The sequence below is a fragment of the Propithecus coquereli genome, unplaced genomic scaffold, assembly GCF_000956105.1.
Source record: "Propithecus coquereli isolate 6110/MARCELLA unplaced genomic scaffold, Pcoq_1.0 Scaffold299, whole genome shotgun sequence".
In the NCBI taxonomy this organism is placed as follows: domain Eukaryota; kingdom Metazoa; phylum Chordata; class Mammalia; order Primates; family Indriidae; genus Propithecus; species Propithecus coquereli.
In genome coordinates, this window is record NW_012148607.1 from 1,606,136 (window position 1) to 1,855,918 (window position 249,783).

General features: G+C 39.8%; 2 protein-coding genes and 2 pseudogenes across 6 annotated transcripts in view; 2 read left to right on the forward strand and 2 right to left on the reverse strand.

Moving 5' to 3' along the window:
• The window catches only part of PIK3R3 (phosphoinositide-3-kinase, regulatory subunit 3 (gamma)), a 133,671-nt gene extending 114,249 nt beyond the window's left edge, over positions 1 to 19,422 (forward strand). Inside the window, exons 5-9 of the mRNA XM_012648918.1 lie at positions 5,904 to 6,046; positions 8,898 to 9,074; positions 12,219 to 12,293; positions 12,730 to 12,900; positions 19,224 to 19,422. Of these exons, the coding sequence (XP_012504372.1) occupies positions 5,904 to 6,046; positions 8,898 to 9,074; positions 12,219 to 12,293; positions 12,730 to 12,900; positions 19,224 to 19,422 (765 nt within the window). The remainder of the gene's footprint in view (positions 1 to 5,903; positions 6,047 to 8,897; positions 9,075 to 12,218; positions 12,294 to 12,729; positions 12,901 to 19,223) is intronic.
• A 7,119-nt stretch (positions 19,423 to 26,541) lies between these two features.
• On the reverse strand, positions 26,542 to 228,604 carry MAST2 (microtubule associated serine/threonine kinase 2). Of its 3 annotated transcripts, XM_012649040.1 has the most exons (30): positions 228,141 to 228,356; positions 195,141 to 195,288; positions 191,498 to 191,640; positions 142,496 to 142,527; positions 87,237 to 87,328; positions 59,094 to 59,169; positions 56,271 to 56,291; positions 54,417 to 54,495; positions 52,084 to 52,238; positions 49,806 to 49,881; positions 47,237 to 47,446; positions 42,389 to 42,490; positions 39,970 to 40,102; positions 39,130 to 39,191; positions 38,791 to 38,876; positions 37,743 to 37,951; positions 36,601 to 36,739; positions 34,245 to 34,377; positions 33,311 to 33,476; positions 32,712 to 32,813; positions 32,338 to 32,460; positions 32,049 to 32,158; positions 31,557 to 31,711; positions 31,073 to 31,347; positions 30,776 to 30,970; positions 29,561 to 29,784; positions 29,247 to 29,369; positions 28,688 to 28,824; positions 28,394 to 28,587; positions 26,543 to 28,127 (listed from the first exon to the last, which is right to left on the reverse strand). In XM_012649040.1, the coding sequence occupies exons 1-30, from the start codon at positions 228,315 to 228,317 to the stop codon at positions 26,599 to 26,601; spliced, it is 5,406 nt and encodes a 1,801-aa protein (XP_012504494.1). In that variant the 5' UTR covers positions 228,318 to 228,356; the 3' UTR covers positions 26,543 to 26,598. The 3 variants fall into 3 exon arrangements, with proteins under 3 accessions (XP_012504495.1, XP_012504494.1, XP_012504496.1); XM_012649041.1 differs by lacking the exon at positions 56,271 to 56,291 and having other exon boundaries at positions 26,542 to 28,127; positions 228,141 to 228,604; XM_012649042.1 differs by lacking the exon at positions 56,271 to 56,291 and having other exon boundaries at positions 28,394 to 28,584; positions 228,141 to 228,574.
• Positions 135,463 to 136,803, forward strand: LOC105814124 (annotated as a pseudogene). The gene has a single exon (XR_001137687.1). The product of XR_001137687.1 is annotated as a phosphatidylinositol transfer protein beta isoform pseudogene (transcript).
• Positions 166,864 to 167,505, reverse strand: LOC105814125 (annotated as a pseudogene). Its single transcript, XR_001137688.1, has one exon. The product of XR_001137688.1 is annotated as a histone deacetylase complex subunit SAP18 pseudogene (transcript).
• Positions 228,605 to 249,783: the final 21,179 nt, after the last annotated feature.

Below are 249,783 nucleotides of genomic sequence, written 5' to 3' on the forward strand. Positions count from 1 at the left end.
TGAGCCACCGCACCCAGCCAACAACTCTCTTTAGATTCCTATTTGCACAGAACATCTTTTTCTACCCTTTTACTTTAAACTTCTTTGTGTCTTTGCACCCGAAGTGAGTCTCTTGTAGATAGCATATAGATGGATCATGTTTTGTTTGAATCCATCTGCCAGTCTCTGCCTTTTAATTGGAGCATTTAATCTGTTTATATTGAAAGTGATTACTGATTACCAATAAGTAAGGCCTTCTGTTTCCTTGTCTTATATGTTTTTTATTCTTCAGTTCTTTCATTATTCCTTTTTTTGGGTATTTAATTGATTTTTTGTAGTGTGCCTTTTTGATTCCCTCCTTCTCTTTTCTATATATTTTTTAGTGTTTTTCTTAATGGATACTTTGGAGATTATAATTAACATCTTTATCTCATAACAACCTAGTTTGAATAATACCAACTTCTTATTCAATACATTTTCTCTTTCTTTTTTGTTTTTTGAGACAGTATCTCACTCTGTTGCCTAGACTTGTCACAAACTCCTGGGCTCAGGCAATCCTCCTGTCCTGCCTCAACCTCCTGAGTAGCTGGTATTACAGGCATGAGCCACCATGCCCAGCTTATTCAATACATTTTCAATAGTATATAAACACTCTGCTCCCGTACATCTCTTTCCTTCTCCCTTTATATTATTATTGTTACAGATTAAATTTTTATACATTTCATGCTTATTAACATAGATGTATAATTATGGTTTTATGAAGTTGCCTTCTAAATCATGTAGAATAAAAAGGGAGTCACAAACTGAAAGTACAATAATACTGGTTTTTATACTTAACCTGTGTAACTTTTAGCTATGTAGTTACCTTTATCAATGTTCTTTATTTCTTCGTAAGACTTCAAGTTACTGTCTAGTGTCCCATCATTTCAGCCTAAAGGACTCCCTTTAGCATTTCTTGTAGGGCAGTTCTAGTAAAAATGAACTCCTTCATATTTCATTCATCTGGGAATGTCATTTTTTAATTTTTTTAAGAGACAGTGTCTCAATTTGTCGCACAAACTGGAGTACAGCGCTGCGAACCTTTGTCTTTTGACAATTTGAGTACAATGTGAAATATTTGTTTTTTATATCTTTGTCTGCAGTTTATAATTGTGATCTGTAGGAGGATTAGCCAGCTATGAGCTATTTTAGTACAACTGTAACTCATGATGCCTTGTTTTGACCCTAGTATTTATGTTCTCTACTTTCCCAGACCCAATGTCCTTAATCTTTATTTCCAAGCTAGTGTCTGTGGTGATTATTGTAAAGGTAGAGACTGTACCAAGAACTTCAGGACTGGTGGGGCTGTTTAGGAGATATTGGCCTGTGTATGTCCCCATAGCTGAAATCACACTGTACACACAATCTTACGTGCTGTCTCCCTTACCTGAAACTGTATCATAAGATTTCTTAGGTCATCAGGAATTCCTAAGATACACTTAACAATAGCAGTTACCTTTGGGGAATGAATACTTTTACTTTGTACGATATAATTCATATAGAATTCAGCAGTAATTTATATTGAATTTAATGTGCATATTTATATAACTTTTGTACTTTTAAAACTCAAAAAATTTTTAAATATGATTTCTGAAAAACAAATTTAATATCTGTATAACATTCTATTATATGTATGATCATTTCACCAACCCCTAATGTTAACTACTTAGGCTGATTCAGTCTGAAGAAATTTAATAACTTTTTCCCCATTCATTTTTTCTTTTTTTTTCTAAATAGAGATGGGGCCTCACTCTTGCTCAGGCTGGTCTTGAACTCTTGACCTCAAGCGATCCTCCCTTGGCCTCCCAGAGTGCTAGGATTACAGGCGTCAGCCACTGCACCCAGCCGCTTTTTCCCCATTCTACCTCTGAACACTGGCCCCATCATAGATAATTCATCTAGAAAAGCTAAAGTAATAAAGAGAAGCTGAAATTTGCAGTTAAACACACATACACATAGGCACACCACAGCACAAATATTAGGTAGAAAGGGAAAAAAAGGTCATCCAAACAATTCTGAATGATTAATAAAAGAAAACTTGAAAATAAAATGGAATCAAATATCTCACATAGGAAAATGAACTATTGAAGTATCTCTGGCCATTGTAATCCCACACCTTTTTCAATCAGAACTCTGGTATTCCATCCTTAGCCTTCCCTGTATCAGTTGAGAGCAATCATATACTTCTTGCTGATGCCAAAAGCCTTGGAGTTATAGTAAACTCTTTCTTTTACACTTTGCATCCAATTCATCAGGAAATCCTGTTTACCTTATCTTCGGTATATACTCAGAATCCAACCCCTTCTTACCACCTCCACTGCTAATACCTTGGTTCAACCCACTATCATTTCTTGTGTGGATTTACCACAGAGACCTCCTACCTAGTCTTCTTGCTCTTATCCATGCTCCCCTCTCCCAATTCAGTTCTCAGCATAGCAGCCAGGGTGACACTTGTAAAACGTAGGTCAGATCACAGCACTCCTTTGTTTAAAACCTTGCTCTGGTTCCACATCTTACACAGAGTAAAAGCCAGAGTCCTTTCTGTAATGCTCAGCATGATCTGTGCCCCTCCTCCTCTCTGACCTCATTTCTAATAATTCTTTCTCACTAAGTGTGCTCTAGCCACACTGACCTCCTTGCGGTTCCTCGAATATGTTACACCTGCTTCCCACCTTGGAGTGTTTACACTATTTCTTTCCCTGGAATACTTTCTCTAAGATAGTCACCCAGCTAACCCCCTCACTCCTTTAAGCTTGCTCAGATGTCATTGTCTCAATAAGGGCTATTTGACAACTTTATTTAAAATTGCAACTCACATTCTGATCTTCTTTTCCCACTCTGCTTTCTTTTTTAATAATAACTCTCGCCTTTTAACAAACTATGTAATTTACTTACTATGTCTATTGCTTATTATCTGTATAACCCCCTAACACTATTGTAAGTTCTAGGCAGGCAGAAATTTTTGACTAAGCTTGTTTGCTCTAATATTCCAAATGCTTCAGGTAAATGCCTGGCATATAGTTAATGTTCAATATTTATTGAATGAATTTATGCAAGATAACGAACCAAAAACACTTCACCTTTGTCAGGAGCCTGGAGTCAAACTCGTATGAACTGAGGTCTAGGGGAAGCCTAACCTTCCAATGAACAGAGGCTAGAAAAAATGGCCAGTGTTGCATGTGGCTTTGGTTTATATAGAGCTGCATTTCTGCTTTCTTGTGATGGCTGGAGAAAGCAGAGAAAGCTCTATATGTGGCCACATGTTTAGTAATATTGGGGGATTTAACTGCAGAATAGGAGGTCCTGAGCAGCTGATATGAGACTGGGTGCAGAACTTGGAATCCCTAGTTCTAAAGTTGTGTATGGGAGTAGATGAAGGCAACCAAAAAAGGCACCCGGTATAAGCTAACAGAGAGCTACATTTCTCTATGTGAAAATTGGGAGCAGGACTTGAAAAGGGCCTGGGCAGAGAAGAGCCACTGAGGCATACAGCTTTGGGAGATGAAGGGAAAAGAGAGGAGGGACCCAGTGATTAGTAGCACAGGAAGTGTGCTAGGAAAATAGGTATTGAGTTTTTAAAGAGTTGACATTGAGTTATATATTATAGACCTCTGTTTTTCCTGTGACATTAGATAAAATCTAGATTGCTTTGGTTTAAGTGAATTCTTCTCAGAGAATGGGAAGAGATGGTGTGCCCTCAGTCAAAGTTGGCACAGGGTGAGACTAGGCTGCGGATGGGGATATTTCACATCTGAATTACATGTAATTAGGAAGAAGAGTGATGGTTTGGGATAAGAGAGAGCAATGTGGTAATGAGGAAGATCATGGTGTCCTTGAAGAGCGTAGCCTGTGTGGAATGGTCAAAAGCCAGGATAGAGTGAGTTGGTGTGAATGGAAGATGTAGAAAAAGAGACAGCCCATATAAACAACTCTTTGAAGAAACTTATCTGTGATTTGGAGAGAATTTAGGATTAAGAGATTTTTTTTCCCCAAAAGTGGTGTTACCAGAATTTGTATGCTGATGAGAACGAACTATTCGACTGGGAGAGTTAATAATGTAAGAGGGGCTGGCTGGTATGATGGAGTGAAGTACCTGAGAAAGGAAGAGGAGGTGAGACTCAGAGCACACGTACATAAAGGGAAGGGAAGGGAAGGGAGAGAATGGGTGTAGATACAGGTGGGTTCACAGGTTTAGTGGTAGGTGTAGTGGTATTGTTTATGGGGAAACTGCTGATTTGGTAGTGATATTAAATACTTCTTTTCCCTTTGCTGCCCTGCCTATCAATACACATACCATTGTTAGTAAAGTCTAAATTCTTGATGTTTTCTTTGAAGATCCAGGGCCAGAACTTTGCAGGTAATTTCTAACCTTGCTTGCAAGGAAGCCAAGATCCTCCACTATAAGAGTTGTAGAATTTGTAGCAATATCTTAATATTTAGATGTGGGCATTCCAATATGTTTTCAGAATTATCTGAGATATGTAGGATATAATGTCAACTATATGGACCATTACAAGATTCTAGCCTCCCTCATCTGCTAATCTTCTTACATTCCAGCCCTACTGAGCAATTGCTGATCCCTGAACATGCCCTGTTATTTTATGTATATGCCATACCATGCCTTCTTTGTGCAATGCTGCATTTTCTTCCTCTATCCCAATTAAGACCAGGTTTAAATAAATGTCACCTCCTCTGTGAAGCCTCTGTAAAGCAATAAATAACTTATTAACCTCATTTGGGTGCCTCTACCATGACATGAAACCAAAACCTTATTAGAGTGTAGGAATATATTCCACCTGTGTATTCTGAGGCCTAGTGGGCAGGTTCCATGTTTCACAAATCTCTTTATCACCACATGGTACTTTCTGTATAGTGGATTCTTAATAATCTTTTGTCAAAATTAATAAATGCTGAAACTGGGCATGGTTATGTGTGCCTGTAGGGCCAGCTACTCGGAAGGCGGAGGTGGGAGGATCCCCTGAGCCCAGGAGTTTGAGTCCAGCCTGGGCAGCATAGCTACAAAAAAACCCATCCAACCAAACAAACAAACCAGCCTAATAAATGCTGGATAATTGAGGAATTATCCCACAAGCATCAAAACTTGTAGAATTGTAAACATCAGGATAGCAAACTTTCTAAACCTTTATGCATATTTATGGCCTTTCTATAAAGCAAATAACAAAATTTAACCCTCTGAAGATTTTAGGGGAATCATGATTCAGATGCTAAAATCTACTAATGTCCTCAGAGCTCTTTGAAATGTATAGGACTGTTTACTCTGATGCTTAATGGCCTAGCCTACTGGGCCTTTGGAGTTATTAAGTCTGTTTTGTGGAGTTTTTAGTTCCTCATCTTATTATTCTTCACGCATCTGACTTTAGCAGGTATTCTTTCCCTTTTCATTTTCTGCTTATAATAAGATTAATCTAGTAATGAATCTGTTTGGAAAACTATGTACATATTTTAGAAATGAGAGTAAGAATAAATAGACTCTACAGGACTCTTCTGAGAATAAGACTTTGCACTTTGGTGCATGGAATCCTCAGCTCTTTCCATTCACTCCTTCAGCATCTTTTGGGGATGAGCACTACGATAACAGGTGCAAAGGCAGAACTCCATCTTCGTCCTCAAGACTTCAAGAGATTAATCTCTCTTGGCAGCTCAGAGACCTTTCTGTGGTTCTCAGCTATATTTCAGATAATGGTTCTTTTTACTTATTTCATAGTTTCAATGTTGTATTTTACATAGACATAATAGGGTAGGGGTTGAATAATCGGTCTTGTTTTATCCCTCTTAATTTGGTCTTATATGGGATTGTAACTAGAATTACAATATTTGTTTTAAGACCAAGGTTATGAAACTTTGTTTCTTTTTCTCTCCTGTAGGAAATACAGATGAAGAGGACTGCAATTGAAGCTTTTAATGAAACAATTAAAATATTTGAGGAACAATGTCACACACAAGAACAACACAGCAAAGAATATATTGAGCGATTTCGCAGAGAGGGGAATGAAAAGGAGATTGAACGGTAAGTCTACTTAATACCTCCAAGGACATCAATGAGATACGACTTCTTTTCTTCCCTGATAATTCCTGTCTTGTTTGCTTTTACTCCCTCAAAGTGCACAGTTCTGCCATTGGAACTACTTGCTCTTCCACCAATAGCACCAAATTGTACCTCCTCTCTTCTATGCTGTTTCTTCATTCCCCCCAAAAAACTCCTGCTCATTCTTTAGGGACTCAGGTTAGACATCACCTTTCCCAGAAACTCCTCTCTGATTTCCTAGACCAGTGGAGGGCTTTTTTTTGGTCCTTATATTATCTGGTCCTGATCTCTAGTGTAACATTTACTGAATGTCATGCCCACTCAATTGCAAACTTGTTGAGAGTAGGCATGGTGGCTTCTTTTCCCTGATAGCCCTGGTAGTACCTGTTATGGTGCCTGGAGTACATAATTGGAACTCACTGAATTTTTTTTTTTTTTTGAACTGAAAATCAACTTTGGCAGCAGTCTAAGAATAAATTGGAGTGGAACAAGACTGTAGACAGGAAGACCAGTCTGACTATTGCAGGTGGCTACAATGGTTGTGGTCATCCGGTTAAAAGGACCCAGACCAGAGCAATGGCAGAAAAGAAGGGAGAGTTAGTAGAAATGCTAAGGACTTTATGCCTGACCAGATAGGGTAGGTGTGGGAGAAGTCAAAGATTATTCCTAGATTTCTAGTGTGAGTGACTGGGAGATGGTATTATTCACCAAAATAGGAAGTGCATAACTTCCTATTTCTTTCTAATGAAGAACTAGGAAAGAACTTATAGTTTAGGTACAGAGGGAGATAAAGTAGCATGATGAAGTTTTAATAGTAATATAAAGCCACATATGATTCGGAGTTGGAATCAATGAGTTTGAAGTTCCTGTGAGAACCCAAATGGAGCTATCTGAAAGACAGGCAGCTGGTTATTTGGATGTGGAACTCAGTAGAGAAAGGATTTGGGAAACATAAGTATGTAGGTGATGTAGATGCTAAGAATGAGATTACACAGAGAAAATAGGCAGTATGAGAAGTATTGGATTTAGCAACTAAAAGGATATTGGAAGCTTTTATCAAAGCAAATTTAATGGAGAATTATAAGACTGAGCTTGATAATAGTGGGTTGAGGAGTGAAAGGGATTCAAAAAGTGGATAATAAATAAAAATAAATAAAGTGCGATGGAAAAGCAAACTTATTGCTCATTAGCACCACAATATTAGTGTACTTTGGTGTGCACGAGTATAGAGCTAAGTGTTATGAGGCAGTGTAGCTTAATGGTTAAAACCGTGGGCTTGAATTCTATGTTGGCCATTTATTAGCTGTGTAACCTTGAGTGAGTTACTTAACCTCTCTAAATCCTTTTCCCTCCAAAAACTGTGGCTAATATCTTGTTGGAATGCTGTGAAAATTAAATAATATGTATCTTGGCACATGGTGGGCTTTCAATAAACGGTGATTATTATTATTAATAATGAAGAAATAGGAAAGAACTTGTAGTTTAGCTGCAGAGGGAGGTAAAATAGCATGATTAAGTTTTTGGTTTGTTTGTTTGTTTTATTTTTATTTATTTTTATTTTTTTTGAGACAGAGTCTCACTATGTTGCCCGGGTTAGAGTGCCGTGGCGTCAGCCTAGCTCACAGCAACCTCAAACTCCTGGACTCAAGTGAACCTTCTGCCTCAGCCTCCCAAGTAGCTGGGACTACTGACATGTGCCACCATACCCAGCTAATTTTTTTTGTATATTTTTAGTTGTCCAGCTAATTTCTTTCTATTTTTAGTAGAGATGGGGTGTCACTCTTGCTAAGGCTGGTCTCAAACTCCTGAGCTCAAATAATCCTCCCACCTAGGCCTCCCAGAGTGCTAGGATTACAGGCGTGAGCTACCACGCCCAGCCATGATGAAGTTTTAATAGTAAAATAAAGCCACATATTAGTTAGTGACAGAGGAGTAATGTGGACAGTTGTTAACTTAATGGTTCAGAGCATAGCAAACTTTTGTGTGCTGGAAAAGATTATAGCCATCATTTACTGAGTGCCTACCAAGACGTGCCAGGCAGTGTTCTAGTCCTTTTACATGTATTATCACATTTAATTAACACAATAACCCAGTGAAGTAGGTACAGTTGTAGGTACGCATTTTAAACAATTGAGGAAATGAAGACACATAGAAATTAAATAACTTGCCCACAGTCCCTACAGTCAGAGACAGGGTGGAGATTCAAACTTAGGTAGACTAACTGCAAAGCCATTGCTCTTAACTGCTATGCTGTGCTACTCTTGAATATCACCCATGTAGCTTTACTTGTTCAGTTGTGGCTGGATCCAGGGCCCAGACAAGGTCATCGGGATACTCTCTCTCACATTGTCTTTTGGTTCAGTTTTTCTCTGGGTTGGCTTTATCCTCAGGCAGGTTTCCCCTGTGAGGTGGCACTATGGCTGCCGGGAATCCTAGAATTGCATATTCTTAACTTAGCAACCCCTGTGAAAAGAGAGAATCTCTTTTAACAATAGTTGAGCAAAAGTCCTAGAATTGACTCTCATTGGGTCGAGTTGGGTCTTATTCCCATTCCTGAACCAGTCACTGTGGCCTGAGGGTAGAAATGGGATGTGATGGAATACTCTTATTGGCCAGTGTGGGCTGAGTGTGTGTTCACTCCTGGATCTGAGATGGGGGCGGAGAACCCTTACAGGGAACATCAGGGTGCTGTTACCAGAAGAATGGGAATGGCTATGGGTCAGGCAAAAACAACAGATGTTTACCACATTTAAGATATTAGGACTATGCTCACACTATAGGATCCTTCTGTGTGGTTGCTATTTTAGCCTTAATATGTCACATATTTTCACAGAATTATGATGAATTATGATAAATTGAAATCCCGTCTGGGTGAGATTCATGATAGCAAAATGCGTCTAGAGCAGGATTTGAAGAAACAAGCTTTGGACAACCGAGAAATAGATAAAAAAATGAATAGTATCAAACCTGACCTGATACAGCTGCGCAAGATCCGAGATCAGCACCTTGTGTAAGTAGTCGGGGACTGTATGGGAAGGGAGACGTTACCTACCACCAAGTTACTACTGGCACTAGAGACATGAGAGGTAGAAGAAGAAATTTGTAATTGAGAACTGACCAGAGAGGTGGTAAGAACTTAGGAAAGCAGCCCTATTTGTTGTAGGGGGTACCAGAGTTTGTCTGAAGTCAATCAGTGGGGCAAATCAGAATGTAGGACTCTAATTCATACAAATATCTTGGAAATCTCAGAGGCTGGCTGTGGCATGAACAAAGTGATACAGCTTAAAAAGTACAGATTAATGTGTCTAAAACAAAAACTAGAATCTTTGGTTACATGGTAGAACCACAGAAATAGAAATTACCCTCAGAGGCACAGGGGAGGACACTAATCGTGGGAACCTGCAAATAGGTATACAGAACAATCTCTTAAATGATTTTTATATATAGGAAATGAGATTCTATATTTAAATAACAGAAAGGTGTCTGTAGCAGGCACTTCAGGTAATTTGACTGAGTAATGAAACCCAACTCTTTTTATTTTATTTTATTTTTGAGACAGGGTCTCACTTTGTTACCCAGGCTAGAATGCAGTGACATCATCATAGCTCACTGCAACCTCAAACTCCTGGGCTCAAGCAATCTTCCTGCCTCAGCCTCCTGAGTAGTTGGGACTACAGGTGCATGCCACCACGCCCAGCTAATTTTTTTCTTTTTTGTAGAGATGGGGTCTTGCTATTGCCCAGGTAGTCTTGAACTCCTGGCCTTAAGGGATCCTCCTGCCGCAGTATTTCAGGTGTGAGCCACCATGCCTGGCCTGAAACCCAACTCTTTAATATTAGGGAAAGCTATATGATTTAGCCAAATATAGGCATAATAGGGATATTCTCCAAATATAGATTGAAAGATATATTATCAGAATAAAATGTGCAGATTAGATTTTTAGAAGGACAAATGACTGTTTCAAAGGAGGAGAGAACCCATGAGAAAGGAAAATACTGTATATTGGGCTTTGTTCTGGGTAGACTAGACTGTTATGAAATATTAATATATCTGTGGGTGACCTTCATGCATATAATACCACTCAATTCAAACTACTGGCAGGAGAAGACAGAGCAAAGACCTCTAACTCTAGGTTTTACATAGACTTCATGGTTCTTTGTGTGAGAAAGAGGGAGAGGATACAATATAGGCCTAGAGATTGGAACAGTGGCAGATAAGTTTCAGTAGAGGAAAATTTAAGGTAATATATTTTGGGGGTAAATAATTATTACAACTATACTGTGCTGAATAGTTTTTAACAACACCCCTCTCAAGAGATCATTTCAGTTTGCTTCTGTGGCCAAAAGTAGTCAAGCAAGTGTACACAGCATACAGAAGAGCTTTGTAAACATGGCAAAGAGGTGCCCTTATCTAAAAGTAGGGTGTGTCAGCTCTTGGAATGCTCATGTGGTTCTGGTCACATCATGAAGCTGAAGAAAAGCCCAAGAAGGCTATGCCATGGACCAAAGGAATGAATGGAAGTACTTCTTTGTTCTGAAAAGCAATAAAGATATTTAAGAAATATACCATCCCAAAGGGCATGAATAAGTGTAGTGTCTTTGTTCAGGCAACTAAAACAAAATATCATAAACTGAGTAGCTTATATACAAGAGATATTTCTCACAGTTCTGGAGCCTGGGAAGTCTAAGATCAAGGCACTGGCAATTTGGTGTCTGGTAGGCGACTGCTTTCTGGTTCTTAGATGGCACCTTCTAGCTGTTTCCTCACATTGTGGAAGGAGTGAGGGGTTTCTTTTAGGCCTCTTTTATAACCCTCTTTCATGAGGGTTCTGCCCCCATGACCTAATCACCTCCCAAAGTCCTCACTTCCTGATAGCATCACCTTCAGGATTAGGATTTCAACATATGAATTTTGGGAGGATACAGACATTCAGTTCATAGCATTTGGCAAACTGGACCTTGAAAATTCCTTTAATGGGTTGTGTAAACTAAAGACAAAAGAGAGGCCAGGCGTGGTGGCTCACACCTATAATCTAGCACTCTGGGAGGCAGAGGTGGGAGGATCACATGAGGTCAGGAGTTTGAGATCAGTCTGAGCAAGAGTGAGATCCCATCTCTACTCAAAACAGAAAAATTAGTTGGGTGTCCTCGTGTGCACCTATAGTCCCAGCTACTGGGGAGGCTGAGGCAAGAGGATCACTTGAGCCCGGGAGTTTGAGGTTGTCAGTGAGCTGCAATGATGCCACTGCATTCTACCCCAGTGGACAGAGGAAGACTCAGTCTCAAAAAATAAAAAAGAAAAAAAGAAAAAGAAATGAAGCTTTGTCTAAAGGCTTGGAATGTTTTGAATTGAGATAAGGAAGTCTGTTAATCAGAGACAAGCCACCAGACATATACCAAGACTCAAGTGATCTGTTAAGTAAATTGATGACCTGAAGGTATGATTTAAGATTGTCTTACATAGTCTTAGGCCTGTTAATGAGTTAGAAAGGATGTCTTCAGGGAAGGGGGGCATGATGAGGCATGTCTGACCTCCCTTTTCATGGTTAGCAACTCAGCTTCAGGGTATTTTGGGATCCCGTTGGCCAAGAGAGGGCCCATTGAATTATTGGGGGGCTTAAGATTTTATTTTTTTTTATTAATAGTACACACACTCATATTATTCAGCTTGCCACCCTGAATTTCCTGTAGCTTCCTAAGGTGCAAAAATAGCTCTTGAAATTTATAGTTTAGAAATTTAAACTCAGTTCAGTAGGCCACACAGGAAGTGGGTCCTCTGGTTTAATGGAGATTGCAAATATGACACTACGCTCACCTATCTTAAAATTTCAGAAACAAATGCCTCACTGTGTGTGAGTGCAAGTATGTGTGAACTTGTGGTGGCATAACCATCCAGAAAAGAAAAATGAAAAGTAAGAGAAGTGCCTAATTTCCAGTAGCTGTGTTTCTGCCTTTTTGCAGAAAAAATTAATTCATCATGGTATTAGTTGAAGGAAAAGTAATGGAGGGACTAATTTAGGGAAATCGTTGTCTGCTCTTCGTGAGATAAGGAAAAATAGGTTTCTGGACTCTGGAAATTTGGTTAGCTTGCACATATGTACCTTGTACAGGCAGAATTTGCATAGTTACTGACACTGGTGTCTTTCCTCTGGCAGATGGCTCAATCACAAAGGGGTGAGACAGAAGCGCCTGAATGCATGGCTGGGAATCAAGAATGAGGATGCTGATGAGTACGTTCTCTCTATACCTTTCTGTCAGAGGGCTTTGTTCTCAATATAAGACACGGACCTTCTTTATACATGCTGAATGTTGGTTCTCATTGTAATTGAGGACATTGAATGAAGAACTTTGAATCTCTTTTGAATTCAGTTGCCTGAAGAGTACCCTGTAGGCACTTGAATTCAGAGACCTGCCTAGCCACAGGAAATCTGGATGAATAAGCACTGTTATTCAGATATTCATGTTTCAGCTTATTGGATGAAACATGTGAATGCTCTGCTTTCTGCAACATAGCAAGTAATGAAGTGTTTAAAAAAACACCCAACTAATTGCAGTTTTGCTTTGTCATTTTGTGGTTAGAGATTTGGAAGAGCATTTTATTAATGAATTTGCTTTTATATCTAAGTAACCTGATTATTAGAATAATGTATTAACATTTAATTTTAGGAACTATTTTATCAATGAGGAAGATGAAAACCTGCCCCATTATGATGAGAAAACCTGGTTTGTGGAGGATATCAATCGAGTTCAAGCAGAGGATTTGCTTTATGGGAAACCTGATGGTGCATTCTTAATTCGTGAGAGCAGCAAGAAAGGATGCTATGCTTGCTCTGTGGTGTAAGTGTTCTCTGCGGTTATGACCTTTTGAAATCTTCTGCATTGATTAATATAAAATCAACCCCTCATAAAATTCAGATGATGGCTATGGTGTGGTGGTTCACACCTGTACTCCTAGCACTCTGAGAGGCCGAGGCAGGAGGAGCGCTTGAGCTCAGGAGTTCGAGACCAGCCTGAGCAAGAGCAAGATGCCGTCTCTACTAAAAACAGAAAAATTAACCGGGCATAGTGGCACGAGCCTGTAGCCCCAGCTACTTGGGACACTGAGGCAGGAGGATCGCTCGAGACCAAGAGTTTGAGGTTGCAGTGAATTACGATGACGCCACTGCACTCTACCCAGGGCAACAGAGTGAGATTCTGTCTCAAAAAAAAAAAAAAAAAAATTCAGATGAAATTAGTTAAAGTACAGTAATGGGGACCCATGGCTTGGACCATTAATATTTGTACAAAGAAAACAGTTTTATGAGACATGATATCTGAAATTATCTTGGGGTTTTAATTTACGTGGTAAGCAGATTAAGCCCTGCAGTATTGTGGTTGGATTTTATGTATCTGTGAAAGGTAATGTGAGATCTTGAATTGAAAAAAAAATCACTTAATTCCTTAGTAGTCTCCAGTATGCCTAGCTTGGTCTCCAATGTCAAATTAGGGAAGGTTGATTAAATGAACTATTTTTACTTCAAAAGAAAAACTCTAAATTTTAAAATCAAATAGTATTCTGTGAGGTAGTGATAGAAAATGTGGATGGGGCCGGGCGCGGTGGCTCACGCCTGTAATCCTAGCACTCTGGGAGGCTGAGGCGGGCGGATCGTTCTGAGCTCAGGAGTTCGAGACCAGCCTGAGCAAGAGCGAGACCCCGTCTCTAGAAATTGGCCAAACAACTAAAAATAGAAAAAAAATTAGCTGGGCATGGTGGCGTGTGCCTGTAGTCCCAGCTACCTGGGAGGCTGAGGCAGGAGTATCACTTGAGCCCAGGAGTTTGAGGTTGCTGTGAGCTAGGCTGACACCACAGTACTTGCCCCGGGCAAGAGAGTGAGACTCTGTCACAAAAAAAAAAAAAAAGAAAAAAAAGAAAATGTGGATGGGTTTTTCTTAAGATGATCTTATGACTTTTTGGAGAAAAGCCTATTTTTCTCTTAATGAAAAGTGAAATTCAGGGGATAACTAACCAGGCCTCAGTCAGGTTTTGTCTGAGTGTTTAGTATATTCCTTAAGATGGCAAACATCTTCATAGACAAAGACCACGCTTAGAAAAGAGGTATGAAGGTGCCAGATATACTGGGTTCAAATCCTGGCTCTACTGCTTACCAGCAGTGTAACCTTAGGTAAATTACTTAACCTTCCAATGTGCAGTTTCCTTACCTGTGAAATAAGAATAATATTAACAATATCTACATGAGGGTTTTTGTGAGGATTAAATGAGTTGATATATGTAATATAATATGCTTTTTTTTTTTTTGAGACAGAGTCTCACTGTGTTGCCCAGGCTAGAGTGCCGTGGCGTCATCCTAGCTCACAGCAACCTCAAACTCCTGGGCTCAAGCGATCCTCCTGCCTCAGCCTCCCGAGTAGCTGGGACTACAGGCATGCGCCAGCATGCCCGGCTAATTTTTTCTATATATTTTTAGTTGTCCGATTAATTTCTTTCTATTTTTGGTAGAGACGGGGTCTCGCTCTTGGTCAGGCTGGTTTCGAACTCCTGAGCTCAAACAATCCGCCCGCCTCGGCCTCCCAGAGAGCTAGGATTACAGGCATATAAGATGCTTTTAACAGTGATGGCACATAATAAGTTAATGTTTCTACTAATATTATTATGATAACGATGGACCTGGCAAAAGACAAACAAAGATGGCAAAGTGATTGTGCCCTCAAAGAGGGCAAGGTGGAGAAGCTAGACAAAAGGATTCATATGAACAGAGTGCTTGGTGTTTTACAAGATCCTCTTGTCTTCAGTGGTCTACTTCTGTCATGGAGTCAGAGTTTGAATCCAAGTTTACCTGGTTTCAAAGCCCACATTTTTCTATTGCACCAGACTTTCTTCATTTCACTAAATATCCAATATAAATAGAATCACTGTGAAATATGTATCATTAGTAGGCTGTGCACATGCGGAAATGTTAATTCTAGTGGAGAAAGAGAGGGTTGGGAGGTTTTGTGGAAAAGGCATTTGAGCTTGACCTTGAAAGTGTCAATGGGATGTCTTGTGGGGAGAGTATGGGGAAGCAATTGAAAAGTGCATTGGATTACTGTTATTCAAAGATACAACTACTTACAACATTTCATTTCTCTCTCACTCGGGCTACTGAAATTATTTGAGTGGAAATGACAAGAAATGATGGTTCTTGCAAAGATTTGGGATCTTTTAAGAATAATAAAAAGAAGGAAGGCAGTAAGCCCAGCCCCTTACTTTCACCTAGGTCATTGGGTGGCAGCCTATACGTTAAGGACTTGTTTGGAGGTGCTGCCCAGGTGGTGCCCATCAAGGCTAATCCCTGGAAAACCAAGAAGCAGCTTGAATCTCGGGGAACTGTTTTCTTGTTCTCTTTCCTTTAGCAACAGACTTGACCAGGCTCGAGTGCACAACAGTGTGGATTTCCCTTGCCTATAAAAACTAACTGCAGTCATACTTCATGTTGGAATTCATATTGAGGATGATTGGAAGCAAGAGAGGCTGGCATCACAAAGACTTCCACTTTTTTGCCAGCCTCTCTTGCTATAAAAACCCTGCCACCAGTGATCTCGCAATATACTTAGGACATTTGCTGAAGTAGGGATCTGCGTAAGTTCAGTTTTTTAGGACTTACATAGCAAAATTAAAATGTTCATGTAGTAAGATGTCAGACATGGATCTCTCATTTATTTTTCCATTCTACTTTCTGTTAATAACATCACAAAGAAGCCTAAGAAGAAGTTGTTAAACTCCAGGGCCCTCTCAGGCTAAAGACCTGCAGCCAGCAATGCATGTATTCCACTGGGTTGGGGAGTCAGGTAGTGACAACTTGTATTCCTAATTATTGTTGCCATTTGGAAAATAAGAGGTTTGATTAAGGATAGATAACCAGACAGAAGATAAACAAGGAAATAGAAGACTTGAACAACACTATAAAACAAGTAGATCTAACTAACAGACATCTATAGAACACTCTACCCAACAACAGTAGAATATACATTCTTCTCAAGTGCATATGAAACATCATCCGGGATGGACCATAATTAGGCCGTAAAACAAGTCTCAGTAAATTTAAAAGGATTGAAATCATACAAAGTGTGTTCTCCAACAATAATGGAATTAAATTAGAAATGAAAAACAGAAGGAAATTTGGGAAATTCACAAATATGTGGATAGTAAACAACACACTCTTAAATAACCACTGGATCAAAAAAAAGAAAACAAGGAAAATACTCTGAGATGAGTGAAAATGGAACTACAACATATCAGAACTTATGTGATACAACTAAAGTAGTGCTAAGAGGGAAATTTGTAACTGTATGTGTCTATGTTAAAAAAATGATCTTATAGGGATGGGAGGGAAAAAAAGAATGATTTTAAATCAGTAACTTAACCTTCTTCCACCTTAAGAAATTAGAAAAATAACAAACTAAACCCAGCCAAACAGAATGAAGGAAATAATAAAGATTAGAACTGAAGTAAATGAAATAGAGAATATAAAACAATTGATAAAATCAACGAAACCAAAAAGTTAGTTCTTTGGAAAAAAATCAACAAAATTGACAACCCCTAGCTAAACTGTCAGAGAGGCAGAGAGAGAGAGAGAGAGAGAGAGAGACGACAACAGGAATTACTAAAATCAGGGTGAAAGAGGGGACTTTTATAGAAATAAAAAAGATAAAGGAATACTGTAAACAATTATATGCCAATAAATTAAATAACTTACAGATGACCCCTGAGCAACATGGGTTTGAACTGAGCAGGTCCACTTACACATGGATTTTCTTCTGCCTCCGACACCCTTTAGACAGCAAGACCAACCCCTCTTCTTCCTCCTCATCAGCCTACTCAACATGAAAATGATGAGGATGAAGACCTTTTTGATGATCTACTTCCACTTAATGAATAGTAAATATATTTTCTCTTCTTTAATGGTTTTCTTTTCTCTAGCTTACTTTATTATAAGAATATGGTATGTAATATATATAACATCCCAAATACATGTTAATTGACTCTTTATGTTATTGGTAAGGCTTCCAGTCAACAGTAGGCTATTAGTAGTTAAGTCTTTGGGGAGTCAAAAGTTGTATGTGGATTTTAGACTATGCAGGGGGTCAGTGCCCCAACTCCTGTGTTGTTTAAGAATCAGCTGTATTTATTGTTCGACAAATTCCTGGAAGCACACAAACTACCAAAACTAACTCAAGAAGAAATAGAGAATCTGAATAGAACTATATAAAAAGTAAAGAAATTGAATTATTAATCAAAAACTACCCGTAAAGAAAAGCCCAGGCTCACTCAGATGGCTTCACTGAGGGATTCTACCAAACACTTAAAGAACAATCACACCAATCCTTCAGAAACTCTCCCAAAAAATAGAGGAGTACAGAACACAATCTAATGCATTTTGTGATGGTATTACCCTGATACCAAAAGCAGACAAAAACATCACAAGAAAATTGTGGGCCTTATGAATACAGACATAAAAATCCTCAACAAAATACTAGCAGATCGGTTTCAGCTGCTTATAAAAAGGATTCATCCCAGGAATGTAAGGGTGGTTCAACATTCAAAAATCAATGTAATAAACCACATTCATAGAATAAAGGACAAAAATTACATGATTATCTTAATAGAGGCACACAAAAGCATTTGATAAAATCTACTCTTTTCATATTAAAAAACACTGAACACAAACTAGGTATAAGAGGGAACTTACTCAATCTGATAAAGAGCGTCAATGAAAAACCCACAGCTAATCATCATACTTAATGGTGAAAGACTGAATGCTTGCCCCTAAGATCAGGAAAAAGACAAGGTTGTCTGCTCCAACCATGAGCAATTAGGCAAGGAAAAAAAATAAAAGAAAATCAGATGGGAAAGGAAGAAGTAAACTATTAGAGCTATAATGTAAGTGAGTTCAGCAAAGTCGCAGGTTACAAGAGACAGAGGTGAATTTCTATATGCTAGCAATTAACAATCCAAAAAGGAAATGAAGAGTCTACAGCCATACCACTCTGAACATGCCCCATCTTGGATGATCTTAGAAGCTAAGCAGGGTCAGGCCTGGTTAGTACTTGGATGGGAGGCTGCCTGGGAATACCGGGTGCTGTAGGCTAAAAGAATAAAAAAATAAACAACAAAAAAAACCTCTGCCAAAATGAAATGAAGACATGCCATTTATAATAGCATCAAAATGATGAAATATTAGTATCTAAGAACAAAACAAATGTTAATTGGTCAGTGACTGCTAAAAAAAAAAATACAAAAGAAATGTTAAGAAGCTGTACAGTGAAAACTACAAAACATCATTGAAAGAAATTAAAGAAAGCCTAAATAAGTGAAAAGAGTCAGGCACAGTGGCTCAGGCCTGTAATCCTAGCACTTTGGGAGGCCAAGGGAGGATCACTTGAGCTCAGGAATTAGAGACTAGCCTGAGCAAGAGCTGAGACCCATCTCTACCAAAAATAGAAACAATTAGCCAGGCAGGTGGCGCATGCCTGTAATCCCAGCTACTTGGAAGGCTGAGGCAGGAGGATTGCTTGAGCCCAGGAGTTGGAGGTTGCAGTGAGCTATGATGAGGCCACTACAGTCTACCAGGGGCAAAAGAGTGAGACTCTGTGTCAAAAAAAAGAAAGAAAAAAAATGAGTGAAAAGACATCCTGTGTTCATAGATCAGAAGACTTAATATTGTTAAGATGGTAATACTTCCCAAATTGATCTACACATTCAACATAATCCTATCAGAATCCCAGCTGGATATTTGCAGAAATTGATAAGATGATTCTAAAATTCATAGGAAAATGCAAGGGACCCAGAATGGCCAAAACAATCTTGAAAAAATAGAAAAAAGTTGGAGTACTCACACTTTTTGATTTCAAAATTTAGTAGTCATGACTGTGAGGTACTGACATAAGGAGGGACATAGATCAATGAATGGAACTGAGAGTTAAGAAACCTCATATTTATGGTTGTTTTAACATACCTATGTCTGTGGCCAAGTCTATAGGGGGTGGGGAAACAATTTTACAAGCTTTGTCTGATTGACTCTTCCTCCTTTGTATAACAGTTGCTCTCAGACTTCTGGTCATTTGGTGTTCTCTGGATTCATTGTTGTCTGCCTTAACATTTTTTCTGTGGTATGTCATTGCAGTGCCGATGGGGAAGTGAAGCACTGTGTGATCTACAGCACTGCTCGGGGCTATGGCTTTGCAGAGCCCTACAACCTGTACAGCTCTCTGAAGGAGCTGGTGCTCCATTACCAGCAGACATCCCTGGTTCAGCACAACGACTCCCTCAACGTCAGGCTTGCCTACCCTGTCTATGCACAGATGCCCTCGCTCTGCAGATAAAGAGGAAGTGGGGAGAGAGGTGGCTCTCTAGCATTTTTTTCTACAGTTTTTATTAGACTACGATGAGGGCATTCTTTCTACGTAGACTGCTTGTTTTGCACAAGAAGTGATTCTGTGAATGTGGAGAGGCCGAGCAGCCGCTGGCCTGGACGGGGGCATTAGGGGCCTGGGTTCTCTGCGACTCAGCAGTGCCACTGCACTGACTTACTAAGCTGGAAGCAGATGTTTTTGGGAAAGTCTGTTTCATTGGGGTTTTTGTTTTATTTAGCCAGGCACACACAACAGAACTTACTAGGTTTGAAGGGGGCTGGGGGTGGGGGATGTATTTGGAAGCCTTTGAAGAGTCCATGTCCCCTTTTGGTCTTTAAGAATGCAGCAGGGGCATGGTTCTGTTGGGAGTTCTGTTTTGCTCTGTCAGTCTCTCTTCCTCCCCCTCACTCCCCAAAAAAGTCTGTTTGGGTTCTGTGGTAGAATGGGATTTGATGGAAAGACAACCAAAGGAAAAGGGGGAGGCTTGGGATTTCATTTAAAGAATCTAAGGCAAGGTGGTAAAAAACCTTCAAGTGAAGGTACTTTATTTTACTGACATAAGTTAGGCTTCAGTGTCTCACATGCTCCTCCCTTTAAAGGATTATATTCAGAAACCAACAAAACAAAATTTATTGCCAGACCAAGGTTTGATGGGAGAAGACAACACTAGTAGCTGAATATATACTTCTGTACCAAAACTTGAAATATAAAAACAAAACTAGGATTTGTGAGTTTTAGCAAACACTACAATTGGCCAGTGTAACCCTTTTGTCCTATCCCTGTTTCTCAGAGATGAGGACTAGCATTCTTTTTGTGGGGATGGTGAACTTTGAGTCATAAAATGAAGTTGGTGCTTGTGTGGTGTTTCCTTAGCCTAAAGAATGATATGTTGTTTGAAACCTTTGTATCTTGTTTGTATGAGTAAAGAAAAGGTGCAATCCAGTGCTTTTAGATGGCTTGATATACCAAATAATGATATAGAACAACATTCTTAATTTGTGCTTCCCCAAGTTTAAAGGCCCTGTAGAAACAGTAAACATGGTTTAATTTTCCTTCATCTCCCCCTCCTTTGCTGGGTAGGGTTTAGGGAGCCATAGGTGGCTCAGGAGGGGAGTCAGATTGTGGTCAGGGACCTCAGTAAATCACAGACCGAGGGGCCCTGGTGTCCAGGGTGAGGGTCATACCACATTATACATGTGCTTCCATACAGTGGTTTCTGAAGCTTTTATAGGGAGAAAAGATGGCGTACAGAGTTTAGACTGTTAGTAGAAGCCATCTGGAAGCTTTTTCTTTTTGCCTTTTTTGTGATCCTGCCATTAAGGCAATGTGCACAGTCTGCCCTCATGCTCCAGTGGCCTTGATTTTAGGCCAGGAATCTTCTGCTCCATGTGGCTTAAGCCTTTCAGCTGAGTGAAGCTAGCCGAATGGAATGGGCGGGGGGAGCAGGCATCTACTCCTGCCTCCATTATGCCCCACACCCATCAGTCAACAGTCATCTGACAAAGTCCAGCTGCCTCTGAGCCAATCCTGGGACCATACTAGGCTCCAAGCAAGTCAGCTGTTTGAGCCCAAAGCTTTGCAGCCAGACATCCTGGCTGAGCTAAAGAAGCCAGTACTGGGGTCTTGCTTCTTAAGTCTTACAGCTAGAAAAGCTCTAGTTTTGGGGGTGAAAGAAAAATATTACTTCCTTTAAGCACTTACCTGGGTGAGGGTCTAAAATATGGACCATGATGTGTAGACATTGACAAAAAATTTTGGAAAAACCTCCAGTTAACTAGTGATGGTAAGAAGGAAAGTGCTTATTTATCTTTGGCTTTTCCTTGGCTATGTTGCAGTTTCAAGATTGGGTGAGATAGAGACAAATGAACCACCCTCAAATGTCACTGTTCTGACTTAAGCCCTTGGCTAACAGCCATCACACCCCTTCCCCACACTGCCAGACTGAAATCTTACTGAAAGTTTTCCCGAGCAATGCCAGGCTAACTGCTGCTGGGCACACCTGGATGCTTTGCACCTGGTGTCGAACCTGCTTGAGCAGTGGATGCTCAAGATTAGGTCCAAGGAATCCCTTCTATCTGGTACTAAAATTTTAGTATGTTCTTTTAAAATAAACCAAATGGGTTTATGGATATGTGCTTGTGGTGTTGAACAATGTGTCCGTTCCTTTTTGGGCAGACGTTGAGGCTGTGCAGGGAGACAGCAAGTGCCATCTAATTACCCACATTTGAGCTAGCTTGTGAAGGGCTGCTTTTTTTCAATCCTGCATTCCTTCACTTTAATTTCTGTTTTTCATTCTTGAATTCTTTGCTTTGTGGGATCTAAGAGCGAGGGATCATTTGAGAAATTGGACAATATCTTTTCTGACCAGTTGCCATATGACTTGCTTGATCCTGAGCCAATGGAAATGGCACAGGGACAGTCTACCAACCACCGGGCCTGCTGTGCATGGAGGGGTAGTATGCTTCTCCTTTACTCCATGGCTTGGGAGCAGGTTGTGGCCTCCTTCATTAGTCTAGCTCGGTGTCCTGTCCCATCACCTGGGCCCTGGGACTAGCTCTCTTGGCATCTTAACTGCAGTCTCCCAGAGGAAGAGGGTAAAGAGACCAAGACCCGAGGGGCTTGGTTCTTCTCTCCTGGCTAGAGAAGCTAGCCAGCAACATGAAAGCAGTATGGGGCTGGCTGGACACGGGCCCTAGGCTCATCTTTTCCAGGTGGAACTTTCATCACAGAACAATGCTCTGTCTCCACCTCGCCGAAGATGTCAAATCGTGGCGCCTGTGTCCTTACCACTGATCTGGCCAAGGATGAGGACCTCCCAACACTTCCACTTCTCCCTCTCCAAGCCTTGATGGGATCTCCTACTTTGGACCTCATGTGCTCAGAAACAGCTCTGAAAGTCAGTGTGCTATCTTCCATGGGTCTCCTCTTCTTGCTGCAAGGAACCAGCCCCATGTTTTCTCTTGAACCAAGAGTTGCATCTGGGCAATTCCTAGTTTCTAAGGTGGTCTCTGTTGCCAGTTAAGACCTAGAGTAGGCCTCTGTGAGGCTTCAATGGCTTCAGAAAACAGAGGGTCCAGACAGGTCCTCTGCTGCCAGCTGCTCAGCCTTGCTTTAGCTCTAGCCACTTGTGACAACCTTGTTTCCTTACAAGTTCCAGCATGTGACTTTGATGCCCTGTTGTTACGTGTGAAAAACCTATTCTGTTGTCTTTGATGTAGTCAAACAAATTCATGTAGTTTACGTAAAAATATCTGATTCACAAGGAAGCCAACTGTATGTCTTGTGTTGGGACAGTTCATAATGTAGTTCCTAGGCCACTTTTGCAAATTGTTCTTGTCACCAGATGTGTTCAGACATTGCTGTGCAGTTGTGGGGGAGGGTGGGGGGAAGGTGAGGGGAGATACGTTTTGGTCTTTTTGTTTTTAACCTTCCCCAAGAGGGGACAGTCTGGCCAACTTGCTCCAGCAATGCAATAAAGACATTGCAATAAAGCAACTTTTTGTCTTCATGCTAGTGGTGGGGGGGGGAGGGGCGCTGAGGGCAAGGTGGGGGTCAAGAGAGAAGAAGACTGGGGCATTGAAAAGCCCTTGAAACTCCCAAATCGTCTCTCTAATAAGCATCAAAGACCAGTCCCAGGGCTGAACTGGGGCCACCACAGGCTCTCTCAGGGAATCGACTCTACCAGGCATGACGCCAGAGTCCTGATCACCAAACACAGGACACAGGGAGACTCAGATACTGACTCTCGAGGAAATTAAATCTGAGGGCCATTTCCTCCCACCCCACTACCCACTCCTAATAAGCCCTGCTTATTGGTTCTCATCACATATTTCTGCCCAGAATTGTTTCCACATTCTACTCTGGAGGAAGGGGAAGTGGACTCAGTCTTACCGTCTATTTTATTGTTGCTCCAGACCCTTGTCATCGCCTGCCTAGACACTTTACTGAGGTTCCTATGTGTTGGGAGCATAATCAGCAAACGCTGACAATCCGTTGCCCAGGATATTGCAGCTCTCAGCCTTGTCTCAGGCCCCACCGACATGTGTACAAATTATAAACAATCAGATTGAGTAGGGGAATAGTCTGTTGCTCTAAATGACCTTGCCTATGTTCTTCCTCCTCACCACACTTTAGCCACACAGCACCCCCGAGACCAGTGCTAGAACTACAGATGATTTCTCCTAATCCCAGTCCTTCTGAACTCTACCTGCTAGCTGATGTCTCTACTGGGACCTTGGGTGTCGCACGGCCACAGGTATTTGAAACTTGTTTACTTCACAGAGAAAACAGGGCTGGCTATGAATTCCTTTACCTTCTTACCAACACATCTACAACAAAGCTGTCTATATAACTATTCTTCCCACCTGTTAATTTAGAAAAAGTAGTCTTCCTTCAACTAAAGCCAATCCCTCCACATGTACTTTGGAATCTGTTTTCTCTCACCTTCTCAGGAATTTCCCATGGTCGATGATCAGTGCTTTCACAACTTCCTCTCAACTGGATCATCCCCACTGACATTTAAACATGGTTGTCTCTCACTCTACTTCTGCAATACCTACCCTTATCTCTTTTCTCCTCTTCAAAGCCAAGCCTTTTGAAAGAGCTGCCTGAATGTGTTTACTTCCTCACCTCCATGCATTTCAGGACTGGTCCCACCACTACTTGAAACTGCTCTCCTTGATGTCTTCAGGAATCATCACTGTTGACTGCTTTCTCCATGGAAAGCTTTCATTGACTGTATCACAGGTTTCTTCTGACATCTCGGTTCCTGTTTAAGTCTCCTGCCTTCACGCTTCTGCCATTTCACCTGGCAGTTTCATCCACATCCATGAATCTACTCCCCATCTCTAGGCCAATTCCATCTGTTTCTCCTGTCCAAACCCACTGGAAGACACCTCCTATTCAGCATATTGAGTGCAGCACTGAATGCAGGGTCACCACTTAGCCCTGGTTCTCTTCCACTGTTTCATATTTCAATGAATGGAAATAACAATTCTTCTGGTTATGTAAGTCAGAAATGTAGTTGTCGTCCTTGATAGCCCTCTGCCTCAGCTACCTAAAGTCCTTCACTAGTCCATATTTTACCTTCTAAATATCAATGAAAACATCACTTCTAACTTCACTACCATCTCTGCCCTTAATACTGGAAGGCCTCCTTTCCATTCTTGTTCCCCTCAAATCCATTCGCACAGCAACCAGTCATCTTTTCAAAATGCAAATCTGAACCTGTATAAAATACTAAGTAACTTACAATTGTTATTAGGGGGAATTACAAAATCCTTAAAATAGTCTGGCTTTTCCTGGCTTCCAGTTCTCATTCATCCCCCACTTCAATTTCTCCTTTCACTGGCTACATCCCCTGAGCTAATCCCAATATTTTAGGCCCTCTTCCTTTCTCATTCTGCATGTTCCCTGGACAATCCTCATTTCCCATGCCTTTATTTACCGTCTATTTCATGATGGCTCCCAAATCTACATGTCCAGCTTTCCACCCTTTCCCTCCTTCCTTCCTTCTTCAGACTGGGATTATCTCCACACTGTTGCTGTCCCAGTTTAGACCATCATAATGGGTCGTTACATCATTCTGTCTGGTGTACCCGCTCCATTTCTAGCCTCCCTACATTGCAGCCAGAGTGATCTTTCTAAATCTGATAATACCACTTCCCTAAAGTTACCTTTCAGAAACTCCTTACTGCCCTCAGAATAATCCAGCAGTTCTCAAGGGGTGGGAGTGGGGGCACCACTGACACTTGAGGCAGTTGTCCTATGCAGTAGAGGATGCTTAGCATCTCTGTGCTCACTCTTCCCATCCTCATTTCCAACCCCCTAGCAGGGTGGTTCCCATGAAAAGCTGCAAAATCTGTTTCTCCCCACTGCCTTCACCTATGGTGTGGTGCTTCCGACTAGATCCTGATATACTCGTATTATACATGGGCACTTACCCGCTCAGCCATCCCCCTGCAATCCTCCAGGCAACAACCAACCTGTGACTGTCTTCCCAGTGCCCAGTACATCAGCCCAAGATCTGCTGTCAATGAATGAGTGAAGGAAGGAGGAAGTGAAATCAAGAGAGGACCGGTTGGCTGAGGGACCAAATATCCCCACAGATAAGCTCTGCCACTGTGGGTAGAGCACGCCCTCTGGTGGTCCCAGCCTTCCCTGTGCAGGGCTACCAAGAGCAGCAGGGTGCAGGTGGCACCCAGCTGATGGCTCAGAGGCATTTTCCTGCCTACAGGCTTGACACCTCTCCTTCAGACCTAGGCACTGGATTGTGTACAATCAGTGGCTCCTTGTGGAAGCACTCCTCTTATAGCCTTGGCACTCGACCAAGATCCACTCTTTGCCTTGTGATGCCAACCTCCTGACTCCCCCAACACCACAGTCCCATTTATGTCTTCCCTTCCCTTCTACACTATCCACCAAGTGAAGTTCTACTCATTGAGGGTTGTACCCAGCAGTGTCCACCTCTGGTGCTCAGGCATTAGAATCTCACAAGGAGCATGCAACTTAGATCCCTCGAACGTGCAGTTTATGGTAGGGTTTTTGCACTTCTATGAGAATCTAGTATCACCGGTGATCTGACAGGAGGTGGAACTCAGGCAATGATGCAAGTGATGGGGAGCAGCTGTAAATACAGACGAAGCTTCGCTCACCTCCTGCTGTGCTGCCCAGTTCCTAACAGGCCGTGGACCAGTACCAGTCCATGGCCCGGGGGTTGGGGACTGCAGACCTTCACAAAGTCTAAACTCCTGGAGGACACTAGATACGGCCCATGCCTAACCTGCCAGACCCATTTCCACTTTGCATCATTTTTGGTCCTTGAACGTACAGTTGTACTGTAAATGCAGCACTTTGCCTGGACATTCTTTCTGAAGCCAACTCCCACTCTGCCACACCCAGCAAACTGCTGACTACCACTGATTCTTCGTGTTTGAGCTCAGATGTCATAGTCTTCAGGAAGTCAAGCTGGGTTATGCATCCCTCCCTTGAGGGTGGCAACTGTTTTATTCACCAGTATGTTCCCAGCAGCAACACAGCACCTAGTTACACGTGTCGACTGAAGGAAAGAAGCAAGCAAAAGACATAAAAATGGTTTCCAGGAGCATGTATTACACAGGTCTGAGTGCAAGAAATGGCAAACAACTGCTATGTTGGCTTTAAAACCTCATCTGGCACCAATGTCAAGTCCTGATGCTTTTGATGGCCCCCTGGTTCTTGGCCCCTCCAGAGCAGGCTGGGCACAGACTCCTGGGTGAGGGGACAGCCTCTGCATGGAACGTCCTGCCTCCTATCACCTGAGGCATCAGGCACTTTGGTGATGCTCAGGGCTGGATCTTCTTTCTCTATTTGTGCACACTCAGGCTTCCATAGCCAGCTTTGGCTGGGAACCTCACAAGGTGGATGGGCCATCCCAGGGCCACTGGGCGGCTGTGTCTTCCCTTCCTGCCTGGGAGACAGGTTCTTAGGGTGGACTGGAGTTGTGGTTTCCAAATCCTGGAGGCTGGCTAGCCCACCTGCCATCGTTACCTTTCTGCCTGGGGATGCCCTGTCTGGCCCCTCAATAAGGGATTTCCAGGACCACATGCCTGGCTTCCCAGAGGTGGAGGGGGCAGCAGAGCAACAGGTGGGGGCGACTCCTGAAGAGCTGGGACAAAGTGCTGTTAGTGCCTGGGTGTGGAGGTGCTGGGCCTTCCAGCAGCCTTCAGGGGGGATGGGATCTGTGGGTCCAGACCTACCCAGGCTGGAGGCTGGTGAGCAGCAGGTGGCAGCCTCTTCAAAGGCTTCTGGGCTCTCGAGTCTCCTCTGGGGACCACTGGGACCTTCCATTCTGGGAGGCCCTGGTGTGACCCCAGTCAATAGGCCTAGGACCACTGGGCCCTGGTTCCTAGGGTCTCTGGGCAAGAAGGTGTCCTCTTCCCTACCCTCTCCTGCTCCTCTGGGGGGTGGTTTCTGGCCCACTTCTGGGTTAGGTGCCAAGCTTGGCTCCTGCACACTCTGACCATTCTCAGGCCCCTCATCAGTGTCATCCTCTGAGGAGTCTACCTCGCGGATAGCTTCTTGCTTCTGCAGTGACTCTCGTCGTTCAGCTCGGTCCTGCCGGAGGGTGCCTAGGGCCCGTGGGGAGGCAGGCTGCAGCACCCCCTTCCCTGGCAGTGGTCCCTTCCCGGACAGCACACCCCTGGTCCCAACTACCTCCAGAGGGCTGACTTCCCTGGGTGGCAGTTCCTTCTTTAGCTCAGAGTGGGGCAGGTCAAGGCTATGCTTGCGAGAAGTGGCTAGCTTCTTCTCGGAGGCAGCAAGTGCGGCTGCCAGTTTCTCAGCTGATTGTACCCTCTTAAGTAGTGGTGAGCGGGGTGGCTCCGCACTCTTGGGCCGCGAGAGTTGTCTGCCTAGGGGAGGCGACAAGTGAAGCTTAGTGGGAAAGGCCTGGGCTCCATGGCCAGACAGGGGCGATGGGGAACGCTGAGGTGAAGCTGTTGGTGGCGGTGGAGAAGGGGTGTGGGCCAGTGGTGACAGTGGGATGCTGCCCGCTGACTTGCGCCGTGGAGAGCGGTACTGGCGTTGAAGCTTGGGTGCCAGACCATGTAAGGAGCTGGGCCGCGTATGCCCAGAGCCGGCTGGGGAACTGGGCACGCTGGAGCTGGGGGAGCTGCTCTGTGATGAATTCCCTCCCACTTGGTACAGACAGACAGACGAATAAACAGACAAAGGCAGAGCAGTGTTAGCTGTTAGAAGCAACTGAGGGGTAAGGCAGGGCTTAGCCCTATAATGTCCCAGAATTGTCCACCCCCTTCCTCCATCAATTTCTCCCCGAGACTGCTGGATCTTTCAGGGGCTGGGCTGAATGAGAGACTCAGAGCGGGACTTGCGGGAAGCACAGAGGGCCCAGGCATGTTCCCATTTCCCAGGAGTTCTCTGATCTGCAGGGAGCCCCTCGTACCTGAATGTACAGCATCGGGGGTCACCCGGTAGCCCTGAGGGGGAGATCGGGGAGAAAGGCTGTGGCTGTGTGTGGGAGAGCCTGGCCCGCTCTCCCCCGATGACAAGGAGCGGTTAAGGGAAGAAAGACTGCGGCTGGTGTGGAGCAGGGATGCCTGCTTGGTGATCTTCCGGAACAGGGAGCTCCTTTTTCTGCTGTAGAGACAAGAGTTAAAGGCTAAGTGGGCGCACAGGGCCCAGCACATACCAGCACCACTGTGGCTCAGAGAACACCCTCGGACTAAGCCCAGCTCACCTTTCTTGCCCATCCTTGCCCCGGCTCCGCTTGCTCCTTCGGGCCATCTTGGCCTTGTAGCTGCCCTTCCGAGCTGGCCCCACTTTAATGGACGTGTTCTCCAGGGGAGTTGTTGAAATGGCCACCTTGTTTCCACTCTGGGGAGCAGAGCATGAGGCCTAGGCTCAGGTGGTGGCCATCCCTTGCCCCTGCCCTACCCCTGGGCATGGCTGTACCACAGCTCCAACCCCTGCACCAACACACATAAACCACAGGCCTGTCTCCCCTCCTCGCAGATTGGGAAATGGCTCCCATGGGAGCCCAAGTGGTTTCGGGTGGGAAGACAGAGAAGAGGCTCACCTGTCCTCTTCTCCAGCCCTACCCACAGCTCAGAAGGATCCCTGGGCCTTGATCGGTGCGGGTACTGCCTTGTGGAGAAAACCCACTTCCGTGCCACACCGATTCTGTGTGTACCTGCATCTGTCCTCAGTGCCAGATACACATGTACCCAACCCTCCCCCACCCCCTCCCAAAGCTGGGTCATTCAGGGATCACAGTGCGTGGCGTCCCCAGCACTAACCTTCAGGATCAGCTCCACCACCTCCGTGTGCACCAGCCCATGAACGGGTTCCCCATTGACGTGGGTGATGAGGTCACCCTGACGAAGCCCCGCCTCGCTGGCTGGACCACCGTCCTCCACATGCTGCCTCAGGAAGAGAACAGTCCTCGCTTTGGAGCCTGAGCATGAAGTGTGGGGCCTGGTTCTGCTCACTAAGCTGTGACCCCCATCACCATCACCCTGTGACCCCTTAGTGGGGACAGATGGGCTCCACTAAGGGGAAGGTGGCAGAGTGATGAAGCTGGGAGACAAAAGGTCTGGATGGCTGGACATACCCACACCATGTGGTGCACAGTGTAGACATCGGAATCACCCATGTAGACACGAATGGCCCGCAGGGTGAAGCCATACTTCTTGCCAGCTCGGTGGATGATGATGGGAGGCCTCAAGCTGCTGAGAGCTGGCAAGAAGTCCCTGCTTGGAGAAGAGTCCCGGGACGACGGGTTGGATGACTGAGAATGTGGGGACATGGGGCTGGCCAACGGAGAGCAGGTGTGTTCTGGAAAAGGAGACGCCAGGACTTAGTGGGTCAGAGGGCCCTGGCCTGGCCCCATCCAGTCTGTTGACCCCAGCACAGCTTCAGTCACAGACACAGCCTGAGCCCAAGTGCGCCTTCCCCACAGTCCCCGCCCCGCAAAGGCCTGCTGGGTGCCCAGACCCTCCGAGACCCCAGGTGGGGGTGGGGGTGATGGAAATGGCAGGCAGCATTTGTTATGTTTCAGGGACTATATAAGCTTGTCACACATATTTATTTATTTATTTATTTTTTTAATTTTATTTTTTTTTTGAGTCAGAGTCTCACTCTGTTGCCCTGGCTAGAGTGAGTGCCGTGGCGTCAGCCTAGCTCACAGCAACCTCAAACTCCTGGGCTCAAGTGATCCTACTGCCCCAGCCTCCCGAGTAGCTGGGACTACAGGCATGCGCCACCATGCCCGGCTAATTTTTTCTATATATTCTTAGTTGTCCGATTAATTTCTTTCTAATTTTAGTAGAGACGGGGTCTCGCTCTTGCTCAGGCTGGTCTCGAACTCCTGAGCTCAAACAATCCGCCCGCCTCGGCCTCCCAGAGAGCTAGGATTACAGGCGTGAGCCACCGCGCCCGGCCTTGTCACACATATTTAAACATCACAACCATCCTATAAGCTAGCCACTATTAACATCCCTTAGAGGGGTTAAGCAACTTGTTCAAGGTCAACAACTATTTAGTGATGGAGCCAAGATTTGAACATGAGCTCTCTGCCTCAAAGCCGGCACTTACTGCTGGCCGTGTCCTGCCTTCTGGCACATGCACACAACCCCAGACACCAACGCACACTTTCAGAGACCTCCAGTTTCATAACAAAGGGACATGCAGTGACACAGTTTCTCAGATACCTGCTCCTCAACACAAGCACACACGTGCAACCTGCCACATGCAGGCTCCTGCCACAGGCCCACAAGATTCCAAGGCCCTTCCTTTGAGTGTCAGCCCAGCTCCCCAGGGGCCTCACCTGAGGGAATGAGGAGGGAGAGGGCTGTGGCTGAGGCAGACTTGATCACTTTGTTGACAGGGCGAGCACTGCGCTTCTCTGTAGAGTCCCCAGAGAGCAGCCGGTGACGAGCCCTACGCACAGCCAGGTCACTGATGGCCTTGGCTGTGGCTCCCTCAGCCAGCTGTGGGGTCCCACGACCTCGGGTCTCCATAGCTGTGGGCCCAAGTGAGCAATGAGACCTGCGATGCAGCTGAGCCTCCCTCCCTGTAGTAGTATCCTCCGGACTAGGCCCTTTGACCCCCCACTGGGCCACACCTGGACTGGAACCACTGCTCTGGCCAACGGGTCCCTCATCCAGCTTCAGCTGCCGCTCCACTGGCCGTTCGGGGACAGGCCCCGGTACCCCCTCTCCAGATGAGGGTGTCAGGAGCCATATACCCTCTTGCTGCTGCCTCCTGGGGGTACTGCTGGCCTCCTCAGGGAACCGAGGCACATCCACAAGGCCTGAGCAACGGCGTCGCACTGTCATTGGAGGGCTTGAGTCACTCTCCGTGTGGGACGACTCAGACACCGACAGTCGCTTCCGTAATCTATGAGACATACGCCTGGGATGAGATGGCCCAGGCTTCCTTAGGGGCACACAGGGTTATAGTAACACAACTTTTTTCCTCAGACATTCCTCCTAGAGCCACCCTTGTGAACGCCCCCTCACTGCCACCAGCATCTGAATCTCTGCCATGACCTGTGACAACTGAGGGACAGCTGTGTTGCCCACCCTGGGTGGGCTCTGGGTGCTCACATCTCAGGGGAGCCAATCACCCAGCTCTGGTCTCGGCCCTTCAGCCCAGCCAGGCCGTCGGAGCGGTCCTCCTTCTCTTCACTCAGGCTGCGCTTGGTGGGGGGCGGTGTCCGGCGCTCCTCCAGCAGCGAGAGCCGCTCCATGCTACTGTACACCTGCGGGCACAGGGCTGTGCTGGGGATGGGCTCTGACAACCCCCAGTGGTACAAAGTCTCCTCGGCACCCGAAATCCAGGAATTTGAACCAGTCCTCTCCTTCCCTCCGCCACATCCCTGTTCAATATCTGGGGAAGCAGTTACTCTGCTGGTCTGACGTGGCCTCTCCCTAGCATTTCACGTCAGGGACTAGAGTGGTTCTGGAAGCACTTGCAGATTCTTTTTCTAGAGGTGGCCCCACCACTAACTCCTGAGCCTGCCCCAGGTGTGTCCCTTGACAGGTCCTCTTCTCCCAATTTCCCACCTGCCCTGCCCAGCCTGGCCTCCTCAGTCACACCTTGCTGAACCTTGGAGAGCAGGAAGAGAACTGGCGGATCTCAAGGCAGCCATCCTCACTCACTTCTTCCTCGTCCTCTGAGTCCACGTGGTGGTATCGCTCCGAGCGGGCTGGGCCAGACACAGAGGACAGTCTCCTTCAGAGCCTCTGTTGGTGGCCTCCTTATGACCCTATCAGACCTCAGCAGAGCCCTGAGAAGTTGCTTCCAATGCCAAGTTCAGTGTGCACAGGTGTTTCTGGGCAAACAGGTAGGACCCATACTCCACCCTACCCCACTGATTGGCCTTACTGTCAAAGTAGCTGGTATCGTCCTCTGACTCCAGCTGAGGAATAAATTCAGCCTTCTGGCGGAGAAGTCCTGTCCAGTCCAGACCAGTGAAGAATGGGTGCTGCTTCACCTCATAGGCACTGCCTGTGGACAAGGGGGTGGATGAGCTGCGTGGAGTCCAGCTCAGCAAGTCAAGTAAGAAGCCATGTCACAAGCAGCTACACCCAGAGGCCTCAGCGTAGGCACCTTTCCTTTTCTGCCTACAGGGAGCAGGGCAGAGCTTCAGGGTCCAGAGGGGCTGCCCACACCTGAACCCCAAACCTCCAGGGTGCATTAGCTCAGACTCCTTCCCCTCTTTTCCAAGCAGTGAAAAAGGTTCCTGGGGCCTGTCCTACCTGTGCCCAGTCTCTCCAGAGGGTTCTGATGGAGCAGTTTGGAGGTGAGGTCCTGGGCTTCTGGGGGCAGTGCATCATCACCCTCAGGCCATACAATCTCATCTGAAGTCATCAGGGGTGAGAGGGAAAGAAGAAATTGTGGGTAGAGTGAGGGGATATAGAAAAGGGTCCCAGGATAGTGCAAGGAAGGGAGGCACAGAGGTCCCAGGGCCCCTGAACACTTTGCCTGGGACCCCAATCCTTCAGTTCTATGGGTTCCTAGAACATGGCTTGATACAGGGTGGGCGTTACAAAACTCTACTTCCCGTCCTGAAGATCCAGCCCACCCTGTCTTTACGATCCAGACACACACACTCCACACACACAGAACTCACACTCTTGGGATGTGCACACACACAAAACAGGAACACCCATGTACATAGGGGAGATACATGAACACAGAACAAGCCCAGGGGACACCGCGTGTGCATGCACCCTTACCCCCCGCCAAGAAGCAAGCATAACACACGTGCACACCAATTCAGAACAAGGTGCGCACATAAATCATATTCACAGGTTTGGACTCTGTCTCCCCACCAGGCCAGGGTGATGGTACCTACCACTGATCACTTGTCCAAAGAGCTCCTCCGGAGTGTCTCCAAAGAAAGGGACGCAACCCACCAGGAACTCATACAGGACTATGCCCATGGCCCACCAGTCCACCGGCTTCCCATAGCCCTGCCGCAGGATCACTTCAGGTGCAATGTACTCCGGGGTCCCGCACACCTGCGCACAGATAAGCCAGGCTGGCTCAGCATCCTGAGGCAGCTTCCTGGCATGATGGCTGCAGGGGTGGGGATGGTCCCCCTCTGGAGCAGAAAAGTCTCTGAATGAAAACTCAGTTCACCTTAGTTAATGAACAAAATCAGTAGGAGCCCCAGGGAACCAGAGTTGGAACTGTTAGTGGGGTATTTCCTAATTAACCAAAACGTCTAATTCTAGCCTGGAACCACCACTCCTTGAACCCTCAACACCCTCTGGCATCTGGTCCCACAATTGGCCTCTGCACTCCAGCCTCCCAAAGAACAGAAGCTACCAGTTACGTGACCACGACAGGGACTTGTGAACAGTCACAACCTGATATGTCAAATCAGGGAACAACCAGGCTACTCTTAGGAAACTGGGCCACAGCCCAATGGAAATTTGGAGCTGTGTTCCAAGAACAACAGGCCCCAGGAGAGCTGTGTCCTTGACTCAGCTGGGAGGTTTAGGATTGATCTCATATGAAACTCCGTGAGTGTTAACAGTTATATGACCTATTTTCTTTAAACCCTGAGGAGGAAGATGACTTTGAATTTTATATCCATATGATTCTCATGGCCCATCCTGTTTTCCAAATGTGTTTCCAATCTCAATGCCTCCCTAGAACCAAAAACAGAAAAGATAGGAGCTCCCAGTCTTACCATCTAGCTACAGGGTAAGCATAGGGTGGCCCTAAGACCTTATTCTGAGGCCTGGAATTTAACCCCCAAGGCCTCAACTATCCTCCCTTACCTGCTTGTCCAGGAACTCCCGGGCATCCTTTTCAATGTGACCTTCATACAAGTTTGTTGTCAGACTCATGAGGCCAATTTTAGATAGTCCAAAGTCAGTGAGCTTGATGTGCCCCATGGATGTTATTAGGAGGCTGGCCGGAGAAACAAAATTGGGGAGTTATTTTCTGGTATTCCAAGAGTGCCGATATTAGCATATGCCAAATTTCCCCACTCAGGCTTCTATGGAGGTACTGGGGGACATAAGCAGGGTGTCTTCAGCAGGGAGCCAGGCAGCTGTGGAAATGGAAATAGCTCTGGCTTCACGAGTGCTGTGTTCTGCATAAGCAACTAACCTGCCTTCCGCCCATCCCCACGACTCCATTTCTATTTATTGTCCTAGTTAGGGTGGGGAACCTGTGGCCTTCTGGATCCTTGACTGCATCTAAATTTTAGAGAGCAAATCCTTTTATTAAAAGAGGTACAGCAGAGAAAGATGAAGCTTTTCTTGCTGCCTTTGGTGCTTAAAAAGGAATAATCCTGGAAGCAGAAGGCTGCAGGTTCCCCACCCCTCACTCGAGCAGCTCACAATGCTCCTATTTCAGGGACTGGAGAAGGGGGCACATATTTTGGTTCCATGGCTGGTCTTAGAAGGAGAGTTGGTTGGGAGAAACTAGAAATAAGATCCCTTCACGCGCTCTGCCTGAGCCATTTCATCTTGTGCCAAAGGCTTCACCCTGTATCCTAACGCTTCCCCCTCTGTATCTCTGGCCCTGACATCTTTCATGAGCTCCATGCCTACCCAGGAGCACTGCAAACTCAACCTGGCCAAAACAAAGTCATGCCTCCCAACTGGCTCCTCTTCTCAGTGAAAAACAAAAATGTCTATTACCTCCTGAGATCTGTGATAAGTGCTTTAAAAATGCTCTGGCCCTTGAAAGGTTTTCTAGAGAAGCTAACACAACAGAGGCAGGTATTATAATCCCAATTTTAGGAGGCATATCAAGCTCAGGGGAATTTAATTAACAGAGTCAAACTCACCAAGTTAAACAGCAGAAGAGTGGCCATTTGAACTCGAGTCTAATGTCAAAGCCACTTTCTACCACAGAGGCTTGTCACCCTGCACCAGTCTCCAGCTGGAAATCCGGGAGATGTTCTGCTTCCTCGCTTTCCTTTCCACCCCCACTCAACCTTATCTTCTTTCCTTTCTAATTCCTAACACTGTCCCCTCTCTTCTCCACCCTGACTCTCTCTGGCTGGTTTACTGCAGTGGTCTCTTTCACTGGCAGGAGATCTTTTTTTTTTTTTTTGAGACAGAGTCTCACTCTGTTGCCCGGGCTAGAGTGAGTGCTGTGGTATCAGCCTAGCTCACAGCAACTTCAAACTCCTGGGCTCAAGTGATCCTTCTGCCTCAGCCTCCCGAGTAGCTGGGACTACAGGCATGCGCCACCATGCCCGGCTAATTTTTCTATATATTTTTAGTTGTCCAGATTATTTTTTTCTATTTTTTTTTAGTAGAGACGGGGTCTCACTCTTGCTCAGGCTGGTCTCGAACTCCTGAGCTCAAACAATCTGCCCGCCTCGGCCTCCCAGAGTGCTAGGATTACAGGCGTGAGCCACCGCGCCCGGCCGAGGAGATCTTTCTAAATCTAAACCAAAATGTGAGCACACCATTCCATCAGGCCTTTGGGTAACAGGCCCTTCAAAGACTCTCTAAGATCCTTTAAAATAAAACCCAAACTTAACAAAAAGGCCCTTGAAGAGTCCCTGCCTATCTCTCTAGCCGTTTCTCTTACTACTCTCTGACGTACTAACTATCTAAGCTGTGGCCATATGGCACCATTTGAGGTCCTGAGTGGGCAATGTTCTCTCACACCCATGTGCCTTTGAACATCCTACTCCTCAGCTTTACAATGCTTCTCTCTGCTGTTTCCACCTGACCAACGCCCTCCAAGAAATAGCCTAAACACGTATATTTCTGTCTCCCATTGCAGACTCAAATTCTACATGCCAGGGACTATATTTAAACCTAGACTATGGAGCCTGGCACAGAGTAGGTGTCAGTAAACGCTGGGACGTTTGTTTAGCCATCTACTAGAAGTGCTGATTCTTTTGTTCCTGCTTGGCTTCATCAGTGGAGCTCCTCAATGACTCTTTCATGTCACCGAAGCCTTATGATGCTCCTACCAGACTTTGTGGCAAAGGTCTTTGTATGTGGGGTGGTCAGGGACTAAAGTATTAGGCCTAAATGGACGCACACGTGAGCACTGTTTCCAAGCAGCCATTTTGGGATAGATTTGAACGTACTGTGTTTGCCTCGATTTATCTAGAGGCCCAAGAGGGAGATCTTGGACAAGGGACCCAGACTGTGGGCATACTTGTCAGGCTTGAGGTCACGGTGCACGATGCCATAGTTGTGTAAGTACTCCAGGGCCAGCACGGTTTCCGCAAAGTACAGACGCACCATGTCCACAGGCAGGGCCCCAATGTTCTTTAGCAGAGTGGCGCAGTCTCCCCCTGCAACAAGCCCAGGCCACCATGAGGGGAGGATCCAGTTCCCTGCTCTAGCCAGTTCCCAGCCTCGCAGTCTCTGAGGTCCCAGAGGAGTTTCATGGAATACCTTGGCGCTGGAGACTATGATTCTAGCCTCTGAGGCTGGCACGGGTGGGAGACAGGGTGTAAAGAGGAGTAGAAAGTTAGGAGAATCTGCCAATGGCTGTCAAGGCCATGGCTGAGACCAGAGGGGGAAGGAACCCGGGCCTCTCGGCCTGTAAGTTGACTTGCAGGGATAGGACTCAGTTATTTTAGGATGGAAATACTGTATAAGCACATCTGGCTGAGACATTAGCGTTTAATTCCTTCCTATTGGCTTTCCTTTCATTTCTGAGTAAAGTGACAATATACACTCTCAGCATGTACCCACTGAATTAAAAGGGCTATTTGGTTCAGCTTCAACTTCAAGACTTAGGCAAAATATTTTTGGAAGCTGTACAATGAAAAAGGGAGAAGGAGGGCCCCTCTCCAGAGCTATGCCCCATGTCGCTCTTCTACTCCATTCCCAGAGCATTTTGCATGGTTTTAAGGGGTGTCCCCCTCATGAGCCATCAGCCAAGGTAATAGCTTTCCTTTCTTCTGAGGGCCCAGATGCAATCCTCCCAGCACCCAACCCTGGGCTTTCGCAGCTCTGCTATCTCCTTTGTTCCTGTCTGATGTCAGCAGCGGAGGGTGTGCGGGCTTTAGGGTGCAAGATTCCACAGCTGCTGGCCTGCTACACCCTGCCCCTGAGTGCCTCTCATCACAGCTGACATGGGCAGCCTCATGGGAGAGGCAGGCAGCTTTGTACCCGCTGTGGCCGAAGGCTCACTGTGCCTCTGAGATCCTGAGGCAGAAACCAATGCCAAAGAGGTCTGAGGAAGCTCGGCCCTGAAGCTTCGCCCCTATACAAAGCTGCTAGTCCCTGTTTAGGCCTAAATCTCAGATTGTGCCTTGGCCTCTATGCTAGGCCACCTTTCTCCAGTACCTTCGACATACTCCATCACCATGCACAGGTGGCGCTTGGTCTCAAAGGAGCAGAACATGCTGACCACAAAGGGGTTCTCAGCAAAAGTCAGAATGTCGCGCTCCACGAAGGCCTGTTGGATCTGGTTCCGCAGGATCAGGTTCTGCTTGTTGATCTTCTTCATGGCAAAGCGCTGCCGGGTGGACTTGTGCCTCACCAGGAATACAGCCCTGGGAAACACAGCCCAGCCCATCCCCCACGGCCCCTTAGCACCCGAGCTGTGCTCTCCACCACCCAAAATGCCTTCTCTCACACCCTGATTAATGCATGGAACAAGGGAGCAGGGGTGTGCATATTAATGAGAAGGATCTAGGACCTCTGGCCCGCAGAGCTCTTAAATTCCCTGATAGACAAAAATCCTGAAGACACAGCTCAGTGCTCCCTCAGAGCTCAGGGAAAAGAGGAGTGCTGGGGTGAAGAGGGGTGCTGGGGGAGGAGGGGTGCTGGGGAGAAGAGAGGTACTGGGGAGAGGAGGGGTGCTGGGGAGAAGAGAGGTACTGGGGAGAGGGGTGCTGGGGAGAAGAGAGGTACTGGGGAGAGAGGTACTGGGGAGAGGAGGGGTGCTGGGGAGAAGAGAGGTACTGGGGAGAGGAGGGGTGCTGGGGAGAAGAGAGGTACTGGGGAGAGGAGGGGTGCTGGGGAGAAGAGAGGTACTGGGGAGAGGAGGGGTGCCGGGGAGAAGAGAGGTACTGGGGAGAGGAGGGGTGCCGGGGAGAAGACAGGTACTGGAGAGAGGAGGGGTGCCAGGGAGAAGAGAGGTACTGGGGCGAGGAGGGGTGCTGGGGAAAGAGGGGTGCTGGGGCGAGGCGGGGTGGGAATCTTGCCTGGAAAAGGAACAATGCTCAGATGCCAGAGGAAACTGAACTCTTGCCTCCCCAGGAGGCTTCGGGGAGGGACAGTCTACCCTGAGGCATTCGCTGCCCAGAAGGTTGGCATCACACTCTCACATGGAAGAGCCCAAAGGCTGAATCAACTTCAGTCCCAGCCACACTCTGACCCCTGCCTTTACCCATAGGCGCCATTGCTGATGAGCTTAATGGTTTCAAAGTCCTCTTCAGAGGGTGTCTTTTTAGATGGAAGAGATGCCCCGCGGCCCTGGAAGACAAGGTGAAAGGCAGGAGGCAGGCATGCTTCTCAGAGCCCACATGCTTGGGGAAACTGTGGCCTCAGCATCGTCTCAGCTCAGCCCTGCTGTAGCCTCCTGCCCCTTCTGCCTCAGGAGCAGAATGAGCAGAATGACTGCTCAGTGTTTGCAGCCACCAACTCCCCTACCCCTCCTTGAGACATTCCCATAAAGAGAATTCATAGCCCTTTGCTTGGGGTTAGGGCAGAAGCTCAGGGTCTTTACCTCAACTGAATCATCTGTCTCCGGAGTGTCAGGACTGTCATAGCTGCTCAACTGGGCCATTTCTAGAAACGAAACAAGGACACAAGAGAAAAGTGTGTGAGGCAATTTCAGGCATCTCAGCAGTACCCTCAGATCACGTTAACAGGTGCACGGCGGGTAGGCATTAATGCTTTCTGCATCAGCCTGGATGCAAATCCAGTTCCATGGCTCTATACTCAATGTAGTCGTTGCTTTCAGATGAGGAAATGAGCCAAATACCATTGCTACTCCTATTGCTAGAAGTCCAGTGCCATTCACAAGGTCTGGCAAGTTCTATAAACCTGGGACCTGTCCTGGAGAGCAAGACCTAAGCTGGGCCCATCCCATCCTGCGGCTAAGACTGCTTCACTGGACGGGGCTGGGAAGCAGGGAAGGCAGGAGCAGGACACCCACAGACCAGGCACTTGGAAGCCCATGGTTCACGCAGGAGCCCAGAAGAACAGATATATCCTCAGAAGCCCCGAGTCAGACCACCCAAAGACACAGGAGGATTTGTAAGGTAGCCAGCAGGAGAGCTAAGTATGGCAGAGGAGGTGACCATTTTTGCAAATGTGATTGTGGTCCTTTGTTGTTAACCTCTTTTGATTTGAGGCTCTACATGCAACCCAGTTGGGCCCAAGGCAATTCGGGCTGGGATACACATCAGACAGATGTGACCAGCAATTCCAAGGAAGGGCTGGTCTGTCACAGGGTGTCTCCTATAGTCCCAAGGCTCCTAGCCATGTCATATCCGTGTCCAAGCTAAGCCTCTTTGCAAGGTGCTGTTAGAGCTTGCCGGCAGCCACCAGGAAGGATGCTCACCCTCTAGAGGGTCCCGCGTGAGGCCCAGCTGGCTAACGATGTAGCGAGGAATGTCACATTTAATCCCTTGTCCCTCTTTGGCATGGCCTTCAGCTGCTTCTAATAGGTGGTAGAACTCTTCAGGGTCAAACTCCTGTACCAGGGGAGAGAAGGAGTTCATGGTGAGAGATTCAAGTGAAGGCTGCCGGCCTCTTTGGTTTTACAGCATATAGCAGAGTGAGATGAACAAGACCTTCTCTGTGATGGGACAGTCCCACTCCTGAATACCCAGCAACAATATGATTCAGGGATCATGGGAATGGGGACAAAGCTGTCTTACAGGTCACCTCCAGATTGGACATCCTAAGCATATGCTGTCTTCCCAGCAATAAGGACCAGAGCTTTTGGTTTCAAGAGAGCTCAGCCCGTTCACTTGGTTCCAAGCCTTCTGCCAGCCTAATGGCATTGTCGGGAGTGTTTACATGCCCTGTCCAGAGCAGTCCTGGCACACACTCAGTTATGGTTCTCAAGAGCTTCGGCTCACAGCCCTATGGTGCATGCATACCTTCGATTTTTACTGAGCACCTCCTGTGTGCTAGGGGCTGGAGATCCAGTGCTGAACAGAGCACTGTCCTTGCGCCTGCACATAATAATGAGGGTCTCATTTATTGAGTGCCTACTCAGTGCCACAATCTGGGTGAAATCCTTATAGCAACTCCTTGACTTCAGTGAGGAAATCGAGGCCCACAGGAAATGATATGACTTATCCATGGTCACAGAGGTAGGAAGGAACAGAAAATCAACATTTAAACCCAGGCCTGACTCCAAGACCCTGCTTAGCCATGGACTTTACGTTCTTGAGGGAGAGGTTCTCTGCTCGGTCACAACCCTAGTCCCCTGCTCTTGCTTTCATCCCCTCTGGTCTCACTGTTGTGGAGAACTATACTACTGCCTATCTGGATATAATCTAAGCCAGACCTGGAAGTCATCTTAACTTCTTAATCTTCCCCAGCCCCGATGTGGTCAGAATGTCTATTTCATAAATACCTCTCTAATGCACCTCTCTTCCTCTCTGCTCTCCTACCATTGTCCTAGTTCTGGCCACCGCATCTCACATGAGTTGCCCTGAGTGCCTGCGCACTGGTTTCCCTGGCCATCCTGCTCTCTATTCCAATTACTATCCATGTTGCAGCCAAAATAATCTTTCTCAGGACTAAACCTGATGGAATATTTAATTAGAAATAAAATAGGAACCAACTACTGCAACAAAATGTATGAAATCTGCAAAAGCATTACGCTGAGTGAAAGAAGTCAGAACATACCATATGGCTTCATTTATATGAACCTGTATAAAGTGCAAACTTATCCACAGTGAAAGAAAGCAGGTGAGTGGCTGCCTGGGTGCAGGAGGGGAAGGGACTGACAACAAAGGAGCACAAGGGAACCTTCTGAGCTGACAGAGATATTCTCCATCTTGACTGTGGCAGTGATTGTATAAGTGTATAATTGTTCTGTTTTTTATTTTTTAATTTCAGCATCTTATGGGGGAAGGGTATAATTGTTAAAACTCAAAATACTGTATACTCAAAGGGATATATTTTATTGTATATAAATTATAACAATAAAGTTGGTTTTAAAAAAAGTAAATCTGACCATGTCACATTCTTATCTAAACTTTCTGGTGCTCCAAGTGGCCATAAGGATAACGTAAAAGTCCTGAGCCGAGAGCCAAGCCCCTCCCTGATCCCAGCGTGGCCTGCCTCCCAGTTTATGCCCCCACTTGCTCAAACACACCCTCCACACCACTGAATGCTCCTTCCCATGCCCCCACCTGGCAAAGTCACACTCAGCCTTCAGGTGCTGAGCAAGCCTCACGTCTCCTGAGGAGTCATGAACGTGCACTCTAAGGCGGACTAAAGCACTTCCTTCACCACGTTTCTGCTGCAGCTTGAACTGACTCAGTTGTAACACTTCTTGCAATATTATAATTATCATTTCCATGTCCTCTTGCCTTATCCTCCCTAACTCCACTATAGAGGAAGCCCTGTGAGATCAGGACTCTTCTTCATTCACCTCTGTACCTCCAGCATGAGGCAGGTACTCAGTAGAGTGTAGCTGAATGATTAAATGAAGGACTCAACTTGTCCGAACTCAACTGGCCTATGCTCCTGATGCTCCTTGCCCCCAAGGCCTTCACTAATCTGGAGCCTGCACAGCATGGGGTGGGCCAGACTAACACCTCCCCACACCACACCCCTTAGGACCACCTGCTTGTCCTCACAGGATCCTGTTTTGTCCCCCAGTGCTTGCAAATCATGTTTAAATAAGGACCTCAACAACAGAGATGGCAGTGGGTATCACTAATTTTGCTGTCAGCAGGAAAATTCCTTTATAGTCCCTCTCCAAATCTCCCCACCTAACCTTCCCGGAGTCCACTCACCAAGCATTCCAGGAGCCGAGCTGGACGGGCAATGACAATCATCAGCTTTTTCACCAGCTGCAGCACAAAAGCCACCTCATTGCTCTCTGAGCGCTCATGAGCCTATAGAGAAGACAAAGGTCACTTCAGCAATCTATTGGCCAATGTGGTTCGGCTAAGCAGGACCCGACTGGGCAGAGCTGATGACAGGGAGAAACGATTTGGGAGTACAGAGAGCTCCACAGAGCCAAGAACTCAGAGAAGGCTAGTCAGCTGTGAGAGGGGCAAGTTGCTCCTCAGGAACCACTGGAGCTTTAGAACACTGCATGACACCAAGGAATGTCACACAGACACACAGCTTTACTTGTTTGTCTAGCCAACAAACTTCACTTACCCTCTAGACACCAGCTCAAGGAGCTACTCTCAGTGCAGCCTTCACTGATGTTCACTTTCCACCCCAGACAGACTGTAAGGAATAGAGAGACCTCGAAGCTGGGGGTTGATGTGACCAGAGAGGTGTGTCAGAGAGGTCACTCTGGCTGTGGTGTAAAGGCTGCACTACAGAGGGCAAGGCTAAAAGCAGGAAAACCCATTAACAGGCGACTGCAATAATTCAGAGGAAAAAGGCCTAAGTCAAGGCAGTAAGAATGGAGACAAGTGGACAGACTTGGGCTACTGCAGAGACAGACAATGGGGTAGACTTGAGGGGTGAAAGAAGCAGGAATAGAAGGTAACTGCTGCAGCTTTAATTTTAGGGAAATTTCAGTGAACAGATGACACAGGAACTACAAGAAGATAAGCCACTTAGGTGAGGCTAGGTGAAGAAGATACTGTATTTGTGATAGAGAAAGAGCAGCTAGGCAGAAAACGTAAGTTCAGTTTTGGACTTGTAGAGTCTGAAGTACCCAACTAGACACTTTCCTGGGTATCTGCTTGGCCCAGGGAGACTTTCTCTTTTTTCTGGGAACTGCTCTGGTTTCTAGCAGCCACATTTGTATGGTGTGGCTGCACCTTCCCTCCCACCTCCAACAGCTGACCAGTGTAGATTACTTGCCTAGGAATTTAAAACTAGGTAGAAAGACAATTGTTCATATCACTGTGGCGGAACTATATAAGAACTGTGAAAAGGGATGGCCATGTCCACCATGGAGAAAAGCAGCACAGAAATCAAAAAAAATAGAGATGAGAAAAGGAGAATGAGTGCTTCCTGAGCCCCCCTTCTTAAGGCCTTGTTGTACTCCTAGCTTCAATTCCCTGAGACCCACTTTTTTTACCCTTATGATTAGTTTCCCATTAGCGCTTAAACTATTCCAAGTGAGATTTCTATTACTTGCAACCAATATGGGGAAGTCAAAGTGCAGGAGTCCAGTAAGCAGCTGGGAGTGCTGATCTGGAGCTCAGGAGAACTGTTAGGGTGGCAGTCGCACGTAGGAGCCCTCAGCGACGGAGGAAAACTGAAGACGTGGGAGCAGAGGAAGCTCATCAGGGAGAGTGTGGAGAGAGGGGAAAGAGGAGAGTAGACATTCAGGATGGTGCCTGTGAAACACTAGCATTTAAGAGATGGGCAGAGGAGGAACCCAAGAAGAGGCAGCAAGACCCGTGAGAACAGGGAACAGGTAACCAGGGGAAACGGTTCAACAGGAGGTATTTGCTGTGTGCTGCAGAGAGGTGAAGGAAGACGAGGACTGAAAGAGGCCACAGGATTTGGAAATTGGCCAACTAGTTCCTTGGTGACTTGTGTCTAAACAGTTTTAGTGCAATGATGGAAAGGCAGAGTAGAAGACAGAAGACTGAGTAGTGAATGGGTTACAAGGAAAGAAAAATAGCAAAATATTACATTTTAAATTAGATATTTAAGTATTAAGTTAAATTTAAAGATAGCAAAATAGTCCCCTGACCCTAACACATATATATGCACACACGAGAAGGACAAGATGTAATTATTTGCTTTTCTTCTTCTTTTTTTTTTTTTTAAGATCAAATACCTGAGAGCTCCCTTTTCTATGTTCTCCTGCTTGCGTGTACTGCACGGCACTATCATGTCGTTTTACAGAGTTGTCTGTCTGCTGGGCCTAGTGAGTAGAGAGGCTGTGTCTCTTTCTCTCGTTCCTCACACACTGGGCCTAGCATAGTGCTTCCCATACAGCAGATGTCAGTCAGTGTTTGCCGACTCAATGCTGGAAAGTGTATGACCTTAGTCTCTGGAATAAGACAAACCTGAGTTTGAGCTCTGGTTTTGCTACTTAAGAAATGAGTTACCTTGGGCTAACTTAGCCCTTTCAGGCTTCAGTTTCCTCATCAGTAAATTTAGGGAATAATAACAGTATCTTTCTTACAGGATTTTGAAGATTAAATTAGATAAATTAAACAAGATAATGCAGTGCCTAGCATGTATTACATGCTCCATAAATGTTACCAATTTTCATTATTTTAAATGCAAACCTGATTGTGTCATTTTTCAATTTAATACCACTGAGTCATACCCCACTGACTTCATGATAAAAGCTAAGCTCCTCACGAAGTCCTTCATCCCTCAGCCCCCCGTCTAACTCTTCAAATTCATCTACAAACTTTTCCCTGTGGGCATCTTTTACTCTTGTCATGCCAAACTACTTTATCTGCAATTTCTGGAATGTATCACATATCTTTACACCTCTGGGAGGTTGTTTATACTATTTCCTAGCTTCAGTGAACCCTACCTACTTGTCAAGACAACCTTCCCTGGACTTTCCACGCAGAGTCAGCACATCCTCCTCTGTGCTCAGAACCTACCTCTCTTTAGTGCTCATCACTCACATTGTACTATGGCAAATAAAGTGAGAGAATTCACATAAAGCACTCAGTGTAGTGTCTGGCACACAGTACACGTCAATAAATGATATCTGTTATTTTTATTGCAAGTACGTGTTGATGGGTCTATAACCTCATCAATGACAAATTCCCTACATTGAATTCTTTTCTGCATTCCAAGGGCCTAGCAAATTAGGGAACAGATGAATAAACTGGCTCCAAATTCAGTGCTCTTCCTATTGCACCAAACAACCTACCCCCAGGTGCAGTCAGTCTGAGAAAATGACTGAAAGTTTTGGGCAAGGCTCTGAGTTTAGTATTTTAGAAGATCAATTTTAGATGTACAAGGCAGCTTTCAAGTACATTAATGCTTTACCTGATGCAGCAATCCCTGATTCCTAAATGTCTCTGGGGCACCCCTATCTATTGCTGGAAAACTGTTAGAAAGTTATTCCTGGCCAGGCACAGTGGCTCAAGCCAGTAATTCCAGCACTTTGGGAGGCAAAGGCAGGAGGATCATATGACACCAGGAGTTGGAGACCAGCCCGGGCAACATAGTGAGATCCCCATCTCTAAAAATAAAAAAAATAAATAAAAATTGGTCAGGCATGGTAGTGCATGCCTATAGCCCTAGCTACACGGGAGGATGAGGAGGAAGGATCACTTGAGCCCAGGAGTTTGAGGCTGCAGTGAGTGAGGTACCATTGCTCTCCAGCCTTGGCGACAGAGCAAGACCTGTCTCTAAAAAAAAATTATAATACTTTTAAAAAGAAAGTTATTCTTAAAGAGAAATAAACGGCTGCCAGTGATTTTCACAGGGCTTTGGCTTTCTAAAGTCTTATTTCTACAAGTGTTTGAATTTAAGTATTTCTTTTGAAATCACTGTGACCTCCAATTCCCAGGCTCAAGTGATCTTCCCGGCTCAGCTTTCAGAGTAGCTAGGACTACAGGCATGTGCCATCTGGCTAATTTTTTCTTTTTCTTTTTTAAAATTTTTTGTAGCGAGGAAGTCTATGTTGCTCAGGCTGACCTTGAACTCCTGGCCTCAAGTAACCCTCCTGCCTTGGCCTCCGAAAGTGCTGGGAGTGGTGTGATCCACTGTGCCAGCCAATCCTTCCAGTATTTGACAGCAACAATCATGACCATCTTTAGTCACCCTGTCTCTAGATTCATTTGTTCTCTAACAAAAATTTTTTTTAATTCCCTGCTCCTTCTAATTTCTAGACGAACACACTGAAGTCCTGTTTGATCATTAGACCTGGGCTCTCAGCTCAGCTGGTACTACTCCAGAGACAGGTCATGGGTCTGGAGCTCGTAACAGATTCTGGACTGGGAAATTCTCTAGTGACATGAAGAGCTCTGGGGAGACAGGCATGCCTCCTCTCCCCAAAGTGTACTAAGGTACAGTATGGGGCAGCTGTGATCTAAGTGAGAAGGTACCTAGGAACCTTATTTGAGAGGCCAAAAAAAAGACAACACTGGAGCATAAAGCAGTGGCTAAGGATTCAATGTGTGCTTTGGTCTTGGCCATCTTTGGATTACTTTACCTTCAGCCTCTTAGAGATTTTTCAAACTGGGAAGGATCAAGTCTCTAAACATGTAAGTCCCAACTTGAGAACTTCTCATCATGCAAATGGAATGTCACCAAATGGATAAATCCACAGTGCAAGTCTTGGACCTGCTTTCCCTTGGCTGAGGAGAAACAGTCCGAAGGCCCTGCTTAAACCGGTATTTCTAGGAGAAGAGAGCCTACCACAGCCATTGGGACCACTTTTTGGCTTTGCATAACAAATATCCTAGTCAAATACTCATGAACACTATCAATGCTGGAGCTTCAGGCAGAGTAATATTGCTTTGGATTTAAAAAAGAAAAGAACTCATAGAACTGAGTTCCTCTGACACCAAGTAGGCTTCTCTCAGTAATGAGGAGGAATCAAATCCACCGGCACCACACTTGGGGGTGGGTGGAAAGCAGGCTGGGAAGACTGAGACCATCACTAATGCTCGGATCTTAGCCTTGGACTAATAATCCAATACCACGTGCATGTTTCACCAGAGCCCCAGCACAAGGACACTCACGTCTTGCAGAAGTTTCTCCAAATTCTCTTGAAGCTCGTAGAAATAGTGTGATGTAATGAGGCCACTCCGAGATTTATCCAGGCAGTCTCGGGCCATTTCAATCACTTGATGATGAATAAAGCTCAGTGCTCCATCTGCCAAGGGCAACACGCTGTCTGGAGTGTTGGAGGAAATGAACTCTGCTAGTCGCTCTTCCATTTGTGCAGTGGCCTGGGAATAAAAGCAAGAAGAGCGACATTTCCCTTCTGGTCCCAGCTCAGTTGGAGCTAAGCCTGAAGGACCTGGTAATAGCATAATAATGGGCTCCCTGTGATCCTGGTTTCCTGACACTGCATCTGGAAAACCTGGTAACTAGAGACATGGAAGGATCACCTTCAAGTCAAGATGCCTTAGCAGTATATTCAAGGCCCTCTACCACCTGGCTGTGCTCATCTCCCACCATTCCCTGCAGAGCAAGCTCTTTTGCTCTAAGGACATGGAAGTGTTTGCTGTTTTCCTCCTTTGCTATGCTGTTTCATGCCTCTGTCTTTGTTCATGCTGTTCCCTGTGGATGGCCTTTTCACCCTGCCAAGTCTGCCTGGTATAGTCCTCATTCTTCTAATCTCAGTTCAACCATCATAACTGCTCTGAGGAGACTTTCATTCCCCCAGACAAACTAGGGTTTCTACTCCTCTGTGCTTCCGCTGGACCTCCCAACTGTGTAAACTTAGTGTATGCACATTGCTGATTTCTAAACCTTTCTCTGGACTAGGAAGTTCTTCAAGTCAGAGAGAGTTTTATTTATCTCAGGATCCTCTTACTTAACCTTAGGACCCAAGGGAGCTAAACGGATGCTCAATGTTTACTGAAGGTGTGAACCTGCCTGGTCACAGACTCCAAGTTGGGATGGGGGGCTTGTAGATAGGAACGTGAACAGGATCTGTGTCCCCAGCAGAGCAGAACTGAGGTTTGATTCGGAAGCCCCTTGGGGACCTAACTGCACAGTCATGTCAAAATGACAAACACACATAAGTTCCAAGCTGCCCATCTAGGACTCCATCTTCTTTCCTTTGCCACCAGGTAGTGATTTCTGATTTCCAGTGTGTATTTAGGCAAATGTATACATACCTGCATATGTATGTGGTGTGTGTGGAGAGTGAGAGAGGAAGAGAGAGGAAGAGTGGGAGCAGAGGAAAGAGAAGGCAGGCAAGGAATCTCAACACATTTTCTCTAACAATAGTTCATCTTACAGGAAGGACTTATAGGTGTGCATATGAACACAAACATGGAATACCAGAATGACAGCATGTAATAAACAAGGAGGAAGAAACGTGTGAGATATATTTCTCAACTCTATATACTCCCAAACTTCATTATAAATGACCAAGTACAACAAAACATATTCCGAGCTGTCTGTTCTGCCCTCTTCCTCACTCTTATGCTCTAGCGCCCACTGCAAGGCCAGAAAGCACGGATCACAGGGCGCAGGTTCAGCGGAGAATAGCTAACACTCATTGAGAGTTTATTATGTCCTGGGCGCTATTAGAAGAGCTTAATGTTCATTAATCCTTACAAACTCCTGAATTGTAGATGAGGCAAATGAAGCTCAAAGAAGGTAAATATTCTGTCCAGGGCCACACAGCCAGTAAACGGTAGAATGAGATCTGAATTCAGTCTGGCTCCGGAACCCGAGCTCCCCCTCATGACTGTGCTTCACTGTGTATGTCAAAAGGGAAAAGCACAAGAGCTTTGCGCCATCTCCCTAGGCCACCATGTGTGTCCAGGAGACTGTATCTGAGTCTAGAGAAAGAAACTCCCAGGGGCGCAGGGAACCACATGCTGCTGCACATTCCAGATTGAGATGAACACACAGACCCAGGGGGGTCTGGACAGAGGATGAAGAGAGAGGCGTTAGCGCTCCATGCTCTCTGCTGTCGTGATGTCAGCCCACTGTTCCCTCTCAGACAGAGCTAGCTGTGTTCTGCAGGAACAGGGCTTCTCTTCAGAAGGCCAGGGCAAAGTGCATAGGCATGTGGTGTTAAAAAAAAAAAAAAAAAAAAGCAAACGGGAAACAAGGTCCTAGTTCCACATACAAGGAGGCTCATAGCCAAACCAGAGTTGTGCGTACTATTTCTCAGACTACCTTCCTCCCTCGGCATTTTCCTGCTTGAAAACGCAAATCCAAGTGTTAGCAAGCAACTCTGACCTCTGTCCCCGCTGCCCACTGCTCCCTCCAGCTTTCTGCTTGCCAGTGCAGCATACCTGTCTGTGTACTCTCTGCGCCTGGTAATGGGTGCTGCTTAAGAAATCTGTATTGAATCAAGGTGCTACCAGAGGGCAAATCCTGCAAAGGGTGAACCCTGACTCGTGGATCCTCATGTGCACAATGAGGAATAAAGTCTCCAGTTCTTTCTTTCTCCTTCTCAAGCAGTCTGGAAGCCCTTGTTCTCCTATTGGGTGACTTTCTGTTCTTCTTGATTACCCCTAGAGGCAGCACCTCATTCCCTCACCCCAGAGTCTCCCCGTGGGGGCTGGCTGTAGGCAGCCACCCTCAGGGATACTGTCAGTCTCCTTCTAAATGGATCCTTACCTTGGGAAATCTTTCTTTGTACACATGATTCATCATTATTATTTCACTGTCAAAGGAAACTGGGGATCGTCCAGGACTAAATAAGAAAGAAACAATTGTTACTTTAGGGTTGTGGAACTATCAAGGAGGAGGACAGCCACCCCCAGAGCCCCTGCCCCTCCCACTGTCTTCAGCACCCTGCACACTCCTCACTTAATGAGCGCTGAGTTTCAGAGCCTTTCTTATTTCTGCAGTTCCCAGGGTACCCGGCTCGTTCAAAATAGTACCATTTGGAGCTGGCCTCTCTTCCTGCAAGAGGCTTCGCTTTCACAAAGACCTCTGCCAGGGCCTAGGCAGGCCTAGAAAGGAGGCTCCTAAGTCCACTGGTAGCTTTCCTAAGATGACCTCCCCCCGGACTCTGTGTCCTTTTAGTTTTTGGCCAGTGGGGTTGTGTACACCCCAGCATGTTCTAGGAATCAAAGCAAACTACCACCAAAGCAAGACTGTGTACACCTGTGTTTTTTCTCCAAACTAGCTGCAGCCAATGGGACTAACCTGGGCTCTGACCTAGGGGATGAATGAGGCCAATCCAGGGTGCTGTGAGTTATAAGTCTGGGTCATCCATTGCAGGGAGCCAACATGTTTTCAGCCTTAATTTATTACCTTCCCTAATAAGCTAAATCTTCCCCTCTGGCCCATGTATGGTTACATCTCCTTAAAGGATTTCAAAGTTTGAGCCACACAACTGAATGGCTATTTGGATCCTGCCCAGTTTAGTGTCCCTGACATGTGATCCCAGCTGGACTAGGTTCAGAACTGTTCCTCTCTTTCTTCCCTGGAATGGGCCACGTTTTGCCTGCTGCCTTGATGCACATTACCAAGGATTTAAGAGTAATATAGCAGGGATTTCCATGAGCATCACTGTGATCCTCTCAATCTCAATTGGCCTTAGCTGGGCACAGTGGCTCACACCTGTAGTCCCAGCTACGTGGGAGGCTGAGGTGGGAGGATAGCTTGAGACCAGGAGTTTGAGAACAGCCTGGGCAACACAGCGAGACCCCATCTCTACAAAAAATTTTAAAAAATTAGCCAGGCATGGTGGCCCATGCCTATAGTCCCAGCTACTCGGGAGGCTGAGGTGGAAGGATCCCTTGAGCCCAAGAGTTCGAGGCTGCAGTGAGCTATGATCAGGCCACTGCACTCCAGCCTGGATGACAGAGTTAGACTCTGCTTCAAAAAAAAAAAAAAAAATCAATCAATCAATCAATCTCAACCGGCCTAAAAGGTACCCTTTATTGGGTATGGGTCGCTGAGACCACCAAGACTCAGGTGTTCCTCTGTGAGACAAAGACAGATGCTGGGGACCCCACACTCACTCCTTTGTATTCTTGATCCTCTGCACTGAAGTCCTAGTCATCATCTTCATCAATCTCTGAACCTGAACCAGTCTTTGTGGTCTGGCCCAGTGTACTCTTTGTCACTCATCATGCCAACATTACCTGAAGGGATTCTTCCTGGAAGGCACTGCTCCTCTGGGATCCCACCCCCTAACCCCTGCCCAGTCATTAAAGTCATGCTCATTTTAATCTCCATTGTCTTCCTTAACCTGGAATTCTGGCACAGATTTACAGCTCATGCCAAAGTGAATGGACAATTAATCTAAGGAATTCACAAATAAATCAACTGTTAAGATTTGCTTAGTTTGACAAAGATGGGTCCAAGTGTTTCCAGGAATAAAGATAGATTCAGATGTGCATTTAATTCTGCTTTTAAAATGGACCATCAAGTCAGCTACCTGTGTCTTCAGCTGGCCTGGCTCATATACCCTGAGCCTGTAGGTTCTGTAGCCAGATAACCATCAGAATCGATGACATCATTACTCTCCTTTTACTGAATGGAGTCTAAAGTATACTTCTACTGCTAACTACCTCTAAAGGGAAAAAGAAAGGGACCACTTGATAGCATTGTCAGATACCTCTTGGGGTGATGGGCTGAGCTGTACCTGAAGCCAAAAAGGGACTGAGCTTCGCTGGACTTGACTCACTCAAGCTGGCCAGTGCGCTATAGCCTACAGACCAAATGGGGCCCACTACTTTTTTTGTCAATGAAGTTTATATATCATCTGCGGATGCTTTCACAATACAACAGCAGAGCTAAGCAGCTGTGACAGAGATAAATGGCCTGCAAAGCCTAAGATATTTACTGTCTTGGCCCTTTATAGAATAAGTGTGCCAAGCCCCGTGATGTGCAAACAAGCTGAGATCCAGGTACGGGAAGGTGGGCAGAGAGCACTCCTTACCTGAGGCTACGGGAGCGGGGCCGCATGGCTGGGGACTGCCGTCCCTCCTCATCTGGCACACTTTCTGTGCTGAAATGCTTTGTCAAGAAGTGCAGCTCATCAGCTGTAGGCTGGAAAGGCAACTGATGCAGCTTTTCCTGTGAGGAGCACGACGACTAGAGGGGAAACATTAAGAGACAGCATTAAAGACATGTCCAAGGGCAGTCCAGGAATGGAGGACTGAAAATAGTCTGGACTTCCTGGTCAGTGTAAACCCAAAGCAGGTCTTCCTTCCCCTGCTCCCTTTAGCCTTGACTGTGCATGATCCTGCACCTCTAGCCCTTCAGAGCCTTCAGCCCTAGGGAAGCCAAACACTAGAGTCTTCGGGAGTTGTGCAGGGAGTTAGCTTCAGACTTTCCTGGGCTGTGCGAACTCAGTAACTACCTAGGAGCCTGTTGAGGTGGTAAAAAGTGGATTCTTCTGCGTGGATCCTTGGCTTTCAATGAAACTTCTAGCTAGCTGGAACAGCAAGTCATTAATAAATCATGCTTCCTGGCTCGGGACATGTTCTAAAAATGCTTGGCTGCAAATGACATCCCCTTAAGTTTTCCCTTCCACAACCTTGAGGGAGCTGCCCCAGGGATGGCTCAGCAATGTTCCTTCTGGCTGTTATCCAGAGGAGAACTGGCTTTGTTGCGGCTGTGTCCAAACTCTAGGGACATCAGCAGGCAGGAAAATCCAGCAGGGAAGAAAATTACTTTCAGATCTCGACCCAAAGAATGGACTTGACCTGAAAACCATCATGAATTCTAAACACGGCTTGCTGATGGAGGCTTCCTGACGAGGCCGATCACGACAGGCCACCTGAGGAGTGCCACTGCTAGTGCTGCCACAGGACGCCCACAGACCCAGCCACGGCTGACACGATCCACTCAGCCCTAGGACCGGTGACATCCCCCTTTACCTGACAAGACTGGCGAGGACAGCAGGCAAGTCGAACACTGTCAGCCCAATTTCAACTTACCAACTGATCAAGGATCTCGGCTTAACTATCTAAATCCATTTAGAGTCAAAGCTGCAGCCACAGTGAGAGAACTCTGCTGCCACAGGGTCAATACCAAGTGAGAAATCAGCATTTTTTTTTTTTTTTTGGCTAACAGTGCATGCTTTCTCTCATGAAATGCTATAATATGCGAAGTTGTAAACAGCTAGTGGGAGGTCTCCACAGGGCTGTCTTGGCCACATTTTTATAAATGATTTGGAGCAAAGCTGCAGAAAGTATCCTTGCTCAACTGCAGCTAACATGAAGCTGGTGGAATGATGTAACTCATGGTGGGAAAAATTGGTATTTTAAAGTATCCCAGTAAGCTGGAGCGATGGGATGATTCTTTTAAGGTGTACTGAACAGGAATATTTCAACGTCTATGAGACTTTCACCTTGGGTTGAAAATAATCACTTGTTTGAGTAAAGGATTATGGGGAAAAGGGTAGAAGATCTTAAGCTTAACAACACCAAAGCCCAGTGAGATCTTCGGATTAGTTTAAGAGTAATATGTAGGTCAAAGAAGGAAATGATACTCCTTCTCCCTGCTGGAGATTCATGAATAAAGATCGGAAGCAGGAAGACCTGAAGAATGCCGAAACAAATGGGGGTGGCTCATCAGCTATGCAGCCTGTTTCTGTACAGCCTGCAAAGCCTAAAACATGTCCTACATATTTGGCCCTTTATAGAAAAAGTTTGCCAATCCTGTCATCCTGGCTTTAAAAAAAGTTACTCAATGAGGATGACCCATTTTAGGGTCAATTGTGCATAATAGCAACTAGCACATCTGTTGTGATTTAGGCTAAAACTTTCTCTAAAAGAAATGTAAGTAAACATTTTAGAGATAGGTCCAGCCTTTTGCTGATATATACCAGGCTTGGATATCAAATAACAATCACCGTTCCGTTCTTTACTGAAAGGAAAAGATGAAAAAAAGAAGGAGAGTGTCTATTAAATCTTTGGGACATGGGAAGGTGATCTGTTCTTGGTTATAGTTCTAGAAATAAGGCTGGGGGAGTAGGGCAATCATGCCTAGAATCCCCCATGCCCGGCCTCACTGGCAAAGCCAAAGTCCATCCTCACTAGGAGGGGGTGCTGGTTAATCCTTTCCGAAGGTACTGATGGGTCTGGCTATGGCCGTGAAGGGTCACCAGCCCTCTGGTCACACAGTAGCATCCCCAAGCAACTCCTCTGAGTTTGGCTTTGGAGCAAAAGTTGAGAAGCATTTTGGAACATTGGATAGAGAGCAACAACCTGCAGGGAAGTACTTCCTTAGGGCAAAGGAGGTGTAGCTACAGATTTGGCTACTTACTGAGACAGTGGAGCTCGGAGTGTTGGTTCCATAACCTGAAGAAGGCAAAGAGGCCAAAGACCAGCGCCGTCCATCAGTCCTACGTAAAGAAAGAATATCAGGCAGTTTCTACGGGACCCATCCTGAGCCCAGGACCTGCCTGTCTGTCCATCAGCATTTCTGGGGCAGTTGATTCACAGGTGGGCTCTTCCCTGTCTCAAGATAGCACTGCTTGGTTCAGTACATGCTTTCACATCTCTTTCCTACATGGGGCCTATTGTATGTTTCCACCACAAAGACAGACATCTCTGCCTGTAAGGAGTCCATGACTTTCAATAAGAATAGCTGTTATACAATACTGTGGTTTTGTAATACATGTTTTTGTACTCTCAACTTATTCACTTTCAGAGAAGCACTAACAGAGGAATCCAGCTAAAGGCATCATCACAAGGACAGAACTGCCACTGAAATGCAGCTGCTTCCTTTTCTGAAGGCTCTGTGTGAAGGGCTCTTTGGTCTTTCCCAGGGCACTAGGTTGACAAACAGGAAGAAGTAGACCATCATCTGGGTCTAACTGAACATCATTCGATGGCAAACAGTTATGGGATGCCTAGGATCCATTATGACCCCCAAACCCAGACTTTGAGAATGTTTGCCAAAGAGTGACAGTAACTTTATGAAAGAAGAGGGAGGTGACAGACCCTTGGCTGTTTATGAGGCTTTGGGGGAGACTTCTGCTGCTCTCAAAAGGATGTGCTCCAAAGCTCTCATCACAAAGAACCATGCTATTTGCTTTACTCTAGAGGAGAAAAATCAAGCAGGTAACCAGTTTATACCACGGACAGGTGATTCTTTGCTTGGACTGTGGGATGTGATGTAAAGTATTCTTTCTTGTGGAGCTTGGGGGTATAGCCTGCTTTCATTGAAGCTGGATAAAAACTTTTTTGCAGCTACTCACAGAACTTAGACCATCAGCAATGGAGGATCTTTACAGGTTCGTATCACAGTTTTTAGAGAAAACACTAAGATCCAGAGGTTTGGGTGATTTGTTCAAGGCCTCACATTTGTGGCAGGGACGGGGAGACAAAGAAGCAAAAAGGAATACATCTTTTTGGGGCTTTTCCTTGTGAAGTTCTCCTCCTCTCCCCACCAATATCTAGCAGCTCCCCTACTCTGCTCTGTACGGGGACAGCCAGGTTCCATGCCACATGCACATGACTCAAACTTCATGCCACCCAGGCAGCAGCACATGTACATTATAACTCTGCTGGAACCTAGTCTCTGAGGCAAAGAAATGTCCACAAAGGTGCTCCAGCATGACGTTCTCTCTGACCTCTTTGTTGGGTCCTGAGAGCTTTAGACAATAAAGCAAGTCAATCCCAGGAAAAGAGATGAGACAAGTATTACTCAAAGATGGATTTCCAAAACCCCTTCTCAAATATACTTTTTCACATGTGATTTTTCCACCTTTAGATAGAAATGGAAACCAGCTGCACGGCAGCTATTTCTCTACGTAATGAAGAGCAGGGGCCACCAGAGTCAGAAGGCAATGCCACCACAGGATGCCTCTATTCCCTCTGTCTGGTCACCTCACTGGGTGACTGAGGAAGGTTGTGGGGGACTTGTCCCTAGGCTCAAAAGCTTAGAACTATTCAGCAATTCCGGCTCCAAGCATATGAGCTCTGAGCCTCGGTTCCAGCAGGTAGAGGGGATCCCTCAGGGCCTCTTTGCCAGATAAGAAAGGCCCAATGCTCACACCCATGTTCAGAGAAGAATCATCACAACCAGTTCCCACCAAGCACCAAACCACAAACCACATAGCCTGGCCATGCACAGCAGCTGCCCAGCCCCTCTCCCCATCACACCCACTATTACCTGTCTGCTCTGTGTCCATGGCTGTAGTGAAAAAACATACATGATAGTGAGAACCAAAAGGAACCGGAAAGAGTGATCCTTTTGACTCCTGGCATTTGGTCTAGCTTGGCACAGGCAAACCTTCTGTTTAGCAATGTGTGGTAGTTTGAAGTGAAATTGTAGGACTGATGGGTCTATCCTTAGCATTTTATTCAATCTGTCTTTTGTGTGATATTCCAAACTACCGTGATCCTGTAAGGCTCCAGCCTAACCTCAGTAACCTAGGAACAAACAAAACTTGATACCCTGTTTGGCAGGGCTGAAACACTCCTCTGCACCCCCACCAATAGCCAGCAGTTTTTCCTACTATGTTCTATAAGAAGGCAGCCCAGAGATCCACATTCCATGCACATGACTCAAACGTCAGGCCGCCCAGCACAGACCTGTTTGGGTCTCAGTGCTAATACCAGGCTCCAAAGCCCCCTACTTGGTCCTACTCCTGAAGCCCAGGGAATGAAGCAGACGTAGGGCATCAATGGAACATGCCGTTGCCTCTGCCTGGAATGGTCTACACACACCTGGGTCCCACGCCCAGCGCAGCAGCTGCTCATCCTTCAGAGAAGCTTTACGTGACCACTCAGGGAGGCTCTCCTGCCCTATTCCCTTCCTGTTCTTTCATGCAGCGTCATGTTCTTTCCTGTCGTGGTGCTGTCCTAGTTTATAACCGTATATTTGGTGTTTGCACGTTCATTTATTGTCTGTCTCCCCAGCATGTATTTGATTAATAAGCATTGATTGAGTGCTCATTCTGTACCAGGAGACACAGCTTTCAACAAATTAAGGTATCCCTATTAAAAGTGATTTGATTCTGGTTGAGGTGAGACAGAAAACATGCAAATAAGAAAATATCAGGTATTGAAAAATGCTAGTTTGAAAAGAAAACTAGATGATTTGGCTGGGTGCGGTGGCTCATGCCAGTCATCTCAGCACTTTGGGAGGCTGAGGTGGGAGGATTGCTTGAGGCCAAGAGTTTGAGTCCAGCCTGGACAACTTAGTAAGACTCATCTGTACAAAAAAAATCAGAACAATCAGCTGGGCGTGGTGGCGCGTGCCCGTAGTCCCAGCTACTTGGGATGCTGAGGCAGGGGGATCGCTTGAGCCCAGGAGTTTGAGTCTGAGCAAGCTATGATGCCACCACTGCACTCTAGCCTGGGCAACAGAGTGAGATCCTGTCTCAAAAAACCAAACCAAACCAAAACAAAACCCTTTAGATTAAGTGTAAAGTAAGGAAGACCTCTCTGAGGAGGTGACATTTGAGATGACACATGAATGACAAGAATGAGTTAATAAGTGAAGATCTGAGGGGCAGCATTCCTCACAAAGGGAACAACAAGTACACAGACTCTACGAGACTGTAAGTTCCAAGAATTAGGGACTAACACTATGTCTATTTTGTTACCACTATATAACTAAGCACCCAACATAGTGCCTAGCTCATAGTTGGAGCTCAGCACATAAATTTATTGGAAGAATGAGAAATGACTCAGTGCCACCTATGGTGATCTGGTCACAGGTCCTGCTGTCCCAGCTCATACCTACTCTGAGGCTACAGTTCATACACAGTCCAGGCAAGTCTTTTCAGCTGGGCTAGAAAAACAAATGCATCAATCCAGCATATTCTTTTACTATAAGTGATCCCACCTGGATCTTACATGCGTCCATGGAACAAACCTGGGTGAAATTTGTTTTAAATAAGGCAACTGGGTCAGGATGGGCACCCAAGTCAGCCACCAAACATCTCCTAACCTGTTCATGTTCTTATCAGCTACAAAGACTCCCGGAGAGGAAGGAGATGGATTTCTTCTGGGTTGTCATTTGAATAGTGAGTTAACACTGTTTTCAGGAGCCTGTTCTTTTTCTGTTAGGTCTTTTTTTTAAAAAAATAGTCTAAGTATTAAAACTGCTCTGGCTTCAAGGTGTACAATATTCTCTATCCATTAAAGATTCCAGATCTAGAACCATAATATTTTGGGAGATCTTCATACCAGAGACTAACCAAGAAAAATTTTAAAAATTAAGAATAAAAAAATAACTTTGCCAACAAAGAATATTAGAAAAAGTTCTGAAAAGAAATCATTTGTGTGTGGAGCTTAGGTTTGTGATCGGACAGATTCATCTCATCAGCTCAGCCTTCTCCAGGTGATACTCTGGCAACCGGCAGGGCCGTCAGGGTTGTCACTGTGAGCCAGAGATAGGTTTATATCCCTTTCACAGAGGAGAGCTGTGGTAGGAGGAATATAAGCAAGGCTCTGCATGCACCAAATCATTCTAAATTCATGGAGGGATAAGTGAAGTCCTTGTAGTTTCTTTATCCCCCCACATGAATCCTAGCTCAAAGCCAAGGAGAGAGGCACATAAAGCCCTTCCAGCCCCTTGGAACTAGCTGAGTGAGAGGATTAAGTGTGTAACTTTGGGTTTTCCTGGGAGGAAAGCCCATTCTCTCATCAGTCACTCTGGGACAGCTCTCAATTCAGAGTATAATGCTTTGGAACAGACCCTCAGGACACCAGGGACTTGTGCTTAGGATTATAAAAATAAATCCACCTCTAATACCTACTCCCCCATTCAAACATTCAAACACAAATACATAGAGCACCTAGAAAGCAAAACTTTAACAAGATGGTTACAATCTGGGTGAAGGAAGCAAAGAGGGAGTTTTGATGGCTGGAGCCCAAGGTAATACATTTGAAAGGGTAGTGATTTAATGGAGGAATCTGACTTTTGACTAACATTCATGCAAGTGCCACGTGTGTTGGTCACAGATGAGGTTTTCTATCAACTTACCTACGGGCAGGAACAAAGGAGAAGTGAGCAGGTGCATTTGGAGAGAAATTCCGGGGACTGTCCAAAGGACTGTTACCTGTGGATGGGGAAAAGAAAAGAAACGCTCTGTGAGGTTTTCTTCCTAGGAGGGCTAACATGATCTTCAGGCAAGAAATCTTCCCCCAGCATGGGATACTAGCCTGTATGGTTATTTTCTCAGGCCTACCGTCAGTTTAATGATTCTCTTTGTCAAGTTTCACAGCCCAGAGGTTTTCTCCCTTGTTCCCAAGGTGTCTATAACAATCCACGTCTCTCACACATGCATTCCAGATCTACCAGCAACTTGTCTATTTCTGCCTTCCTAAGAACATCTCAGACTCCAATCTGTCAAGTTAACCCAACTATCTGAAAGCTTAAAGAGCTCACTCAGTGCAGACGGTACAGCCAAATGCTCAAGCATTTCTCAAAGGGCAACAGGACTACTAGTCCAAAAGTTTCTTGCACATGTATCTCTGCACACTGCACCCAAGGGCTGAATTAGGAACATGTGTGCTTTAAGGGGAAACAGAGGTTCTGAGGTAGAGACTCAGGATAGTAGTGTTTCTTAAAATAGTCCAAGATCAAGGTTCCCAAGTCTGTAGAGCATGCCCACCTTCCTCATGGTATAGGAATTACCACCATCTCTTTATTAGTTTTCATGTGTCCCCTGTAACTTGCTGATTTAAAGCTCAGAAGGTCTGAACAAGGCCAGGCGCGGTGGCTCACGTCTGTAATCCTAGCACTCTGGGAGGCTGAGGTGGGCGGATCATTTGAGCTCAGGAGTTTGAGACCAGCCTGTGCCCAGAGCGAGACCCCCGTCTCTACTAAAATTAGACAGAAATTAGCTGGACAACTGAAAATACATACAGAAAAAATTAGCTGGGCATGGTGGCGCATGCCTATAGTCCCAGCTACTTGGAAGGCTGGGGCAGGAGGACTGCTTGAGCCCAGGAGTTTGAGGTTGCTGTGAGCTAGGCTGACCCCACAGCACTCTAGCCCGGGCAACAGAGTGAGACTGTCTCAAAAAAAAAAAAAAAAAAGGTCTGAACAAAACTGTGTACTTGCCTTTGTTCTAATCACAACAGTTTTTGAACCTACCTAAGCCTGCCATACTTCTCTGATCTACCTTCAAGCTTGGGGCTGGTACTTAGGAGCCCCTAGTTGGCAGAAGTTGTTAACGTGCCTCTACCCAAAAGTCCGTGTCGAAGTAAGTACCATACACCATGTTTATGTGATGACACCCACCTAACCCCTACCCACCTACCCACTTAAGTGCTCACCTCTGTGAACCAATGTTGGCTATGAGGAACTGAAGCTACCCAGAGGCCTAGTAGTTCAATGTTCCCTGGCTTTCTCTAGGACAGTTTGTTTCCTGTATAGCGTATAGGTGTACCTAGGTACCATGAAGATGCCCTATTGTTTCCCATTATCTCTATCCAATAGGGCCTTGGATAGCACTTAGTGTCATTCTGTACTAATCTAGTAAAAACCAGCCTCTCAGCCAGTGCTCCTATCATCCTGTGCAGCACTCTGTATCAGTTATATGAAGGTATTCTCCTTAGTTGAACTAATTAGGAAGACGCATTTTAGCTTCCTCTCATCCCCAGGTACACAAAAGGCCCAACTTTATCCAGTGGATTTGCTCTCCACCTAGTAGCAACTTTGGGTTTTCCATGGTCTGTGTCAGGGCTATCTCTTAGGACCTATTCCCACCTCCTGGCTAGCACAGGCCACCAGGATACAGGAAGTAATCGTCAGTAGTTGCTTCCTCAGCCAGGGCTTAATGAGGATCAGGCCTCCTTAGAAGTATGAAGGCCTCTTTCTTTAAAAAAAAAAAAAAAAAAAATTCTGTTCCTTTTTGGTAGTGTTACCTCAAAAATTAACAAGTACCTACAGTTTGATCTTTGACATGTAAAGTAGATGCCCTTTGTTGGTTCCCAAAACCACTCAGCTAAAGCCTCCAGGAGATCCCTGGACATGATGAGTATCCTACAGTGACTAGCCTTGTGAGGACCAGGCCTGGTGTTGGTTAGAGGACAAAATACAGGCAGGTACAAAGAATCTTCCAGGTAGGTGCTCACAGTAAAGTTAGGGATACATAAAACACACATATGTCAGAAATAACTAACACCAAGAGGGAAAAAAAGCATTAAAAAAACTACATAAACAGAGCATCATAGGACAACTTCAAGTAGGAGGAGTGGGGGATACAGAAAAAAATATAAGAAGAAATAATGGCTGAAAATTTTGCAGATTTGATGAAAACTATATGCCCACATATCTAAGAATCTCGAAGAATCCCAAGCATGAGAAAGAGAACTACCTCAAAACACATCATAATAAATTGCTCAGAACTCACAATAAAGAGAAAAATCTTAAAAGTGGGTATAGGGCTGGGGGGAAAATATGTTACAAAGAGGAACAAAAATAAGGATTATAGCAGATTTCTCATTGGAAACAATGCAAAAATACAGTGGAACAATATTTTTAAATTATGGAAAGAAAAATAAACTCTGCCAACCTAGAATTTTATACCCTACTACTGTGTAGTACAGAATTTGGCCTTTGTCCCCAGTTCCTGGAAAGGAACCTCTAAATCCTAGGAATTTCCCAAGTGATAGGTGTGTCTTTGTTATTCATGGTGGGGCCTGATACTTTATGCTAATGAGATGACTCAGGATGGTGGCTGGCCACACCAGAAAGACCAATCATGTAATTGGAGGGTTGGGGCTTCGAGCCACTTGGTATCAGCAGTGATCTCCCAAGAATGGAGAGAAGCTGGAGATTGGGTTCAATTATGTGGCCAATGAGTGAATCAGTCATGCCTATAATGAAATACCAATAAATAAATACTGTCGACACAAAGCTCCAGTGAGTTTCTCTGGTTAATAATAATCTATGTGTACTGTTACACATCAGTGTGCTGGCAGGGTGATGCAGGGGGAGAAGGCACTGTAAGTTTTGTGTCTGGGACCCTCCCAGACCCCAACCTATGCATCTCTTCTTTTGGCTGGTCCTGATTTGTATGTACCTTTTTTGCTACATACATACATAAAACTGTAATCCTAAGCACAGTGCTTTCCTGAGCTCTATGAATCATTCTAGTGAATTACTGAACCCGAAGAAGTAGTGAGAAACCTTAAGTATGTATCCAGATGTTCAGAAGTATGGGTTGCCTGGGAACCTCCAAGCTTGTGACTGGTGTCTGAATTGAGGGTAGTTTTGTAGAGAACTATGTCCTTAACTTGTAAAATTTGGCCTAATTTTGGGTAGTTTGTATCAGAAGTCAATTGTATCAGCAAAAATATTTTTAAAAGACAAAGATAAAATAAAGATATCTTTAGATAAAAAAGCTAAATGTAATTCTCAACAGAAGACCACACTGTAAGAAATACTTTAAAAATGTCCTTTAGACAGAAGGAAAAGGATATCAAGTGAAAATAATGGATTTGCATAAATGAATGAAGAACAATGGAAAAGTTTACTACATGGAAAAATACGGAAGATTTTTTATTTAAATCTCTTTAAAAATAATAAATGTTTGAACAAAAATAATAACAAGGTGATGTGAGATTTATAACATATATGAGAATTAAAAGTTTGAAAACAATTACCTAAAGGCTAGGGAGGGAAAAATGGAAGATTCTTATCTCGTATGTGACGTGGTATAATATTACTTGAAGGGAGATGGTGATAAGTTAAAGATATATACTATGAATTGCTAATATAACCACTAAACAGCCTATAAGACAACAAAGGATATAAAATAGAATAACAGAAATACTCAACCCCAAATAAAGTAGGAAAAGAGCACAGAGGAAGAAAAAACACATGAGATAATTAGAAAACAAATAGGCAGATGGCAGATTTAAAACAAACCACACCAACAACCACATTAAACGTAAATACTCCAATTAAAGAGACTGTTGGATTGGATAAAAAAGAAAGATCCTATTAAAGAAATGGAATCAATAATTGATAATATTCCAAAAAAAGAAAGCACCAGTTTCAGATGTTTCATTGGTTAATTCTACAAGGAAAAATGATGCCATTCTCTAAATCCCTTCCAATAGAAGCACAAAGAACACTTCTTAACTCATTCTATGGAGCCAGTATTTCCCTAATACCAAAACCAGATAAAGATATTACAAGAAAGGAAAACCATAGACCAATATCTCTTAGGAACACACATGCAAAAATTCTCAAGATATTAGAAATATCAAATCCAAAATGTATTAAGAAACCATATACCATGACCAAGAAGAATTTACTCCAGCATGTAGGGTGGTTGAACATTTGAAAATCAATTAAAATAATCCACCACCATCAATAGACTCAAGAAGAAAAATCATATGATCATATGAACTGATATAGAAAAAGTATTTAACAAAATCTAACACCCATTGAAAACTTTTTTTCGATAAAAACTCAACAAACTAGGAATAGAGGAGAACTTCCTCAACTTGGTTAAGAACATCTAAAGACGACATACTGCTAAACATCATACTTAAAGGTGAGAAAAGTATCTCAGATACTTTTCCTCTGAGATTGGGAACAAAGCAAGGATATTCTCTCTCATCACTCTTATTCAATATTGGACTGGAAGTCCTAGCTGGTGGAATAACACAAGAAAATAAAATAAAAAGTAAATAGTTTGGGAAGAAGAAAATAAAACTGTCTATGTTTAGAGATAACAAAATTGTCTATATATATTATTCTACTATGTATATATGACATGACTGTGTAAGTTGTGGATTTGTAGAATCAACACACAAATAAACACAAAATATCCCTGGAACTAATAAGCAATTATATTAAGTTTGTAGAACACAAGGCTAATATAAAAAAGTCAGTTGTGTTCCTTTATACTAGCAATGAACTGGAATTTGAAATGAAAAACAATACTACCAACACAAAAAATGGAAATGCTTATATATAAATCTAACAAAATATGATCAAAATCTATATGCTACACATTATAAAACTGATGAAAGAAATCAAAGGCCAAAATAAAAGAGATACTGCATGTTCATGCACTAGAAGACTCAGTAGTACTGAGATGTTAATTCTTCCCAGTTTGACCTATAGATTAAGTGCAATCCTAATCAAAATCCAAGCAAATTAGCTTGTGAATATCAACAAACTGATTCTAAAGTCTATATGGAAAGGCAAAATAATCAGAATAGCCAACACAATACTGAATAAGAATAAAGTTGGAGGACTGACATTACCCAACCTCAAGACTAAATACAAAACTACAGTGATCAAGACAATGTGGCATTGGTGGAAGAACAGACACACAAATCAGTGGAACAAAACAGGGAGCCCAGAAACAGACGCATACAAATACAGTCAACTGATATATGACAAAGGAGAATAGGCAATTCAACAGAGAAAGAATAGTCTTCTCAATGAATGATGTTGGAATGTTTATGTGCAAAAAACTGAATCTAGATGCAACCTTTCACAAAAATCAACTCAAAATAGATCAAGAAAATGATCCTAATATGTAAGACATACCTAAATGTAAAACACAAAACTATAAAATTCCAGAAGATAACATAAGAGAAAATCTAGGTGACCTTGGGTTTGGCAATAAATTTTTAGATATGAAACCAAAAGCAAAATCCATGAAAAAAAATTGATAAGTTAGACTGCATTAAAATTAAGAATATCTACTCTGCAAAAGATACTATTAAGAGAATGACAAAGACAAGCCACAGACTGGGAGAAAGTATTTATAAAAAACACATACCTGATAAAAGACTTGTTTCCAAAATGTACAAAGAACTCTTAAATCTCAACAATAAGAAAACAACTCAATTAAAAAATGGGCAAAAAAATCTGAACAGACACCTCAAAGAAGATATATAGACAGCAACAAGTATAAGAAAAATGCTCAGCCTGGGCAACATAGTGAGACCCCGTCTCCACCAAAAAATGTTAAAAAATCAGCTGGGTGTGGTGGCGCATGCCTGTAGTCCTAGCCACCTGGGAGGCTGAGGTAGGAGGAGGATTGCTTGAGCCCAGGAGTTTGAGGTTACAGTAAGCTATGATCCCAACACTGCACTCCAGCCTGAGCAGCAGAGTGAGACCTTGTGTTAAAAGAAAAAAAAAAAAAAGAAAAGATGATCAACATCATTTATCACAAGAAATTACAAATTAAAAACACAATTGGATACTCATACACAACCACTAGAATGGATAAAAAACTGACAATGCCTAATGCTGGTGAGGATGGACAACAGGAACTCTTGTCATGGTCAGCAGGAATAAAAAATGGTACAGCTACTTTGGAAGAAAGTTTGGCAGTTTCTTACAAAGCTAAACTTAGTCTTGCCATACAGTCTAGCAATTGCACTAAGTAATTACTCAACTGAGTTGAAAACATTTGTCTACACAAAAACCTGAACATGAATGTGTATAGCAGCTTTATTTGTAATTGTCAAAAACCAGAAGCAATCAAGATGTCCTTCAATAGACAAATGAATGGATAAACATACTTTGGTACATCCATACAATAGAATATCATTCAGTAATATAAATAAACAAGCTATCAACCTACAAAAAGGCAGGAACCTTGAACACATACTGCTAAGTGAAAGAAGCCAACCTGAAAAGGCTGTATATTGTATGATTCCAATCATATGGCATTTTGGAAAAAAGGCAAAACTATGCACACAGTAAGACAATCAGTGCTTGCCACTGGGGAGGGGAGAAGATGAGGGATAAATGGGTGAGGCACCAATACTTTAAGGGCAATAAATCTGTTCTGTATGATGCTGTAATGGTGAGTACATGACATTATGCATTTGTCAAAACCTATAGAACTTTACAACATAGTGAGGTAAGCAATTTTTTTAAGGCCTTGATTTGTTACCACTAAAAGCAAATTTTCTTTATTTCTTTTTTTTTTTAATGGGGGGCTGTAACACTTGGGGGCTGTGCCTGCCCTGTCCTCTCTCCCCCAGAGAGAGAAAGAGAGAGAAGGAAAGGACGGGAACCCCCAAGCCACCTTCCCCACTGGGCCTTCCTAAAAGCAAATTTTAAACAAATCACTTATGAGGTCAGGGGATCCCCAGGGAAGAATGCTGAATGTGACAAGAGAATCTAACTGAATTACAAATGTATGAAACAATTTCGTTAATTTTATTAAAAGGGGTAGAGGGAAAAGTGCTGATCTAAGAAACTCTAGGAATAAATGGAGTCTATAAGACTAAATGCAAAAGAACTACACATAAATACGGAACCCAAGTCAATAAAGTTGTTTCTCACAACGGTATGGGTTAATAATTCTGACACTGCTATACATGTATACTGGAATTGAATAATTTAAGTATAAGAATGGCAAATGGTGGGACCCAGGTTTCTCACTGTTGGACTGGAAATTTACAGACCAGCAAAGGGAAGAAGCTAAAATGATCCGTATGATAATGGATTAGAGTCAGAGACAGCAGAAAGAGCCTGGCCAACAGGGAGAGACTCTGTCTCACAAAGAAAAGAAAAGAGCAGAAAACTATTGAAAAACTGTAGAACAAACATTCTTTTCAAGTGGATATGGAATATTTACTAAGAAAGATCATGTTCTAGGCCATAAAACAAAACTCAACAAATTTAAAAAGGATTCAAGCCATATAAAATATGTTTTCTGACCACAGTGAAATTCAATTAGAAATCAATAACAGAAAGATCTCGGGAAAATCCCCACATATTTGGAAACTAAACAACACACTTTAGAATAATTTCTGGGTTGAAGAAGAAATCAAAAGGAAAATTAGAAAAGTATGATAAAAATGAAAACTATAACATGTCAGACTACTAAAGCAGTTCTTTTTTTCCCTAAAATAAAAAGTTTATTTTAAAAAGAGACAATAACCAAGGAAACAACAACAAAACAAACTTTGTGCATTAAAAAACAAAACAGAACCCAAAAAACTATGTAAAAAGAAAACAAAAATCTCAGGGCCGCCCCAACACTTTATGCAAAAGGGAAGGTAAGCCTGGCACACGTGAAGGACTGGTTCCACAGATCATTCACTAAGGACATTCCTTGTTGGCCTCCCATAAGCAAGGACATGCAAATTGTAACTTTGGGTCTGCAGGTTATGTCCAGCTCCTAAAACTAAAGTCTGTTTGATTCCACACTAATAATGAATTACAAGTTTATCACAAGCAGCAGAACAGAGACAAGATAGGATTAGACATTCTTCCACCTACCCAGGAACACCTACGTAATTGACACTTCCTTCATTCCCTTTTTCTCTTCTTTTGTTTTTTTAAATTTCAAAAAATTTAGAGGGTACAAACATTTTTTATTACATGGATGAACTGTATCATGCTGAAGTCAGAGCTTTTCATTGTACCCGTCACCAGAACAGTGTACACTGTACTGGTAGGCAGAATTTTATCCCTCACCTCCCTCCTACCCTCCCCCTTCTTAGTTTTCAATGTCCATTACACCACTTTATGATCATATATATCCCTCGTTTATCTCAAACTTATAAGTGAAAACATATGGTATTTGTTTTTCTTGAGATATTTCACTTAGGATAATGGTCTGTAGTTCCACCCAAGTTGCTGCAAAAGATGTTATTTCACTTTTTATGGCTGAGTAGTACTCCATGGTGGGTGTGTGTGTGTGTGTGTGTGTGTGTGTGTGTGTGTGTATACATACCACATTTTCTTTATCTGCTCATCCACTGATTGAAGCAGTTTTTAGAGGAGAAATTATATGACTACATATCTATATTAGAAAAGAAAGACTCAATTCAATGACCTTAGTTTCTATCTTAAGAAATTAGAAAAAGAGCAAATGAAACCCAGAAAAAGGAAATCATAAAGCTCAAAGTAGAAATCAAGTAATAAGAAACAACCAGAAATAGAGAAAATTAAGAAAACCATGCACAGAGATCAATAAAATTAAAACCCCAGACAGACTCATCAGGAAAAAAAAAAGAGAAGACACAAATTACCAAAATCAGGAATGAGAAAGGTGACATCCCTATGGATTCTACAGATATCAGAAAAATGACAAGGCAGTATTTTGAACAACTATATGTTAATTAATTTGGCAACTCAGATGAGACTGAAAAATTCCTTGAAAGATATAAACTACCAAAGCTAACTCAGAAAGAAATAGATAACCTAAACAAGTCCTATATCAATTAAAGAAATTAAATTTATAATTTAAAACCTTACCACAAAGAAAACTCCAGGTTCAGATGGTTTCACTGGAGAATTCTCCAAACATTCAAGGAAGAAATAATAACAATTTTACACAAATTCTTCCAGAAAATTGAACAAGAAGGAATACTTTCCAACTCATACTATGAGTTCTGTATTACCGTGACACCAAACCAGACTAAAACATTATAGGAAAACTACAGACCAATATCCCTTATGAATACAGATGCATACATTCTTAAAATTTCAGCAAACCAAATACAAAAATATATAAAAAGGCTAATACATCATGACCAAGTAGCATTTATCTCAGGAATTCAGGTTGGTTTAAAATCTGAAAATCAATCAATATAACTCACTACTTAATAGGCTAATAAAGGAAAAAACCTATCATCTCACCAGCTGCAGAAAAAGCATTTGACAAAAATCCAACAACAATTTTTGATAAAAACTTTCAGCACTCTAGGAATAGGATACATTCTTAAGTTGATAAAGGGTACCTATGACAAACCTATAGCTAACACTGCAGTAACAGTAAAGACAAAATGTTCTAAGATCAGGAACAAGGAAAGGATGTCTGTGCTCACCATTTCATTCAAAATTGTACTGGAGGATCCAGTCCAGTGGAAGAAGGCAAGTTGTCTTGATTTATGGACAACATGAATATTTATGAAGAAAATCCAACAAAACTTTAACAAAGCTACTAGAATAGGTGAGTTAGCAAAGGGCTGCAGGATGTAAGATAAACATATGAGCAAAAATCAATTATATTACTAGCAATAATCAGAAATTAAAAATAATACCATTTACAGTTGCATAAAAATGGGGTACTTAGTGACAAATCTCACAAAGGATGTACAAGAACTACACAAAACACTGCTGAGAGAAATTAAAGATGACCTAAATAAATGGAGAAATAAACCATATTCATGGCTTAGAAGACTCAATATTGGTAAGAAGTCAATTGTCTCCTAATCTACAGATTCAGCACAACCCCAATCAAAATCCCAGCTGCCTTTTTGATAATCTGATCTCAAAATTTATATGGAAATCCAAAGGACAAAAAGCCAGACAAAAAACGAAGTATATACTTTGTAATTCCATTTAAATAAAATTCTACCAAATTCAAAGTAATCTATAAGCAACAAAAAGCAGACCAGTGGTTCTCTGGAGATGGAAGGAGTTACAAAACGACATGAGGAAACTTTAAGAGATTATAGGTATATTCGCTATTTTGATTGTGGTGATTTTTTCACGGATGTATATACATATGTCAAAAATTATCAAACTGTATACTTTGAATATTGTATGTCCATTATATCTCAATGAAATCTGTCTTAAAATAATTCTAAATAATATAAGTAAAACATATATTTTAAATATTTTATTTTAGTCATGGTACAAAAAAAAGTTTTTACTCTTTTTTGAGAGTCAAATGTAATTGAAGAGGGCTCATATTTTTAGAAATCGTAGGTCTGAATCCCCTTCTGGTTTTGTTTTTAAATTTAGATTTTTGACTTGGTTTTATTACAGATAAAAAATAAACCTTGCAAAGACATGTAGCTCCCAATGGAAGAAGTGTATTGATGGCTCTATTTATTAAATAATGATACTCGTTTTTCAATTCCCTCCAAAGGATGATAAATTTCTATGTTCTGTGATATCAGCAGTTTTTCTTAGAAACCAAGAGAGAGGCATTATAGTTTTATATTTTTAACATATAGGTTCAAAATTGATTGAGCCTTTCATTTGGAAGATTAGAAACATTATTTCCAATGTTAAATGGTAAATTTATCAGTTTTTAAAGGTGGCATAATTTTTGTCAACAAAAATCACATATAGATGAGAACATTTCCAAATATCCATTTTGAAAATGCTTTCTCCATAGCACAAATTCCTCTCAAAATGTAGCTTCTTTTTCACTCAATGTTAAAATATCACACTCATCCTTAAAAGATAGACTATAAGTATTAATATTTACGCCAGCCCCCAAATATCTCCTAGGCAGCATACTACTAAAAACCACTTGTTAGCACAGCAAAGGTGAGAAAATTTGAAACACTTAACATTTTGTACAAGAAAAATGCATCACATTATTTAGTTTGGCCATTCTTTCAAGTAATTTGCCATAAGACACCCAATAAATTTCCTTCTTGTACAACACATCATCAAAGGTCCCTCTACACCTATATTGTAAAAATTCAATACTGAAGTATGTGGCAATATGCTGAAGGGTATGAATAACAAAGGGTATATCATGGAATTCTATTCTTTTTTCATGATACATCATGTACAACTTACAACACAGTATGACATATGGAGCTAATGAGGGTACCATTGTCAATCCATATCTTAAGTGCTGGTAAAGCCTAATTCTTATTTTTTATGATAAAAAAATGAGAAGAAGTATTAATATATTCCCCCTACATTGAAACAGATCATCTTCAGGGATGCTCTTTGGAAATGTTGCTATTGAAAAGTTCTACATAGTAGGATGACAGGCACAAACTAATGTATTAGAAAAAGTGTCCAGCTCCAAAATTTTGAACGGATTGAAAGAGAAAAGGAGTTTGGGAGTTTCTTCAATAAGCCAAATGAAAAGTGATTAGGACCTCCATAAGGTCATGACAATAAAATCAGAATGTGTTCATCTAGAGTTAGTTTAAACAGCTTCTATATGAAAGACTTTTTCTGAGTCTTAAATTGAATCCTTGATGATATATATCTACCAGAACTAAAGGCATCATACAGTAAATATTTATTCCAGTATAAATAATAAGTACTGTAAGTAGTATATGTATTAATTTATCAATTAATAATTGATTTTTAAAGCTCATACATTTGTTGATTAGAATTTTTTAGAGCTGACTCACAATTCAACATTTTATATATCAAATATGGCCAATGTCGGAGAAAAGAAATGACTTTCAAGTTATGGAGTTGTTGCCAGGACATCCCAAAAGACAGACCACTGTGTGTGACGAAAATCTCTGGCAAAAAGCATCTGTAGTGCAAGGGGAAATAATGATGGATTCCCACCAACTGGAAGCTGACAATGTAATAAACAAGCATTCCTTCCAATGGGCCAGGCTCCAATAGACTTTTATTCTGACACTACCTCAAACTGGGTGTACTGCAATTCAACTCTGACACCACCCACATGGAGTTAGCACAGACCCCACAGGTTAAGAGCAAAGTCCTCAACAAGACTGCCTCATTTCCAACACCAGCTGTGAGGCTTAGGGGAGAAGGTCCCCGAGACCACCTGCACTTCTGACTAACTAGCTGTAAATTCAGGAGTTCTCATGGCCTCAGGTTCAATTATTCACCAGAACGACTCGCACAACTCAGGAACACACCATATTTATTATTACAGTTTTATTATAAAGGGTACACACAGCGAGAGTGAGGTTTGGGAGAGAAAGCAGAGCTCCTGTGCCCTCTCCTTGTGGAATCAGGGAGTGTCACCTCTTGACACATAAATATGTTCACCAACCAGGAAACTCTACTGAGCTTAGGTTGTCCAGAGTTTTTGTTTTTATTTTATGACATAGGCATGACTGATTAAATGACTGGCTAAACAACTGAACTCATCTCCCAGCGCCTATCTCCTTTTCTCGGAGGACAGGCTGGCCCAAGGTTCCAACCCTCTAGTAATGTGGTTGGTCTTTTTAGTGACCAGTACCCGTCTTGACACTATCTAGTGGCTCATCATGAGTCACCTCATTAGACAACCCTACAGCCTCAGGAAATTCCAGGGTTTTTACAGGCTCTGTGCCTGGAACTTGGATGCTAAGGCCTAAAAAGGCATAATCTTTATTGTGTTTTTATTTCTCCAATATTCACTTCACCATAAAAAGGCCAAAATTATTACCACTTTTAAGTCTGTGGCAGAATACAATCAATAATTTGAATTGGTCTTATTTTGGAGGAGGGAAGGTTAAGACATTAGAATACTTATATTTTGAAGAAAATATTTAAACTATTTTTTTGTTTTGTTTAGAGGTAGGGTCTTGCTCTGTTGCCCAGGCTGGAGTGCAGCAATGCGATCATAGCTCATTGCAGCTTCCAACTCCTGGGCTCAATCGATCCTCAGCCTCAGCCTCAGCCCCCCAAGTAGCTGCAATTACAGGCACGTACCACCAACACAGGCCTAAACTGATTCTTATTAATGACTTACATTCACAATGCTAGCCCTAGAAAAATCACATCATTGAGAAGATTCCTTCCTCAAAGACAATGAGAAATGGCTCAACAGGACAAAAAAATCTGATGGAAAATCCAGCAGCCCAACAAGCTTTTTCTACTTTATCAAGCAATTTAGCAGTTGCAGGATATAGTTCAAAGGCAAGTAATTATCCATTCCAGAGAAACAAGTTATAATGAATCAACAAACTACATAAAACTGGGAGCAGCCAGTTGACCTTGAACCAGCTGCTTCATTTACACAATCACAAAGGAATATAACTATATAGCAAGCACCTGTGTGAACACCATCCAGGTCAACAATGCCATCTTCCGAAAGCCCTCTACATGATCCTTTCAATTAAAATCCTTCCCTTTCCCCCAAGTAAGGTCAACGCCATCCTAACTTTTATGACAATCATTTCCTTTTAGCTTTACCAACTAAATATGCATCTCTAAACACTCGAGTTTAGTTCTTTTCTCTCATATAATTTAAAAAAGTGAGATGTAATTCATACATAAAATTCACCCTTTTAAAATGTACAGTTTAGTGGATTTTAGTATATTTACAAAGTTGTGCCACTATAATCCCTATATAATTCCAGAACATTTTTATCACCCAAAAAAGAAACTCTGTGCTTGTTACAAGCAGTCACTTCTCATTCTCCTCTACCCAAACCCCTGGCAACCACCAATATACTTTGTGTCTCTATGGAGTTGCCTATTTTGGACATTTCATAGAAATGGAATTATTCACTATGTGGCCTTTTGTGTTCCAGTTAGTCTGTTTTTGAACTTTACATGAGAAAATGCCAAACTGTTTTTGCAAAATAGTTTTACTCATTTATATTCCCATCAGCAGTGCTTAAGGGTTACTATCATTTCACACACTTCCCTACACTCGGTTTTGTCTCTCTTTAAGCCATTATTGGTGGTCATACATGGTATCTCTTTGTGATTTTATTTTGCATTTCTGTAATTACTAATGAGCTTAAAGTATCTTTCCATGCATTTTTTGGCCATTTAGATTTCTTCTTTGTGAACTGCCTGTTCAAGTCTCTTAGCCATTTTTAAATCATACTATCTTTTTATTTTAATATATAGGAGTTCCTTCAATATTTTGAATCCAAGCCCTTTGCCAGTTTTATGTGTCACAATTCTCTTCCCCTGGCCGGGCATGGTGTGGCTCATGCCTGTAATCCAAGCATTCTGGGGAGGCCGAGGCAGGAGGATAGCTTGAGGTCAGGAGTTCAAGACCAGCCTGAGAGAGAGTGAGACCCCATCTCTACCAAAAATAGAAAAAATTAGCTGGGTGTGGTGGCATACGCGCATAGTCCCGGCTCCTCCGGAGGCTGAGGCAGGAGGATCACTTGAGCCCAGGAGTTTGAGGTTGCTGTGAGCTAGGCTGATGCCACAGCACTCTAGCCCGGGCAACAGAGCGAGACTCTGTCTCAAAAAAAAAAAAAAAAAAAATTCTCTTCTCCCACTTTGTGGCTTGTCTTTTCACTCTTTTCATGGTGTTTTTTGATAACTAGAAATTCTTAATTTTAATGTTGTCAAATTTACTAATCTTATCCTTTATGTCCTTTGTTTTAAAAAAAATTCCCTATCTTAAGCACAAGAAGACATTCTCCTGTATACCTTCTACAAGTTTACTATTTTATCTTTTACATTTAAACCTACCATTCATCTGGAATTGATGTTTGTGAAGAGTCAAGCTTTTCAATTTCTCCATAGGGACATCTAATTGTTCCAGTACCACTTAATGGAAAGAACATTTTTGCTCTACAGTGCCACCTTTGTCACAAATCAAGTGCCCTAATCTGTGAGGATTTGTTTCTGGGCTCTTCATCCTTCCCCTAAATCTATTCTTCCTATCAGTATTCCTTATTAATCACTCACATAGGAAATCAGAAGATAATCAATCCACACCCTACTGATTTAGCCACCTACATTTTTCTCATATTCATTTATTTTCCCCATTTCGAACACTGCTCTAACATCTTTTTTTTTTTTTTTTTTGAGATAGGGGCTCACTCTGTTGCCTGGGCTAGAGTGCAGTGGTGTCATCATAGCTCACTGCAGTCTCAAACTTCTGGGCTCAAGTGATCCTCCTGCCTCAGCCACCCAAAGTGCTAGGATTATAGCCACCTCGCCCGGCTTCCCAACATCTTGACAGTGGTAATGGCCTCTTAACTGGCCTTCCAACTGCCAGCACTGCCCTCATTTAATAAGCTTTATTTTAATATTTCTAATCATACAATTCAAGAATTATATTCTCATGGCAAAAAAAAAAAAAAAAGGAGCAAGTTGAAATAAGTGAAAGCTCTTCTTTTACTTTTCTTCATCAGTGGTAACCACTGTTAGAATAATGTGGTTTTTATTTTTCCAGACTTTTCCTTGCATTCTTTTTTTTTTTGAGACAGAGTCTCACTCTTTTGCCCGGGCTAGAGTGAGTGCCATGGTGTCAGCCTAGCTCACAGCAACCTCAAACTCCTGGGCTCAAGCGATCCTCCTGCCTCAGCCTCCCGAGTAGCTGGGACTACAGGCATGTGCCACCATGCCCAGCTAATTTTTCTGTATATTTTTAGTTGTCCAATTAATTTCTTTCTATTTTTAGTAGAGACGGGGTCTTGCTCTTGCTCAGGCTGGTTTCTAACTCCTGAGCTCAAACAATCCGCCCGCCTGCTAGGATTACAGGCGTGAGCCACCGCGCCCGGCCCTTGCATTCTTATTAAATCTATTTTCTGCACTCCTTCAAGAATCAAATTTGACCATGTCAACCTACACTTTCCTGTTTCAAACCTTCAAACATCTACTTTTTAGATTAAGAAATAACCTTTGGAAAATCTGATAAACACTCTCCACAAGAAAATGAACATAGGTATATATATTAAATAGGGAATATAATTTTAGGAGGTGTATGGAGCTCCTAAAACTATCCATAGTACTCAGATCTTAGGTAAAAAGAAATTCATGCCACGGGACACTAATACCTCAACCCTTCAGCACTGCATATAGCCCTCCATGACCTTCTGCCTACCCATCCACTTCCAATTAGCACTTTATAATCTAGAATACAGATTATAATGGTCTATACTTTTCATGTTCTAAACATACCATCCTATTTGATACTTAAAGAACTTTTCCTTTTCTTGGAATGAGCCTTCTACCATCCTTCAATGAGCTAACTCCGAAAAGAACATCTTGCTTAAGTGACTAGCTTGGGGAGCTCAACCTTACTTTTGTACTCCCGAGCACCCTGGACATCCATTTAGCACAGCCCTTAACATATCAGTTGAAACATGACTGTCCCCTGTGGACACAGTGATAGCTGCTTTCACACACTCCTGTGGCACTGGACCTAGAGGTGGGGTAAACATCCTGTTGGCTCCTCATTCCCTCTTCTAGGCATTCTCCACCTACTTTCTCCATAAAAACACTCAGGTCTGAGATCACGTCATCAGACTGTATCGACCAAGGCCCCTCCTTGCTGAAGTCACATACACACCTTTGGGACACTCCCTTCACTCATAAAAGATTCTTCCTCCTGCATCACTGACATTCTTTTTTTTAAATTCTAAATTATAGTTTTATTTGTATTTAAAAATACATTTGGAAATTCTGCATATGCCCATGATCACATGATCAAGCTTATTTTCAATGCACAAGCTTATTTTCAATGCATTTTCAATGCACAAATTTTGATGACATGGTTTGCTCTGACAAGTCGTTTTTCAAGCTGAACATCAAAATTGGGAAAGTCCTGTAGATTTCCATGGATCTGCTGCTGATGACGTATACTGCTTCCTTGCTAATGCTGATGGATGACTTTCATCAGCCTTTTATCACCTGAACAGTTCCGACCGTAATGATAGTAACTGTAAGCTGATGCAGCTGTGGTGAAAGCTGTAAAACACCACAGTACTGAAGATAAATGCTACTGACATTCTCTTTATCGTGATTTCTGTCAGGATTGATTATAACATTCTCACAGATGATCTTTCCAATATCCTAGCCTCTATTAGAAGTTTCTAGAGAAAGCCACACAAAAACCTGACTAGACTCACTTTATGTTTATGATTACAAACTTTAGCTCTTCATAGGGCCAGAAATCAGACAACATTTCTGAAGTGCATTCTTTCTCCCTTTTTTTTTTTTTTTTTTTTTTTTGAGACAGACTCTTGCTCTGTTGCCTTGGGTAGAGCGCAGTAGTGTCAGCCTAGCTCACTGCAACCTCAAACTCCTGGGCTCAAGCGATCCTCCTGCCTCAGCCTCCTGAGTAGCTGGAACTACAGGTGGTCTTGCTCTTGCTCAGGCTGGTCTTGAACTCCTAACCTCAAGCAATCCTCCTGCCTCGGCCTTCCAGAGTGCTAGTATTACAGGCGTGAGTCACCTCACCCAGCCTCTCATCTTTGCATTTCATTCCTGCTCTTTCTTAAAGCAAAACTCCTTCAACAAACTGTTTACAGTTACTATCTCCATTTTCTTTTTCCGTTTCTTTCTTGATTCTCCAATTAGGTTTTGCCCCTACCATTCCATCAAAATAGCTAATCAGTGTCAACAATGACATCACATTGCTACATCCCACTGGCAATTCTCAGACCTCATCTCACTTGATCTGTCTACACCATTTGGTTCAGGTGATCTCTCTGTATTCCTTGAAATACTCTTTTTATGTGTCTTCCAGGACACCACACTTTCTAAGTTTTCCTCTATTTTTTGGCCTCTCTTCATTCCCCTGACTTATAAAAACCGGAATGTCCCAGGGCCCAGTCCTTGTACCTTTAGCCCTTTCCGTCTATGCTCACTCCCTAGGTGATCACGTCCGACACACAGTTTTAAAATCTTTTTATATGTTGAAAGTCCAACATTTTTATCTGCAGCCCTTTTTCCCTGAAACCAGGACAAACATATTGAATTACTCATACAAATGTCTACAAACATCTCAGTGCAGTTATGTAAGGGTCCCAAGGACTGGATGTCTTGGGAGCAAATGATTGTTTTTCAGGGGTGGGGTGTCTAGATGGCGCAAACTAGAAAGATTGGAGGCAGTGCTTAGAAGCAGGAAGAAGGAAATTGAATTATGGAGACAAGGTCTACAGTACAGATCAACGGCATAAGTGATTGAGGTAGGGTGGAGGAGAAGTTCACTCGAGGACAGGGAGTTCTAAGAATGGAAAGTCCTAAGAACTGGAAAAATCGATTATGAGTACAATGAAACCATCAAGAACAACACAGCAGTAAAACTGATGAAATTAACAGGTGTCAAGAACTAAAATTTTTACAACTGCTGTGTGTGGAAGATTTTTACAGTTGTAATGATGGGTATTAAGTGATATAATGTAATGGTATAAGATTCAAAGTCTGAGGTGATGAGGGGGAGGAGAAGGAGAATAATGACAAGGCAAAGAAGATACCCACTCTGACTCCGAGACCCAGTGTATGAGGTTGTGGGAGAGAAAAGAGCTAACACTCAGGCAAGCTGCAGGACGATCAGTGTTCTACCCTCTCCTTCTCCTGTGATTACACTGCAACAAGAAGAAGAAGGGAACGTCAAAGAACTGGAAAATATAGGAGATTCTGCTGGTAATGGACTGTGAATTCCAAAGGGTACATGGAAGGGTTTCAAGAGTCAGGGAGGGATGAGAGGAAGTGACAGAAGAGGGGACATTCAGAGGTTTATATGAATTAAGAGTGCATGGGGAGGTGAGTAACCTACGGGTTACTGTGGTGACTGACATACATAGGAATAAGGGATAATGAAACTAATCCAAGTGGATTTATGGCAGAGAGAAGTGAGGAGGCTGCAAATGTTAGGGGGTAAAGACAGGCAAATTACTGAGTGTAGGGGAAGCAACCAGCCATCATATGACTTGCCACCACTCTTTGGGACTGCCCAATTAGTGCCCTGGCTCTGGAACATTCCCTTATATGAAAGCTGTATGCTGAGCTGTCACTTGGCCTCAGATTCTTCTTCCTTATTAGGAGAAACTTTTCCCCTGTTCTGGGTACGCAGTGAACTTCCTTGTATTGCTTAAGTGTATGTGTCATACGGCACCTGGCCAGCCCCACCAGTGTATCTCCCGCCATGGGATGGGAACAGGATCTTTGCCTGCAGCATGAGAGGGGTGTGTGCAGTTCATCACCCTCTACAGGCTACTGGAGGGACCCAATGGTCACAGAAGACTGGTGCACACTATAGATGCTGATCTTGCTGCGTCTCTTCCCTTTCTGTGAGCTAAGTGTCTTGTATGTTGAGTGCTCCTTAGACACTCCAAACCCAAAGAAGATGCAGTGAGCTGAAGTCTGTGTGTTCCTACTGGTGGGTGGCATTGTTATGGTCTCTGATGTCCTCACAGTGGGGGTCTTGACCCAGAATGGCAGCTGGATCCTCCTACTCAACACTGAGACTAGAGCTTGACCTTGGATGATAGGGACTGAATCTTTTTTTTTTTTTTAGGTTACTTTTCTTTTTGTAGAGAGGGGGTCTCAATATTGCCCAGGCTGATCTCAAACTCCTGGGCTCAAGTGATCTTCCCACCTCAGCCTCCCAAAGTGCTGGGATTACAGGTGTTGAGGCACCATACTGGCCTTATGACACACTCTTACTTTCAATATACTAGTTTAAAATCAGCTAAATGATATGTAACAAACATCATTAAAACATGCATGCCCTCTGACCTATTGATCCTATTCCTAAAAATTTATACAGTACATTCCAAGACTCAGCAATTCCATGCCTACATATAAATGCTAGAAAGTCTCTGTACATATATACAAAACGAATATGAGGAAGATGTTTGTTGTAGTGTTGACTATAATAGCGAAAAAGTGAAAACAATCTAAATGTCTGTGCTGGTTATCAATTTAATCCTGTTCAGTTCCAAATTCATCCTCTAATACTTGTTTTTCGATAAAGGAGAGAATTCCCCCCTCCTCTTTTTCTTTTAAAAGCCAGGTTCTTGCTCTGTCAGAGGCTGGAGTGCAGTGGTGCAATCATAGTGCACTGTAGCCTCAAACTCCTGGGCTCAAGCGATCCTCCCGCCTCAGCCTCCTAAGCAGCTGGGACTACAGGTGCCCTTTACCACGCCTGGCTTGGAAAGGATTCATTTAAGCATTTACCCTTTATAGTGAGTACAATGTTAACTTTCTCAGTAGCAGGTGTTGGAGGGATGTAAGCAGAAGGAAGAGGCTCCTGGTGCTAATTCTAACAACTGCATCTTCAGTCAGCGGTGTGGGCATGAGGACAGGCAGCGGTGCCCTTTCCACAGCTCTACGTACGAGGACACCATGTGCTTCAGGCCTGCCCCCACTGACTTCTTCTGCTCATATGCTCCACCCCCATCCCAGGGAGTTTGTCTTCCATACCACCTGAGGGCACAAAATGTGCTCTAGACCCCCACTCACAGCAACCCCCCTTTCTCTGCAGGCCTGACCACTGGCTATGACTTGCCTGTGCTCCAGGGGGCTGCCTTACTGCTCAGTGACTGGACCAGCTCTGGCCTGCACAAACCAGAAAACATCTCTGCCATCCAGTGGGCTGTAACTACATACTCTCCAACAAAGTCTGAGTCCAGCCTAGAGAGTCCTTCCAAGTTGGTTCCCCCTTGGGCATCCCTTCCTTTCAGCTCTAAGGCCCCTTATAGAGTTCTCTTACATGTTAAAGTTACTTGCTTATTATCATAGTTTATATCCTTTCTATTAAACTTCGCATGTTTAAATCGCTGGTTTCTATCTCCCCACTGGACTCAGACAGATACAATGTCCATGAATAAGAAAATGAATATGTAAACTGTTGTACAGTTATACAATGGAATATTCTACAGGTAAAAAAAAATTAAATGAACTGGCTTCTGGTTTCTGATCTGGCATGTAAAGAGCTTAGGTACTGCCACTCTGTCTTACCAAGTAAAAAGCTGAACAAAATGTAAAATCAACTGTTCTTAGATCTGTCAGAGAACTGAGGTCACAGGACAAATCACTGCCCCTAAAACTAGAAAGACAGGCAGACACAAAGGATCATAATCACAAGCAGATGTCTCCACAGGAACTGGTGATGGGGTAGGGAAACCTGAACTGTAACTGATGAATTGTCTGAGGCTTGGTGTAGACTACACTGAGAGCTAAAAATTCCAAGGGGACCTATGGAAGGCCCCCCATTTTTGTCAGTTTTATCCACAGGAGTTCTACCATGTCCTCACAGCAAAATTTCCTAATGATTCCAGCAGGGGAAGGGGAAAAGGCACCATTTTGAAATAGGTCAGAATACTCTCTTCTTCTGAACAAGGCCTGCCCTAGGGAGAAACAATTTTATTACTGCCTAACATGCTGGGGTTTTAACAGGGCCTACTCTACCTAGAGGAAGGGGAATACCCAACTCCAGCCACGTACAGCCTTCCTGTCCCACCCAACTGCGGGGGATGGGGGTGAGAAGCATAGTGAAGTTCATAGCCTAACAGAGGCTCACCAAAGATGAGACCTACTCACAGGACTACAGGATGCTTCCCCTGCCCTCATGCCTTACCCACTACCTCACTGAAGGCCTACTTACCGCAGTTACTTATACCCAGTACATTATGTCCACCTTTCAACAAAAAGTTACAAAGCATACTAAAAGGCAAAAAAAAAATAGAGTTTGAAGAGGTAGAACAGGCATCAGAACCAGAATCAGACATGGTAGGAATGTTAGAATTAACAGACAAATTTTTTAAAATTATGATTAATTATGCTAAAAGCTTTAATAGAAAAAGTAGACAACACACAAGAACAGATGGATAATGTAAGCAGAGAGATGGTAATTCTAGGAAAGAATCAAAAGAAAATGCTAGAGATCAAAAACATGTAACAGAACTGAAGAAAGCCTTTGATGGGCTCATTAGTAGACTGGACATGGCTGAGGAAAGAATCTGTGAGCTTGAGGATATGACAATAGAAACTTCCAAAACTGAAAAGCAAAGAAAAAAAAAAACTGAAAAAAAAATGAATGGAATATTGAAGAGCTGTGGGACAACTAAAAAAGGTATAATATACAGGTGACAGGAATACAGGAAGGAGAAGAAAAAGAGAAAGAAACAGAAGAATTATATGGAACAATAATGATTGAAAATTTCCCCAAATTAGCACCAGACACCAAGCCACAGGTTCAGGGAGCTCAGAAAACACCAAGCAGGATAAATTAAAAAAAAAATTATACCTAAGCATATCATACTCAAATCATAGAAAATCAAACATAAAGGAAAAATCTTAAAAGAAGCCAGAGGGGAAAAAACCCTTACCTATAGAACAAAGACAAGAATTACATCCAAATTCTCCTTAGGAACTACACAAGCATGAAAACAGTGCAGTGAAACATTAAAAGTGTCGAGAGAAAAAAACCCAAAAAAACCTGACCAACCTAAAATTCTGTATTCTGTGAAATATCCTTCAAAAGTAAAGGAGAGGTGTGTGTGTGTGTGTGAGTGTGTGTGTTTTCACAAAAAAAAAAAAAAAAAAGTAAAGGAGAAGTAAAGACTTTCTCAAACAAAATATGAGGGAATTTGATACCAGTATAACTGTCTTGCAAGAAATGTTGTCTACAAAGAAAGAAAATTATATAGGTGAGAAATTGAGCTCTACATAAAGAGAGAAAGTATCAGAGTAGGTAAAATAAAAACTTCTATTTTTCTTATTCTTAATTCACCTAACAGATAACAGTTTGTTCAAAATGATACAGGTTGACTATCCCTTATCTGAAACGCTTGGGATCAGAAGTGTTTCAGATTTTGAATTTTTCCAACTTTTGGAATATTTCGATTACGCCTTCTGCTTAAGCATCCCAAACCTGAAAATCCTAAATGTTCCAATGAGCATTTCCTTTGAGTGTCACACTGGTGCTCAAAAAGTTTCAAATTTTGAAGCATCTTAGATTTTCAGATTTTCAAATTTGGGATGCTCAATCTGTAATAGCAACAATGTCTTTGATTATATTAATATATGTGTATATATATATATATATATATACACACACACACACATATATATCACACACACACATATATGCATATGCAGGTGGATTTGAATTACAGTTGACCCTTTGACACAGGTTTGAAATGCATGGATCCACTTATATGCAGATTTTTCTCAATAAAAGTTACAGTGAGTGTGCCTGCCTCACTTGCTTCCCCTTCCTCCATCTCTTCGACCTTGCCACTCCTGAGACAGCAAGACCAAACCCCTCCTCTTCCACCATGTTCTCAATGTAAACATGATAAGGATGAATACCTTTTTAATGACCCACTTCCACTTAAACAGCAAATACATTTTCTCTTCCTATGCGTTTCTTAACATTTTCTTTCCTTGACCTGACTTTATTGTAACTATACAGTCTATAATACATATACAAAACATATGTTAATCAACTGTTTATGTTACTGGTAAGGCTCCTGGTCAACAGTAAGTAGGCTATTAGTAGTTAAGTTTTTGGGAAGATTTATATCCAGATTTTTGACTGCATGGATGTTAGCACCCCAAACCCACAATGTTCAAGGGTCAACTTTACTTTGTAAATTTATGTTGCAAAACTCTGGGGCAACCATTTAAAAAAAAGTGTAACTGATATGCTAAGAAATGAAATAAAATGCCCCATTAAAACCACAAAAAAAGAAGAACATGGAAGACAAAAAATAAAAACAAAGAATAAAAAAAGGTAAAACATATGGTAGATACAAATCCAACTGTATCAATAATCACCTGAAACATCAATGGTCTAAAGACACCAGTTAAAAAACAGAAATTCCAGCCTGTGCAACACAGCGGATTCCATTTCTACAAAAAATTAAGGAGATAAAAAATTAGCCAGGTATGGTGATGTGTGCCTATAGTCCCTGCTATTCAGAAGGCTGAGGTAGGAGGATTGCTTGAGCCCAGGAGTTTGAGGTTGCAGTGAGCTATGATGACGCCACTATACTCAACGCAGGACTACGGAAGGAGACTCTGTCCCCCGCCAAAAAAAGACAAGAGGTTGTCAGAGTGGATCAAAAAAATAAGATCCAACTATATGTTGTCTACAAGAAACCCACTTTAAAGATAAACACATATATAGATTAAAAGTAAAGGATGGAGAAAGATATACCATACTAACACAAATCAGAGTAAGGAAAGTTATCAAGGATAAAGGGGGCCTTATATAATGATAAAAGGGTCCATTCTCCAAGAAGATACAACATTACTTAATGTGTACATGCCTAACAGCAGAGCATAAAAATACATAAGGCAAAACTTACAAAACTGAAAGGAGTAATACACAAATCCCCTATTATAGCTGGAGACTTTAATACCCTTCTATCAGAAATGAACAGACCCAGCAAGTAGAAAAATTACAAGAACACAGCTGAACCCAACAGTATCATCAATTAACTGAATATAACTGACATCTATACAGTACTTTACCCAACAACAGATTACATATTCTTCTCAACCTCACATGGAACATTCACCAAAATAGACCACATTCTGGGCCATAAAACACACCTTAACAAATTTAAAAGAATAGAAATCATTCAATGTCTGTTCTTAGACTACAATGAAATTAAATAAGAAATTAATAATAGAAAGATAGCTGGCAAATCCCCAAATACCTGAAAATTAAACAACATACTTCTATTTAACACATCATCGAATAAGAAATGTCAAAAGAAATTTTGAAATATTTTGAGCTATATGAAAATGAAAATACAACTTATCAAAATACGTGCGATGCAGTGAAGGCAGTCCTTAAAAGGAAATTCATACAATGGAATACATATATTAGAAAAGAAGATCTAAAGTCAATAACCTAAGTGTCCACATTAAGAGACTAGGAAAAGAGCAAACTAAATCCCCTATAGGCAGAAGAATAGAAAGAATTAAAACTAGGGAAGAAATCAATGAAATTAAACACAGAAAATCAACAGAGAAAATCAACAAAACCAAAAGCTGGTTGTTTGAAAAGATCAGTAAGACAAGCCTCTAGCTAGACTACTTAAGGAAAAAAGAGAGAAGACAAATTACTCATATATTATGAATAACGCTATACCCACAAATTTGATAATCTACATCAAATAGACCACAGCAGCTTTACTGACAATTGACAAAACTTGATTCCCCAGCTATAGGAAGGGGAAGAAAAACAAACAAAGAAACAAATGAAAAACTTGAAAGCAACCAACAGATCCTTCAGTAGGTGAGTGAATAAACTGTGGTATATCCAGACAATAAAATATTATTCAGTGCTAAAAATAAATGAACTATCAAGCCATGAAAAAACATGGAGGAAACTTAAATACCTATTACTAAGTGAAACAAGTCAATCTGAAAAGATTACATACTGTATGATTCCAACTATATAACTATATGACATTCTGGAAAAGGCAAAACTATGAAGACAATAAAAAGATTAGTGGATGCCAGAGGTCAAGGGGAGAGAGGGATGACAGAGCACAGACAACTTTTAGGGCAGTGAAAATACTCTATATGATACACGTCATTATAAATTTGTCCAAATATATAGAATGTATACCACCAATAATGTAAACTACTGACTAAGTAAAAATGTGTCAGTCATAACAAATGTACCACTCTGGTAGAGAATATTGATAATGGCGAGACTGTGCATGTGTGTGTCGGGGGGTACAAGGTATATCTCTGCACCTTCCACCATTTCGCTGTGAACCTAAAATTATACTAAAAAATAAAGTTTATTAATTAAAAAAATAAACTAGGAAATGTCATTTCCAGAATGGCTAAGTGCCTACTGAACTGATCTTACTAAAGCTGTAACCTACTTACATGTAATACTTATCTAATAATCTACTTATATATAGTAGGTATTCAATACCAAATTGAACTGTAGGAAATAAATGAACCTACTTTCAAATTAACAGGACTCATTCAACAGATTCAAGACTTAAATGTGAAGTTAAAGGGTCTTAGAACATCCTATGTATGCGAATTTCAGTATGTATAAGATTTGAGGATATAATCTAATGTCATGCTTGATCTGTACCGAATAATTAGTGCTGCCTTTCTCAACAGCTGGATAAGTAAAGTCTACGCCATGGATTTGGCTTTTACATCACTTCTTCCACTCCGGATTTTCTGCAGTGATTTGCTGAGAGATGATGAAGATGCCACTAACATTTATGAAGCACTAAGCATGTTATACAAATTAACTCAAAGCCAGAGTCCACAGACACAGGCAGGCTGCAAAGACCAGGTGGTGTTTATTCTCAATCAAAGCCACTTAAGTAGGGAAGATTTAGTTCTAAACTCTAACTGCCAGGAATCTAAATAGAGAAATAATCATCTCAGAGAAGAGAAGCCAGTAGTTCATTACTGCCCAGTACTCACATTACAGTTGTGAAACTATATACAAGGCCTAGACTTGCTAAATTTATTTCTGTATAAGGAAAAGGCAATGCCAGATGTATGCTGAGTTTTTACAAAGTTCTAGGGTAGGATATGCTATTTGAGCTAATCCAGCTAAATTCAGTAAATTTTTTTGTAGGAAAGTACCTAAGCACAATGAGAGCTTTGCTTTAAGGTCAAGTATGTCTCCAATTCCCTGGGATTCCTGTACTCTTTGTGATGTCTTCAAATGTGACAGCTAGTGCTCAAGCTAGGGTTTAGAGAGTCTGAGCCCAAGGAGGTAAGACCCTTCTCCCAAGGCCAAATTTCAGTTTCAGAATCACCCTCAAATAACTATTCCACATACACCCTTACTTTCTCCTTCCAAAGACTCAGTAAACTGTGGGCAAGGAGAAAAACCCTAGGAGAGTGGACCTGTCTTATTTCAGCTTGATGTCAATCTCTTTCACTGCTTTGATACTTCCCTTTCATTGCCCAAAGATAGACAAGGTCCTGGCTTATGACAACAGTATTCACAGTTTACCACACCCAGGTAGCAACCTCTAAACAGGGCTTCCTATGGTTCTAGGCCTGCTTCATTTTCACTAATCCTAGGTTTACAACTTCCAGTGTAGCAATAAACAGCATAGTAGCAGCAGCACCTTCTGCAAAGTTGGGTCCCCTGCGGTGCAAGAACACATTGTCTAGACCAAAAGACTCCCCTAATGCAAATGAAATCTTCCTTCCGCCCCTCTCTTGGGAGGCAGAGTGTGCCTGAGTCAATGCAAGTCCCATAGTTTTTATATATTCCTCAGTAAGAGGGAAGTAAATCAGTCCTTACACTGCCTGGAGGAACCCATACTCCAGATGGAGCAGAGTCTAAATGCTTAAGGACATTTGCTTTAATTCCAGTATGTGAAATCAATGACAGCATGACACAAATATTCCCTCTTGCTTGTTTTGTCTCCTAGTCTAATGGGGGAAAGTTAACAGGAGTCCCATGAGACAGAAAATCCTTTCTGCGAGCCCTGATCCTTGGGCATGGTAGGATAAAATGTTAATGATCCCTTCATCACATGGCCCAGGATAACTGGAGCCATAACCCACTAAAAGCCGTTAGAACAGAGGCCATGGACCCAGGATACATACCTGGCCCCAAGATATGTATAAGACTAAAATGAATATTGAGAGAATAAGTAAGAAACAGCTAAGAGTCAAAAGCAGACAGCTCATTCTCCTACGGAAAGTAAGCCCATGAGCTCTATGCTTCAATCAGCCAAGTGAAGTGACAATGTAATAATGTACTGAACTGCACAAAGTAAGAAGTAGTAAAGAAATTGGGCATCTGTGGCCACTCATTCATTCAACCCTTCTTATCCTTCAGGCACTCACCTGTGTGGCCATGGAGGGGTGAGTGTGGCCGTGGTAGTGTAGGTGATGTGTTAGAGGTCACAATCAAGCTCTTGCGGTTACTTGTCCGACAACTGCAATGAAAACAAAATGTCAGTTACAACAGGGCCACATCATGGGCCTGGAGATCTTGAGTGGCTGTCAAGGAACAAAAGAGTGACACCATACTGGACAGTATACTGCTTTGAACTGAACTGGGTCAGCAATCACTGTCTGCACCAGTCAGACTCAATAATTCACTGTATTTCACCTTGGAATAACTTTTGCCACTGTCTTGACTTTTATCTTGTGCTGCCATTGTACTTTTCTATTGTTTAGGTTTGCTTTCCAAACAAACACAAGGTGCTCCCTAAGGGCAACAATCATGTTTTAAATGATATCTAATGAAGAATGACTATGCAAATTTGATTTATAAAATAAAAAACACAAGTTAAAATATTCTCATGTCTCACAGAACATGCCTGGATTTCTTCTATAAAACTGGCTTTCCATTACACATTAATGCCTGAGGCCTTTTCTTGTGGTTGAAGAAAACTCAATTATGATAAAAAGTCATTTCATGCAACATTTGTTACTGAAAAGTTTATATAAATTTATTTGAAAGTCAGCCTATCTTTTAAAGGCATTAGGAAAGTTTATCATTGATAGTCATCCAAATAAATAGTCATTGAACATCTACTATGCATCAGGCACTGTTCTAGGTTCTAGGGAAGCAGCAGGGAACAAGACAAAGTCTCTGTCCTCATAACTGGAGTGAAGAATGCTATGGGAAAAGATAGAGAGGCGGGGTACTGAGATAAGAACAAATTTGGTATGTTCAAGAAATAGCAAAGTAGTCAGAGACTTCCAGCCACCAGCCACTGAGCCAGGCCTTAAACCACCACCTGGGCTCCCCAGTAGGAGAAAGAGGAAGGCCAGGAGGGAAAGAAGTGGTTTGGGGACAATGCACAGAGGGGCCCAAAGTAAGCGGTCATCAAATATTACCTATCATTAATAGTCCTCCTATACCACGGTTAAGACCATAAATAAATAGTACAAAAAAAAAAGAAATAGCAAAGTAGTCAAGAGTGGGTGGTGGTAAGGGAGAATGACAGGAAGGACAGGAAAAGACACAGGTTATAGAAGCTATGGTGTAGGCCACAGTCAGACACCGCAGGGCTGGTAGATTGTCATAAGGAGCTATTGAAAATGTGACAAGAAACTGCCAGAGGGATTGAAGTCAATCTCAAGAAAGATTATGATTAGAAATGGTTACCATCTTCTCCTAAGGAACTATCAGGAGGAATCCAATCACGCCCACACCCCAAATTACCTCAGTCACCATCAAATGTCCAAGCCTCCCATTCTAACTTGACATAGTCCCCCACTACCCCTGGACCTTTCAGAAAAGCTTAACCTGTGCCTCCTTGAGTTCAACTGCCTATACCCTCAATTCCTTTTCTAAAACTTTGCTTTAAATTCTGTCTCTAACTGAAACCTTGCTATCTTCCAAGGACACCAGAGTCCTGGTGAAATTCCAACCCTTCTAAACCTAACTTTCCAACTATTTTGCAACTGCAGCTGGGAACTAAGGGTGACTGAAGAAAAACCCAGAATCATGTTGGCTGGTGTCTCTTTATATTTACAGTGACAAACATTAAGTGGGGTCCTCATTATTTTCTGCCAATCTTACTACATTTACCTAGGTAATGTGCTCACTCTCTTTCCAAGACAACTAATTCACATCTTCTCCTCAAATCTCCAATACCCTCCCTTCCCCAAATCTCTGCCAACTTTGATTTTTATTTAACTGAAGGTGGGGGATAGTAGTATTACAAAAATCTATATCCATATACTCTATTTTCCCACCTGTAGTAAGAACAGGAAACGATGTTTCTACCAAAATTGACTCCCTTTCTCAAGGAGTGTATACTTGCACTGCCCTCCCTCCATTCTCTCTGGCACCATGAATTTCTACTTTCTAAAAAAGTAGAAATCGGCTGGGCACAGTAGAAACCTACATGGGCAACACAGCAAGTTCATGCCTCTAAAAAAATTTTAAAAATTAGTCAGGCGTGGTGGTGCCTGCCTGTAGTCCCAGCTACTCTGGAGGCTGAGGCAGGAGGATCACTTGAGTCCAGGAGTTGGAGGTTGCAGTGAGCTATGATGATGCCACTATAATATAGCCTGGGAAACAGAGCAAGACCTTGTCTCAAGAAAGAAAAAAACATATATAAATGTTCTAAATACACAGCCAATTAAGGCAGAGATTGTCAAATTGGATAAAACAGCAGGATCTAACTATATGCTATTAATTACTTGTGATAGCCAAAAACTGGAAACTATCCCCAATGTCCACTGACAGGTGAATGATCGTATAACTACACAATAGAATACTACTCAGCAATAACAAGGAATGAACTATGGATTCACACATGAATGAATCTCAAAAATAATTATGCTGAAAGCAAGAAGCCAGACAGAAAGAGTATGTTTCTGTACTGCATGATTGCATGGATCAACTGAACAACTTGTCTCTCAGATGTATTCAATGGAAAAATTTGTCCCTTGATATTTATACTAAAATATACTAAAACCAAAAGTCAAAACATCATATTAGTTAAGAGAAAATAGTTCTGATATATGCACTGAAAGGGAATTGAAAGCATTATTTCCAATCGATTACACCATATAAATTCAGCCAAATGTCAGTCCAACATATGACAAATTCCTTACATGGTCTTGTTCTTTGCTTTATAAGACTAGAGGTTTTGTGTATACATGCTAAGAGATAAAATGAACTATGCTGAACTATGCATTGCAAAATAGGCGACCAAGTTTGGGCAGAACAGTCCCCAAAAAACAACAGCTGGCTAATGGGTAGTATCTACAATACCAGAAACCCCTATTTCCCTTTCTAGAGCATGGCCACGATGATACTTGATTTTGCAGCTAAAACAGGACTCAGTGATTTGCAAGTAATAACTTGAACTACCAAGCTGTATCAGATGCAGTTCAATGCAGTGCTTGTATACTTTGTGATAGAAATAGTAGAATATTGACCATGGTATGGATTGAAAATCCATTAACAGCAGCAGTCACTTTCTCTGTGACTTCTGTAGACCATAAGAACAGAAGACGAAGCCACATGTTGAAGGAAATGTTGGATTTTGCAAAAAACGATTCTTTTTGAAGAGAGATCCATGACAATTGGCAATTGCTGTGAACACATTTCCATGAATAACTGTCTTTGTATTGTACTATCTACTGTACTGCTTGGTGACGTAAGGAACATTCCTATGAATGACAAATTATGCTGCTTCAAGAAGTCAATGGCTAGCAGGTTTGAAATGTTAACAACAGGCTGCAGCATATTTTGAAATAAATATCTATCCATTGGGAGAGGTGACATAAAAATTTTCTCAAATGTAAAACCACTAAAAAAAAATTTTGAATTTGACCTGCAGGGGCTGACCACAATTAAGACACCTGACCTGCCACAATTGAGAAATTTGACCTGTAGGACTCACAGCGGTAAAGTGTTCAATTGATCCAATTCCATTTATATAGAAAAGGCTAGAAAAGGCTAACTAATCTATAGTGACAGCAGATTAGCAATTGCCCAACTAGAGGCAGAGAATGGATTATAGAGTCATGAGAAAACTTTTATTATCTTCGTCTTCATTATCACGGTCATATGTGCAATGACTATGAAAATGGTTCCACAGATGTACACATATATTAAAACCCATCAAACTGTATGGTTTACACATGTACAGTCTATTACATTTCCATCATACCTGAATAAAGCTATACAAATATTTTTTTAACATAAATAATAATCATGTCACTCTTCTGCTTAAAATTCTCCCTGTCTCACTGAGAGTAAAAGCGTTCTCAGAAGGGCCTCCAAGGCATCACTTGGTCTGGGTTTTTCCATCACCTCTCTCCTTGTTCACTCTCCAGCCACATTGTCCCCTCACTTTTCTTACAACATGCCAAGCAGGCCACTGCCTCAGGGCCTTTACAACTGATATTTCCTTTGCCTATATAAAGCATCCCCCAGACAGCCTAGAGGCTTGCTCAAGTACAATCTACTCAGCAAATTTCCCCCATTCTACCTGAAACTGTACTCCCCTCCCAAACTGTCTATCCCCCTTTCCTGATACGTTTTTCTCCTAGCACTTACCATCATCTAACACACTACACAGTCAGCCTTGGAGTCTGCAGGTTCCGCATTGCCGTATTCAACCAACCATGGAAGGAACATATTTGAAAAAAATAAAATAATACCCATTTTTAAAATACAGTTTTATGACTATTTACATAGATTTACACTGTTTTAGGTGCTGCAAATAATCTAGAGATGATTTAAAGTACATGGGAAAATGGTACTGGCACAAGAACAGAGATCAATGGAACCAGACTGAGAATGCAGATATAAAACCATCCTCATACAGCCATCTGATCTTTGACAGAGCAGACAAAAACATACAATGGGGAAAAGAATCCCTATTCAATAAACAGTACTGGGAAAACTGGATAGCCACGTGTAGAAGACTGAAAGAGGATTCACACCTCTCACCTCTCACAAAAATCAACTCACGATGGAAAACAAACTTAAATGTAAGGCATGAAACCATAAGAATGCCAGAAGAAAGTGTTGGAAAAACTCTATTTATAGACATCAGCCTAGGCAAAGGATTTATGAAGAAGACCCTCAAAGCAATCACAGCAACAACAAAAATAAATGGGACCTGATCAAATTAAAAAACTTCTGTACAGCCAAGGAAACTGTCATTAGAGCGAATAGACAACCTACAGAATGGGAGAAAATATTTACATGCTACGCATCCAATAAAGGGCTAATAATAAGAATCTATATAGAACTTAAGGAAATTAACAAGAAAAAAATCAAACAACCCCATTAAAAAATGGGTAAAGGACATGAACAGAAACTTTGGGTAAATTCCCACCTAATGGATGCGGTGTACACTGTCTGGGGGATGGGCACGCTTGTAGCTCTGACTTGGGTGGTGCAAAGGCAATATATGTAACCAAAGCATTTGTACCCCCATAATACTCTGAAATAAAAAGGAAAAAAAAAAAGAAATGGACATAGAAAAAAAAATAAAGTACATGGGAAGATGTATGTTACAGGCAAATACTATGCTATTCTATAAAAGAGACTTGAGTATCTGCAGATTTTGGTATCCGTGGGGATCCTGAAATCAAACCCCAAATATATACAATTGTGTATGTTTTGCACATTCATTTTGCTGTCTTCCCATCAGAATCTAAGCTAGAGGCTGAGGCAGGAGGATCGCTTGAGCTCAGGAGTTCGAGACCAGCTTGAGCAAGAGCAAGACGCCATCTCTACTAAAAATAGAAAAAAAAAAATTAGCTGGGCATGGTGGCCTGCACCTGTGTAGTTCCAGCTACTCAGAAGACTGAGGGCAGGAGGATGGCTTGAGCCCAGAAGTTTGAGGTCACGGCAAACTATGAAGACACCACTGCACTCCAGTCAGGGCGACAGAGTAAGACTCTGTCACAAAAAAAAAAAAAAAGTGAGACAGTGAGTGAGTCAGTCAGTCTGTCTCTCTCCACTTATGGAGACAGACCCATTTTGTTCTACAATAAAGAGCTGCTGTGTGAAGAAAAAAAGAATCTAAGCTCTATGAGGGCAAGGGCTTTTGTATGCTTTCTTTTCTGCTGCATTCCTCAATGCCTAGAACACTGCCTGGCACATGGCAGCGTCTCAGTGACTATTTGTTAAATGAATGAATGGATGAGTATGATTTGTTACAAGGATTAAAATAAAGAGGATACATGTACACTTGGCATGTGTAAGGTATATCAAAGTGTTGTATCTAAACTCCTTGGGTCTGAAAGGAAAAATCTCTTAGATAATTAATTCTAGCTTCATTTACCATGATCTTATTTAAAGTTTAAAATTAAATCCAAAACACTAAAGATCATATATCCAGGCCACATGCCTTTTTACAAAGGTACATATAATCTCACTTGGCAAATTGTAACAGCTGCCGGGGGCGGGGGGGAGGTCAGATTCTCTGGTACAGATGCCATGACTCAGCTGAGATCCAAAACAAGGAACTGGCTAATTTTTCCATTTCAACAGTGTCTGGCCATTTCCCCAAGATCCTAAGACGATAAAGCGTAAGCCTTAATTCTTTCATCCCTCTATGATGAAAGTATTGGATGTTTGCAGAGTCAGGCACACTAACTCTTGGCTGATAGGAGGTAAACCTGGAAGCCCCTAAGCTGATGCTCCACTGCCTACTGCAAAGACTGGGGTTAAACACTTCCGGTCACTTAGTCACTCAGAGTGAGACTTGGTATTTCATTGTCTCACATGTCTCACCATGGTCATCTCAGTGGACAGTGGGAACAAGGGCTAAGGCACACCATGCATTCTCTGCAACACTGTTGAATCATGGCCATATTTGGAGAGTAGCTGGTTCCCAGCCTTCAAAAATCCCTCCCTGAAATAACAAATAGGCAATCAGAAAATCTGAACCCCTGTAAGCGATGCTGTAAACTTAGGAAACCTGCTTCTCAGCTTGAAGCAACAAAGGGTATGGGGTAGGACGCCTAGTTGTAGATACTTTAGGCCTTTCTAATATCCCTCCAAATCAAGATGTCTAGCTGCTCCAAGGAGCTTGAGCACTTGGTGACTGGCTAGCACTTGGCTACTTCCTTTTACAGTTCAGAATGAGGAAAAGACCACTTCTGTCTCTTAAGTGTAAACAATATAAAGAAGAATCTGAAGCCAGTTAAGGTCAAGTACTTCCAGATGCTATTTCAGAGTAACAATCAAAATGATGTCCCAGTTAAGACTGAGAAGTGAGAGTGGGAGAAAAGACATGTTCTCGTAGCCAAAACCGCAAACGGGTTTTGGTCTAGATCCAGTTGCTCGTTGCACAAAGATCCAATTGTTGAGACAATGAGGATTGCCAAGGAAGAAAGGAATTTTTAATAGATGTCTTATTGGAAGAACAGGAGAAACTGTCTCAAATCTCTTTCCAGGACTAAGATATATCATGGGCTTTTTAGGGAGGAGCCACATGCCTTGGGGCAGGTGGTGGTGTATCTTACAAGGGCTATAAGCACTGGGGACAGGTTGTGGGAGATGGTCAATCTTGACAACAGGAGGTCTGCCCTGGGGCCTTCAGAATCTCAACTCCTTTGTCTAGTATAAAATCCATTATTTCAGGGTGGGTGTGGTGGCTCACACCTGTAATCCCAGCATTTTGGGAGGCTGAGGCAGAAGGATCATTTGAGGCCAAGAGTGCTGCAAGTCCATCGCTTCTGGGAAACAACTCCAAGGGTCGGAGGTTCATGGAGCCGGTTACATTTTCTCACCAATAAAGGGAGATATTATTGTTACTTATCCATTATATTATTATTATTATTATTGATCCATTATTTATCTCTTGCCTAGATTATTTCAATACTCTGCTAACTAGTCTCTCTGGTTTACCCTTGTCTCCTACCCCTAATCTATTCTTAAAGAAGCAAGCCACAGTGATTCTTTTAAAGGATAAATCAGATGATTTCACTCCTCTGCTCAAAACCTTCCAATAGGCTGCTAATTTCACAAAGACACATCTAGCTACTAGGACCACCGCATTAATTGTTCCCTTTAACTGGAATGCTCTTCTCCCAACTACACAATGGCAAAAATCCCTCACTCCTTCAAGACTTTACTCAAATGTTACCTTCCCAATTTCCTGCTCCCCTAATCCCCTTTACTCACCGTTTTTTCCCAATAGTATTTACCACCTTCTAAGATACTATAATAAATTAATTAAGTTTATTGTCTCTGTTTCTTCTCCTGTAAACTCTAAGAGGTATCCCAATCACCTAGAAATAGTGCCTAGAGTGCAGTAGGTTCTCAGTAAGTGTATGCTGAACAAATGGATGCATTTCCATAGACAAAGGCAGTCGGAATTTCCCAAGGGTATCAGGCAGCAGAGGAACTAGGCAAAAAGCCTTTGCTCTAACCCAAAGTTTTCTTCCAAGGCTGGCAGCAGCCCTCCTTGAATTAAGCAAGTATTTTTTAACCTCTGCCTCATTGGTCTGGAAATTACATACTGTTTTATTTCCTATTTTCCCCTAAAGTAGTTATTATTATTCAAGTTTTAACAGGCATTCTTATCTTAACAAAGTCTAAAGTAACCAGCATCTGAGCCCTCTTTCTGAACAAAATAAAAAAATCTTAGAAGGCTTTAACTCCAATCCTCCCATTCCTCTTTCAATTTACATGTTATTGTGATCTAGTATTTCAGGTCTACCTTACTTTTATATTGCTAAATCAGTAATTATTATTATTGTTTTATACAACACTTGCTTGCTTGGATTTACTTACATATTTTCCAGTTTCTTTGCTTAACATTCCCTCTTGAATCTCATAACTTTTCTTTCTTTTTTTTTTTTTTTGAAACAGAGTCTCACTCTGTCACCCTGAGTGGAGTGCAGTGGTGTCACCATAGCTCGCTACAACCTCAAACTCCTGGGCTCAAGCAATCCTCCTACCTCAGCCTCCCAAGTAGCTGAGAGCACAGGTGTGCATGCATCACCACATCTGGCTAATTCTTTATTTAGTAGAGATGGGGGTCTCACTCTTGCTCAGGCTGGTCTTGAATTCCTGACCTCAAGCGAACCTCCCTCCTTGGCCTCCCAGAGTGCTAGAATTACAGGTGCGAGCCACCGTACCCGGCCATTCTTCTTTCTTTCTGAAATACATCCCGAAGTCTCTCTGAACCTAATACTTCTTTCTCAGTAGTTTTGTTAACATGTACAACCATCATCACTAATTACAGAACATTTTCATCACTCCCCAAAGAAACCTTGTACCCATTATCAGTCACTTCCCATCCTACTGTCCCCCTCTGCCCTGCACTAACTACTTTCTGTCTCTAGGTATTCACCTATTCTGGACATTTCGTGGAAATGGAATCATACATTATGTGGCCTTTCGTGTCTGGTTTCTTTCGCCTAGCATATGTTTTGAAGATTCATCTATGTTGTAGCCTGCATCAGTATTTCATATCACAATTGTTTATCCATTCATAAATTGATGAACACTTGGGTTGCTACTACTTTTTGGTTATTATAGATGCTGCTGCTGCCATTGAAATCACCCTTATATAAAATTAATAAAGGGCCACAAGGTGGGAACTGTGGTAAGGGAAGTATATATATATATATATATATACATAAAACCAGCCATTATTCCCTAGCTTGCTTTCCTGTAATTGCTTACTACCCAGCAGTCATATAGCTGGCTTTTCATAAAGAGTCTTAGCTTTCTTCCTTGTTCCCATAGATAACATCACCATTGTGACACCTAAGGCTAGTTTTTGAGGTATCTTCCAGGCCCTGCATTCCAGTAGAAAGGCTGACCCACCCAGATCAGTGGCCCATACCAAGGAACTGACCCAACTGGTACTGCCACCTCCACCCAACAAGTGACTCAGTCAGCAAAGAAGACAATTTCTATACCCCTATGGTTCTGCCTTGAACCCAGCCAGAGGTAAGGAACCTGTGGCCTTGGGGCCACAGGTAGCCTTCCAGATCCTTGAGTGCTGCCTTTTGACTAAATCCAAATTTTACAGAAGAAATCCTTTTAATAAAGGGATTTGTTCTGTGAAGTTCGGATCCGGTGAAGGGGCCACACTCGGGGATCTGGAGGGCCACATGTGGCCTTTAGGCCGCAGGTTGGCCAAACTATCTTTAAAAACTCTTTCTTCCAAATTGTTGGGGAGATGGATTTGAGAACTTCCTCCTGTCTCCTCCCATGGTGCCTATGATATTAAACTCTTTCTCTGCTGTAACCCCTGCTCTGTCTCAGTGTATTGGCTTCCTCTTGAGCAACGGGAAATGAACCTGGTAAGGCTGTAATAATATGAATAATTGTATAGAAGTGTTTTTGTGTGAATGTGTATTTTTAATTTTCTTGAGTGAACTTTCTTGCTGTGCTCTTTTAGGTTTTGTGGGGTTTTGAGGGTTCTCTATCTAGTTCCTTTTAGGACATTCTTTTTGTTTTTATGGATCTGCAGTTTTATTGCAATGTATCTAGATGGAGATTTACTTTTATTTATTATGGTGTAGACTCATCATGCTTCAAGAAATTGTTTTGTTTCTAATCAATTCTGGAAGGTCTCAGTCATTATCTCTACAAATATTGTCTCTACCCATTTCTTATTGTATCTTCCATATTTCTTACTCTCATTCATATTTTATATCTTTCCATCTGTCTTGTACTCCTGGTAACAATTTTACTATGTGTGCCCACAGCTCTATCATTTAACATGACTGTTCAATTTTCAATTTCAATGACACAATCTATTTCATTCCTTGAATTCTATTTGGCATTTTTTCAAATATGTTTAGTCTTTTTTATTAAACAGATGTCTTTTTTTCTCTCATTTCTGTTTCCTCCTTTTATATTTTTAATTATTTTAAATATAATTATTTTATAGTCTTTATAAGGCTACTTTCTAAAGCTCTTAGGGGCCCAATCTTCTTTCTTTGATCTATCGATTTTCACTTTTGGTGGACTGTTTCTTTGTATGGTTTGTAATTCCGGGTTTTTTGGTCTTCATGGCGCCCCAGCTAGAGTGCATCATAGCTCACTGCAACCTCAAACTCCTGGGCTCAAGAGATCCCCCTGCCTCAGCCTCTCAGAGTAACTAGGACTACAGGTGTGTGCCACTGTGCCCAGCTATTTTTTTCTGGTTTTTTTTTTTTTTTAGTAGAGATGGGGGTCTCGCTCTTGCTCAGGCTGGTCTCAAACTCCTGGCCTCAAGCAATCCTCCCACCTCAACCTCCCAAAGTGTGAGGGAAGAGAACTCAAACAACATATATTGACACAGGTATTCAGTGGCACAGGAGCACAGGAGGCTGTTAAGGATCTGAGTGTCCATATTCCACTGAAATGAAAGATTAAACCAATAGGAAGAGGAAGACAGAAGATCTGGGGAATACAGAACCCACAGCAGAGAGTTACTGGGAATACCATGATGGCAACTATGCAAGAGAACTAGAAAATAATTAGTCTACTTTGGAGCTGAAGAAGAGAAGGCTCTAGAAGAAATGTCTCCCAGGGGATGGAGGGGCTAGATTAGATTAAATCATCTAATGTAACATACTGAAAAGCCTTTTGCAGCTGTGATGAAAAATTGTGGGATTGCTACATAGAATATAAAGCAATGCAAAAGTAAGATAATTATTATCCTCAGAAATACAAAAAGTTATAAATAGAAATCAAGAATGGTAAGAATAGGGAAAGAGAGTTTTTAGATTCTTTTATAAGCCTTAAAGAACTGACCTGAAATTATGTCCACATAGTACTTTGACAAAATATTAAATTTAAAATGTGGGTGGCTTACACGTATGTAAAGTGAACAGGAAGGAGAGGGATCTGCAGCAAGCAGTAATGTCACAGTGGTGATTATTCTGCATTATTATTGGTACAACCATGGTTCAAATGTTTAAAGAAAGCTATCAAATGATCCCATCAATCCCCTGCTTAAAATCCTCCAAAAACTGCCACAGCCAAAGAAATAAATATCTGAATTAGTTATTAACATGACATTCAACACCCTTGATGATATAGCCCCCTGCTAATTTGTCCTACCCATCATCATGACTCCACAAATCTACCATCTACACACTTTATGTCCCAGTACTAAACAAGGCTATGCCATTATGCCTCCACTCTCTTGCACATGCTATTGGCTTCTACTTAAATACGCTCATCCTAAATGTCTACCTGATAATATGTTAATTCTTCATTTCTCAGCTCAAGAGTTTCCTTCTCTCTGAAGCCTTCTCTTTGTTCTCCAGGAACTAATTAGGGACTGTGATTGGCTTCCATATCCTGACACTGAATCTTGTTTAATATATCCTTCTCAAGAGGATTAGAATATGTCACCCCAAAATGTGCCATTTTGGCATAAGGACTATTTTAGCTGAAGGCATTTGAGAATGGCAAACTCTCTGACACCCCGTTACCCCTCCCACCCCACCTCCCAAGAGCAGGGTATAACTTACCTTTTCTTTCTTTTTTTTTTTTTTTTAAGAGACAGGGTCTCACTCTGTTGTTCAAACTGGGGTACAATGCCACAATCATAGTTCACTGCAGCCTCAAATGCCTGAGCTCAAGTGATCCTCCTGCCCCAACCTCCAGAGTAGCTGGGACTACAGACACATGCCACCATACCCAGCTTTTTTGTGTGTGTGTGTGGAGACAGGGTCTCACTATGTTACCCAGGCTGGTCTGGAACTCCTGGTCTCAAGTGATCTTCCCAAAGTGCTGGGATTACAGGTATGAGCCACCATGCCCAGACTGAATTTCCCTTTTGTAAAAGTAATATAAATTTCCATGTGTAAAAGTATTTCCTTCTCATGTACCAGGAAGACTCTTAATCACTAGAAACAACTTTCATCAATGAGACAGCACTGACTTGAGTCTGTACGACAAATCTTACTAAACAATCCTTATCTACCAAATAATTCCTAGTTACCTTCACATGATTTACCGCCCAAGCCCTCCCCCTTTCCTTTGTCTAGCCACTTCTGCACAATTTATTACTCTTCGTTAAAATGGTATATAAGCCCCAAATGCCTTTTTTTTTTTTTTTGAGGCAGGGTCTCACTCTATTGCCCAGGCTAGAGTGCAGTAGTGTCATCATAGCTCACTGCAACCTCAAGCAATCCTCCTGCCTCAGCCTTCTGAGTAGCTGGGACTACAGGCATGCACCAACACGCCTGGCTAACTTTTCTATTTTTTGTAGAGACGGAGTCTCATTGTGTTGCTTGGGTTTGTCTCGACCTTCTGGCCTCAAGTGATCCTCCCATCTCAGCCTCCCAAAGTGTACGATTACAGGCATGAGCTACCAAACCCAGCCTAAGCCCCAGACTCTAATCACACCTTTGAGTTACTCATCACTGAGTTTTCCCAAGTAGGCACATTGCCAATGTAAATAAACTCTTATTTTTCCCTCCTCTTAAGTCCCTCTTTTCTCAGTTTAATTCACAGGCTCCATTTACAAAACCTAGAGGGTAGAAGTTTTTTCCCCTCCCTTATACTTCCATTATAAAATTTATTATGCATCTCTATGCTACCCCACCATAGACAGCTTTACAAGAGAATACTAACAGACTTTCAAGGAACAAGTGATCCTTGTCTTATAAAGTGCTGGAAAATAGAATAAGAGGAAAAGCTGCCTAAGTTATTTCATGACATTAGTGTAACTGTGCTTCAAAGACAGATAACCACAGCCTAAGAAAATTATAGGTTCATATCCTTTCTAAACACACATGTTTTAATTCTATAAAATTTTAGCTGGCTGAATTAAAAAAAAAGAAAACCAGTATAATCAAGTGGGAAAGTGACTCAAAATGTGGTCTGTAAACCTTGGTGGATCCCTGACACCCTTTCAGGAGGACTACAAAGTCAAAACTATTTTCATAGAAATAATGAGACATTATTTACCTTTTTCACTGGGTTGACACTTGCACTGACATTACAAAAGCAATGGTGGGCAAAACTTCTGGCACCTTAGCACAAGCAGAACTGAACTGTTCTAGTAGTGACTGTATTTTTCACTGCTACCTACTTGCAGTTAAAATAAAAAACCAGATTCACTTAAAAAGATGTACTTGATGAAGCAGTAAAAATTAGCAATTTTATTAAATCTCAACTCTTTTTTGAAAATTCTGTGTGACAAAATGAGAAGTATGCACAAAGCACTTCTGCTGAATTACCGAAGTGCGATGATTACCTTGAAGGCAACACTTGTGTGACTTGAGTTGTGAGCTGACCAGCCACTTTTTTCATTAATACGGTATTGCTGTTATTTAGACTTAAAGTATCTGAAAACTTTTTTTTAAATGAACAAACTAAGCTTATCGCTTCAAGGAAAACAACTCTCAGCATTTGTTGCCAATGATAAAATCTTACCTTTAAGCAAAAAATCAGAATTTTTAACAACCTGTATCTATTACTGTAAGTTTGACAGCTTCCCAATATTTAGAATTTTCTGGTAAGAGCAATGGCGATATTAGCAAATGCGATTTTTTCATATTGTATAACTGAAAGTATCAACATTTAAAAGGGAAAAAATAGAGAACAGGTATTTGATAAAGTTTAGCTGTATATAAAGAAAAACTCTCAAAAAATAGAAAACACAGAAGAAATTTTCTCAATTTTAAAAGTCTCTTTATTCAAAATTTAAAGCAAAAATTATACTCAAGGAAAAATTTTTTTCTTTTTTTGAGAGAGAGTCTTGTTCTGTCACTCAGACTGGAGTGCTGTGGTGCAGCCACAGCTCACAGCAACCTCAAACTCCTGGGCTCGAGCAATCCTCCCACCTCAGCCTCCCAAGTGGCTAGGACCACAGGCATGGCCACCACATTCAGCTAATTTTTTTAATGTTTTGTAGAGATGGGGTCTCACTATGTTGTCAAGGCTGTCAAAGAAGAAATTTTAGATATATTCCCTGTAAGGTCAAGAAAAAACAAGGGTGCCTGCTTTCATTACTACCAGTGAACCTAATAACAGAAGCTCTGGCCAACAAAATAAAAAAATATAACAGACGATAGAATGTAAAGATATATAACTGTCAATATGCTAGTAATAGCTACACAGAAAACAAATTACTATTCATAATGGTAACCAAAATGCTTAAAGAAATCTAATGCTAAGAAAGTCACCCAATAAAATCAATAGTGGGAAGATAAATTTCCTTGAGTTGAAATTCAAATAATAAAAATCTGAAAAAGATTTGCAAATATAGAACATTCAGATTATTGGAGATTAAAATGAATAAAAATTTAAAAATAAAAAGTAATGAATCAAAATTGGTAGTAATGAAACAAGAATAGTTGGATATGGAAAAAATTGAATTAAATATTTTATAAATTAAAATTGTAGAAATTAAACTCAGTAGATGAGATAAACTCTAGCTTTAGTAGTAGTCGTCAAAAAGAGAATTAATGAAAGGTAGTAGTAAGGAACAGACTCAAAGCCAAAATGAACTGATGGCTGCATAAGCTTACTTCTCGGACCGTATTCGGCTACATATAGCTAGAGAGAAATAACTGCATCATAAGGAGCTTCACCGTGAACTAGACACTTCCTAACCATCTGATCCACTAGCCTGGCCCTTCTTTTACTTCTTGCAATCATTTAGACTAGAAAAAACATACCTTTTTAAAAAATAATTAGTAATGCAAAAGGAAATCACCAAAAACCCATATAAAGATATTTTATTATAAGAAATTAATACCTAGAATATATAAAGAACTCCTACAATTCAGTAACAAAAACAAACAGCCAGATTAGAAAATGCGCAAGGTACTTGAATAGACATTTCTCCCAAAAAGACATACAAATGGCCAATAAGCACACAAAAAGATGCTCAACATCACTAATCATTAGGGAAATGCAAATCAAAGCCACAATGAGATACTACTCACACCTGTTAGGATGACTATTATCAAAACAATAATAACACAATCCAGAAAATAACAAGTGCTGGCTAGGAGGTGGGGAAACTGGAACACTTATATATTGCTTGTAAGAATGTAATGCACTGCAGCTGCTGTGGAAAATAGTATGGCAGTTCCTAAAAAAACTGAGCAAAAATTATTAATACCATATGATCCAGCAATTCCATTTCTGGGTATGTACCAAAAAGAAATGAAAACAGGGACTCTCTCCTGCTTCCAAATTTATTTCCAAAACAGATATTGGTATACCCATGTTCATAGCAGCATTACATACAATAGCCAAAAGGTAGAAGTAACCCGAGTGTCAATCGATAGATGAAAGGATAAACAAAACATGGCATATACATACAAGGGTGGGTTATTCAGCTTTAAAAAGCATGGAAATTCTGACACATGCTACAACATGGATGAACCTTGAAGACATTACGCTAAATGAAATAAGCCAGACACATAGTGTATGATTCCACTTACATGAGGTACCTAGAGTAGTCAGGTGCATAGAGAAAGTAGAATGGTGGTTGCCAGAGGCTGAAGAGAGAAGGTAATGGGAGTTAGTGCTTAATCGATACAGGGATTCAGGTGTGAAAGGTGAAAACTTTCTAGAGATGGACAGTGATGGCTGCACAACAACGTTAACGTACTTAATGCCACATATAAAAATGATTAAATGGCAAATTTTATGTTATGTATATTTAACCACAATTTTAAAAAAAAGAATTTTTTTTTTTTTTTTTTTTGAGACAAGAGTGTCACTCTGTTGCCCCGAGCAGAGTGCTGTGGCGTCAGCCTAGCTCAAAACAACCCCAAATTCCTGGGCTCAAGCAATCCTTCTGCCTCAGCCTCCCGAGTAGCTGGAACTACAGGCACTCACCACCAAGCCCGGCTGATTTTTTTTGTATTTTTAGTAGAGATGTAGTCTCACTCTTGCTCCGGCTGGTCTCGAACTCCTGAGCTCAAGCAATCCTCCTGCCTCGGCCCCCCAGAGTGCTAGGATTACAGGCGTGAGCCACCATGCCCGGCCAAAAAATGAGAATTTTTAAACTATGAACAAAAAAAGAGAGATAAGAAAAATAGAAGGAAAAAAAGAAAAAAGATTATATACAATGGGATCTATGCCACACAAGTTTGGCTTAAAATCAATTAAGTCAAAACTCTTATGCTGATTGGTAGTGGGAATGCACCTGTGAATAGTAGCTACACTCCGACCTGGGCAACACAGCAAGACTCTGTCTCTAAAAGAAAGATAAATAAGTAAATAATTTAATTAATATAATTAATATATTAAAAGAATAAAGGACAAAAACTACATGATCATCTCAATGACACAGAAGACACATTTGACTGAAGTCCAAAACACTTTCATGATAAAGGCTCTCAATAAATCTGAACAGATAAAAGAATATCGCCAATCTGATAATGGGAATCTACGAAAACATTAGAACTGGCATATTTAATGATGAAAGACTGGATGCCTCCCTCCCTAAGAGGAGGGACAAAGCAAATATACCTGCTTCTGCCACTTCTATTCAACATGGCACTGGAGGTTCTTGTCAGTGCTATAAGAAATAAATAAAAAATAAAGTATCCAGATTGGAAAAGAAGAAGTAAACCCGTTATCATTCACAGATCAAATGATCCTGTATGTGGGAAAATCCCAAAGAATTTTTTAAAAGAACTAATAAAACCAATAAGCAAGTTTGGCAAGATCACCAGATACATGTGTGAAAACTGATTATACGAATTGGAGTTATCTTGTCATACCTAAATAAATTAGAGTTGAGAGACCAGGGGAAAAGAAAAGCACTCAGGGCAAAAAGCACCCGCCCAGGGATTATACCACAAGCTAGCTGCCGAAATAACCTGTTATAACCTTATTAAGATCAGTTTTACCAACCACCATCATTCACCAATCAGAGTTTATCAGCTCCCAAAAACTTCACTAGTGCCAATGAGTTTTTATAATAGCATTAGAAAGAATGAAATATTTGGCAAGACTTATACACTGAAAACTACAAAACACTGTATAGAGAAATTTAAGAAGAGTTAAATAAATAGAGAGACATTTCATGTTCCTGAATTAAAAGACTCAATATTGTCAAGGTAACAATTCTCCCCCAAAGTGATCTATAAATTCAAAGCAATCTTGTCAAAATTCTAGTAGCCTCTTTTGTAGAAACTGAAAAGTTGATCCTAAAATTTACATTGCAGCACAATGCACTCAGAACAGGTAACATAATTTTGAAAAAGAACAAAGTTGGAGGAATTATACTACCTGATTTCAAAACTTACTATAAAGACAAATTAAACAAAGAAAGTGTGGAATTAGCATAAGATATGCATATAGATTAATGGAACAGAAGTGGGAGTCCAGAAATAAACCATTAACGCTTACAGTCAATTGATTTCAACAAAGGTGCCAAGATGATTCAATAGGAATAAGATAGCATTTTCAACAAATTATGCTGGAACAATGGCTACACACACACACACAGCAAAGAACCTTTGGCTTTTACCTCATATCATAAACAAAAATTAACTCAGATGGATCACAGATCTAAATTTAAGAACTAAAAGCATAAAACTTCTAGAAGAAAACAGAGGAAAAAAAATTTCATAACTTTGAGTTAAGCAGTTATTAGATACCAAAAGCATGATCCATAAAAGAAAATATTATAAACTTTTGCACTTTGAAAGTGTAAAACACATCCAAAAACATAGAAAGACAAGCCACAGAGAGAAAATATTTGCAAATCATATATCTGATAAAGGACTTGTATCTAGAACATAAAAAGAACCCAAAACTCAATATTAAGAAGATAAATGGGCCAGCCATGGTGGCTCACACCTGTAATCTCATTTTGGGAGGCTGAGGTGGGAGGACTGCTTGGGGCCAGGAGTTTGGGACCAGCCTGGGCAATATAGCAAGACCCCGTCTCCGCAAAAATTTTTTAAAAATTAAAAAATTTTAAAGAAAGAAGATAAATGGACCATTTTTTAAAATATTTGAATAGATATCCCACCAAAAAAAGACATACAAGCCAGGCATGGTGTTGTACCATTGTAGTCCCAGCTACTTGGAAGGCTGAGGCAGGAGGATTGCTTGAACCCAGGGGTTTGAGAGACCAACCTGGGCAACACAGCGAGAACTTGTCTTTTAAGAAAAAGAAAGTAAGTGGCTGGGTGGGGTGGCTCATGCCAGTAGTCCTAGCACTCTGGGAGGCTGAGGTGAGAGGATCACTTGAGCTCAGGAGTTCAAGACCAGCCTGAGCAAGAGAGACTCTATCTCTACTACAAATAGAAAAAACTTAGCAGGGTGTGGTGGCGTGCACCTGTAGTCCCAACTATGCAGGAGGCTGAGGAAGGAGGATCACTTGAGCCCAGGAGTATGAGGTTGCTGTAAGCTAGGCTGACTCCATGGCACTCTAGCCCAGGCAACAGAGCAACACTCTGTCGAAAGAAAAGTGAGAGAAGCAAGAAAGCAAGAGAGAAGGAAAAGATAATACAAATGGCTAATAATAATGTTGTAAGATGCTCAGATCATTAGTCATCAAGGAAATCAGGGAAATGCACATTAAAACCACAATGAGCTACTACACACCATGAGAATGGCTATAAACAAGAAGATAAAATACCTAGTATTGGCGAGAATGTAAAAAACCAAACTCTGAGAATGTAAAATGATACCGTCACTGCAGAAAAGAGTTTGGTGTTTTATAAAAAGGTAAACATAAACTTACCATACAACACAATTCCTAGGATTCTACCCAAGAAAAATGAAAACATACATCCATACAAAGACATGGATGCAAATGTTCACAGAAACATTAATATAACAGTCCCCAACTACAAACAATCCAAATGTCCATCAGCTTGTGAATCAACTAATAAAATGTGGACCATCCAATAATGAAACATTACTCAACAATAGAAAGGAATGAACATGCTATACAGCATGTACTAACCTCAAAAACATGTTAAGCAAAAGAAGCCGTCAACAAAAAACTATAACATGCATGATTCCATTCATATGCAATGTTCAGAAACACGAAATTTATAGATCCAAAAAGAAGATCTAGTTGCCTAGAGCTGGGAATAGGAGGGATAGGATTAACTACAGAGAGGTATAAGTAAACTTTTTGGGTGATGGCAATGTTCTAAATTTAGATTATGGTAATGCTGCACAATTCTATAAATTTAGTAAAAACCATTAAATCACTTACAATTGGCAAATTTTATAGTATGTAAATTATATCTCAATAAAGTTATATTTTTTAAAATGTGTAAGCCCCTGAAGCTGCATTTGATATACTCAGTGGACTTCGGAATCTTCCCTCCTCCCTTTCCTTCCTGAATAATTCAGTCTAGGAGCCATGAGCTGTTGATGGCAGCCACGTGGTTAGGGGGTGAGGTACCTGACATGGGATGTCAGAGACTGAATGGGGGGTAAGGAGGTTGTATGCTTGGAGGGAACAGTGGTATCAGTCTGTCACAGGGTGTTAGAAACCCCGTGCAGTGTGGAAGGCATATACAACAGAAGATCAGTGGTTGCAAAAGGCAATTATTTACATACAGAAAGAAATGATGAAATTAGTAAGTAAATATATTGAGGATAACAGGGGTCAGCAATCATGCTATTGAGGAAGGGAGTTACAAAAATAGAAAACTAGAATGAACTAGAATTGGAAGCAGAGGTATCAATGTGAGCTTATGGTTTTCAATAAACAGAGATCAATCAGCAGTGAACCCAGGGATCAGCATCCATGTCTTCCATGCATATCTTGACTTTTAAAAAGTATTCTCCAGTAAAAAGGACTATGGTTCTTAGAGAATTGGCTAATTTGAGGGCTAGAGCAGGGAGGGTACAAAATAAGCCAGCCAAGAATATCTTCTCAGGTCAGAAAGTTAGAAAGTTCTCAAAGAATGATGGAGACATCAAAAAGACACAAAGGCTAACATGAAAAGACTCCCCTTGATCAAATATGGGACAATTTGAGCATAAAAATATATAACAATATTATCAGATTATAAACCAAGAAATAAAATAGGAATCTACTGAATTCATGTGGTATAATAAAATAAGTGAGAAATGAATAGAGAGAGGAGAAAGCTTTCCCTACGGTGGAATGCTGATAAATATAGAAAGAATATAGACAAATACCATTCAGCAACCAGCATAGTATAATAATAATGTAAAAAAAATCAATGGATGCTAAAAATAGTGGGTTAAAATTTGATGAGGAATGGGGTATTTACATAATTTCAAGAACCTCCTCACAAAATACTTACTAATTACAAAGAGAAAAAGTAACTTCGCAGGGCAAAACCTGGCAAACACCAGGTTTTTAATCAAGTAATCAAGGTTAACTTCACAGTAATGGGACAAAATGAAAACCTGTATCACTTGGTAGGGTGCAATGAGAAGAACACAGTATCCTTTTTGACATATTCCTGCCAAAGTTTCATAACCTGAATCTAATCCTGAGGAAATATCAGACAAACTGAAATGGAAGAAACATTCTATCAAATAACTGGCCTGTAGTCTTCAAAAGTGTCAAGATCATAGACATTGAGAAAACAGTACAAACTTGCTCCAGATTGAAGGAGACTAAAGCGGAATAACAAAATTCTAACTCATGATCCTGGATGGGATCCCTTTGTTATAAAGGACATTATTGGGACATTTGGTAACATACGAATTAAGATTAGATGGTGGTATTTATTAAAGTCAATTTCTTGATTTTAATGGCTATATTGTGGTTGTGAAAATGTCTCTGTAGGAAGAACACACTAAAGTATTCAGGGGTGATGAAATATCACGTCAGCAACTGATTCTTGCATGAGTTAGGATGGGGGCTGGCAAACTTTGTCTGTAAAAGGCCAAATAATAAATATCTCAGGCTTTTGCAGGCCACATGGGCTCTGTTATACAGTTCTTTCCTAGGACAGGAAAACTAATTCCCTTCATGTAAGATTGAAAACAAAATTCTTCATCTTTAAGGAACATTTTAATATCACTTTTTAGTTGGCTACACTGAGATACCACTTCTCACCTCTCAGATTAGCAAAAAATCAATAGCTTGACAATACATTCTGTTGACAAGGCTGTGTGCAAATAGATATTCTCTTAAACTGCTGGTAGAAATGCAAAATGGTATAACCACTATGGAGACAAATTGGACAATATTTAATAAAACTAAAGATACATTTATTCTTTGACTCAGTAATCCCAGTTCTTGGAATTTATTCTGAAGATACCTCTCTAACAAGAAATTATGTATGCATTAACAAATAAATAATGCCATGAAAGTTCATTTTTCTATGCCAAGGATCTATCATTGAAAACTATGTCTCTCTGACTCCACACCTAGGGTGCTAGTTCCTTCACAGCAGGACTCGATCCCTGAGCCCATCCTATCTGCCAAGATGAGGAAATCGGGATCAGCACTGGCCCCTCCTCCTGGGGCATCCAGAGAGAGGAACCAGAAGCTGCTGCCTTCTGGATCCACTCTCACCTCTTAGAGTCCCAGAGTCTACATAATAAGGACGACTACTCCAGGCACTTCATCTTTACACATGGGCCAGAAAGCCAAGCCTTTCCTCGGCTGAGCAATCGGTTAGCTACCTAAATGGCAAGTCCTTCACCAAAAGCCTTCATCAAAAACAAAACAAAACAACTTCCCTTGCACTGCTCTGGGCAAACGACCTTCACTACAAAGCAGTAGCTGGCAGGTATGAAACCAACCAAGGAACTGATGACACTCAGGCCTTAGGTGAAGGCTCAGGAAAAGAGTCTAGCTCTCTCACTTGACTCAAGAGTAAGGGAACCTAACTGTGCCTCAGGGTGAAGAAACAGACAACAAGGGGGAAATTTTCTGTGTGTAAGTATCATACCTAATAAATGGAATGGGAAAGGAAATACCAACTTTTGTAAACACCTAATAAAATAATGGATCTAGGGGGAAATTACCAATGATCACTACTAGCAAAACAGGGAAGAGACCTGACATTACCTGTCTCCTCACAGATATACACTGAACCAACTATAAGTATTCTTCCCACCTCCCCCAATCAAGCCAGAAGAGATCAAGCCTCCAGTTTACAGGAAATATAGGGGTCATAAAATGTGTTAAATAACCTCTCAGGGATGCAATCAGCAAAATCCACAATGTGGGAAAGTCTGCAAGGACAAACTCAGTTTTTGCACCAAATTAACTGCAAGGGGAAAAAAGAGAGGGTGGGAAAACCTAGATTAAAAGAGACTTAAAAGTAAAGTGACCAAACATCTTTTATTTTTTCTTTTAATTTGAGACAGAGTCTCACTCTGTTGCCTGGGCTAGGGTGCGGTGACATCAACATAGCTCACTGTAACCTCAAATTCCTGGACTTAAGCAATCCTCCTGCTTCAGCCCTCTGGAGTAGCTGGCACTACAGGCGCATGCCAAAACACCCGGCTAATTTTTCTATTTTTTTGTAGAGATGGGTCTCACTCTTGCTCACACTGGTCTCCAACTCCTGGCCTCAAGTAATCCTCCTGCCTCGGCCTCCCAGAGTGCTAGGATTATAGGCGTGAGCCACAACGCCTGGCCCCAATTTTTTTTATTTAATAGGTTATATCTGTTGTGCCAGTATAAATATTAATAGAATCCTCTCTCTTTCATTATCAAAGGTTTCCTAGTTTAGCTAATAAATTATATGGTCACTCTACTTAAGAGACATATTAAATGTACTGTGTTAGCATATTTTGGCTACTAATTCCAAAAAAACCAACTGTAAAATATATTTGAATACTAACTGGATATTTGATGATATTGATAAATTATTGCTGTTTTAGGTGTTCTGATATTGCAGTTATGTTTTTAAAGTCTTATACCTTTAGAGATATAAACTGAAATATTTACAGAGGAAATGATACGAAACCTGGGATTTCCTTCAAAATAATGGAGAGAGAGAAGGTAAAGAGGTGGGATGTAGATGAAACAGCACTGACCATGAGTGACAACGCAGACACTGGGAATGTGATATGACTCTCTACTTTTGAATGTTTTTGAGATTTTTCCATAATATAATGTTTAATTCAGTAAACAAAATTTCCCTAGTTCCAGAAACAGAAGTACCCTAGAAAGCTTCAGTTTCCTGCTCTTAGCCAAAAGCAAGCATTTGGCATCTAGCCAAACAGAATTATATGTTTATTCAGTCATCTGAAGCCTGGGTCTAGGAAAAGTTATCTGCCATACAGGTTTCCTGAGGTAAATTACAGCTGGTATTCTTTATTTCTTTACCTTTCCATCAAAACAAAATAAAACAAACAAAAAAAAAAAGACTCTCCCTTCCTCTAACAAGAGAATCACTTCTCCTGAAGATACTCTTAAGATGCTCCTTCCCTAACGCAAGAGGAAAAATGAAACACATTACAAGTATTTTGATGGACTTTCCCCATTGCCCAGAAATAGTTCTTTTGAAAAGAATGTAATTCAGAAATGTGTTTCTCATTTCAGCCCGTGTCTGTGTGAGCCCCAACATGCCAGTTTTCAGCAGCAACAATTAGTGAGACTGCAAGACAGGTCAGGAGGGCACTCAGCTGCCACCGCCTTATCTTAGCCAGTGACAAAGCTTCCATGGTACGGACACAGGGTAAGCAATACCGAGAGCTGTCTATGGGAAAATAAGACTATGAGGAAATTAATGGAAACCAAATGAAGTGCTGAGGATCAGCAACATGTGAGTTTTGCAACAGTGGTGCAGCAAAATAACTATTAGAGCAGCCCAGGTAGTACTCTAAACTATTTTACATATATTAACTCATTTAATCCTTACTCCAACCCTTGATGTACTATTATTTTCCCAGTTTTAATGAAGTAGAAAACCGAGGTAGAAAGAAGTGAAATAATTTGCCTACCACTGGTTTGCAGCAGAGCCAGGATAAGAACAAGTTCTGGAGATGTTCCTCTTTTGGAAATACTTTGAAAAGCAGTTGTTTAAAGAAAGAAAGACAAGAAAAGCAGGTACTGGTATAATGAAAATAGTGCTTTCTCTTTGGCAGGAATAATCTTGACACTACCAAAAAGGGGTTTCAAAGGCTGCCTAGTTTTGCAGGAGGCCCAAAGGAACACCTGTCCTTTGCCATATAAATCTACAGAAAGTCTCTCACACATGTGACACAGGAGGGGCCCGAGGGCTGAATTAGTACCAATGGCTGCAAGCTTCAGTGCTGAACTACTTGTTGCTGAAATGTTCAAGCAAAGGCTGAACCGCCTTTTGCTAGACACAGTATGGAAGGAATTCCTACGCAGTAGGAAACTGGCTAAAGCGAGAACCCACCCAATATAAACATCACTCTAACAAGGATTTCTTGCTGCATGCTCTCCTATTTTAGGGCTGACAACGTCTATGGCAATGCAAAGCTGACTCAAAACCTAAGTCATTCTGTGTTCTAGAGAGCTGCTAACATCCAACTTCTATTCCTAGCAAGCTGACAGCTGGGCCAGCGAATAGCTATTGACACAACTGCCTCCTTTATCTTCAGGGACACCACAGACATTATCTAGCACTCTTTCAAACAGTTATGCTAAAAATGCAATATCTATGTTTGAATGCCAATCAAAACACTGGAAGCATATTCTTAGAAGATATACAAGAGGTTATTTGACTGAATCAAAATCTCCATCATATTATTTATGCCTCTTAAGGGCAATCATACTCATCTGAGATACTTAAGAGCTAGCATCAAGGTCTAAATAAGAGCTAGTAGCATCAAGGTCTATCTGTAACAGACCCATTCCATCTAATCAAGGAACAGACAGAAATGTAGGACATAGAGCTAGAGTGAGCATCACTTCAAAAGTGTGTCTTGATTGTCCTTCAAATTATTATAGGAAACAATCCGTAAGGTCCTAACACCACCGCTAAGACACAGTCAATCAAGAGGGTTAAGATTTTGAGCAGCGCCAGTTTTTTACTACACTATGAGGCAAAGGGACACTGGGCTAATGCAGCCAAAAGCCTCCATAGCTTTATTGGTTTGCTGGAGCTGTCATAGCAGAGTATCATGCACTGGCTGGCCCAAACAACAGAAACTTATTTCCTCACAGGTTGGGAGGCTGCAAGTCCAAGATCAAGGTGTTGGTGGGGTTGGTTTCCTCTCAGGCCTCATTCCTTGCCTTGTAAATGGCCTTTTTCTCCCTTTGTCTTCCCATGGCCTTCCCTCTAAGCCTGTCTGTGTCCTAATCCTCTCTTCTTGTAAGGATATAAGTCATATGGGATTAGGGTTTACCCCAATGATCTACATTTAACTTACATTTAACACTTTAAAGATTTTATCTCCAAATACAGTCACATACTGAGGTACTTGGGGGTTAGGGATTTAAGCTATGAATTTTGGTGGGACAAAATTCAGCCCATAACAATAGTTATACTCTCCCCAAAGGGATAAAAGACATCCCAATATGACCACTGGTGAGTGGCAGTGTGTGTATAGATCCTAGTTCCCTCTCTCCTGGGTCTATTTTCAAATAAAGGTCAAATTCACTGCCAGTAGCTCTCAATTTTTAGTTCTTCACTTATTCACATTGTTTACTGGAACCATTTTTCTCTTCTTTCCACTTTACTTGTTCATTTGTTTAATACCAGTAAAGTTCAATAGGAACATGTTCATGGTAAGGATTCTATAGAATGGAGGTTGATCATTGTCTTCACTAAGCACTTACTCTGTCTTAGACTCTGAATGGGGTTCAGAGAACAAAACAAAGTCAGGGGACGATAGCAATGAGCAGGGGTAAAAGACCACAAAATGGAATGACAGAGGCCTAAAGGAACAACAGAAGTTTTAAAAAGACAGTAATAAAGGTAATAGCCTAGAAGTGACAATGAACTATAAGAACATCAATTCCCACTCCCTGGGAAAATATATATATATATATATATATATATATATATATATATATCTTAATTAGAAATGGGGTCTTGCTATGTTGGCCAGACTGGTCTCAAACTCCTGCTTCGGCCTCCCAAAGTGCTGGTATTACAGGCATGAGCCACCACGCCCAGCCCCTTATTAAAGAATATTACAAACATGTCACTTCAGAAAAAGGAAAGACCTGGGGCTACAAAAATTACATAGGTTCAGAATACACTGTATTACACAAAGAATATATCTTGGATGGAGAAGCAAAACAGTATAGTTTTTAAGAAATGATCTCTGAAGCCAAACTACCCAGGTTTTAATCCCAGTTCTGCTTCTTCCCAGCTGTGTTATCTTGAGCAATTTACTTAATCTCTCTGTACCTCAGCTTCCTCGCATGTGAATGAGCACAATAATAATATCTACCTCATAGCATTGTTATAAAGATTGAATAACCTACAAATTTTAAAGTGTTTAGGAATGTCTAGAAGCTATTAAGTCCTCAGAGTTTGTTAACTCATTAAATAAATTCTTAATTGCACATGTTTCCTCAGAAACATTACAGGAGAGGGGTTAAGACTACAGACATTGGACTAAGATGTTGTGGGTTGAATAGCAGTTTCTTGTGCTTATTATTAACTTCCCTTAACCTCTCTGTGCCACAGTATCTTCATCTATGAAATAGACTTACTTGCATCATCCACCTCATCACTAAACTGGCCATGTGTTAACCACCTCATCAGAGTATTGTGAGGATTAAATTCAACACAAATGAACCATTTAGAAAAATGCTTAATACGCCATAAATGTTCAGCAGATGTTACCTATTCTTATTCTTTCATTATTTAATTTCTTAACTTTTCTTGACTAAGGAAGATAAAATAATTAAAATAAAGAGAATCTGTCCTGCTTCTACTGGTTTTATCTAATATGTGAATCAGTCAACCAATAAATCTCATAAAGTAATAATCACATCTGATAATGGAAGCATGAGCTCAAAATATTAGGAAGATTGGAGTTATGCTCTCCACCATTATGGACAAACACAGATCAGATTTACCCTGGTGCCTTAAAAACCAAAAAACCAGATGAAATATGTGAAACAACAGTTTGTAGACAACGGACAGAAGGAAAACATACAAAGTAAGCCCTAAGACTGCCCCAGCTTACTGACCGGAGAGCATGTCTAGGAAGCAGCACAAGAAGGAAGTACCCAAAAAGAGCCCCACAGTTTCCCTGAATTGATGAGACAGAATTGAGAATTTGGAGAGGCTACGGTGGCCAGAATTTGCAAGGCAGGGTACCAGAGAGGCGAGAGCTGTACAGAGGGGACTCTGGAGATCTGCAGGGGGTCTTCTCACGTTTCTCACTGAGTACCAATCAGCACATGTGGGTAAGGTGACTAAGAAAATGAGCCCTAGAACTCACATACAGCCAGGAGTAGTTCATGTTCCCACCAGTCTGAGTGGAAAAAACTCATGATACATCAACATCGAGTACTCAGAAAGTATTGCCTCAGTAGTAAGGAAAAATTAGCCCCAATGCTGCTCTGGTCCCATCAAACAAAGCCTATAAGTAATCCTCAAAAGAATCAAACTATTTCCAAATAATTGCACCCTCAGAATCTCAAGAATGTTTAAGGGAATATGAAAATACGAAGCAAACCTGCAGTCAGTGACCCATTACTGGTCTGCAACTTTTTAGGAACCTTGCTGGGCATCACCACCTGAACTTCGTCACCTGTCCCACAGCCCCTCCCACCACCCCACCTCACCCCGTCCATGGAAAAACTGTCTTCCATGAAACTCAGGAACCGGGTCGCACAGCAGGAGGTGAGCAGTGGGCTAGTGAGCAAAGCTTCATCTGTATTTACAGCCGCTCCCCATTGCTCACATCACAGCCTGAGCTACGCCACCCCCCATCCGTGGAAAAATTGTCCTTCATGAAATCAATCCCTGCCAAAAAAGGTTAGCTAAAATCATCTTGTCCTATCACTGAACTGGTACTCTGCACGGGACAGACACAAAAAAAGAATGAAATGAAGCACTATACTGTGACCAAACATGTGAACAAGTCTAGGAGGAAAAAAACCCACGAAATCTGGCCAGTCGTGGTGGCTCATTCCTGTAATCCTAGCACTCTGGGAGGCCGAGGCGGGAGGATCACTTGAGGTCAGGAGTTTGAGACCAGCCTGAGCAAGAGCGAGACCTCGTCTCTACCAAAAATATTTAAAAAATTAGCCGGGCATGGTTGTATGCGCCTGCAGTTCCAGGGACGCTGAGGCAGGAGGACTGCTTGAGCCCAAGAGTGTGAGGTTGCTGTGAGCTAGGCTGACGCCACAGCATCCTAGTCCAGGCGACAGAGTGAGACTCTGTCTCCAAAAAAAAAAACCATAAAATTTAACAAGTCTTCATACCCAAAGCCGCACGACATTGCTCTAGGTTGCTCTAGGTTGTATGTTCTGAGACAGGTGTCAAGAGTACTACCTCACGCCATGTGCCAAGACTGGGAATACCTTACACTGTAGCTACCCAATTTATAATCTTTCTCAGCCTCATACACCAAGGCCTAGTATCTCCGGAAGGGGTGCCTTCTGAGAGGAGTTAGCCCCTGACATTATCCTACGCCAGTCTAACACTGTTCCAAGCTGTCTGTGCAATTTAACTTCCTATATCAAATAATGTCTCTTAAATCTGTATAATACATTGTGCTTTTACTTAAATTTTTAGTTTTTCAGGTTACTTTTTTTCTAACAAAAGCTTGACAAATTCCTATGGATTAGTCACATCTTCCTTTTTGAAAAATTCTTTTTCAATTGGCTTCTAAGATACTTATGGTTTTTCTTCCTACATAGCTACTCCTTTTTAGTCCCTCCTTTGCTACTGCCTCATTATCTTCAACCTCTTGCTATTTCCTCATTATCTTCAACCTCTAAAAGTCAGATTGCCCAAGGGGTCAATCCTTGGACAGTTCTTCATTCTCTTTGAATCGTCACTCACTGGATGAGCTCATAAATCAGATGATTTATATCACTTATATGCTGTCAATTTCTAATTATATACCTTTGGCCCCGCATCTCTCATTGAATGTCTAATTAGCTATCTCTTGTAATTTCCCAGTCTTAGTTCATGGTAACTCCAATTTTCTAGTTGTTCAGCCCAAAATCTTCTGTTATCCTTAACTTATCTTTTTCTCAAACCCTGCATCTAATCCACCAACAAATCCTATCAATTCTACCTTCAAAAGACATTCCCAAATCTGACCACTTCTAACCATCTGTATCATCATGAGTTCAAATAACCATTGTCTCTTCCATAGATTATGCCAGTAGCTTTCTAACTATAGCCAGAGTGATCTTTCGCTCTGATTGTGACATTTTTCCGCTTGAAACCCTCCAATGACTAATCACCTCACTCAGCAAAAAACAGAAATCTTTATAATAGCCTTTAAAGTTTTTTAATCTGGCTCCCCCCATACCTCAGACCTCACTTCCTACCACTCACCACCTAACTTACTCTGCACCAGCTTCACTGGACCCTGTGCTGCACAAAGAACACAGAGCAAGCTCCTAGATCAGGCTCTTCGCACTTAATGCCACACTCTTCCTCCAGATATCTCCACTCTGGCTCCATGACTTCCTTTAGGTCTTTCCTCATATGTCAACTTACAAGGATCTCTCTGACTACCTTATATAAAATGTCAAACCCTGGCTCCCATAGTCCCTACTCCTTTATCCTACTGTGTTTCTCAGTAGCACTTAAGGCCATCCATTGTGTTATATATTTGCTCATTAGCTTGTCTGTCTGTCTGTCTCCCTCCACTAGAATCTAAGCTCCCTGAGGACAGGGACTTTATCACTTTGTGTTCACTGCTTTGTTTTCCATAACTAAAACAGAGCCTAGCACATAGTATGTAATCAAATAGTGTTAAATGTATGAAAAGGAAGGCCAAAAGAAATGGGAGGAGAGCTATTTTCATCAACCTGAACAAATCATTTAACCTATTTTGGAATCAAATTGTCCTGTTGTATAAAACAAGAGATTTGGACTTTTTAACCTCTAAAGAATTCTAGCCTCCTGTCAAGCTACGGGTGGTCACAGGTCATAGTTCACAGAGCTGTCCAATGGTCAGGAGGGGCATACAACTATCTAAGTACTGACAAGATATTCTCCTTTCTCCTGAAATTCTGAATATAGCACAGATCTGTGATATTCCTGTTACTCTTCTCTGTGACAGGACTCTTCTCCATGACTCGGACTTAGTTCCTCCCCATTATTAAGGAGTGAGCTATGGGTTTTACTATGAGGCCAGAAGCAATCCGCCAAGGCCCATGTTCATATCACAGCAGGTTTCCTTACCTCCACTGCAGTGGGCGGCTGGAACAGGGACTGCCAGGACTGCTGTGGGCTTGTGGGTTCAGGAAAAAGGCAAGAGGAGAAGTAACCAGAGCACAATCAGCACTAAATGGGATTTTAGTGAGGGAGAGAGCTGGAGCCAATGTGGGTGAAAACATGTGCTGGTTCACTTCAGCTCCTCGGCAAAGAGTGGAGATTCTGACAATACCACAATAGGAAAAGACAAGGTCAGTGATAACTTCTCAACCAAAAAGGAAAACATATTGAAAGTGGGTTAGTTTAGGCAAGAAGCTGAAGCAAAGTAAGTGGTTAAAAATCATTCTCAAATATTATACTTCGGCACCAAGGCTGGCACAGAATGACAACAGAACTAAAACCTAATCCACAAAATCAAAATAAAAAAATTAAGCTTTGGCTATTCAAAGTATTCAGAATTGGCTTCTGGGCAAACCAAACACCACAAATTTACTACAACTCATCAATTAGCAAGCAACAGGTAACAGTCAATGTTCAAAGACTAAAACTCCCTACAGAAATGTATAGATCCATCAATATAAAACATACTCAACAGTTTATAAATTATTGATTATATCTATAATAACACTAACTTATTTAGCTAACTTTTCCCTAATGAGTATATAAAATAATGTCAATTCAGTATAATAAATTTTGCTTCTATTTAAATTTTGGTTTTCCAGGTTATATTTTTCCCCTAAAAACAATCTAGCCATTTTGATATTCTATATTCTATTGAAGACTATTAAATAAATAAGACAATTAGATTAAAAACAGATTAAATCATTTGTGCATATGACAGAAATGATGAAAAATAATTAACAGATTCACAGTATTTAATTTGCTATTGTATAGGCATGGCTTTCTGTACACATATTTAACTACAACATTTTATTTCCGAGGTGAAAAAAAAAATTACTTGAGTGTCACATAAGCACCTGATCTGTTTCAAAATTATGTTAGTTTCCTGTATTGTTATTGCTGACTTCTTAGAATATGGCTATGGTGGCATTCTACTTGTGCTTAATTACGTATATTTAAAGGAAATCTTCACCTTCGTACTCACTATCCTTCTAGCAGGCTTCAGTTTATTTGTCAGGTAGGTATGCAATACAGGGATATGATAGGATAGGAAAGGGGAGGACAGACAGATGTTTAAAATTATAAGCATGGCCAAATTTCCACAAACTCGATATATTTTTTCAATATTACAAGAAGCAAAAAAATTTGGGGTTAATTTCTCATTTTCAAAAAGAATTTTCACTCTTCTGAAGCACTGTTTCAAAATGAAGTTCCCTCATATATATGTTAGAGCTAATTAAAATATACAATAATGCACTTAGTACTTACTTGTTAACCTGAATAATACTGTTCACACGAAATTTTGGATTATTAAATCTAATCACATAAAACAAGGTTTAGCCATTTTGATGATATATAATTGAGATTATAAAAAGTTATCAAAACCAAATCTCATTTCCTTTTTATTCCTAATTACCACTCTGCAACCTGGTTATAACAATGGGACTAAAGAATTGCTTGAAAAAAGAAAGGTGATTTATAAACTACTTACTATAACATTATAGTTCCATTGGGGGTATTTTTCTAATTCAAAGTCACTAAAGCAGATAGAATGATTACCAATACCAGAGTACCAATATTTGTAAAGCATGATTTTTGATCATTTATGTTTTCTTAAACTACAAATTCCATTTTAAAAATTTCAATTTTGATAACAAGTCACCTTTATTTTAAATAACACATTTAAAATTATTACTGATGAAGTTTCTTTTTAATGGTCTTATACTTTTATCTCAGTATGGGAATAAAAAGTTATTTTAAAGTACGCCAATACTCTAATCATCTACTTCAAAGAAGTTCTGCTTTCCAAGGTCTGGTAGAAGCACTAATTCAATCAACAAGTATGCACAGACACTGAAGCCTGTCTCCTGGGGGTAGGCCATGCTGTCCCACTCCGGGGGAGTGAATCTGAAGGGCACTCCCTCTGCCCTGTGAGTGAAGCAAAAGCAGTTGAAGGCAGCTGAAGTGAAATGGATTCTAGGACTCCTCTTTCACTGGTTCTCTAATTTACTCATCAATTCACTCAGCACTGCTTCATTAAATAAGCCTGAATGGCTCTTGGAAAAGCCACTCTGAAGTGAAGTGGAAGGCTTCTTCCATTCCCCAGCTTTGAAATTCTCACCTAATGAAGTCTATTTCTATATTAGCCAATACAGAAATAAAATTCAGGTCACATCCTAAAGGACTCATGCTTGGATGTGCAAGGGCAGATCTGAGGTCCTGAACTGACAGGCCGTGGACAGAAACATAATACCCTCTTTAGTCAAAGGAGGAGATACTTTTCATTTCCATTTGTTTCTCAAATTCATGGAGCTTGTATTTGCAACTTTGACACTAACTTTAAATAAACATTTGCTTTCAAGGGAAGGAAATAACTATCTTCATTGTTAATCCAGTTCCCCAAATACCTAGGAACCCGTAAAATGACATCTAATTCAGTTTCCAGAATTGGAAACCTCATATGCCCCTGTCAGGGACCACTGCTTTGACCTTGAATAATGAAGCCAGCTCAGCCCTATTCCTGAAAGACATCTCTAAAGCAGTCTTCATCCAAGCAAATGAAGCTGTGTTAGTTGGCATTAGTTCTTTTCCTGACATCTGCCAGTTTGCAGTCAGAGACCCCAGCCTCCTTACTGAATCCGCAGGCATGGTGCTCCCAGTCTCTCTCTCCTCCGTTTGATCATACTCCTGGCTACTCGAGTTTTGCCCTCACACTGGAGTCTTGGCAGGAAGTTCTCTCACACACGGGGTATGTAGTTTGTCAGCCAAAGGAAATTTACAAAGGCTTCCCAAACTTACAGGAAAAATTAAAGTACTTTTCTCCAAAACATGATATTCAGAACCATCCCCTACCCCCCAAAAAGACCTAAGAGCCCAGGAGACCTCAGAGAGCCAGAGCGACGAGTTCCAGATCCCAAATGAACCAGCTGTCCTCTGATCTGCCTGACATCATTCACACTCAGCCTGCAACGAATCAGAGCCACAGAGAGCACCTTGTTCCCCTAGTGAGAAGCACAAAACTCCCTCCCCCACAAATCAGCTGCAACCTCCAACCCTGAGGCCTGGCAGCAGTAAAGACTCTGGCAGAAACTGTACATACCAACTTGAAAACTCACACTGTGTCAGAAATACTATTAACCCAGGAGGCGTGGGCCAGGCTAAACAGCTGTTGCAGTGGGCAAGGGATTGGAAGAAAGCATATTAAGGATACCAAATCGGTAAGTTAATGAGCTAAGAATATGTGGGCATTTCTCCAAAATTATTCATTCTCAAACTCAGGCCTGGTAGGGGATGATGGGGCTTTAATGTTAGGGCTCAAAGCATAGCCATTATTCAAATTCTGAATTTGACCGATTTAAATAAACTCTATACTCCTGCAAAGTTCAGCATCATTTTTTATTCAATTTCTATTACTCTATAATCATTCGAATAACTTTTGGTAAGAAAAGTTAAGAAAATAAGCCTCCAAACTAGTTTAATTCCATCCCCAAAACATTAATAAAATCATTTGTATGGCAGACTGTGTACAAGACTTTAAGGTAAGCTGCAGAAGTCTATTGAAGGTTAAGGTATTTAACTTCTGTATGCTTTGGTTTCCCCACTTGTAAAATGAAGATAATTAAGGTACTAAAGCACCATAAAAGTGTTAGCTGTCTTGCCCTCCAGGAGCAATCTCCCAGTCAAAAGGAGGAGGTAAGTCTCAACAAATACAAAACCATCTAAGAAAAGCAGCCTGGCCTGAAGAAAGCCAAGTGATCAAGTAAACTGTGGAGCTAACCACTGGCAGCTAAGGGAGCCAAAGAGGAAGCAAAAGTCTTGTCCCCTGCTTCAGAACACCTGCCAACTCTGATGGGCTCTTCTCATTCATCTAGATGACAAAGTATGTCAAACTGTTTTTCTAGAGTAACAGTCAAAGGATTAGTTCGTACTCACACTCCAACTAGGGCTTTTCAACTGCAAGTCACAGCTCTTTAGTAAGTCATGATATCAATTTAGGAAGTCAGAATCAACATTTTTAAAAAAGAGAAATACAGTGAAATAGAAAAAATATCAGAGCGCTTCACTCATAGTATGGCTAAGCACTAGTTTATGAAATTTTCGTGTTTGTGACATCTATTACTGAAATACATACAAATATGTATTTATATTACATATGATGGGTCATGATGTTAGATCACCTTGTTATTAAGGTCAAAGTCTAAAAAGTTTGAAAGCCACTGTTCTAATCACTCAAGAAAATTTAACCCACCCTAGTAGCTATAGGCACTCACTTTTCCTTTCCATGTATTAGCCCAATTACTTGGCCCTCATAGCTCACTTCAATTTCAGAATCCCCTGTTCTCTATGAATCCTAAAGATAACTGAACACTTTCTCAGGAATCTAACACCTCTCAACAAGTACCAGGTACCACTTTGGAAAGCCTCGTGATGATATTAGGGTCAGCTATAAAAGCCCCAGCCTTGGTCTATCCCCACCCGCAGCTGAGGCTTATAGTTATGGCTGAGCCCTAAAGGTTTCTACTCAATATCTTCCAATTCTCTAATACCCAAGACCAGGCTACTGAATAATAATAATAATAATAATGACCTAACAGTCACCAACATTTATTAAGTGCTTACTACTTACTAGGTTCTATTCTAAGTACTTTATAGGTATTACCCAGGTAGTCCTCATCACAGCCATGATATATGTGCTATTATTATTCCCATTATTTTAGAAAAAAAAAAAGACACGAAAGAGGTTTAGATCATACCAGTGCTAGGTGGGAAAGTAGCCTTTACTCAGTATGTTTTTGCCTGGTTACCCACATATGAATTATATAAGCCAGAAGTACTCCTATCTTCAGCCAAGATGGTGAACTGAAGCAGTCAATCTCTACAATGTTATGAACCACTGTGCTGTATCTTTCTGTAAGATTCTGACAACAATAGTAAATGGATTTCTCTCTAGCCTGCTCTGCAAGAATAAACTGGGGGAGGAGGAACAGCATGGAGCTCCTTAAATAATGCTAATGTCAGAAAATATTTATTTGGTTTTTAGAGAATAGAGTCATATCTTATGTCTTTTATCTAACCAAAGAAGATATTACTTTTACTTCCAGGGTTTAACACATCCCCACACAGAGTATTTTCTTTAAACTTATCGGCATTAGAATCCATCGTGCCAATATTCCTGTAGTTTTGCCAGCACTAGGAAGGCCTAACATTTTCCTGGGACTGGTAACAGGGCTAAACAATTTGCAGTATGGCCAATGAAACGTCCACCTTCTCTTACTCATTCATACAACTATTTATTGCCTATATTACCACCCTTAGAGCCAGGAAAGGTCTCTGCTATGGGCTTCTCACTTCAGAGATTCCCCAAAATAACACAAACACAAAAGAACAAATTCATTAAAGAAATGAGGTTGCCTCTGTTACGAGATCTGGCATTCTACACTGGCAAAGCAGAACCCTAGAAATCCATTCATGTGATTTGCACCATCGGTCCCCAACCTTTTTGACACCATGACACCAGGGACCAGTTTCGTGGAAGACAGTTTTCCCACAGAGGTGGGGGAAGGGGGCACATGTCACCGCCTCAGCTCCACCTCCGATCATCAGGCGTTGGATTCTCAAGGGGAACGTGCAACCCAGAACCCTTCCATGCGCAGTTTGCAGTGGGGTTCGTGCTCCTATGAGGGCCTGATGCCCCTGCTGATCGGACCCGAGCGGGGCTCGGTTGGTGATGCGAGCAATGGGGAGCCACTGGCCTCTTGCTGTGCGGCCGATATCGGTCCGTGGCCTGTGGGTTGGGGACCGCAGACTTACACTGTTCAGACCCCAGGAAAACACCTGCCTATATCTTTCTTCCTATGTCCTTAAAAAAAAAGGCGACTGTGTCAGAATGCCATCTACGGATTATGAAACTACAAACTTCAGAGAGAACTCTGCCTAAGAATATGTAGTATTTGAGCAGCACAGGGTCTTAGAAGTAAGTGAAAAGACAAATTAACTGTCAAATCCTTCCTTTCAGATAACATGTAATAGTTTTCTTGCCTAAGAAGGTATTGTCTCCTAGAAGAGTCAAACATCCATTTGCTCGACTTCTTTCTGTTCTAATTCATGGGTCTGAAGGTACTTCATAATTTAGCTCAGTATTCGTAACAGTAGCACATGAGGAACATTCTGCAGAATTAAGGAATTCATATTACTAGTAAATGTATTTATGTGCAGGTCTAGATATACAACACATGTAAGACAGGAGACCAATTTTTTTTACACTGATAAACAGTTGAATAGTTAATGCTAAAATTACAATTTATGTTTATAAAAATATTAGTGTTTAGAAATCAAAAATTTTAAAATTCAGGCATTTTAAATAATTTTAAATATTTAAAAGAAAAATAACTTTTTTAAAAACATGAAAATTTTGGCCGGGCACGGTGGCTCATGTCTGTAATCCTAGCACTCTGGGAGGCCGAGGCGGGCAGATTGTTTGAGCTCAGGAGTTCGAAACCAGCCTGAGCAAGAGCGAGACCCCATCTCTACTAAAATTAGAAAGAAATTAATCAGACAACTAAAAATATATAGAAAAAATTAGCCGGGCCTGGTGGTGCATGCCTGTAGTCCCAGCTACTCGGGAGGCTGAGGCAGGAGGATCGCTTGAGCCAAGGAGTTTGAGGTTGCTGTGAGCTAGGATGACGCCATGGCACTCTAGCCTGGGCAACACAGTGAGACTCTGTCTAAAAAAAAAAAGAAAATTTTTAATTTTTCACACTATATATTTGATGAAAATATATTCAAATTGGTACTATCTGAATAGAACATCTAATTTTTAAATCCTAGAGATCAGTGAAAACGAGTACAAGTTATGGTCACAACAGAAAAAATAAGTGAAGCTTAGAAGAGAAAAAAGAGAAAATTAACAATAATTGGTGGTCTACCTACATCTGAAAAAAAAACTGCTAACAATGAAAGTGAACAAATTTTAATTGCATACAAAAAACCACAAATACAAGTATTAGCACTGAAGAAAAGATTGAAAGAGTGAACAAACAGAAAATAAACCACAGTATTAAAAAAAGACAAGTAAATGACAATATAAAATGCTGGTCTTAAAAAAATAATATTCTCCCTCCAGTTTTTAGCCAAAGATATCCCCCCCTGTGGTTTAACAATAAAATAATCATAGAAAACAATGAAAAATGTATAGCTTTAATGTAAATGATTCTAAAAATTGACGTTAAAATGACTGCATAGATAAGATGGATAAAAATGATAAAACATATGGTCATTGGCTAGGATAAAGACTTAAATGAAATTATTAATTTAACTGGTAATAAAGTGAAAGAAATCATATCTAACTTTTTAAAAAAGGTAAATATTACACAGCTCTATACATTATAACAGGGACAAAAGTCATAGTAAACAACAAACTTTACATATTATTGAATTATCTGAAGAAAATGAGGGAGTAAAAATAAATAAGAATTTCATTAACTTTACATTTGATGTAAAAAAAAAAAAAATACAGGTTTTTACTTAAGAGAGAACTAAAAAAAAAAAAAAAAAAACTTTCCATTTTAGGCACTGACCTAAAAGACTGGCAAACCTGTAACCGTGACATTGAAACAACTAGCCATTCTACTACCAACCGCCATAAGATGAGACAAAATGTATGAGGCAACAGTTTTTAGGCACTGGGAAACCAGTAGTGCAAGAATGCAAACCCAGGAAGAAGGAAACTCAAAAGTCAGGCTCTCCCATCAAGTGCCTGGGAACAATTTCCTTACAGTGGCACAGCCTGCCAGAGCTCAAGCAGAGCACAGTAGTTCCCTAAGCTGAGGAGCAAATCAAACAGACCCTGCAAATTCCTCAAGAAAGACCATATGCTATGCCATCAAAAAAGTCTCAATAAATTTCAAAAGACTGAAATCTCATAAATTATGCTGCCTAATCACAACAGAATTAAATTAGAAATCAATTACAACACTTATAAAATCCCCCAATATTTGGAAATGAAACCACGTACTTCTAAATAATCTATTGGTCAAAGATGAAATGACAAAGGAAACCAGAAAATATTTTGGATTAAACTATAATGAAGACACATATATCAAACTTTATAGAATGCAGCTAAAGGAGTGTTTATTTTAGCTAAAGTGCTAAAGTTTAGCACTTTAACTTCTTATATCAAAAAAGGAAGAGCTGAAACCACTAAGCTATGCCTCCACATTAAAAACTAAAAAAAGAAAAGCAAATTAAATTCAAAATACAACAGCAAAGAAAAATAAAAATGGAAGCCAGTGACAGAAAAAAAAAACTAACAAAGCCAAAAATTGGTTCTTTGAAAAAATCAATAAAACCCTAGTGAGACAAATCAAGGAGAGAAAACACAAATCACCAATATCAGGAATAAATAATGGACTATCACAAAAGATCTAAAGACCATAAAAGAACAATAAGAGAATAGCATGAACAGTTTATGCTAATAAATTCTATAACTTATAGAAAATAGACAAAAAGCTCAAAAAATAACTTACCAAAACTGACAATATAGACAATATGAATTATGCTAAGTGACACAAGCCAGAAACAAATGGACAAATGCTGTATAATTCCACTCGCAGGCAATACTTAGAAGAGGCAGAAAGTAGAATAGAGATTGCCAGGAGCTAAGGGGAGGGAAGAAAGGTGTTATTGCTTAATGGGTACAGAGTTTCTAATTGGGGTGATGGAAAAGTTTTAGGAATAGATAGTGATGGTGGTTGCACAACATTGTAAATGTACTTAATGTCAGTACATCGCACACTTAAAAATGGTTAAAATGGCAAATTTTGTTATTTCCATCTTACCACAATTCTTAAAACTTTTAAAAAATTAATTCAAAATGAACTAAGATAAACATAAAAAGTAAAATTACAAACTTCTAGAAGAAAACACTGGAGAAAACCTTCATAATCTTGGAACGGTCAAAGATTTCTTTAAACAGAACACTGAATACTAACCATAAAAACTCACAAAGTAAACAAGATCAAAATTAAGACCTTCTGCTCTTTGAAAGACACCATTCCAAAAAGGAAAAGGCAAGCCAGGGGAAAACAGTCATAATACATACAGTCATGTGTCACTTAATGATGGGGATACATTCTGAGAAATGTGTCATTAGGCAATTTCACTATTGTGCGAACAACATAGAATATACTTGCGCAAACCCAGATGGTATGGCGTACCATACACTGTGCTTTATGGTATAGCCTATTGCTCCTATGATACACACCTGTACAGCATGTTACTGTACTGAATACTGTAGGCAACTCTAATACATAGTGTATTTGTGTATCTAAACATAGAAAAAATACAGTAAAAATATGGTATAAAATATTAAAAATGCCTGTATAGGACAGATATGGTTTGGATATTTGGCTCCTCCAAATCTCATGCTGAAATTTGATTCCCACTGTTGGAGGTGAGGCCTGGTGAGAGGTATTTGGGTCATGGGGCAGATCCCTCATGAATGACTTGGTGCTCTCCCCACAGTAATGTGTGAGTTCTTGCTTTATTAGTTCACACAAGAGTTGGTTGTTTAAAAGAGACCAGCACGACCTCTTCCCTCTCTTGCTCCTTCTCAAGCCATGTGACATGCCTACTCGTCCTCTGCCCTCCAATTGGACTGGAAGCTCCCCAAAGTCCTCATCAGAAGCAGATGCTGATGCCATGCTTCTTGCAGTCTGCAGAACCCTGAGCCAAATAAACCTCTTTGCTTTATAAATTACCCAGCCCCGGGTATTTCCTTTACAGCAATGCAAAATGGACCAACACAAGGGCACTTACTATGAATGGAGCTTGCAGGACTAGAAGTTGCTCTGGGTGAGTGAGTGGTGAGTGAATGTAAAGGCATAGGAGGCCTAGGACATTGCTGTATACTACTGTAGACTGCAAAATCACTGTCTGCTTAGACTACATTAAATTTGTAAAACAAAAACTTTTCTTTCTTCAACAATAAATTAACCTTAGCTCACTGTAACTTTTTTACTTTATAAATTTTTTAATTTTTTAAACTTTCTCACTCTTTTGTTAATAACACTTAGCTTAAAACACAAACACACTGCACTCCTGCATAAAAATATTTTCTTTCTTTACATCCTTATTCTATAAGCTGTTTTTTATTTTTTAATTTTAAATTATTTTTTACTTTTTAAACTTTTTTTGTTAAAAACTAAGACACAAACACATACATTAGTGTAGGACTACACAGGGTCAGGATCATCAAAATGTCACTACGTGAATTTTTTAGGTCTTTTATAATCTTATGGGACCACCATTGTATATGTAGTCTGTCATTGACTGAAACATTGTGATGCAGTACATGACTGTATATATCTGACAAAAGATCTGTATCTGGAATACATAAACAACTCAATAATTTTAAAAAAATCAAATAATTCATTTTTCCAAAATAAGCAAAAGATCTAAACACACATTTCACAAAGCAAGATATACAAATGGCCAATAAGGCCATGGAAAACATACTCAACATCATTATTCATCTGGGAAATGCAAGTTAAAACCATAATGAGATAGCAGTGTATACCCACTAAAATGGCTCAAATGCATAAGTCTTCCCATAACAAGTGCTGGTATGGACATGGGCCAAATAGACCTCTCAACATCACTGGTAGGACTATAAAATGGTATAACCATCTTGGAAAATTATGTGGCAGTCTTTTACAAACTTAAACATACATTTACCATTTATCATTTGATTGGGCAGGGTCTGAAATCTAAGTTTGGCTCTTTTACTTTTTAAAAGATTAAAAATATTTTAGTCAAAAGAATTTCCACACACTCGATAGTACTAAAAAGCGCAATAAAATATAAGGAAATTAAAGCAAGAAAATGGAAAAAGTAGGTTTGCATGAGGTATTAGCTTTCTATTACATAACAAATTACCCCAAACCAAACAACGCATATTTATTATCTCAAAGTTTCTGAGTCAGGAGTTCAAGCACAGCTTAGCTAGGTCCTCTGCTTTAGGGTCTCACGAGGCTGCAATCAAGGTGTCTCCTGAGCTATGTTCTCATATGGAGACTTGATTGAGAAAGAATCCACTTCTAAGCTCATTCATGTAATTGGCAGAATTCATTTCCATGTGGCTGCAGCATTGAGGGCCCTATCTTCTTGCTGCTTACGGGCTGGAAGTCATCCTCAGCTCCCAGAAACTAGCCAACGTCCCTTGTCACATGGGCTTTCCCAGCATGGCTGCTTACTTCATCAATCAGTATGGAGAATCTCTATGCTGAACCTACTACTTATTTATGGACTGTAATAGTCACAAAAGTGACATCCCATCACCTTTGCCATGTTCTGTTGATGAAAAGCAAGTCACAGGTACTGCCTACACTCAGGAAAGTATGATTACACAAAAGCACAAACACCAAGAGAGCATGCGTGAGCATGTCCCCCATACGTGACTATGAAAAAGATTCATCGACAAATAATACCCAAACTGATATCTATATAGAGTACTTTCGGACCACCACACATCAAGATTTAGTCTGAACAAACTGCTCTTTTTGGTTTTCTTTATAATATTCCAGCACTGAAAAGATTAAAGAAGATCTTAAGAAATGTCGTATGGCCCTAGATATTGCTTTAAGAGATGGTTAAAAAAATAAAACTGTAATATAAATGTGAAAGCAATTTATAAGATAATATTAAAATATTATGTAATATCTTCATTGACAATGATGGCATATCATGAGACCTTATTACAACATTTGATATGTAAAATTCATGGTTCATTTTTAAATCCGTATACTGCTTTAAGAATATTTTTTGCCAATTCCAGTTTCTACTGCCATAGTAGAACAAATATACTCTACATAGAAATTAATTTTTTTAAAACTTAAAAAATAAAATCACTCAATAAAGTCTGTTTCATTTGGCATTGTGTCAAAAGAACACAATTTGAGAGAAAACTTTGATTATCATGTAGTGACTTTGCTGAACTAAAGCCACAGTACAGATATTTTAATGATGGATGAATTTGCCTTTATTGCTCATTCAAGCAGATGAACACCTACATATGTGCAGTATTAATTCAACTGTCGTCTTTGTTATTTTGCCGATTTTCAATCATATAAAAATTGATAATGAAACTGGTTGTAACATCTGCCTCGTTCTATCATAAATGAGTTGGGTTTTTTTTTTCTTTAATCTTTAAATGCTTTCATTTCACATTTGGATGAGAGATATGACTTTTTTTAACTGTCTGTTAAACAGTTTTGGAAGTCTTCCATCAAAATGCCCTATGGAATCACCCGACAGAGTCACATCAGAGAAGTACAACTCAGGTGGGCTGCCCAGGCACATTGGTTCTTGGCTACCATAAGTAAATCTGAAGTGGCAATCTGAAGTTGGCTCCCAGATGTAAATCTGTAGTTTGCTGAATCTCCACTATTCTAATTTTAATTTTCCTCTATATAACTGGGTTTTGTTTGACATTTGTTTATGACTAAGTTACTCCCACTTGGTGGCAGCAATGACTGGGCCATTGATTTTATGGTCTGACCAATCCCAGGTATATACCTAAGAGAAATGAAAATATATTCCCATAAAAAAAACTTACACATGAACAATCACAGCAGCTTTATTCATAATATCCCAAAACAGGAAACAACTCAAATATCCATCAAACACATAGCAGTATAGTCACACAAGGTAATACTAAGCATTAAAAGGACAGGAGTACTAAAACATGGAGGGAGCCAGATACAAAAGAACAGATATTCTATGATTTTCATTTATACAAAATTTTACCAAAGGCAAAACTAATCTATAGTGCCAAAAAGCAGATCAGTGGTTGCATGGGGTCAAGAGGTAGAAGATGGGATTGACTGCAAAACTATATGAGGAATATTTTGGGGTAACAAAAATGTTCTACATATTAATTACGGTGATAGTTACATAGGGGGGTGTATGTATATGTCAAAATTCGTCAAACAAAACTTTTTGAGGACCCCAGTTTATTTCTACAGGCTATAACTATCAATGATTACTGAATTAGAAATGAAAACCAAGCCCAGGCACAGCGGCTCACACCTGTAATCCCAGCACTTTGAGAGGCCAAGACAGGAGGATCACTTCAGATTAGGAGTTCAAGACCAGCCTGAGCAACATAGCAAGACCCTGTTCCTAAAAAAAAATGCAAAAAATTAGCTGGGCATGGTGGTGCACACCTGTAGTCCCAGCTACTTGGGAGGCTGAGGCAGGAGGATCACTTGAGCCCAGGAGTTTGAGGGTGCCATGAGCTATGATGATGCCACTGCACTCTAGCCTGGGCAACAGAGAGAGACCCTGTCCCCCCCACCAAAAAAAAAAGAAAAGAAAAGAAAAATAGAAAAAAGAAAAGAAATGAAAACTGAGACATTAAAAAAATTCTTATTTATTGATTCATTTAAAGATAGCATTAAAAAATGCATTGCACATTAATAACACCTTCTTAGTATTATCATAAAATTAATTCTGACCTTGAAGACCCCCTAAAACCTGTCCTCAAGTAAAGTATAAGTTTGTTTCAAAATACAAAGACTAACGAAGGACAAAATTTGGAATGTGAATTGTGTTTGACATGGTTTACAATACACCAGTCTAAAAAGCTATGAACTGGTTGAAATCATAGCAAAGTCTGCTCAATATTGGCAAGTCAGTCTCCTTGGTTTCCTGTTTGCTGCCTTCAACTACAATATTAAAGGTTTCTTTTTTCTGTGTAATATACCTAGACAGCAAATATTTTGTGTCTTGCTAGAAAAGTTTTCTGTGCTTTATGCTGATTTATTATGTCCTTAGTTATTTAAGAAAACAAAAAACTTGCAGTTCCTTGTGAAAAGCTATGGTTATTGAAAATTGTGTTACCTTCTATGTTATATTTTTAAATGTTTTATCATCATTTTGGTTAAATAAGTAACCACGTACTAATTCTCAAGCACCAACAATCCTATCTTAAGTGTTTCCATTAACAACTCTTTGAAGTTTTGCCTTCCCAAAATCATATCCTAAATATAGATTATAATAAAATAAAACTTTCAATATATTTTTAATGCCTAAAACTATCTCTGAGATATCCCAGAGCATCCCTGGAAAAAACACAAAGATGTGTTCTTTTGTCTTTTTAGAGAGGTGCTAAAACAATTAGATTTACTTGATATTTTATTATTGATGAATTTCATGGGAATAGTTGTCTAATCAGAAGAGATGCTCAGCCTTCCTTAGGTTAAATTTGTACAGGTAAAATGCTGTTAATAAAAATATTCTGGAAATTGTATAGTTAATGGGAAGTTCTTAGACATTTGTCAATGTCCTCATTATCTATAATATGTTTCTAAGTCCTGGCAGTGCTTTGCTAGATTTTAGGACAATAGTTTAGTGTTTTCATCCTTAATTTCAGTTACTATCTAAAATACTTACTTAGTAACAATCTTATTATAAAAATTTGAATCTAGTCTCTTCTGGGTCAGTGGAGTTTTAGAAAAATACAGACGTCTAGGACTTACCAGACACACTGAGTATATTCTTAGTATGTTCTTGGTATGTGTAACATGCCACTAGATTATTATATGCTATATACATCAAGATTTTTTCTCCTGTAAAAATTATGTTCACCCACATTTTATAAATCAGATATAACATTCATTGTCTTTGAAAAAAACTCTTAGAGACATTTTGCTAAAGCTTTTTGGACTGGCTTTTTTATTCTCATTTTGCATGCCCAGAAACAACTTAATTCTCTTGTTAGTTGCATTATTCTTATATAGAAACTTTTATCAGAATTTTCATATTTAAAAATTATTAGCAATAAATTAACCACAGGCATTTTAAGTCTCTGTCATCTACAAACAGATTCTGTTTTACACTGACATTTGTCTGAAGGCTCTGCAATCAACTAGAAGCGAGAGTCTACATCTTCAACAAAGAAGGACTGCCGCAGAGCTCCATGGAAAAGGACTGTAGTAGGTATTTAAAAACTACTGACACATCAAAGAATAGACTCTTGGATACGGCTTCCAACAGCATCACTTGAAAAACTGGACAACTTCCAGATCATTCCAGTGGACTGAGTCAGAACTTATAGAACTTTTTTTAGTCGAGAAGCAGACTACTAACCTAAGACCCAGTGAAACGAGAATTACACAGGACTGAATGAACAGATGAGGGACGACTGTAGTTATTTGTTTGAAATACTGTTTTAATGTCCATTTTCTAAATATGTAAGAGAATCCATTCTCTTCCTCCTTAAGCTATCTATAACCCTTAACAATTTAGTAAATTTGTCTTGTAAAACAAGACACTCCTAAATCACATCTGATTCCACTGACCCTCCCTCCAATCCAGAATTGAGAAAGTCTTACTCAGTCTCCTTACTTTTCAAGGCAATAGTTAATTTGTACAGGTTTAATAAGAATCCGTTCTCTGCTTTACCAGAACATAATTGTAAAAAATGGTTGTATAGCCAATGGCTTGCCTAAAATGTCACATTTGAGAATGATGACGCTCACTTAATGAGGTATAACAAGGCACTTTTAAGGACCTATGGTTGACTATATGGAGTTGATACTTACAAACCCCCCTAGGAAAACTGGCCTGATACCTGCCTTTGCAGGGTCCAGTCTTACAGATGGTAAGGAAGATCACCTCCTGGCAAGCCTTTAGGATATGCTGGGGACCTTGAAACGAGAGGAATTCACCCAAAATTATAGGTACTGCAGGTGAAATCTGATGGAAAGTTTCTTAGGCTTGACTTCCTAGCCTCAAAATACAAATAACTAAGGCCGTTAAATCCAATCTGAGATTCTTTGCAAAGCAAACTTAAGAAGGCCTGGTGATAAATTAACATTCTTGCAATACTATGCAAATAATCAAGCCAGACCTAATGAGACCACCCTTGTTTTATAATCAAAAATGTTTGAAATTATTTTATACTTGATCTTAGCCAAAAGGCTGAGAAGCAATGTGAGATTATTTTAGATGAAACGTTTAGAGACTGTATAGAAATTTGGAAAAAGCAAAACGTGGGGGTAGGGGGAAGATTACTGGGTACTTCCGATGGAAAATTATGTATTGTTTAGAGAATACTCTTCTGGTTTATTTGGTTCTAGTCTTTTATTGCCTTTGAGCTATTTCACAATTCTGTTAAGTTACAGATAACTGATGGCAATGCAAAATTCTTATCTACATACATGCCTATAAATTCTGTATAGTGGAGGTTCAACTGACTTCCCTTCACCCTATGGAAAAATTCAATTTTGTAACCATTAGTAAATTCATTTCAACATTCCTTTACTCCATATAAATTTGTGCTTCTTTCACTTCTTCGCTGAACTGGCTGTTATATCCACCAGGTTCCCTTATTAATAATAAGTTAACATGTATCTATTTTTAAAAAATCAATACCTTTACACATATATTTTTCATTTGTTATTATGAAACTGTATTTCTAGAGGTAGGAAGATACAACACATTTATTAGCTCTATTTAAAACTATTGAACATTTATAGCTTTATTTGTGACAGACCATACCCACGTTTGGAACAGGCCCAAATGGTTGCCTACTATGTGTTAAACTCTATTCTAGGCCCTGGGAATAAAGTGCTATACCACACAACATGGTCCTGACCTCATGGAGCTTACCACCTGCTGTGGACTTAACTGTGTCTCCCCAAAATTCACATATTGAAGCCTTAACCCTCAACTTGACTATATTTGGAAATAGGGTCTTTAGGAAGTAATTACAGTTAAATGAGGTCACACAGGTGGGGCTTTAATCCTATAGGGCTAGTGGCCTTAGAGAAGAAGACAGAGAATCTACCCCTCCACCCATGGGCACATGTACCAAGAAAAGGCCATATGAACACATAGCAAGAAGGCCACTGTCTTGCATGCCAGGAAGAAAGCCCTTACCAGACACTCACCATGTTGGCACCTTGATCTTAGACTTCTGGTCTCCAGAACTATGAGAAAAAATTCTGTTGCTTAAGCCACTCAGCCTGTGGTATTTGGTTATGGTTGCCCGAGCAGACTAACACACCATGCAAGGGGAGAAGACAGACAAATAATTCTTTATTTACAATTGATGTAAGAGCTATAAAAGAAAAGTACAGAGTTTAATGAAAGTATGTTCTGGGAAACCAAACTTAGTCTAGGGACAACAAGGTATGTGCATGGTCAGAAAAGCCTTTCATAAGGCAGAAAAATGTAAGCCAAGACTTGAAAGATAAGCAGGAACTGGACTGGTATAGATGGGGGAAAGAACATCCCAGGCACAGGGAACATACCGTGCAAAACATGGAGACAGGCAGTCGCCGTGAGAGGCGCTAGCGGCAGCGGCGGTAGCGGTAGCGGCGGCAGCTGTGAGGGGGTTCCAGGAAAATGGTGCTGATTAAGGAATTCCGTGTGGTTTTGCCATGTTCTGTTCAGGAGTATCAGGTTGGGCAGCTTTACTCTGTTGCAGAAGCTAGTAAGAATGAGACCGGCGGTGGAGAAGGAATTGAAGTCTTAAAGAATGAACCTTATGAGAAGGATGGAGAAAAGGGACAGTATACACACAAAATTTATCACCTAAAGAGCAAAGTTCCTGCATTCATGAGGATGATTGCTCCTGAGGGCTCCTTGGTGTTTCATGAGAAAGCCTGGAATGCATACCCCTACTGTAGAACAATTGTAACGAATGAATATATGAAAGATGATTTCTTCATTAAAATTGAAACATGGCACAAACCAGACTTGGGAACACTAGAAAATGTACACGGTTTAGATCCAAACACGTGGAAAACTGCTGAAATTGTCCACATAGATATTGCAGATCGAAGTCAAGTTGAACCAGCAGACTACAAAGCTGATGAAGACCCAGCATTACTCCAGTCAGTCAAGACCAAGAGAGGCCCTTTGGGACCCAACTGGAAGGAGCTAGCAAACAGCCCTGACTGTCCTCAGATGTGTGCCTATAAGCTGGTGACCATCAAATTCAAGTGGTGGGGACTGCAGAGCAAAGTAGAAAACTTCATTTGGAAGCAGGAAAAAAGGATATTTACAAACTTTCATTGCCAGCTTTTTTGTTGGATTGACAAGTGGATTGATCTGACAATGGAAGACATTAGGAGGATGGAAGATGAGACCCAGAAAGAATTAGAAACAATGCGTAAGAAGGGTTCCGTTTGAGGCACGTCGGCTGCTGATGTCTAGATGAGTCCCCTGTAGGGTCAGAGACAATATGAAACTGTTTACGTAATCAAGGTCAAGTGAGGGGAACAAGTGCAGCCAGTGATGAGTGAAGAAGAATCTGACCAGTCTCTTACAGTGTTGAAGTTTCCCAGCGTCTGCTTGTGATGATATACACACATGCACAGGTTCCCAGCCACGTGTGTGTACATGTGTGTACGTCTGTAGCTGTATATAAAACGCATGTAGAGCTACAGATCCAGATACACGTTTGTGTATATATGTACATACAAACATACTGAAGGGATTAGTACAATTTCTCCAAAGTACTGTACCTATCTTCAGCAAGAATGCAAAAGAAAATATTTTCAATATATATACCTGGAACAGATTTGAATAAGTATCAGAGTAATACCATTAATGGAAAAATTTGACTGCATTGTAATACTAGCTGGTATGTTTCATAAATGTCAAACTGTGGACCAATAAAAAAAAAAAAAAACATGGAGACAAAGATAGGAACCAGATTGCGCAGATTATCAGGTGTGATCCTAAGAGTAATAAAAAATTCACTGAAGAAGTTTAAACATCTACTAATCAAATCTGCATTTTAAAAAGCTTTTCCTGGCTGTTGCATAATGGATGGATAGACTGCGGGGGAGCAATCCTAGACAAAGAACTGCTGGCCAGTTAGGTTATGGCAGGAGCAGAGGCGACAGATTACAAAGGCTGGCACTATGCGGACACACCAGGGCAGCAGAAAGAGAGAAAGGTAATTAAGAGATATTTGAGAGGAATAATATGTAAGACTTATGAGTGTGAGGAAGAGCAAGGCGACAAGAATAAGTTTTCTATCTTGAGGAAGTGGTACCATTTAATGAGCTAGAGAATAAGAGGGGAGCTGGTTATTGAGAAAGAAAATGACTTTAGTTTCAAAGATGCTAAAGTTGATATGTCTGAAATGCCCAAGTAAATTACAGTGACTTGAAGTTGCGAGGTCTAGAGATATAAATGTGGGAATAATGAGCATAATAATAGCTACTCTCGACCTAACAGTAACAAAAATGGGCTCTCAGGATTTTCAGTTCCTGTGTCCACACATTCTCAGCTCACCAACAACCATGTCCATTTTTTAACAACAAAATGGTTTCTGTAGGTAAATTAGTGATAACTATGGCTCCATCCCTACCAAGCTCTGCCAAGTCCTGCCTTCCAACCAAACACATAGAAAACCTGTGTGAGATCATTTGCTATATAACATCAATTTTTAAAAGACAGGCTCTTAAATGTAAAACAAAGCTATCACTCTAGATTTCACAGTCCTTAAAGGTACCAAAATTTCCGATTTTCAAAGTCCCACAGAAAAACTAAAGCCCCATATCACCTACCAATGATACTTCACAAAGGGTTTACTATGTGTATGTAGCAGGTAGTATCTCTTTTTAGCACATTCTCCAGAAGCACTGGTCCAGGTATCAAGTTGCATCAGAGTGGGAAAGTACATGACACTGCGTCAGTTTCATAGGGGCAGAGGTTGACACATCACATCCTTGAGCCCCAGGAACTCCTCCCTGCTCACTGCCTATTACTGCGGATACCAGACATTTACTTTCATGCAGCATCTCGTATCCAAGTCCACTTCCCAAATGAATAAGTTGACAATGCAAAAAGATAACTATTCCCCAGGGATCTAAGAATAAAGGCCCAGGATACCAATACACACCCCACCCCATGATGGGTGCTGCTGTTACCTCTTCACTCCTACAGTCCATTCTTTACCTCTACTGACTACTCATAGCCTCTAAGAAATAAAGCAAGACATTTCATGAAATATGAAGAAAATTACCTTACGTTGCAATGGGTATTAGAAACACTTGACTTTCAGGGTAAGTAGAGACACAAACACTATTTACATCAAGCTCCTAAATGTAGGACCTAGGTATTGGTGCTGAAATTCACAGACAAAAGAAATAATCCTGTTTGAAAAGAATTGCCAAAAGGAGGCCTCCTCCACAGCAGTGGGCAAGAAAAACCATTCAAAGCTGCTTCTGTTATGAAAAAGCAAAATACAATACTCTTCTAGCTTGGGTAAACAAATAAAAATAACTTTAAAACTTCAAAATCTTTGTCTATAGATATGTACACTTTGAACAAAAAGTTATCAAATCCCTTAAGCCTGACATTTTAAACTAGATTTTTAAATGCATTTTTAAAAATACCCAAATGGGTTTAGATATGAAATAGCTTTCTAAAACTGAAAATGATTTAATTTCAGGTAGTGGCATTTAAAATAAATGATATGCACCAGGCCAAAAGAACTTTCATATCCAACTTGCTCCGACAAAGCCCTTATCGTGGGCAAGGATGATGCTCTCATTCCTCATATTAGAATTCAGTAGCTGTCTTCCCTAATCTGACCACGTCACTATATGTATATCAACATGGTTCATTCCACACTCCTACTCTCTACTCAAATGTCACCTTAATGAGAAAATAAATTCCTAGACAATACACTTTAAAATTTAAAATCTCAACCTTTGCCCTATAAAAACATACATCCTCATTATCTCTTATCTGGCTTTATTTTTCTTCATAGCACTGAGTACAATATGACACACTATAATATATACGTTTTTGTTTGTCTCTCTCAAACAGAATGGGAACTCTATAAGTGCAGAGATTTGCTTTATTCACTACTGTATCTCCAGTATCTAGAATAATTGCACATAATTGGAACAGGATAAATATAGTATGATGGATGCACGGATGGATAGAGAGCTGAGTGAACGAAAAAGTGAATGGAGGCAAAAAGACAAAGTATAGTAACTAAACTTACCAAAAAACACCTAGAAAGTGGTACTGCCAAGACTCAAATCCAGGTCTGCCTAACTTTCAAGCTCCAGTTCTTCATTTCTGTGCTATACATGCACTTACCAATTTGGAGACATTGCGGAAATTACTTATTGGGTGGAAGAATGTATACTTTGTATAATGCCAAGATATCACATATGTCTAGAAATAAATTTATGAGTTCCTGTCCATTTTAATGTGACTACCATAATACATGGAAAAACAGAACAGCATAATAATGAGAGCTTCCAAATTACTTATCTTCATTCATTTTATATCACTCAGCTATTTTCAAAATTATGCTAGGTTAATTAACCGAAACTAACTCTCCAAGGACAAGAACACCAAACTAGCTGCAAACTGCAAACTTCTCTGTGCCCATAAAGTATGTAAGAAGTATGCCAAAGGAGATGGGCTTTTATACCTAGAATGGGCGTGCCATAGGATCTGCTCTTGCTAGAGCCACTCTGAAAAAGAGGCAAACAGGGACACAAGGGACACAAGACACAGGGACAAAAGACTTAGAGGACAATTGTAAAAACTTTTTAAACTTTCTAGACTAGGCTACAAGGACAAGAAACAATGGAGTGAATGGGAAGTTACTCATTTTATCAACATCAGTTTCTCCACACTTACTATAAACTTTACATTAATTAAACATTCAAACACATGTTTTGTGGTTCTTACCTTTCTGGCCTCTTTATTACAAATGCTAAGCAGTACTTTGCCTCCTACTACATACTCCATGTAAAGATTTGCGCAGCTCTATGTAGAAAAGGTACCACGGAACTTCAATTATTTGGGGAGATGACTAAGCATGGAGATCAGGTAGCCAATCCCCTCATTTTACAGGTATGGCAATTCAGGCCCAGAAATGGTAATTCTTTTTTTCGTTGTTATTGTTCATACAGAGTCTCACTCTGTTGCCCTGAGTAGAGTGCAGTGGTGTCATTGTAGCTCACTGCAACCTCCAACTCCAAGCGATCCTCCTACCTCAGCCTCCCAAGTAGCTGGGACTACAGGCACGCACCACAAGGCCCGGCTGATGTTTTTCTTTTTGGTAGAGACAGGGTCTCACTCTTGCTCAGGCTGGTTTCAAACTCCTGAGCTAAACCGATCTTCCCGCCTTGGCCTCCCAGAGTGCTAGGATTACAGGCGTGAGCTACCATGCCCGGCCAGAAATGGTAGTTCTGTTTAAAGCCATATACAACTTGTTAGTGACAAAGCCTAGATTAGTATCCATGTTTCCACACTTCCTTCCAGAACAAAACTTTTTCTACTCCTCCAATTTTAGAGATAAGAAAAGATACTGCTTATATTGAAGAACTGAAGGACTTCTGGCTTAAGTGTAAGCTCTCCAAAATAGAAGAATTTATCTAATTGAATCTTATAACCTCAGAACTTAGACCAGTGCCCCAATACATAGTAGGTATTAGTGTGCATTACTGAGTGATCAATCATTTAAATATGAGTTACTTTATCAAAAAGAAAGGGAAAGCCTATTTCTGATCGTTATTAATTAAACGTTTTTAAGGCAGTTAGAGTAGGCTAACTTTAGATACCACTAAAATGACCAAAATATTCTTCTGGTATCAAATAAAAATAAGGATATTTCTCCTTCTCCTTTTTCACAGTAACTACATTCATTGGAGACACACATTTCTGGAAGGAGCTATAACTGCCTCAGGCCTTAATTTATTTCACTTACGCTTAAGAAAAGGCAAATCTCTGAGAGCTTCCAAACAGAGGGAACCAAAAGAAAAAAAAACGGTAAAAGTGGCAGAAAAATGACCAAGTATAAATATTTGCTGAATATGATGCTGAAAAGCCACTCCTTTTCACTTATGCATGCCGACTTGGAGTATCATCCCACTAGGAGTCCCGGTGGTGCCTTTGCCTCGTTTATGGAAAGCTCAGGACATTTGTAAAGCTGGGAATGAGAGCCAATGCCATCAGTAAATGTAAAGTAAATAACAGAATCTATCCAAATTTAAACCAATATAAGAATTCTAAAAATAATACATCTTAAAATTAAACTGTAAATAATGAAGCACTATCACATATAATAAGTGATCCTTCTAATGGCTTTGATAAGAAGGAAAGGTATAATGATCTTCATTTTATAGATAAGGCAACCAAAGTTTAAGGGGATGAAGTGATTTGTCTAGGTTTACAAACCTAGTTAAATGACATGGTCCAAATGGAACCTTAGGACTTTTCTGACTCATAACTTGAGTCTCTTTATATCAAACCACAATAAGCTTTCATAAACCAGCCAAAAAGTCTTCACAAAAATCTCAGAGGACAATTTAATCACGATAGCCTTTTTGCAAAACAAAATCCTAAAATAGAAAGTAACAGAAAGAATTACTATGTGTTTCATACATTTTTAAAATGCATATGATGTGTACATAGAATATATTTAATAAATAAATATTAATACTATTGTGTCCTCCTTCTTAATTATATCCCATGTTTCTTCAACAAAGAGTTTCAAAACCATTGTTTTATCACAGTTCTATGTTCCCCAAATTTGGCTTTACTAGTAAATCATGGTGAGTGCAAGTGTGGTGTAGGTGTATAAAACACAGGTTCTTGGGCTCCAACACAGAGATTCCAATTCAGGAAGTTCACACTCTGCATTTTAACAAGCATCCCAGGTGATTCTGATTGGCCAAATTTCTAATAGCACCCCAAAAGAATTCTTAGAGAAAAAGAAGTCTAAGAAAATATAAGAAAATATATTCTTATATACTCTTATTAGGGACAAGGACTAATAACCTCCCCCTCACCCTGAAGCCAGTGGGGAAGGGGGAATCAGGTTAGGGATCTATTTCAACCTAGTCGCCAAACTTGGCCTAACTTGTCAGAAAAGTTGGTCTCTCCTTAGCACCACATTACAGGATAGATGTAAATGCAAAAAGTTGTAATTTGGATATTCTTATCATCTTAGCTTGAGTTTAGAAGATAAGATTTACTAATATTTACTTGTGTTTGGGGATTTACTAAAAGTCAGTAAATCCCCAAACACAGGCGTAAGACTGTGATGGATATTTACGTGGCAGCTTTTCTAAGACGCTAGGCAAAAATTGAGACAGGGAAAGGGATTTGGAGTGGGGTGGTGCAGGGAAGAGGGGAAGATCTGACCTAGTGGGAGAAGTCAGCTGGCCCACTGGCTTCCCTGGCCCAGATAGGAGTGCACAGAAAAAAAAAAGAATTCTTGAATGGCATTCTTCCAAGTAATACTGAGAACAGTTCCCAAGAGATTCCTGAGCAGGAGATCATAATCATAATCATAATCATAATGGTAATAATCATCTACTTACAAGCTGCCTCTTCTTGGAAGGCTCAACTCTTTCTGAAAAATAAAACATACACAAGTTAGACAGAAGAACCCATCTGAGTCCTGTCTGGCTAAATGTCCTAGGAGAGATCTACAGCAATTATCTTAATAACAGCAAAGACTAAGCATTTCTAAATGATAATCTTTTCTCTGTTTCTTAAATTTTAGTGAAATAAGCAGCAGTCAGGTTAACTATTACTTTTTATTCTTCCTTCCTAAAAAGAATGTCTCAAAGAATACTTGCAACACTTTTCCCACTAGATGGAACCATCTCCCCAGTGTAGACTCCAGGCTTTCTTTGGCCAGCAATTAACTGCTGATGAATCGTAAAAGATTCACATCATCAGGGGTAGGAAGGAATACAAAAGGAATGAAATGGGAATTTTTTTTTTTGCAGGGGGGATAATTAGAAAATATTTTAGACAAGTATAAAAAGTAAAAAAAAAAAAAGTATAGAAAGTAATATAACAAAGAGATGACTACCTACATCACTGGCATGAGAAGTAAATGTCATAATAAAAACTGGGGCCCCTGTAACTTGCTTCCAAATGAATCTAGTCCCACCTCCCACCAGTCCTCACTTAACAACTGTTCTTAATTTGTTATTTATCTTTTTCATATGCATCTTTATATTTCAGAGTCTCTGTCACCCAGAACAGAGTGCACTGGCATCATCACAGCTCTCTGCAGCCTCAAACTCCTGGGCTCAAGCAATCCTCCTACCTCAGCCTCCCGAGTAGCTGGGACTACAACTACGCAACATGATGCCTGGCTAATTTTTCTATCTTTTTCTTTTTATTAGAGATGCTTGCTCAGGCTGGTCTCAAACTCCTGAGCTCAAGCAATCCTCCTGCCTTGGCCTCCTAGAGTGCTAGGATTACAAGCATGAGCCACCTCGTCCAGCCAGAAAATGTAATTTTCTTTCCATGTTTTTCTTCTCCATCAAAGCAATGCCCCATAAACATTCTTGTACTTATTTCCTAGTGCACATGTACAAAAAGTTTCTTGGAAATATACACTTAGATGTGGAACTGCTGAGTCATAAATTGTCAGATATTCCAAATTGCTTCCCAAAAATTGTACCAATTTACCCTCCTTCTCCAACATTTTGTAAGTGTTCTTTTCTTTAATACCATTAACTAACTGGTTGTAAGAGGACCATTATCCCCAAATACAAACATCTCCTCAGCTCTGGCAACAAACGAATCTGCTAGGATGCATAAAAATCTGCCTTTGCCATGTAGCAAATTCATCACTACTATCATTCTGGGCATTATGGTATTTTACCACCACTTACTGACACTTAAGCATGAGTCTACCTGGAGGTCAGGAGCCAAGGGTGAAACAAGTATACATGTAGTGATGGTACTCCTATGTAATTCTAACATATTTCACTCTTCTTAACCATTTGCTTGTTCTATTAAATTTCCATGGCATCACCTTGAGAACAGGTTACATGACAGAGTATTTACATTATACAATTAAGAAATGTGGGAAAGAGCACAAAATCTGAAGTTCAGAAAACTAGGTTCATGTCATGGCTCAGTAACATGTAACTGTGTGACCTGGAATCTTACCTACCTCAAAGGTTTAGATACAGTGGTTGTAAAGGTCAAATAAAATAATGCATATGAAAGTATTTTATTCCATAAATGTTAGGTCTTATTATCAAATGAGTTTGAGGAACAGTAAAAACAACTTGATAATACTAACAGATATTTCTACATGATATAAAGAACCCAGGGCTCAGAGTTAGAAAAATATTTAAATATGATTCTGAGCAGGGCATGGTGGCATGTGCCTGTAATCCCAGCACTCTGGGAAGCTGAGGCAGGAGGCTCATTTGAGCCCAGGAGTCTGATACCATCACGGTCTCAAAAACAAAACAAAACAAAATAAATAATTCTGCTATTCACTGTCTCATAAAATCTTCATCAGTCATTAAATCTTTCCAAATCTCATTTTTCTTACCTGTACACCTGAGATAAAAATATCTACTCTGTTTATCTCACAAAAGTTATCCTAAGGCTAGAATACAAAAACACATTTAAAAGTTTAAGGTTAGACACTTTGGGTTATCATTAATGATGAGAAATTGCATTTTTCTAATCTGACCCACCAGCAGCAAAGCTCTACAGCTAATGTATGAGATATTAGTCTCCAAAAACTAACTTCTCCTCCAACACTGGGCCTCCATCACTCCACCCCCAACACTCAAGGATACATTAATAGTCTCTATAATTTTATTACCGTTTGGATCCCTCAAACTGAAGCACTTTGATATTTCCTGCCAAAAATGATACTTCCCAGAGAGCTTTAAGTAATATATGACTATATTAAACAAAATGAAAGATCTTGAACTATAAACTAAAGTTGCAAAGCCGTACATATTAAATCCTATATAACCATTCACTCCCTTTCAGCTGTCCACAAAGCAAACTTATAAAGGTGTTACATAAAAAAATGACATGGTGTCATTCACATAGACCCATGAGGAATTACTGCCTATATGCACTAATCATTATTCACAATGACTAAAGCCACAAAATATTTCCAAAGAAAAGACAAAGGTCAAGTGTCCAAAGGCCGTAATCACTACCCCCACAAGTAAATATGCAAGCCAAGAGTCACAAAGCTGTGCTTGTCCTTTATGTCAACCGTCACCAGCACCGAGATTACTACGGGTCAAAGCTGTCTCTGCCTATGGTAGCTCTATTGAATTCTCACTCATACAAACACACACACACACACACACACACACACACACATTCATTCCTCTTCTCGCTGCAGTAGGAGCATTCCTCCTGGAGAAGGAAAGTAACAGGCTCCAAGAAACATATCTCAATCTTCTACTCCACTGGAAGTAGACAAACAGTTGGGTTTTGGAGACAACTTTTCAACTAACATTTAAAATCAAGAAGGGAAAAAAAGGCATTCTCTACCACTAAAAGACTACATGTCTCTTAATATAACTCATAATTAAACCCATATAGTGTACCTAACATAAATAACACTGCTTGGGGTGAGAGTAGGAGTGGAGAACAAACATTCCAGGGCCTACTCAGAATCCATTGCTGATGACAACACCACTGTCCAAAGACAAACTTACAACAAGATTAAACTGACTTTTATTTGCAATTCTAGAATCAGATAACATCTCATTCTATAAAACAGAATGGGTGTTCTACTGAACTGAGGAGAGGGAGTTGGCTTTAGAGGCAAAAAAAGGGCTGAAGAAAGCAGAAACAAGGAACAAAAAGTAGTCATTTCAAAGTTACTTTCCTTATAGGATTAAAACAGAGGGAACTTTCCTACCATGCTGGGTCAGGTAAACTGGGTCCCTTCTGTTTGCTCTCCATCTCCTCGGTTTTGTTGTCGTTGTTGTTGTTGTTGGAGTTGTTTTAATTGGCTTGTTTCAGCAGGAGTGACTCCATCTGCTTTGGTTTGCTTTGCTTTGGTCTGGTCTGCTAGGGCCTAGTGCAGGAGCCTAGTCCAAAATAATGGCCTCCCATAAATTTTGTTTAACACCATCCTATACTTTAGTTTCACAGCGGATTAAAGAAGACAACAAATATTTTTTAACTATTTAATGAAATGCAATTAAATTCAGAAAAGTACACATAAGCATATGATTACAATTTTTACAAACTGAACATACCAGTATAACCAATAGCTAGAACAAAGAAAACAAATATTACCATCAACCCAGAAGCCTCCTCATACTCCCTCTTCTAGTCATTACATTCACTCCCCTAGGAAAACCGTCATCTTGATTTCTAACTTCACAGATCAGTTTTGCTGTTTTGACAATTTATTTAAATGGAACATACAGTATATACGCTTGTGTGTAGCACTTGTATTCAACATGTCTAATTTGAATACCACCAGAAAGCAAAAAGTCAACACAAAAGTTGTAATAACTGATGAGATTATAGCTAAAAAAATTTGCAGAACTCATGATAGAAATGAATACATATATACAGGAAGCATAATGTATCCCAAGGAGGATTGATTTAAAAAAAAAAAAAATTCAGACTAGGTAAATGGTAATAACACTGAAAAACACCAAAGACAAAAAGAACTTAACAGCCAAAGAATAAGATCCATAAAACTTCAAAAGAATGACAATTACATTGGCAGTATATTTCTCAATAGTAATGATGGAAAACAAGAGAGCTCAATAATATGTACAAAATGTGAGAAAAATGACTACCAACATAAAATTATAGACCCAGATAAACTACCTTTCAAGGTCAAAGACAAAATAAAGACATTTAATCACACATAAACATTTACTAGCAGCATACCTATACTACAGGATGTCTATATGATGTACTTTAGGAAGAAGAAAAATAGTCCCAGGAGGAAAGTTTAAGATCCAAAAAGGAATATTGAGCAAGAAAACTGGTAAATGTATGAAGATCTCAATAAACATGGACTGTATAAAATAACAACAATAACAGAAATATCTAACATGTAGAGCTTTTTTAAAAAGAAAAAAACTATAATACTTGACAAAAATAGCATATAAGTCTGGAGGAGGTAATAAGAGGTAAGGAGTCCTTTATGTTGTTCCAGAGGGGGATTAGAAGTATGAATTTGTTCTAATACATCAGTAGAGTTAGAAAAAGAAAATAAGAAAACAAAATACTCTATCAATATTTTTAAATGGTAAAAAAAGAAAAAAGGCATTAAGATATGGAAATGCAGGACACAGAATACAAGAAATAATATGGCAGAAACAAGTTCAAATATATCATTAATCATAATAAATGTAAATAGACAAATTTACCATTACAGACAGGATTTTTTTTAAAACCTACCATATGCCTTTGCAAGAGATAAACCAAAAGCAAAATAACATGTAAGGTTGAAATAAAGAGAGAGGGTGCTATGCTGAACACTGCACTTTTACAGAGACCCTGTCTCTATAAAAATAATAATAATGATGATGAAATAAGGAGATAGTTGGTTTCTAGAAAAACTAACAAAAAAAAAACCTGCTGATACTGATTATGAAAAAAAGAAAGTCTAAATACCCAATATTAGAAATATAAAGAGGAATACATGAAAAGATTCAACAAAGATTAAAAAGAGAGCAATTGGGCCGGGCACAGTGGCTCACGCCTGTAATCCTAGCACTCTGGGAGGCTGAGGTGTGAGGATCGCTTGAGGTCAGGAGTTCAACACCATCCTGAGCAACAGTGAGACCTCCATTTCTACTAAAAATAGAAAAAAATTAGCTGGGTGTGGTGGCGCAACCCTGTAGTCTCAGCTACTGAGGAGGCTGAGGCAGGAAGATCGCCTGAGCTCAGGAGTTTGAGATTGCAGCAAGCTATGATTGATGCCACCACATTCTACTCAGGGTGATGGAGTGAGACTCTGTCTCAAAAAAAAGAGAGAGAGAGAGAGAGAAGAGAAAGAGAGCAATCAAATAACATAAACAAATTTTTCTCAATAAATAACAAAACAGTCAAAATAGATAAACTCCTAAGAATATATCCTTACCAAAACTACCTCAAGATGAAAAACAAGATTAGATTACACTCATGACCATTTTTAAAAACTGAATCATACATTATGCCTGAGTTGGGCTTACTACTAAAATGTGAAAGTGGTTATACAACAGAAAATTCATAAATGTTATAAACCTCAAATAAATTAATGGAGAAAAAACAATCTCAAATGACACAGAAAGGAAGCACATCAAACAGGTACCAACTCACTAAAAGCAAAGCACAAAATCAAAAGGAACAGAGATCTTCAAGACATTAGAAAAGGGAAAGGGGGAGAACGAAAAAGGCAGAGGTCTTTAGATTGAGACATAAATGTTGCAAACTCAAATGCTTTCAAGGGCCAGTGCATTAACAAACTACTTCATCAAAAAATCTGAAAAACTATTAACTGTAAGAGATACCATTATAGTAGGTACTAGTAAGAAAAATTTTTTTAAAGCAAACAAAAACAAACTCTACCAATTAAAGTATAATATACCATCAAAAATAACACAAAACAATTTCAAAGCTGTTAAAAAGTAAAAAGATGTGAGCCTCAGAATGAGGAAATACAGTAAATACATGAAGCAGCAGAGTATGAAACACAAGAGGGGATAGATAGGGAGAGACTGCACTGGTCAATTTTTTTTTTAAATCTCCAAAGGTGACCAAATACAACATAGCTATAGAATGTGGTTCACAGACCTCCAATTTGTGATCCTGGTTTACATAAGAGAATATAGGAATTTAATTCAGAGGTGATCAAGAGATGTAACGTTAAATTATTGTAAGATTTCAGAGTGAAGCAACTCCACGTACAAAACACATGGAACCTAGAAGAAGGTGCTGGTAAAATATAATAGAGTCGGCTGGGCATGGTGGCTCACGCCTGTAATCCTAGCACTCTGGGAGGCTGAGGCGGGCGGATTGTTTGAGCTCAGGAGTTCGAGACCAGCCTGAGCATGAAGACCCGTCTCTACTAAAAAAAAATAGAAAGAAATTATCTGGACAACTAAAAATATATAGAAAAAATTAGCCGGGCATGGTGGTACATGCCTGTAGTCCCAGCTACTCGGGAGGCTGAGGCAGTAGGATCGCTTGAGCCCAGGAGTTTGAGGTTGCTGTGAGCTAGGCTAACGCCACAGCACTCACTCCAGCCAGGGCAACAGAGTGAGACTGTGTCTCAAAATATATATATATATATATATAGTAGAGTCCACACAGCAGAAGAACTCTAAAAATCTGAGGCTGGATTGAGTATCCTTGTCTGCAAAGATGCTGGAGTTATTCATGATGACACTATGATTTGAAAATTAGGTACTCAGGTCTTAACTGCATAGGGATGACCAGGAGGTTGATAGGTAAAGAAGAAGGAGGACACTCAGGAATGGGAAAATGCTACAGAAGAATGAATATAAAAAAAAAATAAACAAATGCGAAAGACTACTGTGGCTGCAACATAGAAAAGGAATATATGTGGTAGGGCGAAGAAAAGGGACAGGGGTGGGATAAATCACTTAAACCTTCAAAGCCAACTGATTTGCTGACTTGATAAAAATATTTTAGTCGTCCTAAAGACTGATGAGTACAAACTGAAATTTTTCCTTTACTTTTATCAAACTTCCCATAGAATAGAACAAGGAAATATAGAACAACAGAAGCAAATAATTAGGTTACATTTTTATCCATATGCCATCATTCTTTTTAAATGAAAAAAAAAATTTCAAGAAGAAATGGAATGTTTGAAATCTTGAAGATTCTTGAAGATTTTGTTTTTAAGGACTAAAAACTAAACAGTCATATTTCATAAGATGACCATAATTTATTATAATAGTCGTAAATTTCCAAATTAAAAAAGTCCCAAGAAAGCTTTGTCAACATTAATGCTTCCCAGTACATATTATGTTGTCATATATCCTCCAAAATAATTAAGTCCCCCTGAACAATGGCATTTTAAGTGCTCTCATTTTTAACAGAAAAGGAAGAAAAGTAGGGGGAAAAATACTATAGTTTAGTTTTTGCCTGAGGGCAGTAATTTTACCAGCACAACAAATACTCTACATTCAGGAACCTGGGAAACTGGGCTCTCTATATAAAGAAGACTAATCACTGTATCTGCCTCATGGGCAAATACTTACTTAACGTGGAAGTGATGGCACCAAGAGAGCTGATAATAAAAAATTTGTTTATGGTGGCTAGTCAGTTGACCTTTCAAACTTAAAATAAAATCTTCTCCCATAACATTGATTGGGAAATAGGGCAAATATAAAAGCACCTTCAATTGACAAGAACTTCAAGCTCAAATGTCTCTCAATGCAGATGCTTCAAAAGTAGCAGGATGAAAGCCAATTTTTACCATATTCAGACCCAAACCTGAACTGCTTTCCAAGTGAAACAATGTCAATTCCTACACCAGATGGAGGCTCTTCTAGTGTAAAGAAAAGATGCTTACACATAATCTCTCAGATGTCCTTTTACTATTAAGACCTAGGGATCTTGTAAAGTGTGACTTTGCAGCCTGAAACCACTACAGCTCTTTCTCTAACACGCAGGAAGCCAACTTGAGAAGGAGGCCTATACACAAGGAAGACAAGAGCAATGGAGCCAAGCAAAGACACCAGATTACCCAACTCTGAAACCCATCCACTCTCTGGATTTCCATTTTTGTGAGTCAATATATTTCTTTAATATTTAAACCACTCAGAGGCAAGTACAAGTTTTCTGTTACTTGTGGTTCAGACTACCCTAACCCATTCACCTCGCCTGGCCATATGCCTACTTACCTGTCCTTGAGGAAGCTATTAAGTTTTACATAGCTGTAAAAATGGCCAATCAGAAAACCCTCCACCACCTCCACTGCTACCAATCAACCCATATAACGTGTTATTATTTCTTGCCTTTCTGACTACAACAGTCTAATAACTGGTAGCCCTTTCCTCCATTGTCTACACTCAACATACAGATGGACTATGTAAATGGAAGCATTGAGAGTTTTTCAAAATTGACCATGGTTATATGGCTAAAACATGGTAGAACTGTAATTTGAACAAAAAAACAGACAAGATCCTGCTCTCATGGAACTTATAAATCCACTATTTACTATATTGCTACCTCCTAAGAAACCTGGCAAAGAAAGTTAAGGGGATAAAAGTAGGTTGAACCTTGGCTGATTTTCTGGAAAATTTTTAGAAAGTCTAACTTACTGCAACAAAAAGCAATTAGTGAGGCCCAAACATTTATTTGAACTTTCAACTTCTAATCTGAAGTTACCCAGTATATCACCTGCACCACTGGGCACACTTTAACTTTTTTGTGTTTATGTACATAAATCTAAAACTTACTTTTAATGTTCGGTATTATAATTTAACTATTTACAACCAATAATCTAAACTGCTGCTCTTCAAGTATTATTTATATTTTAGATTGTTCCAACACAGTCTTCTGGAGAACAAACTTTAAAGTAATTGGGGAAAAAAATTTTTTTTTAAATAAGGCTGTAGGAAAATACCCTCTCTGTATTTCCAAACAGTGCTATGTAATTTGGCAGTTTGGAACTCCTGCTAATTGGAAACAAAGACTCAAGAGGAAGGGCATCAGTATACAGGGTAGCAGAGACTGGAGACTGATTCAGTCACCAGGGAGAAAATGATCGATTCAATACAAAACGGGCACAATAAATGAAAACATTCCCCACTTAACTAATAGAATTCACTTTCTAAATCCTGGCAACTAAAGAGAAATAAAGATATAAATAGGCAATGCAATTAAATGCACTTATAGAGCCAGCCATTTTTAATTAGCAACTACTTGAATACATTTCACTATTTATGAGAGGCTTCCCAAGCACAGCACTTTATAAATACTTCTCAAAATACCCCCAAGAAATCAAGTGACAAATCTTATCAAACCAACTGTACTAACGGGAGAAATCAGTATAAGACACTGGAGTTTATGGTATTGACTTTGAAACCCTAGGTCACACTAGACACTGCTGAAGATTCAGTGGGTGCTCCCTGTGGACTTTGAATGTTTACAACACCATTAATAAGAGGTACAAATAATAATAATTACAAATAACATACTTTATTTAAATTTATGTTTTGTCTAAATTTAATAATCCTATATATTTTCTTTTTGAGCACTTTTTAAAAACCAAAATAATGTTAATTCATGATGATTAAAAAAGACCATAGGTGCTTTGTACAAAAAAGGGCTTTACAAATGTCTAATAAACAAAACAAAAACAAGAGAAATAGCTACATTTCATGACCAGACCTTCACAGACTGATTGATTTACTCAGTGTTTTATGCCGTCAATTCTCAAAAACATTCTGTGATGGACTAAATAAAAGCTGGCTTGTTCTTTACTAATAAAACTAAGATGAAATGATCTACTTTACAAAGAATGAATAAATTAATCATCAAATTTAAAATAATTTGGCATGTATTCTTTTAGTGCTAAGGGTATTCATTAAAACTCAGCTGAAGACTGTCTATCAGTCTATTTTCCCTCATTGTTATACCTTACATACCTCTTGCTGTGCCAAACTACCTAAGACTTAAGATAGATAGATAACAGACAGGTGGATAGGATGTCTATATACAAAGTGATAATTTTAGAAAAGTTCTTAAAACTATGTGTAGAATCAAACATATGCTACACATACCTGTGACTTAATTGGGGGACCACAGATAGGCATGGTGATCAGGAACTGAATATGTTCCCTGTAAGCAATCTATCAGCAATAATGTTAATGTCCAAAATTAGGCTTGCATCCCACATAGGTCTGATTTAATTGCTCCGCTCACTAAATACAATGTAAATAAACCCAGGCAGCATTTTTCTACCAAAGTAGCAAGGTCTAAGATAAATTCTCTAATTATAACTGTACATGAAAGAATAAAGAGCAACTTAGCAGCATTCCACCCTGCCTCCTGTCTTGAATGAATTAAATAAAATTGTAACAATCTGTTTGGTACATTTTCAAAAGACACTAAAAGGAAGTACACCAGTAAAAAGGTTTTCTTTTACTCACCTGTAACCCTCTCCTTCGCAGAAGACTGGAATCATCCATAATAGACAGCAGACCAAAAAAAAAGCCACTCCCCAGACAGTCAACTCCTAGTGCCTGCTTACTGCTGGATAAACAGGCAAACAATCCCTTCAGCACACCATGCTGTGCCCACTCACCCACCGCTCCACTAAACCAGCCCTCTCGGTCCAGCCTAAGTGTACAATCGCTGCCTCACATCAGAGTAATGTCTTTCTTCACAGGAGTAAAGATATAGCTCATCTGAATCACCACCAAAATAGAGGAAATACTTCATATTTGTTTTCCTTTTCCATACATACCCTGTTGGCTAAAATTATTTTAAGCACCAAGAAAAGAATAAAGGTCCCAGAAAAAAAAATTCTGATCTTTGATATGCTGACTTCACAGCTTATTAAAAAGGTTTGGCAAACAAAACAAGAGAGTCTCCATCTACAGCTACTAAGCTTATAAAATCCATGTCACGTTTTCCTTTCCAGAAACAAAACCACTCCACGTACGTTTTTAAAAAGATAACAATTCTTCAGAAATATAAAGAAAAACGTATTATTCTGATGCCTGTATTTGAGACTCAAACTGATATAAAACCAGTTATTGTTTTGACTAAGTCGGCAAAATTCCTTTCATCCTTTGTATAGACAAAGCAAATGTCAGATTCTTTCAATACTGTCACAGGCTCTTTTGTTTCTTTATCACTAGATAAGCTGGTCTTCATTTCTTGGACAGTCGGGAAAACCTCTTTCTTCAGGAGCTTAGATCATTGCTAAGGTCGGTTTCCCTGCTCTTTTATGTCCTGGAGGGGCTTGTAGGCGTGTTTTGAGTTCTTAGCATGGACAAATTCATTCATCTATTCATCGCAGATAGCGCTGCCACAGGAAACACTCCCCATTCCATCAGACTTCTAAAAGGGCACAGCATGAAAAAGTCTAGTTTTATCCAAGCTTTAATAATCTCAGAAATGTACTTGCTGCCATTTTTAAAGCAAGACTTCAGCCAAGTTTAAAGATGCTTTTGTCTCTTAATTCATGGCTCAAAATACATACTCTCTGAGATTTCAAGAGTGAACAGTTAGTTCTCATGATATGGTTCTGTTACTTAAACATCCCATAAGCTCTGTTTAAACTTTCCAACTTTATAATAATTGTTAATAATCTTAGTAAACACAGGGGAAAGGTAAGGCAAATTGCTGATCTTTCTAATAAGTCGCAAAAAAAAATTGTGAGTGAAGTAGCACTATATTTTTAGGAAGAAGGTTAAATACATTAAATATAATCATTATTCTCCAAATGATAGTACATGCTGCAAAAATTATTCACTCTCCAAGAAATTTCAGGAGATACTTATCAAAATTTCCTGATTTGACAGATAAAAGTATATATAAAAGCACCCTGAATCAGCCTGTTATGTTCCCTAAGGAGTAAAAATAGCCTTAATTATGAGACAGATTCAGTCTGCACCCAACAAGGAGAAAAGCTGCCCCTCCTATAATTATGACAGCTGCAACCAACAGTCTGGGGCTTGAAGGAAAGTCTATTTACAAGATCTTTTTCTGGTCTCCTTACAACTTACTGCAGTCACAAGAAATTGCCCCACTGCTGAAAATAGCCAAGAAAGCAGGATCCATGTCCCTTTCATTCAGTAGAAATCTTCTAATCCTTAGTACAACCAGTGTGGTCTTTTATTGTGAGAGCTAATAAATCCACCTCTCCATGGACTCCTTCTTCCATCTGCTGCTTTAAACAACTAACGGCTGGATTATGTCTATGGGGAAAACAAACACAAAACCTGAACAGACAGCTAATTTGCATAGGGTATGCTATACACTGTATGAGTGCGTCCAAAGTCACAGACTCTTAAAGTCATAGAATCTCTCTATCAAAATTGGTTTAACTAAAACATATATCAGCAGAGAGGAAGCAAGAGTGGTCTCTAATTTATTCAACTCTGTAATCAATAGAAATATTAAATATGATACATTCTGACAAGCTATTCAGACCAGAGATTCAAAATTCAAACTGTTTATTCATTTACTAATGCAGGAATCATTTATTATGCCAACCACTGCCATAGGGATGGGGAAAGATTACCAAGATCAACATTACCCATAAACTAGTAATTCTATTCCATAGAGGCTCAAATCCAACTGGAAAGCCAAATACAAACAAGTAATTATGATACAAGTGACAAGAGCTACAGAGGTATGACAAAGTGCTATAGGAATGTCAAAAAGGGCTCAATTCATTACACTGGGAAATCTACAAAAGGCTTCCAGTGGAAGTGCCACCTTGTCACTGAAACTAATGTTATGGGATTATCAGCCTTTGGCCAAGAGAGGTTCCCTTTGCTAAAGTGCACAGAGCTTAAAATCTTCAACCAGTCTTCACTATCTAAAAAATTAAGTAAAAAAAAACTTCTCCCCTTGATATTCAAAGCACCCCGTAACACAAAAACAATAGATTTTATCTTCACTATTACCTTACTGTAATTTAGCCTTCCAACCAGAAAGAACAATGCCATGAAGACATCCCATCCTTCCTCACCTCAAATCCTTTGTGGTTAAACAGGAATATAGCATCTACCTTGTAAAGCTGTTGAAAGGAATCATTTTAACAACATGTATCAATGCTTCTTAACCTTTTTCAGTAACTCTGACAGAATAGTGTGTAACCTGCTCAAAATTTCCTGCCACAATCTGATTTCTTTGAAGTTTCGTGTTTTGTTATTAAAATTCATAAAAATGTTATATATTTCTAAGATAATAAGCCTTTGTTTAATATTACAATAATATTTGTAATTACTGATTAAATTGCAGGAGATTGAAGAAGACTAACCAGAGAGGTGGGAGGAAAAGCAAGACTGCAAATGCTATTAAAGAAGCCAAGAAAAGAGTGGTCAGGGAGTGCCGAACAGTAACAAAATCTGCCTAGAGGCCCGGCATTAAAGAACGCCCACTGGATTTACTGACTTGGAAGTCACCGGTGCCCTTTGTAAGAACAGTTTCAGGAGTGTATGGCTGGTAGGAGCAGCAAGAAGACAAGGAAACAAGGATGGCAAATCTAGACAATTTTTCTAACTTCCATTTAACTATCTCAGCCACACACAGCCACACTTCTTTTTTTAAAAAAGTTATTCTTAAAAAGGAAAGAATGGGATTCAGAGCATTTACAGTGATAGGAGGAAGAATACAATTTTCCACTATAACAGAAGAAAAAGCAGGTACAGGTAACAAAATATTTATAACTTTAGTGGGAAAGAAGCTTCCAAATTGTAGCTATTTTCTCTACAAAATAAGGCAATCATCAGAGAACAAGGAGATTCTGAGATTTGAGAAGAGCAACGAAAAGTTGAAAGAGATAATGTAAAGAACAAGAAGATACGCTAAAGAAAAAGTAGGACTGGTGAGCAGTGTTTAGGACTGACTGGCATTATTCTTCATAATTTTACTGGCCCAACAGTATGCTCCATTGTGTGCTTTCTTTAGTGGACTACGGTAACACAAACGCAAAGTCTTACCAGACAGACTTACCAGAGGGACTGACCGAAAACATGGGGCAAATGATTTATGACATGGACTAAAGAGTCAAAAGTTAATGGACCATGGAATATAAACTAAAAAGGGAGAAAAGCAAAGATTAAAGGACAGGAAGAAATTAGAAGGATGTAACAGAGGAGCCGATAAGCCTGAGAACTGGTATGCTTTAAGAATAATTAAATGAGGAAGCTAAAAATCTATCAGGTTGTAGTGAGGAGGTTATCTAGACTTACAATTTCAGTGAAAGGAACATTTCAAAGACATGACAAGGGACAGAGCTAAGTGGACTAGAAATGATCATTAGGTCAAACAATTGTGCCAGGATATTGGGAGGATCCACATGGTTGCTGAAGATAAAGATAATAAAGATAACGGCAGGACTTGGGAGGAATAACAAGATTTACGCCTGATAATAGCATGAAACAGGAGGAATAATTAGGAGGTTAGCAGACATGGCAGCCAGGAAGGGAAGGCTTCAGACATAAGGATTGCTAAGAAAAATTCCCCTAATGAGTCATATACATATTAAATCTTGTTTCAAATAAATTTGATTTATAAATGGATGTGATAATTTACCTAAAATCCCTTATTTTATAACTGGATAAATTAGGATCAAGGAAGGAGATATAATCTGCTCAGAAATAGTGTAGTAGGAATTTGAACCCATGTTTCCTGCTAGAATGTACAGCTTTAACTAAACAGAACAGACAGAGCAGGGTTTCTTGTCCAAGAAAAAATGAATGAAATATTTTGATCAACTTCTCTACTACTCATTAATTTAGTATTGAGAGGACTATCAGGCAATGGCTAGATAAAAACTACAAGAATATCTTGCAGAAATAAATAAAATTAAATACATAAATTCTCAGAATAGGTTGCATCTATACATCTTCTCAACATAAATTATCCTTTCATTTATCAGAAAGTAGATAAAGTATCTTATAACTAACCCTATGTGGAAAGCTATAATGTTCTTTACATGGTAAGCAAGCCAAGGTAAGCACAAGAAAAAATTGACTTTTGTTACAAAATCTAAGTTCTGTGGTAGTCTCAGAGGAGACTTTCACCAGGCCTCTCGTAGTCTGGGGTAGTGCTGCACCTAGCATAAAGCACAGCATCTGGAACATTTACAGTTGATGGTAGCTTCTCAATAAAGGATTCTTTTTTGTTTATTGTTTAAATGGAGACTAAGGTAAAACTCCTTGCAAATGGAAAGGCCTTGTTATAGACAATAAATATGCTCCTAAGATAAAAAGGTAATAATTTCCCTGATATCCCACATGAACCATATTTTATAATTTGCTTAGGCTTATGGTTAAGATTCCTCATTCCAACCTCATAGAAATCACTATCTTTTAAAAATCATCCTCCTTTCATTGATTTATTCCAAAAATTAAGTATCCCCTATGTACCAGGTGCCATTCTGGGTTCTGGACATACAACTGTTAACAAAAAAAAAAAAGATAAAAATCTTGGAGCTTACAATCAAGTGTAGATAGGCATTAAACAAAAAATGAATATACAGTATGTTAGAAAATGATAAATGCAATAAAGAAAAACAAACTGGGGAAGGAACAGAAATTTGGGAGGGATTTTTCAAGCTAATTTTATATTTGAGATATTAATTATATTGATGAAAAGCTATGATAATATTCAGACAAAATGAATACTTGAAAGAGGTATTAATTCTCTTGCTAAAGTATTATTTAAAATAAGAAACCTCAGTCTACTCCCCAGCCCAACCCACTACCTTCATGACATACATTCAAGCATACTCACAGAAAGAACCAGATTTATAGGCCTAACTTCTCCCGACTTAAATACAAAACATTGTTCCAGGACTGATTTTGATGTGCTCCTCCTCAACATTTCCTCCTCCTTATTTATTTCACTCTGACATAAAATTTAGAATTATCCTAACTCAAAACCAATTACATAATGATATCTTTTCAAAAGACAGAACGTATTTTTTTAATATCCAGAAGCAAACCAAACTAAACCAAATCACATGTAATGCTCAAAGAATAAAGTATCTTATTAGTAAAACATGAATCTGGAGACATGCAAGTAAAAGGAAAGAAGAAAATGAACAAAAGTGTTTGATGTCAAAATCACATGTGCAACTGCAAATAACTTCACATTTGTCAGTCCAACTTGAGTTACAGTATACTTTATTAGAAAAGGTTTTCTTAGGACCTCTTTTACATGAGAAGTTGCCACATACTGGTTCCATTTATTCATTTAAATATTTGTTCAACAATTATTAATCATAAGTTTTCTGTGTACCAGGCCCTGCATCCTCATAACTATCTCCCTTAAGATACTCACACTCAAGGGAGACAATAATAATTGTACTGGATTGCGTACATGCTCAGAATACAGAGAGCTCTTCCTGGCTTCAGCAGGGCAAAATACACAGTCATATTCAAGATTAATCCAAACTAAACTTCTGAAGTCCCAGAGATGCCAAAGATCTGAAACTGTAAAGACAACGTGAGTGAAACTAGCATTTGCTAGTCTCAAATTAGGCTCATGAAATCACCACTTCCAGAATAAAAGTATTTAAAATAACTAAATCCTAGCCAAAGTAATAAGGTAAGAAAAGGCAAACAGATTGGAAGAAATAAAACTGTCCTACTTGAAGATGACATAATTGGCTGTGCAGAAAACCTCAAAGAATCTACAAAAAAAACCTCATAAACCAATAAATGAGTTCAACAAACTCATAGGCCACGAGATCAACACACAGAAATGAACCATATTTTTAATATACCAGTAGCAACAAACATGTGAAGGGTAAAATTTAAAATACAATACCATTTATAATCACAAAAAAGTTTCATCTCACTTCTCTTTTCCATTTCATCTCTTAATTTTCAGCCCCACCTGAAATGAATTACCAAAGCTGAGGGACTAAGATTGCTCCTGGTAAGGAGTATGAAAATACAAGGGGATGAAATAGGTAAAAATCCAACAAAACACATACAAGATATATATGCTGGAATCATAAAATGCTGATGAAAAAAATCAAAAAGCTACATAAAGGGAGAGACATACTGTGTTCATGAGTTAGAAGACTCCAATAGTAAAAATGCCAATTCTCCCAAAACTTACTGTGATACTGTGATTTATAGTAAAAAATATATACTTTGGTAGTCATCCCAGTTCCTGGCACAGAGCTCCTAATCCCTGAGAATTTCCTAGGTGACAGGATTGCCTTTTGTTTTAATGAAGTGACTCTTAACTGGGCTCTTGTGTGAGAGCTGGGCATCAGAAAGCCCAAGCCATGATTAGAAGCTTGGAACTTTCCATCTTACCCTCTATCATCCAGGAAGGGGAGAGAGGCTGGAGACTGAATTAATAATGGATCGTACCTATGTGATGAAGCCTCCATGAAAATCCTCTAACTACAAGGTTCAGAGAGCTTCTAGGTGGCTGAAAATGTGGAGGTACCTGGAGGGTGGTGTGCTCACAGAAGGCAGAAGTTCCATGCTCCCTCCCTCATACCTCGCCCTATGTGCTGCTTCAACTGTTCATCTGTATCTGTCACAATATCCTTTATAATAAACTGGTAAACATAAGTGTTTGCCTGAGTTCTATGAGTCATCCTAGCAAATTCTCAACCCCAAGGATGGGGGTCATGGGAACCCCTGATTTATAGCCAGACGGTCAGAAGCACAGGTAAAATAACCTGGGGCTTGGGACTGGCATCTGAAGTAGGGACAGTCTTGTGGGACGGAGCCTTAACCTGTGGGATCTAATGCTAACTCCAGGCAGATAATGTCAGAGTTGAGTTAAACTGTCAGACACCCTGCTGGTGTCTGCTGGAGAACTGTGCGGTGTCAGCTGGTGTCTGTGTGGGGGTAAACCATCACAGATCTGGTATCAGAAGTGTCCTGTGTTGTGGTGAGTGTGAGAGTAAGAAAAATAGTTTAGTTTTTCCTATATCTCTTATACTTATCTATAAGTTTAATTCAATTCCTATCAAAATCCCAGCAAGACCTTTTGTAGATATGAAAAAGCTTATTCTAAAGTGTATACAGAAAGGAAAAAGAACTAGAATAGCTAACACAATTTTCGAAATAGAAGAATAAAGTGTAAGAACTCGCTCTACCCAATGTTAAGACTTACATATATAGCCACAGTAATCAAAACAGTGCGTATTGGTAGACGGATAGTCCCACAGGTCAATGGAACAGAAAAGAGAACTCAGAAATAAGCCATACAAATATGTCCAAAGGATTTTTGACAAAAGTGCAAAAGCAGTTCAATGCAGGAAGGATAGACTTTTCAATAAATTATGCTAGAACAATTGGACATCCATAGGCTAAATAAATTAATAAGCCTTGACCTATATCTCCCAGTATAGGCAAAAATTAATTCAAAATGGATCATGGATTTAAATGTAAAATATAAAACTATAATACTTTCACAAGAAAACATAGGAGAAAATCATCAGGACCTGGGAAAAGATGAAGAGCTCTTAGACATAACACTAAAAACACAGTCCATAAAAGGAAAAAACTGATAAACTGAACTTTATCGAAATTAAAGACTTTTGCTCCACAAAAGACCCTGTTTAAAAAAATGGAAAACCAAAGAACAGACTGGGAAAATATATCTGCAAACCACATACTCCACTAAAAAGTTATATCTAGCATATGTACAAAACCCTTAAAAGTTAATAGCTTTTAAAAAAAATATACTACCAGTGATGCAGATTCAAAAAAAAAAATCCAGGGCCGGGCGTGGTGGCTCACACCTGTAATCCTAGCACTCTGGGAGGCCAAGGCAGGAGGATCGCTCAAGGTCAGGAGTTCAAGACCAGCCTGAGCAAGAGTGAGACCCCATCTCTACTAAAAATAGAAAGAAATTAGCTGGACAACTAAAAATATATAGAGAAAAACTTAGCCAGGCATGGTGGCACATGCCTGTAGTCCCAGCTACTCGGGAGGCTGAGGCAGAAGGATTGCTTGAGCCCAGGAGTTTGAGGTTGCTATAAGCTAGTCTGACGCCATGGCACTCTAGCCCAGGCAACAGAGCAAGACTCTGTCACAAAAAAAAAATGTCCAATCCCCATCAAAACATTAATGGATAAACAAATGGTAGTATAACCACTTAATGGAATACTAAGTGCAGCAAAAATGGGAAGCAACTGTTTGATACAGGCAACAATTTAGATGTATCTCAAAAACATTATGCTTAGTGAAAAAAGTAAATCTCAAAAGGTTACATACTGTATGGTTCCATTTATATAGTAGTCACACAAAAAAGGAGAACAGATTAGTGGGTTGCAAGGGGATAAAGACAGGGTGGGAGTGCAAATATAAAGGGATGGCATAAGGGAGTTCCTTTGAATGACGCAACAGTTCTGTATGTTCGTTGTGGTGGTCATCATTACACAAATCTATTCATAGGATCACAATGTATAGAACTGTATATACACAAATACAAACATATACAAGTACACGTGAAAAACCAAATAAGGTCTATAATCTAGTTAGTGATACTGTACTAATGTCATTTTCCTGGTTTTGTTATTGTACTACAGCTATATGTAAGATGGCACCATTGGGGAAAGCTGGGTGAAGCATTCACAGGACTCTGTGTACTACTATTTTTGCAACTTCCTGTGAGTCTGTAATTATTTCAAAATAAAAAATTAAATACATTAACAAACAAGCCTAAATTCCTACATTTTCATTTTACTATCTCCCTATAAATGCACTTTATTCTATTCCCAAGATGCCCGTACATCTCAGGGACTTTTCTGTTTTAAGCTTTGTACCCCCTTTGAAAAACAGTCCATTAATTCTGTTTGCCAGAAGCAATCTCAGTAGTGCTCAGCTCAGGTAATTCATTTCCAGTGGGGCTGAAAATTAAGAGAGGTCAAACGGAAAAAAGTAAGTGCGATGAAACTATAAAAATTTCTGCCATTTTTTAAAATCTAGGCAAAAATTATAAGCAATTAGGGTGGAAAAATCAATTAATAGCATTTTGATGTTTTTCATTTACAATATAAATTTTACACCATCAAAACAGAAAAAATTCCCAACACCTACCAAAAGCAGAAAAACACTTTTGTATCCCTTTGTATTCTGCTTTTAGAATAGGTTTTGGTTTCCCCATTATTTTTTAAAGGATAAATCTAAAAGTCTATTAAAGACACATATACTCACCTTCTAATAGGCAAAGCCAAAAGACAAAGAAGATCTTTTAATGCAAACATTGACATAAATAATTCAAAACTTTTATAGGAACCAGAAATCCCATTATTAAATTCTAATTTCTAACATATCTCCCTTGTCCTTAAGAGCTAGATGACTTAAACTTAAAATGAGTTTCATCATTAAAAACCTGCCTAAAGTGATTAAGTTAGCACAAAATCAAAGTTAGAAAATCAATGACTTAAAAAATGAAAACATAACAGAGGAGCACTTCCAGTCCCTCCTGAGATTCCAACCCCTTTTTAACAACTGATAAGAATAAGTAGATAAAACAAGCACCACATGTACTCACCATCAAATTGGTATTAACTGATCAACACATAAGTGTACATATAATAATAACATCTATTGGATGTCGGGCGGGGGGGGGAGAAGGGGACGGGTATTTGCATACACAAAGAGTGCAATGCGCACCATCCAAGGGATGGGCACATTTGAAACTCGGACTTGGGGGGGAGTGGGGAGGCAAGGGCAACATACATAACCTAAACATCTGTACCCCCATAATATGCTGAAATTAAAAAAAAAAAAAGAGTAAGTAGATAGAAAATCAGTGAGGATGAAAAAAAAAAAATCTTGAACAATACCATCAACCAACCTGACCTAAGTGACATTTGTAGGACACTCACACGATGGCAGAATACACGTTCTTTTCAAGTACACATAAAACATTTACCAAGATAGATCATATTTAGGGCCAAACCAAGAATCAATAAATTTAAAAAGACTAAAGCCATATATGTGACTGACCACAATGGAAATAAACTAGAAATTAATAATAAAAGAGATATGAAAATCCTCTAATACATGAAAACTAAATAACACACTTATGAATAATTCATGATTCAAAGAAATCAAACGGAAGTAAATGAAAATGAAAACACACATGTCAAAACATGTGGGATCCAGTTAAAGCTGTAGTACATAAAGAGAGAAATGTATACCACTAATCACCTATATTAGAAAAGAAACTCAATTCAGTAACCTCAGCTTCTATAGTAACCTTAAGAAACTAAAAAGAGTAAATAAAATCTAGAGTAAGCAGATGAAAGGGATTAATAAAGATGAGAACAGAAATCAATAAAATAGAAATCGCATAGACATATACATGTAAGTAAATAAAATAGTAAGAGAAATCAATTAAACCAAAAGCCAGATCTTGAGAAAACTGATAAATCTGTTTAGATTGATCAAAAAAAAAAAGAAGGAACGAGAGATAAACAATTTTATGCCAATGAATTCTACAATTCAGATAACATCAATAAACTCCCTGAAAGAGATAAACTCCCAAAACACCCTTGAGAAAAACAGAAAGTTAAAATATCCCAGTATCTATTAGAGACTAAATCTGTAGTTTAAAACCTTTCCACAAAGAAAACTGCAGGTTCAGATGGCTTCACTAATGAATTCTAGCACACTACAAAATAAAACAAATTCTACACAATTCTACACACTCTTCCCAAATATTGAAGAGAAAATCCTTCCCAACATGTTTTATAAAGTCAGCATTATCATGACTTCAAAACCAGACTAAAGGCATAACAAGAAAAGAAAATTACAGACCAATATCCCTCATGAACATATATCCAACAGTTTTAGCAAATCAGATCAAATAATACATTAAAAAGATAATATATTATGATCAAGTGGGATTTATGTCAGAAATGCAAGATTGGTTTAACATTTAAAAATCAACCAATGGGGGGGAAATACCAATATAACTTATCAAATTAGCAGACTAAAAAAGAAAAACCTCAGCATCCCAATACATGCAGAAAAAGCATTTGACAAAATATATCATTCGATCCTTATAAAACTCTCAGCAAGCTAGGAAAAGAAAGGAACTCCCCCAACTTGATAAAAGGCATCTACAAAAAACCTAGAGTTAACATCATACATAATGGTGAAAAACTGAACGTTTTCCCTGCTAAGATCAGGAACAAGGCAAGAATGCCAGCTTTCACCACTACTATTCAACACTGCACTAGAGTTTCTAGCCACCACAATAAAGCAAAGAAAATAAATGGTATTTCCATCTAAATTAGAAAGGAAAAAATAAAATTATCTTTATTCACAGATGACATGATCGCATACATAAAAGAATCTAACAGAATCAACAAAAAGCTACTAAATTAATAAGTAAGTTTAGCAAGGTTGCAGGATACATGCATGATCAGTACAAAGAAATCAAGGTCAGGCATGGTGGCTCATGCATAATCCGAGCACTTTGGGAGACCAAGGTGGGAGGATCACTTGAGCCCAGAAGTTCAAGGTTAGCCTGGGCAAGATACTGTCTCTTAAAAAAAATTAAAAATTAACCAGGCATAGTGGTGCATGCCTATAGTTCCAGCAACTCAAGAGACTGAGGTGGGGGGATCACCTGAGCTCAGGAGTTGGGAAGTTGCAGTGAGCTATGATTCGCCACTGCACTTCAGCCTGGATGACAGAGTAAGACCCTGTCAAGAAACAAAAGAAAGGAAGAAAGTTAAGAAAGGGAAGGAAGGAGAGAGAGAGAGAGAGAAAAAAAGGGAAGAAAGGAAGGAGAAAGGGAAGAAAGGAGGGAGGGAGGGAGGGGAAATCAATTGCATTTCTATACAGTGGCAACAAGCAATCAGAAATTGAGATATTTAAAGCAATGACATTTACAATAGCATCAAAAAATGTGAAATACTTAGAAGTAAATCTGTAAGAGATGTACAAGACCTGCACACCAAAAAGTATAAAAACCTAACTAGGGAAATCAGATTTAAATAAATAAAGACATATACCATGTTCATAGATTACAAGTGTCAATATTGTCAGTTCTCCCCTAAGTGACCTGTAGATTCAATACAATCCCAATCAAAATCCCAGCAGGTTTGTTTTGGTTTGTTGTTGTTGTTGCTGCTTTTGCGGAAATTAACAAGTTAATTCTAAAACTCATATGAAAATGCGAAGAACCTAGAATAGTCAAATAACCTTGTAAAAGAACAAGGTTGGAGATCTTTTTTTTTTTTTAAATCGAGTGCAATTTTATTACTGCTAGTACATTTTTTTCATTTTGGGATATACATTTTCAATTCTCAACTGTAACAGACTAAAGGTAATTAGGCTCCATACACACTGCCATACTGTTTATAAACTTCAAAACGAGAGTATAATAGTCCCACGAAAGACAGGGTTCCAGTTTTGACCGAACTCCACTTTATGGCCATTAACCAGTATTTATTCTTATCTGTCAGGCGCTACTCTAAACCCTTTACAAATACTTAATCTTCACAATCCTATGGGCTATTATCTCCATTTTACAAAATAAAGACTTGATCCAAGTAATCTGTCCAAGGTTGCAGAGCTACTGGTACAATGAGGATGTAACTGTTTTGCCCCAAGGTCTTAATTGCTAGACTACACTGCAATCCTCTCAAATTGGATGCACACCAGCCCCAGCACACAGCAGGATGTGTGACTATCTCCTACTTACTCAATCTGACCTCATCCCTGGCTCTTCGCACTTGGTCTTTAATTCCTCCCTCCATTGTCAGATCTTTAAGGTAAACCTTTCCACCCTTACCTTGTGTTCTAATCCTGTTTCCTCTGTACTGGTTCCTGCCTTCAAAATGCCCTATTGGCCCCATTTCTAAAACATGAAAAGCCCTCACTGTGGCTCCTGTTCTTTTCTCTAACCTTTTATGTCACAGTACTCTGATCAAGGCAGGCCAATCTCTCCTAACAGGTGCTTCAATCTGGCTCAGCTCCACTGTTCCAAAACACCTCTGCTGCCACATGGCCTCATTCTCACAGCTCCTTTTTCTAATTGCATGCAACAGTCTATATGACAAAGTCACACTTGATTTCATATAATCCCATGGCTTTCTTGCTGTGCCCCTTTTGGCCTTAAACATACCCTCTTCCAACATCAGATTAAACCCTGTTTCCATGCCTCCATTAACTTTCACACTCAGGCTGAGTACACACATGTATTTAACAATATGGTTTTACAAAGAATGCTAAGAGCACTTTTCTTCATAGTTTACAGAAAGGCTTGAAAAAAATGGATTTTCTATTAATATTCATACCATAGTACATCCAAATCTAACTCCTAAATAGATGCATTATAATTTGTTTAGAATTTAAAGGCTTAATGGCAATAATCAGAGGAGGAAAAAGAACATGTTAAGTTTATTTTACATAACTGACCAAAAAATAAATTCAGGAAATAGTAAATAGAATTTAATAAGGTCTCATGCACCCTGAAGGAGGTGGTGCCCGATTTGGAGGGGTAATCGCTATGTCCAAATAATCTCCTATTTGGAACTTCTGCGACTGCAGGGTCATGGAATCATCAGTCCCCTTTCTGCCAGACATGGTGCTACCAATCTCCTTAACTCGATAGCCAGGTCTTTTAAGATCTGTAAAAATGATTGCAAAATTGAAGTGTGTGCCCTTCTTTCTAGCTTCTGGGTGGACTTCTTTTATTAAACTAGTCAGTTCTTTCAAGGTTGCATCCATCCAAGTGTAGATCTGCAGCTCGCTGGATGGTACGTTCGCACGGGAGAACTCGTCCATTTGGTGATGGCGGCCGTTATTAGTGGTGAAGACCCGGAGCAGCAACGGGCAGGTCTTCTCACGGTCGATGGGCTTCTCCGGCTCCTTCTTAATTTAATTTCCTCCTGGGTGACGCGCGATTCTACTACCATCTTCCTCCTATGGCCCGGAGATCTTAAACTACCTGACTTTCCAGACTTACATCACTACACCAGTCAAATAGTATGATACTGACATCAAGACAGACAAAGAGATCAATGGAACAGGATAAAGATCCGGAAATCGGCCCATACATTATATAATCAATTGATTTTTGATGAAAGTACAAAGCAATTCAGTGAAAAAAAAAGTCCTTTCAATAAAGAGTATTGGAAAAACTGGATATCCACATGCAAAAATACGAACCTAAATCAATACCTCACATCATATAAAAATTAACCCAAAATACATCATAGGCCTAAATATAAAACCTAAAACTATAACAACACTAAAAGAAAACAGGAGAAAACCTTTGTAATCTTGGTGAGGCAAAGATTTTTTTGGATATAACATCAAAAGCACAAACCATAAAAGAAAAACTTGATAAACTGAACTTCAAAATTTGTATTCTTCAAAAGACACTGTTAAGAAAATGAAAGACAAGACACAGTCTTGGAGAAAATATCTGCAAGTCACACATCTAACAAAGAACTAGAATCCAGAATATACAAAGAACTCTCAAAACTCAACAATAAGAAAAACCACCCCATTAAAACAAAGGCAAAAAATTTGAACAAGCACTTCCCCAAAGAAATTATCTGGATGGCAAATAGATACTTGAAAATAGGTACATGCTCAACATCATTAATCATTAGAAAAATTAAAACCACAATATGATTCTATTACACACCTACTAGAATGGCTAAAATTTAAAAGGCTGACCATAAACAGTACTGGCAAATATAGAGAGCAACTGGAACTCTCATACACTGCTGGTGGGAAGGTAAAATGGTACACCGTTATACAATACTTTGGCAGATAATTAAAAATTTAACGTATACCTACCACACAATCCTGCCATCCCACTCCTAGGTACTTATTTAAGAGAAAGAAAATTACCTGTCCATATAAAGAACAGTACCTACATGTCCACAGCATCTCTATTTTTAGTAATGATGAAATGGAAACAACCCAAATGTCCACCATCGGGTCAATGGATAAATAAAAAACTGGTATAGCTATACAATGGCATACCACTACTCAGCAATTAAAAAGGAATAAATTATTTATACATGCAATAACATGGATGGATTTCAAAATAATTACGCTAAATGAAAGAGGCCAAGCACAGCACATACTATATGATTCTATTTATGTATTAACCTAGATAATGCAAACTAATCTACAGGGACGGAAAGCTAATCAGTGATTGTGTATGGAGGAAGGAGCAAGAGAGATGCAGGAGGGAAGGAATGTACGTGGGCACAAGGAAACTTCTGAAAGTGATGGATACATTCATTATCTTCGTTGTGGTAAAGGTTTCACAAATGTACACGTATGTTAAAACTTATAAAATTGCACACTTTAAACATGTAAAAATTATTGTATGTCAATTATACCACAATAACATTTTTTAAATGTTATTTTACACATGTATTTTGTGTAAAAATGCCCCCAAAATTGTTTTAACCAACCCCAAACTTTACGTCTTATATCTAGGTCCAAACACATGATAAACTACTTAAGAATTATTACTCCAGCTTTTAATTTCCCTTTTGATTTTGGCAGATGGGGGTTTCTTTTTCTTTTACTGAACTAGCCATGGGTTTCTGTTTTAATTTTTTTTAAATATATTTTGTCCAGAATTTCTATGAATTTCTATCCATTTGGACTTCAATAGTAAGTTAGGCCACCAGCTATTCACTCATTAACTCTGGCATTCTGGCATCCATCCCTACACTCCTCATTTTAACACACTTTATTGTGTGAATTTTTTCCAAGGAACAGAAATTACCTTCAAACATTTTTTTAATCTAACAAATAAATATTACATGAGCAGTCAAAATGGCAACAGTAGGTTAGGGTAAAATATTTCTGGGTAGTGGATTTATATTCATCTTACAGAATGCTTCTAAGTCTTTAAAATCCAAAAGAAATGTCATAGCAGTGGTCACAGTGTGGTTGAAATAAGGAAGACTTGGCTGGGCGCAGTGGCTCACACCTGTAATCCTAGCACTCTGGGAGGCTGAGGCAGGCAGATTGTTTGAGCTCAGGAGTTCAAGACCAGCCTGAGCAAGAGTGAGATCCCGTCTCTACTAAAAAAATAGAAATAAATTAGCTGTACAACTAAAAAAATATATAGAAAAAATTAGCTGGACATGGTGGCACATGTCTGTAGTCCCAGCTACTCGTGAGGCTGAGGCAGGAGGATCACTAAAGCCCAGGAGTTTGAGGCTACAGTAAACTACGATGACACCACTGCACTACAGCACAGGCAACCGACTTAAAAAAAAATCTAGATCTCTGGGACACATCCCACACCAATTAAATTTGAACATTTAGGATTGGGAGTCAGGCATCAGTAAGATTCCCAGATGATTCCAACATGCAGCAAAGTTTGGGAACTGACACCACATCTCTTTAAATAGTCTATTGTTCTAAAATTCCTCCCTGTTTAGCGTTGTTAGATTTGGCGAATGAAAATACGTGATGTCCAGTTAAATTTACCCTGCTGTAACATTCAATTTTTTTTTCTATCTGGTTTTGGATCAGAAAAGAGAGCTGTTAGAGCACTGAAGGAGAGGTGTCTCTACAATTTCTCAATGGTGGTTCAAGAGAAACCAAGACAGAAGTGTCCTACATATAGCAATCACAAAATGATGACAAACGTATCATTAGTGAGATTAAAATCCAAACTCAAACCATACTTTTATCATGAACCATCTGTGTGTACTTGGGCAAGTCACTTAACCTCTTTGAGCCTCCAGTTCCACAACTTATATACCAATTGAGTAATCATGTTTATTTCATAGGGCTGACATAAGGATTAAAATAACTACTGCATTTCAAAAAACTCAGCACAGTCCCTAGCACATAAGATGTAACCTTACATTATACTTTTAATCATACAGTAAATATACCATTCAAAATTGGCTCTGCTATAAGCAATGCTAGTTGATGTGGAAATACTAGTGAAATGTCTCTATTATTTCTAAAGGAAGGATATGACTATTCTTTAGCTCATCTCTGTTTATATAAATAGGCAGTACCAAGTACAACACCACCAAGTATAAACCTAAAAGAGTTTGTAAAAAATATGACACTTCAAGCACAAAGAGGATTTTGTATCTTATGTTCAAAGCACGTACTATTCTTTTTCTCCATGAAACTGATATTCTAAAATCCCAATGGCCCATGCTTCTCATTTACATCAACAACTGTGCTAAAGGAAAAACAGCTGAGGCCCTTTAATATAATGCAGCCAACAGACTGCTACCATAAGCTGATAATGAGAACTAGAATTGGTCAGTAACGAGGCTACATTAGATGCCCATCAATCTCTCTCTCTTTTTTTAATTTTTTTTGTGGAGACGGTCTTGCTCTGTCATTCAGGCTGGAGTGCAGTGGCACAGCCCTAGCTCACTGTAACCCCAAACCCCTGGGCTCAAGCAATTCTCCCACCTCAACCTCCTAGGTAGCTGGGACTACAGGCACAGGTCACTATACTTGGCTAATTTTTTTTTTCTATAGAGACAGGGTCTCGCTATGTTGCCCAGGCTGGTCTCAAACTCCTGGCTCAAGCAATCCTCTCATCTCTGTCTCCCAAAGCACTGGGATTACAGGTGTGAGCCATCGTTTTTCTATATAAATCTTCCTACTCATAATTAATTCTCCAGGTATTTTCATTTAAAGCATAGTAGCAAACATCTTTTTATCCCACTTAATACAAATAGTTTATAGAAAAATTATAATCAAGGATAACATACATAAAGTAACTAATTTGTTGAAAGAACTAGATGGTTTCATCTTTAAACACAGCAGTACAAAACATTCCAGAAATTGATTATACTGCTTTAACAGAAGAGCAAAAAGCCTAACTACTTAATCATATTGTGTGTAATAATAGGAAAGTTATTGAAGCTGTAAGATTCAAGAGCAGTTCTCTTCCTCCCCTACAGCACTTTTCCTCTGCACTATTTACTAAAAATCTCTCTATTCATCTTGAAAGCTTGAGATCTTGCTAAGCACAAAGACCACATCTTATTCTCTGTGCACCTCGCACAGTGCACAAAGGAGTCAAAAAAGGTTTATTAAATTGAGAAAGACATGATCCCTGTCCTAAAGAAGGTCATCATCTAACAAAAGAAGGGTTCCCCCAAAGGTTTATCCTTGTTTCTCAATCCTTCCATGTTCTCTCCCAGGTGAAGTCATCCACATTCATAGTATCACCTACCATTTTCACACTGATGAATCTTTGACTCTTGAATCTATATCTCTAGCACAAATTTCCTGACCTCTAAACACAACTCCTTACTGGCCAACTATCTGTATAGCATATAGATACCTCAAATTAAGAGCTCTTTTCCTCACTCCCTAGATCTGCTGTGGCTACCATATTCTTGTTTTTTGGTTAATGGAATCATTCTCTAAGATATATCGAGCCTCTGTAATTATCAGCATAGTCACTGAGGTTTCTAAACTATTAGATAATTAGTTTCACAAAATAATCTAAAAATGTATTTCAAAAATAAGTCAATTAAGAAAAAGGGACACGTTAGGCACGGTGGCTCATACTTAAACAATCCTAGCACTCTGGGAGGCCAAGTGAAAAACAGGAATTGATAGTAGGAGAATATACTTTGCTTTGTGTGAGACGAATTGTTTAAGATTAGAGATTAGAGAAAAATGTGCTCTCTCTGATTCTAACTGATGCTATTTGCTTCTGTGACCGTGCTTGCTTTTAGTTGTTTGTTAAATGTAGTTCATCAGGAACAGGAATAAGAGCAGGAGTGACTCCATGACAGGCTGAACTTCCTGGAGTAGGCCTAAGTTTCGGTTTTCCCGAAACGATGCCGCCCTTTCCCCGAAATGACGCTGACCACAATTGGCGCCGGCGCGAAGATCCCGAGGCTTGGAGCCACTTTTAAATGAACCAATCAGGAGCCAACACGATCAGCCACTTTTAAAGGAACCAGTGAACTAAGGAGGGGAGGAGGGGAAGGTGTGCCCAGCATGTCGTGTGAAACCTGTGTGTCGTGTGTAAAACAGAAAAAGGTATAAAAGCTTAACCTCTACCCCAAGGCGGGGTCCTAGCCCTTAGAAGAGGCCACTGCGTTGGTGCTCTGGAACTTGGACCCTAGCTCGAGCTAGCCAATAAACTCCTTTGCCATTTGCAGCCTCGGTGACTCTGCCTCTCTGTTCCTGGGGCCGAGGGGAACCGGCTCTAACACAAGGCGAGTGGATCCTTTGAACTCAGGAGTTCGGGACCAGCCTGAGCAAGAGCAAGACCCTGTCTCTTCTAAAAATAGAAAGAAATTAGCTGGACAACTAAAAATATATAGAAAAAATTAGCCGGGTATGGTGGTGCATGTCTGTAGTCCCAGCTACTCAGGAGGCTGAGGCAGGAGGATTGCTCGAGCCCAAGAGTTTGAGGTTGCTGTGAACTAGGCTGACGCCAGGGCACTGGCCCCAGGCAAGAGAGTGAGACTGTCTCAAAAAAAAAAAAAAAATAAGAAAAAGGAACAGAATATAGGTAAACAAAGTAGAAGAAAGTGAAAAGAGACAACTGAGGAGGAAAAGCATGATCTTTACACAGAAAATAAAGATCACGGACAGACACAAAGACCCTCATTCAGTCAAAAAACATTTTCTGGGCACTTAACATACACTGATCTCTCTCTTGCCACGGCCTACTTGTGGACTGACTCTGCACTCTATCATGTCTACACAAGACTCCCTCCACCCCAATCTCTCTCCAGTGCCACAAACATTCCCAACCATTGTGATAATCCTCAATGGTTCCTTACTACCTAAAAATTAAGCCCTAATGCCTTCACTTAACATTAAAATCCTCTACAATTTAATCCAATCCACCCAACCTATTATTCACAACCTTACCTACCGCTCCATTCCTTCCCTGAGGCTCCATAAAGGCAGGAACTCTGTCAGCTCTAGGCACAGCAACTGCCATATAGCACGAGTTAAATAAACACTACACTCCAGCCAAATGGAACTACTTGTTATTTTTAAGATTTTCGACAATCATACCTTTACTGCATGTTCCCTACTCCAGAAAGGCCTTCTCCTTGCCCAAGCTCAATCTTTCCCTGTCTAAATCTTACCTATCCTTCAGGGTCCAGCTCAAATGCCACTTCTTCCATGAAGCTTTCCTTCATTCCCTAGAAAAAGTTATTTATTCCTTCACAGACAACTCCTGACATCCCTTGTTCACTTCTAATCATACTTTAAAACTCAGCTCAAGTATTGTCATTATCAGGCTTCTAATTCCCATCCCCATCAAGAACTGATCATCTCTTCTTTTGTGACCAAACTATGCTCACATAGCTCTCTATTATAGCAATCATACAGCAATTATTAGTTAACTGGTTCTCTATGAGCAAGCAATGTCTTCTATATCTTACTTCCTCCTGCATTCACAATTCCTGATATGACATGGGGACTAGAAACATATTTGCTGAATGAATAAAAATCATGACAACACATGAATATAGTATTTCTTATTACTAACTTTAACCAGATGAGTTTTAGGAAAGGATCCCAAAACCCAGAGATATCAGGACCCTAATGCAAAGGGAAATCTAAATAATATTATCCTCAAAATTACAATTATACTGACGTTATCTCCGTTTTATATCTCTCTACCCAAAGAACTGGTACTATCCTTGGACAATTTATCTCTAAATTTACAACATTCTAGCAAGATTATTTCCCAGGTCCTGCAACAGATAAATGAATAGTCTATGTAACAAGCAGTTCAGGCTGAAAATTTGCAAACTAGTTTCAAATGGATCACAGAACCAAATAAAGTATCACAGGTTCAGTTTAACCTATCAGAGTTTACAATATTAAGCTATTTATTATATTAATATATACAATCCATATGTTAAACACTGATGGAGTATCTTAAGTCATAATTGTTCCTACAATTCTCTCATTTATTTAACACAGTAACAAACTGTGATTGTTACACACATACACATACACACACACCAAAGTATATGCTCCAAAAGATGTCATTTTATGGGGCAGAAACAATTCTGCAAGTATAGGAAATAAGACGGACATTCTAGGACAGTTTAGTTTTTTAAATTACCTAAACTAACTGTTAAATATATTCACAAACATAAAATATCAATCAGGAAATCCTGAGGCAAAAAAAGGAAAAAAGCAGAAGAGGATTTATTAAGCTTAGGCAAGGTATTATACAAGGAAAAAAAGAAACAGCTAGATGAGGCAGCTTAAGAGGTATGTGTACCTTACTCTTTTTTATCAGCTACAGATCCTAGCATAATACTTTAAGATAATGGGCACATATTTAACATTGACTGAATAAAAATAACGAAAGCAAGATAAAAATAAGACCTGATACAAGGAGTTAACTTACCAAGAAAATAGAGTCCTGCTCTATCTCCGTCATATGCATAGCATAAAGCACATGAGGAGAACATGGCAGAAGCAATGACATCCTAACCACATAAGGCAAACAATGCCAGTTCCTGGCCAAATCGTGACAGAGAAACAGATGGCTCAGTTTCAGGAGCTATGAAAAGACTTAAAGTACAATAATCACACATAAAACAATCCTCAACCCCTCACCATTAATGTAACTCTGAAGAGATTACCCTTGACCATTTCCATTAAGTCCATGAAGGACTACCTGTGTCAGGGGTCCCCCCAAGACCATCCCAGGTTCAATGATTCTCTAGGAGTACTCACAGGACTCTGCATACAGTTGTATCCTGACTAAGATTTACTACAGTGAAAGGATACAAGTCAAAATAAGCAAATGGAAAAGGTGCATGAGGTGAAGTGTGGAGGAAACCAGGTACAAGCTTCCAAGAGTTCTCTCCCAGTGAAGTCACACAGGACACCTTAATTCCTCCAGTAACAAACCGTGACAACATGCATGAAATGCTGTCTAATAGGAGAGCTCATCAGAGACTCATTGCTCAAAGTTTTAATTGGAGCTGGTCACGCAGGCACCCTTTGCTTAGTACATACCAATATTCCAGACTGCCAGGAGGAAAGCAAGAGTTCAGTATAAACCACATTGTTCACAAAGTGAGTTGCTCTTATCATTCAAGGAAAGTTTTATTAGTGTAGGACACTGTTTACCATTCAAGTTCCTAGACACCAGCCAAAGGCCAACCTTCCACACAGGCTTTCCAAGGATAGCAGTCTTATGTCTGCTATGTTAAGTGTTTTATGCACACTACTGTTTCTTAACATTCCTCTCTTTTAGGGCCACCAGTCTACACATGCTGAAACCAGCTTTATCCCTAGACATTCTGTAGATAAGACACATTGCAAAAATGGGGAATGACAACTCAATGTTCCTAAGAAAATAAAGGAGAATATATGTAAAAGAATTAGGCACAGGGTTTAGTTCTCTACTGCAACTAAAATATCTCTAGTAATTTTACTCTGCTTACACGACAGAATGTACCAATAGCACTGCTTTTCAATCTTTGCTCAGCATTATTATAAATACACCTGTCCATAGCAAAACATGACAATAATGGCGTAATTAAAAGATTAGTACTGACACTATCTGTACAACTGCAATCCTCACCTCTACCTCCACCCCCCTCCCTCCCCTCCAGGGACCCACATAGCAGGAGGTCGGAGAGCAGGCAAGCTTCATCTGTATTTACAGCCACTCCCCACTGCTCCCATCACCACCTGAGCTCTCCCCCTACCCCCTCCCCAAATCCCATCCATGGAAAAACTGTCTTCCACGTAAAAGGTTGTGGACCACTGCTGTACGTAATTAAAAAACAATTAGCCAGGCATGGTGGTGGATGCTTATAGTCCCAGTTACAGAAGAAGGACCCCACTTGAGCCTGAGTTTGAGGCTGCAGTGAGCTATGGTTGCGCCACTGCACTCCAGCTCTGGGTGACAGAGTGAGATCCCATCTTTAAAAAATAAAAAAAATATATAATAATATAAACTTATACCTATAACTCTTTACAGGTGGTTTAATAATACCATTCTGACATATATGACACTTTATGAAAAACTTGAATAAACATTCTTCCATGTATTCTAACCATCAACAAATTCAATAAGATCTCTTTCTATAACCAATTGCTATGGTATGAATGTGTCTTCCAAAATTCATGTGTTGGAAACACATGAATGCAACACAGTAGTATTGGGAGCTAGGGCCTTTTGGGAGGTACTTAGGTCAGAAGGGCTCTGTCCACATGAATGTTTTAATGCTGCTATAAAAATGGCTTGCAAGAATGAGTTTTTCCTCTCTTGTCCTTCCACCTTCCACCTTCCACCATGTGAGGACACAGCAAAAAAGCGCTCACCAGATGCTGGCACCTTGATCTTGGACTGCCCAGCCCCCAGACTATGAGAAATAAATTTCAGTTCTTTATAAATTACCTAGTTTCAGGTACTGGGTTATAGCAGCACAAAATATACCAAGACACAGTCAACCAACCATTTTATCTAAATTTTTTTTTAATTTTAAATGCCTTTAAACACATAAAGACTACTATTTTTAAGGTTATACCAGTTAAATTCTTTACAAGTTATCACAGAAGAGATGATAAAAAATGTTTAACAATCCAAGATGAAATCAGCTCCTAATTTGCTCAGGCAAAATAATTAGAGTCTGTCCTTTTGTTTCTTAATGATGCTTTTGAGAGTAAACTACTAGACTGCTAATATATGTTCACATTTCATGAAATCTCCCAACTTTTATTTTAAAACCTCTTCTAAAAAATTCTTATACTTTTGAAAAGACTAGGTAGCATTAAAAATGTGTTCCTCTTACAAAAAGAAAAAACAGTGGAAAGGAAAACAATTCTCAAGTTAATAGGCAGTGAATGTACCTTACCTAAACTCCTATAGTTTTTACTAAGTTAGATACTTCATTGTCTGATCCTATTTCCCTTTCACATGTAAATTTTTTGATGCTCCTCTACATTTCTTTTCTTGCTCTGTACTCTCTTGCACGGTAATTTAATCCAAAGCTTCCAAGTCCATACCATTACCCTAAACTGCTCTCCTTTACCAGGGACCTCTATTTCTAACTCTTAAAAGGGTATCTAACAAGTGGATATCCACATGCAAAAGAATGAAGTTGAACCCCTACCTCACACCATATATAAAAATTGACTCAAAATGGATCAGTGGAGTAAATATAGGAGTTAAAACCATAAAACTCATAGAAGAAAACTAGAGGTAAATCTTCATGAGCTTGAATCTGGCATTAGATCCTAGATATGACATCAAAAGCCTCAGCAACAAATGAAAAAGGATAGATAAACAAGTCTTCACCAAGATTTAAAACTTTTATGTACCAAAGGATAATATCAAGAAAGTAAAAAGACAACATACAGAATGGGAGAAAACATTTGCAAATTGCTAATCTGATAAGGGTCTGGTATCCAGAATAGATAAAGAACTCTTAAAACCCAACAACAAAAAAACAAACAACACAATTAAAAATGGGCAAAGGGCTTGAATAGACATCTTTCCAAAGAAGATATATAAATGGCCAAAAAGCACATGAAAAGATGCTCAACATCATCAGTCATCAAGGAAATGCAAATCAAAACTACAATGAGGTACCACTTGACATCCACCAGAATAGTATAATAAAAAAAAACAGTAATTTTTAAAAAATGAAATATAACAAGTGTTGACAAAGATGTGGAGAAACTGGAACACTTGTAGATTGCTGATGGGACTGTAAAATGGTAAGCTACTATGGAAAACGGTTTGGCAATTTCTCAAAAAGTTAAAGATAGATTATCCTATGACTTCGCAATTCTACTCACAGGTATATACCCAAAAGAACTGAAAACAAGTACTTAAGTACATGTATATATATGTTCATAGCAGCACTATTTACAGTATCCAAAAGTTGGAAACAGCCCAAATGACCATCAATGGATAAACAGATAAACAAATTGTGTTGAATACATACAATAGGGTACTATTTGACCACAAAAAGGAATGAAGTACCAGTACATGCTAGAATGTAATTGAACATCCAAACATTATGCTAAATGAAAGAAACCAGACGCAGGTCACATACTGTATGATACTATTTATATGAAATATCCAGAACAGATAAATCCATAGAGACAAATGCAGATTGGTGATAGCCAGGGGTTATGTGAAAGGGGGAATGAAGAGAAAAGGGCTTAATAAGCAAGCCCTAATGGGGGTTTAAATCTGGAATAATGAAAAGATTTTGTAACTAGATAGAGGTGGGGTTTCCACAACACTGTGAATGTACTATTAATAAATGCCACTTTATTGTTCACTTTAAAATGGTTAATTTTATGTTACATAAATTTCACCTCAATAAATTATTTTCTTAAAGGACATCTACACCAGATGATCTGTCATATCAACATGTTGAGAATCAAACTCACCAATTTCTCCCCAAAACCTGTTCCTTTTCCTGCGTTCCCAATTTCAGTTAAAGGTACCACGATTTACCCCTCAAAACAGAAAACTGAAATTCATTCTTTTTTTTTTTTTTTTTTTTGAGACAGAGTCTCACTCTTTTGCCCGGGCTAGAGTGAGTGCCGTGGCGTCAGCCTAGCTCACAGCAACCTCAAACTCCTGGGCTCAAGCAATCCTACTGCCTCAGCCTCCCGAGTAGCAGGGACTACAGGCATGCGCCACCATGCCCGGCTAATTTCTCTATATATTTTTAGTTGTCCAATTAATTTCTTTCTATTTTTAGTAGAGACGGGGTCTCGCTCTTGCTCAGGCTGGTTTCGAACTCCTGAGCTCAAACAATCCGCCCACCTCGGCCTTCCAGAAGCTAGGATTACAGGCGTGAGCCACCGCGCCCAGCCTGAAATTCATTCTTATTTACTGATTTTCTTTTAGCTAGTCCAGCAGTTTTTCATGAATATGCAGTGCCTTTCTGGCACCAGGGACCAGTTTCATGGAAGACAATTTTTCTACAGATGGGAGTAGGGAGGAAGGTAGAGCTCAGGCGGTGATGTGAGCAATGGGGAGCAGCTGTAAATACAGATGGAGCTTTACTAGCTCACTTCCCCATGGACCAGGGGTTGGGGACTGTAGAGCTATGGAATAAGTAATTGATATTCTTGTACTATTTTTACCCACGATACTTCTGAAACCAAATGTGTGGGGTTTTTCCATCATACCAACCAATTCTCCAATTCCCCAGACACCAACTGGGTGTCCTACAATTCAAATCAATTCTGACAGTACCTTCAGTGAGTCAGCAAAGACTTCACAGGTTAAGGGCTCGGTACCACAAGACTACCCCCAATTCAGACACCAGCTGCAAATCCCAGGTTACCACCTGTACTTTTGACCAATCAGCTATAAATCAGGCATTCCCACAACCCCCCTCCTCAGGCTCAATAATCTGCTAGAACAGCTCACAGAACTAAAGAAGACATTTTACTGATCATCATCAGTTCATTATAAAGGATACAACTCAGGAACAGCCAAATGGAAGAGATGCATAGGGCAATGTATGATGGAAAAGGAATGGGGTCTTCCACGCCCTCTCTGGGACAGCCACTCTCCTAACACCTCAGTGTGATAACCAAACTGGAAGCATTTTTTTTTTTTTTTGAGACAGAGTCTTGCTCTGTCACCCTGAATAGAGTACAGTGGTGTTATCATAGCTCACTGTAGCCTCAAACTCCTGGGCTCAAGCAATTCTCCTGCCTCAGCCTCCCAAGTAGCTGGGACTACAGGTGCACGCCACAATGCCCAGCTAATTTTTCTTTTTTTAGTAGAGATGGGGTCTCGCTCTTGCTCAGTCTGGCTTGAACTCCTGACCTCAAGCGATCCTCCTATCTTCACCTCCCAGAGTGCTAGGATTACAGGTGTGAGCCCCCATGCCCAGCCATGTATTTCTTACTGTATCACAGCTACTATTATTGCTTAGGCATGCAAAAAAAAAAATAAACATTTAGTTCATACTGTAAAGGAAAAACCTGAGACAAGTTAAATTTAGTGGTTTAACTGGACAAAAAAAAAGATTCATGAACCAGTTAGCACTCAAGACCAAATGTGGTTCAGAATGGTCCATCCCCCAATGTATGCAGCTATATTTATAGCCAGACAAAGGAAATGACATATAGAAATAGCCTGATTGATGGCAGTTTAGACATTTCCCTTATTTGTACATGTTCCGGCAGCAGTCAGCTGATATGGTTGACTGAGACAAATTAGGCTACAGGTTGTTTACATATTAAGTTCAGTTACAGTTCACTATGTACAGAGGCAGCTATAGGCTGCCTCGATTTAACAATTCTTACTACAAATCTGGCACTATGTTATTTTACATGGATTGCCTCATTTCATACTAAAAATACCATGAGGAAAGTCCTATAATTATTTTGATTTTAAAGAAAACAGAGGATTAAAGGTTTAAGAAGCTTAAAGAGGTTCAGTGACTCACGTAGGGCCGTATGTGTGTGGCAGGACTAGGATGTGGAACATAGGTATACAGCCTGAGCTTGCATTTGCTTTTATAAAGGAGAAGGTATTCACAACGGTTTCATTCAAATATATTTCTTGAGTAGGAATGAAAAAAGTATAAATTAATGTGAAAGCCCACAGGAGTTGTATGAAAATATCACTCATAATGACTTCTAGATTTCTACTTCCAAAAGTGAAAGGTAGCAGTATCTATTGAAATCTAAATAAACAACAGAATCTGTTAAAAACTCTTTAACACTTAAACAAGATAGTCATCATTCCACCCCCTTGTAGACACATTTCAATTTGTTCCTATCCCATTAAAATAAGTATTCAAGACTAAAAATTTTTCTTTCAAATAAAGTCCAATATTTTTCCTCTTATAGTCTGTGCTTTTTATGTTCCAAAAGCCTTTGCCTCACCCAAAATCACAAAGATTTTTTTCCTGTTTTCCTCTACACATTTTATGATTTAAGCTCTTACATTTCGTTGATTATCTATTTCAAATTAATTTTTGTATACAGCATGAGGTAAGTATCAAGGTTTATTTTTTCTTCATGTGAATCTCAATACCATTTGTTGTAAAGACTACCATTTCCCCATTAAATTACGTTGGCACATTTGTCTACTTCTGGAGTTTCCATTCTGTTCCAGTGATCTATAAGACTAACCTCATACCACTGAATCACAATGACTTAATTACTATACCTTTATACTAAGTCATAATGAGGTTGAGTGATTCCTCCAACTATGGTCTGCTTTTTAGTAACTTTAATATTATTTTGGTTACTGTAGGTCCTTAGCATTTCAATATAAATTTGAAATTATCTTGTCATTTTCTGAAAAATACTACTAGGGTTTTAATTGAGATTACATTACATCTATAGATCAATGGGGAGAATTTACATCTTAATGATGAGTCTTCAAATTAATGAACATGTTATATAAAATCTCCCCCATTCATTCATTTCTCCTTTAATTTGTCTCAGTAGAGTTTTGTAGTTTTCAATGTACTGGTCTTGAAAATTTTGAAAATGGTTTCTGAAATTTATCTTTAAGTAGTTCATATTTTCAAACTATTATAAATAGTATTGATTTTTAAGTTTCAATTTCTAATTGTTCATTGTTAATACGGAGAAAAACAATTAATTTCTACATTTTTTGTATACAGATTTTTGTACACAACATCACAAGAAAATGAAAATGTGAGTCACAGAGAGGAAGAAAATATTCACAAAGCATCATGTATCTGATACATAGTTTATATCCAGAATATACAAAAAATTCTTAAAACTCAATAAGACAAAAAACTCAGCTTTTTTAACGGACAAAAGATTTAAACAGACAATGCATCACAGAATATATATAAATGGCAAATAAGTACATAAAAAGATGTTCAACCTCATTCGTCATTAGGGAAATAAAAATTAAAACCACAGTAAGATACCCCTGTATATCCACTAGTACAGCTAAAATGAAAAAGATGATAATACCTAGTACTGACAAGGACATGAAGCAACTGCTGTTGGAAATGCAAAAATGGTAAAGCCACTTCGAAAAACAGGTTGGCAGTTTCTCATAAAGATAAACATACACTTGCCATACATCCCACCAACCTCATTCCTAGGCATTTATCCAAAAGAAATAAAAGCATATTCCACACAAAAAACTTTACAGAAACTTTTGTAGCAGTTCTCTTGGTAACAGGCAAAGACTGGAAACAATCCAAATAATCATTCACTAGGGAATGGATAAACAAAGTCTCATATACCCCTGCCAATGGAACATTTTTCAACAATAAAAAGGAACAAACTCCTGATACTCAAAACAACATGGATGAATCTCAGAAGCATTATGTTAAGTGAAAGAAATCAGACACAAAAGACTACATTACTATATAATTCCACTTCCATGAAAATTCTGGAAAAGGCAAAACCACAGTGACAAAAAGATCAACAGTTGCCAAGGGCTGGACCTGGGGAGAGAGAGGAGACAGCAAAGGGACACAAGAGAACTTTCGAGGGTGACAGAAATATTCTATACTATAGTTGTTATACATCTGTATCATAATTGTGGTGGTGGTGACACAATTGTATATATCCGTCAAAATTCACCAAATTGAACACTTAATACAGGTGAATTTTATTCTGTGTAAATTTTAGCTCAATAAAGCTGACTGATACATAGATATAGACATCTCCACCTTTCACAGTAGAAAATGCAAAGCTACAGCTGCAGAAAGGAAGAATGAAAGGGGAAGTGATTGAGTTTGGAATCTCTTTGTAATACTGAAGTAGGTAAAACAAACATCTATGGGTTTTTCTCTTTGAAGTCATATGTGAACATTAAGGTAAAATAAGAGTTAAGAATGATAGCATTATTTATCAAATAACTTTTTTAAATGATGGGAAAAGGTTCTAAGGAGTATCATGGATTTTTGTTATTTACCTTAAATGCATATCCCATATATGTCATCTCAAAATACAGTTCTGAAATATTAAATTAAAAATATAATAATAATCAAAGCCACAATGAGACACCACTTACCACTCACTAGAATGGCTATAATCAGAAAAGTATTGGCAAGGATGCAGTGAAACCGGAACTCTCATATACTGCTGGTGGGAATGTAAAATGGTGTAGCAAACCAGAAGTCTGGTGGTTCTTCAAAAAGTTAAACAAAGAATTACCATATAACCCAGCAATTCCACTCCCAGGTATATACCCCAAAGTACTGGAAACAGGTATTCCTAACAAATACTAGTATACAAATGTTCAAAGCAGCACCATTCACTTCACAATAGCCAAAAGGTAGAAATAATCCATGTCTATCAACTGAAGAATGGATAAACAAAATGTGGCATGTCCATACAATGGAATCTTCTTAAGCCATAAAAAGGAATTAAGCATTGATGCATGCTATAGTGTAGAAAAACCTTGAAAACATACTACGTGAAAAGAGATAGACACAAAAGGTCACATATTGTTTAATTCCATTCATATGAAATATTCAGGATAGGTAAATCCATAGAGACAGAAGGCAGATTAGTGGTTGCCAGGGCTGGGATGAGGGTACAATGAAGAATCACTGCTTAATGGGTAGAGGATTTTCTTTTGAAAATGTCTTGAAACTACATACAGGTAGTGGTTGCACACATTGTGATTGTACTAATTGCCACTAAAATGCACACTTTAAAGTAGTTAATCGTATGTTATATGAATCTCACCTCAATTTTAAAAATTCAATAATAATGTGGCACCCAAAGTAGCATGCCATATTCATCATGAGAACTGATAGAATGGAATATCATATCTTTTGTTGTAGTTAAAACTATTCCGGCCGGGCACGGTGGCTCACGCCTGTAATCCTAGCAGTCTGGGAGGCCGAGGCGGGTGGATCGCTCAAGGTCAGGAGTTCGAGACCAGCCTGAGCAAGAGCAAGACCCCGTCTCTACTAAAAAATAGAAAGAAATGATCTGGACAACTAAAAATATATATATATAGAAAAAATTAGCCGGGCATGGTGGCACGTGCCTGTAGTCCCAGCTACTCGGGAGGCTGAGGCAGAAGGATTGCTTGAGCCCAGGAGTTTGAGGTTGCTGTGAGCTAGGCTGACGCCATGGCACTCACTCTAGCCCGGGCAACAAAGCGAGACTCTGTCTCAAAAAAAAAAAAAACAAAAAAAACTATTCCTAATTCAGTTCAAGATCACAGAAGTTTACCTTGGTAATCACATTAGAATGCTAAATTAGAAGTCAATTAAAACCTTTCAAGTCTTTTACACTCAAATGACTAAAATTCAAAGTTCAATCCAGTTTTAGGCTTTGGTTTTCAGAGTTTACTTTTCTGTTAAATCTCATTTTGCTGGTTCTTCTTAAACCATCATTTGTTTGTGAGGCTCTAACAGAATTTATCATTCAGCATGGGGAATACTATGCCATCAGCATATGTGGTAAACATTCCCTCTACACTTTTATCCAAGAAGTAGACAAAAATGATGATTAGGATAAGGACAAGAATAGAGAGGTTTATTACTTCAGGGTGGTACTAACACATTAAATTAAATCAGCTTTCTTTTGTGGACATACTTCAAACAAGTGTTAATCCAATCAGCTGTAACATTTAGCAAATGCTTATCCAAAAAGTTCTTTACTCTTTCAAAGGTAATTTTATATTATTTACTGTGTACAAGATACAATGCTACATGTAGACTAGGAACATAATGATATAGACTCACTCCCTGCAAATGATCATTTCTATAAAGACAATGTCTGCCAAAGAAATAAAGGAAAAAAAATACCAAAAGTATATCAGGAGAATCTGTCAAACCCTACTAATTAAAAGATTCTTGGGATTTATAGCAATCCCAATATTCAGTCAATATTCAGGAAAGTTCACCGGTTAGGCCAACCACAGTACAACTTATTTGACTCTAACAGTCCAGTCTCAGAGAAAAAGCATCCAAACCTAACCTTTCCATTAGTGGTCCCTGTCTCTACTTCCTCATGCCCCATTTGGTAATCTCAATGAAAACTCATTCACTCAATAATCACTTTTTATTTACTATATAATAATTGCTATAAGAAGCTACTGAAATATTTTAAGCAAGTAAATGGCCAAACACTGGTGCCAGACAAATATTAACCAATGAAAAAAACTGAAAGATAAAGGAGGAAGAATAGATATTATCAGATTTGGTTTGGGTGAGGTTTTTTTTTGTTTTTTAAGAGACGGAGTATTGCTGTGACCCAGGCTGCAGTACAGTGGCACAATCATAGCTCACTGCAACCTCAAACTCCTGGGCTCAAGTGATCCTTCTGCCTCAATCTCCTGAGTACCTGGGACTACAGGCATGTGCCACCACACCCAGCTAATTTTTTTTAAGAGATGGGGTCTCACTGTGTTGCCCAGGGAGGTCTTGAACTCCTGGCCTCAAGCAATGTTCCTACCTCGGCCTCCCAAAACGCTAGGATTACAAATGTGAGGCACTGTGCCCAGCCCACATTTGTGTTTTTGAAAGAACAGATAGTGTGGAGAATGGCCTAAAAAGAAAGAAGACTGAACACACTGTCAACAGTCATGACACCACTGCAATCATCTAAGTAAGTGATTGCAAATGTGGCTTAGACTAGGCAATGTCTGTGGTGACAAAAAGTAGACCAGCCTAGTGATGCTGGGAACTAGGGCTCACTGGGTGACTGGACAGGGAGAGGAGTGAGGGAGAAGGAAGAGTCAACAAGGACTTCCAGGTCCCTGGCTTTGGGCTATTGGGTAGGTGATAGCATTATTTAACAAGTCAGGGACTGACAAAGAAAGAACTGGTTTGGGGGGATAGAAAGGTAGAGTAGCCAAGTGGGATGAGTCTTAGATATGGTGATATATTGCAGTGGATTTATGTCAGAGAAATAGAAGGCAAAGATCAAAGCTGCAGATACTAGTTAACATACTCATGAGAAAAAGCAGGAATTAACCTCATTTTACAGATGAGAAAAACAGAGGCTCAAATCAGTTTAGTCTTAATTAAATTCAAATAGCCAGTATCAGATAGATCTTAAGTCTTCTGGACTTCTAATCCAGAAGTCTTTCTCTATGCCACTTTTAACAATAGATTTTACTGTATATAATTTTTTAAAAAATGAGAATAATAACTAATCTTGGACAAGATGCCACCCAAATTTTTCTCCATCACTAGGAACATATAATAAAATAATTTTATGATTTTTTTTTTAAGAGACAGGGCTTCACTCTGTCACTCAGGATGGAGTGCAGTGACACAATCATAGCTCACTGTGACCTCAAACTCCTGGGCTCAAGCAATCCTCCCAGCTCAGTCTCCCGAGTGGCTAGGACTACACGTGCACGCCACCATGCCTGGCTAATTTTTTATTTTTATTTTTTAGAGATGAGGTCTGGCTCTGTCGCCCAGGCTGCAGTGTAATGACACGATCATAGCTCACTGCAGTCTTGAACTCCTAGGCTCAAGTGATCCTCCTGTCTCAGCCCCCCAAAGTAGCTGGGACTACAAGCTCGTGCCACTATACCTAGCTAAGTTTATTTATTTTTTTGTAGAGATGGGGTCTTGCTGTGTTCCAGGCTGTTCTCAAACTCCTGGCCTCAACCAATCCTTCTGCCTCAGCCTCCCAAGTAGCTGGGACTACAAGGTACAAGCCACTGTGCCTGGCATGATTGTATAACCCTTTTTATAGCATGCCCTGGAAACTACTAATTAGGACCATGGTTTCTACATATATGACAAAAATAGGTCCTCAAAGAAATCCTCTCAATAAACACTAGGAAATGAGGGAGAAGTCCAAAAATCTCTTCATAAACACATTATCTAAATGGCCTCAAAATGAAAATATTTGCTCCTTTAAGGCTTTTGCCTATCTATTCTCCAGTCTCTGGTTGAATCTAATCTCTAGCAAGTTATCTCCCTAGTAATTACAGCCTGCATAATTCTTATATTCTTTTAATTACTTTTGAAATCATTATCAACAGAATATTTCTTTAAATGTTAGGTTTTATTATTTTAAAATTGGCTGTTTTGTTATATAATGAATCTTGCTGACCCAAAAGTTCGTTGGAGGTAAACTATGCCACATTTTCAATCTCTTAAACTTGGTTATTATTATTCATATTTTTTTTAAAAATAAGGATGCTTGCAATTAAGCAGCCAAGATTGGTCAATAGAGATAGGCCAATCCTCTTGCAAGACAATGTACGACCATATGTCACACAAACAATGCTGCTCAAACTACAGAAGCTCAACTTCAAAACTCTCTGTCATCCGCTGTATTCACCAGACCTTGCATCCCCTGACTACCACTTCTTCCCAGGCTTTTGACCACCTCTTGCAAGGAAAAATATTCAACTCTCAACAAGCTGTGGAAAACGCCTTTTGCAATTTCATCGCCACTTGCTCTCCAGGCTTCTTTGCTGCTGGCATAAACAAGCTACCGTTAAGATGGCAGAATTGTCTTGATAGCTTAGGCACAAACGCTGATTAATTGTACTGCTTTTTTGAGATATAAACTTTTCATTTGAAAATATTTCATATTTAATGACCTAATATATACAGCCACGAACCCAAAGAGAAAACATTCGAAACATTTTTCAGAAATGTCACAGCCAAAAGCAGGGGTGATATCAAAGTTTATTCCAGTATGGGTAGTCAAAGCAGGAAAAGGCATTCAATACCAACTAGCAAATGTGCCACCAAACATAAAATAACCAACTGGAAATCTTTAGGCAGGAGAATGGAAAGAAAAGAACTAGCTTGAGTTTATACTAGTTAAGGAAATAGCTCAAGAAAGAAAAGCAGAAGAGAAAACAAAAGGCAGAACCCTGGGAGAAGAGAAGTAATTGGATTCAGGTCTAAAGAAACAATTCTTTCACAAATTTATAATAAAATAAACAAATATTCAATTTTTAAAATGGGCAAAAATTTGAACAGACATTTCTTCAAAGAAAACAAACAAATGTCCAATAAGCACATGAATCATTACATAAGCATAACGAATCATTACAGAAATGTACAATAAAGCCCTAAGATACCACTTCACATCCACCACGATAGATAAAATCAAAAAGACAAGTGTTCGCAAGGATGTAGAGAAATCAAAGTTCCTAAAACACACAGAGAGTTACCATACAACCCAGCAAATCCACTACTGGATATATATCCAAGATAAATGAAAACTTATGTCCAAACAAAACTGTGTACCTGTATTTTTTTTTTTTTTTTTTTTTTTTTTTTGAAACAGGGTCTCACTGTGTTGCCCCAGCTAGAGTGCCGTGGCGTCATCCTAGCTCACAGCAACCTCAAACTCCTGGGCTCAAGCGATCCTCCTGCCTCAGCCTCCCGAGTAGCTGGGACTACAGGCATGCGTCATCATGCCTGGCTAATTTTTCTATATATTTTTTTTTAGTTGTCCAATTAATTTCTTTCTATTTTTAGTAGAGACGGGGTCTCGCTCTTGCTCAGGCTGGTTTCGAACTCCTGAGCTCAAACGATCTGCCCGCCTCGGCCTCCCAGAGAGCTAGGATTACAGGTGTGAGCCACCGCACTCAGCCTGTACCTGTATATTTATAGCAGCATTATTCATAATAGCCAAAAGACAAAACCAACTCAAATGTCCACCAACCAACAGGTAAACAAAATGTGATACAACCATACAACAAAATATTATTTCTTAAGCAACGAAGGAATACATGCTGCAATATAGATGAACCTTGAAAACATTGTGCTAAGTGAAAGAAGCAGTCACAAAAGGCCACATATTGATTCAATTTACATGAGAAATATAGAACACACAAATCTATGGAGGAAAGTATATTAGTGGTTGCCCTGGGCTGTGGGGATGGGAGGATAAGGAGGTGATAGATAAAGGGTATGGGGTTTCTTTCTAAAGTGCTGAAAATGTCCTAAAATTGACTACAGTGATTGCTGCACGTATCTGTGAAATACAGTAAAAATCACTGAATTTTTAAGTAGATGAACTATATCATATGTGACTTATATCTCAATAAGTTGTGAATAAAAAATAATAATAATAAATAAATAAACTTCACTTAGCTCAGGATAGGATGCCAATAACCTCAGCCCAGGAATCCCTTCTGCAACACACACCTTAAAATGAAACCTTGGTGGCAGTAGTTCTCAAAGCAGTGCATGCTGGAATCAGGCATAACACTTAAAAAAAATATAGATGCCTGGAACTAACCCCAGACCTCTGGATCAAAATCCCTATGAGGGTACACACACCTGCATTTTTTTGAAATTCCACAAGTTAAAAAGGAGGGTGGTGGGCTTTAATAGACATGTTGGAACCAAACTGGAAAATCTGAATATGGTCTTTATATTAGATGATACTAGTAAAATGATGTTAAACTTCTTAGATCTGATAACATATTACAGTTAGTTAGGAGACTGTCCTCTATCTTAGGAGAAATAGTTAAGGATGAGGCATCATAATTAGTCTGTGACTTGCTTTAAAATGCTTCAGGGGAAAAAATTATTAATACACACACACAGATAAATATGGCAAAGTGTTTACAAATTGGTCAATCTAGGTAAAGCTTATATGAGTGTTAATTGTACCATTGTTTCAATTTTTCTGTTAGTTTGAAATTTTCAAAATAAAAAGTTGGGGGGGGGGAGTTCCACAAGTGATCCTGATTCTCTCCATGGCCTAAGAGTCACAAATTTCAGGTGTTATCAGGAAATCCTTTGATCTAAAAATCTGCTTCCACCTACTGCTGTGGTCCCCAACCCCCAGGCCACAGCTGGTACCAGTCTGTGGCCTGTTAGGAAGCAGGCAGCGCATCACCACCTGAGCTCTGCCTACGCCACCCCACCCCACCCCCTTGTCCATCAGTGGAAAAATTGTCTTCCGTGAAACTTAGGAACCGAGCCACACAGTAGGCAGACGAGCCAGTGAAGCTTCATCTGTATCTACAACCACTACAGCCACTCCCCAGCTCCCCATCACTCCCTTGCATCACCACCTAAGCTCTGCTGCTCCACATCCCCACCCACGGAAAAACTGTTTTCAATGAAACCGGTCCCTGGTGCCAGAAAGGTTGGGGACCGCTGACTACTGCATGAATACACACTCCCCCATCCCCACTTCCCAGGATGAACAAACTGACAAAGCTCTCTACTTCATGTATGTTGACTCAAAAGGCTTATGATCCCAAAGTATAGACGAGATTATATTTTAATGGGAACAAGTTTCTATTATTGTACCCTGCCAATTAGTAGTGTGCCCTGTCCTCAGGATAGGGGGAAGAATGTGAGACCAACAGAAAGTCAGTGGGTGCATTAGGTACAGAGGCAGGACCACTGAGGGTAAAAGGGTACAATATGCAATAACAGGCAGAAAACAATCCGCCCAGACTACACAGCTTAACCTTTGTAAGGCCCTGCCTATCATACAAAGCTTAGACAAAGGCAAGGCCCATTTATATATATATGTATATATAAAAAATATGCCAAACATATTCCCTATCCTCATGTACTAAATATGTATACCACAGAGCTGTACACCAAAACAGAACTTCACAAGATTTAGAATCATTTCCATAAAAAGAAAGTTCTTTCCTAGGAAATGTATCCATTAAAGTTAAAACCATATTGAATCGTTCCCTTGATTCTCACTACATAATTAGTACCAGTGACAGTAACAGCATGGCACAGCAAACAGAATATATTAATATTAAATTAAAATTTCATTCTTAGCTCAGTGTGGTGGCATGTACCTATAAGCCCAGCTACTTGGGAGGCTGAGGCAGGAGAATTGCTTGAGCCCAGGAGTTCAGGGCCAACGTGGGCAACATGATAAGACCCCTTTTCAAAATAAATTAATGTCACTCTTGTTCTATACTTGACTTTAGGAAATTAAATTCTCCAAATCCTAAAAAGGAAGAACAACAGGTGTGGCAATGACAAATGACAATCAAGGATTTGTTCACAGAGCAAGTCTAACACTTACCAAGCCAGCTGTAAGAGAAGGTGCAGACTGCCCAAGGGTCTGGTTTCTCATTCGAACCAGGTTTGATGCTTCTCCTGAAGGCTGCCAAGTCACCTGTCCCACACTGCTATGTACACTGCTGGACAAAGGGAGCAGCTGCTTACCTTCAAACACAAGGTTTAGAAAATATACATGTAATTATTTATTGATAAATGGAAAACTATAAATACAATGATATCAAGTGGATAAAATCGTATTGACACAAAGTGAAGTTCCTCCATGTTCACTTTAGAGTCTACAGTCCTTTAAAAGTTTCAGCTGTCTTGGTGATGAGGAGAATTGCAAGTGGAATATTGAAACGAATTAACTATTTTAAGTGCTCTTTAATATCCACCACCATGCCAGCCTCCCACCCTGACACCCAACCTAGCAGTGTAGGAGTTTTCCAATCCCTCCAGCCTTAGTTTCTCACCAACTTAGTGCAAAACAAGTGGTACTGACAAGTACCATTCCCAGACAAGTTTGGCCCTTAGATTTCAAGAAAGCGAACAATGAATCTACACTGTTCTCACCAGACTCCACGTGCTCAGTCCAGGTTTACTCACTGCCTTAATCTCATTGAAAGACTATATGAGAGTCACTTACAAAGACTGAATGTGGAGAACTGCAATCACTTTATTTATTTATTTTTTTTGCATTTACCGTTTTTATTTCGTTATGCAGAAACATACATTCACCATGGGCTGTGGTGCAGGTGACAGTGTAATGGAGAATATATCTTTTTGAAGGCTATTTATAACTAAACACTAAATAGTTTTAATTACAGTGGAAATTCTGTACAGTTTAAGGCCTGGCTCTGAACTAAGTTATAAATATGGACCAGATTTAGAAATAATGCAATCACATTCTAACTGAGGTCCAAGTCCCATTTCTCCTCTTTCTTCACACCATTTTTTACACTGTTGCTAGTGATCTAACCAAAATAAATATGGTCCTTTCATTCCCTTCCTTAAAAACCTCTGACGTCCTTTAATATTTTGAAATTAAAAAAAAAAAAAAACCTCTGATGGCGCCCCACTGTTTAAAGAATTAAGCCAAGCACTTTAGGTTACTAAAAAGACCCTCCATAAATCCAGATTATCTTTTGGGCCTCACCTCCTTGCACTGTCTTCTCCTGTCATTCACTCACTCAACTTCAATATTATGTTTTGTGCTTTCACTTCGCTTTATCATGATCACCCAATTCTTGAAAATTCTTCCTGTGCCTGAAAATCTTAGTCATGGAAATACCCACTATAGTAAAGATGTGAGGGAAAGGGTTGTGGGATGTTTTTGCTGCAAACAAAATGAAATACAACTCATCTGAACAGCAAGTAAGCAAAACTCAATGTAGAAGATAACTGAGATGTAGAAAAAGTAAAGATTAAGAAAGACTACAATTTGACATGATGCATGTTTTGGGATCCAAATTTTTATAAGTAGCATATTTTATTTTTTTAATCAAAAAAAGCAAAATATTTTAAAAATCTAAGTATCTTTTAAGTCTCCACTCAAATGTTCCCTTTATTGAGACGTAAAAGGTTTTATGGGAAAAGTCTTTCCATAAAACCCTCAATAATAATAATAACGATGATGATGATGGTTCTCTACTCACAATTTCCTTAAGTCCAGAGTAGAGTCTGCCTGTCTTCTTTCCTTCATTCTGCAAATGTTGGGCATGTCTCCACATGACCTGCCTACTCCTCTCCTTTTAATTCTAAAGGAAATCTGGCTTGTTAACTTATACTATCCACATATACAAAGGTTAGTATCATATCTACCTTCAAAATAAGGGCCTGCTTGGAAAAAGGCCTACACAATTGCAGAAGAAACCCATTTGAGCAAATACCCATAAGGGCTTGAACATACCAAGGATTGCCAAGAATTTGGAGAAAATAACATAAAACAGAAGGAACAATATGAACAGATATGACAACTAGCCCTTTAGTAAACAACAGAGGAAAAAGAAAAGCTCTTAAAAATTCTAATTACTACTCTTATAATAATTCAATAATTATATAAAACACTCCCAGTTAAAGATGGCAGACTAAACACATGCTTTTATCTTTTGTATTCCAGGAAACACCATAAAAATGAGAATAAAGAAATAAAATAAATAAACAAAGGCGATAACGAGACAGACACTGACTGACATGAAGGGGTGAAAAAACTGGGGGAAAATCTAAAGTGAATAGGTAGATTACAATCAACAGAATTGGGCAGAGAAAGGCACGAGCTATAACACGCATGGAGGAGGTTGTAGTTAAGTGGGATAGCAGTCTGTCCTGCAAAATCTTTAACAGGTGGAGTTCTCAGAAATGAAAAATACCTAAGAAGGCATAAAGTGAGACATAAAGCTGAAATCAGATTAACCGAAAATTCTAGAGACAGAACAGTCAGACCCAACCACATTTCTACAATGTACCCCCAGTAGCCATACAATTACCTTACAGGATAGAAGGGATTTAGCATTGCTGAGCCAAACATTGGCTATCTGGTTCTTGGGTACTCAAAAGAAAGAGTTGATCCAGATAGTAAAAGAAAACTTTTTGTTAGTTTTTAAATTCAAAAATCTATTTACTCCTGGACAATTAGAAGATAATCACATCCCTACAAGAAAAGAAGAATGCTATGAAAATTAAAATAAGAAACAGTTCTAGGCCGGGTGCAGTGGCTCACGCCTGTAATTCCAGCACTCTGGAAGGCTGAGGTGAGAGGACTGCCTGAGGTCAGGAGTTCAAGACCAGCCTGAGCAAGGCACAGTGGTGCACACCTGTAGTCCCAGCTACTTGAGAGGCTGAGGCAGGTGGATCACTTGAGCCCAGGAGTATGAGGTTGCAGTGAGCTATGATCACACCATTGCACTCTATATCCCAGGCAACAGAGTGAGACCCTCTGCCTCAGAAAAAGAAAAGAAAAAAAGAAACAGCTCTATGTGATTAAATATTGACTGGTAAAATAAAAATTTCAATACAAGAGTAAGAAGATAAAGCCAATGGAACAGCCCCGAAAAGGGACAGGAAGAAAAATAAATTGAAAATTGTTTACTTCTGGACAAAGGAGTATGAGATTACATTTTCTTCTCTACTGATCTAACACTTTTAGCTGAGGTCAAATGGATTTTTTTAGAAACTCTATTGATTGATTAAAATTATGCCCCATTTTAATTGCTTCCTATTTGGACTTCCTATAGACTTCTTTGCATAGTTTTTTCCCCTTGAATTTTGTAAATGGCTTTTCTTTGGAGGAGGTGGGGAGGCACTATGGGCTTTAGTTTTGGGAATGGAGAAAAAAAGAAAATCAAAGGAAGCAAAGGATGTAAAGTCTACAGAAGCAGCAGAGAGTAAAAATCAGATTAAGAGTGATCAGTAATAGCGATCAAACAAGAAACATTTATCAGGTTCAGGCGGTTAGTGATCAGAGATTCAATGAGGAATAGAAAGGAGAGTAAGACAGCCTTACCAAAGTGTTCTACACAACTACCGGAGAAACTGCCAAGAAGCGAAGTCAGTTGATACCCCTTTAAATACTGGCCACACAGTCCCACATTTATTTTAAAAACAAAATCAATTACTTCTCAGCCTTTGGCCAAGATCAAGTGTAAAAAACAAAATCAGATAATTACCTGACAGAGAGCTGGCCAGGCTTCCTCTCCGTAACTTACAGTCATCCTGACTAAGTTGTCGTTGGAGTTTAGCTTTTCCAGTGGATGCAAATATGTCAGGATTACTGAGCTTCCTGAAGAGCAGGGGACTAAGTCCAGTCACCACATCCTTCAAAGAGAAAAGAGTAAAACGTCAGTCTTTAATATCTTTTCTGAAGTTTAGGAACTTTACATTAAACATCTCTACAATGTTCATTACAGTTAAAAAGTGCCAAGCTGGGCGCGGTGGCTCACGCCTGTAATCCTAGCACTCTGGGAGGCCGAGGCGGGTGGATCGCTCAAGGTCAGGAGTTCGAGACCAGCCTGAGCAAGAGCGAGACCCCCGTCTCTACTAAAAAATAGAAAGAAATGATCTGGACAACTAAAAATATACATATAGAAAAAATTAGCCGGGCATGGTGGCGCATGCCTGTAGTCCCAGCTACTCGGGAGGCCGAGGCAGGAGGATTGCTTGAGCCCAGGAGTTTGAGGTTGCTGTGAGCTAGGCTGACGCCACGGCACTCACTCTTGCCTGGGCAACAAAAGCAAGACTCTGTCTCAAAAAAAAAAAAAAAAAAAAAAAAAAAAGTGCCAGCATTTTTTTATTTCCTACTCAATAGCTAAAACCAGAACATATTTCTTAGTAAAAGCTGGGTGTGCTAATAAAGGACACAGGATATTGGTTATAAAATGCCAAAGCAAAAACAGAGGAAGAGGTGCACAGGTGACATAAGGCATTTTGGTAGGATATATTATTCCTAATAAATACACTTCTAGTTATGTTTATTTACTTAATTTTTCCTTTTATTCATACTCTTCCTCTATCCAATAAAGAAAAGCATATTTTAGGTTTTAAAAAAAATCACTAAATATTAGACCTTCCTTTACCTGTCATACAAAGTTAGAAATAACCTCTAACATTCAATGAATGCTAAAATAAAACTTAGAGCTTTCTTTATATGCCTATGATAGGAGCTAAATATAGGTTTTCAAAGAAAAAGTACTATGGAAAAAATACAGAAAATATGAAATATTGACAGTACCTTCACTTTGCCTTTATTTCACTCTAGTCCACCCTATTCCACCTCGACACCTCTTTCTACTCACTCAGCAAGCCGTGATGAACAATATCTACATTTAGACATTTTTAAGCCAATAACCACCTAATTAGGAAAATTAAATAGGAAAGATTTTTAAAAAAATAAGGCCTATCTTTTATACTTCAATGAAGGAAGCCAGAACAAACACAGATAAAGTAGCACATCAAACTGATCTGGACAGCATAAAGACAAACTAAGAAACATAAGGAGAAACTGACACCTGTATCACTTGTCACTTGAAAAAAAAAAACCTCAAGTAACTGCACCATAGCCATACAAAAAGCCACGGGGGTGGGGAAAAGGAAGAAAATTCTCACTTCTCTAAGATTAAAAGAAAAACGAAAAACTCTCTAAAGTCATCTATTGTGATTGGTGGGTTCACAAACGAGGGGAAGCACTAATATGGGCCGGCAGTGACTACTGACGATGTGGTTTACAAATGCCCAAACGTGAAAATAAGAGAAGCTGATCAAGAAAGATACCTGGAGAGAGAAAGAAAAAAAAAAAAGATTTTAAAATCTGACAGTAAATGAATAAAAGGATAAAGTGGGATGCTGAAGCATTGAAACACCAAAGCAACTGATGTGTCCAGGCAACTAACTTCAGCAGCAATGAGCAGTGAGAGAGTGGAACTGGAAACAGCAGTTAATGCAAAAAGAGAAGGCAGCAAGGGAGCAGCCTATATTTCCACCATGGGGTGTGTCAAGGATGAAACAACACGTATGGATCAAGGAGAAACCAGGGAAGGAAGCACGGTTTGGGCACTAATGCTGGTAGCCCACCAAACAGGGCTGGCCACTCACAGAGGTAACACCCACAGCAAGAAGCTCTAGGTAGAGGGAAGGGAAGAGGCCTTGTAAGACATCAAACTACAGTGGATATCCTAAATGAAGCCAATGTGGAGAGGAAAAGATTCCATCCCCAAAAAACTTACAAATGAGCTCTATGAGAGAACCAGCATTTGGATGCTTGCCACACCTTATGGATGATCAGTCTTAGCCAGAGAAAGAACAACCACCAGGACAGAACTAGATGGGCACCAATTAAGAGAAACACATATCCTTTTGAATCTCCATATTCCCTACCACAACACACCAAAGAACAGAAGCCAGAAAACAGAGGAAAGGAAAAACGAAACAGTGGATCATGACCACTCCAAGTCTCTCCTGTCAAACTTGGCAAAGGAAAGAAAAATTAAATTACATGCGAAATATAACTTTTAAGCTAGGATGTCTTTTTAACTTTTACCAAAATATACTACTCATTTCAGAAAAGTGTATGTACCCAAGGATATAACTCAATGAATTTTCACAAATTGAACATACCCATGTAAGCAGCATCAAGATTAAAAAATTAAAAAGACACAATTAGTACCCCAAGAAAGCCCCTTTGTGCTCCCTTTCAGTCGCTACCCAGATCCCCCAGGATAACCACTATCCAGGCTTCTAACAGCATAAATCATTATATAAAGTGCAAAAACTTTATATGAATGGAATCGCTCCGTGTGAACTCTTCTGTGTCTTGCCTCTTTTGCTCAACTAAACTGGATTTTTTTTTTTTTTTGAGACAGGGTCTTGCTCTGTTTCCCAGGCTAGAGTGCAGTGGTATTTATAGCCCACTGCAACCTCAAACTCCTAGACCCAAGCAATCCTCCTGCCTCAGCCTCCCCAGTAGCTAAGACTATAGGTGCATGACACTGTGCCTGGCTAATTTTTCTATTTTCGTAACAAGGGAGTCTTGTTCTGTTGCTCAGGATGGTCCCGGACTCCTGGATTCAAGCATTCCTCCTGCCTCAGCCTCCCAGAGTGTTAGGATTACAGGTGTGAACCACCGCGCCCAACCAACTGGACTTTTTAAAACAGCAGAGCATTACTGGATTTACTTAACAAGTCTAGGTTTTAGGGTTCAATGGGATACCATTGTACTCATATTAGCAGTTCTTCCTTTCTGCTTAAATTAGATCAATTTAGTTTCTATCATTTCTGCAATCAAATGATTCTTAAGCAAAATAGGAAGTTAAAGACAGAAAGAAGTCTAAAGAGGCCCAAGAGGGACCCCTCACCCCTTCCACCATGTGAGGATATAGCAAGAAGGCACCATCTATGAACCAGAAAGTGACCCTCACCCAGGCAGCTAATGATCTTAGACTTCCCAGCCTTCAGAACTGTGAGAAATAAATTTGTTTTAGCAGCCCAAATACACTAAGACAACAGGCTCTTGGAAAACACTATAATAAACTCAACTCACTTGTATTATAACATTCTTTTAAAGTCAGATTCTTAAAAGGTAGAATTACAACAGGAATTGTAACCTGTACCTATCTATTATAGCAATATTGTGGCAAGAATGTATCTAACACATGCCATGTAAATTTCATGTTTTGTTTTTTTTTTAAGAAAAGGTTGGAAATTGCTAGACTACACAATCTGTACATGTTCCTTCCAACTCTAAGAGCTTATTGCTTTCTCTTTTAATTCAGACTATGGAATTGTGGCTATTTTTTCTACTGTCCTAGGTAGTCTTCACATCCTCCCTATCCTGACTCTGAACCATCTCCCTCCTCTACAATATCAAAACAAATCTCACACTAACTTTACCCATAAGGCTAGAGTTGTGCTTATATTGTACTATGCTATTAAGGACAGGATTCCAAGTAAGCAAAGGATTCACAGCTAAAAACAGGAGTGTACACACTAAAAAGCTGTCTGTCGGGCTGAAAAAAAGCAGTTAACTCTCATTAAGAGTTGTCTCACCCCACATAACTGGCAATCTGGTAGGTAAAGAGAATTCTGTGCTTTGTGGCAGATTCTTCCTGACCCACCCTGCCAAGAGTCAAAATCAGACACACTTATCAAAGTCTATTATCAGCCTGGTGTGGTGACTCAAGCCTGTAATTGCAACACTTTGTGAGGCCAAGGCAGGCGGATCACTTGAGCCTAGGAGTTAGAGATCAGCCTGGGCAACACAGCAAGACCCTATCTCTACAAAAAGTTAAAAAATTTGCCAGGCATGATGGCACACGCATGTAATCCCAGCTACTAGGGAGGGTGAGGCCAGAGGATTGCTTGAGTCCAGGAGTTTGAGGTGGCAGTGAACTAGGATCACACCACTGCACTGCAGCCTGGGAAAACAGAGGAAGAACTTGTCTAAAAGAAAAAAAATAAGAAACAGGAAAAATCTATTCTCTTAATAGCAAAAAGCCTTTCCCTGATATACAAACATAGAATCAGTGAAACCTGATCCATAACCCATCCATATCAACACAACATATACAAAAAATTAGCTCTAAATGGATCATGAATTAAACCTAATAGTGTAAAACATTCAAAAGAAAATGTAAGAGAAATTTTTTTGTAATTTCAAGTCAGGTAGGATTCTTAGGACATAGAGAGCAATTTTTAAAATAATAAATGTTTAAGTTGGACTTCATCAAATTTAGAAACTTCCCCTCTTCAAAACATACCATTAAAAATGAAGTCAAATCATTACTGATTTGACTAGGAAAAATATTTGCAAAACACACCTGTTAGGCCGGGCATGGTGGCTCACGCCTGTAATCCTAGCACTCTGGGAGGCCGAGGCGGGAGGATTACTTGAGCTCAGGAGTTCGAGACCAGCCTGAGCAAGAGCAAGACCCCGTCTCTACTAAAAAATAGAAAGAAATCAGCCAAACAATTAAAAATAAAAAAAATTAGCCAGGCATGGTGGCGCGTGCCTGTAGTCCCAGCTACTCGGGAGGCTGAGGCAGAAGGATCACTTGAGCCTGGGAGTCTGAGGTTGCCGTGAGCTAGGCTGATGCCACGGCACTTTAGCCTGGGCAACAGAGGGAGACTCTGTCTCAAAAAAAAAAAAAAAGAAAACACCTGTTAAAGGACTGGCATTCAGCATACATAAAGATCTCACCCAGTGTAGTGGTACATGCCTGTAGTCCCAGCTACTCAGGGTGATGAGACAGGAGGATCACTTGAGCCCAGTAGTTCAAGTCCAGCCTGGGAAACATAGTGATACCTCATCTCCCCCTACACCCCCAAAAATAAAAAGAGCTCTCACATGCAGTGAGAAAACACACAAGCCAATAAAAAACATGAACAAAAGATTTAACAGACACTTCAACGAAGAAGAGCCAAATATGGCAAATGAACACATAAAACCATCCTTAATATCATTCATCATTAAGCAAACACAAATTTAAACCAAATGAGAGATAACATCAGCAAAGTGATAGAGTATACAGCTCCAAACTCCCATCCTCCCACAGAAACAGAAAAACACGCAGAAACTGTCAGAACCAACTTTGTCAGGACTCTGAAAATAGCCAAAGGTTTACAGCAACCAAGAAGAGAATGCTGAATGAAGAAGTCAACTTTTAAAAAGTAGGAAAGCTTTGTGGCATTTTTATTTGCCCTTGCCCTACCCACTCCTTGGTGTGGCAGCAGTCTGGAAAACAGCAGCTTGTGTTCCCAGTGTGAGACCCTGGTCCGTGGTTCTGAAAGAGGCCTGGTCCCTAGTTCTGGAAGAGGCAGAGTAGACCTTATTCACAAATTCTTGTGTAGGTCTATTCTAACTTGTCTAAGGGCCATCTGAAAGTCTGATGCAAGGCCATCCTCTCACGTCACCTAACTCAGAACCTGCTCAAAGTGGAAAAGCAGCACACATTGCTCAAAAACACTAAAGGTGATACAAACACCCACAGTCATCTGAGGCAAAAGATTACAATTAAGACATAAAATAGACCACCTAAGGTCGGAGAAGAAAACGGGAGAATGCTTTTGGAATATGAGCGCAATCAAAAACACCTGTATATACTGAGTAATTTAGATAGTTACATGCATATCCTGGGCAAAATGCACGCTCAGAAAAGACCCGAGAAGACCTTAAGTTTCCAGGCTGGTATCTGCAGGATTGATGAAAATCTGGCTAAGTATTGAAGGAGGGCCCCAACACAAAGCCAATCTGCAAAGATGGAGAGGTATGTTTGGAGGTTTGTTTAGCTCCTGGCAATCAAGGAAATCTCTGTCAAAACACAAGGCAAGGAACAGAGACTACAATGACCAAATATGGAAAGGAATACAGTTTCTGGAAAAAAAAAAAAAATGTTGGGAAAATGCACTATATCAGCAATCTCCAACCTTTTTGGCATCAGGGACCGGTTTCATGGCCGACAATTTTTCCATGGGGTTGGGGTTGGGGAGGGTGGGGAGGATGGGGGCTGGGGGGTTGTTTTGGGATAATTCAAGCACATTACATTTACTGTGCACTTTATTTCTATTATTATTACATTGTAATATATAATGAAATAATTATACAACTCAGCATAATGCAGAATCAGTGGGAGCCCTGAGCTTGTTTTCCTGCAACTAGATGGTCCCATCTGGCGGTGATGGGAGACAGTGACTGATCTGACAGGAGGCGGAGCTGAGGCAGTGATGCAAGTGATGAGGAGCAGCTATAAATATTAATACAAACGAAGCTTCACTCACTCACCACCCCCACCTCCTACTGTGGCAGCCGGTTCCTAATAGGCCATAGACTGATACCCGTGGCAGCCCAGGGGTTGGGGATCGCAGCACTACATAAACAACTACACCCTTCAACAATCAAAAACAATCAATAAATGCTGGAGAAAGCGGAGTGGCTGATTCCCAAAGTTACCATTATTCAAATGTCCACCAATCAACCACAAAAACACAAGGTATATAGAGAAACAAGGAAGTATGGCCCATTCACGGAACAAAATGAATGGAAAGAAACCATCCGTGAGGAAGCCCAAACACTGGACTTAGCATAGTTTAAATCAAATGTCTTAAATACGCCCAAAGAGCTAAATGAAAATATAAACAAAGACAAAAGGATATCAGGAAAATTAAAATATGAACAACATAAGAAATCAACAAAAACAAATTATTTTTTTGAAGAGCAAACTCTGAAGATGAAAAGAAATATAATAAAAATGAAAAAACTCAGTAGAGGGATACAATAGCAGATTTGAGCATGCAAAGACAGAATCAGCAATCTTAAAGACAGGGCAGTTGAAATTATATATTCTGAGGAGCAGGAAGAAAAGTGAACAGAGCCTAAGGGACCTGTGAGACACGTTCAAGTGAAACAATATATGAATTACAGGATTCCTGAAGGAAAAGAGAGATAAAGGGGCAGTAAGAGCATATGAAGAGGATGAGCACGGTGGCTCACGCCTGTAATCCTAGCACTCTGGGAGGCTGAGGCAGGAGGATCACTTGAGCTCAGGAGGTCGAGACCAGCCTGAGCAAGAGTGAGACTTTGTCTCTACTAAAAATAGAAAAAAAATAGAAAAAATAGCCGGGTGTCATGCCATGTCTGTAATCCCAGCTACTCGGCAGGCTGAGGCAGGAGGATTACTTAAGCCCAGAAGTTTAAAGTTGCAGTGAGCTATGATGACCCCACTGCACTCTATCCGGGATGACAGAGCAAGACTCAAAAAAAAAATATATATATATACATATATACATATAAAGAAATAATGGCCAAAAACTTCCCAAATTCGATGAAAGACATGAATCTTCACTTCCAAGTAGCTTGATGACCTCCAAATACGTTATAAACTTAAAGAAGTTCATATCAAGACACATGATAAACTGTTGAAGCCAATGACAAAGGGAGAATATTTAAAGCAACAAGAGAAAAGCAATTGTCAACTACAGTGGATCCTCAATCAGACTAACACAGAACCATGGAGTCCAGAAGGGAGTAAGATGACATACTTAAAGTGCTTGGCAGGGGGATGACTGTCAACTTAGAATTCTACAGTATCTTCAGCAAAACTGTCCTTCAAAAATGAGGGAGAAATTAAGACATTCCCAGATTTTAAAGAAGGCAAAAAAAAAAAAGCGGAGGAAGTTCATTATCACTACAGCTGCCCTACAAGAAATGTTAAAAGTTGTCCTTCAGGTGGAAAGGAAAGCACATTAAACAGAAATTTGAAGGCATATGAAAAAATAAAGATCTCCATTAAAGGTAACTAACATGGGCAAATATAAAAGCCAATATTATTGTATTTGAGGTTTGTAATTCCACTTTTTTTAAATAATTTTTTAAATTTAATTTTACAAACCTAGATGGTATAACACCCTACACACCTAGGCTATATGATATAGCCTATTGCTCCCAGGCTACAAACCTGTATAGCATATTACTGTACTGAATATTGTAGGCTGTAATTCCACTTTTTGTATGATATAAGAGACAAAAGCATAAAAAATTATAAATCTATGTTACTTAACATACAATGTATGAAGATGTAATCTGTGATAAAAACAACATATGGCAGTGAAAGAAATGGAAGTATATGGGAATAGAGTTTATATACTATTGAAGCTAAGTTGGTACCAATTCAAACTAGATTGTAATAATTTAGGATGTTACATGTAATTCCCTTGGCAACCAAAAAGAAAGTATCTAAAAAGCATACACAAAAGAAAATAAGAAGGGAATCAAAATGGTTCACTATAAAAGAATCAACAAAATACAAAAACAGGTGTAACAGAGGAAGTGAGAAACAAGAAGTATAAGACATACATGATAAAAATATTATACTTCAACAAGGAATTACAAATATCCTTAAAATGAATGAAAAAATTAAAAGCCTCAGCAAATAAAACATATTTTTTTAAAAAGAACCAAATAGTTGTTTTTGTACTGAAAAATATAATAACCAAAATTAAAAACTCAGTAGATAGGCTGAATAGCAGAATGGAGAGGACAGAGGAAAGAAACAGTAAAGTAGAAAACAGAATAGAAATTACCCAGTATGGACAACAGAGAGAAAACAAAGTGAAAACACTGAACAGATACTCGAGGACCTGTGGGACTATAACAAAAGATCTTACGTCTGTGTCATCATTGTCCCAAAAGTAAGGGACAAAGAGAACAAGGCTGAGAAAGTACTAGAACAATAAGCAAAAACTTTCCAAATATGTTAAGAGACATAAAACTACAAATTCAAGAAACTGAGTGAACTTCAAACAGAATAAACCTAAAGAAATACGTGACAAGACTCATAACTGAAATTATGAAAGATTTTAAACAAAAAAACCATGAAAGTAATCAGAGAAAAATGACACCTATAGAGGAAAAAATTTCAACAAATTTCCCATCAGAAAAAAACAACACATTTCCCATCAAAAACCATGGAGTCCAGAGGAAGCGGCACAATACTTCTCAAGTGTTGAAAGAACTGTCAACTCAGAAGCAATAACCAGTGAAAATATTCTTTGGGAAGAGGAGTAACTAACAGAATTTGTTGACAGCAGACCTATCCTAAAAGAATGGCTTTAGAAGTTCTCTAAACAAAGGGAAACAATACAAGAAGAAACCTTAGGAAATCAGGAAGAAAGAACACAGCAAGCAAAAATGTAGACAGATACTGTCATGCGTCACTTGTCTACAGGAACATGTTCTGAGAAATGCAACGTTAGGCGACTTCCTTGTGCAAACATCAAAGAGTGAACATGAAGGAACATAAGAGAGAATAAACACAACAGACAATGCCTTGGGAGATACAGCAGCTATAATGGAGGATTTTTTTTTTAATGAAGAGGAAGAAAAAAATATTTGAGAGAAAATGATATGTTGAAGAGAGGCAAAGAAGATCCAACATATGGTAATAAAGAGTCCCTGGAGAATAAAATCAAAGCAAAGCAACAGAACAAATTCCAAAAATATAATTCAATAATTTCCCTGAAATTTAAAGAAACTTTCAAACTACATACTAAAAGAATACACTATGTACATGAGAATACAGGTCCAAAATAATCAATACCAGGATATATTTAAAGAAAAAAATCCTTTGAGCATTTAGAAAAAAGCATATGTGACCTACGAGAGAAACTTAGATCATCATCAGACTTTAACAGCGATTCTTTATGCCAGAAGAAAACAGGGTTACATATCTAAGATACTCAAAGAAAGACAATGTCAGCCAAGGATTTTATATCCAGGAAAACTGACCTACAAGGTATGGGGCACAGACAATCCGTGTTGCTTTTTTTTTTTTTTTTTTAAGAGACACAGGGTCTCGCTCTGTCATCCAGGCTAGAATGCAGTGGTGAGTGGTGCAAAATCATAGCTTGCTACCAGCCTTGAACTCCTGTGCTCAAGCAATCCTCCTGCCTCAGCCTCCCAAGAAGTTGAGACTACAGGCGCGTGCCATCATGCTAGGTGCTTTTTTTTTTTTTTTGGTAGAGACAGGGTCTCACTGTGTTATCCACACCGGTCTCGAACTTCTAGCCTCAAGCGATCCTCCTGCCTCAGCCTCCCAAAGTGCTGGAATTACAGGTGTGAGCCACTGAACCCAGACCACAATGAAATCAATATGAAGTAACTCAGAGAATATTGTTTCAACAGGTCCTTCCTACAGAATCTACTAGATAACAAGATTCAGACAACCAAAATAACTAGAGACACATCAACATAGCAAATAGCATTAAATATAGTTATCTGTAGAATTAAGAATAAATATAAATTAAAAGGAAGAGAGTATAGTATATAATGGCTGTATGATCTGACAATGTAGATATAAGTCAACCACAAAATGGGGGTGAGGGGATAGAAACAGCACATATGAAAAAAATTCTTAATGGTTTTCAGTAATTATTATTGGTGGGAGTAGCATTAGTACTGCCACTGGAGAAAAGTTGCATGTTTAATATATAATAAAGCAAATGAGTGACTCCTGGATATTCTAATTCTATCATTCCCTGAGTCCTTGGGAACATGATTCTTGGTATAGAAGAAAGGAGATACTGATATAATATACATGAAATTAAGTTTTAAAAAAAAAAAAAATCCTGTAGTCCTTTGTATATATCATTATGAATTCACAAGGTAGTTTTATTATATATATCTCTTAATTCTACTCACTGAAAAGTCCTAGAAACAATGACCAACCCAATAGCAATGAGCATCCTTAGCACCCAGACTACAGCTGTTTTGAAACATCATTTGCTATTAAAAGAAACCAAGCGTTGGAGACATAGTGGATTCTAGGTCTACAGTGGGAAATGAGCCTGCAACAGTCTGACATACAAGATGGCAAGAAAACTATCACAACTACTAAGATGAAGTCAAAAAGACTGAGGAACCAACTTGAAGAGTCACTTACTAGACAATAGGATAATTTGAGCTTCAATTAGTATAAGAAAAGTGCAATGGGTTAAAACCCATCAAATATGTTTAAATGCATCTGCATCCACACTGATAATAAAAAACAGTTAATTGATCACATCCTGAGGAGGACAGGGAACCAATTCATTATCTTAAAAACTAGGTGAATAAAAGGAAAAGAATCAGGCCTTTCTTACACGAACTACGCCAAATAGTAGATGAGGGAAAACATCTCCTTAAAATGTTATTCCAGCCAATAAATAAAAACAAAAGGATAGAATTATATCACCATTTCATAACTCCCAATCAGTGGATCTAGGCATTAAACATCAACAACTGCCAAAATCAAAGATCAAAAAAGCAGACATTACGTGCCTCCTGTTGAAAGAACACACCACCGCCTATAATCTTGCCAAAGGAATTAAACCTGAGTCTGATTAAGCCTCTGTATCCATCTGTAATTTGCAGGCAATACAAAGGACACAAACATTTTGTAAGCACACCATAAGTATGTAATTCAGACTACTGGATACACTACAGGTCAAATACCTCAGAGTTTTTCAACATATAAATTTTAAGGAAAAGAAAGAGATGGAAGGAAAATTTACAGACTGAAAGAGACTTAAGTTTTTTAAAATGGGCAAATCTAAATAATGTCTAGAGATACAAACTTGGGTGATAGAAGTTACAAAGAAATGCAAGGAAGTGATTACTTTTTAAGTCAAGGTAGTGATTACTTCTGAAGGGAGGGAGGTGTTGTCATGGGATAGGGGCACAGAGAGAGGAGTTTCTGAGATGCTGGCAAAGTTCTTTTTCTTGACCTGGGTAGCGGTTATAAGGGTGTTCATCTAATAGTTCACTAAGCTATACATTTGTTTTTAGTGCTCTTCTGTACTTTTTATATTTTATAAAAGATTTTTTTTTAAAAAAAAGGAAAAGAAAAAAATTAGAAAAAGTAGACTGCTACAAAAGTAAGGGAATATTCTGCTACACATAAATAAATTTATAGCAATGACAAAGAACAAGCACAATAAGAAACATAGAAACATTTAGATTCAATACACAGCGGGCATTTTTTAGTCTTGATAGAACCATCACTGCAAAATAGCCATTCTTATCCTCATTTCAAATTCAAATCTACTAGGCTACTAAGAGAATTCAAACCTGATTGCAAAGTATGCTTTTTCTCCATATTATATTTACATGACATTAATAAAGAACTCCCAACAATCAATAAGAAAATGAAAAAAGAAAAGGCTATTTTAAAAAAAAGAAACCACATGAACAAGCAAGTTGAAGATGACAAAAAAAATCCAAATAAATAAAAGATTCTCAACCTCACTAGTAATCGTATTTAAAACACTGAGATGACCTTTAAACCTGGTAAATTAACAACAAGTAATGACTGGATAAAACCAACAGCTGGCAAGGACACAGGGAAACATCACTGGTCAAAGTACAAGTTGTTACAATCACTTTAGAAAATAATCTGGCAATAATACCCCACAAGAGGAAGTCTTGAGTATGTGCACAAGGAGACAAGCACAAGGATATTTACTGCAGGACTATTACAGAGAAAATGAAAATAATTAAGGGCCTGTTATTATAAGAACAAAATGTCATCTATTCAAAGTAATGCTACATAACAGTTAAAAATTAATGAAATTGATCTAACTGTATTAATGTAGATCAGGGTTGGCAAACTTCAGCTGGTAGTACAAATCCCACCGATCACCTGGTTACATCCAGCCAGAAAGCTAAAAATAGTTTTTATATTTTTCAGTGGTTGAAAAACAAAAGAACAATATTTCATGAAATAGTATTCTTATATGATGAATATGGAAATTATATGAAATTTCCAATTTCAGCGTCTATATATAAAGTTTTATTGGAACACAACTAATTCATTTACATATTGTCTTATGGATACTATCACCCTACAACAGCAGAGTTGAGGAGTTTTGACAAAGACAATATGACAAAACCTCAAATATTTATTATCTGGTACTTTACAGAAAAAGTTAGTTCATCTATGACATATATAATTCTTGAAAACAATGTTGAGTGAAAAATGTAAGAGAATAAAAGGATCCATGGAGTAAAACATAATTTATATAAAATTTAAAAACAAATACTGCTACATCTTGCTTATACCCAAGCATCTTTAGTAATGAAGTTTTTTCACACTAATTCAACATGTAACATATTCTTATTTTCAGAACAATGATTTTCTCCTGGGAAAGGGGGAAGAGAAAGGATGCTAACAGTACCTGTAAAATTTTACTTCTTAAAAAAAAAAACTCAAAAGCAAAACATAAGTATGTGCTAAACCTAGGTAGTGAGCACAGAGATGTCTAATGCACTTTCCTGTAAGTTTGTAATGCTTCAAAATTAAATAATTTTTAAAAACATAAAGAACTAATATTGCCAGAAATGATTACCAAGTCAGAATTTAGTTTTTTCATTGTGGAAACAGAAATGCTATAGGCATATCAAGACATACAGATCTTATAGACATATAATATTAAATATATTTTTTAAGACATTCAAAGCCTTCACGTAGAAAATACATTACCAAGAAAGGGAAAGAAAGAAACATTTGCTTTATGTATAGAAGAGAAAATTTAGCAGAGAAAATCATGGCAGAGATTTTGTACAAAATCATAAAACCAATGAAAGTACAGAAATATAAATTTTTTTTTTTTGAGACAAGTTCTCAGCTCTGTCACCCAGGACGGAGTGCAGTGGTCTGATCATAGCTCACTGTAGGCTCGAACTCCTGGGCTCAAGCAATCCTTCTACCCCAGCCTCCTGAGTAGCTAGAACTACAGGCACACACCACCATGACTGGCTAATTTTTTTATTTTTTGTAGAGATGGGGTCTTGCCCAGTTTCCCAAACTGGTCTTGAACTCCTGACCTCATGTAATATTCCTGCCTCGGCCTTCCAAACTACTAGGATTACATGTGTGACACACCATACCCAGCCTAATTTTTAACTCCAAATTCATAAATTCCAGTTTACCTCTCTAAAACAATTTCATAGTTTAAAAATTAGGAGAAAATATTTGCAAATCATACATCTGATCAGAGTTTAATATCCAGAACATATATACAATTCTTACAACTCAATAACAAAAAGACAAGACAGTTAAAAAATAGGCAAAGATTTAAATAGACATTTCTATAAAGAAGATATACAAATGGCCAATAAGCAAATGAAAAGAAGCTCAACCATCACTAGCCAGTAGGGAAATACAAACCAAAAGCACAATGAGATACCACTTCACATCCACTAGGATGACTATACTTTTTTTTCCTCAGAATATTACAGGGGTAGAAATGCTTTGGTTGCACAATTTGCCTTTGCACTGCCTGACTCAGAGCTACAAGCATGCCCATCATCCAGAGAGTGTGCACCACATCCATTAGGTATGAATTTACCCATCCCCTCCTTCCCCTTCCTACCTGCCCGATCCCCAAAGAATGTTACTCCCACATGTGCACATAAGTGTTGATTGATTAGTACCAATTTAATGGTGAATAGATGTAGTGTTTGGTTTTTCATGCTTGTGACACTTCACTTAGAAGAATGGGCTCCAGCACCAACCAGGATAATACAAGAGGTATTAGTTCACCATTTTTTTTATGGCTCAGTATACTCCATGGTATACATATATCACATTTTATTAATCCACTCATGTATTGATGAGCACTTGGGTTGTTTCCACATCTTTGCAATTGTGAATTGTGTTGTTATAAACATTCAAGTGCAGGTGTCTTTTTTATAGAATGTCTTTTTTTCCTTTGGGTAAATATCCAGTAGTGGGATTGCTGGATCAAATGATAGTTCTACTTTTAGTTCTTTGAGGTATCTCCATACTACAATCCATAGAGGTTGTACTAGTTATTTTGTAGCCTCACTAGCAGTGTATTAACGTTCCTCTCTTTCCACATCTACATCAACATTTGTTCTTTGGGGACTTTTTGATAAAAGCCATTCTCACAGGAGTTAAGTGATATCTCATTGTGGTTTTGATTTGCATTTCACTGATGATTAGAGAGGTTGAGCATTTTTCATGTTTCCTGGCCATTAGTTTATTTTCTTTTGAAAAGCTTCTGTTCATGTCCTTTGCCCACTTTTTAACGGGGTTGTTTGATTTTTTCCTGCTGATTTGCCTGAGTTCTAGTTATCAGTCCTTTACTGGATGTATAGCCAGCAAATATTTCCTCCCATTCTGTAGGTTGTCTATTCACTCTAATGATTGTTCGCTTGGCTGGGCAGAAGCTTTTTAATTTGATCAGGTAGGTCCCATTTATTAATTTTTGTTGTTGCTGTGATTGCTTTTGGAGTCTTCTTCATAAATTCTTTCCCTAGGCAAATGTCTATGAGAGTTGTTCCAACATTTTCTTCTAGAATTCTTATGGTTTCATGCCTTAGGTTTAAGTATGTTTTCCATCATTAGTTGATTTTTATGAGAGGTGAGGCATGCGGATACTGTTTCAGTCTTATTTATGTGGCTATCCAATTTTCCCAGCACCACTTATTGAATAGTGACTCTTTTCCCCAGTGTATGTTTTTGTCTGCTTTGTCAAAGATCACATGGCTATATGAGAATGGTTTTATATCTGGGTTTTCAGTCCTATTCCGTTGGTCCATGTCTCCGTTCGTGTACCAATACCATGCTGTTTTGGTTACTACAGCCTTATAGTATAGCTTGAAGTCTGGTAAATTGATGCCTCCCAATTTGTTCTTCTGCTTAAGGTTGCTTTGGCTATACGAGGTCTTCTCTGGTTCCACATGAAGCAAAGAATTATTTTTTTTTGATCTGTGAAAAATTATGTTGGTATTTTAATAAGGATTGCATTGAATCTATAGATCACTTCAAGTAGTACAGATATTTTAACAATGTTGATTCTGCCAATCCATGAACATGGTATGGTTTTCCATCTGTTTATGTCCTTTGTTATTTCCTTCCTCAGTGTTTCATAGTTCTCCCTGTAGAGGTCTTTCACCTCCTTAGTTAAATATATTCCTAGGTATTTTATTTTCTTTGTTGCTATTGTGAAAGGCATTGAGTCTTTGATTTGATTCTCAGCTTAACTGTTGTGGCATGTATGAATGCTACTGATTTGTGTGCATTGATTTTGTAAACTGAGACTTTGCTGAATTTATTTATCAGTTCCAGTAGTCTCTTGGCAGGTTCTCTTGGCAGATTCTTTCAGGTTTTTTAGATATAAGACAGAATCATCAGCAAAAACCAATAGTTTGACCTCTTCTACCCCCATTTAGATACCCTTGATTTCCTTCTCCTGTCTGATTGCTCTGACTGGGACTTCCAGCACTTACGTTGAACAGAAGTGGTGATAGAGAACAACCTTGTTTGGTTCCAGATCTAAGCAGAATGCTTTCAATTCTTCCCCGTTCAGTATGACGTTGGATGTGGGTTTGTCATATATGGCTTTTATCATTTTGAGGTAAGTCCTGTCTATGCCTCTTCTGTTAAGCATTCTTATCATAAAATGGTGCTGAATTTAGTCAAATGATTTTTCTGTATCTATTGGGAGGATCGTATGGTCTTTGTTTTTACTTCTATTTATGTGGTGAATTATATTTGTAGATTTGTGTATGTTGAACCATCCCTACATCTGTAGGAGGAAGCCTGCTTGGTTGTGACGGATCCTTTTTTTTTTTTGATGAGCAGCTGAATTCGGTTTGCTAGAATTTTACTGAGAATTTTTGCATCTATGTTCATAAGCGATTAATGGTCTGTAGTTTTTTTTGTTGAGTCTTTTCCTGGCTTTGGTATCAAGGTGATGTTGGCTTCATAAAATGTGCTGGGGAGGATTCCTTCCTTCTCGATGTTATGGAATAATTTCTGCAGTATAGGTACCAGTTCTTCTTTAGGTCTGGTAAAATTTGGGTGTGAAACCATCCTGGTCCAGAACTTCTTTTTTTTTTTTTTTGGAAGATTTTTTTATTGCTGCTTCAATTTCAGTACTTGATATTGGTCTGTTCAGGAATTCTATTTCTTCCCGATTGAGCCTAAGGAGGCTGTGTGTTTCTAAGAATTTGTCCATTTCCTCCATGTTTTCAAGTTCATGTGCATAGAGATTTTTATAGTATTCAGAGATGGTAGTTTGTATCTCTGTCGTTATCAGTCGCAATTTCTCCTTTTTTCATTCCTGATTGCGCTTATTACAGTCCTTTCTTTTCTGTTTAATCTAGTGATAGGCCTGTCAATTTTATCTTTTCAAAGAACCAACTTGTTGTTTCAATTAATCTTCTGTACAGTTCTTTTGTTATCAATATCATTTAGTTCTACTCTGACCTTGGTTATTTCTTTTCTTCTCCAGGGTTCAGGATTGGTTTGTTCATCCTTTTCCAGTTCCTTGAGACAATTCATTAGATTGTTGATTTGTGATCTTTCTGTCTTTTGGATGTAAGCATTTATGGCTATGAATTTTCTTCTCAGGACTGCTTTAGCTGTATCCCACAGATTTTTGAAAACTTGTGTCCTCTTTATCATTTACTTTAAAGAATCTTTTGATTTCCATCTTAATTTCCTCCTTGACCTATATCATTCAGCAGTAGGTTGTTGAGTTTCCATGATTTTGTGTAGAGATGAGTATTTCTGTTGGAATTGATTTCTAAAAAAATTTTATTCCACTGTGGCCTGAGAAGATAAATGGTATAATTTCTATTTTTTTTTAATTTGTTGAGACATGTTTTATGGCCTAGGATGCGATCAATGTTAGAGAATGTCCCATGACCTGATGAGAAGAACATATATTCAGTGCTAGTATATTCTATAAATGTCTGTTAGACCCATTTGTTCTAGCATTCTGTTTAAGACCACTGTTCCTTTATTTTCTGTTTGGAAGATCTGTCCTATTCTGTCAGAGGGGTATTGAAGTCCCCACCTACTATGGTGCTGCTGTTTATCATTTTGTTTAGATCAAGTAGGATTTGCTTTACGAATCTGGGTGCACCTGTGTTAGGTGCATAAATATTTAGAATTGTTAAGTCTTCCTGTTGAATTGTTCCCTTTACCATTAAGTATGATGACCATCTTTGTCTTTCATTACTTTAGTTGATTTTAAGACTATGTTATCTGATATGAGAACTGCTACACCAGCTTTCTTTTGGTTTCCATTTGCATGGAATATTGTTTTCCATCCCTTCGGCTTGAGTCTGAATGAGTTCTTGTGGGTTAGATGTGTTTCCTGGAGACAACAGATACTTGGCTTGTATTTTTTTAACCATTCAGCCCGCCTATGTCTCTTGAATGGGGAGTTCAAGCCATTTATACTTATTGAAAGAAATGATAAGTGGGGTAGGTTTCTGTTCATTCTGTGGAGTAGGACTTTGTTGCTTTGTTTTATCTCTTGAGCCATTCTGGAATCTGGGCTTTGACCTTTAGCTTTTGGGTGATTTTACACTGGTGGGTGTCTATTGTGCTGATCTGTGTATGATACAGTTCTGACTACTTCCCACAGGGCAGGTCTTTTCTTGACAAACTCCCTCAGTGTATGCTTGTCTGAGAAAGTCTTTATTTCTCCCTCATATATGAGACTTAGTTTTGCAGGACACAAAATTCTAGGCTGGCCATTATTCTGTTTGAGAAGACTGCGAATGGGGCTCCAGTCCCTTCTGGCTTGTAAGGTCTCAGTTGAGAAGTCTGCAGTTAATCTGATGGGTTTTCCTTTGTAAGTTACCTGATGCTTTTGCCTTGCGGCTCATGAGAGCACCTCTTTCATGTTTATTTTGGCCAGTCTGATGACTATGTGTCATGGTGTTTGCTTCTTTGCAATGAATCTCCCAGGAGTCCTTTCAGCTTCTTGTACCTGGATATCTAGATTTCTAGCAAGGCCAGGGAAATTTTCGTCAATTCTTCCCTCAAATATGTTTTCTAACCATTGTATATTTTCTTCTTCATCCTCAGGGATGCCTATGATTCTTACGTTAGGCCTCTTTACATAATACCATATTTCCTGTAGGCTTTGCTCCTTCCTCTAATTTTTCTGCACTATCTCTTTGACTGACTTGTTTAATTCAGCGGTGCTGTCTTCAAGCTCTGTGATTCTTTCTTCAGCCTGATCTAAGCGATTCTTAAGGCTTTCCATTGTGTTTTGTAATTCCTTGAATAAATTTTTCATTTCCAGAAGTTCTGTTTAATTTTTCTTTAATAATTCAATTTATTTAGTGAATTTTTCATTCATTTCCTGCATTGTTTTTGTGGTTTCTTTGGGTTGGGTTTCTATTTTATCTTGCATCTTACTGAGCTTCCTTACAATCCATGTTCAAAATTCTTCATCTGTCATTTCAATATTCTGATTTTGGTTGGTATCCCTTGCTAGAGAGCTAGTGTTTCCTTTTGGTGGGGAGTGGGGGGGGGTCTTTTCACTCTGATTCTTCATACTTCCAGAGTTCTTTTGCTGATTCCTTCTCATCTGGAGCAGCTGTTGCTTCTTACTTTTGGATTTTCCTTTGTTTAGATCAGCTATACTTTTTTAAAAAATGAAAAACAAGTGAAAGCAAGGACATAGAGAAATTCAAATCCTCATTTATTGCTAGTGAGAATGCTAAAATTGTTCCACCAATGTGGAAAACAGTTTGGCAGTTCCTCAAAAAGTTAAATATGGAGGTCTGGCACGGTGGCTCATGCCTGTAATCCTAGCCTTTTGGGAGGCCAAGGTGGGAGGACCACTTGAGGCCAGGAGTTCGAAACCAGCCTGGGCTAAAGTGAGATCTTGCCTCTACCAAAAATACAAAAATTAGCCAGCCATGGTGGTGTGCACCTGTCAGCCCAACTACTACGGAGGCTGAGGCTGGAAGATTACTTGAGCCCAGGAGTTGGAGGCTACAGTGAGCTATAATGATGCTACTGTACTCCAGCCTGCCTGACAGAGCAAGACCCTGTTTTAAAGAGAGAAAATAAAAGTTAAATATGGAATTATCATATTACATAGCAATTCCACCCCTGTATATATCACCAAAATATTGAAAAACAGGTATTCAAACAAAAACTTGTACTCAAATGTTCACAGCAGCACTATTCACAATAGCCAAAAGGTAGAAACAATTCAAATGTCCATTTAAATAGATAAAATGTAATATATCCATAAAATGGAGTATTATTCAACCACAAAAAGGAATGAAGTACTGATACATGCTACAATGTGGATGAACCTCAAAAATATTATGTTAATGCACTGGTTCTGTGCCTATAAAATAAATACATATATATAACATATATATTAGTATAAAACATATATATAAAATATTCAGTGAAAGAAGCCAGACACAAAAGGCCACATACTGTATGATATCATTTGTATTAAATGTCCAGGGTCCAGGTTGTCAAGGACTGGAGGAGGGAAGAAATGGGGAGAGACTACTACTATTAAGATATGAGATTTCCTTTTGGGCTGGTGAAAATGTTCTAGAACTAGATAGTGGTGATGGCTGCACAACATTTGAATGTACTAAATGTCACTATATTAACTTTACTTTACCATAATTTTAACAATTAAAAAGTCAAAGCACGTGTGAAGATAGGCCCTCTAGGTCACACTTCCTTCCAAGTGCCTATTAATGTGAGAACAGCCGAAACCTGGCTCCTCTGGCCTCTCGATGGCTCTCTTCTGACTATTTTCCTCTTCCACGAGGTTGAGCTAACAAAGTGAGAAAAGTCTAAGGACAGGTCTCACTACATATCAAGGCGTGAAGGAGTGAGGGGGTTGCCAAAAACTATCTCTGCCACAGGCAGAAGAAAACAAGCTTTTCCAGATCTCCTGGCTGTGCTTGGGAAAAGCCCTTTACTTGCATTCAAAATGGTTATGACCCAAAATTCTGTGGGCCTCTAAGAATAAAAAGCGGCTACAGTTCTAGGCTATCTGTAACCAAAACAAAAGGATCTCTATACAGTTCTAAGCTGAGGACTACACTGGGGTTTGAGGCTATGTGCTGACCAAGTATGATTCACCTTCCCCCGGGCATAAATTACATGACATTTCCCAGCCCTCTAGCAGTGATGCAGCGCCCTGAAACTGAGTTCTGGCAATGCAATATGGGTGGAGGTGATAAAGCCATTTCTAGGACTAGCCCATCCTTCACTTTCTTCAGGTGACCTTGGAAGCCATGTATAGTAAAATGGAAGAGCCTGGGAGTCCTTTTGAATGTACGTTACAGCAGCTACTGTTAATATAAAAGACCAAAGCCTGAGCTAGTAACAAAATGTAGGACTTAGATGTTCCTGGGTCACCTGAACAAAATCACCTTGGTAACATCCCTCTGAAGTAACTTAAGGACTTTTAAAAAATTATTAACAACTATCTCTAAACTCTCTGCTTTTTAAAACACTCATGAAGGCCTAACAGGTAGAAGGCCTGACAACACTGTATTACTTCTCCTTTGCTGAAATACAGGCAGAGAAATTGTGTGGCTTATTAATCTCCAATAAACTAATGGTTAAAGCATTTGTGCATCTGCTACTCAGGTTCACCCTTAGGGAGTATTGCTACAGTAAAGTTGGTACAACTAAGATGATTATCACAGAATTTTAAAACGTGGCTCCCTTGGGCTGAATTTGTTCGTTAATCATATTCTAAAACCTAGGGAGGCTATTCTATCTTCTAAACCAGTTACTTAATAAAGAAATCCATAAAAGTTTCCCTTAAGGGAAAAATGTACAAATTAAAGCCTCCTTTTGATGCTGAACAAAATAAGAAAACAGTTTAATAATACCAACAAATCAAAGGTCAAGAAATCTTTTTCTATTATATTTCATTCTAAAACCAGATGAGAATACTATAAAACATGAAAACTCTATTCACATACCCTGTTTATGTACCTTGAAAATACAATTAACCATTACTGAGTGCTTACTGTTATCAGGTTATGTAAGTGTCTTACATAGATTAATTTATTAAACCATCATAGTAACCTTATGAAACAGGTAATAATATTATCTCCATTATACGCATGGGATAATTAAGGCTTAGAAAACTTAAGTAACTTGTTTCAAGTAACAGAGTTGGAATTTGAATTCAGAAAATTTGACTCAATCGCAATCACTATGTATTTAGTCAAGAAGTATTTATTTAATATCTTCCATTTATAAGATAGAATTCTAGAAGCTAGAGATACAGCAGTGAGAAAAGCACACCCAAAAATTTCTACCCTCAGGAAATATATATTCTAATGTGAAAAAAGACAATAAACAACAAATATATGACAATAACAGGTGGATAAAGGACATTTTTTTTATAAAAATTAGAAAAGGAAGTGACCAAGAAAGTTACTTTAGAAAGGCTGGTCAAGGAAGGCCTCTTTGCACAGGTGATATCTGAACAGAGACCTGAATGAAATGAGAAAGCTATATACAAATATCTGGGGAAAAAATATCTCAGGTAGAGAAGACTACCAAGTGCAAAAGTCCTCAATAATAATTTTTTTTTTTTTTTTTTTTTTTGAGACAGAGTCTCACTCTGTTGCCCTGGCTAAAGTGAGTGCCGTGGCGTCAGCCTAGCTCACAGCAACCTCAAACTCCTGGGCTCAAGTAATCCTTTTGCCTCAGCCTCCCGAGTAGCTGGGACTACAGGCATGCGCCACCATGCCCGGCTAATTTTTTTTTCTATATATTTTTAGTTGTCCGATTAATTTCTTTCTATTTTTGGTAGAGATGGGGTCTCACTCTTGCTCAGGCTGGTCTCGAACTCCTGAGCTCAAACAATCCACCCGCCTCGGTCTCCCAGAGCCCAGCCAATAATAATTTTTTAAATGTCCTCAAACAGGAGCATGCTTGATATATTCGGGGACCACCAAAGCAACCAATGTGTCTAGAGCTCAGTGAACAAGAGGAAGAATGAAAGGAAATGAGGTGAGAGAAGGCCAAGCGCCTGATCATGCAAAATCCGGTAGGATAAGCACTTTGGGCTTTCATCCAAATTGTGATGGAAAGCCACTGTAGGGAGTGACAAAATGACTTAAGCTTCTACAGGATAACCAGCTATGTGCAAAATTATCACAGGGAGGAGGGAGGGCATTAAGAACAGAATCAGGAAGACCAATTAGGAGACTTTTCACAATAATCCAGATGAAAGATGATGGAGGCTAGGACTAAGACAGTGGTGGAGATGGTGGGGAAGTCTCATGCAATTTGAATGTACAGTTGGCTCTCCGTTTTCACAGGTTTCCACATCCTGATTCAACCGATAAAAATAAAACAATAAAACAACAAAAAATAACAGAACAACACAAAAACAGAGTACAGCATTTACATTGTATTAGGTATTATAAGTAATCTAGAGATGATTTAAAGTATACAGGAGGATGTGCATAGGTTATATGCAAATACTATTTTTTTGTTGTTTTTTTTGTTTTACTTTTTTGAAACAGGGTCTCCCTCTGCTGTCCTGGCTAGAGTGCAGTGGCATCACTATAGCTCACTGCAACCTTTTAAACTCCTGGCCTCAAGTGATTTTCCTGCCTCAGCCTCCCAAGTAGCTAGGACTACAGGCACAACACCACCACGCCCAGCTAATTTTTTTTTTATTATATTTTGTAGAGATGAGGTCTTGCTATGTTGCTCACGCTGCAAATACTATTAATACATCATTTTAAATAAGGAACTTGAGCATCTGTGGACTTTCATACCTGCAGGGGGTCCTGGAACCAATCCCCCACAGATATCGAGGGACGATTAAAGCACTAGACCTGATGGACTCAATGTGGAATACAGATGAGGTTAAGAAAGGAATCAAAGACAACTTCCAAGTTTTACTGAGTTAATGATTGAATGGTAGTGTCATTTATTGCCATAGGAAAGGCTGGGGAAGAAGTAGACTCAGAAGTGAAAATCAAGAGTTCAGTTTTGGGCACGTTAAGTTTGAGCAGTTATGAGCTATCTAAATGGAAATGTTACACAGACAATTAAAAATAGGAGTCTAGAGCTCAGGAGAAAGGTCATGACCAGAGAAATAAACGTGGGCATTGTTGGCTTACAGACGGAATGCAAAGCAGTACAATCTGATGAGATCACGTAACAAGGAAGAAGAGATGTAGAGGCAGAATAAAGACCAAACCCTCTGAAGCATTTTCAGTGAGACAGGAAGAAAATCAAGACAGCATGATTCCAGCAGCCAAATGAGGGCATGATCAACCATGTCAGCTGCAACAGGTCAAGTGAGATGAAAACTTAAAACCGGCCAACGGGTTTGGCAACATGGAGGTCATCAATGATGATGATCTTGATATTCAGTGGAATTATGAGGAGAAAAGGCTGACTGAAGTGGCTCAAGAAAGAATGGAGGGAGAAGAAATGAAAGTAGAAGATATAAACAACTCTTCTCGGCCGGGCATGGTGGCTCACGCCTATAATCCTAGCACTCTGGGAGCCCGAGGCAGGCGGATTCTTTGAGCTCAGGAGTTCGAGACCAGCCTGAGCAAGAGCGAGACCCCGTCTCTACTAAAAATAGAAAGAAATTAATCGGACAACTAAAAATATATAGAAAAAATTAGCCGGGCATGGTGGCGCATGCCTGTAGTCCCAGCTACTTGGGAGGCTGAGGCGGAAGGATCGCTTGAGCCCAGGAGTGTGAGGTTGCTGTGAGTTAGGCTGACGCCATGGCACTCACTCTAGCCCGGGCAAAAGAGTGAGACTCTGTCTCAAAAAAAAAAAAAAAAAAACTCTTCTGAAGAGTTCTGTTATAAAGAGGAGTACTCTCTGTAATAAAGCAGGCAGTTCTAATATAAAGAAATGCCTTGAAAGTATTTAAAATGTTACCAATATTAAGATTTTGAACAACATATAGACCAATAGGTAATATTAAAAATAATAATCAATATAATTTTGTAAAGACTGTGTTATAACTTATGTTATAAGTTGACTATCATATACTGGACATTTGTGAATTAGCTTTTTGCATTCCTAAGAATGATCTTGCCAAAAATTTGCTCTGAAGTAATTTATGTTACCTATCTTTCTAAATGGATTTTGAATAAAACATAAGAGATCTCAAAAAACTAAAAAGAGAGGAGTATTCTTCTATTCTTAGACAATTATTTCATACCACTGCTCTTTTGCCTGAATTACTGCAATAACCTCCCAACTGTTCTCTCTGCTTCCACACTCCCATTCAGTCAATTCTCAATACAGCAGCCAAATAGATTGGATCAAAACGTTAGACCATGTGACTCCTCTGCTCAAAACTCTCCAATGGCTTCCTATCTCATTCAATGGTTAACAGCTAAAAAACTTAAAAAGGCCTATCAGACTCTTCACAATCTGCAACTCTTCCCTTCTGAGCTCATCTACTATTCTTCCTCTTACTCATTCCACTCCAGCCCCATGGCCTGCTGCTTGCTGTTTCTCAAACACAAATCTCAGAGGTGGAGGTATGCTTACAACCCAGGCTACTTGCTATTCCCTCTATCAAGTATACTTCTCCCCCAGATAACCTAAATGCCACTCTCCCACATCCTTCAGGTCTTTACTCAAATATCCTCTTCTAGGAGACGTTTTTCATGACCATGCTATTTAAAACCAAAATCCCCCATCACTCTATATCTTTCTTTCTGCTTTCTTTTCTTCATAGTATCATCATATAGTATAATATACAATATATGTTACTAATTTATTTTGTTATCTAACTCCCTCCACTACAATAGAAACTTCATAAAGGCAGGGACTGTTGTCTGCTTTTTTCACTGCTATAATGCCAAAAAGTACTCAAAAAAAAAAAAACTTACTGAATTAAATGAACGAATGGGAGGTGATAGCGTTAATGAAGATTTTTTAAGATGGGAAATATTGCAGCATGTTTGTAAGATGACAAGCATCATCCAACAGAAAAGAAAAAGTAATGATGCAGGATTATGAAGGAGTAATTCGAAGCATTCTTTTTTTTTTCTTTTTCTTGAGACAGTCTCACTCTGTCGTCACCCAGATTAGAGTGCAATGGTGCAATGATAGCTCTTCACAGCCTTGAATTCCTGGGCTCAAGTGATCCTTCCTTCTGCTTCAGCCTCCTCAGTAGCTAGAACTACAGTTGTGAGTCACAATGCCTGGCTACTTTTTTTTTTTTAAAGACAGGGTCTAGCTGTGTTGCCAGGCTGGTCTCAAACTGCTGGCCTCAAGCAATCCTCCCTCCTTGGCCTCCCAAAATACTGGAATTACAGGCATGAGCCACCGTGCCTAGCCCTTCCACCCTTAAATGATAGACACCCCATCGCTACTAAAAATAGAAAAATTAGCTGGGCGTCGTGGCACGTGCCTATAGTCCCAGCTACTCGGGAGGCTGAGGCAGGAGGATCGCTTGAGCCCAGGAGTTTGAGGTTGCAGTGAGCTACGATGACACCACTGCACTCTACCCAGGCGACAGAGCAAGGCTGTCTCAAAAAAAAAAAAAAAAAGAAAAGAGTGGAATAGTTAATGGATGAGGGAAATGTCATAGGATTGACTGTCAGTGCTGACAGACTCCTTCAGGTTCATGATCACAAATTTAATGTCAATACGGTTGTGTTTTTCTCCAGCCACATTCAGCAGACAGTTGGTTTAATCATGGTTGATCCTGCTAGGCAGGTATGACAGAGAGAGAAAGAAGCAAGGGAGCTGAGGGTGCATGGGCAGGAACGATTACGATAGCCCAAGACATGTTAAGTTGAATAAGAAGGAAAACAGAGGCATGAGCTGACTAACAATGAAAAGATGGTTTAAAAAAAGAAAAAAAAATCAATGAACTGGAGGTTCCAAAGAGCTTGAACAATTTTTGAAGAGGAAATTCTAAAAGGAGTATGAGCTGGAGAAATAAGAGATAATGTAAAGGTCAGAGTGTGGCAAAGTAAAAACTAAGGTTTTAGAGGGGGAACATTGTCGGTAAAGATAACATGTACCTAATGAACATGGAAGTAGGAGGCTCAGGCTGATGTCAATTTTTCTCACCAATTATTTGCTGCACATCCTTGCTATACAAGGCTCTAGTAAGAAGAGGAGGAAAGAGTATTTGACAGTTAACAGTGAGATACAACACTAAAACAAGAGGGTGGTCAATAACATCTCATGAACAATGCATTCTGTGAGTCCTTACTCTCAATAACCTCTAGCCTCTCCCCTCCTAGCCCCACCATTTCCTTTAAGGACTATTCCCTCTTCCCTCAGGGCTAGCCTTTGATCCAACAAGGCCAATTTTCAAACTCCTTTGCAAGAATGTACATTAATGATGAAAAACAACACCTACTGATGAAAAGTAGTAATTACCAAGGTACCACAGGGATTTGACCAAGCAAGTAAAAAGCTAGGTGACAAATTTACCTGAGAACCATATAACAGCTAAGACAAGCAATAAAGGTGACATACTGATTGCAATACTCAGCTGCCTCTGATAGTCCAACCCTAGGTCACTATGAGTGACTGGGGGTGGAAAAAGCTTTTAGACTGAGCTTAGGCTAAGGGACATCCAACAGAACAAAAAAGGGAAAACTCTGCAAGCACATGTTTCCTACCCTCATCAGGAAACATTTTCCAATCCTGCGTTAACCGTCCCAGCCTCTCTGTTCCCAGTAGCTTTGATGAAACTAAGTATTTCAAAGTTAACAAGTTTTCAAGAGCTAGTCCTTGCCCATGACCTTGATAAGAGGAGAAGAAGGGCTGATAAACTTTACGCTCTCATTTCCAATAAAATAATTTTGAAAATTCCTTAGCAGTGCTATGAGTATTCTAGGAACTAAAATTGAACTCATCTTCTCCCATCCTCAAAAATGTCCCATCTCCTTTACTTGTCTACTTCTATCTTACTACCATTATTACTAAAATAGCCCATATTCAAAACATTTGAATCATTTTCTATCTATTAATTCATTCATTCAATAATTAATTACTTAGCACCTATTGTGAACAAAGCCCTTGGCTATGCATTACGTTAGATAAAATGATGACATAGCTCCTACATTCAATAATTTACAACTTAAAAGCAGAAATGAAATAATACAAATAAATACAGAAGGATAGAAATGTTAAAACATTGCTTTATCCTTTCGTTCAGCAAATATTTATTCAGCACCTACTTTATACCTAGGAACGGATCAAATAATGTGTTTTAGAAACAAAGTAAGGTAAGAATTAACATTATTAAGCACCAACTTACTATGTGCTTTCCAATCATTATTTCATTTAATCCCTTGGAACCCAAGCTTTCACTCTTTGGATCACAGAATTTTGAGAATTGGAATTTCAGGACATTCGCAGATTCCCTAAAGCCCAGTCAAGGATCCTCTAAGAATCCCACACGGAAAAACAACTTCATTGAAGAGTTTCTATGGCATTTGAGTTAGGCCTGGAAGCTTCAGTAGAATTTTAATAGGCAGAGGCAGAGAAAAATAAGTACATGAAAGTGCCTAACAATAAACATATTTACTGAATTCCCATTATGTACCAGTTAAAACACTAGAGGCTGGAGATACAATGATTAATAAAACAGCCTCTGAGAAGTTAATTCTCTGATGAGAGTCTGATAATCAGGATAATTCACTGAGCAAGTATCTGTTTCTAACAAACACCAGACAAATAACTATGTTCCAAGTACCATACTAGGCCCTATATACACAATAGTAAATGAAATGATGTGAATCTCAAAGAATTTACTCATGAGAGAGACAACACAATTTCAGTAATCTGTGCTATGATGAGGAAAAGCAGAGGGTCCCAGGGAACCAAGAGAATAGAAATCTAACTCTGATTCTTCTAACAAAAAGTGGTAAGTATCAAGTAAACCTTGAATGCCAAGGTCTTTAGGCTTAATTCTACAAGTAAAAAGAAGCTAATAAAGGTTTCTGAAGATAAAAGAAATGAAATGATCATTTAACAAATATTTATCCAGCACTTACCATTAGCCGGGTAGGCAATGAGTTCTAATGTTTTTTAATAGAATACAGAACATATTAGAGGTTAAAAGATTAAAGGCTGAGTAAATGCAGTTAACATATTGCAACAACCAAGACTAAATTTTATTAGTCTGTTGAATTAAGGTAGTGACAGTAAGATAAAAGGTTTGAAAGATATCATGAAGGCAGCCTCAGCAGAACCAAACACCTGACTGGCTAACGGGGCGGGGCGGTCAAGGAAAAGAGAGAAGTCAAAGACCATGGATCTAATTTCAAGTTTCATAACAAAAAGGAAAGATACAGGGAGAAGTACATTTCAACAGAGAAATAACGGATTCTATTTTAATGATATGGTAAGACACTGACCTGGAGATTCAAGTCCTGCATCCTGGTTAGAACTCATTCCCAAATACCAGCATAATATGAAGTATGAAAGCACTATTCCATATCATGAGAAATGGAGAACAAAGTTATTTGTGAGACGTGGATGCTTGCTGCTCAGCTAGGCTCCTATTACCTAAATGAATGAAATCCAACCAGCCTCATTAACACACACAACTGAAATTCTGGCCTTTTCAAAATCATAAATTATTACAAGTTATGGACTTTCAAAGTTGCTATCAAATTATAAAAATCACAAATGGTAAGAACACAAATGATGAGAGTCTATGGTGGAAATAAATGTTAAGCACAAAAATGGAAATGCAGAGCTAAGGAAAGAGGTCAGGCTTAATGGCTCCGATCATTCTACAAGGAGGTTCTGTGAAACAATACTATGAATAAAGAGGACGGCTGGGCAGGGTGGCTCACCTATAATCCTAGCACTTTGGGAGGCTAGGAGTATTGCTTGAGTCCAGGAGTTCAAGAAACTTACACAAGTGAGCTATGATCATGCCACTGCACTCCAGCCTGGATGACAAGGTGAGACCCTATCTTTAAAAAAAAAAAAAAAAAAGGATCGCAGACCCTTGTTCTACATCCTAGGCGCTTGCCACAGAGTGAGCCTGCTAAATTAAAGAGTACAATAAAGGATCCAGTTAAGGACAAAGGATATATCCTTAAGAAACATGTAGGGAACAGGAAGAGCAAACAAAGACACACAAGGGAGCAGTCAGAGAAGCAGTAATGGAGTGGATATTATGACAAAAGAGAAGAAAATGTCAAGAAGGAACACACGGTCAATGGTAACAAACAGTTCCAATGTTGGAGAGGATGACAACTAGGTGAAGACTATCACATTTAGTAATTTAAAGGTCCCCAGGACATTACGTATTTCTCTGTGTAACGCTTTTACAATGAAACTTTTCACAAGCACAAGTAGCCATGTACTATATTTTAATTTGGAAAGCAAGTTTTAGTATCCATAATAGTATATTCACACAATGGAAAGTTATATAGCAATGAAAAAGAACACACTATTTCTACAAGCAACACTGATGAGTCTCACATACATGATCTGAAGGAAAGAATTTGGTCACAAAAGTGTACAAACTGTATGATTCCATCTATAGAAAGTATTAGTTCAAAACTTAACTATGGTGATAGAAGTCATGAAAGTATTAACAGTTACATTTGGGAAAGGATAACAACTGGGAGAAGTATAAGGGAACATTCTAAGGCTGCAGTCCCCCACCCCTGTTAGGGACCAGGATGCAGAGCTCTGCCACCACTCTCACCCCTCCTAGCCCCATCCATGGAAAAATTGTCCTCCATGAAACTTAGGAAAAGTGTGGGGGCTGCACACTACTGCTATGATGATGCCACGGCACTCTAGCCCAGGCAACAGAGCAAGAACCTGTCTTCAAAAAAAAAAAAGTAAACAAGCCAGGCACAGTGGCTCACACCTGTAATTCCAATGCTTTGGGAAGCTAGGACAGGAGGATCCTTTGAGGCCGGAAGTTGGCAACCAGCCTGGGCAACAGAGCGAGACCCCATCTCTACAAAAAAATATAAAAATTAGCCAGGTACAGCAGTTTGCATCTGCAGTCACAGCTACTCAGGAGGCTGAGCAGGATTCCTTGAGCCCAAGAACTGGAGGCTGCAGTGAGCTATGATTGCGCCACTGCACTCCATCCTGGACGACAGAGTGAAACCTCAACCATAAAAAAAAAATTAAAAAGTAAACCAAAAAAAGAGTTATTGGTGACTTTGAAGATCAGTTTTGGGAAACTGTAAGTGTAGAAGTCAAATCATAATATTAGGAATGTATACAAAGTGAGGAAGCTGAGACAGTGAATACAAACTCCTTTTTCAAGAAGGTTGCTAGTGAAGCAGAGTAACAAAGTAGCTTCGGTGGGTTACACAATTCACAGAAATTACGTTGTTTTATTTTTATTTGCTGTATAAGACACAGAGAGGACTAGCTATAGCAGATGAAAGATGAAATCAACGACATAAGTAGAGGAACTAGCCTCTGAGAGGAGGATCAGTACTTATTTCTCTGAGGCTGACGCTAAATATGAGTGAACACAGAAATTCTGAGATAAAGACAGAAAAATCAAGTAACCTTGAACTCTTCAGTGAAGTATTCAGTAAGGTCAACTGAACCAAGTGAACTGAGTCAGGAAAGGATCTGAACTTCAAGTATGATGTACTTTTTGAATAGGTACTGTAGAGAAAGTAAAAGACAAGGGTAAGGGGGTGTTGGATTACAGTAAAGGACAATGCTCAGCAGCCTGGAAACAAAGACAGAGATAGCTAGTGGTACAATCTACTCAGGGCTTGGTGGAGAATATAAGGTGAAAGAACAAAAGTGGAAAAAAATCTAAGGGCCAGCAAGTGCATCATTGAACTATGTAATAAAGAATGATACTATAGTATCAATGATACTATACTGATGATACTATCAATGATACTATCAATGATACTATAGTATCAATAAGTATCTAAGAAGATACTTATTCACCTGAGGGGAAGAGACAGGAGACCTAATAAGAAGTCTTAAAAGAGTCAAGGATGACGTCACTAGGGTCCCAAGTAGAGCTGTGCAAAACAAAGCTGTCACTAGAGTTCATTACTACTGAACATTTTTCTGAAACTCCAACAAGACCAAGGATCATTTATTCTCCTTTCACTGAACTTCCTACAGCTACTAGTGGCAGCTTCTCCTTCCTGATAAAATTGACCTTTATCCCCTACTCATAAATACACCTACTCTTGACTAATACATAAACACATCCTGTCCATTCAGAAACTGCAGGAATATTTTTACACCGCTGTGTTTTCCCATTCAGGTGTTTCCAGTGGTAAACTGGAAAGCAGAACCTACATCTATGAATTCTCTGTTCACAGAATTGGACTTGGCATTGCCCATTGCCCGTTGGTGTTTTAAAAAGTGCTTTCTCATGAACTAGATGTTTAGTGAAGAGAACCTTAACAATGATTCTGAACACTCGCATACAAAAGTATAATGATGGCCAAATCCGAGGATGCTTAGGAATGTCATCCCTTTTTATAACTGTAAGGACAACCTAGGAAACAGGATAACATTGTATCAAATCGACTTTCCCCAACTAGCAATATTTACCCGTCCGGATAATTGCTCAATTCCCCTACTCATTGGAGCTCATTCACCCAGCCCACATTCCGGCGTCCCTTCTCCCTATCTAGATCCCCAGACTACAAACGCCCCTAGGACCATTTTCTCATTCCTCTACTCTCCCATTTCCAATGTGACCCCAGGCCATCACTTCCACTCTTCCACTCCCCATTTTTCTGCCTCTCTAGACCTCCCACTCCTCCGGAACTACCCAGTCCCCACCCCTCAAACGCTCCAGCTCGGGTCCTCCCGCCTGAAACCCCGTCCCCTCCCCCACCGCTCCCCTTCAGGTTCCCCCTGCCGGACCCCGGCCCGCCCTACCTGCTCCTTGCCCTCGGGCCCCGCGGGCCCGGTGCGCTCCTCCAGGCGCTGCCTCCCGGGCGGCGCTCGCCGACGCGGGGGCAGGGGCTGGGGCAGCTCCGCCGCCCGCTGAGCCCCATCTTCCCGGCGGGCGGGCGGCGGCGGCTGCGGCCGGTCGCGGCAGCGGCTCCGTTTCATGCCTGCGGCTGGGCCCCGCGGGCGTCAGCGCCGCGACTGTCCCGGCCCCGAACCGCCCGGGGCCGTAGCGCTGCCGCGCCAACCACCGCCCGCGGCCACCATGGCCCGGCTGGCGCCCGAAGACACCACCCCCAGCCCGCAGCGCCTCCGAGCCTTCAGGGGCTTCAAATGCCGCGACCTCCTTGGCTCTCCTTACGGAGGCGGCAGCATCGCCGCCGCCTTGTCTTCTCCCACCCGGCGCACACTTGGCCGGCCACCCGCCGCCGCCGCGGGCTCCACCGCCAGCCGCCCGCCCGCCTCTGGCCGCCCCGCCCCTGGCGCGCGCGCACGGCCAGCCCGCCCGCCACCTCCGGCCGCGCGCGGCCTCCCGCGCACGCGCCGGCGAACGGTCGCGAAAGACCCGCCCGTGGCCGCGCCACGCGGTCAGGGGAACGGAAGAGGGCGGGGCTCCGGGCGCGCCGCCTGGGGCTGCGGCCGCTCATTGATCCTTCATTCATCCATTCATAAAACTGTGTGCCGGGCCAACCTCGGCGTTAGCGACCGAAAAATCAGTTAGAACCGATCCGTGTCCTCACGGAACTAGAGGGAGAGGGGCGGGAGACAAAATATACAACGATGCATACGCTAATGCATGCCTTTTTGTTTAGTGCCTGCCAACCCTCACCCAATTCTCCCATCACACTTTGGAGGCCAGTCTGCGCATTCTCATTTTGCAGATTAGGAGACAGGCGAATTGAAATGCACCAGGTTACCCGGCAAACTAGATAGGACTCGGATTCTGGCTCTTCTGTCCCTTTCCCCTGTTCCTGCTCCTTCCAAACAGTAAGAGTGTGGAAAGTCCTACAAAAGAGGAAGAACTGATGGATTCCTTCTGGGGGGAGGGGAAGACAAAAAACGTTTCTGGATTTGCCACTGACAATGAAGTCATCACATATAGCCCAATCCAGCCTTCTGTGGTCTGGGCAGCCTGACCTGCCTCCTCCAGTGACTCATAGGCTCAGCAACATGTGGCAGAAGCTCAGCCCTGCCTGGCCTCCTGGCTTCAGCTGGTCTGCCACATGTTGCATTTTTCTTCTTTTGACCTAGAAGCCTTTCCTAAAAGCTTCACCCATTTGTCCTGGGCCTCCTCCCTGAACCCTTTCTGCGTAGTAATAACAGCTAACATTATGAAATGCTTACTAGGTACCACATACGGTGCATTCAATTCATACATACATGAGCAAGAATAAGTTGTATTATTTCCGTTTTACAACAGTTGAGGAAACAGGCTCAAGTTACCTAACATGCTCAACATCACACAGTTTGATAAGGGTACAGCCAGGACTCAAACTGAGGTCTGTCAGATATCACATACCAGAGCCCACACACATAACCAGTGTGCTCTACAGCCTCTCTCCAGCTTGTGCCTGTATTCCCTGTCCCAGTTCTTCACCACCCATTCAGTTGCCTCAACCAGAAACCTGGAAGTCATCCTGGACTCCTTCCTACCCGTCCTTTCCTCATATCTAATTAATGAACAAGTCCTGCTGCTTCTGTAACCTCACTATCTCTTCAGTCTGCCTCCTCTTTCCATCCCATTAACAGCACCTCAACTCAAGTTTTATCTTCCCTCCCTACTTGACTGGGAAAGCCTTCTAACTGTTCACCAACATCCAGTCTCATTCTCTTCAAACCCATTCTCCAAAGAGCCCTCACAAGAATCTTCATATAACATGTTTTACTTCTTGCTTAAAACAGTTAAATGAATCTCAAGGTGAAGTATAAACTTCCTACAGCTAACAAGATCATCCAAATGTGGCCTCTGCCTACCTCTCCTTCTCTTATTAATCCATGCTGTAACAACTGTATAGTTATACCAGCTACAGATACAGGGTTTGCCACATTTTTGGTTACAAGCAGCAGAAATACATTCTGACCATCTCAAGCCTAAGGGAGAGATTTATTGGAAGGCTATATAGAAGGAATTACAAAACTGAATGGAGCCTGGAGAAACAGGCTTATGAAACTGGCAGAAAACAAGGAGCTTCCACATAATGCACATCAGGGACAATCTCAGGACACTGCTGTCACCACCACCAGGCAGTGTGTTATGCTCCTACTATGTACTCCTGCAAAGTAATTCTGACCTTCTCTTCATAGTTGCATCACCATTTCAAATTCATAGTCTCTGGCAGGAGAATCCATTGACCCAGCCTTGGTAGTTTAGGGACCAGAACCTGATGCTACTTTCTCATCTTCCACTATTTAGATTGGGAAAATCAGTGTGGCAGACAGACTCTAAGCTAGCCCTCATAATCCATGCCCTCTCCAGCATCGAAACCTTTGTGTAATCCCCTCCCCACGTGTAAGTGAGACCTGCAACTTGTTTCTAATCAATAGAATATAACAAAAGTAATGTGATATCACTTCTGCAATTATGTTACATTATGTAAGACTCTATATTGCTAGAAGACTCACTCTTATACTCCTAGTGTCCTTGAAGAAGCAAGCCATCATTCTCCAAACTGCCTACGAAGAGGTCCGAGTGTCAGGAAACTGCATGCAACCTCTAGGAACTGAGGGCAGCCTCTGGCACAATAGCCAGCAAAACAAAACAAAAGAAACCCTGAAGCATTTAGTCCTACAACTACGAGGAAATGAATTCTGCCAACAATGAAAGTGAGCTTGGAAACAAGTCCTTCTCCATTTGAGCCTCCAGATGAGAACACAGCCCAGCCAACACCTTAATGGAAGCAAAGTGAGAACCTGAAGCAGAGAATCCAGCTAAGATACACCTAGACTCATGACCCACAGAAACTGCAAAATAAAAAATGCATGTTATTTTAAGCTTCTAAGTTTGTGGTAATTAGCAAATTTTTATTACATAGTAATAAAATACAGACAGAGACTCACTTTCTCAGCCTCCCATCAGCTAGCGATGGCTGTGGGACACAATCTGGCCCAAATCCGCTTTTACCCCTGTCTTTCTCAGCTCAATAAGTGACAAGTCAATTTTTTTTCAATTGCTCAGGCCACACCCTCAGAGTGATCCTTGAGTCCTCTCTTTCTCATATACTTTACATCCACTGCACTAGCAAATCCTTTGCAAATTAGTGGGACATTAAAATTAGCTGAGAGAGAGTTGATGGTGACTGGTACTAAGCCAATGATAGTGGGGACATAAGAAAGTGGGTAGATTTTAGAGAAACCCAGAAAGTAGAAAAAACAGGACCTGTTGACTACATCTGGGTGGAGAGAGAGAAAAAAGACTTGAGAATGAAGTTTCCACGTTTTTATCTCAGGCAACAGAGTTAGAGAACAGAAAAGAGGAGAAATTTGAAGATTATGGTTAATTCAGTTTTAGTTGTGTTTGCTCTGCAGTACCAGTGATATACTCAAGTGAAGATGTCCAGTAAGCTATTGGTTACATTAACACAGAGCACAGAACCAACGGCAACCAGTATTTAGGTGTTTAACTGATATAAAATGTTCCATAATGTTAGAGTATAAATGTGATCACATCCCTTTTCTTTTTTCTAGTTAGTTACTGAGGCCCCTCATGTCATATTATCAGGAAGTCTAGTATCTCCTCCTTAATTATCTAAGAAATCCAAGGTCCTTTAATATTCTAAAAGGTAACTATGACAGTTATCTATTGTTATATAACAAACCACCCCAAAATTTGTGGCTTAAAACAACTGCCATTTATTTAGCTGACAATTCTGTGAGCCAACTGGATGGTTCTTATGGTCTGGTCTGGTTTAGCCAATCACTGCTGGGCTTGCTTATGCATCTGGAGTCAGCTGAGGGTTGGCTGGCTGATGGCTACATCATCTAGAATGGCTTTTTCACACATCTGGCAACTGGCAGGCTATTGGCCATAGCAATAGGAATGACTGGCCATATATCTCTCATCATCCAGCAGGCTTGCTTAGACTTCTTCATATGGCAGCAGTGGTAGAGGTTCTAAGAACAGAAAGAGACAGCAAGCCTCATTGCGAAAGCACTTTTCAAGTCTCTGTTGGTGCCACATTGGCAACAGTGTCCCTGCCAAAGCAAGCTGTAAGTCACAAAGCAAGTAATTGCCAAAGTAAGTCAGTGTGGGAAGGAACTAGAGTTACATGGCAAGGGGCAGTGGATTTGGGGAGGGGAATAATTTGTGGCTATCTCTGAAATCTACTCCAGAAAGATCAGTCCAACTTCCATAGCCAACTCCACCTGGAAATAGATCAGTCTATTAGCATTATTGCATCTTGGGATCATGTTATGGAGTGAATGTTTGTCACCCCGAAATTGATGCATCGAAGTCCTAAGCCCTAGTGTGTCTGTATTTGGATATGGGACCTCTAAGGAAGCAATTAAGGCTAAATGAGGTCATAGTGGTGGGGCCCTAACCCTATAGGATTAGTGTCCATACACGGAGACACCAGAGGGCTCACTCTCTGTCTCTCTTTCCTGAGGCATGGGCACTGAGGGAGGCCATATGAGGACATAGCAAGAAGGCAGCAGCCTACAGGCCAGGAAGAGAGTCCTCACCAGAATCTAAATTGTCTAGAACCCTGATTTTGGACTTCTAGCTTCCAGAACTGTGAGAAAATAAATAAAATAAATTTCTGCTATTTAAGCCACCTAGTCTGTGATATTTTGTTATGGCAGCTTGAACAGACTAATACAGACAACATAGCATTGCTTTCAAGGAAAGGTCCTCTGAATCCAGCAGAGATTTTTTTTTTTTTTTGGGACAGAGTCTCGCTCTGTCACCCTGGGTAGAGTACAATGGTGTCATCATAGCTTACTGCAACCTCAAACTTCTGGGCTCAAATGATCTTCCTGCCTTACTCTTCCAAGTAGCTGGTACTACAGGTATGTCATGTCACCTGGCTAATTTTTCTATTTTTAATAGAGATGAGATCTTGCTCTTGCTCAGGCTGGTCTCAAACTCCAGAGTTCGAGCAATCCTCCTGCCTTGGCCTCCCAGAGTGTTAGGATTACAGGTGTGAGCCACTGTGCTGGCCTCAACAGAAATTCTTTTGAGGGAGGACAATCCCATTCCCTTGGCACTAAGCTCAGTCAAGGGTGCCCAGGTCAGAGTTCGCACAATTGAAGTTCTTAGTCCTCCACCCTTTCAGGTACCATACATAGCACAGTCACCTCCCAAGGAAATGAGCAATCCCAGGACAAATTCCCCAAGGAGTTTACATCCTAGAGGACCTTCAGCTCTTCCTTTAAACACTCAATGTAGAGAGAGTAATTATACTTTCTCTCCCCAGGCAATGATTACTTGCTAATACTCCTACAGGAGAATTGCCCTCAGTGTTTCGAGGGGGCTGGGAAATCTACTCATATCCTGCTGGAGAAGGCTGCTTTCAGTGATTCTAACATGCTCTACTCTTCTAAGACTTCGTAGGTGATTCAAAGGGGCCCACATTATTCTTCTAAAAGTCATCTTCAAGGGTTTCTATGTTATTATGGTGCCAAAAACAGATAGTTGTCCCCCAATATCCATTTTTCTCTTCTTCTATTGTTGAACATGTGGCCACCCACAATAAAGACAGATATAGCCATGTGACCAAGCTGTGACCAATGCCATGTGAGCATAAGTGATGAGTGTAACTCCTGAATTATGCTCTTAGAGGGAAGGAGTACATTTTCCTTTTCTTCATTTCTCTCTTCTTTCATCCTGTTACTTGGAAATTGTCATGGCAGAAATCTATCTTGGACCACAGGAATGAGAAAAACATGCTATGGATGACAATGTGACAATGTAGAAAGTTCCTAGATAGACTCATAGAGCAGAGCTACCATCTCTACTGTACCATTGTGGTTAGTACTTACCCTCTATACTATTATATGAGAGAGAAATACAGTTTTATCTTGTTGAAGTCACTGTTATTTTGGGTTTCTGTTACATGTAGCCAAACATCTATCACAATGACTTACTATGATGATATCTGGTTTCTCTTTTGCTGGAGATCATAAATTTAATTTTGGTCAGGGAATTGGCTACAGATGGAAATTATATTACAATACACTTGGTAATAAGGGAAACAGGAATCTCAGGGACATCCAAGAATAAAAGTGTAGGTGACCTCAGGGAATTTGGAACCGGAAGCATCTTCAGGATCCTTAACAGCAAGAGTTTTAGGGGATGTTACTCTATGCTTTGTCATTACCATGACTCAGTTTCTCTCTTGGTCTCTCCTTTGATTTATGTGTCTTTTTGTTTTTCCTCTCAGAATCAACCAGATTTTTTACCCACTGTGCTGTGTCATTGCTTTATATCATCACTCTGCCTACCAACATTTTCTGCTCAGCCAAAACTTTGTCTTGATCATGGCCTCTTCTCTACCACTTGGCCTGTGTATGCAATTTTTAAAACTTCAGTTCTTGCTTCTAATTTCTGATTCATTTCCTGCTTCCTAATTCATTTGTCTAAAGTATGAAATACTAACTGGCCAAGTTTTACCTGTCAGGTTACTTCAATAGCTGCTGGACAACCTACATATTAGTTAGGGTCCCATCCTGGTCCAATCAGTAATGTCTAGGAGTTGGGGAGATGGTGTCATGTGGTACAGAATATGACTGCCTAGGACTGCTCCTTGGCAGGGAAATAGAAGGGATAATTTTCCTTAAAGGGAGATGGTGGACTTGTCTGGAACCATGAATAACATGTCTTGAACAGATATATTGGAAGAGAATAAAGGTAGAGACCAGAAACCACTTAGGAGTCTATTACAAATGAATAAGTAAAAGATGATCAAGTACTTGTCAGAGTGTTATAGTAGTAGGGCTACAGAGGAAAGGATAGAAGGAATATTAGAAGTATAAAACCTACAGGATTTGATGATACCCATGTAGGGGAAATGAGCAAATGGGAAGAGACAGGGATGACCCTGAGGATTCTGGCTTAAATGGCCAGGTGAATGGTGATGTCTTTCATTGTTCTGAAGGAAGAGCAAGTATCATTATTTCATTCACTCATTTATTCACACACTCAACAAGTATTTAATCTTGCAAGAAAGACAAATACTAAACAAGTGTACTCACCAAACATTACAAAGAGGAGCAGTTTAGAGACATTTTATGGTGCCTGTGAAATATACAAGGTGGAATATATGGTCTAAAGTTCAGGGAAAGCTCTAAGGCAGAAATGTATGTGACAGAATGGAAATTACTAACAGGCAAATGCTCACAACCTTCTCTCCCACCCCCGAGTCTCCCCCTGGCCTAGAAAGTTCTCTTGATGACAAACTGCTTCTTTAAATTTTGAGAATGCAGGATAAGCAGAATGAAAAATAGGAAGAATAACTAAAGGGATAAAAGAAGCAGAACTTAGTCCAAGTGACTAAGCTGATCTGCTTGAGAAAGAGCTGTAAGAGGGCCGGGCATGGTGGCTCACGCCTGTAATCCTAGCACTCTGGGAGGCCAAAGCAGGAGGATCACTTGAGCTCAGGAGTTGAGAAAGGAGGAAGAGCCTGAGGAAGAGCAAGACCCTGCCTCTACTAAAAATAGAAAAAAACTAGCCCGCTGGCCATGGTGGCTGGCACCTGTAGTCCCAGTTGGAGGGATCCCTGAAGCCCAGGAGTTTGAGGTTGCTGTGAGCTATGATGACGCCCCTGCACTCTAGCAGGGGCAACAGAGTGAGACTCAGTCTCTAAAAAAAAAATTTTAAAAACATTTTTTTAAAAAGCATCTTAAACTCACAGACACTCCATCTTTATAACCATATGGCAGCTTGAGACAAAAATAACTGTGGGCATTATAATTTCAGAGCACAATATAAATGTTATAATCTGTGGTAACATGAAATATTAATAGTGTAACTAATAGAAGTTGGAAAATAGAGAAAGTAGATTTCCTCATCTTTCAGTATTGGAAGGTCAAAAGATATTGTTTAAAAATGATAAGTAATAAAGATATAAATTTATTTAAAGGCTATTTAAGGTGCAAAGATAATGTTTAGAAGAATTTTAAAAATAATTTCTGTTACTAACTAAAGTTGCATGTTAAAGGAAAAGAAGGGTTGGAAAGAAGTGGAAGAATAGTAATTTTGTCATTGCTAAGAGTAAAAAGTTAATAGATAAAGTCTCAAGAAATACAAGAAAATGTTATCATTATAAAGGTACCCACTGGAAGAACTAAAAACTAACTGCAAACTTTCAAGTTAGCAGAGGATATATGTACAAAATAAGATAAAGCAAATATAAATCATATAATAGAGATTTTAAAAGAAACAGAAAGGTTACCATCTTAAAACAAAACAAAACATTCTTGACTCCTCAGAGCAGGAAGAGATTTAGAGATCGTCTGGAGCAGAGCTACTCCAAGTGCAGTCCCTGAACCTGAGCCAGCTGGCAAACTGCGACCAGTCTACAAAGCAATAAGTAAAGAAACTGAGAGCAAGCTCTTAAACAACACTTATAGCAATTTGGCAGAGTAAATTTATGTCTGTGAATCAATAATTTAAAAGTTTTATGTCTTTGTGTTACTGTATTTTTTCTAATTTTTAAAATTATATTTTATAAAAAGAGTCTATGCAATCAAAAATTAACAACAACAGGCCGGGCGCGGTGGCTCACGCCTGTAATGCTAGCACTCTGGGAGGCTGAGGCGGGCGGATCGCTCAAGGTCAGGAGTTTAAGACCAGCCTGAGCAAGAGTGAGACCCCCGTCTCTACTAAAAAATAGAAAGAAATGATCTGGACAACTAAAAATATATATATATATAAATTAGCCGGGCTTGGTGGCACATGCCTGTAGTCCCAGCTACTCGGGAGGCTGAGGCAGAAGGATCGCTTGAGCCCAGGAGTTTGAGGTTGCTGTGAGCTAGGATGACGCCACGGCACTCTAGCCCGGGCAACAGAGCAAGACTGTGTCTCAAAAAGAAATAAAAAAAATAAAAAATTAACAACAACAACAAGAAAAGTTCCAGATAGTTGAAAAGTACTGGCCTAGAACAGCAGCCTCTGAGAACTTGTTAGAAATGCAAATTTATTGAGTCTCTCTTATTTTAATCACTATCCTGGGTAAAACTCTCTGAGGAAGTCAGTTAACTTAATCTGATGGATGAGGAGGTATTAGCCATGTAAACATCTCCAAGGTTCATGCTCTTTATATTTTACTATGTTGCTTTCATTAATTGCTGAATTCGTTTATTCAATAAATATTCAGCGTGCCTACTGTGTGTCAGGTCTTATTTCTGTTCAGCAAACTGAGATGAACATGATCCTTGGCCCTGTTTAGTTTATAGTCTAATAGGGACTTCAACCTTTATAGGGGTTGAAGTCTGTGCCTTGAATTTCTATTACTTTCTACTTTCTATGCTTCACTTTGTAATGAGACAGTTTTGACAAATGTTGCACTATAGAATTTTTCAAATTGTAGAGCTCTCTACCTAATAATAGTGTTATATTCTCTCTCTCTCTCTGTCTCTCCTCCTCTCTCTGACCCCCTTACTCTAGCTCTAGTTCTCTAAACATTTTACTGGAACAATCAGCAATTCCTGGCACAATTTACTGCCTCCTTCAAAAAACTTTCTTCTCTTGACTTCCAGAACATCACATTCTGAGTTTGCCCTGTACCTCCCTTATCATGCCCTTTAAGCCTCTTTAAGAGGCAGCTTCCTCTTCTACGTAACATTTAACAGTTCTCAGTCTTCAGAGCTCCACCTTAGACCTTCTACTCTTCTTATTCAATACATTTTTCTCACATAATCTTATACATCCCTATGACAAAATACCCATCTATATGCTTTTGATGTCTAAATTTATAACTTTAGCTCAGATCTCCTTTCCAAGCTCTTTACTACTTGGCATGTTCACTTTGATGTCTCTTAGGCATCTTTAACAAAACATGTTACTGATGACCTTTCTCCCCTCCTTACTCAGTCTGAATTTCATGGTAATTCATACTCACTCCCTGGCATATAGCATTGGCTCTTTGTCCCTCTCTCATCTTGGTATATTCACTTGGCAAAACCAAAATCCTAGTTAAATCCTATTTTCTGTTTCCTCTTTGTATTATACATACTGCTGCAGCTGAATGGGGCTAGGAAAAAAAATGCAACCACACAGTAAAGTCATAAGCAGAAATCTCAGGTGGCCCTTATTGTTGCCCGACAATCACATTGTATGCCCCTAGTGCATTTACTTTCCCCTTTCCTAAATGACTATTTCATAACTTCCTACCAAACTCCTAATACATTCTCTACCATCCTTGCTCCTCACCTACCAGCATCTACATTCATGTATTTTATTTTTATGTCTGTTACTATAGATGATTTATCCATGTTTCTATTTAAATCCAATTCCTCTGCTTGTACAGTAATTCCATTTTCTGTAATCTATTCAAGAATATCACTCCATAAATGCTACCCCCTCTATCTTGGATCATTGCATCAGCAGACAAACAAACTGGTATTTCTTAAACATAAGGTTGTACTGGGCTTTATTTCTGCCACCAGCTACTCCTAGTATTTATTTTTTGCTTCCTTGTGCAGCAAAATTTCTAAGATTCGTCCATACACACTATTTCCAATCCCTCTCCTCCATCCTATTTTTAAAAATATTTTTATTATAATATTTATAAACATACACAAAAATTAAAAGAATAAAATAGCAAACTCATTCCTCATATTCTATAATTACCAACATTAACCATATTTGCTTTAATCTCTTTTTTTATTTTTTGTTGCTGGGGTATTTTAGAGGAAATCTCTGATAGTATGTCATTTGAACGTGAAACACCTGTGTGTATTTCTAAAAAACAAGAAAAATTTCTTGTATCACAATAATATTTTTACCTCTTATAAAATGAATAATAATTCCTTAAAATGAATTGCTATCCAGTCCACATTCAAAATTTTCTGATTGTCTCCAAAATGTCTTTATTTAGTTGGTTGTCTGCTCTTAACACATTCTAATTAAGCTTCCCCCACCACCACTCCACCAAAATGTCTCTGAGCAGCATCATCGATGTTCACCATGTTGTTAAACCCAGTGATCAATTTTCATGGTATTTTATTTCTCAGCTGCATTTTATATATTTGGTTACTTCCTACTTCTTTTATCTTTAGTAAAAATTATATAATGAACTCCCATGTACCATTATTAGTCAGCTTGAAGAATTATCAGCATCTTGCCATTCTTGTTTTTTTAATGCTCTATGCCTTTTTTTCTGGTGTATCTAAAGGAAATCCCAGATGTCATATAATTTCAACACACATATCTACAGTTAAGGACTTTAAAAACATAACCATAATAGCATTATCACACCTAAAAAAATCAATAATAATTTCTTAATATCATCTAATAACCAGTCTGTGTTCAATTTTCCCCATTTGTCACAAAAATATCTTTTTGCAGTTGTTTGGAAAATTATTTCCAAACAATATCCATACACTGATTTCATTGATACGTCTCTTAAATCCCCTTTAATCTATAGTAGTTTCTCCTCTCCCTCTCTTGTGGTTTAATAGACATTTATTTCTTTAGTTTAACAACCTCTATACACAATAAAAATGCATGGTTTAAGGGTTTTTTTGTTTTGTTTTGTTTTAGTAGAAAAGAATTTAGGTCTCAAGAGATTTCACAAGCCTGCTATAAATGTTTTCTGGAAATCATTTAACCTAGCCTTTCGAGACCTCTAAAGAAAATAGGAGAAAAATTGGTTCAGGGAGACCAGAAATTAGATTTTGAAATCAATCTACCTACCCTTAAGTCAGCAATCCCAGAATTTCAAAAAATTGGGACAATTCTTTTTCTATATTTCCTACTCATTCAAATTCACTCTGAGAAACACTTCCCTAGACTACTGGAAGGCATGATGCAAACAGAATAATTGCAACCAAATGTGATAGTACACTTAAAGTGAAGCTGGGTACACAATGGCCCGGCAACTTTACGGAATGGTAAAGACTTTGAGAGTAGTTTGGTGTGGGATGAGAAAAATAACTTCAGATAACACTTACAACGTTAGATTGAAAACCATGAACTTGTATCAACACCAATGATATGATTTTTCTCTGTAGCCCTATGGAAGTGGATGAAGTCAGTTAGCCCAAGAAGATGTGAAAGAGTGATTGGACGAGTAATGATGTACTTTTAAATAAAGCCAAGCATATTTCTTTCTTGAGGCAGCAAGAGGCTTCACAATGGTCACAAATTAGTATTACAGATAAAAGTATTCCAAATCTCGATCAAAGCCTACTTTAATTTTCCATCCTCACATTTGAAAGGTATTTACCTAATGGGCCACCAGCTTACCAGCTTCCCCATCCTAGTATTGATCCCTACTAGCTTACAAACCTTAAGGTTAATAATACCCTTCTCATTTACCTAATACTCAATCTTCATTAGTTTCAATGTCCACCAGTATAAATGCCAGTACTGACTACTGTGCATCAAATGCAAGATTCCACAGATTCCAAGGAGTCATGGCATTAAACCAGGAGCTTTCACCTTTTATGTGAACTTAACTGGTATAGTAGAGACCAAGACAATTTTTTTTTGGTAGAGACGGGGGTCTTGCTATGTTGCTCAGGCTGGTCTCGAACCCCTGGCCTCAAGCAACCCTGCTGCTTTGGCCTCCCAAAGTGCTGGGATTACAGGCATGAGCCACCACACACAGCCCAAGACAATTTTTTTTAGGTGAACCCAGCTTTATTTCATTTGTAAGAGAACCCTCCTGCAACAGGTTTATTCAATTCTTCTAAAATGGTTGCATTCTTTTACATTTTTTCCTTTTATAAGCATAAATGGAATACTAGATTAAATCTAAAAATGAGGGCTCTCGTCAACTTTCATTATTTTTCTGCATGCAATCATGGCAAAGGGTTAGGATAGCCTCCTCCCGTTCTACAAATTTCCAAGCAAAATTCAATTTAAAATGTTTGTCTTTGCCAAACTCCACACACACACAAAAAGAAACAGCCATTCAAGAGTAAATCAGCCACGCACTGCATCACCCCAATAAAGCTGTATGTTTCATCACATGCAGGTAACAAATCTACAGGGCTAGTTTTAGTAGCACTCCTTTTTTTTTTTTTTAGAGAATTCATTTTACACCTATTATGCCACACATCATGTCATTTTAAATATTTCCTCACTAATAAGATAAAGACAAAAGTATTTATCTTATTAGAAACTATTAATAGATACACCAACTACTTCCAGTTTTCAAACATTATTTTTATAATTTGACGATGCATTCATGAAACAATATGCAGACTAGTTTTAACAGACAAATTAAAGGACACTTTTGGACAGACATGGCTATCCTAAGTTGCTTATTAGATATGAATTTCACAAACATTACTTATATAATATTAGTGGTAACAGTGGAGCTGGAGAGTATCACACCTTCTCCAAGCTACAGAGAGAGAACAACGCATAGTGTGGTAGAACTCGTAGCCCTTTGCAAGGCTTGTAGATTGGTTTGGTGGTCTACTGGGTACCAGGATTTCTTCTAATTGCTTTACGGAATGGATCAATGAGGATAACCTCAAAGAATCTGTATGTAAAATCTTCACAAACCCAGTAAGAATCTAGACTCTCAGAGCCTGCAGTAGCATGCAGCTTGTTCCTCAGCTTTCAGCACACTTCGGCTGGTTGACACCATGAAGGGCGGGTTTGTTGTAGGTTGCACCCTTAGGACTGGATATTTGTGGCCACCACTAAGCACACAAGTCTGCTATATGACACAACCTAGGTCGGCCTTGTATCCCAGTCTGTATGCTTTATCAGGCCGGTGGAGCAGGGCGTGGTGGGTGCTGAGGAGCACAGAGATCTGGCTGTACTGCCAGCAGCAGACCCCCAAGAGAAAGTGCATGATATCAGACTGCCTTTTTCTCCACAACTCCTGGATGTACTTATAAGTACCCATCGTGGTTTACCTGATGGCTGCCACAAGATGGAAAAGCTCCTCCCTTTTTTATGTTATTTATTTGCTGAAGAAACCAGGTCATTTATCCTACATAATCTCCTACATTCTGCATTTAGCTGATTGTGTCTTTGTGGTGGTGTTCAACCTGTTCCCCTACCTCTAATATTTCCTGTAAACTGGTAGTTATATCTGGAGGCTTGATGAGATTCAGGTTCATTTTTCTTGGCAAGAACAATTCACAGGTGGTGCTGTGTACTTCTCATTGCTTTATATAGTAGGCACATGATAACTGGTGGTTCCACTTTCAATAAGGATGATAGGACTGATGAGTAGGTTCAGATAGTTTCAACTTGATCCATTTATTACAGATTTTTCCATTAACCATTCACCTAATGGTTTTAGCACACGATGATGATCACTGTCTAAATGTATTATTTCATTAGGGAATCTAAGTCTAATTATTTCGTTTTATGGAATAGCCAAAATATGTGCCCAATTATTTCTCTGTTTACCAACTTTCAAAATAATGAGTGCCCTGCCACCTCCAAAAGGGACCAGTGAGGTCTGTTTATCGTTGTTGTTGTTATTGTTTAAGGATAGTTACAGACTCATGGTTTCAATCCATTTTAGTCATTATTCCTTGATGTTCAAATTGCCCCATTTTTGACCAGTGGGAGTCCTTTTAGATTGGCTCCTGTGTTTTTTTTCATTGTTTTGACAAACCCCAGTAGTCTTTGGTAGTTTCCTTGTATTCTTGAAAAGAGGATATCCCAGGATTATCTTGTACATTTCTTGTATCAAACCTGGAATCAGCCATTCCCTCCTTCCTGATATACTTTTCCGCATAGCTAGCATATGATAAATGACTCTTCCATTTATCCAGTTGCTTGAGCCAGAGACCTAGAAGTCATCACTGATGCCACTGTCTTTCTTATCCCCTACATGCAACCAATCACCAAATCCTGTTGGGTCTATATAGAGAGAAAAATTTCAATTTGTCTGCTTCTTCTCTCTGTTGCTACCTCCCTAGTCCAGGCCACTATCGTGTCTCACTTGTACAACTGAAATAATTAGATTCCCCATTCCCACCTTTGTCCCCTCCAATCTATTCTTCATCCAACACTGGTTTCTAAAGAATGTAAGTTAAGGGGCTTTGTTTAATACACTAAACTAAACACAACTTCTCCTCCAAAAATTCCATTGAATTTTGTACCAAAAATAAATAATAAAATAAATCCAGTTGGTGACAAATTCCTAGAAGACCAAAAGCAGACAGGGTCAATGCTCCTCATAATGTTCTAGTTATTTGATTGAGTGATAAATTTGCTGGTGTTTATTTTATTATGCTTCAAACTCACAAGTTATGTGTATAATTTTGCATGTATCTGTATAAGACACATTTATTGCTCACTAAATACTGGCATGGTCCCCCATATTTTGCACCCTTCTTTGCACTTAGGTGGGATCATGTGACCAAGACTGACCAAAGGGCAATGGAAGAAAGTGAGATAAGTAATTTAAAAACCAAAATGTAGAAGAAGGAGTATAAGTTTGCCCTGTTCACTCTCACCCTGAAGCTGTGACTGTGGAGAACCCATTTTGAGATGGCACAGCCATAACGGAAGCAGCCTGAATTGCTGAGTCATTACATGGAGACCCCTAACATGTAGAGTCAGTCTGGATTCATCACAGTGTGCGAGAAATAGGCCAGGTGTGGTGGCTCACACCTGTAATTCCAGCACTTTGGGAGGCCAAGGTGAGAGGATTGCTTGAGGCCAGAAGTTTGAAACCAGCCTGGGCAACATACTGAGACTCCATCTCTACAAAAAGTTAAAAAAAAAAAAAAGATTAGCCAGGCATGGCGGCGAGTACCTATAGTCCCAGTTAGTCCCAGGTACTCGGGAGGCTGAGGCAAGAGGATTGCTTGAGCCCAGGAGTTTGGGCTGCAGTAAGCTATGATAGCTCTACTATACTCTAGCCTGGGTGACAGAGCAGGACCATGTCTCAAAAATAAAATTAAATTAAATAAAAAAACAAAATAAACCTTTGTTGTAAGCCATGAAGATTTTAGGGTTACTTTTCTAGCCTAGGCTATCCTGAAGAAGATAATATCTGATACTACATAATAAAAAAAGAACACAGACAGACATATTTTTTCTTTTCTTTTTCTTTTTTTTTTTTTTTAGAGACACGGTCTTGCTCTGTAACCCAGATTAGAGTATAGTGGCATAATCATTGCTTACTATAACCTCAAACTACAGGGCTCAAGTGATCCTCCTGCCTCAGCCTCCCTTGTAGCTAGAACTATAGCTGTGCACCACTATGCCTGGCTAATTTTTTAATTTTTTGTAGAGATGGGGTCTAGCTATGTTGCCCAGGCTGGTCTGGAACTCCTGGCCTCAAGTCATCCTTCCACCTTGGCCTCCCAAAGTGCTGGAATTACAGGTGTAAACCACCATGCCCCATCCAGACACATTTTTTACACAGACAGGATCATACTGATGGATAGACTAGAGTTGGAAAAGTCCAGAATATGCACAGAAAAGGCTAAAATGGAGGTGGAAATAGACTTCCTGGGACAGAGAATTTCTGAACTGAAGTTAGGCAAAAAAGAGAACATCTGAGAAGGGAAGCAGAAATCAAGATAATAAATTCAAGCACTGTCTATGGAACAGCTGTACTTCTTGACAATCTTCTCTCTATCCACAGGCAGCCACAAGCTCCCCGATTATTTCTAAATATATCCTGAAAATAAATGGAAGAATCTGCCTAGGAGATTTGGTGCCCCAAGACTCTTTATTTTGGTACTTGTGTGGGGAAAGTCTTGTTATTATTCATTTTTCTTTGAAAATAAGCTCTAACATCAAACTTCTTATCAGTTACACTTTCAGATATGTAATAATTCAGAAACTTTATTTTCCATGTACTCTTTTTGAAAAAAAATATATGATTGATTACAAGTATGTATTCCAGCAAAAAATATAAAGGAATCTAAAGAAAGAAGGTGATATAGGAAGAAAAAATTGACCTAATATAAATAATGAAAATAGATACCAAGATTTAGTTATATAGCAGGCCTAAAATGTAATTGTTCCAAATTAGAATAAGAAATCAAGAGTTAAAACAGGTCCTAGTCAGAGCAATTATGCAAGAGAAAGACATCCGTCCGATAAAGGACATCGAAAAGGAGGAAGTCAAAGTGTCCCTGTTTGCAGATGACATGATCTTTGTTTTGTTGTTTTGTTTTGTGTTTAGAGATAGGGTCTCACCCAGGCTGGAGTGCAATGGCTCAGTCATAGCTCACTGTCACCTTGAAATCCTAAGTTTGAATGATTCTCCCATCTCAGCCTCCCAAGTAACTGGGACTACAGGCATGTGCTACCATGCCCAGCTAATTTGTTTATTTTTTGTGGAGATAGGGTCTTGTTATGTTGCCCAGGCTGGTCTTGAATTCCTGGGCTCAAGCAATCCTCCCGCTTTGGCCTCCCAAAGTGCTAGGACTACAGGTGTGAGCCACCACACCCAGTCTGACATGATCTTATATATAGAAAACCCTAAAAGCTTCACCAAAAAAACTCTAAGAACTGATAAATGAATTTGGTAAAGTAGCAGGGTACAAAATCAACATACAAAAATTAGTAGCATTTCTATAAACAAACAACAAACTAGCAGAAAAATAAATTAAGAAAGTGATCTCATTTACAATAGCTACCAAAAAAAAAAAAATACCTAGAAATAAATTTAACCAGAGAGGTGAAAGATCTCTACAAGGAAAACTATAAAACACTGATAAAAGGAATTGAAGAGGACACAAAAAAATGGAAAGACATGCCATGTTCATGGATTGGAAGATTAATAATGTAAAAATGACCATATGACCAAAAACAATCTATAGATTCAATGCAATCCCTATCAAAATTCAATGGCATTCTTCGCAGAAATAGAAAAAATAATCCTAAAATTCATATGGAATCGCAAAAGACCCTTAATGGCCAAAGCAATCTTCAACAAAAAGAACAATGGTGAAGGCATCCCACTACGTGACTTCGAAATATACCACAAAGCTATAGAAACCAAAACAGCATGATATTGGTGTAAAACCAGATACATAGACCAATGGTACAGAAAAGAGAGCTTAGAAATAATTCTGCATATTTATAGCCAACTGATTTTCAACACAGGCACCAAGCATATTCATTAGGGAAAGGACAGTCTCTTCAATAAATGATGCTAGGAAAACTGGATATCCATATGTACAAGAATGAAACTAGACCATTATCTGAACTGAAAACAACTGAAAATGAATTAAAGACTTAAATGCAAGACTTGAAACCATGAAACTACTAGAAGAAAATGTAAGGGAAACACTCCAGGACATTGGTCTGGACAAAGATTTTATGGATAATACCTCAAAAAGACAAGCAACAAAAGCAAAAATAGATAAAAAGGTTTATATCAAACTAAAAACCTTCTCTATAGTGAAGGAAACAATCAACAGAGTGAAGGGACAATCACCAGGATGGAAGAAAAATATGTGCAAACTATTCAACTAATAAGAGATTAATATCCAGAACATACAAGGAACTCAAACAATTCAACTGCAAAAAAACCCAAATAATCCAATTTTTAAAATGAGCAAATGAGCTGAATAGAATCTTTCAATAGAAAACATACAATAAAACAGCACTCAAAGTACTGTTAAAAAAAGAAGAAGAAGATGTACAAATGGCCAACAGGTATACAAAAGAATGCTCAACATCACTAATGATCAGGGAAATGAAAATCAAAACCACAATGAGATATCATCTCATCCCGGTTAGGATGGCCATTATTAAAAAGACAAAAAATAACAAATGCTGGTGAGAATGTGGAGGAAGGGGAATTTTATACACTGTTGGTGGGAATGTAAATTAGCACAGCCATTATCAACAACAGTATGGAGGTCCTCAAAAAACTAAAAATAGAGCTACCATATGATCCAGCAATCCCACTATTGGTATATATCCAAAGGAAAGGAAATCAGTATATTGAAGAGACATCTGCCTTCCCATGTTTATTGTAGCATTATTCACAATAGCCAAGATATGGAATCAACCTAAGTGTTCATCAACAGATGAATGAATGCACACACAATTGAATACTATTTGGCCATAAAAAGAACAAAATCCTGTCATTGACAGAAACATGGGTAAGCTTGGAGGATATTATGTTAAGTGAAATAGCCAGGCACAGAAAAGTTGATTTCATAATAGAAAGTGGTTACTAGAGGCAGGAAAGTGTGGGGATGAGGGTGATAGCCAGAGATTGGTTAGTGGATACAAAATTACAGCTAGATAGGAGGAGCAAGAGTCTTATAGCACTGTAGGGTGACTGTAATTAACAAGTTTTTTGTTTTTTTTTTTTGAGACAGGGTCTCCCGGCCATCATAGCTCGTTGCTGCCTCGAAATCCTGGATTCAAGCAATCCTCCCACCTCAGTCCCACCATGCCCAGCTAATTTGATTTTGTAGAAATACAGTCTCTCTATGTTGCCCAGGCTAGTCTCGAACTCCTGGCTTCAAGGGATTCTCCCACCTCAGTTTCCCAAAGGGCTGGGATTACAGGCGTGAGCCACTGCACCTGACCTACTGTATATTTTCAAATAGCTAGAAGACTGGATTTTGAATGTTCCCAACATAAAGAAATGATAAATATTTGAGGTGATGGATATGTTAATTACTGTGATTTAATCATTATACATTGTATCCATGTAGCGAAATATCACGCTGTACCCTATAAATATATGTAATTATTATGTGTAAATTAAAAATAATAATAAAATCCAAAAAACTTTTTAAAAGAGTTAAAATGGAACAAATGCTTTTCAAATGATAGTATGTTTATGAAGATGATAGATCTTATTGATATGGCAAAGAAGAGAACAGTTTCTTAACAAGATAAGAAGGGCTATTAGAATTTTCAGACAAATATAAAGCCAAGGTCCAAAACTGAAACAAAATAAAATGCAGCCTCTATAAATAAAAAATCCATTTGGCCCTGATACTTCTATTTCTGATTTTAAAGTTTTATAATTTTGAGGATGGATTTTAAAAATCCTAGTAGACTTGGGAATATCTTTGTAAACTTTAGCCGTTATTAATTGCGCTTGTCTCAGATCCATTTCTTGCCCTTCCTCCACCCTGCTCTATATTGCAGAGGACTGGCTCATGTAAGTTATATTTCTAAAGTTCCCTAATCTGGTTACTTTTGATTGATGAGAATATATTGGAGGATCTCTGCTTCAGGCAGCATCTCCAACATTGGCTCTGTCTTTTCCATGGTGATTTTAGTCTCACCGGAATCCCTTCCTCCTTATCTCAGCTCCCACAGAGGAGTCCTTCCCTTTGTGGTTTCAGTTCCCACTAAGTGGTCCCAGCCCCCTCCAGCCCTAGGGGTGGTAGAGGCTTCCTGCTGTTGCTAATTTCTGAGTTGCTTCCCCATTCCCTGCTTTGTTTCCAACCCATTTGTAACTACCTTCCTGTATAAAATTCCTTCTGCTTGCATGGCATAGACCCTGTTTCTCTGACTGGACCCTGACTTAATCTAAATAGTGCATATAAACCACGAGAATTAATGACACTCAATCACGCATCAAAGGACAAGGAAGGAAAGCACTGAAACTAAAGAGTTCCTAGAGCAGTGAGTTAGATAGGAGTTTTTCCACACAGTTTTTCTATGGAACCCCAGAAGGTGGGCTGCCATCCCTAATGTGAATCATTCTCCCCCAGTATTCAGTCATAAATTCTACAACTATCTGTTGAATATCTGTTTATGCTATGTACTGAGAGAGACACAAAAATGAACTAGATAGTGTACTTTTGCTTAAAGATCTCAGTCTAGCGTAAGACATAAAACACGTGCAAGTGATTGATAAGGAAAACCCCCATCTATTACCTGGCGCATCAACATAACACTAACCTATTACCTGACACATCAACTAACCTATTACCTTAGCCATCTGAGACCCCACTCCTCAGACTACCCCAACTTAATAAAAGTGGGAAAAATCGGGTAGATGGGGCTCAGTTTTGGTGGCAAGACCCCTCTGAGCCCACCGGCGAATAAACTTTGATTCTCCGTGTGCCACTTGGTTTGTCCTCGGGACCACCAGCTGTAACACTTGCTGTAACATGACCAGAAATAGACAACACTTGTTCTTTCAGGAGTCAAAGAAAAAAGGGATTAATTCTAGCTGAAGTTTCAAGAGAAGCCTCAAGAAGGAGGTGCCATTTGAGCAGAACCTGGAACTATGTTGTTATTGAGAGATCATGGAGGGAACGGCCTGAACAAAGGAGTGGACTTGGGGAAATGCAAGCAGCTTATAGTGAATGGGAAGCATTTTAGTATTTTGGGAATGGACTTGGAGAAATGTAGGTGGTTTATAGTGAATGGGAAGTGTTTTCGTTTGGCTAGAGCAGTGTGTGAATGGAAGTAACAAGAAATATGGATAGGCCGGGCGCGGTGGCTCACGCCTGTAGTCCTAGCTCTCTGGGAGGCCGAGGCGGGCGGATTGTTTGAGCTCAGGAGTTCGAGACCAGCCTGAGCAAGAGCGAGACCCCATCTCTACTA

What these genes read in the sequence shown, in the direction of transcription:
- MAST2 (XM_012649040.1), bottom strand. Translation starts at nt 228,317, where the DNA reads ATGAAACGGAGCCGCTGCCGCGACCGGCCGCAGCCGCCGCCGCCCGCC. An exon ending in CGTGACCTCAAGCCTGACAA is followed by an intron (nt 34,378 to 36,600) that starts GTATGCCCACAG and finishes TTCTCCGGCCAG; the next exon opens with CCTCCTAATAACATCCATGG. An exon ending in TGGTGGAGCTGATCCTGAAG is followed by an intron (nt 28,825 to 29,246) that starts GTTAGTGCTGGG and finishes TCTGCTCCCCAG; the next exon opens with AGTGGAAACAAGGTGGCCAT.